The following is a 276,330-nucleotide window of genomic DNA, read 5'->3' on the forward strand; positions in this document are numbered from 1 at the left end:
AGAGAGACTAATTTACCCAAGATCCTACAATCAGAGGCAGGACAGAGCTTGGGACCTGGGTTTTCGAACCACTGCTCCGGGATTTCTTCTCCTCTCCTGGGTGGTCTCTAACTGCAGTTTAATGTAACCAACTTGCTCAGGGCTGTCAGGATTTTCTGTGCATACTTGGAATTCTCAGGAAATTCAGCGAATCAAGAAAACACGTGGGCTTTTCTTACGGATTGTTTTAACTGACTGTGGTTTTAACATATAACACGTGTAGAATATGGAACCCCCACGACAAAACACTGCAGGCAAGCACACTGTTTGTCACGGAGCCCCAGGGTTGCACCCAAGAAAATAGCTAACGACATTCTTCTATTTGCCATCTCTGTTTCATTTTTGTTTTCTAACCCTTAATATGGATTGAGGTTTGGGGCAAACGATCTAATATAATTTTATAATAGGATGATGTTCAAATTACCTCTTTTCCTATATACAATCTATATACAATAAGATTGGTGGCTCCCAGATTCTTGAATTTATCAGACCAGTAAAATCAACCCCCTCCAAAACTGGAACAATATTATGCTGTCAACTTTTCATTTTGCCAAATAAAAGTACAAAATATGTGTAACTATTATATATCATAAAAGATATATATCATCATACTGCATAGAAGAGAGGACTTTTAACATCAAATGTAGGAGAAACCATGTAAGCTGCTCTCTGTATCCAGACGGGATGTCTGATTTCAACAACATTCCTGGAGAGTTCGGGAACAGGAAAGTCATACACTGTTCCACCATCTCTTACAGTCCTACAAAAAGTAACAAGATTGGCTCCTCATTTGTTACAGTTTTAAGACATGCCATGTGAAAATACTTTCAAAAGAAACAAAGGAAGCAGGTGGTGGTACAAGAGGAGAGTTGATAATCCTGAGTTGATCATCAGTGAAGTGGGCGATGGGTACGTGGCTTCATTATGTTACTCTCTTTTGTGTCTGTGTTTGAAATTTTTTCTAATAAAAAGTTTTAAAACTTCTTTAGGAAATATGGCATAATGTTAAGATTTGCGACAGCTGGGTAATGAGTCTGCAAGTGTTTTTTCTGTATCCTTTGAACAAACTTTCCTGTAATTTTTGTATGTACAATCACTGCTTTGAAGTTTTCGTGGGCGAAATCCAACATTTAGGCCACAGTGACTGCTTTTTTCCTGAGTATGGGTCACCCTTTCTTCCTTGCATTACTCACAATTTTGGGTTGAAATCTGGACAATTTAGATTATATTGCAGCAGCTATTGATTCTGATGTATTTTTCTGTTTTTTTAAAAAACTTGATTAGATTTAAACTGAGGAATCTGTCTCCCCCCTGGGAGACTCTGCTGTTTTCCTATTCTCATTTTTCTCTCTCACTCTGGCTTCCCAGAGGCTGCTCCCGCACAGCTCAAGGGGCAGCAGAGGCTGTGCTCGGTGAACACCTCCGGCCCACGTGGCTTCCATCCATCGCCCATGGATGTGTGTGTGGACTGAGAAATGCTCAAAGGCCAGTCTCACGTCAGCTGGGGTATTTCTTCCCACAGGCTCCCTCGGGTCTTCTCTGCATGTGAGTCAGGTCTGTGCATCAGCTGGGGCCCTTCCACGGCTTTCTCAGTTCTAGGGTCTCTCCACTAAATTTCCACTGGTCGGTCCCTTGCCCTAACTGGACTCAGGCTAGCAGAGCTGAGTTTTCTCCACAGTTGCTTCTAAGCGCACCACTTTCTTTTTCTTTTTTTGGTGAGGAAGATTGACCCTGAGCTAACATCTGTGCCATTCTTCCTCTAGTTTGTATGGGGGATGCCACCACAGCATGGGCTGATGAGGTGTGTAGGTCTGTGCCTAGGATCTGAACCCACAAACCCTGGGCTGCCAAAGTGGAGCATGCGAACCTAACCTCTATGCCTCCAGGCCGGCCTCCCCAAGTTCACCACTTTCAACTGACAAAATCATGGTTTTTGCACAGCCTCCACCTCCCCACCATTGGGTCCACCCCCAGAAGGCAACAAAGCTGCTGGTTTTCCTGATGGGCTCGGTGCTAGAAAAACTGGGAGGGTTGGTGGGGGTTGGGGGAAGCCCCAGGCAAGAAGGCTACAGACTCCAGCGGTTCTTACTTGAAGCTCAAGAAATTTTTCAAAAATCAACAATTTTCAATTTCTAGTCCGCCTTTGGTCAATTACCAGAGCCCCCAAAATAATGTGTGACCATGTTTTTGGTTTTCTATTTGTTTTTTGCAGGTTGGGTTGGCCGGCCTCTTCACACTGCCATAGCCAGATGTCCCTGCTAGTGTATTTATCGTCTAGTCTTAAATGTTTGAAATATTTGACACACACAAATATTAAAGGATGAAAGCAGGAGTAAAACTACTTTTCACCAAGTAAAACTAATGTCCAAAGGGAAAAAAATAAAAGTGAAGAGACTTAAAAAAAAAAAAAAAAGTGAAGAGACTTATAAAAATGGAAGTCTTAATGTCTCGAAGAGCAATTCTGTGGAGAATGGATTTTCACGGTGATCAGTATTTTCCTGCCCAGGCACTGCAGCGGGCAGTGCGGTCCTGAAGAGAACCGCAGGGGTGGAAGGCACGGATCTAGACCACACGAGTCCTAAATGTGCAAGCCATGTGGCAAAAGCATTAGGGAGATGACTTTGCAATGATTCCAAACACTTTCAAAAACTACACATTCCATGTAAGTTTTCAAAAATAAAAAGAAATCACCTCATTAAGTGTAGAAGTTGTAACTTTATCATCACCACCCCCTTTTTATTCGGAGAGAGAGCTTGAAAATCCCTTATTTATAAAGGGATTAATGTGTTCACTCACAGATGATACCGCGGTGTTTTAAATACACCTAGGTGGAAGGAGCCGCATAGGAAACCTGAAGCAAATTCATGTTACTTTGTTTCCAAGTCTTTTCTTTAAAAGGAAGCCTATTTCCCTTCACCACCTGGGATGGGCCCCGCCCTTTAGGAAATGTACGCATTTGAGAATGGACGCCCATTGACTGGCAGGTCAAGAAGGGCCTGAGATTGACTTGCCATCATTTGAAGGAAACTTCTCACAATGTCCTCCAACATTGAAATGCCTTATATTTTACAAAAAATAATGTATCTTACATTTTTAACAATCCAAGGATATCCAGAAACAACTTTACAAACTCTTACTTACATTAAGTTCACAAATATTTTCAATCACTGAGATTTAATTTTTGAGGGTCAGAAATAGTTTACTGAAGTCAAAAAATGTTAGAGCTGAAAAGGAGAGTACTCTTGCAAAAACAGCCACAGCTGAAGATTGTCACAGCTAAAATATCATTATAGTGCAAATTATTAATTTCTTAACCCCAGGAGGGCTAAAAGACGGATGCACAGAAATAGCCGAGGCAGAAAACCAACTAAAGGTTCAAATATTTGCCTTAAATGATCCATTTATTAACATTCTTGAATTTTTCTTTATCTCCAAAACAAATATTGTGGTAATTATAATGGATTATTAATTTACTGGATGCATTAAATTGTGAGAATAACAGGCTGTAAAACCCTCAGATAGATCTTATATTCACATGACCTAAATCGAAAGAACAGGAAAACAAGGTTCAGATTAAATAACATCTTGTATTCCAGTAGAATTGGTTAAGGCAAGAACTGTTTGACTTCTTGCTGACATTTTGTTTGCTGGCTTGCTTCCTTCTAGGGTGCTCAAATTTTGCTTCAAGACGTGCTTAACAACCACTCTCCCTCCCATTGGTCTGCCAGGCCCAACTCAGAGCCTCCAAGCACTTGGCACGTGTGCCACGAGCACTTCTCCCACTTCTCTAGTAATCTGCACGCGTCTGTCTCTCCCACTTGACTGTGAGTTTCTCAAACCTCAGACACCACCCCACCCCCGCTCACTTTTAGCAGATAAAGCTCCCTGCCAACCCCACACAAGAAAATCCCCACAACTTCCCTCCACCCAAATGCACCTGCTATCAGCATCTCCCTGCCCCACTAAAGGAGTCCTTCCTATCTAAGGCCAATCCCTCCATGTGTTCAGACTCCATCAGTTCCCCGTCTCAGGAGCTCTTCTCTTCCACTCTCTTCAGCCTCTCCATCTAAACTGCGTCCTTCCTGTAAGCATTAACACCTGCTCCAGTCTCCCAGTCCACTCGTCTCGTGCTTACGTCCTCTTTCCCCTTGAAAATCTCGTTTCTCAGAAGAGGTACCTGCAACACTATCTCCACTTGCTCATCACCTACTCAACCCACTTAACAATATGGCTTTTGCTCCCACTTTCCACCAGCACTGCTCTAAGTCAAAGCCGACGACTTCATGGTCCCTAAATCCAGTGGACTCTTCTTAAAGCTTCTCTCACCAGAGCAGCAAGACCTTCACCCTTTCCACCTCTCCTTACCTTCTTGAAACAACCCTTGGCCTCAGTAACGCCCCACTCTGGCATGCTTATCCACTGTTTGGCAGTAACAATCACAACTTCTAACGTCTGTGTAGAACTGTAGACTTTATTAAGCATTCCCACAGGTGGCGCATTTACTCTTTTACTAACTGTTACGAATGAGCGTGTCCATTGATCCTTGCAGCCCTGTGCGTTTACTATGTGAGTCTTATTTCAGAGATGAGAAAAATCAGCCCCATAATCAAACTAATTTTGTTAGAGGTCAGACAGAAAGGGTCAAAATTAGTACTCCAATCCATCTCTCAACTTTAAAACCCACGTTCCTTCCAATCCCACCATCATATGAACAGTTAAAAATATTCAACTTCCAGAGATCGGTGGTCACAGAGGGGAAGGGGGTTGGGGATTGCGAATAGGGGTGAAGGGGCACATGTGAATGATGACTGACAAATAATAACATACAATTGAAATTTCGAAACGTTATAAACTATTATGACCTCAATTAAAGAAAATATTCAAGTTCCACATCTAAGAAAAAATGAAGACGTAATTGATTATCTTGCAGAAAGACCAAAAGCCCAATGACACATAGTACCACCTCCGAAGGGAAAAAAAAGGCTAGCTGAAACCTCTGAGATCCTCTTTTCATACATAATTTTGAGCATCTATAAATCGTTCTTTCTTAACATTTCCAAGACTCCAGTGGCGCCCCAGCAGCAGACATCCGGTGAGCACTTGAAGACACTCGCCTCAGTAGTTCATCAACTCAGCTATAAACATGTGTGAGTCATTTCTCCCCCTTCTAAAGAAAAAGTCAGCAGCTGTTTGCTAAAAAATTTTTTTTATTGTGGATGAAGACATTGCCAACTTACATATATCATTTTTATTTGGAGTATTTTTTTTGCCTTGCAGTGCTCCTGAGAAATTCAGAAATGCATTGACGTTAGCTCTATAAAACATAACTCAATATTAAGGTTGGGTTGTAAATTTCCCACATTTAGATATGCCTCTAAAAATCAAAAGACAACTTATCCATTTTAAGTAGAGAAACCTTAATAAGTTAAAAAGTAAAGAGTGGCAAATAATCACAAATGTCAGAACAGTAAAAGTATCATTGCTTTTTCCATAGGAATATATAAAATAAATATCAGTTATACTTGATATTTACAAAATTAAAGATAAACTTTTTTGATGGAAGACACTTCAAATACGTTGATATATGAAAAAATTCATTAGCTTTAAATCAAATTCAAATGCTAAATTTGTTTGACACACAATTGCACTTTCTCAATAATTCCCATCAATCCCATCCCCTAAGATATAGTCTGTTTTTTTCCCACTTACTGATTAAGTATTTTGAGAATCTTTTTCCCTCTTTCAATTAACCTGGAGGCTTTATTTGGGGGGATATTCATATAATTGGCTGCTTTTAAGGAAGTCATTCCTTTTTCCCTATGTTTTCGCTGTTTAGTTTTGGTTTTGTTTCTTCTTTTCTTTTAAATCAATAATAGCAGGAACTAAAACTCAGACAACCCTATGATGCAGGATTATAATGAAGTCAAATCCCATGGCTGGATGGATTTTCTACTATAGTAGAGCAGTTGAAAACCATTAGGAATGTTGTCAAAACCTGTGGCCGTGAAGGCAAAATTCAACCACAAATTCTAGTGAGTTTATAGAGAAGTAAACAGTAAAACTACTGTAGTTACAATATTGCAGTAAAATTCCTGTTAGCAATGTCCTATTGCTAACATGAGAATTACATGCTTCATCACCATAGGGTTACTGAGATTCCTTGAGCAGATGGTTCATCTCCGACACAACTTAGTTTCAGAAAAGTAGATGAGTTCTGTCTGGTGTAGATCCACACACACTTAGCTTGCAGACCAGTGCGCTATAGTCTCAGTGCTGATACAGCTGAAACATGAGGTGCTGCAGCTTTAGGACGAGGCCACATACTCAGTTCCACAGCAGCCATGTAAGCTCATGCTGTGATGTCTGGATACGCAATCCACCCACAGGAGCTCCGAGACTTAGGTTCAACGACAGGGTGAGGGGGACAGGCTGTTTCGAGCAGGGAAGGAAATACTCACAACGTCATAAGAGGCATCTAAAATATGATGACATGCTACTTAAATACCCATCATACATCTCCTTTTCAAATTAAAACAGAAAGTTTTTCTGCTTGTTCTATTTCTTCAAAATGAAGGATCATGTCTTTTTTTAACTCAGAAACTTTTATTTCAGATGCTCCACACTGAAATGAAACTTCCATGGCAAGCAGCAAATAATTTAGGAAGGTCAAAGTATCTTCGAAAGGATCATATAAAACCTAAGAGTAATAATTTCATAGAGAAATACTGGGCAAAACGGACAGGAGGCAGTTCGACAGTTCTAATATAGAACTTGTATGACAACTTCCTCTAAAGTGTAGGAAATAACAATGGCAATATAAATAAATTAGCTAAGGAGACAGTGGATGTTCTGAAGCAGCAATGTCTCAGTTACTAAATTTTTCAGAAAAATTTTACCCATCAACACATAAAGACTTCCGGTCTTCTAAATACAGCAGAAAGCGCACAGTTAACCACGGCAAAGTTTACAAACACCCAGATTCAGCCCCGGCCGGAGGAGGCCTGTTGACATACTTGATCAGTATTATCACCACCTTCCCTTGTTTACACAGATGCTTCTATTTGAAAGGCATATTGAAATTTACAAAATTTGCAAGAAATGTCTTTAAATGTACAACTTCAACAATTAATACAAACATGAACATCCTGATATAATTAAGTTCCAAGTCAAGATTTTTATGACGTTTATAAAAAATTAAAGAAATACTCCCTTACTTTTAAGTTCCAAACACCTGGTGTTGGTGACGCTGAAGTGACTTCATCCCTCATGACCACGAAGACGAGAACGGATGACTTCTGGCTTGACAACCTCTCCTATCAACACCTCAGAGAGGCAGGAGGCGTCGTGTACTGATATTGCTAATTATAGTCACATAAACGCAGCTGTACGATTTAACACTTACATGAGAGTTGTGTGCATGTGGGTGAGCAAACAGTTTTAAAATGGAACCTTTAGAAAGATACCTTAGCTCTTCAAACTAAATCACATATCTACAATATGTACTCAACAGTAAAAAAGAACAAACTACCGATGCACGCAACCATGTGGATGGATCTCAAGGGAATTAAGCTCAGTGAAAAAAGCCAATCTCAAAAGGTCACAGACTGTATGATTCCATTTATACAGCACTCTTGAAATGAGCAAGTTATAGCGCCGGAGAGCAGCGAGTGGTTGCCAGAGGCTGAGGAGGAGGGTAGGGAAGGAGGTGGCTATGATTATAAAAGGGGAGCACGAGGGGTCCTTGATGAAACTGTTCTGCAGCTGTGCTGCAGTGGTGGTCACATGGAGCTGCACATGTGACAAGACTGCATAGAAAGGAATACACACACATCCCACTTCAGGACACTACGACCTCCCAGGGACAACCTTGTTCTTGGCTTGTCCACACAAAATTCTCTGAAGATTACTATATGTTTCCGATCAATTTTCTGCACTATGCAGATAGGCCAGTACTATTTTCTTCCTCTTTTTGTTTTGTAAATCTCTTGATTATCTTTAAAAGATAAGCCACGTCTCTAGCTTAAAAGAGCTTGAAAATGAGAAAGAGCTGATATAGAGCTACTGGTACTTTTGTCTGTCTTTTTATTTTTCTTATTCTTGTAAATTAAGAGAAAAGATCAAATGTTTCTAACTTAAATTAGGTCTAATCAGAGAAGGAAAAAAGCAAACAGAGCAAACACCTCCTCCTGGGACACCTGCAATTTCTAAGAGTATTCAGAGTATTTTTTAAAAATTAAGATAAGAATATTTTTATTAAATTTAGAGAAAGTACAACTGAAAACAAACACATGACTGTTCCCAAAAGGCCACTTGTGATCAAGTACATCCACGTAGTGTTCACGTTTTCTTTAAAGTGCTCTGTGTGTCGTCTCTGCCTTGAGAAGCAGCTACTGCTGCTTGAGAAGCTCTTTCAGCACAACTCCAGCGCTGTTGTCCGGCAACACCGGCAAAGGAGTGAAGGTGGGCAGCACGTCTGAGATGGGTTTCAGAAGAAGATGCCCAGGCCCGCCAGGTCCAAGTCCAGCTGGGTTGATGAGAGGCACGGCCGCAGAGCGGGGCGCCAGGAACGGACTCACATCTGCCCTTCTACCTGACCTGGATGCGGCTGTATCTAAAGGATAAAATAGCAATTGTTTAGTCTCCTACATTTTTTTTAGTCAACGCTGTACATGCGTTTCAGGTTCCCAGATTTTGCCCCTAAATAAATTTAATTCAGATGCTGCTGGATTCTGGATCCGACAAGCAGGGTCTATGAACATAAAAGGGTGCGGGAGGATGAGACAGTAAGAGAGGAATGGGAGGAGGCAGGGAGAGATGATTATGTGTGTGTAGCTTATACCTTACCAAACACACTAATGTTGTTGTTCTGTATTTAAATACCAGTTACATAACTGATAAACCGCATTTACTACAGTAACAGCTTTTTAAAAGGCGCTTCCCATGTTACAAGGCAAACTCTCTACTCATCTGAAAGATGGACTTGAGAACTCGTTTCCCCCAAATAATTATGATGCTCATGAAAAGAACTGGCACCCATATGACATTGATAACAATCAGATTTCATATTAACTTACCCAAAGAAAAACCAATATATGGATTATATTACCAGATCATCTTTTAGACATTGAAAGGTTTGAAAACAATTCTTGATCAAATCATGTCTCCATAAAGTTAGCGGAACAATTGGTTTTTATCGGAACAGGTATTTGGTTTATGTCCTAATGCTGAGTGGATAAAATTCTGCTTTACTACCCAAGACCACCAACAACCTTACTGTTAAGAGTCAAGCAACCCCTTGAAGGTGCCCACTTTCTCAACGGGAAATTCAAATAAAAGAAGACTCTAAAACAAAGAGAGCAATGAGACAAATTCATCAAATTTACTCATCATCGATCTCGCCTAGGTCCCCAAGCTGCGCTTTCCTGTGAATGACAACTTCCCAAACTCTGGAAAAGCTTCTGGTGCTACTTAGCAGCACCCTCACCACACACTTCCAAATCCAGGGTTAAAGACTAAGTTGCTTTTTTTCATGCAAACCCTATACCAACTCAGAACATCGCTGGCTTTTGTCTCTGATCAACACAAGTCAAGCTGCGCACAGGACTTGATAACTGAAGCTGGGGAGAGCAGGACAGAGGGCGGAGAGGGAAGAAGGGAAGGGTGGAGGGGCAGACCGTGTCGTAATGAATTCTGGAAGCCGCTTCAAGATGCCACAATCTAGTCTAACAAGAAAAGTTTTGTATAGTCTACGCCTGTTAGATAAAGTTAAGACTTTTCACTAAATTTAGCAGCCAAACCTTTTACCTAAACAACAAATTTTACCATTTTCTCCATCTATAAAAGTTCAGGAAAATAGAAATAATTTGTCTAAATGACTAAGGAAGTTCTTAAAATTTCAGAATATAAATTTTGTAACATTTTATCCAAATTTAAGTATCTGATATGTGATATAAACTTGAGTGTATAATAACAATACCTTTACAATCCAACTAGCAAACATGTTAATCCATATTAAAATATGAAGATTTCAGATAAAATAAAGAATCTATGGTCTAATGGATTATACTTCAATTTCAACTCAAGAAATTTTACTTAATACCAATATAGGGGATATGAGTATAAATAAGACCCTTACAACCCAGTGGGATAGAAAACTATGTACACATATTGCAGAACCACCAAACCATCTGCTTCCAGGCAGACCCTCACCACCTTCTTGGATGTCTAAGCCAGTTTACTGAACTGCTCTTATAAAGGTTATTAACATACCAAGGTTTGGTAACTGAGTGTAACACTTAGATATTCACAGTGAAAAAAATCTTTCTCTAACTATAAACTACACTTCTAACTCTGATTAGCAATAAGCACCACTAGTGAGAAAGGAAAACAGGTGACCAAGCAAAGGTTTACCAGTTCACCACTACTTCCAAGAATAATTCAAAGTGGCTTATGCAGAGAGAATAATTATTCTGAAACACAAAGGGAAAATATTTCATGTTGTTTAAATTAATCTAAGCCAATTAAATATCAGATTTCTATCGCTAAGAATATATGAAGTCAAAACCTAATGCCTTACTGGAATTTGGGAAGAAGTCACTGCACATTTTCAAAAACACTAAGAATTTCGTTAATATCACTGTAAAACATAATTATAAATTAAGCATTTGATTTTTTTAAATTATAGAAAAAATAAATATCTGGTTTTACCTTTAAAACTTTCTGGTACATTTGTATCTAGTTTTCTCCTTCCTGGTGAATCCAGAGGTTTCATATCATGAACAGAAAGCTTTGGTGGTGGAACAGATGGATGAGATTCCGTTTCCAGAAATTTTACAAAAAGTTCTGAAAAAGACTAAGAAGAAAATATTTGGGTTATATACGTCAGATTTTAAAATTATATTCAATACAACTAAAAAAATGTGCCAGCTGTTCTAATTAAATATTAAAAACTAATCATGCCATCTGAATCATTTCTTTATAAATAAGCTTTATGAACAATTTAAAACTGCTAGCACTTCAGTTACGTAGGTATCAATTAAAAACTTTAACAATTTAATCAATAATCTTTGATGACAACACTCATTACAAACCTTATGGTCAGAATTAGCCATCTGATAACAGATTTCTTGCCATCAATGGCACTTAAGATATCAAGTCTTAAATCATTTTAATAAGTGTTTACATAGACATAAAAAATTATATTGACAGAATACTAGTAGTAAACAGTCATATCTTTCTAAAGTAACAATCAATGAATATAGCATTTGCTACCAACAGTAGTATCAGATTAAAATAACATAATGTAGACCTTTCCTTTAAATTAAATTTCATGCCATCCAATTTAAAACAAGGTTTTATCTTTAATGAGCTCTGGGTAAGGCATCTATCCTCAGTTTCTTCTTTATTAAAATAAATAAAGAAAGAAATAAATGTCACGTTCTAACTTACTACTCAATTCAATTAACATTCATCTCAAGCTACTACACACCAGGCACTATGTTTTCGTGTTTATTAGAGGCCTCTTCCTACCAGAATGTAAGCTGGTTGACGGCAGGCACTTGTCTGTCTGCTTTGCTGCTGCATCCCCAGTGCCTGGGACAGTCTGGTACACAGCAAGTGCTCACTAAGTATTCATTAGCTCAATGACTAGGGAGATACACACACGGAGAAAACAGAGCCTGTCTTCAGGAATCTGATAATTTAGTCATAAGACAAACAAATGATCGTGTGCCTAGAGCAGCATGACCAAATACAAAGAAAGGAAGAGTTAATACCTTGAAAAATAAAAGTACCAGATAAATAAAATATATGAAATTAAATTATTAAAATTGGCTTATTATCTTTAAGCTAATCCCCTCTCAGGATCTCAGTTTCCACAACTCTAAAATGAAAGGGCTGTATAAAATAACCTAAAAAGGAAATCTGATTCTTTGCAAATGAATGCGATATACAATCACTTCACCATTCATACTCAGCAAGAAAAACCAGCTCTTACACTATTATATTGAGTCTGCTGATTTGGTCTCAGAGGTGTGTTGGGGACACTTTTTGATCCTCCGCCAAGCCAGCCAGTCATCCACCTGGTGACACCGCCCTGATCTTCATTCAACAACTGAAAGATTATTTTAAAACAGAAAAATATTATCAATACTAGAAAAGAAAAAATAAGAACAATTTTTATATGATTTCAGATGTAGTAAACCACACTTTTCAAGTGCAATTCCTAGTAAACGTTTCCTACTGACACAGGCTACAAATATGATGAAATGTATGTTTCCTACTGATAAAGGGTACAAACACAATGACAGGTCATCCCAAGCACTACTTTGAATAAAAGATGAGGACTGTCCTGTCTTAAAATTTCAGCATTCTGATATGAGAGGGGGCTTATAAGTTACAAAATATTTAAATTAATATACAAATTGGACAAATCCACTTCTTCATTATAGTATGAAATGACTCCATTTCCACATTATTGAGAAAACTGTATTCAGGAAAAGTTATATAATATAAAGTAAAAGAAAACAATTTTATATGATGGCACTATTTTAGTTATAAACGTATTCAGAATGTCTTTCACTGTTCAGTTACCTGATCCATTTCTTCCCTTTTGATATCCAAGATGCTTCCCATTAATCGTAATACTTCGTGACGCTTATTTTTTGGTGTGTGAAAATGTCCAATGAACAGGTTTCTCATTAGCACTCTAAGAAAATGAAGACAGAAGCAGCTCAAGCTAACTCAACAGTCATCCAAATATTCAGTATACCCAAACAATAAACACTAATCATATAAATATTTATACTTAAATGATAATTATAAAAAACACCAAACAATAAAATATTTTAAAGTAACTTTTAAAAAAATCTTGACAAGTCTAATTAAGAACATTTCAACAATGGATGCCACAGAAATACAAAAGAATATCTCAAACAACCCAAAATGTCTACCTTCTAAAACATCACTTAATAGCCACCCACTTTCTTCAAGTAAATACTCAACTGAGATGGTGCCTCGTTAGTATTCTCAGTGCCTGTCTGGGTTGACGTCTATCTTAAGGAGACACTTCAGATTTTTCCCTCCTTACTTAAAATGGTGATGATAGTTCTTGTGCTTAATAGTTATGCTTTTACTTCCCCATTCACATTTATCAATAATTTGCTAATAATATCTAAATCTTTAAAATATTAATGATATATTAGATATATACCTAGGCTTCAGACCTAATACATTTGAGCAAGATATGTTCATTTAAGGACAGTAAAGACAGCAAAAACGAACGCTAAGAATAAAGTGTTTATTTTCTAAGTACATCATATTGTGGTGATGTTTCAACTCTTCCACATGGTTTTGAGAAGAAGAATTTGAGTTGAGAAAGACCTATTAAAACCCAGACAAGAGAAGTTATTCTGCTGACCCCTCATTAAAACCACCTACACCTCATCACTACCTAAGAAAAAGAAAAGGCTTTTTAAAAACTTCATCACATATAAACATCTACATGTAGATGTTTTTGCCATAAAAGTAATCTCCATAAAACATATAAAAGTTAAAAGGCATAGCATACTTGTCCACTTTTCCTTCTGTGCTGTTTACCAAGTTCATCAGTTTCTTCTGTACCTCATCCAGCATTTCTTGTCGGAGCTGATCTGTTTAGAACATGTGAATAAAGACAGTCATTAACTGATTAAAACAGTCTAGATGAGCACATAATGAGAGTACATCTTTAGTGTGAATTGTGAATATATGCACTTATTCTAATCAGGAATATTCAATTACTTCCATCTCTTCTTTGGTTCAGGGAACTAGGCTCTCTGGTACAGAAATTACCTGGGGGTCAGAGTACACACTAATTCACATGGTTTAACCCCAATAAAGGAATCAACTCTCTAAGAGAAAATTTAAAAACCAAAAAAAGGTTTTCATTCTCTTCAGAAACTTAACAGTAAGGAAGAAATTTTCACCACTGCTTTCTTGCTGAAACATTTCCAGAGCCACTCTTTAATGGGAAGAAGTGGAAAGGACAATTTTAGATTTTCCTTTTTCCTGGCTGGACTCTGTTTCTTGGTGAAATGACTAAGAAGAGTTTCTAACACAACCATGGATGTAATTGTAGCAGCTCTAACACATGGTTCAGGATGTAGCTAAGAGGGCACAGTATTCTGGGGTAATAAATTGCCAAACACAATTCAGATCACTGGTTCTAACATACTAATCAAACTACTATAGGTTATGACTCATTTAGAAGGACGTTTGGACTATTTTATTTTGAAAGTCTATTTATTTAAACAGGAAGCAAAATCTGTAAAAGCTTGGTGGAAGAGTTGGAATTTGAGCAGTATTAAAGGTGAAGTCTAGAATCACAACAGGAGATATCAACCATGCCACACGGCCAGGGATTCCTAGACTAAAGAGCCCTCAGCCAGGCCCACGGGCTTTCCACCTGCCACCCCAGAGACGGACAGTTTTAGCCCAAGGAGATAATGAACTACAGGCTAGATTACGAGTCGGTTCTGAAAGAGATGAAGCAGAGGCTGCGCCAGCAGAGCCCTACTCTTCAAATCGAGACCACGCTCCCCAGACACCGTGGCCTTCCACAAATGTCCTCTGAGTTGTGCTGATTCTCCCAGGAGTAGCCAGATGCAAATTCCCTTATCAGATACGACTTGAAAATATGTTCTCCCATTCTGTGGGTTGTCATTTCACATTCTTGATAGTATCCTTTGAAGTACAAGTTTTTAACTTCGATGAAGTCTAATTCATTTTTTCTTTTGTTGCTTGTGCTTTTAGTGTCATCCAAGAAACGACTGTCCAACTCAACATCACAAAGATTTACTCCTATGTTTTCTTCTAAGAGTCTTATAGTGTTAACTCTAAAATGAAGGTCTATGATCCATTTTGAGTTAATTTTTGTGCATGGTCTGAAATAGAGGTCCAACTTCATTCTTATGCAAGTGGATATCCAGTTGTTCCAGCACCATATGTTGAAAAAACTATTCTTTTGGCACCCTTGTTGAAATTCAATTGACCATAAATGTATGGTTGATTTCTAGACTCTCAATTCCCACTGCAAGACTTCTGCAAATGTTTTTTTCTTCTGCCTGGAAAGCTCTTTTCCAGTGGCACTGCCTATTAACTCCTATTCACTCTTCATGTCTCAGTTCCCAGGTCACTTCCTCAAAGAAGTTTTCTCTGAACCTTACAGATTAGGCCAGGTCCATCTGCTTTATGTTTTCATTCTGTCTGTACAATACCTAAAATTCTGATTTACAGTACTAAATGTATATACAAAATGTCCGGTTTAACTGTGTGCAGTAGCTTGTGGTTTTTCTAAATTGCAAAAATCTAAATTGCAAAATGTAATTCATATAATATGCTAACTTTACCAAAATAGAGATGGTTGCCATAACCATATTATAAAAGCAAGGTTTGTGTTCGGAAAATCTACTACAAACATTTCCTTTCCTGTCTTTCCAGTAAGGAATTTAAACTTGGACATTAAAAAAAGAAAGAAAGGGAGAGAACAAGACTATTATTAAAGTCTAAGTAAGTAGGACATTTTAGATTCTTAATAGGCACATGTATACCGAACGCATGGTGCTCTCTGGGCTTTTTCTAGTACTACATTCTGAATGCAAACAGAACTCTGAACTATTCAGAGGAAGAACAGCAAGTAAGTTAATTTCTTGTCGAGGTTCTGAATTAACCATTCCACTCACGAGCTAAAGTAGGACCCAGAGTAAAGAGGGGGACAGTTTTCTCTTTCATCTTCCCCTACTACCCCCCAAAGCTCTAGAAAGGAAGCAGAGAAACAGAGGTCAAACTTACCCCACCCCTACCTTCTCCTTCTCTGAGATTTCCCTTCTTCTATCTACTTTTTTCTAAAATTAATGATGTTTTATATTGATTACATGTCAAAATGATAATATTCCAGATATACTGGGGTATATAAAATATTATTAAAATTAATTTCACCTGTATCTTTTTACTTTTGTAACGTGGCCACTAACAACATTTAAATGATACACATGGCTTGCATTCTGTTTTCTTCTTTGTTGTTTTTTTTTTTTTTTAAAGATTTTATTTCTCCTTTTTCTCCCAAAGCCCCCCGGTACATATTTGTATATTCTTTGTTGTGGGTCCTTCTAGTTGCGGCACGTGGGACGCCGCCTCAGTGTGGCTTGACGAGTGGTGCCATGTGCACCCAGGATCCGAACCAGCGAAATGCTCAGCTGCTGAAGCCGAGCGCGCAAACTTAACCACTCGGCCACAGGGCCAGCCCCAGCTTGCATTCTGTTTTTATTGGATAGGATGGCTTTGGAGCATCACCAGAATATAACCACACTATATTGCCTCTTACTAAAAAAAGAGACAAAGCCGAATGACAAATAGACATCTTCAGAGTAAAATGTACAAAGCAAAGAGTTGATTCTGATAAAAATTATTTTAATAAAATAAATTGGAAAAACTTAATTTTGCTCTGTGAAAAACTGATCAAGAAATGTCTTAAAGTTCAAGTCAAAAATATTTTCTTGATGAAAACTCATTAATATTGGTATAATTTTGATTAAAATCTGTGTTCTGAAAGTTAGGGTCAAAACATCCTTAAGGCCAAAATAACAGGGTAAAATTTCTTAAACTCACTATCAGAATACAAGTCAGTCCTGAGATAATGTGACAGAGAACTGGTAACTCTGCATATCCTTGCAGGCATGCAGAGAGCAATTCCAAATTCAAACAGTAATTTAAAGGTATTCTGATATTTGAGTCTAGAAAAAAGCCCTCAGAATTTGGGGTAAGGGATTGGAAGGGTGGTATTAACTAGGAAAGGTTTAGAAAAGAAAAGAAAGTCAAATACCAACTTCAAAGGTGCCTCCAGACTCTCTCTTTCCCTGGGCGCCCTTCGTCTCCTCCCATCAGAGATTCTGAACACCTCGCCACAAACCCTGAACGCTAATTCAAACCGCAGTTTGAAATCAGAACTGTATTTATATGGGCAGGCAAAACACATTTATATGGACAATCAATTCAGGTTATTCAGAAATGGGTTTTTAGCCAAATACAATATCCCTGTGAAATAATTTAACATGCCAAAGTAATTCTTTGAAAGTTACACAAAAAAAAAAGGCAGGGGCAGGGGGTTACACTTTTAAAGCTGAACAATAAAGCATCTGAGATTTACTCTCGTTTAGGGGGAGATTTACTCTGAATATACGACATCCCCAAGCCTGCCATATCATAGCCTCTTTGTTGTAATGCCTAGAGGTGGCCCCATGGTCTTTATCACTTGATTTAAAATGAAAACTGAACATAAAACGTAATTGACTACAACAAATCAGCCCACCATCATTTTACATTTTACTTGTGATTAGTAACACTGCACTCTACACTGCCTTCCGAGAACATCATGAAATTAGGTCACACTCCTTACAAAGCCATTTGGCTATTTCATGACTAAGCTCTCTTGGACAAGATTCAGTCAGGTTGAAGAGTCACCTGACTGAGAAAAGGAACGTGGCTGGAACAGCACTGGAGAGTCAGAAGGCCTGCATAGGAATCATGGTCCTGTCACAAGACCTGGACATGAATCACGGTCCTGTTACCAGGCCAGACTTTGTTGTCTATTTTGCAAAAGAAGCATGCTTTTCTTAAAGGATTTTGAGAGAATCTACTGAGTAATTAAATGTGACCTTTCTCAAGAGCAAAGTGCCGTAAAAAGCATTAGTATTCATTCATCTGATTTCTTAAAATAACTAAAGAGTTCATCTTTGAACCTAGCCCTAACCAATATCAATAATATGTATCACTTTGGTTATCATTAACAGTGATCATTTTCCCTCCATTTGTCTGATCTGTCACTTTACAAACCAAGGCAAGTCAACAGAAGGAAGAAAAAAACATTAGAAAGATGATTTCACTTATAGATGTCAGTAAATAAACTGGATCTAGTGTCTTACCTGCACTGGATACCTTAAAAAAATATTTAAATCTGATATATTAAATCTAATACAAGGAAACGTGGACTCTTCATTTAGTTAAACATAATCAAAGCAAAAGCTACAAATTAGATGGTCTTTTTATTACAGAATTTCAACTTACACAAGATCACTTTCATTATAACAACAAATAACATTTTTTTAAAGGCATCTTATATTTATTTACATTTGAAGTTAAGACATATTAGCACCTGCTGTCTTGTAACTCAATTCTGTTCATCCATATCAGACACAGAATTTTAAGGTCTAGAGTACATGGTAAATGCTTTCTTGTTCCACAATTATAATTATTAATTGCTGAAAAGTAATTTTTGAAATTCCACTTCCTAGCAATGAACTCACAGGAAAAGAATTTTATTAATTTGATATAACCTCATTAATTCGAATTTCACTAGATCAGAATCTGTGATTAAACTGAAATAGCAACGCTGAGGTCTACTGGGTTATTTGTATACTTAAATTAGAGTTACTAAGTGCATTTGAAAGAGATGTTATATAAACATTTTTAACGTAATCAGATCAAATTTATTTTCCCCCTCCTCCCTCAATTCTTTAGTATGAATTCAAATCATTTGTACCGCAGTTTTCCATATCAAAACAAAAATTTTTTAAAAGACTAAATCTTGTGAGTCAAGTTACATATTTAACTTTTATAGGTTCACTCAGACCAGCCATATCCCAAAAGAAAACACTGCAATTTTGTCAGTGAAAAGTAAAATCATTATAATAATTTTGCTACTTACTGAACAGCATCATCACTATAGAAAATATACTATACAAAAAGTTTTCTAGGCTGCAGACTGAACCTCAACTCATTTCTGAAAGTTCCCTGTTGCACATCAGCACACACTAAATTTGGCCCAAAGAAATCTTTTGTTCAGCCCACAAAGGGTTTTTAGAAAAATTGTGTCACATTAAAAAATTGGAATATTTCATATAAAAGTCTACATTTCCAGTGTCCCTCGAAAGATCTGAAGAGTTGGCAACACTGGGCTCGCCTTCCTGCTTGGCAAGCGTTGTGTGTGGAGCTGAGAATTTCCTGCCCCGTAAGAAACTCTCCAATTCACCAGAGTGTCAGTCCTATTTGCTCTTTTATATTGTCATTTGGGCCCCAGTTCACAATTTGTGGTTGTGATCCATACCTATAGTTTCATTTCGCCACATAGCAAGCCACTTCCACCTCTGCGTTCCCTTTGGTTATTACTTGTCCCCAGATCTTCACCAGTTTCCACATTATACCACATAGTCATACGAATTGCTCCCTCTGTCTAGAATGCTCTTCCCCAACTCCCTGCCTGCTTAGCTGGACCTATCCACCAGTTGAGTGAGGTCAAGCATACCGTTCACTAGTCTGTTCCACCCTTCCATACCACTGTCACCAATTCATTGCATGGAAGTGATTGCGTGTAGTCCTCCTCTTTGGGCCTGACTGCAGGCCTCCTCAAAGTAGGACCTTGTCCCCTATCTTTGGACCACCACTGTCTATTTCAGTGCTTGGTACACAGCAGAAAGAAATACATTTTTGACAAAGAATGATTGATTTTTCTCTGGGAAGGGAGAATATCTGGGAAGAAGAGAACACAGGACAAAAAGAACAAATGATTTATGTTCTGAATTACTCATCCATACGAGGGAAAATACACAAAAAACATTAACTCAAAACATTCTCATCTCTACATAATTTACTTTTTCCTTTATACTTAGAAGAATTAATAAAACACACATTTAAAATCATAACCATTAAGTTTAAAAGGGCTTAATTATTTACCTAATTGATACAAACGTTTTTGTTAACTGAAATTTTGGCATTGTCTAGTAAACCCAGATGTTTATATCATCACAAATAATTTTTTAACCATTTATGGCAATTCAGAAAACTGCATCTGGTATTTCTTATATGTTTCCTCTAAAATCACCACTTCTGCCAAAAACATCTATAAAGAAATCCCTCAAAAGGTTTGGGTAACAAAGCGTCTGGGAATGTATTTGGCCTATGTTCAACAGGACATTATATGTTTTCTTGTATAAATCATGTCCTGGAAAACAGAATGTCTTTATTAAAATAAAAACTCTACCATCCAGCACCATAAAAGTAGTTCCATGAAAAACATTTTAAACTTCTTTTATATTCATAGTTTTAAAACATGTTTTTATGCTTCATATTACAGTAGGTTTACTGGGGCTCATTTTATATGTTCTTCTAGATTTTCTTTAAAAAAACACTCTACGGAAATTTTCCATTCTCAACTCATAGAAGATTTTTAAAAGAGCACCAAACCTTCTTAAGAAAAAGAAAATAATAGTTATGGGGCCCTTTAAGACACAGCTATAAAATGGCAGACACACCAAAAGATTTTCCCAAAGCTAGAATCTAAACTTGTATTGTTTATGAAAACTTTTTTTTTTTGCATACCATAAAATTCACCACCCTTTTGAATAACAGTTATCAAAACAAGAACTACTTTGTGCTATTTCAATTTTATCCAATCATTTTCATTTAAACAGGAATTTATCTCCAGGATGATGGTAGAGAACAAGCAGTAAAGGAAGGAAAATGTCAAATTTGGCCATAAATATAGCAAGACAACACATCTTTTACGAGTTCAGCTGTAGCTGAGGTTCCCATAGGCGTGTATTTTCCCATGAATGACACTTCCATAGAAATTCTGAACTCTGATCAACTCAGTTAAGGAAAGACACTGTCCTGTCTGCCCCATAGAGGACTGAGTTTGAAAAATCAATGAAATATAGGATGGCACGTGAAACAAGTCTTTGGAACTACGCTGAAAAAGAACACTTCCAGGTAAAACGTTGAGAGAACAACTCTGAAAAGGAAGGGTAGCAGTAACTCTTCCACCCGCCAACATCATCTACTAAAATAGGGGGCCTGTAGGATCTTAGGGTTTCCTTTCATTGTTACTTTCCCATGGGAGGGTAGTGATGAGGAGAAAGGAAAGAAAGAGAGATGGTGTAGGGAGGGTTCTTACATTTTCGGGGTGAAATCCTACTACTGGTTTAGGGCTCCGCTCCATTCCTTTCCTCCATGGAATGCCCTTGACCCTAATGGGCTTGTTGGGGAACTAAATATGCACTGTGTTATGACCACTGTCTTAAACTGTGAACCTATGGTGTATCCATGTGATCTTACGTCCTTAACTAAGCTCCCTGTAAAAAAGGATCCTATCTAGTATCTCACATAGCATCTAACAGGAAGCCAAGTAGCTGGTTCTCCTTAAATACTTAATGCCTGATAAGGTATCTTCATACTTTTCATACAAGGCATGTAAATTTCCTGAACCCATAACCACAGTTGTACATTCAGGACACTAAAAATTATGTACTCTAAGAATGATCGAAATCATCAATAATCTACTGTTTTAAAACTGGTGTTTATACACAACATAGCTCCCTTTTCATATGTTCGACCAGACTGAATCATTTAATCTCTGGTGGCAACGACAGAATCAAGCATTGCAAATAAAATGCCACTTTTTTAAGTGAGTTTCCTAATATTGTTTAACTGTTGAAACTGCGTATCAACTAATCATCAGTCTACAGATGCTCAGAAATAAAACAATACTTTGCTTCTATAATTCAAGTCTCCATGTACTTTCGGGCAACAAAAGCCAATCTGTCTTTTTCAAAATTGTTTCTCCTGGCAAATATTTTCGCTGTCTGGCCAAGTTTTGTGTTAAAAATAAAGTACAGTATTACAACATCAATCAACATTTAAAGTACTTAATGATCTATGAAAGAAAATATACAGTGATTCGCTTGAAGCAACCAAGCCAATCAAAGTTTTATTTATATTACCAAATCAAGAGTGCAACTTTGAGAAAATAAAATCACATTTGTGTTTAGAAATACAAAAGCAATATTAAGCACTTAGCTAAGACGAGAAAACAGCTTGTTAAGAAGAGCCGTAAACGGCAAGAATGACTTAAAGACAGGACAGAGCTAACTGGCTCCTGACTCCCCTTCCTGTCTGTGCAGCACTGGCCTCTCGCCTGCCCTTTCAAAGACCAGTTGTATAAGCATAATTTGAGCCTTTTCTGTAGCTAATATTGACTCCACAAAATGAGTTCCAGGTTGTTATACATTTATAATGAATATTAATTATACTTTATTACATGAATAGAGACCTAGGCCACCTAAGCCTTGTCATTTATAGTCAAAACCTGAAAATATTCTACCTCTGGGCATTTAACTGGGTGGGTGCCTGCACAAAAACTAAGTAGTGCAGGAACTCTGATAATGTCTATCAACTACGATAAGTCACAGAACTTTTTATCTTACCATCATCTACTGGGAATGACTCAGGCAGATGTCTAAAAGGGGATGTGGCCTTAAATATTATAGAAGCTTGACAAACAGCACGGAATTGTCACAGACCAATGAGCTGGTTCAGAATACTGCCTTTTCACCTCCATTAGCCTAGCCCTACCCTAAGATATCAATTCTTTGGCTAATTCCTTGGGTGCATATCTCCTCTGGGTTGCCCATATGTATTCCAGATAATGCAGTAGCTGCATTCGCCTTCAACCTAACTAGACTGTTTTCCCAATAAATATTGCCTCCAGGCAGGGGCAACCATTTCAACATTTGGGGCACAACACAGAGGATACTGCCCTATCTTCTAAGGAGATGGTGACATACAGAACAAAATACAAGTCAGACTATAAATAACCATTTTCCTGACAGGAAGAAACATAGTAACGTGGAATGACTGTGAGCTTTGGCCAAGAGTAAAAAATCAGAGTTCAAAACTCAGTTTCCTTAACTTGTAAAATGGAACTAGTACCACCTACTTTAGAGTTGCTTGTGAAGAGCAAATGAAATAAGAGAAGACTAAATAATACAATATATGTTATATAAAACGATACTCAACAGATAATCATGTCCTTCCTGCCCATTTCCAGCTGCTCTGCTGGATTTAGAGTTCTCAGGCTGACCAAGTCTTACCAATTGAACAGCGGACTTTCAGTTGGGCAGTAATTTGCCTCAGAGTCAAGTCATCGTGAGGACAACCACCTCACATGATCTACCTTACTGTTTCTGTATTCCTAAAACTCTCTTACCTCCTGTCTCCTGCTAGATTTAGGCCAACTTACTTTGGCTTGTCTTTTGGTATCCACGCTTCAGTAGTTCTTGTCCACTTGCGTCCAAGTCACTGTTTCTGGTGTCTGACAGTAACTCTGCTGTGCCATCGCCTTCTACTTTTGCCTGTTTCTTATTTTATGTTGGTGGTACTCCTAATTCCTTAATTACGTACCTTGGTGTTACTGTGCCTAACACAGACACCTAAAGTTGCTATATTTCTAGGTTCCATTATCACCTTTCCGATAACCCCAAATCATTACCTACTAAATGCAGCCCTAGAATAGCTTCAACTTCCTGGGGACCCTTAAATCAGAGATTAAATGAGGACATGCCATCTCTGTCAGCTGCTAGATTCAACACAGCACTAGGAACCACCTGATTGTCTGAGGCCTCACTGAAAATACGAAGCACAGGACTCACCTTAAGGAATTGACAGGGCTTATGAGATACCTTACAAGGATCAAAAACTACACAATGAGTGCCTGTATGTACAGCACTATCTATAATCATAAAGAGCTAGTTACACCCAGATATTCATTCCACAGAAAGTTACTCTTTTACTTGAGAATACTGCCTTCTTTAACACTTCAGATGGCTTTAGGTAGGACAAACACGGATTGATCAGGGAGAAGTCATAACCATAATAAGTCAGGTCAGTCCCCCTTGAAGGTCAACACGGTGACAGCCAACACAACTGGACTGCCTCAATATCCAGGAAAACTAACTGGACAGCCAGGGCCAAATTATGACTCTGGTTTCACTGGGACCATATTCAAATTGAAGCAAACTAGTCATGGGAGATGGAAGTGGGAGTCACATACCAATGCAAGTTGGATCACTCAGCTGAACCAGCACATGAGGGAAACCACGTTTCATTCAACACTAGTGTTGTAGGAAAAAAGAAGGGAAAGAATAAAAACCTACTTTGTTTTTTAAGTTCTTCGATTTGCTCTTCCTTTAAATCTAACTGTTCTGTAAGTCTTGATGCTGAATCCAATGCAGCATTTGCTTCATCCAAACTCTCCTGAGGAAGGAAAGCTCATTAAAAAGTGGCATACAAAAATTATTTCATAAACTCTAGGGCTGGAAGACATCTTAGGGTCAATCAACTCTTTTCTTTTCTGCTGAAGAAGCTGTACTTCTGTGACCTTGGCAAGTTCACAAAACTAACAAGTATCAAAGAGAGAACCCACACTTCACAACAGAAAACTGTCTTTTTTAGAGGAACTACATGAAAAAAACGATGCTACTAAAAGACAGCATGGTGACAAAAGTAAAAAAAGTGAGAATAAAAACTACAAACAGCAGAGATAGAAAGCCAAAATATAGGAACAAATGTTCTTCCTAATTTTTGTAAGTCTGATGGGTATATAAAGTTACGTTTCATTATTAGTTTTTTATTTCCCTAACTACTAGTGAGTTTGAGCATTTGTTCATGTTTACAGGGCAGCTGGATCTTCTCTTCTGTGAAAACCTCTCTTTGCATATCTTGCCCGTTTTCCTATTGAGCTTTCTCTTGTCAGTTTGTAAGAGCACCTTATATAGTAGACATAAACCCTTTGTCAGCTACAAATATTATTTGCCAGATCTGCCATTTGTCTATTGCCTGTAAAATATCTCTTGCCATGTAAAAGTGTTTAAATTGTATATAATCAAACACGTCCTACTTTGCTTTTTATAGCTTCTTGAGTTTTAGACTTAGTTAGGCTCCTCCTTGCCACTAGACTATTCACGTGGTCTTCTACATTTTCTCACAAGATATTTTTTTTTTTAATATTCACATCTTTAAAATACTGTTTCTCCATGGAAGTGCTTCTGGCATTTTGGCCCCTGCCCACTAAATGCCGGAAGACCCATCCAGTCACTGTAACCACCAGAAACAGTCCCAGATTTCCAACACCACCCCCGGTTGAGAATCCTTGCTTCAATACAACTGAAAGTCACTTTTATATATGGTGTAAGATATGGGTCCAGTTTTACTTTTTTCCATACAGAGAGCCAGTGGTGCCAACATAACTTATTAGATAATCTATCGTTGTTCCCATTAAATGAAATTTGTTTAATTTAGGATTTAGTTTTAAATTCTGAAATATATCATGGGCTCTATTTCTGGATTCTCCTTCTGTTCCACTCATCTAGTCAACATGGTGCTGATTTATGGCTCTATTTTGATATTTAGTAGGCAAGTCCCTCCTCACTGTTGTTCTTTCACACAATTTTCTTGGCTGTTCTAGAGTATTCACCCACGGAAATTTTAGGTCAAGTTTTAACATCTTGAATCAGAGTGTGACAGCTTTTCGGATGTACCATCTTAGGCTCTACTTCACAGTTATTCAATCAAACATAATCTAGACGTTGCTGTGAATATTCTGCAAATGTGATCAAAGCCCATGATGAGTTGAATTTAAGGAAGTCACATTATCCTGGATAATCACGGTGGGCCTGACTGAACCAGTTCAAAATCCTGAAAGCAAGGCTGAGGCTGCTCCAAATAGAGAAGAAATTCCTTCTCTGGACAGCAACTTTGGCCCCTGCCCATGAGTTCCAGCCTGCTTGTGATTTTCCTTCCTGACCCCCCGTGGACAACAGCTTTGGCCTACGCCCGTGAATTCCAGTCTGCCTGTGATGTGATCTTCCCATTTTGACGGCCAGCCCTATGAATTTCAGACTTGCTTAGCCAGCCCCCACAATCATGTTGCCAGTCCCTTGTAATGAATCTCATAGGTATCCATATATATCATATCTATCAATGTGGGTGTTGGGGGGTGTGTGTGTGTGTGTGTGTGTGAAGAACCTACTAGTTCAGCTTCTCAAGTTGAACCCTGACTGATACAGAGAAGTAGTGAAACAAAAAATTTTAAATAAAAAATTTAATATTCAAAATCCACAAAACTAAATTTACTGTAAAGGAAATTAAATAAACTTTCAAACGATTTTTTTTTTTTTTGCTGAGGAAAATTTGCCCTGAGCTAACATCTGCTGCCAGTCTTCCTCTTTTTTCGCTTGAGGAAGTTTAGCCCTGAGCTATCACCTGTGCCAGTCTTTCTCTATTTTATAAGTGGGATGCTGCCACAGCATGACTGATGAGTGGTGTAGGTTCGTGCCTGGGATCCAAACCTGTGAACCTGGGCCACCGAAGTGGAGCATGCAGAACTTAACCACTATACCACAGGGATGGCCCCTCAAATGATTTTTTTAACCTCACAGCATTTATATTTAAGAGATCATTAACGCTTAAAACTACACTAAGACTTTTTTGAAAATTAACATTTAGATTTCATTATTCTTTCTACTATTTGTTTTTTATTTTATTAACTTCAGCCTTTATCTTTACTAATTCTCTCAGTTTCTTCTCATTTAGTTTGTTCTTTTTCTAAATATGCTACATTTTTACTAAAAAAAAAAAATAAAGTTACTTTTAAAAGAAGACCTGGACTTTTACCAGTATAAGAGACTAGATACTCTGGTCCCATTGGAAACACTGAAAGTGTTGGATAAAATGTCTTTTGAAATGTTATTAGTGAGCTGACCAGAAAGCAAGCACAAATGGTCAATAAACATACTGCAAGGTGCTTGATCTCATTAGTAGTCAGAGAAATGCAAATTAAAACCATAAGTAGATAGCCCTTCCCACTTACCACATTGACAAAACCTTTAAAAGTTCTGATAATGCCAGTGTTGCCAAGGACGTAGAACAAGAACTCTTAGGCACCACTGGTAAGAGTGAATTAGCACAACTGCTTTAGAAAACAATCTGCCATCATCTAATACAGTTTAAAGTACCCATCTATATCCCATCACTTCGCAATTCTAATTAACACATACCCGAAAGAAACTCTTACACACGTGCACCAGGAGACATAAACAAGGAGGTTCACAACCACATTTTTTGTACAGCAGATAATGGAAACGTCCATTATCAGTAAAATGAGGAAATAAATTATATATTCATGCAATGAATACAGCAGTGAAAATAATGAACTTTCTATACACAGTGACACACAGCAACATGGCTGAAACTCATAAAGATAAGAATATTCAGCAAAAAAAGCAAGTCTCAGAGAATTACTCAATTTACATACAGTTCAAAATTCCATTCATAGAGAGTTTAAAACTATGCGAAACCAAAGAATGTATTGTTGGGAGATGTAAATCTATGTAACAAAACCATACAGGAAAATAAGGGGATGACCAACATAAAATTCTGGAATAGTGGTTATCTGTGAGGTAGTAAGGAGAGCCAGAGGTGCAGAAGGGTGCAGAAGGAACTTCAAAGGACGACATATTATTTCTCATACTGGGTGGGGAATACGTGGGTATTCTTATATTTATATGTATTGTCTAAATATTATTTTGCAGCCACTCAATATTTAATAAAAATTTCAAGCTTTAAAGGAAATATGCCTTCACTTATTTGGAATAGTAACACTCCTGAATAGCATATTCACCACTAATGACAAGTAAATAAATTTTATTATTTTCCACGAGCTATTGCCAGTCTACTTACAACTTAGAAAAGTTTATCCTAAATCTAAAAGCAAGTCACTTTGGTGTCATATCTCTTCACGGGGGTTCGTTTTATTTACATCTTTTACATAATTTTTGTAGGTATGAAATATAGCATAGTAATAAAAAGAAAAATATTTTAAAGGATTACACCACCAAAGAGAAAGACTTAACGGGATAATATACATTGAAATGTGAAATAAAGTGCCCAATACACTTTGTTGAAAAGACAAAATTGTAAAGTTAAAATTGTAGGTTAATTTTTTTTTTCAGCGATCTCTAAAATACCCATCTGTGCTAAAAAATTTACATGTCCCCCATCTCACATGTGCTGTGTCTACTCTCAACTCTACGTCGCTGAGGGAAATCCTGAGCATCTCGTCCTGCCCCAGCAGAGGGTACAGAGCAGCCACTCAAACAATATCTAACAAATTAATTGTTCAGGAGATTATTTCCAAGACAAAGATTCTACAAGTAATTGTTTCATGAATAATAAAATTTATAAGAGAAAATTATTTCGACCAACCTGTAATGAAACTAATTTTCCTTCCAGATTTTCTGCCTTTTTCTTCCATTCAGCTACAAGTTGTTTGTGCTTTTCTAGCTCGGCAGAATACATAGCTTTTTCCTCTAAAGAGGAAAAGAAAGTTACATCAGTATTTTGCAATTGTGTGATAAAATCAGAACTTTAAACCACCTGAAATTTTAATAATTCAACAAAAATAGTTCAAATGTCTCAACAAGAAAATTATATAGGCCGTAGTGATCACGGTAACTGCAGTGAAAGTAATGAGGTCAGCTTCGCCTGCCTAAAGCCTTCTCCATCTCCTCCAGCTTGCAAACTCTGCCCTCCCTTCAGAACTCCACTCGCATATTTCCTCTTTGGCAAAGCTTTCTCTATGGCCTCGCACCATACTACCTTGAGCACATGTCCAGAAAGTATTTCTCTGTCTCCAGAAAAGTATTTCCACCAGGACTAGAAAATGTAGTTACCTCAAAGTAGAGATGAACAATTATGAACAATTAACCAACATTTCAAAGGATAGCAATTACTGATGAGTAACTCTTTCAAGTGGCTTGAACCTCTAACCAATCTCAAAACATGACCACCTTTGCTACGCGTGCGCCCCCTCTCCTTTGCATCCTCTCTTCACCACGTGATCACCCAGCCTACGTCACCCTTAAACTTTCCCAGCTCTCACCTCAACTGGTTATGCTATAACAGGAAAACAAAGTTTTGATGATTACTGTACACAGTTTATGTTCCCTAGTCTTAAGTGTTAAAGGAGTCTAAATTAACTTATTGATGCTGCCTAACCTTTCCCCATACAAGTGAGTAACCTTTCAAAGGTTTCCCCAGGCCTAATCTAAAATAGCACTCAAATAAGCCAAAATTCCCAATAACAAAGCAATTTTTCTCCACTGCGAGACTGCCCACCCCACTTACCTTGTTGGAAATGCTCTAGGACCATCTGCAGGTTGGAGAGTGAGAGCGCATACTGCTTTACCTGTTCCCGGGAGACCGAGAGCTGCCCGGCAGCCTCATCCCTTTGCTTGGAGACTGTATTCAACTGCTCCTGCAATGACTCTACCTGCAAACTGGCCTGATGGCTTCAGACAAAGAGAATACAAGTCAAACCGTTTCTATTTAGAGACTTCAACAAGATGGAATGCTGTCCCTACATTTCATTGCATTAAATGCAAGTGAGGTTTCAAAGTATTTAAGCACTTTAACAAGATGAAACCTCTTCCCTATGTTTTACCATTTTAATCATTGCTAAGTGTTCAGTTCAGTCGCATTAAGTACATTCACACTGTTTACTACCATCGCTGCCATCCCTCTCCAGAACTTTTCTAGTCTTCCCAAGCTGAACCCCACACCCATTAAACACTAACTCCCCCTTCCCCCAGCAACCTCCATTCTACTCTCTGTCTCTAGGAATTTGACCTTCCCCACATCTTAGTGCATTAAATTCAAGTTAGATTTCAAAGAACCTTGAAGAGTTCCTCTGATCTTTGTTCTCCTTGTTTTTTGTAACTCAATCATCCTTCCTGTGAAAGTGACTGAACAAATAGCAGTCACTGCAATGACAAAACTGGGCTAAAAAAGAAACATCAGCATAAGAAAAACTTACAAATAGCCTGGAACTTTCGTGTTTCCAGACTAAACCTCTAAGATGTACTTTATCATAAAATTGCAAGTTGTAAGGGACCTTGGAAGTCATTTTGTCTAGATTCCAACCCAACAAGCAACGGACTCTACGACACCTCCGTGCTTTTGACACTTGAAATCATGGTGAACTCACAACTTCGAAAGGCTATCCCACTGATTAACTGCTCTGATTACTAGTTAATTATCTTTTACTATCATCCTTTTTTCCTGCTTACATTAACTATTATAACCGCTACACCTACTCCAAATAATAAATCAGAGATCCCTCAGGGATTTATATAGCGCCTATGCAGGCTTATGTCACTGATGCACTTCCTTAATGTATACTGATTACACACAAAATACTGCAATAGCCTTTGCTGGGATTTTAATGTCCAGTTAAATTGTTACTCAAAAGCAACCCATTAAAGCCCATTAAGAGCAACTTACTTTGAAGAAACTTTACCCAACAGCACCCTCTTGTGGAAAGAGCAGTAAACTGATAATCAGGAGACAGCTCTGCCCTCAAATGTCCCTGGACTTGATTCAACTTTGCTGGTTAGCAAATCACTCAAAGGGTGATTGTAAGGATGAAATCAGCTGTGACGTCACTCAAAAAGTTAATAAATACCAGGTGTTACTATTGTTAAGCAAGGGCTCAAAACACCATAATCTGGTTTGTAGATTAGAGTTACTAATACAACAAATATTTACTGAACATCTATTAAACTATGTTTAAGAACATATGATGTGGTAAGGGTACAAAATAAATGGCATCATCCCATCCTCAGTAACCTTACACTTCACTAGGCGGGAGGAAGTGTAAGACAGTTCAACAATTATCTGTACCCTAAAGTAAAATATAAGCGCCCTATCAAAGACTAAAATGAAGTACTGTGCAGATTCAAAGGAAAAGTCTCACACCAGGGTTTGGTTTTGGATTTGAGGAATGGAATGCTAAAAAAAGCATTCTTTATGAAGGAAATGCTATTTGAAGGTGAGATTAATAGAAAAACTGTTAGGGATCAGGTCTACTCCTTTTTTTTCCTCCCTGTGGAAGATTTGCCCTGAGCTACTATCTGTTGCCAATCTTCCTCTTTTTGCTGAGGAAGTTTCACCCTAAGCTAACATCTGTGTCAATCTTCCCCTATTTTGTATGAGGACTGATGCCCCAGCATGGCCACCAACAAGTGGTGTAGGTCCACACCTGGGGACCGAACCCTGGCCAACAAAGTGGAGCGTGCCAAACTTAGCCACTATGCCACCATGGCTGGACCCAGGTCTACTCTTCAGGTAGAAGAAAGAATATGAAATGAAGAAGTAGAAGAAAAAGAAATAGGAAAATAGTAGCTCTATCTGAAGAACCGAGTAACACAGTTTGGCTGGATGTAGACGCTAGGGAGAAATAAGATTAAGGTGGTAGATAGCCAGGGACCAAATCACAAGAGTCTACCCTGGTTTTGAAAAAAGAAGTAACCAGATCACAGCTCTACTTAACAATGGTTATTCTGGCAATTATGAAGGGTAAGTGAAAGGGGGCAGAGACTGGAAACAATTTTAATCAAGGAAAATAAAGACCTGAAAATTGAAAGGAAAGATTATCAATTTTATAGGCTGAGGATGTTTTGGCATTTCTGCCAGTGTGAAACACATACACAAATGCTCACTCACTGCTTTAATTCTCATTTTAAACAAGTTTCCTTCTGCGTCTGAAGGCACAATAATACACCCTACAAAAGGAGAGGAGGAGCTACCCTCAGAAGTGTTGTCTCGGGGCTGGCCCCATGGCCAAGTGGTTAAGTTCACGCACTCTGCTTCAGTGGCCCAGGGTTTCACCGGTTCAAATCCTGGGTGCAGACATGGCACTGCTCATCAGGCCATGCTGAGGCGGCATCCCACATGCCACAACTAGAAGGACCCACAACTAAAAATATACAACTATGTACTGGGGGGATTTGGGGAGAAAAAGGAAAAATAAAATCTTAAAAAAAAAAAAGTGTTGTCTCCACTGGCCTATAACTTCTTTGCAAACAGAAATAATATCTTCTTTTATCTCTCTCAGCATCATACATTATAAAAAGATAAAAAGATAAACATATCACTAATGGAAATATAAATGGATATGATTTCTTTGGAAGATTATTTGGCAGTACATTTAAAAAGTTTTAGAAATGGCCTTTGAATTAGAACTTCCATTTCTCAAACTTTAAGCTAAGGAAATAATCAGTCATCAACACAAAAAATACCTATCTTGGGATATCATGACAGCACTCTTAGTATTTTGAAAAGCTGAACTACTCTAAATGTCCAATAATAAATGACTGAATTAAAGAAATTATGGCAAATCCAAATAATGGATACTATGTAGGCATAAAATGATACTGCAGAAACACATGGCTTAATGTGTTCTGGAAACCCCCCCCCCCTTTTATTTTTGGTGAGGAAGATTGGCCCTAAGTTAACATCTGTTGCCAATCTTCCTCTTTTTGCTTGAGGAAGATTGTTTCTGAGCTAACATCTGTGCCAATCTTCCTGTATTTTGTATGTGGGATGCCACCACAGCATGGCTTGATGAGCAGTGTGCAGATCTGCACCCGGGATCTGAACCTGCGAACCCCAGGGCTGCTGAAGTGAGCCCACGAACTTAACTACTATGCCACTGGGCCAGCCCCAAGAAAACTCATATTATTAAGTGATAGAAGCAGGTTACAAAATAGTATGAATAGTATGATCTCAATTGTGCTTTAAAAAATATATATAATATATACACAGGTGTGTACAAGCATACAAGGTACAACAAAAGACTATCTCTGCGTGGGTAAGACTGTGGCTTTATGTTCTTTTTGGTTTATGTGATTTTCGTGAAATGGAAAATGTTTTTGTAAAAAGAACAAAAACCCATTTTATTGAGAGAAATAAAATGTAAAGATACATAAGAAGGGACCTGGTCACTTCAAAGTTCAAATAAACCAAGAGTGAACTCACACTGACCTAGGTCTCCACCGTGCCGCCTCCTTTACTCTCTCCCTTTTACTATCCAGACCTTGTTCAGCCTTAGCGCATTTGATTCAAAATAAAATCATGCAAATTAAATTAGTTCTTTGGGAGCCTGACGAAGCTAAGTAAACCAGTGAGAATTTAAGTCTAAACTCCTAAAATGATGAGAAGCAATTATCTAGGGTAATGGTTAAGATGCAGAAGAACCTCGGTTTGCATACCAGATCTGGTTAAGAGTGGCAGACCCGACTGTGAAACACACACACACACACACACACACACACACACACTGTGTGCCTAGCTCATGAAGGTTACTAAACCTCTTTACGCTCAGCTTCTTAGTGTGTAAAATGGAGACAACGAATTCTGTGTGAATAAAACGAGGGAACATGAAAAATGCTTGAGTCTGCCACTTAAGAAGCGTTCAGTTAATGTTAATGCTAAAAAAATGAAAGAGTTACCTTGCACTTTCCATTGCATTAGAGGATGAAACTAGCTTTTCCTCCAACTGTGTGACTCTCTTTCTTAGTTTGGCCTCTCTATCTTCTGCAGCCAAAGCTTCACGGGTATAAGAATCTTCTGACTCTAAGAGATGGTTACGCAATCTTTCCAGCTCCTGGTTTAACCGTAGTTCTTTCTCCCGTAAATGCTGAACCTAGGCAGAGGATACTTCTTTATTTTTCTTTTGTAAAATGCTCCCTTCTCCCTGCCTACAAGCCACTTTGTTATCAAATCTCTTTCCCGTTACTGAATTGTATTAATTGTGTACTAATTCCTCACACTGCAAGATCTATTTATTCTAGGAAAAAAGTCTCCTGAAACCTTGACTGCTCATTTGCAAGGTTTACTTTGTAAGATCTCATTCCTTGTGGCTATAACGGAAAAAGGAATTATACAAAGTACTAGGCTTTTTGTGACATCAAATGAGTAAATCTCATTTTTTTTCATAATTCATGGGTGGGAAATTTTTCCTATATTCAAGACATGCCATGGTTTTCACTTTTCTCTTTCTTTTCTTAAAAAATTGAGGTATAATTTAGTTTCAGGTATCCAACATAATGATTAGATCAAGGTTTTCACTTTTGAAAACAAAATGCACTCTGGGAGATCAAAATTCTATGACAGCACATCAGAGGAAGATGAAGGAAAAAACCACCTAAGAGAGAAATTCATTCTAACTGATAATCTTTACAGTTTTCTTAGTTAACGGTTATTGAACCTAGCGTGTGAGTCACTGTTTCCTCAGCGGGAAAGCGTACCTCCTTCTGCACAGCGGTGTTCTCCATCTGCTTCTGCTTCAGGGCCAAGAGGACTTGGTCTCTCTCCTGCTGGAACATAACTGTCTTCTCCTGCATTGACTTAACTGCATTTAAAAGTTGATTTAACTCACCAGTCTTGCCCTTTTGGAAAGAAATAACTTTAGCTTTAAAGAAAAATATACTTAAAAAAAGACATTTCTTCATTTCATTTCTTCATATTAAATATAATATATACTATATATATATATTTTAAAGAAATTCAAATAGAGTGTGAACTTTAGTTAATAATAACGTATCAACATTAGTTTATCAGTTGTTACAAATGTACCACGGTAAAGTAAGATTTAAAAATAAAGGAAACTGGGTGTGAGGTATATGGGAACTCTCTGCTATCTTTATAACTTTTCTAATAATCTAAAACTATTCCTAAAGAAAAAGTTTATTAGAAATGTTTTTAAAAGAACTCAAAAGACACAATCTCTTCAGATTTACCCTACACAACAAACACTCCCAAATCACCGAGAAAATTTTGAGTGTGTACATGTGTGCGTGTGCGTGTGCGTGTCCATTCATCAGCATATGGAATAGTTGTCAGATCAAATTGCTGGCAGAGGAAAGAAAGGGAAGTCAATTCATATGCACAGCCCATTTTAAAAGGACATTTTGGCAACAATTTAACGAAAGCAACTCTGGAATGATATCTTGCTAGACAGCTGTGAAAACTGATTCCTGAATGCATTCCATATAATATATTAACGACAACAGAACAAAGATAACTCTTCATCGCAAAAGTAGGGCCATAAATGTAAGACAATAGCTGGAATTCTAAAAAGCACAAAAAAGCGTCAGGCTGTCTACAGCCAATTCTTTTCTCTGTTTAAATATGTATATCATATGAAGCTACAGTTTGGTATTATTTTAAATTTTCATGTAAATGTTCCATTTCTTTAAGAATATATACTGTGTCCCCCCAGGACAAATCATCAAAACCAAAACATGAAACCACTTGTTCCTTTTATCTCAATACCCCCTCCTGAATAGCGAGGGCATTATTTGCCAAACAGGTTTTTCAGTTAAAAAATTTTTCATATTACAGAGAAAGAACCCTTGAAAATTAAAGCTCTCCTCTTGAGAACATCCCTTTCTTCCTAAAAAAAGATGCTATTTATTACATTCAAAATATAATAAAGGTACCCTTCAACTATAGAGTGTACTGGAAGAAATTAATTCGTTTATGCTAATTACCCTCAAATACAATACTTCAGTATGACTTAACTTACAGAAGCTTCCTGAAAGACAGACGAGCCTTCAGTAAGCCTGCACACTCTACACCCAGAAATGTCGATGAGACAGAACTACACTGCGTAAGACGCTAAAACTACAAAAGGAAAGACTATATGAAAAGGAATACTTCATTGTTCTACGTTCCTCTATTACACTCTTTCAGCCCAAAGACGCTGCAGCCAATTTTGGTCAGCATGCAACAGAAAGCTCCTGCCCTCCAAGAGTCCTTGGCACACTCACTGCAGACTGGTCAAACACGAGGCTCAGAAGCCACACCTGAAAGGAGGCGGACACCTCAACACCATCAGCGGACCTACTTCATCAGATGGAAAGAAGGTGAAAATGAGGCATGACTTTTCCTATCAAGTGAAAACTATATCAACCATTCCCAAACTTTAATCTAAGACTCTCAGAAAACATAATTAGCAAAAGAAGTTATATCATCTTGTATGAGGTGCCTGGCAGCATGTAAATGCTCAAGAAGCACTTACTGAATATTCCACTGTTCTGCCTTATTCCTTTTCTAAATTTCTACCACGAAAAGTACAGAAATAGAGTAAAAAGGTGCTACCAAAAAAGCGCTACACAGCAACTATCATCATATGATGTACTAGGAGGTCTTCAGTACATTCTCACTAAAATCTACAATCAACTGCACGCAAAAATTTCAATATCTCAAAGAAAACAGTTTAGTGGTTACCAGGGGAAGCAGGGTGGAGGGTGGGCACAGGTGGTGAAGGGGAGCACTTATGTGGTGACAGACAAGAAATAACGTACAACTGAAATTTCGCAATGATGTAAATTATTATGAATCTCAATTAAAAAATAAATAATAGCCACAAAAAAAAAAAAATTTCAATATCTCAAGAACGACAGGCCAGCCCATGGCCTAGTGGTTAAGTTTGGTGTGCTCTGCTTTGGCAGCCTGGGTTCAGCTCCCAGGCAGGACCTACGCCACTCATCGGTGGCCATGCTATGGTGGCATCCCACATACAAAAACAGGAAGATTGGCAACAGATGTTAGTCCAGGGGGACTCTTCCTCAGCAAAAAACAAAACAAAACTACTGACACTTTAAATATAACTGCTATAACCCTCCATTTTATGGCTGAATAAACAAACCAGTAAGATCAAAACACACTGAAAGTTCACACCAGTGACAGAAGTGGGGTTAGAATATTTACTGAGCCTACCCTGTGAAAAGCACTACTCAAGGCTAACACTTTTCAAATACTGGGCTGTGACTGACTGATTCCTAAAAATCACTTTAATGGGTCCTCCAGCACTCTGTTTAATGGAGGATCACATGTAGTAAGAGAATTTTTGCTTCCTGAAACTTCTGTTTCAGTTTTACACACACACACGCGCGCACACAAGTGCTTACTGTGTCACAATGTGAAATGTATTTCTTCCTGCAGATCGTCAAAGACGCTAACATACATTTCACACAGCTTCCCTTCACATATAAGGATCTCTAAAACACTAATCACTACCACCAGCTACTGAACTAGGCCTAAAATGTGGTTAAACTGGAATAACTTCAGAACTCCCTCTGTACACATATTTTCTAAAGAAAAATACTGCTACTAAACTCTTTTTTCTACTTAATCTAGTAATAATCTAGTAATTAATTAACCTAATAATAAATTAATCTAGTAATCTAGTAATAAAATTAATCTAGTAATAAAATTAATCTAGTAATAAAAATATTTGGAAATATCAGTAATTTGGAAAATTTATTTAGAACGAATCACAGTATCTTGAAATAAATATTTCTACACAAATTCATATTCCTCTTCAAAGATAACATCAATAAACACACACACTAAAAAAGCTCCTCCACCCCAACTTCCCTCTAGAAAACTCCATGCAGAACATACCTGCTCTTTTTCTTTTAGCAGTTGCTCAAAAGCAAGCGCTTTCTCCTTCATTGAATGGCACTCAAACTCTTTTTCTCGCAGCATCATAGAAAACTTCATATTAGTCTCCTGTAGTGCCTGATACTCTGTTTCCTTTCCCCTGGATGTTTCTACTATTTTTTCGTTTTCCCCTTTTAGTTTGCAAATGTCCATTTCTAAAATTAATGTTCTCTCTTTCAGGTTTGTGACGGCCTGCCTCAACAGTTCATTTTCATTCACCTTATTAGTGAAATTTTCATTTAAAGAAAGTAACTGATCACTTTTGGCTTTGATCAAGAGGTCTTTTTCCTTAAGTGACTTTTGTAAAATATCCTGTTTCTCCTTTAGCTGCTTTATCTCTGAATCGGTTTGTTCATGTTCTTTTCTTCCTAGTTCTGATGTGGCGGCAATGGAATCAGACAATCTGTGATTATTTTCCTGAAGAGTTCTTATGGTTTCATCTTTCTCCCGGAGTGACTTTCTTAGCTCTTCTATCTCTTGTTTAGAAGACTCACTCAATGCGTCAGACTTACTTGTTCTAAGAGACTCTGCTGACTGGGAAGTAAGCAATGGTCCAGAATAGAGCTGAGGTGAAATAATATCAAGTTTTCCTAAGAGAAGATCTTTAGTATTGCAAAGCTGCCCTATGCTGTGCTGGACTTGTGCTAATTCCTGCCCAAAATTCTTGAGTTTGGTTTCATTCTGCTCATAACTCTGGATGAGGCCAGTATAGTCCACTTGTAACTTAGAGCTATTGTCGCTGTCAAGCACCACCTGTGCCTGCAGCTGGTGCAGCTCCTCCTGAAGCTGGGCTGACTCACGCTGCATGTTCTGTACCGTGGTCATCACCTGCTGTTTCCACTCTTCCATTTTCTTCACTTGTTGTTTTAATTTATCACGTTCCTGTAGGAGCTCCTCAAACTGATTGCTATTAACACCTCCAACCTCACTACCAGTGGTGGATGTTTGTAAAACTGTCAATAAGGTCTGACATTTCTGACTTAACGCATCTATTTCAATGTCTTTTTCTCGAATGATACGTGATAAATTCTGAATGGTTTCTCTAAACATATCTTGGCCACTACTCTCAAATCTAGTGGACAATTTTTTATTTTCATCCTGCAGCTTAATGAGGGCTGCTTCTTTGGCAGCAACTATGTCTATCATTTTGTGATATTCTGTTTTTAGATGGCTATTTTCCCTAGTCTTCTCACTCAAAACAGCCAGCACTTGTTCTCGTTCCATAGCATAGGCCTGCAGCTGCTGCTGAAGGTAAACTACATCCTGGGTGTAGGCAGCTGAAGACATTCTAGCGTGCAGAGCCTGTATCTCCAAATCTTTCTGCTGGATAATCTGAGTCAGTTTACCAACTTCATCTTTGGAGAGCTGATCAATCTGTTTAGTTAAAGATATATTCTTTTCATTTAGAAGTTTAATCTCCAATTCTCGTTCTTTTATTCCTTTTACTAATTTTTCAGTTTCAGCTTTTGATAAATCATGTTTTTCACTTCCGTTTTCTATATTAAGGCTCTGAACTTTTGTTTCTTGGAAAATATCAGAATTCTCTGTTTGAACGTCCTGTCTTTCTTCATGTAACTGGGTTTTGATTTGTTCAATTGTCTTGTGTAAGTTTTTAATTTCTTCATCTTTCTCTAACAAGAGCTGGGCGTGTGTGACATTCATTTGCTCATGTTGGTATTTAAACTCATCCATTTCCTCCTTCTGCTCCCGTAATGACTGAAGTAGTTGCACCTTGCTCTGGTTCTGATCTTCAATGATCTTTCGATGATGTTTGATTTCCTCTTCCAGACTGTCCTTTATTGTATTCAGCTGCGATACCTCCGACTCTAGCTCTGTGATACTGTCAAGGGTTTTAGGCTCAGCCGTAGGCGCAGCTCGACTCTGCTGTTCTCGGAGTCGTTCCAGTTCTTCCTTGAGATGATTGTTTTCTTCTTTCATGGATCCAAGATTTCTGTCTTTTTCTTCTATGGTTTGTCTTAAAATTTCATTTTTTCTTAAGGCCTGAGTATATTCATCTAATTCTTCCTGAAGCTCTGAATTTCTTTCTTGAAGTTTTTCAATAAAAATTTCCTTCTCATTTATAAGTTGTGTCAATTGCTTCTGCTCTTCTAAACTAGATGACCACATTTTCTTAGTTTCTTTATGATCAGTATCCATGTGCTCAATCTTCTCTTTGAGTTCTGCTATTTCAAAGTCTTTCTCTTGGTTAAGTTTAACTAAACGCTCCTGTTCCAGCTGTAAAGCAGAGGCGCTCAAATTCCGCGCAGCAGACAGTTCTTTGATGGTTTGCTCATACTTGTTTGCATCTTCCAACAGCCTCTTTTCAGCCCGACACAATTCGGCCTCTAACTGTCCTTTTTCCATTTTTAGAGCCTCCACAATAGTGTTTTTTTCCAGAGAAATCTGATTGTTACCAGCAATAGATTCTTCCAACTGATGTCTTACATCTTCACAAGCTAAAACCAGCTTTTCATTTTCCATTTTGAGATCAAAAGCAACTTTTTTAAAATTTTCATTGAGCTGTTCTATTTCTGAGAGATTTTGCTTTAAGCTTCTCACTTCAGCTTCCCTTTCTTGAAGTAAGTCATCCTTACAATTACTGTGAGAGTCCTGATTGTGAGACGGAGTTAACTCATCCCTGACTCTAGAAAGCTCCTCCTCCTTTTGTTTAATATGTTCCTTAAGTTCAAAGTTCTCTTTCTGGATGTTTAAATTATTTTTTTGTGATTTATTTAACTGATCTACTAAATCTTCTACTTTATCCTCAAGTTTCTGGTTGGTTAAATGCAAATCACTTAGGACCAGTTCATTTTGAATTAACTTTTCTTTCTGCACATTGAACTCTTTAGTAATGTTCATTTTATCATCTTCAAGTTGATGAACTCTCTTTATTTCATCATTTAGATCTTTTTTCAGTTTACTGATGATGCTATCTCCCTCAGTTTGTTGTTTTGATAGCTGATCTTTTATCAAAATCATGTGCTGAAAGAAAAATTAATTTGCATGGTAACTTCAGAACGTTCTCTCATTTTTAGTACCTAAAGAAAATTTTATAGAATGTCATACAGAACAGGAGAATAATCTTAGATATTTCTAATCATTCTTAAAACAAAATTTTAATCCCAACAACATTATTTACTAACATCTTACAGCAAATTTATTTAGCATTTTAGAGACTACAATCTTAAACCAAAGAAGGTAATTGATACCTGTTGTTTATTTTCAACTTTTAAACACCGGAGCAGAAGTCAACAAACTACAGCAGACGGGCTAAATCAGGCCTGCCACCCGTTTTTGTAAATAAAGTTTTATTGGAACAGAGCCATGCTTACTTGTTTATGTATCAAAACCGCAGAGTTGAATAGTTGCAACTGAGACTACAGGGCCTGCAAAGCTAAAAATATTTACTATCTAACACTTTACAGAAAAAGTTTGTCAATTTCCATGACTATGGAGCACACTGAACTAAAATATTAATTAAATCACACCAATCACTTTGCCTTGTTAATCCAGTGTTCAGTCTGCCGAGTAGAATGCATTGCCAAGCTGTCTTTATATGGTGTTACCTTTGTAGCTTCTTGGTTCTGTTTGTCCAATTCTTCTAACTCAGCGACCAGTATTTCCTTTTCAGTAATACTCTGATTGAGTTCTTGTTCTTTTGCCTCTAAATTAAGTCTTAAATCACGTAATTCTGAATCCAAATCCATATTTCTTGTAGTTGTACTTTTAATTACTTCATATTCATTGTTCAATTTAGAAAGTGATATTTGAAGTTCTTCCTTAAAAGATAAAAGGGAAAAAAACAACACATATTGTCAACTGGAAGAAGAGACACCAAAAGATGAAAAACATATATATAAACAAAACTTGGGAATCTATTTTTAGATTCTCTGCGTTGGAAATATTATTGAATAATACCCCAGCAATGATACACAAAATTCAACAAACCACAGCCTTCATTCATGTGCAATTTTATTTGCAGCTTCAAGAAAAACATTTCTATAACCCTAGTCAAGATGGAACGATGGTAAATTCATCTTCTGGCTCCAACTTCTTTATACAAAAGCTTTCCCATTTGAGAGCCTTCCCCATCCCACTCCCACTGCTGCTTCCATTCGGTCTCCCCCTTCCCTCCCACTACACTCGTACTATTCAAAATGTCCCAAGTCTTCCGGCTCTCTTCACTTCCATTCCCTAACATCTAGTCACCAGGAGTCACAGACAAAAAGGTAAAGAATTAACACTCATTCACTCTAAAGTTTGTCCTCTCTAATTAGAAAATAAAAGGCTTCTTGTCCCTCATTAAGGAATTACTCTTATTATTGGCTTCCATCAGAACACGAAAGCTTTTCTTGACCCAAAAAAGTACTCTCCTTCTGGGGCCAGCCCGATGGCACAACGGTTAAGTGCACACATTCTGCTTCAGCGGCCCTGGGTTCACCAGTTCGGATCCCGGGTGCGGACATGGCACCGCTTGGCAAGCCATGCTGTGGTAGGTGTCCCACATATAAAGTAGAGGAAGATGAGCACGGATGTTAGCTCAGGGCCAGTCTTCCTCAGCAAAAAGAGGAGGATTGGTGGCAGATATTAGCTCAGACCTAATCTTCCTCAAAAAAAAAAAAAAGCACCCTCCTTCCATCCTTTACCTTCTAACCTGAGCCTAGACTAGGTTCACCTCTCTCAAAACTAACGTTCCTAAAGATCTATCTAAAATATGATTTTTAAAATATATTTTATGTTCTGGTCTATTGGTACTTAATGCTTTTCCTCCAAAACCCCAGAAGTAGGGCAGTTCTCTATGCTTCAACATTATTTCAAATTCTGATTATGTTTGTGATAAACTCCCAACCGCTGTAAAGCCTTCTTTCATTGACAGAGATTTTTAAAAATCAAACTTCTATGGAATCTACTTTATTAAAGTAAATAAGAATATAAAATTTCTACAAATAGTCTAATATATACTGTACAAAAGAGACCAATGAACACTATATTGGAACATCTGCCTCAGATTCGCATTCTTCTTCCAACTCAAGATTACTCTGAACTACAATTACAAGATGGAAATAGCATTCTCTTCTGGGTTTCTCAAGTTATCTGTTGAATTAGGAGAACCACGAGCATTTTTATCAGGATCTTAAGAACACACACAACCTTCCAGATCCTTTTGGCATTCTTAAGCAACACGCAGATCCACAGCAGACACAACTCAAGGAAGAGTTACGATGGATTACTTTAACACCAAAAGAAAAGAGAAACAGCTATGGGGAAGAGCTACAGAACCCACAATATCATGAGAAGGTACAGATCCTATCAGATATGTGCAGAGATCTACAAACTACAAAGTATACCTAGGCCAGTTAGAGAGGAACAAGCAAAGGAGAAGAACACACTGGGAGCAGAGAAGAACAGAGAAAAATATATAATATAGTGATACAAAAATGACTGAGAGACACGATTGGCTTTCAGTGGGTAGAAAGAGTGAGGGCAAGGATCCTACAATGCACAGGACAGTGTACACAACTAAGAATTTTCCCACCTAAATGCCAATCGCAACCCTTTAAGAAACATTGCTTATAAACTAATGTGGAAGGACGCTGAAAATATAACACGCAGGTATGTATACTACGCTAACATTTGTACTTTTTAAGAAGCTACTTACATAATAATCATACATGGATAAATATAGTCTGGAAGGATATATAAGAAACTGGTAAGAAAGACTGCCTCTGGGAAAGAGGCCAATCAACAGAGGTGTGAAGGACACTCCACTTGTACTGTCTGAAATTTTTCAGCATGTATTACTGGATGTACACACCAGTATATGTTACTTTTAAAAACTGAAGATTTTAAAGTAAGTTGAGATACTGGCCTGTAACTTCATAATACCAGCTTACAACTATCCTATATTTAAGCACCTGCCTCAGCCAATGAATTACTCCCAAGTGGTACAAACATAAAAATACCTCTCCCCATATTCAACACTGCATTACAGAATCTTACTCCATCCTTGCTATCAAGATACACAAAACAGACCCTACTTCTACCGCTAAGAATGTCCCTATTTTACCTCTCACCACTAAGAAATTCCTATCCACCACATTAGACACATTCTGGAGCATATAACAGTACGTACAATTACTATAGTTTGCCACTCCAAACTTGTGAGCCACCTGTGTATGTTGCTACTGTCAGGACTTCATCTGAAACCATAACAGCCTTTACCATCTTTTCTGCTCGTATCTGTGGGCCTACCGGCTTATCTCTGAATATAAGCTCTGGTCAGCCTCTCACACTATGAACCTTGCCCAAGTACTCCAACCTGGCCTAACAAGCATCAATGAGATCACCTTTATCTTCAGGACTCTCAAGAACTAAACACTCCATTTTGATATAAACTGGCCCTTAGCCGTGATCTACAACATATACACCATTTTAATTCTTCCCCCATTTTTATTGCACCCACCTTTTCTTGACTCAATAATGAATTCTCTTTTTCTAAAACTTGGACATGCATTTTAAGTTTCTGATTGTCTTCAGTGAGACTGTTATCCTATAAAAATGTTAAAACAGTGTTTTCAGATAATAAGAAATTTCAAGTTTACAAAAAAGCAAGCAAGCTACACAACTGTGCATTTTCTTTAGTGATACATAAAATTTATAAGCATGCAACACTGACCCATCTAAAGGCAGTCACTCATTTTATAGACATTCTTATAGAGGATTTATTACATTTGAAAAAATATGTAAATACACTTATAAAATATCCTGTAGTCATCAGAAATAGAAACTACTCTCTGAATTCCTTAAGGGCAATCAAAATGCATCCCTCACTTCGGTAGCAGATCTGCTTCCACTGTCTCTGCATACATTTGTCAAATTAATTTTCAAAGAATTATACCTGCATTTTTCAATTATCCAACTTTTCAAATTATGTCATTTTATGATGCAAAAAGTTTCTATTATTAATCAGCAAACACACAATTACTAAGATGAAAGTTCCTAGGATAAGTTCAAATGAATTTGTAAAAAACATAAAATAAGCAACTATAATAATCAAAATACTTTTTCTTGGTAAACCAATGCCAAAAGCTTTCTCTCTTAAAATGAGTTTACCTGGTTTAAATTACTTAGTCTCATTATTTCATTTTCAGCATCTGTAAAAACAACAATAAATGTGACATTAAAATTCTTTAAAGTAACTTAATAATTACCTTCTATATTAAACTCAGAAATGAAACCCAATTAAAATAAAGTGTATTCATAAGCACAAGTGGCAAGTCCTAACAGTTTTCAGTGAAATGTATTTTTGTTATTTTATATTTCTATTTTGAGTATACCAAAGAAATCAAAATATAAATGCCAGTTGGAAACTATGTTAAAATCCAATTCTATGGCATAGCATAAGAAAGAATTATAATTGCATTCTAGATGAGTCGTAAGTTATTGCCTTAATAAAAACATTAACAACATGTTTCAAAATGAGTTGTTTAGTTCATGAAGCAGGAAACAGTCAAAGGACTGAGATTGGGGGAAAAAACTTAAAAACAAGAATGTACATTTACACCACAACACTACAATAACCTCTCAATTATCTAAAGTGAGTTAAACACGACTACTGGTAAAAAGGCAGTTAAATCTGGTATTATGGATAGACTCAGAAATACAAGTGGTTCTAGAAGAACACAAAGACAGAATACCATGAATTCAGCTGAAGGAAGTAATTCACTGTTCATTCAGGTAATATTAAGCATTTACTATGAGGTCAGTTGCTAGACAATAAGATGGAAAAACTTAGTCCTTGCTTGCTCTCAAGGAGCTCACAATTCAGAGAAGACAAACTAGTAAACACAGGACTACAGTCCAGTGCAATACAGGGAGCACAAGGTGCTGCTAAAGCAAAAAGGGCCAACACCTAATGCAGACTGGGTGGGGGGCAATGGGGCGAGGGAAGCCGCAGCACTGGGTACCGCCCAGTGGATACAACACCTGCACTGAATCTTAATACATTAAGTTAGCAGAAAGAAACACAGAGACACTCCACACAGAGAAAGCAGCCAGTACTAAGGCGACAGAGCTGAGACAACACTGATGACCTAAGGAGCTACAGAGAAAGTTCAATATGGCTAAAGCTTAGGTTAGGAGAAAGGGAAGAGCTGAAACTAAAGAAGTAGGCAGGGACCAGATCATGAAAGACAGTGTATGTCCAACTAGGAGGTGCAGACTTTATGCTGAAGCTCACAGGGAGCTGCTACAAAGTATTAAAAACAGGGGAGTAACCTGCTTTGCATTTCTGAAAAGTCATTCTGGCTGCAGAAAGAAAAAAAAATTGATTGAAGGAGGAATCATGGACACCAGGGGTAACAACAGCTAATGCTTTTATAATGCTCACAATGGGCTAGACATTGCTCTAAAGAGAACTTTGCGGCTAGTAACTCATAAAATCCTCATTACTACTACTACAACTCTGAAGAAGATGGCATTATTATCCCAACCATATAGATGAAAAGACCAAAGCACAGAGATGTTCACTAACTTGCCCAAGGTCAGCTGGTTAGCCATGAAGCTAGATTCTAACCCAGTCATGGTCTTAACCACCATGCTATTCTGCTCCATTAGGACACTGCTATAGTTAACAGGCAAAAGGAAACTCTGATTGGCTGAAGTTACTCAGCGGCAGTGGAGATGGAAGAAAGGGAAGGACGAGAGCAGGAGGTTTGCTTTCAAAGCAAAGAAACTCGTACAGATCACCCAATACGTTAAATAAAGAAATTTATTTGGAAAAGAGCAGAACTACTTTGATTGAAGTCCAATGAGAAAGAAGTCCAGAAGCCCACTGCACAGCATTCCCTTTGCCTTCATAGCAGCTTCCAGGACTGATGCACCTGCGAGAAACACCTAGAGCTCCTCTGGGGTACAATCCTGAAATATCACCAAATCAGAGAGAAGCTAAGGACATGGAATCTACAGGGATTCAAATTTCCTGTTTTGGGAGACTGGGAAACGCCACCAATCACCAAGGTAGGGAAAAGAGGAGGGGGAGGCGGCCACAGTGACATGACTTTGACCCTAACTTTAATTTGAATTTATAGAGTTAACCATTCAGGTCAGGAGCTCATGATAAACAACTAGGTGAGGAATACAGATGTGGGGGAGTCACCAGTACACAAGGACTAGAAACTTTCAAAGCAGGAATGAACAAGTTCATAAAGTCAGAGTTTATATAATGAGAATAGAACAAAGTACAAAATAAAATGCATCTTGAAAAGTTTCCATTATGTTTTTCTGGCATGAATGAATAGTGGTGTTTGGCCTATTTCACTTAATACTTATTTTTTATAACACACAACATTGGTATGGTAAGTAAATACCATCTTGAGAATGGAAAATGGTGGAAGACCTATGGCTCTTACCATTGTCAGGTCTGCTTACACACAAAACCTCATTTCGAAAGGTAATACAGAATTTCAAAGACAGTAGGCTGCAGGGTCTGGGCCCTCAGGAGTGACAGGAAGTATCTGGTCTGTATAGATTAACAGAAACAGACTCATACCTCCTCTCCCAACAAACGTCTACACAATCATTTCTCAGAAGTCTACATGGCCCCCTAAATCAATGAGTTTCATGTAAATACTTAAAGGATGAGGAAGGGAGGTTGAGAGACACCTAGCCAATAGTTACACCCTTTTTAGCAGAAAATTCTTATTTGTGATCTATTAATTATAGGACTGAATCCAAAACAAACAGTTCTACTCAAATCCACAGGGTGATTTCCATAATACTCCATTTCCATGAAGTACTCAGTTATTCAAGTGTTTGTCTCTAAAAACAACTAGTATGCAATGAAACACCAATTAGAAGTTCCAAACATCATATACCAGACAGTGCTTGTTGCAGTCTGAACACTTGTTCTTCCACTGATGTACTCTGTGGAAGAATTGTTTTCTCCTCTGTCACAGTATCACCATGCTTCATAGCATAAGGCTGCAATTTACTACATTCCAGTTTCAAGCTTTCACATTCTTCCATCATTTGTCTGTTTTCCACACTTAGTCGTTCTTTTTCCTTCCTCAAAACATCTCTGTCATTTTCTGCAGAAGACAATTTTTTACTTATGTCTTCTATTTTATCCTCAAGTTCTTCAATTTTTTTTGTAGACTCTACTTTTTCAGTTTGTAGAACTTGAATAATTTTTTGCATCTCATGGATTTTAGAGTGATCAGTTACTGCAACTCCTGAGCCACCTGGAACATAAACATAAAATCAAGGACCTCAAATGTCAAGTACCAAGAGATAAATAGCTTGCTATACACAACTAAGAGATTAGAACTTGAAAGGCTTGAAAAGGAAAGTACAAACAATGAGGTAACACTATGGTCCTATTAGAATGGCCAAAATCTGGAACACTAACACCACCAAATGCTGGTGAGGATCTGGAGCAACAGGAATGCTCATTCACTGCTGGAGGAAACGCAAAATGGTACAGCCACTTTGGAAGACAGTTTAGTGATTTCTCACAAAACTAAATATACTCTTATATGATCCAGCAATCGTACTTCTTGGTATTTACCCAAAGGAGCTGAAAACTTACAGCTACACAGAAACCCGAACAAGGAAGTTTACAGCAGCTTTATTCATAATTGCCAAAACTTGGAAGCAACCAAGATGTCCTTCAACAGGTAAGTGAATAAACTGTGGTACATCCAGACAATGGAATATTATTCAGTGATAAAAAGAAATGAGCTATCAAGCCATGAAAAGCATGGAGGAAACTTAAACGCATTTTGCTAAGTGAAAGAAGCCAATCTGAAAAGGCTACATACTCCATGATTCCAACTGTATGACAATTCTGGAAAAGGCAAAACTACGCAGACAATAAAAAGATCAGTGGTTGTGGGGATGGTAGATGGAGGACAGAGGATTTTTAGGGCAGTGAAAATACTCTGTATGATATGATGATGATGGATACGTGTCAGTATATGTTTGTCCAAATCCATAGAATGTACCACACCAAGAGTGAACCCTAGTAACCTATGGACTTTGGGTGATAATGATGTATCAATGTAAGCTCATCCTTGGTAAAAAATGTACCATTCTGATGAGTGATATTGATATGGGGGGAGGCCACGCATGAGGGGGATTAGGGGGTATAAAGGAAATCTCTGTATCTCCTTCTCAATTTTGTTGCAAATAAAGTTTAAAAATTGTTTTTAAAAAGCTTAATTATTACAATAAAGCATTTTAAAATAAATAGTTAAGGAAAGCTATTATTTGAATAGAATATGTTTTAGTATTTAGCCTATGTATCTGAGTTTGAAACAAAGTGAAAATACACCAAACAATGCAAAGAAATCTCTGTATTATAACTATTTACCACAAAGGCAAAAAGACCTTTCCATCTTTGCAGAATATTGACAATAGCGATGCCATTGCAAATTTCTGGCAGATGAGCAGAACTAATCATTTATTCTTTAGAAGTCAGTCCAAGTTTATATCAGTGTTCTAGTCTTATAGTGCGAGGTTTGCCATTTAATTATGTCATCTAATATGCTAAATTAATGAAATTAATAACCTTGTTCTAACAGATTTTCCAGTTCCTCAATTCGTTCTTCATAGTCAGTTAATTCTTCTCGATGCCGACGAGTTATTTCTGTCAATTTCTGTTGATGTGCATTCTGCAATACTGACATTTCATGTTGATGGTCATCAATTTCCTGACTTCGGTTCTGCTTAAGTTCCTTAAAAAAAAGAACAAAGTTAACCACATGTATAATCAATGAATTTACCTAAGCTATTTCACTGTTGTCCAAAAGTCCGTTATTATTAAAATAATTCTCTGAACATGCTAAGGCTGAAAAGAACTTAAACACAGGCCCCAAATGTGGACAATTGTGAAAGACTCCACCTTTTCCTTTCTTGGGCTTTCAAAACAGTTTTTCTACTTTTAATGATGGAACACCAAGAAGAAAAAACTGAAACAAAAAGCAAGCAAAAATATCTTTTTCCTTAGTATGTGTGACCATGAACTCCTGCTAACAAAATATTCCAACAACATCAGTGTCAGCCTCGGGCCCATCTGGACCTGTTGTTCTATTACCCCTACCCTCCCGCTCAGCCTTTCCTTCGACCAGTCTCGATGGGACCTCAGACTGTCAACCAAGCTGCCTTGTACCCAAGTTGAGACCACTACTCTCTCTCCTAGGAACCTGGATCTTGAGCTGAGTCTCTCAAAGAGGGAACCTGGATGGACCAGGAGCATTTGATAGCTGCACCCTGAAGAGTCTGTCCACTGTGCCCCACTGCCCAGATCCGTGACGCTGTTCCCTTTCCTGTCGTTCCCAAGGTCAAAATGCTCAACTCTCCCTTCAATTCTGGAAAGACTACCCTGGGTCCTTCCAGTAAGATGCTTTTTGTCGCTTGTAACCAAGAATCCTAACCTACAATTAGCTTCTATTTCCTGAGATGACAAGTGAAGTTACTCTTTCATCCGATGCACTTACTTTTTTGTCAGCACTTGACAAGGAGCTTTATATTTAAATCTCTACAACAATCCTATGGGAGGTATCATGATGATACCTACTTTTCTGATGACAAAATGGAAGCTTGTAAAGGTTAAGTAACCTTCCCAAAGTAGAACAGCTGGTAAACAGCAGAGCCAGGATTCAGACACAAGACTGACTTGGGAACCCACCCACCCTAGTACTACAATAATAATAAAATCCAAAACTAGACATTCGGTACCTGACAATAATTTACACACCAAACTAGCGAAATTCCACCAGCAAGGGAAAATAACAATTTACAAAGAATAATATTAGCATTTTATTTTGTTAACCTTTAACCCTAAACCTTGAAACTTCAGCAACCTTGGAATTTTGTTTTAATAAAGTTCGTTTTTAGGCAGGCCCAGTGGCATAACGGTTAAGTTTGCATGCTCTGCTTTGGCAGACTGGGGTTTGCCAGTTCAGATCCCAGGCAAGGACCTACACGCTGCTCATCAAGCCATGCTGTGGAGGCATCCCACATACAAAAATGGAGGAGGACTAGCACAGCTGTTAGCTCAGGGTGAATCTTCCTCAAGCAATAAGAGGAAGATTGGCAACAGATATTACCTCAGGGCCAATCTTCCTCAACAAAAATAAATAAAGACTGTTTTACAAGATACAATAGAAAATGGAGACTAATGAAATATAAACTACCTAATAAATAAAAATTCAAAACCAAATGATTTTGGAAAGACATTTCTATGTACTTTACTTGGCATAAAGAACAAAGATACAAAATGATAAAAAGAAACAAACATCATAATCTATATAATGACTTTTATAACAGAGCCTCTTGCTAATTTAGGCTTATACTTTCAATAAGCAAATTTTAGATGTCTAACAGCCACTGTTCCAACAATCTGCCTTACCTTAATGATATTCTGCAGTTTGCAGATTTCATCTTGATCAGAGCTATTTGATCCTTGTGCTTTAGAAGTCTAGACCAGAAAAAGAGAATGAGAAAACATTTTGATTTTCTCATAAAACAGAAAGTCAAAAACTAACTTTATTAAAAGATACTTTTCAAAAAAGGGGCATTTCCCAGACAAATTCTGCTTAAAGAATGCCAAGTACCTTTTAAAGAACCTCGTCTAATAGTGAGTAACACATAATAACTAAGAGATACCATTCAAGAGTTTGTTAACTGATTGGGGAGACAACACTTTCATAAGGTAAGAAGGAAAATATCATTGAATATTTTACTTAGCTTAACAAAATGTAAATTTGATGATAATCAAGCGGCTTCCTAAAAGATAATTTCTAAAATGGAATGTTACCCAATATTAACGCTAATAATAACCCAGTAAAAATCTTTTTTAAATGATTTTACCCAGAAGATCTCTATCCCAATATAGAATAACCTTTGGTTTGACAAGTAAATAAAAGAACTTCTGGATTCTTCTCCTCTCATTCAAAGCTGTATATTGCTCATTCATCTTTATTAACATTTACTATACAGTGTGTTTTGCTGTTAGTGTCACCGAGTAGATTCCAACTCCTAGCCACTCTGTGGACAGCAGAGTGGAATCCTGCCCGGTCTTTTTGCACCATCCTCCCACCTTCCAGCCCATCTCAGACAATGCTCTGCTGCCATGCATAGGGTTTTCATGGCCAATTTTTTCAGAAGTGGGCGGCCAGGTCCTTTTTCCTAATCTATCTTAGTGTGGAAGCTTCACTGAAACTTGTCCACCCCAGGTGACCCTGCTGGTATTTGAAATACCAGTAGCATAGTTTTCAGCATCACAGCAACACAAAGCCGCCACAGTGTGACAACTGACAGACAGGTGGTGTGCTTCCCTGAGTGGGAAAGGAACCCGGGCCGTGGCTGTGAGAACAGTGAATCTTAACCACTAGACCACCAGGGCTGGCCATACAACGCGTTAAGGAACCAAAAGCTGCTCTCTGGATGAAAGAAGGAACACAGTATAATGGAGAGAACACAGGATTTGGAGCTGAAAGACATGTGTTTCAATCACAACTTAATCACTGGGACAATGAGTACATTACCTAAATTTTTATTTCACTTACCTGCAAAATAGAGGTAACAAATACCACACATAGTCATTAAGGATCATATAATATATAGTATGATAGTATATATGGAAACATCAAGTATAGTACAAATATTAATTTTCATTATGCCTTGCTAGAAAATTAAGTCCCCTGAAAGGTCCTAATCATGTCTTTTTCATCTTTATATGCCAGTACAGGTCTGTCATATAGTGGGCATTCAAGACACGCTGAAGTAAAACCAACCAAAAGTCCATCTCTTCTCTATGAACTCTTACCCTAAGTAATGTTTCTTGAAATGAGTTCCTCAGGTTATCACAAGCACCTGGGGTATTTACCTGTTTGAATGCAGTTTCCAACACCCTGAAATAGGCTACACAATCCTAACCCCTGCAGGGAGGACAGGGAATTCAGTTACCAAGTACCCAAAGTCATTCTCACACATACAGAGCTTAGGAACTACTACTTTTTAGAGAGAAGATGAACACACACAGCATCCTCTCCAAGGTTTACACAGGGTATTGGGAATGTCTAGCAACTTGAGAAGCAAGGAAGTCATTTTAATTGGGAGCATTTCTCCCTCACCTTAGACTACAGTGACAAAAACAGAAAATAATCCCCTCACTTATATATTTTATTTTTCTCTACACTGATGAAATTAAATCCAAATGAACAATGTTCCGGTTTATTCTGGGTCTCATGTCTATTGACAACCTCAATAGTATAGAAAATCTCATCTGTATGACAAAAAAGTGCTCCCTGGAGGAAAGTTTACAGCCCAAGATAGCAAGGGTTTAATTTCTAATGCACGAGAAACAACACAAAATACTTTAACATATTTTACAACACTATCAGATTTTCATTTTGCACATAACTAATGCAAACAGGAACCTCAAACATCATCTACGCACACAGTGTCCAATCTGGTTCCTTGGAGCCCCAGCTTCCAACCAAGCAGCCTCAAGGACTCCAGGGGGAAAGGCACCGGTTAAACCACAGCAACTCCAGTTCCACTTTCTTTAAGCCCTGGCCTTATAACTTTTTATTTTAAACACGGTTCTGCTGAAACGTGGTTCTGCTGCTTTAAATTTTTTTGAAAATTTCTTCCAAATATTATACAGAAGGGGAAACTGAGGCTGACAGAAAGATAACCTGACTAAAATCACTGAGAAAGTCACTGGCAGCAGAATTTGAATGCAGGTTTTCCATTTCCCAGTCCAGGGTTCTTTGCAATACCAAAGCTCCACACGGACCAGTATTCTTACTCACTCATAGTTTTCAAAGTCGGGAAAATTTTACCTACCTGAGCAATATGCCTCCAATGGCCAACTTCAGACTCAAGTCTTGAAACTTCATTTGATAATCTGTTTATTTCTTGTTGCGATGAAATTATGTCACCAAAGTCCATGTCATCGTCGTGGAAAGCTGAAGCATGGTGGCTGACACCATAGCCAAATGAAGACGACGCAGTGGTTGCTGGTACGCTGCCAGCTCCCGAACTCACTGACTGCGCGGCTGACTGCAGCTTCAGCAGCTGGTCCTGTAGCGCAATCTGTCTGGCTTTAAGATGGCTGATTTCCACCTATATATTTACAACCCTCATTTTAGAGAAGGTATTTTAAAATCATCACATTGATCTTTTTATAGATTCATAACGTTAAACGTTCTAATAATTTGTTTAAGATTATCCAATGATGGTACTCTATCAACTGAATCCAAGCCTTCTATGACATCTCGACCATAACATTTTTATTTAAAAAACAAACAAGGTTAATGTTTCTAATAGTATGAAGATCAGAATTTCACTTATGTGTTAACTAAAGCAACGAATTTCTCAAACATAGGTTTACTATCTTCTACATCTCAGGTAGTACAGGCAATTTCTTAGGGTTCTGTTTGTGATTATCCAAGCTCAAATGATGAGAAAATGAAAGCTGCGTCAGTCTATGCATCGGAAAGTTTCCTTAAAATATCTGTTGGAAGAGTCTTACCTAACCAATTATTGCTAAATTTAGCCTTAAAATGCACCATGAATCAGGAGTAACTTTGTACTGGTCTGCACAACACAGCTGGAAGGACACTTTGATTTATTAATCCAATCTTCTCAGATAAGATAACACAGTGAGCCCATGTTTATTAGCCCATGAGTCTTGAAAGGAAATCACAACACACTTAAAGAGGCTTTGGCATTAGCCTTGGCAGAGCGGCCAGTGAAAATCGGCTCTGCTCAGGGACAGAACAGTATAAAAATTCAGAAACCCTGAGCAAAGTTTTAACTGAAGGCTGACAATACCAAGTCATTGTCCAAAAGAGGTTATGAACACAGGACTTAACATAATGCCACATCCATTCTGAGTGAGAGATTACTCAAAACATAAAAGTGAGTAAGCTAGAGAGCTGAAAAAAGCTTTCTGTAAAACACTCAAACTAGTCCAGAAGACATGCTGCCACAACTGAGGAAAACCTGATACTGAGGAGATAGCCAACAAGTAAGTATATCTACATGTGTGACATCAAGCAATTAGACAAACAAAAACCAAACGCAACTATGTCAAATGTCATAACAAACAGGTTTTTCGTATCAGAGGCCCTTCTCTAACGGAGATTTCTGGTAGTGTACAAGTTTCATTCATTTCCCATAAATGACATGAGGCAGACTGCATCTTTGGGGAATATGAACGTCACAATGAGGGCAGCAAACAGGTTCAGAAAATAGCAGATCTAAAGAATATTCATGTGCGCCGGCCCAGTGGTACAGTGGTTAAGTTCGCGTGCTCTGCTCTGGCAGCCCAGGGTTTGTGGGTTCGGATCCCAGGTGCAGACCTACACACCACTCGTCAAGCTGTGCTGTGGCGGCATCCCACATACAAAACAGAGGAAGACTGCCACAGATGTTAGCTCAGGGACAATCTTCCTCAAGCAAAAAGAGGAGGACTGGCAACAGATGTTAGCTCAGGGCCAACCTTCCTCACAAAAAAAAAAGAAAGAAGAAAAGAATATTCATATATTACCTTTCATTCTACTAAAAAGTACTGAAATGTACAATTTTTTCAAATAGTTATAATACAAAGAAAGTTCTCATTATACAACATACATATTAAGTTGTAGAGTTAAAAAGTGCAAGCTCTAATAACACAGAGGCATTTCTAAACTTGAATGCTTAATTTGCCCTCTAATATCAATAGTTAAGTAGAAAATAAAATGCCGAGACTTTCCAGAGCAGTGTTTTCAGCTGGGATGTAAGCACCAGAATCACCTAGTGAGTTTTTGGGAAATACCAATAGAAGGACCCCTTCCCAATACATTAAATCAGAATCTTCTGGAGGACATGAGCATGCATATTTTTTTAAGGTGTCACTTATGATTCAGCTGTAAACCCTGGGTGGGAACTACCACTCTACTCTAACACCTGTAAGTCAGTGCTGCTCAAAGCGTAGTCATGGACTGACACCAGGAATTTCCACTAGCAGTCCATGACAAGATAAGGACAGAAGTTGAAGGAGTCAGGCTTGAAGAGTTTTAAAGCAATCTGGCAGAGTAATCTTATACCTGCTGAAACTTTAAAAAAAAAAAAAAAAAAGTGGGCTTTTGAGTTTAATTTGAACTTGTAACTTTGCTTTTTTATATTCATCTTATTTTTGTAGTAACCCATTTTTATCGTATTTTATGAAATCAATTTCCAAAAGATTGGAAATTTAAGTTCTTTTTTAAATGTCTGTATTTATCTTTAATGTGGTTTATTTGTATTTTTCATCTTAGTATGTCACTAAAGGAACTAGAAATCAATCTACCTAAATTTTAAAAACCCAAATATGAAGTTATGGTAGATATGAACATTTAATTAAGAAGCTGAAGAACACCCAAATGGATAATAAAACAAGCAATGGTTCAATTAAATAGACGTATCTACTGAATTCCACTTATGTACTAAATAAAAGAGAATTCAACAGAACGAAACATGGGGATACAGTCTATATTTTAAGGATTCACAATAACATTGGTTAAATTATATAATCCCTATATGAGGACAGCTCAGCAAAGATAAGCCATTTCCAAAATAACCATTTCCAGCAAACTAATCCATTTATAGAACAGTATAAGTCTACTATAAAATACTTAATATTCTGTTTTTCCACGGGAGACCAAGTAAATGCCAATACAACATATACTAACACTTGTAGTTAAAATCACTTTTTAAAAAAAGGAATGTCATTAGCAATGATCCACTGATTTAAAACAATTTTGGGTAAACAGATAGGGAATTAGGTTTCATAAAACCAGAAATTATAAGCAACAGATGCCTGACAATATTTTATATAAAGACTTTTCTTCTTTTGGAAAGGAGAAATTAAACTCCACGAAGGTTAGTTTATGTAATACAAACTTCATAGAAAAGCTTACAGAGTTCTTGTTAAATTAGTGACATCAAACTGAGTTGGGAATTATTAACTTCAACACACTTTCAATATTTTTATGGACCTAAATATAGCTCTTAAAAACTTTCATAAACACACTTCCGCAAAATGAACATGAAGGAACTGTAACAACCTTTACCTCTTTCTGTTGGAGTTGACTGCGATAACTTGTAGACTGCTGCTTTATTTGAAGTTCTGATGCTTCATGCTTCTCTTCTAGATCAGTGCAAAGCTTTTTAAGCCTCTCATTCTAGAAGCAAAGAAAAAAGTATTTTCCACAAAAAAAACAAAAGTAAAAATGTTACTAACAGTTATGCACATGGCATTATGAAAAACATACTGCTTCATACGATAAAAGATGTAAAATATAGCCAGTTTCAGACAGAATTCTGGCCTTTAAAATATATTTTCAATTAAAGCTACTAGTACAATAAGCATGTTTACAAAGATTATGCATAATTCTGAACAAAAGTAAAAAAAAAAATGCTCAGTTTGATTTTCTGCTAAGAACAAGCCACTGATGAATGCTTGCCCATCTTTGTATACGCAGTGTCTAGCATATAGTAGGCAAAGTCTGGTAAATTAATGAACTAGATCACATGTGTGAACTTCTGTTTTCTCCTCAATAGGAGAACTTTTTTAAACAAAACTTTTTAAAAAAGAATTCTGGCTGAAGTACAAGCAGGAGGCCAAGACCTCAGATTACTTGTGTGCCTGAACTCCAGGCTCCTGAGGCACCTATGAAAAATCCAATCTGAAAACCACTACTAAAACTCAGTTTGAAAAACTACAATTAGAAGTACACAAAATAGGGGGCCAGCCCCGTGGCCGAGTGGTTAAGTTTGCGCACTCCACTTTGGCAGCCCAGGGTTTCGCCGGTTCAAATCCTGGGAGCGGACATGGCACCACTCATCAAGCCATGCTGAGGCGGTGTCCCACATGCCACAACTAAAAGGACCCACGCCTAAAAATACACAATTATGTACTGGGGGGCTTTGGGGAGAAAAAGAAAAAATAAAATCTTTAAAAAAAAAAAAGAAGTACACAAAATATTCTAATTCAATGAATCTAGACATCACAGTCTGTTAAGATGTTAGAAAATATGAAAAAAATACTTAAATTTTATGTACCTAAATTATTCACTGTTTATCGTTCTTTGACGTTTGAAACGAATAAGGACATAATGGAGCGAGAGAAATGGACACAAAAACTTTCTAGAAAAAGGAACTTACAAATTATTAGAGATAATTTACAGAGAATTCTACTAATATATCTATAAACACAGTTTAACAATAACTGAGAACAAGGAGACTGATGGTGAAGACTTTTTCTCTTTATGGATGTCATCTGTTTTCTTCTTTTATTGTTAGTACCAACAAGCTGATTCCGCTTCTAGCGATCCTGTGTACAGCAGAGCAGAACCCGCCCCATTGTTCTGCACCATCTTCTTAGCTTTCAGCATCACAGCAACTCGCAGCTGCCACAGTATGACAACCAAGAGACAGGGGGTGTTCTTCTCTGATCGGGAAAGGAACCCAGGCCGATCTCAACCACTAGACCACAAGGGCTGGTTTGTTTTTTCCTTATATTCTAGGAATTTCTTACATCAACAGACGTGAAAATTATGACCCAAGGAGATTATATGAATTTCCAGAGAAAATCAATGGAGTAAATTAAAGGAAAAAATTACAGCATACATAAATCCTAGTTTGGGAGTCTATCTCCCGAAATCAAACACAGACCTTGGTTATCTTGAAGAAATAATAATAAGAAACAGGACCAATGGTTAAACAACTAATACCTTCCATTGTATTGGCTACATTTGCATGATTTTCTGTGAGCTGTTAACATGAAAAACACCATACATAATTGAAGCAACACAATATACTGAAATCAAAACCTAGTCAGAAAAGTCCACTCTAGGTTTTCTTACATAAAAATATCTAAGGCTATTTGTTTAATTCTGATTAATAACTAGAATTCAAAAACTTTGAATTTGGCCAATACCTCATTGGTTGTCTCCTCTCACCTCCCTAGCCATGAGAGTCAGAATGGTTGAAAAGCACGTGAAGGACAGATTCTCTCCATGTGGGTGACCCATAACATACCAGGAGTTATCAGTGGCCACATTTTCTATTATGTGGAATATGGAGCAGAGGGGACTACTTTGAACAAAGAATAAACACACAAAAAAAGAACAGAGAGGAATGAAAATGAGAGAGACCGATTCCCCATGGCTTCCAGTTCTGGTGGCAGCCACTTCCTCAAGGCTACAATTTTGCTCTTGGAATCCATGAGGAATTCATATCCGTAAATTATTCCATCCTACTTAACTCTTGTTCTACCATCAAGGTTTACTGGAACCAATTTTAGCTTGTGAGTTTCTTTTTTGAGCAGTCCTAACTATCTGTAAGGACTGATATTTATGACTTTTATTCTTTCTTAGAGGTTTTCCAATAAACAGAGAAAATCTGCTTATTTTTTCTTAATAGAATAAAACTCATTCTATCTTGCGATTATTGTAAGAGGACATTGGATCCTTTTATAAATCTAAGAATAATCATGGGATCATAATGATCTTGTTTTTCCTGTATCTTGAAACATTTAAAAACAATTAAAATTGAAACATTTTGCTATTTTATCATCTTAAGAATTATTTTATAATTATTCAATTATTCCCAACTACGCTAAAAAAGACTTCAACAATAAGTAAATGGAAGACTGATGAAATCACCCACAAGAATGATGCAATAGTGAAATAACCAGTTTTCTGACTGCATTGCCCAAACTATTGCCAAAGTCTTTTAAAAAGGAAAAGCAATCTGGAGACACCATCTTTGTAGCTTTTTTTTTCTTTCATTGAACACAGCTGAAAATTCAGAATTTTCATTTTTCAACAAAGAGAAGAAAACTGACCAAGGAAAATATTTCACAATTATCAGATGACTAAGAAGATAAATGTAAAGAGGCAGAAAGCAGTACTCTAGAGCCTAACAGTTATGGTGAAACTGAGTGTAGAAGCAAAATCTCACACAAGTCTTCAAAGAACAATATCCTAGATGAATTTTCTCAAACTCAAGAATTGATGAGTGAACAATATATTTCTAAGAACAAAACGGAAATATGGTGTTCTCATAAAGTTAGTCATTCAGTAAGGAAAGATTTTATCCTGCAATATTTTGTGACAAGGACCTGAACCATTCCACTTTGCTAAATGGATATGTGACAGTATTCTTTCATTATATATGATATTCATACACCAACATTTATTTGATATAATTCATTCACAAACAAATGCTGAAAGCAGGTGTGTACACAAAGGTGACTGGGAGGAAACAGATGACAGAAAAATGAAAAAAATTCATGGTATTAATCATTCTAATTGGTATTCATAAATTTAAGAATAAAAATGCTTTATAATTATGGAGCAAAGATGACAGCCATTGTCTCTCCAACTAAATCATGAGCCACCAAAGTTTTCAAAAGTATTGGCTGTCATGACACAAGTCAAGAAAAAGAACCAGAAGTAAGGATAAGCTAAAACCTATCAGGGATAATTGAAATCCTGAATCAGTATTTACAAGATAAGATACAATCCAGTTCATGCGTAAGAGTTAATAAGCAGTTAACTGCACTCAAAGAACATTGCTTATTTTGAGTACATATGTTTTCAAAACCAGAAACATAAGGAACAAAAATCTGGATTTGCTATATATTAGTTCTTATTAAAATTTCTAATAAAGTTTTCCATTATCACTTTAGTCTTACTTCTGCAAATTACTTGTAAAATGATTTAATATAAAAAAATGTAAGAGCTCACTGGATCCAGATAGTAAGTGTGATAACGATTTTTCTTGGCATAGAGAGTTAAATTAGCTTAGGCTGGTTACTGTGACTTGCAACTGAAGAAACCTAACTAATTCAGTCAGCTTCAAATATTAACATCGATAAACAAATCTAATTTCCTCGGAAAACACACTGCCCTCTGCCTATACCAAAGCTTTCTAAATAGAATTTTATGTTGTAAGTTTCCTGACAACTTCAATCACATCTTCACCTTATCCTCGTATTGCACCGCTACACAAGGGTCAGGGTACGAAGTGCTCATGTGCTGACATAAGGCAAGATCACGTATAGTCAAAACCACGAGAGAAAATGAGGCCCTTGGGAAGTCCATCTGTTTCCCTCCAGTATTTGAGCAGCTCACGCTACTTTGAATACCACCAAATGAGGAAGCTGGCTTTCACTTGGGGATGTACTATACGAAAAATAAGTATTTCTACACACTAGAACCATACTTGCCATTGTCCAACGATAACACTATGAGAGAGATCAGAACTGAGATCAACAGAGGGGCAGAAGATTTCTATCTCCCCTCTCAAGCTCAATACAGAGCAGACATTCATTAAGCAGATCAATCCTATTTACTTTTTCCCTCCCAAATGTACACTGGCAAATTTACCTAAATTAATGCCACTACACACAGCTCTGCCATTTAATTTTTCTGGGTGAGCCTGTACTAATGTGCTTTCTCAAGGCTTTCTTTAGGGACTATAGGGACTAAAGAAGCTGTTGAGTTCATCTGTTACTAAAACACCTACCTATTAGATAATTACAGCTAAGGTCTCTTAAGCGCCACCAAACTGCCATCTTCTATTGAGGCGGAATCTACTGTAGTCCCTCTTGAGAGGTCCTTCTACTTTCAAATTCCACAATCTCATCTGGGTAATCCAGACCAGAGATCACTAATGCTTGTTCGCAGTAAATATTTTCTTAGATTTAAATTCAATTTTCTCCTTTTATGGGCTTAGCAGAAAGGAGAACATGCTTACTACAGTCCCCTAAGAAGATGTTCTGCTGAAATACTCTTAACTGTTCCCTCACTATTCTCATGCAAAGGCTAAGGAGTTGAGTGTCTTTAGTACTTCACAATAGATCCCACTTTAAATCCTTTCCTTTTCTTTATGACTTTCCTCTGAACCCTTTCCAAGTTTTCCTCATCCCCATTAAGTACAATGTCCAGAGCCAGTCACCATGAGGCACTGACTAATAACGGAAAAAAGGGTAAAATTAACTTGCTATTCCTATATTCTTAACTTCTTTGCTCACAAATATCACTTTCTTTCATGTTAGGGGATTAAAAACCTCTAGATTAAACAGAACTGCATTCTGCACTTACATGAAAATAAATGTACTACTGCAATTTAGCACACTGTTAGAACAGTAAACCCTTGATAATGAGAAATTGTTGCCACTAGTATTTCTACATTGGCAGCTTTCCCACTTTCAGCATACAGAAGCACAGATGGGAATGTTAAATAGCAAAATGCAGTAACATGTAAACATATTCTCTAAAGGAAAATGATAACGCTTTAAAAGACTGACATAAAGGGGAAAAGAGAAAAAGTGGTAAGCAGTGCATTAAACAGAGAAGACTGAAATAAAGTATGAATAACTTTCATGGCTTCAAAAAGGAAAAATCTAAGTTCAATAGTAGTCTTTAATTTTCCTTACCTCTGATCTTAAGATTGCATGAATGGCTTCAATTTCTTTTCTCCTAGAATTAGGTAATTCTGCTACGAAAGAAACAGCATATACTGAATATATGATCAACATCATGTTAAGTAATTAATAGACATTTTAAGGAAAATATATTTCACTGAGCTTTAAACAGAATGGTATGCTGACCTGAGAACAAATTCAGAAGACAAATATCACTTGATTTTTATCACAACTTTTTATTGCCACAAATGTTCTTTATTGTCACATAAGTCATTCTTTTTGCCTATCTTCTATACCCTAGGATGTCTACCTTTACTCCTTGGAAGTATTCACTGAAATTTTGTTACGGAAAATTAAGTTTTTACAAATTAAATCTCTCTCTGTTGGCTTAGTATAATTTTACATGAAACTATGAAACTGGGGTTTAAGATCTTCTAACTTCTGCACCCAATTTGTCGGAAGTACCATCGAGTCAATTCCAACTTCTAGCGACCCTGAGTAGAGCAGAGCAGAACGCTGCCCAGCCTTTCTGCGCCATCCTCTCACGGGACCCCTTCAGACAGTGCTCTGCTGCTATTCGTAGGTTTTCATGGCTAACTTTTCAGAAGTGGGTGGTCAGGCCCTTCCTCCTAGTCTGTCTTAGTCTGGAAGCTCCGTGGAAACCTATCCACCCTGGTGACCTTGCTAGTATTTGAAATATCAGTGGCGTAGCTTTCAGCATCACAGCAACACGCCACAGTATGACAACCCATAGATCTGCTCCCAATACTATCAAATAATTAATGACCTATAAACAAAGAATGAAAATGCACTAAAAGAACACTTATTTCAAGTAACAAGGACACAATTTATCTAAAATGGGGAATGAGCTCAGTCTGGTTTTGCACATTTTCATTTAAAAGGAGGGTCAGAGGGCCAGTACTGCCAAAATGACACTGTTGATGGTGCCAGAAAATCAACATCCACAGAGTTAGATTTTTTCCTAATTACTAATATTTCTCATTACAGCACTTTAATACTATAAAAATAACTTCTCTGAATTACAGTTTAAATCAAAAGAAAATACAAATGGGAACCAATAATAACAGTGACAAACCCACTCTTCTTCTTTTGAAAATTACCAGGTAGGGTTGCTTCTGTGGTTCTTTATACATCTTGCTTGAAACTCTGACAAGACTGTCTAATTGCCACTCAGAGGAGAACAAATTATAACCTAATCTGTTGAGTAAGGTAATTGTTAGAAGCAGCAATTGTTTCAAAGGGGGATTAAAAAACGTTTATGCAAACTTTCCCCTCTTACCCCGCACCAAAAATCCCTGCCTTTTTAAGAATAAAAGGGAAATATTATGCAAACCAAAAAACTCTTCCTTAATGAGGGAAAACAAAAAATAACAGCTACGGTTTATTAATGCTTCCTATTTGCTAGGTACAGTGCTAGGCATTTTACACTCATGACTTCATACCTCATGATAGGTATGGTTATCTCTATGTAACAGATAAGGAAACTCTGCTTTTTAGAGGATAAGTATTTAATAATTTGCTGAAGATCCCACAATTTGTAATGCATGGAAGTGTAATTTCAATCCACATCTGATTTAAAAGCCCAAGCTTCTGGGGCCGGCCCCGTGGCCGAGTGGTTAAGTTCATGCGCTCGGCTTTGGCAGCCCAGGGTTTCGCCAGTTCAGGTCCTGGGCACGGACATGGCACTGCTTGTCAGGTCAGGCTGAGGCAATATCCCACATGCCACAACTAGAAGGACCCACAACTAAAATATACAACTATGTACTGGGGGGCTTTGGGGAGAAAAAGGAAAAAATAAAATCTTTAAAAGCCCAAGCTCCTAACCTTGAATAAATCAGTACAGTGTTTGCAGAACAGCAACTTTCTGATATTGTAAACACGGATGCTTTTCAAGCTGTACCAACAGTATTATTTTGGAACTGTTATCTTGTTCATTGCTGGCACAGGGCAGACACTCAATAATACTTGTTGAACGAACAAATGAACTGTACTCTGACGCTACTTTTAAACGATTTACAAAATCGATAAATTAGGTGTTAAGCAAGTCCTATGTTAATACAAAGGGAAAACAATAAAAGCATTAAGCAACTTTGCAGATCTTTAATCACTCACTCAGCAAAATTTTTACTGAGCATCTCCTACGCACGAAGGAAGATGCCACATGCTGATAATATAAGGATAAATACAATACAGTCCCTACCCTGGGCATCAAGGAAAGAGAGAAATTACAACTCAACACGGTAAGTGCTGTCAGAGAGAGATCCACAAAGTTCTGTTAGAACACAGATCGTGGCAATCAACTCAATCTGCCAGGGAGTGAGAATGGTTTCACCAAGTACTCGAAATGTAAGCGGGTCGTACAGGGAAAACTATTCTCCAGGCAGAGGAGGGGAAAGGAGGAAGTAGAAAAGGAAGGGCTTCTATGCAGAGGCTTGCAGTTGTGTAGGTACCTCACAAAATTCCCTGTGGCACAAGCTCTGGATGCAAGCCTGCATGTGTATATGAAAGTGCATATTATGGCAATTGGGACAGAAGGGGAGGGAACAAGAGGTAAGACCAGGAAAGACAGGGTGAACCCAGAGAGAACAGGTTTCTGGTCTCCCTAAACTAAGAGGTTTGGATTTTATCCCAGAAGTAAGAGAGTCAAGAGATTTTAAAGCACATTTATTTTGAGAAATGTAACTGGCAACACAACAGAAAACGGAGTGGAGCAGGGAGAAATGGGTGACAGGACATGAAAGAGAACTAGTGCATGGCAGAGAGAATGGAGGTCTGAACTAAAGAAGTAGGAGTAATAAAGGAAAGACAAACATAACAAACAATTCTGGCATAGGATGAACAAGATTTGGTAACCAGCGAAGCAGGAGATGAAAAAGAAAGGCAAAACAAAGATGACAAAGACTTCTAGTTTAGGAGATTGGGTAGATAGTGAAACCATTAAGATTGAGAATACAGGAGCACATTTGGTGAGAACAAAATGAATTCCACCTGAAGTCTGCAGGACATCCAGGTTGGGGGATGCATATTTTCTGGCTAAGGGTCAAAGGAAAAGCCAACTGTTTTCCCCCTACATAGGACACAAGAAAAGACTAGTTGTTTCCTGCGTTATCCAGCCCTTCTTTGCTTCTAGTGCCCTCAAGGTCATGTGACCCTCTCCTGAACACAGGAAGAATTCCTTTTACTCCCAAGCCCAACCTGTCCCATCCGATGTACCTCCCTCCCAAGGGGCACCCCAAGCAGTAAAATGGGTTTCAGCAGCTCCCCAATCTTCTTCCCTTCTAAATAGACCCGGCAGAAATTCTAAATATAAACAGTCTTTTTATCAAACTATCCTTCTCTCCTTCAACCAAATAAATCTGAAAGCTCAGTTAAATAAGGATAAAAAAAATTAAACCAGAACGCTGATTTATTAATTTTTAAGTAATAAAAATAAGGAGTTCCTTCCTGTCAAAGGAACTGCTCTCCTTCAAAAGTCCAGCCCATTATCTCTCTGGAGGCAGACCTAGATTGAAATTAAAGAACTCTTTTGATCTAAATAGTGCTTGCTGGAAGAAATATCAAGAAATCAAAACCGTAATTAACTGAACCATCGATTACCGTGTAACTCTGGGTCACTATTCATCAGTAAAACAAAACGAGGACTTCAAAGATGAGCGAAGGTTGCTAAGGATACCAAAATAGAGTATCTTCCTTGTTCTACTGTCGAAATATGAGAGGAATGGGCAATTAGGCACAAAAACACATTTTCAGCTCGAACGCTGTAATGTGTCACCAGAATAAGCAAAAATATAAAATAATAGGAAAAACATCCATAGCCATGTTTCACTAGCAATAGAGTCAAGCCAGAAACGGTAAGAGCCACACTAAATATTTTAATTACGAGTTACTTCAATTGTTACCAAAAAAACGAGGAAAACAAGAAAAAGTGACCATGTGTCATACAAAACTACTTTTTTGAACTGTGTCAGTATAAAGGAAGAAGATCAAAATCAGTACTGCCCCCAAGTTAAGGGCCAAGTAAGAGGTGGGCGTGGATGAACCAAACAAAAATAAACTCTACTCGACGCGGGAGCCGTCTCGCTCTGCTTTGAGACACCCAGAGCATTCAAAGGGAGGAGACCCAGAACTCTTCCCCTGCCCCCAGGGGTCTCCTATCAGAGGAAATCGGTTAAGAAGAGGCAAAAGGAGGAGTGTGAGAAAAGGGCGGAGTGACAGCCCTCGGCGACCCGTCCGCGTCGCATGACAGATGGAGGTGGGGACCAAACGGACGCTCCCAGGGTCCCAGAAAAGCCCTCCCTCCCATCGCTCCAGCTGTTACCTTCCACTTCCTCCGTGCCCTCCATGAGCATATCCTTCGTAAAGTTTGAAATCTGGCCAGTGAGGGAAGCCAGGCTGCCCCCGACCTGACCCAGAGACTGGCCCAAGCCGGAGCCGAGGCCCCCAAGCCAGGACGACATCGCTGCGGGTTAGAGAACGACCTGTCCGCTCCGAGAAAAGCGTCCAGCGCCGTCGGACGACCCCGCCAAGTGTCCTCGAACCGCTGCCTCCGCGAGACGAATGCGAATCAAAACCCGCAGGATTCGATAGCACAAGGAGGGGTTCCTAAGCAACGCCGGCTCCGAGGGGCGCGCACCAACGGCCGCGCTCTGCCTAGAAACGCAGAGGCCTGGCCGGGGGCTTTACCAGGGGCCCGCCTCCAGGGACACCGTCACCGCTGCGGGGCCTCTGCTCATCCCCGCGACTTCCCACCGTCCGGGTTGGGCCACTTCTTCCTCTGCTTTACTGACTTTCCCCAGTTCCGTGAGCAACTCCTGCCAACTCAACGCCGGCCGCCATGACACCCACTCTGAACGCGGCAGCGGGTCATAGAGAGGCGCCGCGGTGGTGTAGAAGGGCCCTGCGGAGCCGCCGGACGTGTCCTTGGCGCAAGGGAGCGTGGGATCGTGGAGGACCGAGTATGGCCAGCCCGTGCCGGCGCCTGCAGCCCAGGGCAAGGTCAGCGTCCACGTAGCCTACTGGCTCTGGTGGCGGGGGTAGTAGCCTCAAGAACCCGTGGCGAAACGGCGCTCTCGGCCGGCTGCAGTTGGGTTTCAGGCAGAGCAGAGCCTCGGCGGGTGCCCCACGAAGCTGCGTGTCCTGGGAGCCCCTTGGACCCTCAACCGAGTTGGTGAAACCTGATTAACTCTGGCTACACCCGCGAAGGCAGCGTGCGAGGACACTTGGCGGGGTGGCTGCACCGCGCAGGAAGTAGCTTTACATAACTGATCACAAGTTACTGTATCGATTGTTCAGCAACCTCTCAAGAGCTGTTCTGTTCCTGGCGCTACGGTAGCAGCTGAGAATACACAGATGAAAAGGCTGGGTGGCAAACTCAAGGGTCCAGGGAGGATAGACACATATTGATTACCTTGTATAGTACAGATTTCTTCTGGCGGCTCCAGCTCACAGTAGAAACCCTGCCTTCTTTAAAATACGAAGAGCTTTATTCATGAAGCCGACTCAACCCATGAAGAAACAGGCCACCTTTTTTCAAAATAGCTCATTAGAAGACAGCATGGCAACTTATAGAAAAAATGCTGTTCCAATGTAAACCCTCCTGTGGTTTTGGTGGCACTAGCTGTGCAAGTGCCCACCCCTCCCACAGACCTGTCACACAAGGTGGTATGCACACCAGTGTCCTGCCTTGCCCGCTTTCCTCCCTAAAGGAAGAAAGGTCACGTGACTTACAAGCAATTGTTGCAATGACACGTGGACGCACATTACCTGGCGGGAGAGGCTACCACATTTTCGCTTTCAAAAGAATGGAATAGATGTGCAGGTCTTTTAAGCAGAGTAATAAATGCGCTGGCATCTTTCTCTTTGATTTTATTCACAGGAGGGGCCACCACAGATTGCACCATTTGTGAATGGAACACTGGGAATGCCTCCGGTATTTGGAATCAATGGCACGAGGCAATAGTAACTGGCCCTGAAATGTGAATGCTTTTGAAAGAAAATTTCCATCTCGCTTTGGAAGAGTTTATTAAGTGTTTTCCATATATTTGAAAGACGTCATTGTCCATGGGTTAGATGTGCAGACTCCGGGGCCTGACTGCCTGGATCTTTCCCTTATTAGCTATATGACCTTGGGTAGGTTACTAAACCTATCGGTGCATCAGTTTCTCATTTGTCAAATGGGGAATGATAATAACAGTGCCTACTGGATGGGATTGTTAGGAGGACTAAGTAAGCTAATATTTCTAAGTGCTTGGAACAGTGCCTGGTACATGGTGAGTTCTAGTTAAGTGTTTGTAAAGGTTTTAAATAGTGGTATACGGGTGACCTGCAACTTATTAATGTGTCTACCTTTATTCTGGGCAGTGGGAATACAGCAGGAGAAAAAAAACACACACACACACAAAGTCCCTGGTCTCATGGAGCTTGCTTTCTACTGGAAAGGGACAGATGTTAAATAAAATGTAACAGATATAAAACAGATGGTGATGACTGCTATGAGGAAAAAAATAAAAAGACAGGGTAAGGATGATATGGAAAGGCTGTGGGGAGACAGGGCACTTGTAATGTTGTAGAGAGTGGTCAGGGAAGGGCTCACTGATAAGGTGATGTTTGAACCGAGACTTGGAGGAAGGAAAAGAGTGAGATATGTGGGTATCTGGGAAAGAGCAGTCCAGCAGAAAGAAACAACTGATGCCAGGGTCCTTTGGCAGGTTAGAGGATCAGCAAAAAAGGCAAGGATGGTTGGAGCAGAGGGGGCTGGGAAAGGGTAGTAAGCAATGAGGACCAAGAAGCAAGAACAGGAGAGGGCAGACCACACAGAGCCTGGTAGGTGTTGTAAGGACTCCAGCTTTTACACAGAGTGGGATGTGGAACCATTAGTTAGATGGAGAACCGTTAGTGGGATGGGGGACTGCTTTGAGCAGAGTCGTCACATGAACTTAGGACCTCACTGGGTACCTCGGTGACAGTGAAAAGTTTAGGCGCTGTAAGTCAAGCTCATATTTTCTACAGGTGTGAAGTCTCCAGAGTGACATTTCCATAAATCCATGTCATGCCATAAAGATACTGCAAATAATGAAGAAAACAAACACAAAGATATGCCTTTACATCATTTATTAAGTGATTAACATAAAAGCTACATCCTAGAAGTTCCTTATGGGGGATTTTTTCTGTGGGATTGACTATGGCCCAAGAAACTTAAAAGTGTGATTCTGATAAATAACATGATATGATGTTTGGGATGTGCTTCAAAATAATAGGGGCAGGGTAAATGAAACAAGAATTGTCAGCAATTGCTCATTATTGAAGCTGGGTAACGAGTACACAGGGGTTCATTATAGGAGTCTTTTACTTTTGCATATGTTTGAAGTTTTTCATAATAAAAAATTAAAAGACATACAAGTTTGATGACGTCTGGGCTGAAGACCCTCCTCCTTCTCCTGCCAAATACTCCTGTAGTTAATATAGGTGTTCATCGTTCCACGAGTAGCAAAACCAGCCCAGCACAATCAAACATACCACAACAGACAAAGCCCGTGAACCTGAGTGGCTCCAGGCAGTGGCGTCTAGGCTGCCCGGTTGAAATTCTCAACCTAGGACTTTTGAAACCACGTGGATATAAACAGGAAAAAAAAAAGGCAAACAAAAAACTACTATCAGCTGCAAACTGGTTTTCGTTTCTGAAGAGGTGGGATTATCAATACTTCTATAGGAAAAACAGTTCCTTTGAGAAAACCATCCAAATGGGCTTATGTATACAAGTGTAAAGCAAAAAGCCATTTTTAAAGTAGACTTTAAAATATTAGTCTGATCTTTCCCTCTGAATTTCTAAATATGATGCTTAAAATGCCATTTTTCTCATTAATTTTAGACATGGTGTACCAACTTTCTATTATGGAAAACAGAAGATTTAGCACTCTTCTATTACCCTGTGACGCCACTTCCCTTCCTTAGAGTTCCCAATATAGTGCTATCATGAATATTGGTAAAATCACTAATCAACATTCACCTTGTATAACTATATCAGTATTGTCCATTGCTGAGCCAAGAGGTGTGTACAAAGATTACATATCCTTTATTTTTCAACTTTTTTTCTTCCTGAAGTTAACAAATTCCATCTTTTAAATTTGCGCAATTTCCTGTTACTGCAGAATCACTAATCCTTCTAAAACTTACTAACAAATTGTAAAACATGCTAATTCTGTTTTCAACAAAGCATCAATAATTCTATTATTTGTTTACACTCAGTCCTCTCTACCCAAAACCCTATGGTTTTCTGCTCCATTCTCCCTCTGACTATTCTCTGGGCCCTGTTTTTCTTACTGGAAGCTTATAGAATCTTCTCTTTACCTCTGATGCTCTGAAATTATAACAGTGTGCCTCAGGGTGAGTTTGTTTGTTGTTTCATTCATTATGCTGGGCACTCAGCAAACCCTTTCAAAAACCATTATCTTTTACTTCTGCAAATTATTTAAAATATTTTTAAAGTATTTTTTATTGATGGATTCCTTCTAACAAATCCGTTTTTTCGGAAACTTTTAGTCAATTCTCCTGATTTCAGACTACATTTCACCCCCACCTTCCAAGATAGTTGTTGCTTTCATTTTTTGTGTACTGTTGGGCGTACTTTTCTTAATACTTAGTATTCAGCTTCCTCAGTTCTGCTCATTCTGTATCAACTTTCCATCTAACACAAAGATGTTCACATCTCACTTCTGCTGTTGTCTCACCTGGCAGTGACTGCTAATTGCCCCCAAAAGTCTCTTCTCCCCTTCAAGCATAGTCATTGAACGCTCACTTTCTACCTGGGTGCATGCCCAGTGCCTCTCCTGATCCCCTCATCCCTTTACCATTTTCATTCACACCTGTTTTTGGGGTGCTTTCATTCTGAACAGCCATCACCTATTTCTCTCTGGCAAAGGATCGTCTTTGGGCAGCCAATGCCCACATTGTCTGTGTGCCCAGAGAGCTGAAACACAGCCTTGTTCAGCGATATTTTTAAATGATGCAGCTCCCTCGCCTGTGGGGAGGGACAACTCCAAGATATGAATATACAGATACTCAGATATGCATCACTACAGTTGATGATGTGGATTGATGGGCAAAGTACCATCCTACGTGTTCAGAACTGAACTATAGTGATGAAAAAAAGTGCATAAACTTAACAGGAAGAGAAACAAAGTCAACAAGCGGGGACTAGGAGCCTTGCCTAAAATTCTTATCTGAGACAGGTTAAACAGTATCTGTAGTGTTAAAAATTCAGCCAATTTTTTGGGTTGCTTACGGTGGACACTGGCATGGAATGCTCTTTGGTAGAAGGTGTAGTTAATAGGCCTTTTAAGAGATGATTTTTTTAAAAAGGCTTGGGGATATTCTAGAAAGGAGAGAATATTCTAGAAAGTGGAGCCAGATTGGTTGGTGTAGTAAAATGTAAATACAATTAAACATATTTTTATAAAACTTTACATGATAAGATTTTGCCTATAGAGGCTGGCCCGGTGGCGCAGTGGTTAAGTTTGCATGTTCCGCTTTCGTGGCCTGGGGTTCGCTGGTTCGGATCCCCGGTGCGGACATGGCACCGCTTGTCAAGCCGTGCTGTGGTAGGCGTCCCACGTATAAAGTAGAGGAAGATGGGCATGGATGTTAGGTCAGGGCCAGTCTTCCTCAGCAAAAAGAGGAGGATTGGCAGCAGATGTTAGCTCAGGGCTAATCCTCCTCCTCAAAAAAAAAAAAGATTTTGCCTACATTTCAACTCCATCTTTTGTTCATTACCTGCTGGCCTCTTCAGTGTTCTTTCTTCCTCAGACACAAGCAGCCACTCCTCACATCAGAGCCATCAAGCCTGTTGTTCCCTCAGGCATGTATGGTGGCACACCTTTGCATGGCTGCCTCATCATTTTTCAGGTGTCTGTTTGAATGTCACCTCTGCAGAGGCCTTCCTTGAACCCAGTCTGAAGCAACCCACCTCCCAGTCACACTCCATCACATCATCCTGTTTTGTCTTCCTGTCTCACTGGACAAACAGCTCCTAACATGTTATGATGTTATGTTCATTACTTTCAATGTTTCTTCTGCTGGGTGGTCAACTAGCATGCAAGCACCATGAGAGCAGAGTATCTTATTCATGGCTCTGTTTGAAGAACCCAGACTATGCCAGGCACATAGTAAGTGCTGAGATGTTTTGTTGAATGAATGAATGATCTAGGAGTTGCTTCTCTAGCAGCCCCTGAGACGAAGGTTGGCAGGGCTTCCTGACACAGGGAGAACTGGAACAATCTTGGGAAAGAACAGGGCACAGGAAAAGGGTGGTAGTTCAGTTCAAAGAGAAAGAGTCCTCGTAGCAGGGAATGGCCAGTGAACTTTAGAGACAGGGATAGCAAAGGGGCAAAGGACAGGGGGCAAGGAGAGTGTAAGAGTGCCTGGAGGTGGGGGAAGAGCCTGGCTTATTTGAAAACCTGTCAGGAGGCCTCCTAGGACCACAGTGTGTACAGGGAAATGGCAAGAGTACAGGCTGGAGAGGTCAGCTGGACCCAGATTACCTATAAAGTGAACAAGGAGCATTTGGTAATGCAGACACAAAATGATTAAAAGGATCCTAAAATATGCAAATCTTCAGGATAAGGACAACCCCCAAATTCCCTAATTTTTATAAAAGATGAAGTTTCTAGCTAACATATAAAATGGGCCTTCAAATCAATTTGTATTTCATGGGGCCCACAGGTGAGTGTTGGTGAGACCAGAGCCATTTGGTGGCATCCAAAACAATGAATTGGTCCTTCTAAGCTCTAAGCTATGAAGTTATGCTAAAAGATGCATGTAATCAATTTGAAACTTTTATCTTTCAAAATTTGTGCCCAACCCAAATTCAAGCTAATATGGATATACAGCCTCATCATAAAACTTGAGGATTCTACAATCCTCAGTCAGTCCAGGTGGATTCCCATGATTACAGTTAGTGTAGTGTCCAGCGTTGGATAAAGTGAGGGAAAATAGCACTCTTAAAAATTCTTACTCATGTGCTTTGTTTGGCTCTAAGGGTTAAAAACACAATTGAGCCAATATTTAAAAATCAGATTTCAAATAAAAATTTGGAATTTTTAGCTTCTCTTAGAAAAGATCAGAGATCCAGTAATAACAGGTGCTTTGGTAGCAGTTAGCTGGAATGGAGCATCAGTGGGCTCCCACGGCCTCCTTCATTCCTTACCGAGTCTATAACATAATGCTTCTCAAACTGCACTTGGCACATGAATCCCCTGGGCCCCATGTTAAAAATGCAGGCCCTGACTCAGTAGGTCGGAGTGTGCCTTGCAATGGCATTTCTGAAAAGCTCTTAGCTCGTGCAGATGCTGCTGGTCCTCCAACCATACTTTGAAAGCAAGGCTCTGCATTAACAAGAAACACATCAAAACGGAAATAAAAAAGCAAACATTATCTTTATTTAATAATCTTTGATATTTAAAATACAACTCATCAAACATCCACATTAACAATAGAATCCTCAGTGTTCAACAGTGCTTTGGAAGCCCGGCTTTTCTAAGGACCAGACAGGAAGGCCCGTGTGTATAATAACGGCAAAAGAACTCAGAGAGAGAGGAGCACACACAGAAGGGCTGCAGTGTTGGGTCCTGAGCAAATGGCACTGCCACAGTGCACTTGTGTCATGGCCAAAAGACAATGCTTTTTATTTCAGATGTTTTTTGTACTTGAGTTTCAAAGTTTATTTATACAGAACAGTAATTTTTAAAAAGTTATTCCTACTAGTCCAGTGTTGCAGAAATTAGATAATCACATTCAAATAGACGTTTTCCTCTTTAAAAAAAAAAAAACAAACATTAAAAAAAATTCCTGGAAACATTCACCTTTGAACTATGCAAGAGACGACTGAAGTGCTTCCGCAACAGATCAGGAATTTCACATACATTTCACTAATGCTTCCCCCACCTTGTTTACGAAGCCATGGTCTTAAAAATTTATCGATACACTATTATTATTAAACATGCCAATTACTCTCAATTTAGACGTGATGTTACTAGCATTAATTGTTAAAATGCCAGACCATTTTGGAAGATCATGTATACATTTAAACGCTTGTTAGGGCTCAGATACAACAAACGATGTACTTTGATAGTGGCCATGGGCCTTTCCAATTGCAGATAAAGTTTTTAATATGAAGTCGTCAATATTAACTATTGAATCCTCTCAAGGATTGAAAACATCAAGATTTATTTTTTAACTGGAGATATTTCAATTATAATCATTACGTTTTGCTTATGCACTGAATCACTCTTTTTTTAATTTGCACAGGTCAATTGGGCCAATTTTAAAACATTCAGTAAATCTTGGCACTAGTATGATACTATAGAAACAGTGTCAAACCTGCAGACATTAAAAATGTGATTGAGGCTTTGACTGGAATAAAACTCACTTTATTCAACTTAATATTAAATGAAACAATGTGGTCTACTGGTAGTTTTGCATATAATGATCCTCAACTAGTTCTGAGCTTTATTCCTCACTGACTTTGGCATGAATAAAGTCTTAAGAAAAATCAAATTTTAAAGAAGAAAAGCACCTCATTAAACATCCTGTGGATTGTAAGTTATTTGGCCAAGATCTTAGAGCTGAAATATAGTCTACCTGCAGCAACCTCTTCAAACAATATACATTACTGAAATATTTCTATGTTAATTACTGTAAAAAAAAAATGTATGTTGATGCTTTTAGATCAGAGGTTAACTACTCTGACTTTTTAAAATATAAATAACTACTTATTAAATCCACGACATCTCAAAATATGAAAGGAGTATTTCCAAAGCTTGTTTAAACTTTACTTATACCACTAGCATCGCCACTGCATGTATTTATCCTGGTCATACAAATTATACATTAGAAAAATGATACCAATAGTTTAAATATTAAACATTAAGGTGTTCCCAATTGATAAAACAGAATGGAAATCTTTATATAAATAAAGTTCTTAGCAGGACAGTTACTGTGACTTTGTTGGTCCTGACTTTCTTGCAGGTGGTTTATAGTAAACAGCAGTTCCTGATGTGTGAACTATAGCTTTGTATAACTTTTAAATTCTCTGATACTGTGCTTATGATTTATGAGCATTGGCATCTTTTCATACCGGCTAATCAATTAAGAAATGGAATCTAAAGGTTCAAACGAATTTAAGCCGATCCACGGATGATGGCAGTTCACCAGTGACTCTGGCTCTGCCTGCCAAATAGAACGATTTCACAACAAACTAAAGAAACACATTCAGACATATCCAGTGTGTGCTCAGCTCTGCTTTAAAAAAAATCCCTAACAAACGAAGGTCAACACGCCCTATTTCCTTAAGTGCTGTCACAGGGGCGTGCAGTCTAAGAACTCTGTAAACTCGAAGTCTGAAACTTTCAGATGCATATCTGCTTTCTCATTGTTATATCAGGAAGTTTGTCAACTCAAGTGTACAAAAGGCTTAGTGTAATTTTTCAATGGGAAAAGGTATAGGCCAAATATCCACGGGAAACATGAGCAGCAAACTGGGGATAATTACAGAAACGTTCAGTCTTAAAATATTTTGGTTTGTAAATCCTGAGGGGGTAGTACGAAACTCCACCACCCCTTGCAGTTCTAAAGTTTTAAAATTCTTCTGAAACATTTTCAATTGTCAAAAGAAAGCTTTAGATTTTAAAGTAAACCTGTCTAATTTCATGTAAGGGAAACTTCATAAAACTTCATTTGGCACAAAATAATGACTAAAAAATCTGTCTCTATCTAAGAGAAAGCTATTTCATAATCATTAATAAAAGGCATTTTCTCATCTCTTTTCAGTTAGCAATAAATCCTAGGTCAAAAAAATTTCCCTGATAAAATACGTGCAGCCATACACCAACATGGCAACATACTATACTTTTTTAAGTTGTTGGCTGAAATTTCTTCTTAAATTTTAGCCTATGAACAATTCGACATTCAAAAGGGCTTCAAAAGGGGATGGAGAATGAGGCGTGGGGAGTAGACGACAGATCTAAAACACCATTTCAGAGACATGGGTAATTTTCACCAAAATCATACCACTGGATTGACCCAGCAAGAAACTCCATGTGCATCCCAATTAGAGAATGTTTATCAAAACTAAAGATTTTATTTACAGACCATTAAGTACCATGTGACTTCTATCATTCTTAAGCTATCTAAACATGATGCAAGTGTCAAATTACAGTATAAATTTAAATATATTTCATTAGTAAATCATGTTCATGTTCCAGATGATCATCTCTGGCAAGCTATACCTACTAGAAGACGCACAGCGGAAGCCGACCTCTACATTCCACGGCTCAGCTGTCACCAGAACAGAAAGCTGCAGTCACAAGAGAGAGAACAAAAGGAAACTGCTACTATCATTGAAGGCCAAATGTTGTCTAGCACATTCATGATGGGTATTATATGCTAAGTCTTATAGCAGAAGGAAACTTGCTTGCATACTATGCTTCTATTTTTCTCAGCTGGAGAAGAAAGGAAATAATAAGGTGCAGGAAAGAGGGTCACAACAAAGCTGTGAAGTTCGGACAGGATTGAGAAGACATTCGTAAAGCGACTGGGAAAGGACATGCGCACACATTTAAAAAAGGCTCATTTATTCTCAAATACTTGTGCAGAGCTGATTTCAGAGTTTGGGAATGCACCAGAATCATGAAATAATGATCCCATCTTAGAGGGCTGAAAAAACAAAACCTCAAGAAAGGTCCCCATCTTTCAAAAGAGCTGTAGAAAAATAATGAAAACCAAGTCACAGAGGAATTGTGATCAGAGAAAATAACACAAGGAAACACCCAAGCACACGATACATAGTTAGAGGGAGAACAGCTTGTCCTTCTGGAACCGTTACTATTATCAACACAGATGAAACACTGTCCTAAAAGGTCAATTTGGTTAACAAAAAAATAAAAGCAATGATTAGATGATGAAAGTGAGCCAAATTACCTAGACCAAAGGGAGGAAAAGAAAACAAAATGTATCGAAAAAGTTCTGTGGCAAGAGCTAATCAGTTGGTCTGCAAAAAGATCCAAGAAAAATGCCCTAATTTTAGACACGTTAGATATTGCACATTCAAAAAAGAAAAAGGAACATTTAGAAAACTATTTCAAATTTCTTTAATTGCTGAATGCCTCTTTGGCTAGTATTTGGAGGATCATTATTTAGTCCTACAACTAACGCATTTTTCCACTTTCTCATCTTTTTGTTTGCAAACCACCTAAAAGTCTTATTTCCTCTGCTGAACATTGCTCTCTGTGACACATTACCAAAATGGACCCTAACTCACAGGATAATGTTGGAAAGTATGAACATCTAAATGGTTTGTAAAAGGTATTATTGTTTTCCTTCGGTTTTGAGATCACTTCTAACAGTTTCTAAAGACATGGTCACAGCAGCCCGAAGCATGTCTTCTTCACTCATAGCATCACCTGCTGGGAAAGAAAACACATGTATCCTTAGAAGTTTCTGGAAAATTCTCAGTCATCAAAAGGTAAGCTCTTAGAATATGTATTTCTATTTGACTACTATAGTTTCCTTTTTTTAAATTGTTTAAAAATTCATGGAGTAAGATTTACTCTTTAGGGTTCTATAAATTTTGACAAATGCAGCGAGTTGTACAACTACCATCGCCAACCATACAGAACTGTTCCACTGCCTGAGAAAGTCCCCTCACGCTGCCCCTCTGTGGTCAATGCCCAACCCTTAATCCTAGGCAGCCATTGATATGTTCTCTACCCTATAGCTGTGCCTTTTCCTGCATCTCAGCACAAAAGGAATCACAGTGAGTATGTAGCCTTTTGAGTGTAGCTTCCTTCACTTAACATAATGCATTTATTTTGTATTTGAAAACAAATGCGGGGCTGGCCCCGTGGCCAAGTGGTTAAGTTCGCACGCTCCGCTGCAGGTGGCCCAGTGTTTCGTTGGTTCGAATCCTGGGCGCGGACATGGCACTGCTCATTGAACCACGCTCAGGCAGCGTCCTACGTGCCACAATTAGAAAGACCCACAACGAAGAATATACAACTATGTACCGGGGGGCTTTGGGGAGAAAAAGGAAAAAATAAAATCTTTAAAAAAAAAGAGAAAACAAATGCATTATGCTAAGTGAAAGAAAATATAACTTTGTTGTGTATATCGACAATTCATTACTTAAAAAAATTTGCCTTGAAATAATTAGTCACAGAAAGTAGCAAAGAGGGGCTGGCCCCGTGGCTGAGTGGTTAAGTTCGCGTGCTCCGCTGCAGGCGGCCCAGTGTTTCGTTGGTTCGAATCCTGGGCGCGGACATGGCACTGCTCATCAAACCACGCTGAGGCAGCGTCCCACATGCCACAACTAGAAGAACCCACAACGAAGAATATACAACTATGTACCGGGTGGCTTTGGGGAGAAAAAGGAAAAAATAAAAAATTAGGCTCTTGCATTTAAAAAAAAAAGAAAGTAGCAAAGATAGTTCAGAGAGGTCCTGTGTGCACTTTGGCTCAATTTCACACAATAGTTAAATCTCACTGATGACAGCTCCAACCAAAGCCTGGATATTGACACTGTACAATGTTGGGTGTAGTTCTAAGGCATTTTATCCTATGTGCAGATTCGTGTGACCATCACTACCACATTCAAGACAGACAACTGTTATGGTCCCACAAAGATCTCCCGCCTGTTATCCCTTCATATTCACACCCGCTTCTCTTCCCCAACCTTCCCTAACTACAGGCAACCACTCATTTATTCTCTCTCTATATAAATTTGTCATTTTAGAACGTTACACAAATAGCATCATACAGCATGAGATCTTTTGAGATTGCTTTTTTGCCCTCAGCATAACGCCATGGAGACTCATCCAAGTTGTTGCACTATTAACAGCTGGTTTCTTTTGAATCATGAGTAGCACCCCAGGTATGGATCCACTACAGCTTACTATCCGCCTACCATAGGATATTTTGGTTTTGGATTATGACAAATAAAGGTGCCATAACATTTGCACACAGATTTTTGTATGGACAGAAGTTTTCATTTCTCTGAGTTTAAATGCTCAGGAGTGTAACTGCTGGGTTGTACGGTCAGTGTATGTTCCATTTTTATAGAAATTGCCAAATTATTGTCTGGAGTGGCTGTACCAGTTCAAATGAAATGTAGACATTTTACCTCCCTTTATATCCCTTTACTCTCCCATTTATAATGTAACTGCCTTAAAGACTTCCTATATTTACACTAAAAACCAAATCAATGTTATAATTCTTGCTTTAATCATCAAGCATAATTTAGAAAACTCAAAAATAGAGGAAAATCTATTGCGTTTATCCATATTTTTATTCTATTGTTCTTTTTTCATTCCTGATGTTCCAAGTTACTTCTTTTATCATTTCTGCTTAGAGAACTTCCTTTAGCCATTATTTTAGGGTAAGTCTGCTGGTGACAAATTCTCTAATATTCCCTTTTATTCCTGAAGCACGTTTTCACTGGATACAGAACTCTGGGTTGAGAGTTCCTTTCTTTCCACACTAGAAAAATGTTGTGCTGCTTCCTTCTGACCTCCCTGATTTCAGATGAGAAACCTGCTGTCACGCAAATTGCTGCAGATAAGGTGTTTCTGGCTGGTTTCAAGATTTTCTTGTTTTCTCTTCAGTTTTCAGAAGTTAGGCTGCGATGTATCTTCGTGTGGATTTCTCTGGCTTTATCTTGTTTGGGATTCACTCAGCTTCCTGAATCTGTAGGTTTGTATCTTTTGCCAAATTTGGGGAATTTTCAGCCGTCACCTCCACCCTCTTTCTCATGTCCTTCTCGTACTCCCAAGGCACAAATGTTACATTTTTTATTATAGTCCCACAGGTCTCAAAGGCTCCACTAATTATTTCCAGTCTAATTCTCTCTGTTGCTCAGAATGGGTAATTTCTATGGTTCTGTCTTCAAGGTCACTGATTCTTTCCTCTGTCCTTCCATTCACCTGGTGGGTCCACCCACTGAGTTTTAAAATTTCAGCTATTGCCATTTTTCAGTTCTAAAATTTCATTTGGTTCTCCTCTATATCTTCTTTTTCTTTCCTAAGACCTTCTGTTTTTTCATCTCTGTCAAGCATGTTTGTAATTGCTCACTGTTGCATTTTCACAATGACTGCTTTGAAAATCCAAGTCAGATCATTCTAACATCAGTGTCGTCTTGGTGATGGTGTCTTTTGATTGTCTTTTCTTATTCAAGTTGAAGTTTTCCTGGCTTTTGATATGACAAGTGATTTTCGACTGAATCCTGCACCTTTTGGTATTATGCGACAAGACCGTGACTCTTAGTTAGGTCTTCTCTTTCAGCAGGCCTCCTCCAACATAGCACCAGTGGGGGAAAAGGGGTGCTGCCTTGCTGCTGCCAGATATGGCGAGGGGTGTGTGATCATTACTGCTGAACACACGTGGGAGTTCTGCTTCCCACTGTCCTCCACTGATCTCTCTCTGACTGGGAGGGGTAGGAATGCCTCGTTACTGCTTCTTACTGACACTGTGGTAGTGGCCCCATTACTGCCTTGAATCAGTGACAGTCCTGATCTCCACTAGGCATACCACCCAGGCGGGAAGGCATAGGGATGCCTCCTCATCACTGGGTGGAAGTCCAGGCTCCCAATGACCACTGACACCATGGGAAAGGGGGCTTCGATGTCTCCTGGAGGGAATGCAAATCCCAGCTCCCCACTTGGCTTTCTCTGACACCACCTGGCCAGGGGAAGGGGGAGATGTGCCTCGTTACTGCCAGGTGGGGATACAAGTCTAGGCTCGCACTTGGCCTTGGCTGACAGGGTGGGGTGGCGGTAGGGCCAGTTTATTTACTTAGTCTAGTTCGGCTGGACTAGAGTGTTTATTATCGAAAAGTTTTTGTCTTGCAAGGGGGTCCCTTTTGGCTACATCGAGCAGGCTTTTCTTGGGGCTTTCTTCTTGGTCTGCGCCCATGGCTTCTCTAGCACCACATCCAGGACAGATGAGGCAACAAGAAAAGCCAGGCCATTCACTACTATGTTGTTCCTCTGGTCCTGAGCTTCCCAGCCAGTCTGTCTTCTCTACCTTTCAGAGTCTTCTTATGTTTGTTTTACACAAATGCCCAGGGTAGTTAGCTGTACCTAGCAGGAGGAGTAGGGTAAAAAACAGTTCATTCCTTTTTATCGCTAAATAGTAGTCCATGGTTTGAATGTACCATAGTTTGTGCATCCATTCACTAGGTGAAGGACAACATTTAGACAGTTTCCAGGTTTTGGCAATTATGAATAAAGCTGCCATAAGCATTCACATACAAGCTTTCGTGTGAACCTAAGTTTTCCTTTCTTTTGGTTACATATCTAGGAGTGGGACTACTGGATCACATGGTTAACATTTAAGTTTATAAGAAAATACTAAACTGTTTTCCAAAGTTGCTTATCATTTTACATTCTTACCAACAATTTTTGAGAGTCCCACTTGCTCTGACCCTTGCTAGCATTTGGTATTGTCAATTTTATTATTATTATTTTGGTGAGAAAGATTGGCCCTGAGCTAACATCTGTTGCCAATCTTCTTCTTTTTGCTGGAGAGGATTGTCACTGAGCTAACATCTGTGGCAATCTTCCTCTATTTTATATGTGGGACGCTGCCACAGCATGGCTTGATGAGCAGTGCTAGGTCTGCGCCTGGGATCCAAACCTGCGAACCCGGGGCTGCTGAAGTGGAGCGCATGAACTTAACCACTGCACCACCAGGCCAGCCCCTGATTTTACTTTTTTATTAAGCCATTCTTACAGGTGTGTAATGGTATCTCATTGTGGTACTAATTTGCATCTTTTCATGTGCTTATTTGTGATCCATATATTTTATTTGGTAAAGTGTCTGTTCAGATACTTCGCTGATTTTCTTGAGTTGTTTTCTTATTTCCGTTTTCAGAGTTCTTTATATATTCTGCTTACAAGTCCTTTGTCATCTATATTTTCTTTTTCACTCAACTTCTACTAACAATAATTGGCCAAAGTTTAAGACCTATTAAACCAAGGCCTGAGAAGTAATTCTGGACTTCCTGTTGCTATTGAGACTATACTCAGGTGTTTTTAGTTTTCCAGGTCATAAAATGTATTTATTTCCCACCTACTAATATTTACTAGCTTGGAGGAACCTTTGCAGAATGTAGTAATTACTGTGAAGTTGCAAGTAGTGTTTATCATTTTAAAGCAAAACCTTCATTGAGTGCTCTAGTCAGCCTGCTCCTTAATCCAGGAAAATTTAGTAGATTACAAATTCCTTCGAGAGTTTCAATACCATTAAAGAAAGGAGAAAAAAGCCTGTAGAGCCCAAATCACACGGAGCCTACGTGTCCAACAGAGGGTGCAGGTAACAGACGTGATGGGCAGTCAGAGGCGTACCTAGATCACTGCCCGGTGCTCCTGAGCTTGTGGTCGGCCTTTCACACGGATGGGACAACTGGCCTGGTGGAGCTTGCTGCTGCTCTTGCTGCTGCTGCTGCTGCTGCTGCTGCCTGAACATTCAAAAGGGAACGTACGTTAGAAAAACCAACCCTAAGAATAAATACGCCCTGAGAAAAACTATTCATGTAGGAAAAGGTTCCACAAAACAAAAGAGTCACTGGCATGAACACCACAAAAAAACGCAAGAACAATCAGTCTGATATATATATTGCTTCAAAGTATCACAGTGCTGATCCTAGGAAACCTGGATATAAAATTGGAATTTATCAGACAAATTAATAGGTAGGTATTTTTACCACAAAATAACACATTGTACCAAAGGATTCACTGGGGGGCCAGCCCTGTGGCCGAGTGTAGGTTTGCGAGCTCCACTTTGGAGGCCCAGGGTTTCACCAGTTCGGATCCTGGGCGCGGACACGGCACTGCTCATCAGGCCACAGTGAGGTGGCGTCCCACATGCCACAACTAGAAGGACCCACAACTAAAATATACAACTATGTACTGGGGGGATTTGGGGAGAAAAAGCAGAAAAAAAAAAATAAGATTGGCAACAGTTGTTAGCTCAGGTGCCAATCTTAAAAAAAAAAAAAAAGGATTCACTGGTAGCTATTTTTATGCAAATATGTTGGTTTCCAGATCCTTAATTTTGCTGGAAGTCAGTGAACATAAGCACCTTTGAGAAGATAAAGCATCTCAAATTACCATATCCATTAACATGATCTTTCCATGGCTGGCTCCTTCCTGTCATTCACATCTGAGCTTAAATACCTCCTCAGAGATACAGCTCCTGACCACCCCACCTGAGGGAGCCACCTGGCATTCTGGTTCTCTCAGCACTGTGTTTGAATTTGCAGCAGAAACATATCACCCTCTGATATTCTTCTGTTCGTCTGTCTCTGTCTTTAGAGTGTAAGCTAACAAGAGCCCAAACCTTTTCTTGTTTGTTTCCCCAATGCCAAATACTTCATGAATGAAAGAAATGAAAACAACTGTTTAATATGCATTACCAAGTTTCAGTAGTATCTATTGCATTAAAATAAGCTCTCCCTGTATTTTTTTCCCAAAAGGAGAAAATCATAAAAATCCACAATTTAAAACATTTAAACATGACGGTTATGATGTAAATATACACAAGGGTGTCCTTGTACTTAGGAAATATACACTGAAGTACTGAGATGTAATGAAAATCATGCCTGGAAGTTATTCTCAAACGGTTCAGAAATGTCAATAATTAGGGAATCTGGGTGAAGGGTATAAGGAGCTCTGTGAACTATTTATGCTTTTATGTAAATTTAAAATTGTTTCACATATATACACGCATATATGCTGAAAATTAAAGAAACAAATTTATAAACAGCTGACAGTCTGAGTGAGAAGCTTTAGCTGTCAAAAAATGCATACAAGGATTTTTTAATTACCAGCAACACTATTAACAGAACAGCACATTTTTTTCCAGGGTCCCTCTTAACCTTGTGTTTTAAATATGAGGAACAAAGAAAATTCAACCAGTGGGAATTGCAATTCCTCCCTGTTGACCTTTGAGTCAGCATACTGACATCTGGATAGGTTTATGACTCCCTGGGATGCATGGCTAATGATGTACACATGGGCAGTACGTTCCCAGGAGCATAACCCGATTCTGGAACCCAGCCCGAGAAAGACAGGCTGAGTTATGAAGAGTGCCTGGCACATCAGCTCTCTCTCCAAGCCCTCTTCCCCCTCCACTCAAGGAAGTACGTCAGAATGCAAGGGAGGGTAGGTGAGACAGTGACCTCAGAGGGAGGACCTTTATTCTACCTGACGTTTATGAAAGGTGAGAAGTAAATGAATTGCCAAGTCTGAAACAATGTGGACACCTTTCATATGTGATGACACCGTAAGACGGAGCATGTTCAAAGAACACTAGCATCCCTTCCCACGGTGCTTCTAATGTGCCTTCAGTCGTACAGAGGCTGGGAAGCTCAGAACTGCACCTTAGATAGCTTTACAGCAGGATTCTGGAAACCATTAGACACTCACATGAGATTTAAAAGGCAGAGAGGAGGCAGAGCCATACTCCTGCTGCTGAGGATCTTCTCTCGGGCAAGTCAAGTCACGGCAATGCCAGTCCCAGAACCCCGCTTCTCCACAGTTGCGGGGGGCAGACTTCATATTCCCATGTCTGGGCAACTGTGGTGGCAGCGTCCTGATCCTAGGATCACAGCTATAGCAGCGTGTCCTTAAACTCAATATCCTGATTCCCCATCGTCCCAAGGAGGGCAGTGTCCAAAGCTCTTCCAACAAATGGGTCTGGAATTCTGGAGGCCTGGCCCACAGCCTGCACCTCCAGTTCTTCCTAAGATTGTGGAAGCCCTTAATTTCTGTATTAGTTTTCTGCTTAAAACACCTCTGATAGTTTCTGTCTGTTAAACTGAACCCTGATAAACTGTACCACGCCACTGACGTGCTGGCTCAAGTTTCAGGCAATCAGAAAATCAGAGCAATCCAGGACCATGAAAACATGTTCCCCTGCTCGTTGGGAAACAGTTTTTTAGTGACAGAAAGAAAGAATCTTCATCATCTCAGAGCTACATCTAGAGGAGACATTAATGAGGCTAACACACATCTGTGGAATACTTGACAGTTTACGAAACAGTTTCACACACATTGCCCAATTTGATGCTCATAACATGTGAGTTAAGGCAGTGACATAGCTGACACAGTCGAGTTTTGCTCGGAGTTTTATGATAGGTAAAATGCATTTCGAGATTACTACTGGAGAAAATATCATGGCTATGAAAATATTAACAACTCTTACTCATAAAGTATGAATTTGTAACAGGTAGATTTTTAACAGTATTTTTATGCTCGATGAATGAATACTGTGGTTACTATATTAAGTATGAAGCTTCAAATACTCTATGGGAAAAAAACTCGATCAATTTGAATGAATAACAAGTTGGCCTCAGGGACGGTTTGGAGAGGGTCAGAGGGAAGAGTCAGCTTGATAACTTCGGAGCCAAGTTCCCAAAGATGGAAGCTAGAGGGACAAGGACCCATCTAGGCTTAGGAATTGGGAATTCTAGTGAAACGCAAATATTAGTTTCTCAACTCCTTTCCTAATAAGTCCTGTAAGATTCTGAGTGCCAACATTAAAAAGAAACACCAAGGGGCCAGCCGGTGGCGCAGCAGTTAATTGCGCACATTCTCCTTCAGCAGCCTGGGGTTTGCTGGTTCGGATTCCAGGTGCGGACACGGCACCGCTTGGCACACCATGCTGTGGTAGGCGTCCCACGTATAAAGTAGAGGACGATGGGCACGGATGTTAGCTCAGGGCCAGTCCTCCTCAGCAGAAAGGGGAGGATTGGTGGCAGATGTTAGCTCAGGGCTAATCTTCCTCAAAAGAAAAAAATAAAATAAAAACAAAAAAATAAAGCAAAACTATTAAAAAAAAAAAGAAACACCAAGGAGTTAGCTCTCAACTCTTCTCAGCAACACGTCACTCTGTAGAAAGTTCCCACCAGTATTTTCAAGGTCAAACCAGGAGGCAGAGGATGAAAAGCTGAAGCTGGAAACCATCACGTCCTCCACACCTTCCTACACAATCAACTCCCCTCCAATCAGGAAGGAACCATACCAATGCTCAAACATTTTAAAAAGGGCGCCAGGTTGACTAAGACATCTGTATTAGTTATCGATGGCATTGTGCTTATTATAACTTACTTAGTCATTGTGGAATGTTACTGTATTATCCTATCTACTATAAAACGTTTAATTTATTGGAAGTTCCATTTTTTAATATAAAAAATCTAAAAATATTTTTAAGTAAAAGAGTGATGTGTTTTTATACTTTATTTTTTTAAATGTATTTTTTTTTTTTTGCTGAGGAAGATTTGCCCTGAGCTAACATCTGCTGCCAATCTTCCTCTATTTCATTTGTGGGTTGCCACCACAGCATGGCTGACAAGTGGTGTAGGTAGGTGCCAGGGATCCAAACCCACAAACCTGGGCCGACAAAGCAGACCACGCAGAATTTTACCCACTAGGCAATGGGGCCAGCCTGTTTTTATACTTTAAAGATTTTTTTGGGCCAGCCTGGTGGCACAGTAGTTAAGTTTGTATGTTCTGCTTCAGCAGTCCGGGGTTCACCAGTTTGGATCCTGGGTGTGGACCTACACACTGCTTGTCAAGCCATGCTGTGGCAGGCATCCCACATATAAAGTAGAGGAAGATGGGCAAGGATGTTAGCTCAGGGCCAGTTTTCCTCAGCAAGAAGAGGAGGGGATTGGCAGCAGATGTTAGCTCACGGCTAATCTTCCTCAATAAAATAAAATAAAAGAAAGAAAGAAAAAATGAACTTTAAAAACAAAAGACATTTTTCCTTTCTTACATGTATTTGTGAATTTTGTAGTTTCTCTATAAAGCATGTCTATTGGGACCATTTTATTCTGGCAAAAAGCAAAGTCGGAAAGAAGCATGGTCGAAGTGTTGCTTGGGAACTGTTCTGGAGAGCAGTTTAGAAATCTATACCAAGGCCTCAAAAACGCTCATGTCCAGGGGCCAGCCCCGTGGCCAAGTGGTTAAGTTTGCGTGCTGCACTTCAGTGGAGGTTTCACTGGTTCGGATCCTGGGTGTGGACATGGCACCGCTCATCAGGCCATGCTGAGGCGGCGTCCCACACAGCACAACCAGAAGGACCTACAGCTAGAACATACAGCTATGTACTGGGGGGCTTTGGGGAGAAGAAGCAGCAAAGAAAAAAAATAGTAAGATTGGCAACAGATGTTGCTCAGGTGCCGATCTTAAAAAAAAAAAAAAAAAGCTCATGTCCTTTAACCCAATAATCTGACATCCTCAGGACAATCAGAAGAAATGGCAAGAGACTTGAGGCATGGAGTCAGCACACTGTTCACTGCCCTATCAATTATAATAGCAAAAGTCAAAAGGGTTATACACAATTATGTCACATATATTCATTTTATGAAATATTCAGCCTATTAAAAAAATATTTACTATCACGGGAAAATGGGTCTAACTAATATACATTATATGTGTGTCTGTGTGAACAGAAGAGAATGGGCCAAAACACTAACATCAGCTATTAGTGTTATTATGTTTTCTTTCAATTTTGAGATGTCTTAAAATAAACTTTCTGGAATATTACTTTTTATCTAATTAAGTAGTTTTAAGTTATCTTGAACACTAACTAGATATTTGATGGTATTATAGAATTCTCATTAATAATTATCAGGTGATAATTATTAACATTATTGTGTGACAGTAGCCTTTGACTCTGTATAAAAAAAAAACATATATTTTACACACACACTGAAATAAATATGGGTGAAGTGATATGATGATTTAGATTTGTCACAAAATAATTCCAGCTTAGGGGTGGCAGAGCGGAAAGCATGGGAGACGGGCGCATAAAAAACAACATTGACCACATGCTGATATCTGTTAAACCCAAGCAAGGGGTAAGCAGGGCTTCATTATGCGGCTTTCTCTATTTTATATAAACTTGAAGTTATCTTAACTAAAAAATAAAGCTAATTTTAAAATTTAAAAAGAAGTGAAAAGCACTAATAAGCACTATTTTGAAATTTTATATCTAATGCATTAATCTGTCACTGAACAAAGACTAGAAATATCTCACATTAAGAGGATGTCAGTTGATCATAACTTTCCTTCATATACTTCTGAGTTGTGACTTAAAAAAAACAAACAGAAAAGAAGGTAAATATTATCTTCATTACACCATCAAATGAAAAATGCTCCAATATTTTAGATACTGCTAAAATACTGCCAATTATGATGGTAAGACACTGCTTCTTAGTTGCAGAGATGTTGAACTGTGAAAATATGTGCATCTTAGCATTTATGAAATACAATAAATAAAGGCCAGATTTCGCCACTGGCCTTTTGTTTTCTGACCTGGGATCACAGGATCTGAATACCTACTGTAGACTTTGTAATCTCTAAGATGGAGCTTTATCATTAAAGAAGAAAAAAGGAAGAAGGCTTGTCACTGATAGTGACTGAAAGGCTGATATTATTATAGGGTGAAATTTCTGTTTTGAGAGCACCTTACAAAGCCAGGATCAAAGTCAGGTTTTAGAGCTGATGATTCTGATTTATGGTTTGCCCCCACATCCCCGATGCTGACAGGCCTGTGGTACCCCCCTCATAGTGGCAACGAGTACAGCAATTAACCACCACCTCTATTTGGGAGTGTGCTTGCTAACGCAAATGCTGTTTTCCTGTTAATTGACAGAAGAACTCTGCAGGGTTAGGAAACCAAGCAGCACATTCAAAGGATCGTTAGCATTGTTCTTGTTTTGGCCCAATTCCATTTTCTTTTGATGACTGAAATTTTACAGGGTGTCCTTCACCCTATTTCATTAGTATTGGGGTAAAGTTTTTCCCTAAAACTACGTTTCATTTCAGTTTTTATTTGCTGTAAATTTTTTAAAAAATACATTCAAATGTTCACAGGGCTCAGGCAGTAACCAGTTTTGTAAAAGGAGAGAATCCTAAATAAAATAAATAGTTTAAGCCAAAGCTGTACGTTTATAAATAGACAAAATAGCCAAAGTAAATATTAAATATGCAATTTTAATATTGTACCAACTACTTTACTTTTCAAAGTAGGCTTCTCTTCTTTTCCGTAGCTCTTCTGAAGTAAGATGCGTACCTGACGTCTGTGGAATATCTTGAGATGCATTTCTGGAACTACCTGAAAACAAAAGAAATGGAACAAAAAAGTCATTTTATTTACCAATTCAAGAAATGATGTTTCTACTTATTTGAGCAAGTTTTTGTAAAGTTTTCTTCTTAAAAACATTCTGCTACTATTCTGTAAATAGAAGAAAGGCTCTGAAAGGCCCAGGGAAAATCTGAATAAGGTGGTTCAAATTTAACCTGTGTCCACTGCGAGCAAAGCTGTCGCCATCTGTGATGAGGTGGAGGGGAGGAAAGAAGCCCAACGACCAACTCGGTAGGAAGAGCCGTTGACACCAAACTTATGTGCTCTTTTTAACTTATTAGAAATGAACCTACACTTTCAAAGGCAAAGAATTCCTAAAAGCAACTTGTGGATGATCACAAAACAAACCCATTCTCTGTATTCCGCTATCCCCAAACATTTGGGTACTACAACAACTTATGTTTCCATGTTCTCACTTAATAGCCGCACAGACCAGAGATTCTGCACAAATTGTAAAATAAAGTGGGAACAAGAGTGAAATACACAAAAATATCTAAAATGATAAGAGTGGTGTCTGTCCATTATTGGGCTAATCCAGCAGGGCTCTATGAATCAAAAATGGGATTGCACACCACGTGGAGTGCTCAGCGGTGTGCCAGGAGGCATGAGAAATTCAGGGTGAAATACGGCACAAAAAGGATAATCTTTATATTAAAGGAACCTCAATTTTATAGGTATTTAAGGAATTCAATTGCTAGAGTAATTTCATTAGAAAGTACAAATTCATGTTAATTAGAAAAAATAAAACTACCAAAAACACCAAAACCAAAACCAACCCTCACACTTTTAAGTAAGCCACCTCGAGCTACGTCTCAGACACTTCCCGCAGCCTGGTTTCCGAGGGGTTAAATCCTCACACTCTGCTGATGGGTTTCCAGCACTAAAAAAGCGGGCCCACCGCATGGCCTTGAGCTTTAAGTTGCATGGCCACTAAGTGTTAGATTTTTGTAAAATCAGTTTATACTCTCTGTCCAGGCCTTCTTTCATGTCCAATAGCATATTTATAAAACAGCTGGTCTGGGTCAGGGTCAACGGACCTCCACAAACATTAACCTTAGTCTACTGTTGTATTAGTACTGTATTATAACCAAATAGAATAACCAGAAATATAACTAATGCTAATATACCATAGGTTGTAAAAAGTTACTTGGATTAAAAGAAATCTGAAAGAACGGCTGAGTGGACACAGCCCTTGTTTCTGTGGTGACTGTCTCAGAACTTCTGCTAACAGTACGTTAACTTCTCAGGGATCTAAGAATAATCTGAACCAGTTCTTCGACAACAGATAAAGTGCATGTCGGGGCGTCCATACCTTGCATACTGAGCTGAATGGCCCTGCGGAGGTCTGCTTCTTCATCCTCCATGTCGATTTCTTGGCGACTCAGCGCCAGGGCCCTCTGGAGATCCTCCTCATCTTCGTCCACCATTCCTGACCCATCGTTTGCTTCTAAGACTCGTTCCAGATCCGTTTTCTGGACTCTAAAGAACAAAGGCACTGATGATAACTGCGGACCAGTCTTCTATTTCAGATACAACATAAAGACATTTACAAACCAAAAATTCTATGTAAGACAAAACGTATACATTGTCTGGCATATAAGACTGCGTTGCGACGTGAATCTAAGTTAACATATTTAAGTAATTCAGAGTTGATTCAAGTTTGAACCAATAAACTTTACTAAAAAAAAAAAATCACCAATAATAAAAGGACCGCACATTCAATGTAAGCATGAAAATTTAATTCTTGCAATAAAACGCTATCCTATATTCCAGGCTGCAGGTTTGGTTTTACCTCTGTTCCTTTAATTGTGCTAGCTCTTCTCCAATAAGTTTTGGTCGATGCATCTGTTGGACCCTGATCATCTGCAGGAGTTGGTCAGCTTCACAATCTGGCAGATCACCCTTAACAACAAATATAGAATAACCTAAAAAAAAGGCAAAAATAGACTAAAACAGCTAGTAAGGGATTCAAAGTTGATTTAAAATGCTAGCAGATAGAGGCAGCAGAGGACAGTGGAAAGAGTACGATCTACGGAGTCAGAAAGAACTGGGTTCAAACAGTGATTCTTACAAGTACTAGTGGGGTGATTTAGGACAAATTACTTAAAGTCTCTGTGCCTCACTTTCTTCACCTGTAAAACGGGACTAGTCATCTCACAGAGTGACTATGAGACGTAAGTGAAATAATATCTTAAAGGGCCCTACTAAAACAGTGCTTGACCAAGTAACAGAGAGGCAGGTAAAGGAGGGGGAAAGAGCAAGGACTCTGGAATCCCACTGTGTGGGTTTTAACCCTAGCCTGTCCACTTCCCAGCTGCATGGTCTCTGGAAAATCTAGAGACCCATCTACACCCTGATTTCTTCAATCATTAAACAGTGATGCTGAGGGCTGTCGTGAGGACGCAATCGGATAATGTGTGTAATACTGTGCAACACGGGCAAGATGAGCCATCTGTGGAAAAGCTGCCCCCACCCTGACAGACAGACACAGACACACACCTTCCTTTTAAGCGAAAACAGGCTGGGAAGCCAAGACCCCAAATCCAGCCAAGGTGCTGAAGATGTGGCTCGTGTTTTGAAAGCATTACAATGGTCCAGCGTAACTTTTTATAAATATGATTCTAGAAAGCCAGGGTTTTCCCAGCTGGATACTACATACAAAAACTAAATAAGGGTGCTCTATATCTAAGTCATTCCAATCAATTTAAGCTTTTCCATATAAATGTTTCTTAAACTTCGGTGCTTGTTACTGGATAGCCTTTGTGAGCATTACCAGATAATGAAACAAATAAACAAAGATCAAAAGGACTATTAATGGAAAAACTGAAAACAGTAAATCATAATACACAATATTTTTTTTACAAGGACAAGTGTGCTCAGAGTTCAGATGGTTTAACCCGTTTTGTGCCAGTAAAACTGTTTCAGATCTCAGCATAAGCATGTCAGCCCAGCATGGTATTCCATGAAGGGCACCATGAAGAGCAGAAACTGTCTTGTCTGGGTGCACAGTGAATATCTGAGCTTTTATTCAAGACTTTAGATTTCGTTCTAAGTGCGCTGGGAAGCTACTGAAGGGCGAAGCATGAGGGCGTGCCATAATATGCATGACATTTTCTTTAAAAGCTCTGGGCTGCTTTATGAACATAACACACAAGAACCAGAGTTCAAGAAGAGCGATCCTTACTGAAAGGGAAAACCTGAGGGATGGGATGCATGATGAAAAAAAAATCAGTCTTGGACCAGCCCCAGTAGCCTAGTGGTTAAGTTCGGCACACTCTGCTTCAGCAGCCCGGGTGCAGTTCCTGGGCATGAACCTACACCACTCGTCTGTCAGCGGCTGTGCTGTGGTGGCAGCTTACATACAAAATAGAGGAAGATTGGCAACAGATGTTAGCCCAGGGCAAGTCTTCCTCAGAAAAAAAAATAATCAGTCTTTTGTAGACATGTTCAGTGTGAAATGCTTTCTGGACTTCCAAGTTAGGAGTTTGGTGTTCAGGGTAGATGTCTAAGCAGAAGATAAAAGTTTGGGAATTATTGGGATATAGATCTTAGAGATAATATTTAATATAATGGGACAGCACATAATCAAGACGTTGTCTGAGGACTCAACTCTGGTCACTCCAATCGTTAGAGATTGGAAAAGGAATCTGAACGAAGCAGCCAATGAGATACAAGGAAAACCAGAGCATAGTGGCCTGGAAGCCAAGTGTGGAGGGGAGGATATGATTAGAAACTAGTGTTTTAAGGCATAAAAGAAAAGAGATACAAGTATATGAAAGCAAAGAAGCAAATATACTATAATCCTACATGTGAATTGGAAAGAACGTTACATGACAACCAACCCAGTAACAATAAGCACACCAGTGCCCGGAGTGGGACCTCTAAACACCATCACTAAAAGGGCAGGACACACATAAGATAAGCCTGAAAAAGCTTGTTACACGAAAATGAAAGCCTTCAAAAGGCTGCAGTGGTCATTTCAGAAACTTAGCAGTCAACTTCAAAGGTTCCTCACTGGTCCAAAATGGAACAATTTGAGTATCAATAGGAATAATAATTACAATGGACTGTTTTAATGGGTTAGTTTACAATGACACTTCAGTAAAAGAAGAAAACAAACCTAATAGGTTATCCTTTGGAGGAAGGACGCTATGACTGATAAAAGGAAAGAAATATTTATCCTGCTTTTCCCATATGAACTATATTTTAGGATAAGCAAATAATTGATGAGGGAAAGTCTATTTGTATAGAAGTATCCCTGCAACTAAATGAAGGAACGATCGGAATCCACTGTCACCATTTTGGAATCCTTAATGAAATAACGAATCTAGAGATTGATCATCAATAGCTACTCAAGTCACAAAGAAGAGACGAGACATCAAGCGCCACACCATCTGTAAAGAGACCTCCACTGTCTCCCCAAAATCAACCTGAATCAGATCCAGCCTCTTGATCTAAGGACTAGCCTATCAGGTAGCCAGGGCTCAGAGGAAAATAGGGATTCAACCAGCAAAATCCAGAATGTGGGAAATGGAACAAATGACCTATTTTCTTCATATAAATTAAGGAAAAAATAAAAAAGAGAGAAAACCTATAGACTTAAAAGACATACCAATCCAGTGTAATCTACGAACCTTATTTCTTCCCTGATTAAACTGTAAAAAACATAACAGAACTAAGGAGACTGGAGATTTGAACACTGACTGGGTATCTGATGTTATTAAAGCACTGTGGTTAAATTTTTTAGATGTGATTATAGTATTGTGGCTACAACAGTCCTTGCTTTTAAAAATTTTAATTAAAAAAACATAGAGAAAATTATAAGATGCCTTGTATTTGCTCAAAATAAACAGTGGAAGGAAGTGGGTAAGGAATAGATAAAAGAAGATTGGCCATGAGATAATTGTTGAAGCTGGGCGAAGGGTACATGAGAGTTCAACACATTATTTTCTCTACTTTTTAAATTTGTTCGAAAATTTTGACAATAAAGTTTTATCTTGTTCTGTTTAAAGTATGGTGTAGTCAATTATATCCACAAATAAGATGAAGGCAAATAAAAGGAAGACTGAGAAACGAATACTGGCAGTGGCAAATGTGGAAGTCATTGGTGACAGTGAGAAGAGGGTGACATCGTTATGACAGTGTGACTAGAGTGAGATCATGAGTACAAGACAACACACGAGAGACGATTCTAAGGAGAAAATGAAAATGGGGAGGCAGCTGGAGTTTCCTGGAGTTAAGAGAGGCTTTTTCTTCTTAATCAATGGAGATAAAGAGCCTATTTCTCTGCCGATAGGCATAAGAGAGCAAAGTGGGGGAAAACTGATGATATAGGAGCAAAGATCTTGAGTAGGTAGAGGAGCTGGGATCCAGCCGCTAAGTGAGAGGCCAGTCTCCGTTAGGAGCAGGGGACAAGTCAGCTATTTCCGTGGGCTCAAAGGACAGGGAGAGATAGAGAGTTGTTGATAGATTTGCTGGCAGAAAGATGAAGAAGTTCTCTTCTAATTGCTTCTGTTTTCTCAGTAGATTATAAAGGCAGGCCATAAGCCAGGAGTGAGGAAGGGAGAAGGAAGTGCTTAGAGGTTTACAGAGACAAGTTATGAAATAATCATGTTGGTGAGCAGCAAGTGAACTCACTAAGAAAACAGTAGGAATGTCGAGCAGCACGACAGGCTCATTTGAAGTTTGTGATCATAAATTTAAAGCAAAATCAATCATTATATTTTATGTCATTCTTTAGCCATGTTCAGCTGCTCTGGGGCAGGAACGGACACTAAGATTTGGTTTCAACCAGGGTTGGGATTTTGTCATGAAAGTATGATGGAGAGAGAGAAGGAGGAAGGAGCTGAGGAATGCTGCGAAGTGATTATAAGGTTGGATTATAGAAAATAAGCAGAGTAAGAAAGAAATTTATAAGGAGAATGTCTGGACCTTGTGGTAAGATTTAAAGAAATGTTGGAATGGAAAAAACAGAAAATATGGTATAAACATAGGAAGCAATGGTCAAAGAGTAGGATGCTTGTAATTGGGATTTGCAGGTGGTACGGTTATTAGTAACGGCAAGGCAAGAGTGAAGAAAATGATCGTTGAAATTAAGAAGTAAAGTATTGGACTGGGTTGATTTTTGATGTAGAAATCACTAAGAATGACGGAAGGAGTTGAAGCAGAGAGAAGACAGTCAGATCCTAAAATCTTCAATGAAAAAGGAGGAGGATCAGAGATGACTGCAACAGAGCCAAGGGTAGCATTTAATCTAGTGGCATGCCTTCCAAAGGAGCTAGAGGTTTTAGGGAAGAACAGTGGCCTAGAATGGGCAAGAAGTATACCTAGCCCCCCAACCCCCACCCTGCCCTGGCACCCTGTGCTGTGTGGGGTATGGAAGGAAAAAGAGCCACTAGTTAGAGTGGCTGTAAAGGAGGCAGCATCTCGGGAGGGGCCAGGTGTCAGCGAGAACTCTCCCCTAACAGGATTGGCCAAATCACGGCCACAAGTTCACCAAGTAAAACAAACATTTCACTGCCTCTGCCACAAAAACAGTACTGTTACATTCACATCTAATGAGCTAGCTTTATTTGGCTACTTTGAAAGATACCATCATAAAATTTTCAGTCTTTGTTTACCTTCCTGTTGTAATTGAGCCAAGAAAAGTGCAAGGTATGTATCTGATATTAATTCTGGACCCGTCAAGAGAGAATTCAAGTTGAACCACTGGAAAAAAAGAAAGTCAATATTTAAGTTAGCGTACATTGTAAGTAACAGAGAAGTTTCACATATTAAGAATAGATATAACCCATTTAAACTTAGTAAGACTGCCTAAACACTGGAAATATGTCAAACCGAGATTTTTAAGAGTAATTAAATAACGTGATTTAAAAAACTGAAATAGAATGTTGCAGATTTATCACTATTAAATGTTTAAAAATAAAAGTTTGTGGGGCTGGCCCGGTGGTGTAGTGGTTAAGTTCATGTGCTCTGCTTCAGTGGCTGGCGGCTCCCAGGTTTGGATCCCAGGCCTTGACCTAGTACCGCTCATCACCATGCTGTGGCGGTGTCCCACACAAACAGAGGAACACTGCTCCAGATGTGAGCTCGGCAACAATCTTCCTCAAGCAAAAAGAGGAAGATTGGCAACAGATGTTAGCTCGGGGCTAATCATCCTCACGAAATATAAAAAAATTAAAAAAATAAAAGTTTGCTTTAAGCCATAAACTTTATATCACCCCCAAAAAGAACAGAAACTGATTGTACTTTAAGTACCTTTATTGATAGCTATAATTAATTGTTTTTCAAATTATCAGTCCCACCTAACTGTAATCTAACCAGACCATATTGCTGTGGAAGAAGAATGACAACTACATAGTTTTCCCATCACTGATAATTTTGGCTAAAAGATTCTAATTGTGAGAAAGTTAGATATTCCAGGAAGAGAATTTGTAATCACCAACTCATTTTAAAAAGATCATTAAGCCACCATCACATTTAGCTAACATCATTTAGTCACTACCTCATAGGAGTCCTAATTTAGACTACAAGATACAAAAAGTTTTAAAAGTTACTGTAGAGCGGCTGGCCCTGTGGCCGAGTGGTTAAGTTCTCGCGCTCTGCTTTGGCGGCCAGGGATTTCAGCAGTTCAGATCCTGGGTGCGGACATGGCACCGCTCATCAAGCCACGCTGAGGTGGCGTCCCACATGCTACAACCAGAAGGACCCACAACTAAAAATATACAACTATGTCCCAAGGGGCTTTGGGCAGAAAAAGGAAAAGTAAAATCTTTAAAAAAAGAAAAAAGTTACTGTAGAGTCATGACCAACTACCTTCCCTGAATTTTGACATAGATGATACTAATTTTTCCAGTCATTGTTTTCATTATAGAGTGATCTCCGACAAAAGAGCCTATAGTGAAAAATATAATTTTAAACAAAAATATAAATTAGAGTCAAAGATAATAAGCTAAAATTTGACATTTCTTGTATTTGTCAAAGAATTTAAAAATGTAAAAACTCAATTTTGAAAAACTAAAACTTTAAGAATCTTTCAAATTAATGATATAAGTTAAGATGTATATCAATACAAAGGAACTTCTGGAATCTAAGTCTTCAAATCTTAAAAAAGTCAGCAATTACTTTAAAAAGTAAAGAACACTTGATCACAATTTTTTTTAATTTTTTTTTAAATTTTATTTTTCCTTTTTCTCCCCAAAGTCCCCTCAGTACATAGTTGTGTATTTTTAGTTGTGGGTCCTTCTAGTTGTGGCATGTGGGACGCTGCCTCAGTGTGGCCTGATGAGCAGTGCCATGTCTGCACCCAGGATCCAAACTGGCAAACTCTGGGTGGCGGAAGCGGAGCCCGCGAGCTTAACCACCCGGCCACAGGGCTGGCCCCTTGATCATAATTTTTTAAAGATATAAATAAAACCCAGAGGTTAAATCATCTAGGCAGTGTCCTGCCAGGGTTTTTCCCTGGAGTTGATTCCCCCTCTGGTCAGTCTCTGCTGCACCACACCTCATTACCTGCTCTTAGCTCCTCTGGAGGGACTTCAAGAAACAACCATGTAAGAGGAAGCTGCTTCTAGGAGGCTGACTTAAAAGATAACAGCAGAGCTTTGGTGTTTCAATTATCTTTTACTAAGATTTAATTCAATGCACTCTTTCTCGATTTCATTTTTTTTTTGCTTTGTACTATTTTATTTTCTTCAACAGCTGTACTGAGGTATAACTGATATGCAATAAACTGCACAGAAAGTGTACAATTTGAAAAGTTCTAACATATGCATACACTCTTGAAACCATGACAACCAAGAGGGTGAACATACTCATCGCTGCCCAGTTTCTGTGCCCTGTAATCCTCCTTTCACTGCTCCTTGCCCTCCTCACCCACAGGCAACCACTGGTCAGTCTGCTTTCAGTGACTCTCGATTAGTTCGCATTTTGTAGACTTTTCCATAAATGGAACCATACACTACATACTATTTTATGTCTAGATTATTTCACTCAGTGTAATTATTCTGTGATCCATCCACGTTGTTGCATGTATCAATAGTTCACTCCTTTTATTGTATTAGCTTATTTTCAATAACTCTTTCAAAGACTCAAAGTCTAATAAAAAGGACTTTAAATAATTGCTTCAACAATGGAATTGTGGGCATAGAGATCATTGGTAATTATTTTTAAAAATAACGTTTTAGGTACATTGCTTGATCTTAAAAAAGGTTTGCTCAAGACACATGCCATGTTCTTTTTCTTTTAAAAAATCAAATGACTTTATGTAGATATATTTATTATGTGGCATTTTGGAATGTGAATAATCTTATTATGCAAACATAGTTGAAAACTTTTATCATGCTGGACACTGTTTCAGGCTTTGTGACACTATTTTGCTAAATACAAGTCTATAAATGTGATAGTTACCTAACAGAACATCTTTATCAGATAAAAACCCACTTACAGTAACCACATTTGCATTGTCTTAAATAGACAATTTTTCTTATGATACAGTTAAACTGTATGTAAGTGTCACAAATCTAAAATGGAAATTGATACTGTCTTTTTAAAATAGCAAATTTATATCTATCAAGATTGAAACCATGTCAAACACACACATTACTGATGAGTTTCTTCATCTTTAAGGCACCAAACCCTTACATTTTAGTTGCAGATGGAGTGCAGAATTAGAACATTACCTGTTTTCCTAATTTTCTAACCGTAAACCAGTGTTCTTTATAATTGCATATAAATGATCTTTCATTTCTAGAAAAAGAAAAGAAAATACACACATAATATTAAGCTAAAATATTAGAGTTCATATTCATTTAGTTTGTTTACTGGCAAGTATTACACAAAACTTATGATAATTTAGGGTTATGTTTATAATTATAGTTAAATGTAATTAACTATAAGATATAGTTAAATACCACTGATTCTTAAGAAATTACAAAACACTATGAATCTGCAGATTAGTGATGCTGTGCACAAATGACAGCATCACACAGCATTCGAGGATCAACTCTGCGCAGCCAGACACTGAGGTGTCAGGAAGGCTCAGCGGGCAGATGTCCATGGACATCCCCCAAAAGGTGAGAGAGGAAAATCTGAGGGAATGAAACAGGGAACATCAAAACAAAAGCATTCAAAATACATTTTTCTTCTAGAAGAAATATGACTCTAAAAATGAAATTTAGGAAAAGGCATGTAAGAAAAGCAAAATAAAATCTTACATGGGATCGATCCTGAGCCTCTGATACTCTGGACTATTGAACAGGATTAGCTCTAAACCCCAAACTTTCAAGGCATTGCTTATAACCTGTTATAAAAAAAAAAAAAAAAAGCAACTTTTCATGAACTAAATCATTCAATTCCAAATTCAAGTAGTATAGCCATGTCAGTTGTGCAAGCAACTTTACTTCATATATAAATTTCCCCAAAAGGCTGTGGTTTTAAAAACGTATGTAAGTCAGGATAGCAGCTGGTGTGGTGAGCTCAGAGCAACGTCAGCATCATGGTGGAGTGAGCTGTTCCCTTAGTCTCTCCCCACTAAAATACAACGAAAAGGACATTTATAAACCAACAGAGGACATTCACACAACACAACAGACGTCTGGGACATCCACACAGCCACATGTCTGAAGGTGCGGGTGCTGGACCCCCCAGGAGGCAGTGGAGGGAGCTTCTAGCGGTTAGGCACAGCTGCCAGGGATCATGGCAGGCTCAGAACACACAGCTCCTGCCCTTAGTGGAGGCAGGTGGAATCTGTGACCAGAAACTACCACTAAGCGACAGTTGAAGTCCACTCCATCGAATAGCATGAAGAGGTATATTAACGCTCCAAACCAGAAGGAAAATGACAAGTACGCAGAAGTCAATCTTGAAGTCACAGAAATTTACAATCTAAATGAGAGAAATTCAAAATAGTTATCATAAAGAAACTCATCAAGTTACAAGAAAACTCAGAAAGACAGTTCAATGAAATTAGGAATAAACTTGAACACAGGGAATTCTTCAGAAAAGAGACTGAAACTATAAAAAAAAACCTATCGGAAATGTTGGAGATGAAAAACACAATGAATGAAATAAAGAAAAATCTGGAATCCGTGAAAAACAGAGGTGATATTACAGAGGACAGAATTAGTACTTTAGAGGACAGAAATAAAGAAATGCTTTGTTGGAGGAGAGGACTAAGACTAAAAAGAAATGAAGAAATTCTCTGAGAAATATCTGACTCAATTAGGAAATGCAACATAAGGATTATAGATATTCCAGAGGGAGAGAAAGGAGCAGGGAGCTTGTTCAAAGATAATAACAGCTGAGAACTTCCCAAACCTGGGGAAGGAGCTAGAATTACATGTAAATGAAGCTATTAGAACTTCTAATTACATCAATGTAAAAAGACCTTCTTCAAGGCATACATTAGTAAAACTGGCAAAAGTCAATGACAAAGAAAAAATATTAAGGGCAGCAAAGCAGAGGAAAATAACCTACAAAGGAACCTCCATCAGGCTTTCAGTGGATTTCTCAGCAGAATCTTTACAGGCTAGGCAAGAGTGGAATGATACATTCAAAATTCTAAAAGACAAAAACTTTCAGCCAAGAATACTCTATCCAGTGAAACTATCCTTCAGACAAGTGGAGAAATAAAAACTTTCCCAGATAAACAAAAGCTGAAGGAGTTCATCACCACAAGACAAGAAATGATCAAGAAGGCCCTCATGCCTGAAAAAAAAAGGGGGTTACACAGCCTTGAGCAAGGAGAAAAATAGACAGACAAAAACAGAAAATTGCAGCTCTCTATGAGAACAGGTTAGCAAACAATTAAAACATAAAGGAAAGAAAAGATCAAAAATAACTTTAATCACTTCCTTTTAATCACAAACTCACAACTCAAAACAGAATACGTTGTGAAAACAATAATTTAGACGGGCAAGAGGAAAGGGATGGAACCTACTGAGACTAAGGAAATAGGAGGCTATCAGAAAATGGACTATCTCATCTATGAGATCTTTTATACAAACCTCATAGTAACCACTAAACAAAAAATCACAACAGAGACACAAATGACAAATAAAGAGAAAAATCATCATAGAGAACCACCAAACTGAATTGGCAGTTGGAAATACATAGGATGAAAAACAAGGGAAATACAGAACTGGAAAACAGAGGCTGGCCCCATGGTCGAGTGGTTAAGTTCACGTGCTCCGCTGCAGGCGGCCCAGTGTTTTGTTGGTTCGGATCCTGGGCGCAGACAGGGCACCGCTCATCAAGCCACGCTGAGGCGGCATCCCACATGCCACAACTAGAAGGACCCACAACTAAAAATACACAACTATGTACTGGGGGGCTTTGGGGAGAAAAAGGAAAAATAAAATCTTAAAAAGAAAAAAAAAAGAAATAGCATATGACCCAGCTATCCCACTACTGGGTATTTACCCAAAGAACTTGAAATCAGCAATTCAAAGAGACTTATGCAACCCTATGTTCACTGCAGCATTACTCACAATAGACAAGACTTCGAAGCAACCCAAGTGCCCACTGACTAATGATTAGATAAAGAAGATGTAGTATATAAATACAGTGGAATACTACTCGTCCATAAAAAAAGACAAAATCATTCCATTTGCAACATCATGGACAGACCTTGAGGATATTATGTTAAGTGAAATAAGCCAGACAGAGAAAGACAACGCCATATGATTTCACTCATACGTGGAAGATAAACAAACACATGGGCAAAGAGAAAAGATTAGTGGTTACCAGACGGGAAGGGGGTTGAGGGGCGGGCGTAAGGGGTGAAGGGGCACATATATATGGGGACCGACAAATAATAACGTACAACTGAAATTTCACAATGTTATAAACTATTATGACCACAATAAAAAAAAGTGTGTAAGAATATAGATCTATCATTAAATCCAGAATTAACATACACACATTAAGCATTAAGAGTGCTTTTCACACTAGGTTCCTCGGACGTTCCAGAGAACCACACAATTCCTAGATAAACCTGCCTTAAAAATCCAGATGTATATTCTATCCAGTAGGTGCTATTCTTAAACTAGTGCAATACATACACGTGATAATTTGGCTGCTACGGGTCCTGCTTTAGGAAAGTTACATTCAACTCACTACCTGATATGTCAGCAATAACGACAATTTTCTGTCTATTAAGATGAGTTCTCCCTGGGGATTTAAATTGAAAGTCTAAGTTGAAGATTGTAAACTTCTATGATCATGGGTTGCAATTTTTAGGGAAAAAACAAAAGATAAACATGATTATTTCAAACTGCTGAGGGAGAAAAGAGAAATTTCTGAAAATTCACTATCTACCCTCCAAAGAAGCCAAGAGAGAAGCAAGCAAACAAGGTACTAGCACAGACAAAACGTGAAAGCAGCGTAGTGGGCAGAGGTGAACTGGCCCCCAACGGCAGCGCTGCCCAACCAGGAAACGGCCAGGGCTGGGCCCGCTCAGGCCTCTGATCCGAGCCCTGCAGTAGCTGTTACCTGTAACAGTCCACAGTGAGGCCCTGGATGGAAATGCTGGTGAACGAGGAGTCCGGGAGGACAGTACAAGGAGACACCTCACAGATATTAGAAACAGAATGAAAGACCCAGAGACAAGATGAAAGAATCTCACAAGTAATACAGCTGCCCTTGAATTCTATGGGTGAATATATAAGTTAAAAAAAAAAAAAGCAAAAGCCACAGACCATAATAAAGGAATCCAATGCGGGTGGGCTGATCTAAATGGAAGGCGGTGAGGTGCTGCATTTTCTCAAATTTATGCAAGAGACAGTAAGTTTAAAACACTGTGACTTATTGGAATTAAGATTATTAGCATCCAGATGCAAATGAAATAATCTCCTTTCAAAGAGCCATACTCCAAAATGACGATTCTACAATTCTAATTTTCATATTTATTTATATAACAATCTAGTACTCTAGAATATAATCTTACACTCTTAGACACAATCTATTGGAGAAAGTGCTGAAGGTCACACGATTATAGTGACTAAAAGGCTGTGAAAAGATACTCATATCAGCCATGCCCTGAGCTTCAACAGTGCCTAGGACATAAACAACACTTAGTACATGCTTGTGACTACTTACCTGAATAGAAAAAAAGCCACTGTCATCCATATTTCCAGAAGGCTGCTGTTTAATTTGGATGCATAGTTGAGGCGAGGGTTGCGGGTGGGGAGAGAAGGATAAAAACTGCCATTAGTCTACATATTTAAAATAACATCGCATGCATTCCCATTTACAAAGTCAGGAGCAGAGCTATAATTAACAAGTCAGATCCCCATAGGAACAATGGTTCATCTTTTTCTAAACAGTACCCATATTTTTTTTAAAATGCTATTTAGTGACTTGAAAATCAGTACCTGCAAAAATGTGCGATAGTCTTCACTAGTCACTCCTCCTTCCGCCATCCTCATCCTCTCTTCTTCATCTAGCTGATGTGCAATTGAAGATAATTCCACAGGGCTAAAATACTCTCCTTGCAACAGGTTATTCAAGCAGTGTTGAGCACAAAGTGAGCCTTCTTGCTAATATTTCCAAAAGAAAAAATTCACGTGTGATTTGTTAAACAGATTTGTACAATGTCTTCCCCTAAAGAAGAATTTAATCCTTAACCTATCACAGTCAAACGAAATCTTTTTAGCTTTAGACAAGCGGGATTAACTAAGTACATGGGTTTTCATTTAACATTTATTTTACAATTTTACCATGAATCAAACTACAATTATTTAGCTATACGATCAAAAACTTAAGAATGATTTATATTGAACAAACATCATCTATCAGAGACATCAAATTTCATATTTTACTACAAACTATTCTATAAAAACATTCAGCCTTCATCATTTTCAATGCCTAAAATAAAGTCATCTTCGGAGATTCCACGTCAAGTCACTAATGATGAAAGGGAATTTTAATGCCCCAGACATGTGTTCTTTTAATAAGATAATCACTACTCGATCTAAATGCTTGTTCATGTAATTTCCAATCTCAACAATTGATACAGGTAAGAAAAATTCTGTTCGATGTTAATGAAAACTTGCAGCTACAGAGTCAAGGTTCTCTTCAGGGAACTCTGCAGATAACATACACACAATGTGATGCAAGGAGCAATACGTCCAAAAACCACCCCTGCAGCTGATTTCTAGACAAGCCACCAAGGGGTGCATCCAAGCTCAGCACCCCATGGGATCACCCACTTCCTGTTATGGCGGTAGGGAGAGTACAACTTCCCATGGGCCCCAGGGTGTTCGGATGCTGGGCAGTTGGCTTCTCATATAACTGGCAACCCAAATCTAAATCCAGACTGCCTGGCAGCGAGCAGCCTGCTTATCACGCCTCTCCCGGCAACACTGCTGCTTTCCCATGCTTGCCCTATAAGAAGTACAGGGCGGGTGAGATCCCTCCCTGGGAACACACACCCCAGGTTGGCCTCTCTGCAGGGTGGTGGTGCACGAGAGAATGCTTTCTGCTCCTGCTAACCCTGGTCTCTAAGTTCTCCGTTTCCCCAGTAAAGTGTATTACTTAACCCAGCTTGTCGGGCAGCCTGCAATTTGTTCTGAGCTGTTACACGATAGATGGTCACCCTAAAGAGTAACACCTTGCAAGACACATATTTGTCCTGATAAATTAATGTTCTATGAACAGTATGCAGCTGCTGAGAAAGGTACAGGGTATATGTATATAATGGAATAGGAAGGCAGCACTGAGACAGTCTGAGTCTGAGACAGGAGGCCAAGATAAGTTTATCTTTCTGTCTTGGGATGGAATAAGTAGCTGGGAAGTAACGAAGATGCTGTCTGTCCCTCAAGCCACAGCCGCAATGGTGACAGAGGACTCGTCTCCATCTCTCTTTCCTTCTACCGTCTTCCTACTGCCGGAGAGCAACTCCCACTAAATACTATAATGTGAACTGAAGGGTTATATAGACGTCCTACCTACAGTCTATTGAAAAATGGACAAGACAAACAAGTACTCACAAGAGGATAGCCAAATGGCTAAAAAACACAAAAAGGTACTCAACTTCATTAGCCATCAGGGAGCATATATTAAAACCACATGCTACCACTACACACTCTCCAGAATGGCTAAAAGGTTGGAGAGGATTAGAGACATCAAAACTATTATTTACTACTGGTGGAAGTATAAATTAGTATAACCGCTTTGGAAAACTATTTGGAGTATCTACTAAAGCTTAACATATATATACCCTATGATCTAGCAATTCCAATACTAGGAACATAATGCAAACAAAAGAAATGCAAACATACGTTCATTAAAAGACATGTATAAGAACTTTCATAGAAGCTCTATTTTTAATGGCCTTCAAACTGGAAACTACCCAAAAGCCCATCCCAGTAGAATGGATAGATTGCATTATATTCACAAAAGAATATTATACAGTCATGCGCTGCATAATGGCATTTCGGTCAACGAGAGACTGCATATATGCTGGAAGTCCCACAAGATTAGTACCATACACGCTAGGTGTGTAGTAGGCTATACCATCTAGGTTTGTGTAAGCGCACTCTATGATGTTCACACAATGACGAACGTATCCCCATCTTTAAGTAAACCGTGACCGTACAATAACGAGAATAAATTAACCACCTGTGACAATTTGGATGAATCTCTCAAACAATGTCAGAAAAGAGCGACTCAAAAGAGCACACACTGTATGATTCCATTTACAAAAGCTCAAAAACAGGAGAACTGATCTATGATGTTAGAATCCAGGATGGCAGTTCCCCTTGCAGGCATGGAGGCATTTTCTGTCCTGCTGTCAGGCTACTTGCCTCAGTTTGGAGCTCTCAAACTATGGTCAACATATGTAATACCATATACAGAAATAACGACATCCAAATACTTGATTAAAAAAATTCTCTCCATAATGGGGCTGGCCCCGTGGCCGAGTGGTTAAGTCTGTGCACTCTGCTGCAGGCGGCCCAGTGTTTCGTTGGTTCGAATCCTGGGCACGGACATGGCACTGCTCATCAAACCACGCTGAGGCAGCGTCCCACATACTACAACTAGAAGGACCCACAACAAAGAATATACAACTATGTATTGGGGGGCTTTGGGGAGAAAAAGGAAAAAATAAAATCTTAAAAAAAAAAAATTCTCTCCATAAAAAAATTAGCTCTAAAACATGAAAAATAAGCACTTGAAATCAAACCTTGTTTAAGTAAAACTGCATTGCTATAGGGAATAATATCAAGTTCTGTACTTCTAATAAAATTTAACGGAAGGAAAGAACAAACTGTTCAATCCAAATTTAAAAGCACTTTTTAAAGTCACAAGATGAATCAAAGTCAACATGGACCAAGAAACCGTAAAATGGCCCTGCCTCAGAATATGCATTTTCCCACCCCACTCCCAAACCATCCCCAGCCACTTCTTTCTCAAGTCTTAACCAAAGCTGAAGAGAAGTTCACTTTGCTATAGTTAAACTTCACGATTCAAATTCAAATTCCATGATTTCAGGCGCAGACTTTATTGTCTTGGGAGCAGAGGATCAACAAACGACATCTCCAGTTTCACCAATATTTTATAAAACCACAAAAGGGACCTGCAACCAAATCATTCCCCCACTGCCCCCACAGTCCTCAGGACCCACCTGAAACTAGTTCACATTCCCAGAGACACTATGACTACAACAGAAACCAGGCAGAAACCTAAGGGTGCACTCAAAAACAGGCTAACCCAGGCCACGCACCCAACCTAAGGGCACTTCTTCATCTCACCTGAGGGATGATACAGTCCCCTCCCCCACTTATTACAAGGTTCAGCAAACACAAGCGTCTGAATAACAATGGCCAGCACTTCTAGAGCACTCTGTGCCAGGTAGCATTCTAAGTACTCATAACTCTGAGACAGACACTTCACTATCCCCAAACCATAGAGGAGGAAACTGGAGCACAGTAACTTGCCCAGGATCATACAGATAGTAAATGGTAGAGCTGGGATCCAAACGCAGGCAGAGGTTTCCAGTGGTTATTAGCACTTTCTCAACCCACTTAGGCGGAATTTGGTTACTCCCAAACCTCAAATATCCTAAAGATGACTAAGATCCTTCAATCACAAAAGGGCATAATGAACGTCATAAAGTCAATGCTCAGCGTCGTTGCAATTTTTTTCCCTAACTTTAAATATAATCCTAACAAGTTTGGTTATCATTCTCAGTTCACATTACAGAAAAGGACCAATTTGGATGGCACGGTGACTGCACCAAGAGCAGTCAGCAATAGAACTGATACCAAAAATGACAGAAAACAGGCACCAGAACTACCCTCCCCCCAAAAACAACCCCAGCAATTGCTGGCCATTTAGCATTAGGATTTAAGTTAGGGGTTGGCAAACTCTAACCTAGGGGCCAAATCCTACCTGACCCAGTGGCTAAGAATAGTTTTTACATTTTTAGATGATTGGAGGTAAAAAACACAAACAAGAATACGTGAGACTGTAGATGACCTGTGCAGCCCAAAATATTTACAGAAAATTGTTAACTTTAGATAAACAGCTCCACATACGTCTCAGATGCTCAAGGAACTCTTGATTCATTCATTCATTCAAATATTTATTGAGCACCTACAATACGCCATGCACTGGGGATGTACCAGTGAACAAGTGTTAGGTTTACATTCCAACTTAATAATGGGCACTCAAAGTGGTAATTCTGAAAAATGGGGACACCAATATTCCAAGAGGAAGTGGTTGCAAGACCCTTTGCAGGCAGCTATCTCTACATACACAGCTTCCTTAGGGCCAAAGTTGGTTCTCTGGCTCTCCAAACCCAGGACCTAGCAAGGGTTAAATGTACGTTGTGGAGGGGAAGGGAATGCACTGGAAAATGGCATATTAAACTCAAGCATTCCCACAATGGACTGTGTAGGAGATTAACAATGGGCCCTATGGCTACAGGTGCTTTCCATACTCCTGCAATATACCTGCAGAACTTTAAGACCCTTCATTTGCTAAATACACGTAAGTTTATAATAAGGATAAATGTATTCCTGAAATATCTTTAAGCCTACACTCATGCTGATAATTGAGAGTGACTTTCAGGTAAGAAGATTTTCATTAGGCTAGCGCTCAGCTTCTTTTGATCCCATGGTTTAGGAGTTACCTTCGCTGAAATCTATCCAAACTAGGTAACAGTAATATTGTTAAAAATACATTGTATCATTTTTCAAGAAGCAGTGTGAATAATGTTTAAAGTCTTCCATATTGAAGCATCTAGTCCTACACCAAAGCTTTTGAGAGTCAGTAATAAAAATATGCACAGGCCAGGTTCTCTTCACCCAATCTCCTTAGCCCTCAGCCAAGCAACTAAATTTCTCTTGTCCAAGATTCATAAATTATGTCAATCAAGTCAAAAGATTAGTGATAACTACACCACTGAGTCCTTCCTCGTCCCTATATTAAAATTGGTTATTAAAATTGGCCCAAACTTTCTGAAATGTTTTCCGTAAAGAAAAGCATTCCATCTAACAATTTGTTTAGATGTCTATGGTGCCTCTTTCATCTCTAATTGTTTTATCTGATTGTCATGGCTGTGAATTTTCAAATGGATCAATGATGATTTCCAAGTAGTTAACAAAACCTCTTTGCTCCTATTAACAGCCTCACCACAACCCTTCCCAAACCTGAAACTATTATGAAATCGATATCATGTGTCAAAGTTGTCCTGAGGACTACACACCCAAGTGGCTTAAGAATTGTATATGAGAAGACGAGTTTCTCCACATGCCACAGAGTATCTTCAAGTGCGTGGTCACTGAAGAGTCAAAGAAAAATCAGACAGGCGGGGCACAAAATCAGGAGGCTAGCTCTCTTATTAAGTAGTGGGGTGTCCACCCCACTACTTAATAAGAGAGCTAGCCTCCTGATCCGGAAAGATGGGACTGCCAAAGAAATAAAACCCAAACATCCCGTAACAAAAACTCTTGTGACGACTTCCCTGTTTAGGCGCGCATGGGGTTGCCTACTTCACTTGCCTAAGTGTCAGGCCCTCCACCGGACGAGCCAAGGTCCCCGCCCTCCAGAGGCTCCCAGACCTAGTGCAGGAGAAGGACATGAATACAACCCCGGAGATCTAAGTGTACGGGAGGTTCCAATCTAGAATTGAGGAGCCCAGAGAAGGGAGCGTTAATTCCGCCAAGGGGTAGGGCTGGCAGACTGGGGTGGAGTTGGGGAGGGTCGAGGGAGGTGTCCGAGAGGTGACTAGCTAGAACCTAGGGAGAGTGGAGGACAAGGGACTGGAGAAGGAATCCCATGGAAAGTGGAGGGGAAGCGCAGAAGCTAGCCCTCTCGGTGCCACCCCCGCGGACGAGCCCCCGGCCCTGGCCTCGCTCCCTCCCCGATCCCCGGACAGCCCGGGCCTGGGCTCCTGGGGCACCTCGGGCACGGGCCGCAGGGGCGGGGGGTGCAGGGGGGGCGTCGGGGAAGCTCGCCCCTCGCTGTAGCTCCTCCCGCCCGGCGAGATAGGGATGGGGGCGTCTCGGGCCCCACCCAGCTCTCCGGGAGGCGGCGATACCGCGCCCCACGCCGCCGCCGCGCCGCACACGGCTCCCCCCCGAACGCGGACACTCACTTTCTCGTGGAAGATGGACTCCATGTTTATTTGTCTGGAGCCAACGGCCCCCGCGCCGGACCACCCCCTCCAGCCCCGCCCCCCGGCCCCACCCCTCCGCCCACCCTGCCCCGCCCCGCCTCCGGCCGCCGCTGCCCACGTGCCTCGCGCAGGCCAATCGGCCCCGAGGATGCGAGTCACGCGGAGCGAAGAGCTAGTGCCGGCCGAGGATGGAAACGCGGGGGCACGTGACCTTTGTAGCGCGTCCTCCCATCTTCTGTGAGCCAGCCGGCTGGGGTATGTTGCAGCGTCGCCTGCCGTCCGGAGGATCTTCTCCGCTTCCCACCCGTTGCTATGGATTTTTAGGCTTCTAGGGGTCTGGATGAGGACCACCCGGGTTTTACGTTCTTTTTGTTTTCCACTTCACACTTTCTATTTATCATACTTGCATATAATTATTTAATATCTTCCTCTTCTTCCCCCACTGAGAGTCTCATTGTATCCCCCAATACCAAGTACTTGTGTAAAAAGGATACTAATATTTATATAGGGCTTCTTGTAGGGGAGGCACTCTTGTAAGTGCTTTGCATACATGAACGAATTTAATACAGCAATCTTTGATGTAGGCATTATTATCCCTATTTTGCACATGAGGAAACTGAGGCACAGAGAAGTTAAGAGCACCACAATGTCCAAGTTCAGCAAGTAAGCCACATACCTTATTACTAGTGTAAGTGTTCTGGCCCTGAAGTGGAAGCATGGGTTGAGGGAGGTGAAGAGTCCAGTAAAGGGGGGCGGGGGGGGGATGGATAAGCTGAAGGAGTAGGCTAGGAGCAGATCTTGCACCTTGAAACCAGGTTAAGGAAGGTGTGCTTAATTTTAAAGGCGCTGGGGAGCTATATAAAGTTTATAAAGGGAAAGAGACATGCTCAGATTTGCATTTTTAAAAGGTCCCTTTGGCCACAGATTAAGGCCATTGCTGTTGAAGGAATTTGGGAGAGATGATAGTGTTTGAGCTAGGGTAGCGGTTTGGAGATGGAGAGAGAAGACCATTTTGAGAGAGAATTAGGAAGTAGGCAGAGACAACAGAACCTGGCGACAGAGTGGGGAGTGAGGGAGACAGAAGTGTTAGGGAACAACTCGTCGGTTTCTGCCCTAGGCAGAATTCACTGAGATAGGGAATACTGGAGGAGGAGCAAGTTTTGGGGAAAAGAAGACAAAGAGTTTACATCTTGGAGATGTTGGACTTATATCTATGAGACATTCCAGTTATGTTGAGTAATGGTTGGAGACCGAGTAAGTTCAGGAGGCTGGTCTGGCTATAGAATGGGGAATTGTTGGCATAAAAAAGGGAAGTGAAACCACAGGAGTGAATAAAATCATCTTGGGGAAAAGGAAGAGATTGAGTAGAGGCTCTAGAGCAGACCCTTGAGGGTAGAGAAGGAAAAGCCAAGGAGAAAGAAGAAAAAGCAGGAGAGTGTAATATGATGGAAGCCCTGGGAAGGGGATGTTTCAAGGAGGCGTCAGTGTCAGTTGCTGCCAAGAGGTCCAGCAACAAAAAGGACTTGCAAGGGTCTATACATTGTGTTGCTGTGGAGACCATTGATGACTTTGGTGTGTGCAGGTTCAGAGCAACAGAAGGAGCAGCAGGAGTAAGGAAAGGGAGACTGCCGGTGAGGACCAGGTGCTCAAGAGGAGGATGTGGTTACTGGGTACCACCTATTGAACGTCTCTGCATGCACAGTCCACAGTCCTGTACTGGGAAAACAGTCTGTGTTCTTAAGCAATTGTGGCCTAACTGGGGAAACAAATCATGGTTCATGAAGTGAAAAAAATATGGAAACAAGTTTTTTTGATTTTTTAAAAAAGAAATTATGTGGCCATGTAGAGAGTCATGTATTTATTTTTGTGCGTATATGTATTACACATCTCTGGAAGAATATACAGGAAACCCGGAGATTACATGTTTGAGGTGAGAACGGAACTAGGCAAATAGGAGACGAGGTGGGAGGGAGCCTTTTCACGGGATACAGTTTTATTCTGGAGTTTTGAACTATACGAATGTATTACTTATTCAGAAAACAATATGTGATTGTATTCATTTCCTACGGCTGCTATAGCAAATTGCCATGAACTTGGTGGCTTAGAACAACAGAAACTTATTTTCTCACCATTCTTGAGGTGAGAAGTCTGAAAGCAAGGCGCCAGCAGGGCCACGCTCCCCTGGAACTTGCTCGGGGAGCATCTTTCCTTGCTTCTTCCAGCTTCTGGTGGCTCCTCGTGTTGGTGGCTTGTGACAGAATACTTCCAATTGCTGCCTCTGTCTTTACATGGCCTTCTTGCTTTTGTGTCTCTCATGTCCTCTGCTTTTGTAAGACACCAGTCGTTAGATTTAGGTCCCACCCCAATCCAGGGTGATTTCATCTAGAGATCCTTAACTAATTACATTGGCAAAGATCGGATTTCCAAGTAAGGTGTTGGGTTCTGGATGGACCTGAAGTTTGGAAGGCCATGATTCAACTTTCTACAGTGAAAGTTAGTTGCTTACTGGGATGTAAATTATGCCGAAGGACCTTATTGTTTTGTTCACTGTTAAATTCTTAATACCCAGAATGGTGCCTGGCAATATTTAGTAATATTGAATTTATACTAATCATTTCAATAGGGCTCCCCAACCTGTTGAGCAGGTGATTAATAAGAGCATCATAAAGTGAAAAGATCAATGCTTGGGAGTCAGAATGCAGGTTCTGGTTTTGGCCTTGCCTCTGAGGCCATGGATGATTTGGGTATTAGATTTGTCGCACTCCCTATTCTGATAACTCCACTTGATATTCAGCACATCTGAAACTTTACCTTTATTTTTGTCCTTCAAAGCTCGATGACCATACGTTCCAGGAAGTGTTCCCTGATCTCCAGCTAATTTAGAAGTCCCTGTCCCTCCTCTGAGCTGCTGTAGCATGTGACTCTATCATACATGGTACCTTCTACGCAGTATCGTAGTAGTTGGTTCAACCATACATCTTCACCAATACCCCATAAATGTCTTGACGGCAGGGCCCATGTCTTATTTGACTTCGTATTTCTAGTAGTTGATTATCTTTCAAATGAACTGATGACGCCAGTGTCTGGGAATCATTCACAATTCTTTCTCCCATTCTTCCACCTCACCCCTTCTTCCAGTCAGCCCTCAAATGCTGTGTATTCACTCCTCTCCCCTCTTTCTTCATTGCTGCTGCTTGGTTCTGGCTCTGTCTCTTGTGTAGTCCAGTCCAAGGGTCTCTGAATTGGTCTTCTGATTCCATCCTCAGTATGTTCGATTCATTTTGCAGTAAGTGATCTTTCAAATGTGCAAATCTCAGCACTTTTTCTTTCATTTAACAAATGGAGTGTTACTATGTATAAGGCACTGAGACTGTAACCATGAAAGAGACACAGTCCCACCTTCCTGGAGCTTATGTTGCAACAGATCTTTAAATTACACAAATCTTACTCTATTTAACATCCTTCGGTGGCTTCCCATTCCTGGCTTAAAAAGCTCTTTGTGATCTGGACCAACAACATGTCTGGCTTTTATCTCCCCAAATTCCCTCTGCTCCAGTCACACCAGACTCTGGTCACCCCAGCTACTTCCTTTCACTTCCAGAAAATCCTCTGAGAAGAAGTCTTTTGTGCCATCACTATACCTTGCACATGCCTATGTTAAAGCACTTATCACACCACACCGGAATTATTACTTTATGTGCTGCTAAACTGTCAGCTTTTGAGGATCTGAGGAGTCTTACTCTTTATATCAAGGGTGTGTACAGAGCAGTGAATAAATGCATGAATTATTCTAGACTGATTGGCACAAAAAAGGATTACATCAATTCAGTAGGAGAGAGATTATTGAGCTAATCAGGAAGGAGTTCTTTGAGACAGAGTAGACCAGATAGATGCACTTTCAGTAGACTTCCTATGTCACCCTAGACAACTCAACTTTTTTCTAATCTCCTTTATTGAAATTTTACGTTAAAAGGGAGACTGCACAAAGATATTTCTATTTTCTTTAACACTGTATCTTTTAAATTTAAACTGGCATTTTGTTACCCAAAACCAAATAGCTAAAAAGAATTTCAGATGTTTCACATTTTAAAACTTATAATGTGCCAGTTTCAGTGTCCCGAGTTCTGACAAGGATCAGTGATAATTAAGGAGTATCATTTTATTGCAATTTTTACTTCTAAATTCAATCTTACCTAAAACAAATGTTTCCCAAGTAGTTTAATATGACAGATGACATACATACACATCCATGAAACCATCACCACAATCAACAAAATGAGCATACTATTGCCAAAAGTTTCTTCGTCACTCTTTATAATTCTTCCCTCCAAATCCTTTCTGGACCCTGCTCCTAAAGGGAACCACTGATCTGCTCTTACTACAGATGAGTTTGCAGCTTCTAACAGTTTATATAAATGGAATCATATAGTGTGTTTTTTATCTGAAATTCACCTATGGTGTTATCAACAGATCATCCCTTTTTATTGTTGATTAGTATTCCATTATATGGATTTAACGCAATTTATCTATTTATTTGTTGATGGCCATTTGGGTTCTAGTTTTTGGCTATTACAAATGGAGCTGCTGTGAGCATCTGTGTGAAAGTCTTTGTATGGATCCATGCTTTCATTTCCCTGAGATAAACACCTCACAGTGGAATGGCTAGGTCATAGGGTAGGTGCGTTCAACTCGAAACTGCTAAACTGATTTACAAAGCGGCACACCTCCTGACAGCTAGTTTCCATTCCTGCCAGCAGTGAGTTCCAGTTGTTCTATGCTCTTGCCAACACTTGGTAAGATCAGTTTTTTAAATTTTAACCTTTCTAATAGGTATGTAGTGGTATCTCATTGTAGTTTTAATTTGCATTTCCCTTGTGATTACTGATATTGAGCATCGTTTCATGTGCTTATTTGCCAGCCTCACATCTTTTTTGGTGAAGTGTCTGTTAAAATCTTTTGCTCATTTTAAAAACTGGATTGTCTTATTAAGTTATAAGAATTCTTTACATACTCTAGATATAAGTTCTTTGTTGTGTATGTTTTACAAATATTTTCTCCCAGTCTGTGGCTGCATTTTCATTTTCTTAATGGTGTTTTGTGGAAGAGCAAAAGTTTTTAATTTCAAGAAAGTACAATTTCTTGATTTTTAAAACTAGTTCAAGCTTTGTATGTTGTATTTAAGAAATCATGCCAGGGGGCCAGCCACATGGCCAAGTGGTTAAGTTTGCGCGCTCCGCTTCAGCGGTCCAGGGTTTTGCTGGTTCGGATCCTGGGCACGGATATGGCACACTGCTTGTCAGGCCACACTGAGGTGGCATCCCACATGCTACAACTAAGAGGACCCACAACTAAAATATACAACTATGTACTGGGGGAATTTGGGGAGAAAAAGCAGGAAAAAAAAAGATTGGCAGCAATTGTTAGCTCAGGTGGCAACCTTAAAAAAAAAAAAAGAAATCATGCCAAACCTAAGATCACTAAAATTTTCAGGTATATGATTTTTACCAAATAAAATCCTAGAATCATCCTTTTAAAGCTCCTTTGAAGCACATGGTTTGAAAAAATTTTCCTGAAAAATACCTGAGGAAAAAATTGGCTATATGGTTTAATAGTACTCTGATCTAAAGTGAGAAACAGAAAATGAAGTGCTAATTGTAAACCTAACATCAGTGTGCACAATCAGGCCCCCGGTCAGCATCCTTAAGCCAAGTGTGCCTGTTACTTGAAAGGTTAAAGATTACTTCAGCATGAAAAGAATCACACTTCAAATTCTTCTAATTAAATAATGAATGGGTTTTTATTTCTCTCGTAATTTTTAAAATGTGAACATTCTGTAATTCAGCCACAGCTTTTATTTCCAGGTCACTTCTTCATTGGGTCTCAATTCCCTGTGTGGACAGAAAAAAGGAAGGAGAGGAAAAAAAGTGTAAATGAAACTTTTATGAGGGGATAAAAGGGAAAGTCCAAATAATATGAATTCAATATTTTCTGTTCTATTAAATTGACCAACTTGAAAAATTTTATATCAGATTCAACATATTCATTCTATTCTCTCATGATTTTAAACTTTTACCATCTAATTACATTTTTCAGATTAAAGAACAGCAATTTCTTAGTCTATCTTTCTATGCAAGCTATTATCCTCTCAATGAGTGCATTTAATGTTTTCTAGACCCTTTCCAGCTCATTTTATCTTTCTTGCAATCCTTTACTGTGGACCTCCTGTACAGACTGTGGCTGCTGCTCAGTTCTCCTGTCCCTTGAGCTTACTCCTACCCAGCTGCACACCCAGTGACAGACACCCTGCCTTCTAACTTTATCACAGAAGCCATCTCAGAGACACAATGGGATCAGGCAGCTACCAATTGCCTTTTGTTTTTTCCTTGAGGAAGACTGGCCCTGAGCTAAACCTGTTGCCAATCTTCCACTTTTTCCTTGAGAAAGATTGTTGCTGAGCTAACATCTGTGCCAATCTTCCTCTACTTTTTGTATGTGGGACTCTGCACAGCTAAGCTTGATGAGCAATGCGTAGGTCTGCACCCAGTATCCAAACCCAGGCCACCAAAGCAAAGTGTGCAAACTTAACCACTATGCCACCAGGCCAGCCCCACTACCAGTTGCCTTTTGATTACTCATCCATCATGTCTAAAACTCTCAAGCACTGTTGCTGAGAACACAGCACTAAGCCACTATTAGTGCCATTTATTTCCGCTACATCATGGCTTAAGTAAGACAATATATGATAACATATGTGAAAGTTCTATATAGAGTAGGCTTTGGTGAGCTGGTTTAAAACACTGTTTCTACATTGAAATGCACCCTGAATTCCAAAAAGAGGGACTTTCAAAGATCTGAAATAGCGTGTTCATAAACTGAAAATGTATTTACATTCCCAAGATAGTCAGACAGTTTTATCCAAGGATTAAACAACAAAGACTACAAAATAATATCACTTAAATCTAAGTCCCCAGGGGGGAAAATTACCCCTTCTGTTTATTTTTGGCCTATGTGATACCGAGAGGACTGCTTCCACCAGCTGGCCAGTCGTTGATTTAAAAAAATGCACAAACTAACCTTTTAAATAACACACTCTTATTCCGGAAGGCAGTCAGCTTTTCATCATTCTTTCTGTCTAGATAACATCCAACGACAAATCCCATAGGGACGAGTATGTGCACCCAGTGGTCCCGCACAAGCTGAATTAAGTTCATCATGGATGCTAAGAGAAGAAGAAATTATCAAAAACATAACTGCCTTTGAAATCTTTTTAAATTGCAATTGAAACAGGAAGATAGCCCTGAACATAAGAGAGAGATGTTAAAAGCACAATAAGCATCTTTACATATGCTTGGCATCAGAATGTAGTTTACTAAGTAAAATCTACTTGATGCAGATACAGGTGAGAATTATTAGTATAAAAATTATACTGCCCTAAAGTCAACTTATTTACTTTTATTTCTGGCTCCACCAATGATTTGATGATACAGCACAGAGAAATGGAGAGAATATAAAAATAATACCTGCAAAAGCTGAGACTTGGCACTCTCCTGTTGATTTAAAACTTTTACATGTGTAAAATGTTTCTAGAACCTCTCTCAAAGCCAAAACAAATAATACTATTTTGCCAGAGGCAGAATTCTTTAGATACAGCTATAATTATTGAAAACTAATTTTTGAAAGGAAATGAAAAGATAACAAGAAATTTTAAAAAAACACACCCATCATCAATAATGTCACAATAGAACTGAATATCAATTAAATGACTCTATAAAAGATATGGAAAGAAAGGAACTTACTTTTATAGAATGACTACTAGGTGCCAGAGCCATCATATACTTGTATATATAACGTGAAATAATTATTATTATTCTAATTTTACAAATAAGCAAACAGCTTAACCCAAATAGGTAGTCATGGGCAGCTTAATGATGGGGATATGTCCTGAGAAATGTGTCATTAGGCGATTTCGTCATTGTACGAACATCATAGAGTGCATTTACACAGACCTGGATGGTACAGCCTACTACACACCTAGGCTATATGACAGAGCCTATTGCTCCTGGGCTACAAACCTGCACAGCATGCTACTGTACTGAATACCATAGACAATTGTAACACAATGCTAAGTATTGTGTATCTAAATATATCTAAACATAGAAAAGGTACACTAAAAATATGGTATTAAAGATAAAAAATGCAGCCAGCCCTGTGGCCTAGTGGTGAAGTTTGGCATCCTCTGCTTTGGCAGCCCAGGTTCAGTTCCCGGGCATGGACCTACACCACGAGTTGGCAGCCATGCTCAGGCAGCAACCCACATACAAAACAGAGGAAGACTGGCACAGATGTTAGCTCAGGGCAAATCTTCCTCAGCAAAAAAGGGAAGATTGGCAATGGATGTTAGTTCAGAGAAAATCTTCCTCAGGGGGAAAAAAATCATTAAAAAAGATAAAAAATGGTACACCTGTATAGGGCACTTAGCATGAAGGGGGTTTGCAGGACTGGAAGTTGTTCTAGGCGAGTGAGGGGTAAGTGAGTGGAAGACCTAGGACGTCACTGCACACGACTGTAGACTTTATAAACACTGTACACTTAGGCTACACAAAATTTAGAAAAAATTACTTTTCTTTCTTCAGAAAGAAGTTAACCTTATCTTACCATAACTTTTTTACTTTATAAACTTTTAATTTTTAAAACTTTGACTCTTTTGTAGTAACACTTAAAACACACATTGTACAGCTGTACAAAAATATTTTTTCTTTATATGCTTATTCTATAAGCTTTTTTCCATTTTTAAAGTTTTTGGGTTTTTTTTTTCACTTTTTAAACTTTTTTGTTAAAAACTGAGACACAAACACACACGTGAGCCTAGGCCTACCCAGAGTCAGGATCATCATTATCACCGTCTTCCACCTCCACATCTCGTCCCACTGGAAGGTCTTCAGGGGCAATAACATGCACGGAGCTGTCATCTCCTATGATAACAATGCCTCTTCTGGAATACCTCCTGAAGGACCTGCCTGAGCCTCTTCTTGAGGAAGTGTGACTCTTTCCAGAAATATGTCCATGGTAGTTTGCTTGGGCTTTTTTTTTCCGTTACAGATTTGCTAGTAAGCAGATAATGCACCATGAACATTCCTCCCTATTAATGAAAACCTTTTGGTGTTGGGGTCCATGTTTTCAAACTTTTTAAGGAGCTTGTTGAGGTGTGCAAAGGCTGCTGCTAAACCCTTCACTGTGAATTTTCTTGGGGGTTCTTCTTCATTTTCTTCTCCTGATTTCTCCTTTTCTCTCGCCTCTTCTTCGGCTATGCATTCCTGTTCCAGTTCCGACAGCCCCTCATTAGCCAGTTCCTCAGGAACCACCTCTAGGAGCTGCTCGGTGGCATCCTCATCCGCACCCAGGCTAAAGTCATCCACCATCTCAGCCACAGCCTGGTTGACTTTGCCAACCTCCTCATCCTTGGCAAATCCTTTGAAGTCACGGACGCACCTCTTGAGTGTCTTCTTCCAGATGCAGTAGGCAACAGGAATCTTTCAGCTCCAATATAATCTTACGGCACCACCACTGAATATGCTGTCTGTTGTTGACCAAAATGTCCTTAGGAGGATATGACTGTATTAAGTGCAGAGCTGGAACTCAAACTCAGGTTTGCTCCAAAGCTCTGGATCCTTCATATTATACCTATCACAATGCCTCCCTAAGAGACCCCTCCCTCAATTGATACTTATGGTACTTAACAGCTTTTAATTTCTAAGAGTTTCCACAAGGCAGAGAAGGAGGACGAGAAGGACTGGAAGTCAGCACAGAGAAAATAAATTTGTACTCATTCAATAAAAACATAGTGATTGTCAATTTTCTGTAAAAATTTGTACCTAAAGATGAAATCAAAATATATCCATGTGCATACGAATCTAAAATGAATCACATACAAAGGCTGAGAAGACATATGACAATACTCTAGAAAGAGAATATATTACTGCCAACAAAACGCTTAGCACTGAACTATGCTAGGATTATGTATACTGGATTCCTGCCTCTTCTTCTAAGATGTCGATTCTCACACTTACACATTCTAATTCTTTATTTCTCAGACTTTAATCACTCACTGTCTAAAGGCATTGGGTTAGGAAACAGCCATGAAGTTAAAAGTGGCACCATTACTATATACTGTATTTCATAAGTTCCAGTCAGATTATTACTGATCTAGAAAATTACAGTGTAAGATGTTTAAAATAGATAATTTATAATTTAGTCATCAGGAAGTTTTAAGTTTTAGTCTATCATCTACAGCTGAAATTCTCAAACTTGACTGCACATTAAAATCACCTGGGGAGCCTTTTTGAAAATACGGACTCCTTGGGCTTCCCTGTGGGGTGGGGCTGGAAACATCTGTAGTGGCAGAACTCCCCAGCTGATTTGATGCAAGTCATTCTAGGACATATAAATGTAAACGTAACCAAGCTTACCTTCTTTGCTAGGAGGTGGTTCTCTTCGCACTGTGCTTTCCTTAAGTAACATTTGCATGTAGATCCTTAAATACTTTTTTATACACTTAAGTACTTTTTGTGATTCTGACCAAGTGCCCACCAAGTTTGCCACTTATTTTATAAACTTGAGCCAGTCAAGTATGGGAATAACAATGCCTTAATCAAGTAAGATAACGGTGATAGCACTAAACTGCAAAATACTAGACAATATAGGTCTCTGTAGAAATCCAGCGGTCATCTATTCTGCCACCTGTCCTTATTAGGCTCCTCAAATTTCTTAAGAGGTGACAGGTCTAACCCTCAGCACAGCTGTTAGATATTGTTTGTATTTAACAACAAAAAAGTACTTGCTGACTCTCAGCCCACGACTATTTTAAATAAGACCATGGCCACCTGTGGACTATAAGCCATTACTGTTGGCATTCTTCCAACAGGACCAGAAGCTCATTTCACCTGGCTCTACTCAGGGTGGTAGAAGAGATGAGACAAGCCTCTGAGGCTCTTGCTGCAAACAGGCTCTTAAAGAGACTCCAGGGTAAAGACAGCGGGACTGATAGATAAAAGGGTTTTGTACATTCAGAATCCAGAGTTGGATTCAACCTCCGTGATGAAAGCCTGATTCCATCTCTAAGAGGAAAATGACTTATCTTAGTCCCAGAGGCAGTTCACATAACCACGGTACAATCTACTACTTAGTAGACTCTAGGAGCAGCGGCACTGAACATAATTTGTCCTGTGTGTTTTACTGCGAGTGGGTGACCAGGGAGGATAAAGATTTGTAGACATAAGAACTGAGCAAGAAGGAATCTCTGGAGAATGGATAAGAAGGGGAGTGTAGACAGGCCCTCAGGTTTGTGGGCCCAAGACTATAGGGAGCTTTATATGATGGGCAAAGGGCAGCAAGGACCTGGGACAGGCTCCAATGAGACAAGCCTAGGTTTGCCCGAAGAGTGATAGCCACACGGGTGCCCATGAGGGCACTGTGCATATAATTAGTGTCTTCTTTTCATGAAGACTCTCAAGAAAAATTTTGCTTTCACTTAAGAACTGGGAGTAGCTATGGTATTCCTGGGGGGGGGGAAAAAACTAATTGTTTTTTATCCTATGGACTCAAGGAATAATGTACTGGATCACGTATCCTTTGACACCAAAATGACCCCAATTTTTTCCCACCTCTAGAAAGAGCTCTTACAGCACTCTCTGTCAGGCATGCTTGTTACTGCTTTTCATAATCACCAAATAAGAAATCCTCACGTTACTATACACGTATTAACTAACACAACGTCCTCAATGCAGTAGGTGTCTTTTTTTCAGATGAGAAAATCCAGGGACAATCAACTTGCCTTAGGTCACAGATGCAGGAAGTGGCAGCGCTAGGATTAAGACAGGCAGTCTGGCACCTTGGTCCAAGCTCTTTATTTCTGCTTGACTGTCTCTTACAGCAAGTATAGACGTAAATATTTATATTAACCTCATTCGTGGCTTTACCTTATTTTTTCCTAACATTATCTTTTCTTCAACTCATTTTTTTCCGCTTAACTTCTAAAAAGAAAACCGCATCTGCTGTGTATTTTTGTAAGTCCTTCTTAATAAACGTTGGAAAAATATAGATGACAGGACATTAAAAAAATAAATTCTACTCTCTAATTGGTCCCCACAGCACTTTATATGTATTAATCAAAAAGCGTCGATTTAATCTATAAAAAAAAACAGTGCTGGATGCATGGAGAAACTGAACCCGAGGTCTGGAACCCTGTCTTAATGACATAACACTCTAGAAACCACGCACAAATTAATACTATTTTTTTCCTTTAATTATGTTCTTAAAAAGTGCATATTTTGTGGAATGGTCGGCTCAAGATGGTTTGAGATGTAGCAGAGAGGGAAGCTAGCTTCCAATCTGACACTTGCACGAATCAGAGATGCTCGTGGAGAAGCCGCCCCTTCCCCGCTTCAGCCTGGGAGGGTGAGCACGGCCGGTCCCCTCTTCGGTCCGGCCAGGGGGCAGTCACCGGGTGATCTCCGGTTATGACAGCTTTTCCAAAAGCCGCCAGGCGCGAAACGTGAGCCCAGCCGTCCATCCGAAAGAAGCCCCTATTTTTCTTTCCCTTCCCCGTCTCCTTGGCTCGGAAGCCCTGGGCCGCTGTGCCGCTCCGGCCCCGCGGAGGCCCGGACCCCGTCCCATGCACACCCCACCGCCGGGGGCTGGCCTAGAGGGGCGCCCGCCCCGCCTGCACAACCCAGGACCCCGGACCCACCTGCGGCCTCAGCGGCAGCAACGACCCCACGACCTCGAGCAGCGGCGAGCCCAGCCAGCGGCGCCGGCGGAAGCGGCGGCCTCGGCACCTACCACTCGCCGCGCCCGGTGGCAGAGACGGGTGGCCCGGGAAATCCTCCCTCTTCTTCCTTGTGATGTTTGACTCTTCTCTTCCTATTTTAGCTTTCACGCATTATAAATTATTTTAAAATAAAGGTTCAGTCCCAGATGACGAGACTGGTCGCTGTAAGCGCCATCTCCTTCCTACAGTTTTGTCTCCCCCCCCGAAGATGGTATCACCCTGGGTCTTCCCCGCCTCCGCAGTTCGCCTCCAATTTCAAAATGGCGGCCGCCATGGAGGGGTCTCTGCTGGCGGATCGTCACGGATGCTGCTGAGCGAACGTCAGCTTTTCTCGCTCTTGAACCTGAATTCGACTAGGGGTTGGGCAGGGCAGTGGACGGCGTTGGGGGAGGCCTGACGAGGCAAGTGGGGCGGGAGAAAGGAGTGCGCCTTTGGATGGGGGAGGGAGCGTCCTCGGCCCTCGGGGAGCCTGGCTCCGACTCCCACTCGCTCTCCGCTGGGGACGTGCTCCCGGGGTGTCGGGTGCCACTGGCCTGGTCCTTCCTGGCGGAAGTGCCCGGCGTTGGAAAGAAGCGGCTTCTCCATGGGTCTCAGGCTGCCGGTGTTTGGGGGCAGTCGGGACGGTTCACTCCCGTGCTCTCCTTCCTTCCTGGCTGCCGTTTCCCTCCGCCCTTTCGGCCTCGGAGCTGGAGGAGGCAATCCGACGCCAGCTTTGCTCCGTAGCCTCCTCGCTCGGGGTCTTCCCATCGTCTCGGGTTGAGAGCTCACGAGGCTGCTAACCAGTGGGCACAGAGTAGGCGTCCTTTTTAGTTAATCGACTCCAGAGACCTTTAAGATGTTCCTCTGCTTTATCATGATCGTCTCGGCCCTCCAGCCCCCTCCGCCATCACTTCCACCATCGCTCCGTTGCACACGCTCTTCCGTAAACAGGAGGTCAGACTAGCCATCACCCGGGCAAGTCTGGCCGCCTGTGCTCAGGCGAAGCTGAGTTATCCCTCGCTCATCCCTTTTTAAAAATTTTACAGCCCCTTTCATCCTCTTAGGAAGCTGCTGCTCTCCCCAAACTGACCAGGAAGACACTTTTCGCACTTAGTGAGCTCGAGGGCCAGCCCAGATTCCTTGGTTCTCCTTTGGATTTTGCATAGTTCCCCTTAGTTGTCGTCAACGTGCCAGGTCGTTATTGATAGAGCAAGTAACTGTGATAGATCATACAGATGAAGCAGTGTTTCTCAGAATCCTTGCCCTGAAGGAATTTGGATGGTTAGGGTTCATTCCTTCTTTCCCTAGACATTTCTGTTGCTTTGAGTGCTATGCTTGGTATTGGCCGTACAAAGATGATCACTCTTCCTCTTTGCCAATACATTTAACATCCATTGGACAAATGTTCTTTGTGCCCACTTTGTGCTAGGTGAATGAATAACTGCCTGAGGATACCAAAAAAGCTTTATAAAGGAGTAAATATTTGAGCTGGGTCATGAAGGGTGAAAAGGAGTTTACTAGGCTCAGGAAAAGGTCATTCCTGGATGCAGTACAGGGATGCAGAGATGTGAGAAGTTTTGGCATACTTAGGGAGAGTGGGAAAATATATGTGCTTGGGCCTGCAGTGCAAGGGTGGTTGGTGAACCAAGAGGGAGGTTGAGATCAACTTATGAAGGACTGATTTCCAACTAGGGAGTTAACATTTTATTCATGTTAGCAGAAAGCCAGTGAGTACTTTGCTCAAGGAAGGGGCATGAGTGTATTTGTTTTTTAGGAAGGTCTCTCTGACAGCTGTATGGAAGGTCAACTTGCAGCAGGAAAACTAGATGAAAGCAAATTGCAATCATTCAGGTAAGGTCATGAGTGCCTCAACTGAGGTAGGATAGTAAAGGGTGTCAGAGAGACATTTCTGAAATGTTAAATAGGATTCAACTGGTGGCAGCCAAGTTGGTGGTAAGAAGGTGACTCCAGAGTTTTTAGTTTGGGAGACTGAATGGTTGGTGATTCCATTAAAATCAAGTTGAAGACATGTATGTAAAAATAGAATGGTGCCAACCTGCTCTTGAGAAGGGAAAGAGCTTAATGCTCTCTAGTCCGAAGCATTGATTTCAGAGTCTAGACCAGTGCTGTTACAGCAGCCACAGGCTACATGGAGCCATTGAGCACTTGAAATTGTGGTTAGATCAAATTGAGATGTGCTGTAAATATAAAATACACACTGGAGTTTGAAGACTTAGTATGAAAAACAGAATGTAAAATATGTCATTAATAATTTTTTAATAATGATTACATGTTGAAATGATAATATTTTGGGCATATTGATTTGAATAAAATATATTAAAATTAATTCCACTTTTAAAGCTTTTCCATTTGGCTCTGAGGAAATTTTAAATTACATTTGTGGCCTGCATCCTGCTTTTGTTGGACAGAGCTGTTGTAGTCTAGACTAAAGATAGAGGAATTAGGAAGGAGGTGGAGTTTGAGCTGGGCCTTGAGATGATGGTGAGCAGCAATGTGGGGGCAGCTTGCTAGCTCCCTTCAGTGTCAGTTAAGGCATTCAGGGTTTTGTTTTTTTCAAGCAGTAAGAAGCCTTTTACAGGTTTCTGAGCAAGGGATGATATGTGTAGGGGCGTTTCTGAAGATTAATCTAGCGGGAATGTTTAGGTTGAGATGAAGGGAGGAAAGACTGGCGACAGAGAAACAGACCTCAAATGTAAGGTGATGAGGCCCTGCATTAAGAAACTGGCAGCAGGAATGGAAGGTGGGTGATCCGTGTGCAGGGCATTCTGGGGGGAAAATGATCAGGAGTTGGTAATAGAGTGTTCAAGAAGAAGTAAAAGAAGGAATGAAACGTGTAGACTTCCAAACTTTGGTGACTTAGACAACAACTAAAGAATTCATGTCGTGGAGTCATAAAGCACATTTGAGGCTAAGGAAATTTAGTCTCAAAATAGAACCAGCCAAGTTCAAAGGAGGAAGTGGTCTGCCAAATACTCTCCTTTTCATCTCCCTGCTTTCTGCATCTTCTTATCTCATCAGTCGTACACACCAGCTAATTTTCCTAAAATACAGAATTACCTATATCATGTCCTCTTCTTACTGATAGTGGATCTTAAAATGTTTCTGTGTTGTCTGTAGAACTAGGTCCAAAGTTTCCAAGGCCTTTCATTGTCTGGCCCTTTTCTATGCTTTAGGCCTTTTTTTTCATTTTTTCCTTATGTGAAAGTGTGCCAGGCTAATTTTTTTATTGGTACTCTGTAAATTTTTATATTGTGCCTTTGATCATGTTATTCCTCTGTTTTGAATGCCTTTTCTCTTTGTCTCTTTCTACCCAGGTCCTACCAATCCTTAATGAATAATTTAAGATCCCACCTCTTTTATGATTCTCAATAGCATAAACTAATGTCAGTTTTAAAAATCTTATTCCCTAAACTGCATATTTCAGCCTCTGATAATAACTAATTTAGTTCATTATTATTATTGTCTCTTTTTAGCATATGTTTTATTATCTTATCCCTATTTGTTTTATGTAAGCTTAAGGTTCCTAAAATTACAAGTCTCTTTGTTAAAAAAGGACCGTATATTAGACTCCTTGCTGCTGCTCAGTGTTCATCTTAGGACAAGACGTAGAAGTTAAACTCCATAATTAAAAACAGAAGTAAATCATTATACCACGTTCATGAGACTCTTATTTATTTTTTAGATTTATAAAGAACTCTTCCTTTGAATTCATGGTGTTTCATCCTATATACGACTGAGATATCAGTAAGTAATGAATGTCTAATAAAGATATAGCTTTATTATATTATGAGCAGTTGCAATAAAAATATGTTTTCATCTGTTGAAATCTGTGGGTCTGCCTGCAAAAAAGGTTTAAAATAAACTCATTCAGTTCTATCTGCAAGATACTTTGTATTATCACTTCATAGTCTAAATAAAGACAGTAGGAGTTAAGGCAGATTTGGTTAGAAAAAGAGCTTCTCCTCAGCCAGTAATATAATGGTGATACAAGAAGCTTTTTGGCAGACAGAATTTCTTAGGTCCTTTCCAAAATTGCATTTATAAACATTTTTCATCAAGTAGAGAATCAGTATCTCAGTCCTTGTTATCCCTTACAAATAGGAACACGTTAAGTCCATGTATTTTTAATTTTAACTTATTTGCTTCAACAACTGTTTATTGACCCACCACTATGCATAAGACATGTGCTAATACAGTAAGGATACAAAAATAGATCAAGCCTAGTCCTGCACTCAGAGAGCTGTCCAAGCCAGAGGAAATGCATGCAAATGGGGAAGTGTTAATAGTGTGGTAAGGGCACTGAACCCATTGAACACTAGCCGTGCTTCACTCACTCAAGAGGCATTTATAGATCACCACTCTGTGTTAGGCACTGTGGAGGCGTTGGAATAGAACTGTGATCAAAATAGACAAGGTCTGTACTTCTGTGGAGTCCATATTCCACTGTGGGGCTTAGGAAGAGAGAAGACGATGGACAAGGCGAGTAGAGAAATAAGCTGCGAGTACGGAGAGCACGAGGTATTTTGAGGGCAATAGAATGACGTCATAGGGTGTGACTGGGGTGGGGAAGGAGTTTGGGTGGTCAGGAAACTGTCTGAGAGAATAGGTTTGAGGCCGGGAAAATATACAAAGTAGTTAGAGATCTTGGTGACAGTGGAGATAGAAGGGAATTTGAGAAGTACTGATGGATTGGATGTGGGAAACAAAAGTAAAGGAAGGACTCAAGGATGATGCCATCAGAGATCAGACGATATTTAAAGCTATGGAACTGGGTAAGATTACCTAGAAAGACAGAAGAAAAGAGGTCCTGCTGAAAAGCACTGCCGCATTTAGAGGTTAAAGAGAGAGAGAGAGGAATTAACAAAGGAGCTTGAGGAGTGGCCAGTTAGGTAGAAGGAAAACCAGACAAGGGCTGACACAGGAACAGCGAGAGGAAGGCATTTCAAGGAGGATGGAGCAGTTAATTTGACTGAATGCTGCTAGGATTTCCAGAAAATTGAGGCCAAAGAAATGTCCCTTGGCTTAAGTTGTGTAGAGGTTTGTCAGTGACCTTGATGAAAGCACTTCTAGTGATAATGGTGGAGAAAGATGCCAGATTTGGTAGTGTGCATGGGAGGTGAGAAAGTGGAGACATGTTTGTGGACAAATATTCTGAGAAATTTTGCTGTGAAAGGAGCAGAAATGATGAAGTGACTGCAGGGATTGTAGGATTAAGAGAGGGTTATTTTAAGTTGGGAAATTCTCGAGTATCTTTGTGTTCTAATAGGAATGGTACATCCATCATGCAGAGGAAAGGGGGAATGGCTGAAGAAGTTAAGCCCTCGAGGATGAGAACAGGATCCAGAGCACATATAGGAGACTGGCCTTGGATCAGAACAGGGCTATTTTTCCGTATAGTAGGAGATACAACAGTGTATATGCAAATAGGTTAATAGATATGGTATTGGAAGGTGAGAAGTTACTGTCTGATTGGTTTTATTTTCTAAATGAAGTGAGATTATCAGCTGAGAGTAGGGAGGAGAGAGGGGTGCATGATGCTTGAGCAGAGGAGAGATGTGAAATAATAGCCTCAGAGATGGAAAGTCCTAAGAAAAATCAGATTCACAGGTAGTTCTTAGTGCCTGTTTGAGATCTTTGGCCATGAATTTAAAGAGCAAACAGCATAGTTGTGTTATTGGGTTTTTCTCTTCTGGCAGCATTCAGCTGCTGGAATCGACAGAGTGAATGACTGGAGTCAGTCAGGGTTGGGATTTTGCCAGGCTAATACAAAGAAGGACTAGAGCAGCAAAAAGCTTGAGAGTGTCTGCAGAATAATCCTGATGGATCGTACATCAACGATAAGACGTGCTTGGAAACGGGAGGATCAGGAATCGTGCAAAAGTGGTCAGTGGATTAGAGATACCAGTGAGGCCAAAGGATCTTTGCATTGGGAGTACTAGAGTAAGTAAGGTGGTAGTGAGAGAGTAAGGTGCTTGAAAGTGGCACAGCTTACTGGCACTGATAAGGTCTAGGGTGTAACCATGGTGGTGGGTGGCTGAGGTGAAGATTGTTGGAGTTGAGAAAGTCAAGGAACTAAGGTCCATATCGAAGCTACTGAGAAGACGACTGAGTCAGGAACTAAAGTCCTCAATGAATGAGGTCAGATCAATGCACACCAGCAACGAGGAGGCAGCAGAGAAGACTCCTAGTGAACTAGCTGGGTGGCATGAGCCTTAGCGGGCCTAGAGTATGGAAGGGGGAAGGAGAAGATGTGATTCGGAAGCTGCAGCGAGGAGCAAGGAACACACCCCTCCTGCTTTTGAGGTACAGTAGTCCCCTCTTCTCCAGGGGGATACATTCCAAGACCGCCAGTGGATGCCTGAAACCACGGACGGTACTGAACCTTATATATACTGTGATTTTTCCTATCCGTACATATTTGAGGTGCAACCACAGATCTAGCGCAAATTCTTTTTTCCTTCACAATTTCCCGGATGGAAGATGTGTTCTTACTGTAGGTCTTGGCAACCTCAGCATATGATTTTTTTTCTTTCCTTATTAAGTCAAGAACTTTTACCTTTCACTTAAAGGAAGCACTTTATGGCTTCTCTTTGGCATATCCAAATTGCCAGTATCAGTACTCTTGCACTTTATGGCCATTATTAAGTAAAATATGGGTTATTTGAACACAAGCACTGTGATACTGTGACAGTTGATTTGATAACCGAGTTGGCTACTAAGTGACTGCTGGGTGGGGAGCACATGCAGCGTATACAGTGTGGATACACTGGACAAAGGGATGATTCACGTCTTGGGTGGGACAGCGGTGGACAGCATGAGATTTCATTGCACTGCTCAGAAGTGGCGCACAATTTAAAACTCATGAATTGTTTATTTCTGGGACTCTGCACATAATATTTTCAGACTGTGGCTGACTGTGGGTAACTGAAACCGTGGAAAGTGAAACCTTGCATAAGGGGGGACTACTGTACGGAGAGTAGAAGAGGAAAAAAAAGCTTTCAGAAGGCTGCAGGAGAAACAGTGTCATTTGAGAACAGCCAGGTTTCTGTGAAGATAAGCAGGTGAAGAACACCTTCAGAGCAGAGGTTGAAGTTGCAGGTGAGTATGATCATAGTTCCAGAGGGCAGACGAAGGATTTGGGAGGGAAAAGAGGTAGGGGATTGGGTCCAACTAGGAGATGTGCACATCAGTGACAGTGGATAACCTAGGAGTCGTGGGTTTTTTTTGGCATGACTGAGGAGAACAAGGATGGGAGATGGGGTAGGATTAGCCTCCAACAGCCTGTTATGGGAGGTGGGCAGTCAGTTTACCTTAGTTTGTTGATAGGACCTTGGGCAGATGAAGCTAGATCATCAGGTATGCAGTGACCTCACCTACGTGTGTGGTTAGCCAGGAAAGGCTATTTTATTTTAAGTCCCTAAGATCTGAAATGTTACTGTGGAGCTGTGCTTTTTTAATGAGTATTTTTATAACATCTATTTAATAGCACCTAATTCTAGATCCTAAATCCCAATAGATGTGTTCATGTTGTCTCTTCTTGAAATGTATGTAGTAGGCATCCCAACATACATTCCATCAAGTATATGTTGAGCACCTACTATGTGTCAGGTTCTCTTTTAGGAATTGCAAACATGGGATACTGTCTCTGTTTTTCAGTTGCTCACACTCTAGTGCAAGGGTTCTTAATATTATTAACTTCCTGACAAGTATGTGAATTTCTATGTGTATATTTGCTGTTTTCTGTTTTTGTTTTTGATGACTTGGGGGAGAAGGAGGAGTCCATAGCTTTTTGTCAGATTCTCGAGGGGGTCTATTTATATGAGGACCACTGGTCTAATGGGAGAGAAAGACTTGTAAACTAATAATTGTGATGCAGTGTAATCACTGCCATCATGGAGCAAATAAGGGTGGAACAAATTCACCTTGAAAGATGAGTTTGTTAATTCAGTATTCATTTATTTATTGAGGAACTTGGTCTCTATTCTAGGTAATTTGCCCGTTATTTGAAATCTGCCAACATACTTTTTAGGTATATGTTAATACGTTTTATAGACTGGGACACATGAGTGAGGAAAGGTTCATTAACTTGCCCAGAACCACACAGGAGTAGATTCACATGTGGGTCTGTCTGATCCCAAAGTCCGCTACTTTTTATTAAACCACACTGGGGAGCCACTGAAAGACTCATTGTAACCAAGAGTGTAAGATCATGTTTGCACTTTGAAACTCAGCAATGATGCAGATGGGTCTTTTTTTCTCAAAGATTGGCCCTGAGCTAACATCTGTTGCTAATTTTTTTTCCTCCTTCTCCCCGAAGCCCCCCAGTACATAGCTGTATATTCTAGCTGTAGGTCCTTCTAGTTCTGCTACGCTGCCTCAGCATGGCTTGATGAGCAGTGCTAGGTTCGCACCCAAGATCCAAACTGGGGAAACCCTGGGCTGCCGAACCGGAATGCATGAACTTAACCACTCGGCCACAGGGCCGGCCCTGGAAATGGTTCTTAATGTTTGCTTTCCATGTTTATGGAAATTCTGTACACTTAGAAATTTGATATAATTTTAGTTAATTTGTCTATTGTGTATGTTAGGTAGCGGTTTTATATTTAATTATGTTTTATTTCTTTTGAAAGAACCTTTTGGATTGTTATTGGACCAAAAAAATGACATCTATTATCAAATTAACTACCCTCTCTGGGGTCCAAGAAGAGTCTGCTCTTTGTTATCTTCTCCAAGTGGATGAGTTTAGATTTTTATTGGACTGTGGCTGGGATGAGCACTTTTCTATGGATATTATAGATTCCCTGAGAAAGTAAGTTACTTTTCATATTTCTAGACTTTTGTTAAATCAACTTCTCTTTTCTATCCCCAATACCATGTTGATGTTACACAGTGTTTGCTTTTCTGCTCTAATTTAGTGTATAGCAAAGACTTAGTTTTATTATGCCAAAGAGCCAAATAGTGACCATCTTCACTTGTAAAGTTTTGATTGACTTAGAAGTTTATTGAAATCGGCAAAATCTTGTTACTTGGCTTATGGATCTCAGTAGCAACTTTTGCACCCTAATTTTAGGAAAGAGCAAGCTTAAGTTTATAAGAATTTGAAGAGAGGAAGAACCTTCCACGTGAAAGTTCTGCGGTCAGATCACGTTAGCTCCTTTCTTTAGTTTTTTGATGCTAGACTTCGAGAATTGGTTCTCAGAATAATGACTGTAAGATACAAAAGGATCCTAATCCATCAAAGAAAAATTGTTATGTTTGCAGTATTGTGCTAATTATGAAGGGAAAGAGGACTTCGACGTTTAAAAAACTTAGAACTTGTAGCATAAAAAATTTTTTTCTACTTATTTTGTCAATGAGAGCATATGCTCCATTGATTGAAGTTCTGCTATAATAAATATGCTATCAGTCACCATGCTAAAAAGCTGAGGCAAAAATTCACAATAGATACGTGGCCATTTAAATATCCTCCACTTAACGATTTCTGAAATTCCAAGCTGAGTTCTTGAACTTAATAGTATACGAGATAGCCATTTAAAATTGGGCTATGTGTGTTGTCTACTGTTTCTCTGTCTTTTATTTTCAGTGTGTCTGGACACCATATATTTGTGTGCAACTTATAATTTTAATATTTATGCAGGACAGGGTAGTAATAATTGAAATTCATAGGTATAATTTGAGCTCTTAGTTTTGCTCTGTTACCCCAGCATAGTCCTCAATCCAGGATACTAAGAGGAATCAGAATTGGTGAATTAATTTTGAATATCCTGCCTTTACCCTTGAAAACAAGCTTTGAGAAATAGTCATTCTGATTGTGTTCTCCTAGGCACGTTCACCAGATCGATGCAGTGCTGTTGTCTCACCCTGACCCTCTCCATCTGGGCGCCCTCCCGTACGCTGTTGGGAAGTTGGGTCTGAACTGTGCTATCTATGCAACCATTCCTGTTTATAAAATGGGACAGATGTTCATGTATGATCTCTATCAGGTAACTTAAAGCAATTAAAAAAAATTTTACACTCCTGCAGTGATCATTTTTAACCTTTTATTTGTGTTATTCTTTTAGTCTCGACACAATACAGAAGATTTTACACTCTTTACATTAGATGATGTGGATGCAGCCTTTGATAAAATACAACAGTTAAAATTCTCTCAGATTGTGAATTTGAAAGGTAAAAAATGTTTCCAGTAGTAAATAATTGGACCAATGGGGCTTAACTTACTGAAAAGTACAAGGGGCGTTTGTAGTAAAAATTATAGACTCTATGGTCTGAAGAATAAATAATTAGCATTTTCTGATATGGAGCTCTGAGCTTCTCCCAAGTCATTTGGATTTTAAAATATTCCAGACTAAATACTAACAAAATGTTAACAGCTCAGGCCTTTTCACATGTAACTTGAGAGAGACTTACGTAGTGTTTACTGTGTATAATGCACAAAAGTGATGCGGCCAGACCGTCCTCCTAGGAGCTCACAGTTGGGTTGAGGCGATGAGGTAGCTCAGATGACGAAACGCGGTGGTTGAAGGAAATGAGGTGCTGTGGCAGCACAGCGTAGAAAATGACTGGGTTCTAGAATCAGACATTACGTTTATTATTTAATCAGTCTGGGAAGTCGTATGTTAAGTATATCGTTATCATCTACAGAGAGAATTTTATATTAAAGATTTTCATAAATGTGAACCCTGGCATTGAAAAACTGATACAACAATGGACTCTGAAGCTGTAGCCGGGAAGTAACAATGGTCTCAACTGGTTCGTTTGTACTTAATTTTTCTATAGGATAAATAATTCTTTACCATGAGATTTGAATTGTTGTTCTGTCAGTTTAGAGATTAGCAAAAATGGAACCACTTGACAACTGTATGTACAATATAAATATTAAAATGTGTTAGTTCATCCTAAGTAATTTAATAGTGTACTAGCTTTTAGGTCCAATCACCAGCCTTCTCAAGAATACGTAATAAAGTGACGAGAGCGTTTGCCTCCGGTGAGGGAATGGAGTAGCTAGGAGGCAGGAGAGTGAGACTTGCATTTCACTGAATGCTTTGTTACTTTTGAATTTTGTGTCATCGCATGTATTACCTGTTAAAAAATAGCTTACAAATAAATAACCCTTCTTTAGGTTGTAGAAGAAATCTGAGTATTGTCATTTCTTGTTGACATAGGTAAAGGACATGGCTTGTCTATTACGCCTCTGCCAGCTGGTCATATGATAGGTGGAACAATATGGAAAATAGTCAAAGATGGAGAAGAAGAAATTGTTTACGCAGTTGACTTCAACCACAAGAGGGAGATGTAGGTATATCGAGACGAAAGCTAAGGGAGGCGCGCTTGGTATGCTTTCATTCTTTGGAGGGAAAGTTAGAAACAAAGCAATTTATCAACCAGAAATCTTGGGCAATTTAAAAGCATCAGATAGTGAGTATTTTCAAAATTACTTAATTATTTGCATTACAAGGGGGAAGTTTGATATAAGAAATAAAAGATATTAAAATTTACATCCACTCTATAAAACAGATATCCCTCTGGAGATGTTGCAAAGGAGATTGCTTTTTGTACGTCAAATTATATTTTTATATGCTCTTGAGCTGCTATTTAAAGGAACTTTGTGGGTGGTTTTTTTTTTTTTTGTAAAGTCAGCACTTACCATCTAATGTAACTATTTTTAAAGCCAGACTCCCTTTAAAAGGGGACACAGTAGTATAATTTTAAGTACTTCATTTTATACTCACAGGATTACTGTAAAACTGTTTTGGTGTTTAGTCTCATACAGGCTTCTTTTGTTGTTTCTGTAGATTAAGTTCACAGCTGTTTTGTGTTAGATTACAGTAGCCTCAAGATCTTTTGTGTCTTATATTAAGAAATATTTAAGACTAATAAATTGAACTTTGGGCTCTTGTAATCATAGATTAATGAGGAAAGGATGGATGTTGGAGTGAATGGTAATCAATCGTTTTGGGAAAAAAGTCAGTTTGTGTCTTTTTTAAGCATATAACAAAATAAGTTTGAAGTGGATTAGAATTAAATAGAAAGTGAAACTATTGGTGAGTCTGATCTCTGAGTTGGAAAAGACTTTGTAAGCGTGAAAGCAGTGGGCCATGTTATAAAGGGAAACTTTGATAGATTTCATTATATACAGGTTCAAAATATCTGAGACAATAAACTAAATTAAAAGACCAGTAAACTAAGGAAAATATTTGCAGCAAGTTGGCTAAAGACTTACATATCTAACACCAGGTATTAATCAATCAGAAAGATACCAGTTGCAAAATGAACAAAAGTTATAAAGTCAAAAAAGAAAATTTAAGTGATAATGATCTTTTAAAATTAAATACCATTAAAAGTATTATTATTTTTTGTGAGGAAGACTGGCCCTGAGCTAACGTTGTTGGCATCTTCCTTTTTTTGGTTGAGGAAGATTGTCGCTGAGCTAACATCCATGCCAGTCTTCCTCTATTTTTTTTATGTGGGTTGCCATCACAGCATAGTTTGACAAGCAGTACTAGTCTGCGCCTGGGATCTGAACCTGCAAACCCTGGGCTGCCAAAGCAGAGCCCGTGAACTTAACCACTATGCCACGGAGCTAGCCCCCTAAAATTATTTTTAAATGGTAGCATTCTTCTGGGAAATAGTGAGTTTGTCAGTCTTTCTTGTTGAACCTTTCTGGAAAAGGGAGAGCGTCCTGGAAAAGGTTAAACCTTTTGGGAAAGCCGTTTAGTAATATAGTATATTCCAATAAATACATTTCTAGGAATGTGTCCTAAAGAAACAATCAGAAATGCAATTGAAGCTCTTTGCAAAAATATTCTTTGAGAGATTATTTATAATGGCAAAAGGGTAACCTAAATATCCATAAAGGGAAATGATCAAATAAATACAGTACAGACGCAATAGGAAGTTTCTACAATTGTTAAAAATAAGATTTAGAAAAAAGTTTTCCTGTCATGGGAGAAAAACCAGGATGTAGAACTGAGTATGTAGGAGAATACCTGGGATATCGCCTTTGTCAAATACGTGCATCTATGTATCAGAGAAATTTATTTATGTCCTTAGAAGGATGTACACTAAAATATATTGATTATTTCTGAGTGATGATACTCTGGAAGATTTTAATTTTCCTCTTTATACATTTTCTTATTAATGAGCATGTATACTTTTATAGATTGAGGAGGAAAAAACCTTATAAAAGAAGTTGCTTAATGTTTAGGTAAGCTATTGTTTATTTGAAGTGATATAAAATATTCCTCTTCGTCAACTTTGTTACAGCCACTTAAATGGATGCTCCCTGGAAATGCTAAGCAGACCCTCCCTGCTTATCACAGATTCATTTAATGCTACGTATGTGCAGCCTAGGAGGAAGCAGAGAGATGAGCAACTGCTGAGTATGTATTACAGAATGTCCTTTTTAAAGAGCTGTGAAAGTGCACGGTAGTAGGAATTACTGTTTGTTCTGTGTAACACTGGGGCAGAAGAGACTTGCTAACTCTAGTATTTTTTGAAAAGATCTTATGTCATCCTGTCGATATTTTGTACAAAAAGATGCTTTAGTTGGTTTGAATTTAACTTTTGGGGGATAGGTATAAAGATTGGCTTCTCTGCCATTCATCACATAGCTAGCCCTCCCTGGCACTCAATGGTGTGTGTCTAGGGAATGCCAAAATATGTAAAGATCTTACGTAAATCAATTAGAAAAACATATAAATTCTAGAAGAAAAATGAGCAAAGGAGATAGCTGAGGGTGCGAATGGTTCTTTGATTTTGGTGTTGGCGGTTTTACACTCTAATCTAGCAGTCTTAGTTCTAAAGAGGTGCCTCGGGGCCATCCCTGGTTTCTTCTGCTTTGACTTGAGTGGCTTTATCTTATATTCTTTTTTTAAAAGCTACATGGGATTTCACTTTTAAACATGTTTGAAACCACTGTCTTTGTCTATGCACTTAAAAAGTATAACTTGTATAGTGTGTTATGCTAACTTTAAGATGGTCTTTAATTCTTGGGGTTTTTTGTTTGTTTTTGCTAGAGTTTGGTTTCACCAAGCATTTCTAAGCAGACTTTCATCTAGAGCAAGGAAATCTATTTATAAAGATATTTTTGTTGGAAGAGGGAATGTGATCCATATTTTGTTCCATGGATGTACATACATTCAAAATATGTCTTATAAAGTGTGTGTGTGTGTGTAAATTTTGGAATTATTTATAACAAAGTTCATTGAGGTGGACAGGTGAGACCAGGCTGATCTGGAACCCCAGGCTGGTTGCATTTGGCCTTGTCACCCAGTTTTCCCAGTTTACTATACAAATCGCATTTTCTCTGTGTGTTATGATGTGAAAAGGCTTGGGAACCACTGATTTATAATTTTTCAATGAAAATAGTTGAGAGTTAATGGCATTGTTTTTCACTCTTAGGAAGATATAGTGACAGAATGAAAAGTAGTTGTAATAACCTGAATGAAATTCTTTTATTTTGTACCTGACATAGTGATTGCTTATTTATAAATTATGGTCTTTATAGTAAAAACAGGGAGATACAGTTATCTTTAATTTTGTGGCAAAGTATTATGCTGTTCTATAGGGGTTTTACATTCTTGTTTTCTAGCAAATGTCCTGGAAACACTTCGAGGTGATGGAAATGTGTTAATAGCAGTGGACACTGCAGGCAGAGTTTTGGAACTTGCTCAACTTCTTGATCAAATTTGGAGAACTAAAGATGCGGGATTGGGTGTTTACTCATTGGCCCTCCTAAATAACGTCAGTTATAATGTGGTAGAGTTTTCTAAGTCCCAGGTTTGTCTTCATGTTAATCATTTGTAATAAGGAAGTTTGCCACAGTGATTGGGCGTATGGAAAAGAGTGTCTTAATTGCCGTTTGGATTTTATTATTCTGTTGAAGAGGTTGATGATGATGATAATAATAATAATAGCTAAAAATTAACCACTTACTATTGTGTGCTTTACCTATACTATTTCATTTAGTCCGTGTGTATGCTGTGAAGTAGTTTCTGTTTTTGTCTTCATTTGACAGATTGGGCGAGTTGCTTCACCTCTAGCTCTGAGTATCCCAGGCTGTAAAATGGGGACAAAAAATATAACCTACCTCATAGGATATACATGTTAGAATTCATTTTTCTCTGCCTTTTGAATAAACTCTTTCCCTTGAAATAGCAATCTCTGGCATAATTGCATTTAGAAACTTAGACTCTGCCTTCCCAATAAGATTTAAGGTGACTTATGACTGAAACGTAATGCAGAATTGGATTTTTAGGGGTGAACGTTGGGGTGGGACGATCTAACGGAGAACAGCAACAGAAAATAGTCCGCTTGTCAAAGTGGTACAAATTTAAGCAACCAATGGGCAGAAAAGACTTACAGTAGAACTTGAACTTGACTGTTGTAGAATACACTGAAGTGATACCATAGTATTTTCTAATTACTGTCGTCTTTTCCCCCTATATTAGGTAGAATGGATGAGTGATAAATTGATGAGATGTTTTGAAGACAAAAGAAATAATCCATTCCAGTTTCGCCATCTCTCTTTATGTCATGGTCTTTCTGATTTGGCTCGAGTTCCTAGTCCAAAAGTGGTACTTGCCAGCCAACCTGACCTGGAATGTGGATTTTCAAGGGATCTCTTTATTCAGTGGTGTCAGGACCCTAAAAACTCAATCATTCTAACTTACAGAACTACTCCTGGGACTTTAGCACGTTTCCTAATTGATAATCCTTCTGAAAAAATTACAGAAATAGAGGTAAGTACTTGTATGTAAAATATCTTAAAACTGCCTAGGGGATACATTATACCTTATGTTTATAAAAATCAGTGACAAGAAATAAAACTTGAAATTGTCTCAGGATTTGTTTTTTTTGTAGGGAAGATTGGTCCTGAGCTAATATCTGAGCTGACATCTGTTGCCAGTCTTCCCCTTTTTCCTTGAGGAAGATTGTCACTGAGCTAACATTTGTGCCAGTCTTCCTCCATCTTATGTGGGATGCTGCCACAGCATGGCTTGACGAGCAGTGCTAGGTCCACGCCCGGGATCTGAAGCTGCGAACCCTGGGCTGCTGAAGTGGAGCATGTGAACTTAACCACTACCACTATGCCACCGGGCCAGCCCTGTTTCAGGGTTTTTATTAGAGCAACAGCAGAGAGCCTTTAATAGCACACATTTCAGAGTTCCTTAATTGGAAATTCCTATTCTTGAACGCTTCCATGGTATCCTCCGGAACCACACCCAGAGGGTATCCATAGACACTGTATTCTCAATCTCTCTGAAAAATTCCTCTCACATCCTTTCCTTAATTGAAATTTGGCTCTTTCCTAATGATACTCTTTTTCCAGTAGCCCTCTCAAGTTGAAGCTCTTTTTCTCTCTTTCACATTTCATATGCTTTGTGTCGGGTAGGTGTCCTTGTTCCATATTGCAGCTTTCAAGCCATTTCTCTTTCTTTTGCAGTTCATGGCATCAGACTTGACAACACACTGACCTCTCCTTGTTTCTGACACTGATCTCTTAGTCATTCTCTGTCATTCATTGGTGACTTTAGACCCTGATTTACAATTGTTCTGTCCACTTGTACTTAAGACTCCATTCTTTTTTTTTTTCTGCTTTTTTCTCCCCAAATCCCCCCAGTACATCATTGTATATTTTAGCTGTGGGTCCTTCTAGTTGTGGCATGTGAGACACCGCCTCAGCATGGCCATGTTCACACCCAAGATCCAAACCAGCGAAACTCTGGGCTACTGAAGCAGAGTGCTTGAACTTAACCACTTGGCCACGGGGCGGCCCCTCACATATTCTTTTTTTTTTTTTTTTTTTTGAGGAAGATTAGCCCTGAGCTAACATCTGCTGCCAATCCTCTTTTTGCTGAGGAAGACTGGCCCTGAGCTAACATCCATGACCATCTTCCTCTACTTTCTCTGTGGGATGCCTACCACAGCATGGCTTGACAAGCAGTGCCATGTCCGCACCCGGGATCCAAACTGGCGAACCCCAGGCTGCCGAGAAGCGCAACGTGCGCACTTAACCGCTGCGCCACTGGGCCAGCCCCTTCCCCACATATTCTTTTTTTTTTTTTTTTTATTGAGGTAATGATAGGTTACAATCTTGTGAAATTTCAGTTGTACATTAATGTTTGTCATTCGTGTTGTAGGTGCACCACTTCACCCTTTGTGCCCACCCCCCACCCCACCTTTCCCCTGGTATCCACTAAACTGTTCTTAGTCCATAATTTTAAATTCCTCATATGAGTGGAGTCATACACAGATTATCCTTCTCTTGCTGGCTTATTTCACTTAACATAATTCCCTCAAGGTCCATCCATGTTATTGCAAATGGAATGATTTTGTTCTGTTTTGCAGCTGAGTAGTATTCCATTGTATATATGTACCACATCTTCTTTATCCATTCGTCTGTTACTGGGCACTTAGGTTGCTTCCATGTCTTGGCTCTTGTAAATAATGCTGCCATAAACATTGGGGTGCACAGGACTTTTGGGATTGCTGACTTCAAGCTCTTTGGATAAATACCCAGTAGTGGGCTGGCTGGATCGTATGGTAGCTCTATTTTTAATTTTTTGAGGAATCTCCATACTGTTTTCCATAGTGGCTGCACCAGTTTGCATTCCCACCAGCAGTGTATGAGGGTTCCTTTTTCTCCGCAACCTCTCCAACATTTGTTGCTATTAGTTTTAGATATTTTTGTCATTCTAATGGGTGTAAGGTGATATCTTAGTGTAGTTTTGATTTGCATTTCCCTGATGATCAGCGATGATGAGCATCTTTTCATGTGCCTATTGGCCATCAGTATATCTTCTTTGGAGAAATGTCTGTTCATGTCTCCAGCCCATTTTTTGATTGGGTTGTTTGATGTTTTGTGGTTGAGTTGTGAGAGTTCTTTATATATTATGGATATTAAGCCTTTGTCAGATATATGACTTGCAAATATTTTTTCCCAGTTAGTGGGTTGTTTTTTTGTTTCAATCCTGTTTTCATTTGCCTTGAAGAAGCTCTTTAGTCTGATGAATTCCCATTTGTTTATTCTTTCTATTGTTTCCCTTCTCTGAGAAGGCATGGTGTCCGAAAAGCTCCTTTTAATACTGATGTCAAAGAGTGTACTGCCTACACTTTCTTCCAGAAGCCTTATGGTTTCAGGTCTCACCTTTAGGTCTTTGATCCATTTTGAGTTTATTTTGGTGAATGGTGAAAAAGAATGGTCAATTTTCATTCTTTTGCATGTGGCTTTCCAGTTTTCCCAGCACCATTTGTTGAAAAGACTTTCTTTTCTCCATTGTATGCCCTCAGCTCCTTTGTCAAAGATAAGCTGTCCATAGATGTGTGGTTTTATTTCTGGGCTTTCAATTCTGTTCCCTTGATCTGTGCACCTGTTTTTGTACCAGTACCATGCTGTTTTGATTACTGTAGCTTTGTAGTATGTTTTGAAGTCAGGGATTGTGATGCCTCCCGTTTTGTTCTTTTTTTTCAGGATTGCTTTAGAAATTCGGGGTCTTTTGTTGCCCCATATGAATTTTAGGATTCTTTGTTCTAATTCTGTAAAGAATGTCATTGGGATTCTGATTGGGATGGTGTTGAATCTGTAGATTGCTTTAGGTAGAACGGACATTTTAACTATGTTTATTCTTCCAATCCATGTACATGGGATGTCTTTCCATCTCCTTATATCGTCATCCAATTCTCTCAGAAAGGCCTTGTAATTTTCATTATATAGGTCCTTCACTTCCTTAGTTAAATTTACCCCAAGGTATTTTATTCTTTTTGTTGCGATTGTGAATGGTATTGTGTTCTTGAGTTCTTTTTCTGTTGGTTCATTACTGGAGCATAGAAATGCTACTGATTTATGCAAATTGATTTTATACCCTGCAACTTTGCTGTAGTTGTTGATTACTTCTAACAGTTTTCCAGTGGATTCTTTGGGGTTTTCTATATATAAGATCATGTCGTCTGCAAACAGCGAGAGTTTCACTTCTTCCCTCCCCATTTGGATTCCTTTTATTCCTTTTTCTTGCCTGATTGCTCTGGCCAGGACCTCCAGTACTATGTTAAATAAGAGTGGTGATAGAAGGGATTCTTGTCTCGTTCCTGTTTTCAGGGGGATGGCGTTCAGTTTTTGCCCATTGAGTATGATGTTGGCTATGGGTTTGTCGTATATGGCCTTTATTATGTTGAGGTAGTTTCCTTCTATGCCCATTTTGTTCAGAGTTTTTATCATAAATGGCTGTTGGATCTTGTCAAATGCCTTCTCTGCATCTATTGAGATGATCATGTGGTTTTTATTCCTCAGTTTGTTGATGTGGTGTATCACGTTGATTGATTTGCGGATGTTGAACCATCCCTGTGTCCCTGGTATGAATCCCACCTGATCCTGATGTATGATTCTTTTGATGAAGTGCTGAATTCTGGTTGCCAAAATTTTGTTTAGAATTTTTGCATCTATGTTCATCAGTGATATTGGCCTGTAGTTCTCTTTTTTCGTGGTGTCCTTGTCAGGTTTTGGTATCAGCGTGATGTTGGCCTCATAGAATGTGTTAGGAAGTGTTCCATCTTCCCTAATTTTTTGGAATAGCTTGAAAAGGATAGGTATTAAATCCTCTCTGAAAGTTTGGTAGAATTCCCCAGGAAAGCCATCTGGTCCTGGGGTTTTATTCTTTGGGATGTTTTTGATTGCTGTTTCAATCTCTTTCCTTGTGATTGGTCTGTTCAAATTGTCTGCTTCTTCTTGAGTGAGCTTTGGGAGATTGTAGGAGTCCAAGAATTTATCCATTTCCTTTAGGTTATCCATTCTGTTGGCATATAGTTTTTTGTAGTATTCTCTTATAATCTGTTGTATTTCTGCAGAGTCTGTTGTTATTTCTCCTCGCTCATTTCTGATTTTGTTTATTTGAGCTTTCTCCCTTTTTTTCTTTGTAAGTCTGGCTAGTGGTTTGTCAATTTTATTTATCTTCTCAAAAAACCAGCTCTTTGTTTCATTGATCCTTTCTGCTGCCTTTTTCATTTCAATAGTATTTATTTCTGCTCTGATTTTTATTATTTCTCTCCTTCTGCTGACTTTGGGCTTCATTTGTTCTTTTTTCTCTAGTTCAGTTAGGTGTGCTTTAAGGTTGCTTATTTGGGATTTTTCTTGTTTGTTAAGATGTGCCTGTATTGCGACGAACTTTCCTCTTAATACAGCTTTTGCTGCATCCCATATGAGTTGGTATGGCATGCTATCATTTTCATTTGTTTCCAGGTATTTTTTTATTTCTTCTTTAATTTCTTCAATGATGCATTGCTTGTTCAGTAGTGTGTTGTTTAGTCTCCACATCCTTGTGCCTTTCTCAGCTTTTTTCTTGTAATTAATTTCTAGCCTTATAGCACTATGATCGGAGAAGATGCTTGTTATTATTTCATTTTTTTTAAATGTGTAGAGGCTTGCCTTGTTTCCCAACATATGGTCTATCCTTGAGAATGTTCCATGTGCACTTGAGAAGAATGTGTATTCAGCTCTTTCAGGGTGAAGTGATCTATATATGTCTATTAAGTCCAATTGTTTTAGTTTTTCATTTAGCTCCACTATTTCCTTGTTGATTTTCTGTCTGGATGATCTGTCCATTGATGTGAGTGGGATGTTGAGGTCCCTACTATTATTGTGTTGTTTTTAACATCTTCCTTTAGGTCTGTTAATAGTCGCTTTATGAATCTTGTTGCTCCTGTGTTGGGTACATAGATATTTATAAGCGTTATTTCTTCTTGATGAAGTGTCCCTTTGATCATTATATATTGTCCCTCTGTGTCTCTCTTTACCTGTCTTATTTTGAAATCCACTTGGTCTGATATAAGAATTGCAACACCTGCCTTTTTTTCCTTGCTATTTGCTTGAAGTATTGTCCTCGACCCCTTCACCCTGAGTCTGTGTTTGTCCTTGGGGCTGAGGTGTGTTTCCTGGAGGCAACAAATTGTTGGATCGTGTTCTTTAATCCATTTTGCCAGTCTGTGTCTTTTTATTGGAGAGTTCAATCCGTTCACATTGAGAGTGATTATTGATGCATGTGGACTTAATGCTGTCAGTCTGTCACTCATTATCTTGTTTTCCTGTGTTTCTTTTCCTGTGTGCTTTAGACTACCCATTTAATACTGGAATTTCTTATGCTGGGTTTCTTAGATTTTTCCTTATTTATGATTTGTGACTCTGTCTGTACTTTATTTTAGTGTCTACCTTGAAGTTTGTATTTAGAATCTCGTGTATAATATAGTCTGTTCTCTGGTGGTCTCTTACTTACTTGACCAATACTGATTTAGACCCTTGCTCTTCCCCTCCTAAATAATTATTTTCATTTTTTATTCCAACTCGTGTTATGAATTTGTAGTTAGAGTGATAAGATCGTCCTTGCTTTGGTAGTTTCCTTACCTTTACCCTAATGCTATAGTTGAATATTTGCTATCCTGTTCTGGTTCTATCCATTGGTCTCCCTAGTCTGTGGTTTGTGTCCCCTTTCTCCCTCTTTTCTTTTTTCAGGTATGAGAGCCTTCTTGAGGATTTCTTGTAATGGAGGGCTTTTAGTTACAAATTCCCTTAACTTTTGTTTGTCTGGAAAAGGTTTAATTTGTCCCTCATATCTGAAGGAAATTCTTGCTGGATAGAGTATTCTTGGCTGAAGATTTTTATCTTTTAAAGCTTTGAATATGTCACTCCATTCTCTCCTAGCTTGTAAGGTTTCTGTAGAGAAATCCGCTGACAGTCTGATAGGGGCTCCTTTATAGATTATTCTCTTCTTTTTTTCTTTCTTCCCTGAATATTCTTTCCTTATCTTTCCTTTTTGCCAATTTTACTACTATGTGCCTTGCAGTAGCTCTTTTTACATTGACAAATCTAGGAGATCTAAAACCCTCCTCTACACACATTTCTCCATCGATCCCTAGATTTGGGAAGTTCTCTTCAATAATTTCGTTAAGCACACTTTCTGCTCCATTTTCCTTTTCCACATTCTCGGGAATTCCTATGATCCTTATGTTCTTACTCCTCATTGAATCCATTATCTCTCGGAGATTTTCCTCATTTTTTTAATTCTTAGTTCTCTTTCTTCCTCTGTCTGGTGCCATTCAGCCTGTCTGTCCTCGATTATGCTGATTTGCTCCTCTAGGTTGTCTACACGGGCATTCAGGGAATCCGTATTCTGTTTATCTGGTCCATTGTGTTTTTCATCTCAAGTAATTCTGTTTGATTCTTCTTTATGATTTCAATCTCTTTTGTGAAGTAACTCCAGAGCTCGGCTTGTTTCTCTATCTTTCTCTCTACCTCATTGAGTTTTTTGATTATAGCTGCTCTGAATTCATTATCACTTAGTTTACCTAATTCCAAGTCCTCAGGACTTAATTCTGTGTTTTTATTGTTTTCCTTCTGGTCTGGGGCTTTTATAAATTGCTGGATGGTAGAGGAGCGGTTTTTTGTCGAGGTGGTAGAATTCAGTTGCAGTTACAGCCTGTCGCCACTAGATGGGGGTCGAGAGCGGCGTGTTAGCTCTCAGCCTTGGGGCAAGATGGCTGCGCCCACTGGCTTTGTTGGGGGGGAGGGGCTGTTACTCACAGGCCCCGGTCTGGGTTCAGATCAGTTCTGTTCTCTGGTCTCCCAAGGCCCTTGGTTTATGGGGTCCCCGCAGACGGAAGCTTTCCCCCCATCAGCGGGTCTCCACTGAATCAGCGGCAGGAGTCCAGGATGATCCCCCGGTCGCACGGCCCCTCCCCCGCTCCTTCCCGACCCGCGCCACAGCGATCGCAGACTCTAGGGGAGGGAGCGATGTTCTCTCTACCGTTCCAGCGCCTCCGAAGGTGTAAGCAAAGTTATGATCTCCGCCTTCTTGGTATTCTAGGTCTCTAACGAGCTGGCATTATGTTTATTCTCTGAAATTCAGTTCTTCCAATCTTTTGTTGTATTTTGGAGGGGAGAGAATCCTGGGTCATCGCACCCCGCCATTTTGCTCCGCCCTCCCCTTCCCCACATATTCTTGAACAGTGCAAGCAGATACAGATTGACCTTACATAGTACTTGGTCTGTTAAAAACATTCAAATGTTTTTGAATAAATGTACGCTTTTTTAGTAACTTTATAGTAATACATTGTGTACATGTAGTGTGCTTATTGAATCCAGTGGTTCTCAAAAGGATGATGTGAGGACCCCTGGAGGGGCCCTGGAGATTCTGTCAGGGAGTCCACAAGGTCAAAGCTATTTTTCCTAATAGTACTAAAATGTCACGGCCTTTTTACCATGCCTGCATTTATACTGAGGAATGAAAGCAACGGTGGGTAAAGTGCTGGTGCCTTAGCATGAATCAAGGCAGTGGCGCCAAACTACACGTAGTCACTGCAGTTTTCATCACCACACGCTTGTGGGTCCAAAAAGGTCAGTTTTACCTGAGAATGTCCTTGATGAAGCAGTAAAAGTTATTTTATTAAATCCTTCTAGTAAGAAGTTTTTTTTTACTAATGTGGGTGACAAGATGGGAAGTATGTGTAAAACACTGTGTTGCATCCGAAAGCATGATGTTTACCTTGAAGAAAGCTACTTGCATAATTGTTTGAGTTGTGAGCTAAACAAGCCATTTTTTTCTTGAAACACTATTTTTACTTGATATAATGACGTGGTTATTCAGATTTGGCGATTTGACAGGTATTTTCTCAAAAATGAATAAATTGAGCTTGTCACTCTATGGAAAACAATTGACAGTATTTGTTGCTTAAATCTGATAAAATTCAAACTTTCAAGTGAAAGTTAGAAATTTGGAAAACTTACACCATCCCTGTGAGATTGACAACTTAAAAGACCTTGCTGATGAGGTTGGTGGTGATATTTGCAAATGTGATTTTTAAAATATGGTCATGGGGGCTGGCCTGGTGGCACAGTGGTTAAGTTCGCACGTTCCGCTTCGGCAGCCCGGGGTTCGCTGGTTCAGATCACGGGTGCGGACATGGCACCTCTTGGCAAGCCATGCTGTGGTAGGCGTACCACATATAAAGTAGAGGAAGATGGGCACCGATGTTAGCTCAGGGCCAGTCTTCCTCAGCAAAAAGAGGAGGATTGCTGGTAGATGTTAGCTCAGGGCTAATCTTCCTGAAAAAGAAAAAAAAAAAAAAAATATATATATATATATATATATATATATATAGTCAACATTTGAAAGATCTGTGTAACTTGGTGAATGAGTATTTTCCAAATAACCAGTGCATGTTGTTAGAAAATAATGCACAAATAAAAGATGCATTCAAAGTGCAAGATAAGTCAATAAAGTTTAATATAACAGGGTACAAAAAGTTATTGGTATGGTTTCAGATTCCACGTTACAACTAACCTTTAAGAAACTGCCACTTTTTGAGTTTTGATGTAATATCAAAGGAGACTATTCATGAAAGGCTATTTAAATCTTTTCTCCTTTTCTAACTATATGTCTGTATGAGGCTGGATTTTCTTCATACACTTTAAGCAAAACAACATGTTGCAAGAGATTGAATGCAGAAGCAGGTGTCAGAGTGCAGCTGTCCTCTACTGAGCTAAACGTTAAAGAGACTGGCCGAAAATGTAAAATAATACCATACTGTCCACAAATTTTTTTTTTTTGCTTTTGGAATATATCATTTTCTTTTGTAGAAATATGTTAATATTAACATGTAATGCTTTTATTAATTTTAATGAACAGATAAATATATTTTAAATTTCTCAGTTTTAAGTTCTGGTATGGTAAATGTTAACGTAACCTACAGAAAACGAAAGCTCTTTGGAGTTCTCAGTAATTCTTCAGCACCTCAGGCAATCCTGAGATCAAAAAGTTTAAAACCTACTGATTTAATTATTCCATGTTGATGGATTTTAAAGTTGTGTCCACTTTTTGACTATTATAAACATTGCTGCAATGTACTTTTTCCCCTCACATTTGTGTGATTGTTTCAGTGGGATAAATTCCTAGAAGTAGAAATGCTGTGTCCAATGACAAGCACATTTTTATATTTACATGTTGGCAAATTGCCTTCTAACACAGTTGCTCAATTTTCCCATAGATAGTGGATGAAGGTACGTACCCTTTCTCCGTACAATAATTAGCATTGCCAATCTCATAAATTAAAAGATAGTATTAAATTTTTTATTACATTTTAAAAATGCTGCATTTTTCAAAAATCGTTAGTGCAATTAAACATCTTTTCATAGCTATTATTTATTTTTCTTAATTGTGAATTGCTTATGTGTATATTTGGTCCTTTTTGATGTGTCGGTCATCTTTTCCTTAGCTGATTTGGAAGAGCTCTTAGGAAGAGCAGCTTCTGATAGTCGTATAGTGCTGCAAGTCATTTTCTCAATTTCTTTTAATTTTATGAGACTTAAAATGTCAAAGAGATTTTTTTTCATATTGCCATATTTATTCATCTTTTTCTTTATGGCTTTTGTGTCATGTGTAGGCCTCGACTACTCCAAATTATAAAAATACTTATCTGTATTTTCTTTTCCTGATTGGTGCTTTTAAAACAGTTTGAGTTTAAATTAAACGCATCCTGAAAATGTGACAGCTAAATTTTAGTACTGATCTGTATAGGATCTGTAATTGCATGTAATGGAAACTTGAATAATTTCAGAGGAAAATTTAGTTAAAGATGATGAATCGGTTTAGAGATATAATACATCTCACCCCCCGACTGCCTTAACCCCCTAATGATGTTTCCTTTCCTCTGCTGTTTTTCTTTAGTTGAGGAAACGTGTGAAGCTTGAAGGGAAAGAACTTGAAGAGTACTTGGAAAAAGAGAAACTGAAGAAAGAAGCTGCTAAAAAACTTGAGCAGTCAAAAGAGTGAGTTATTTTCAGACAGATTAAAAGTTCATATATGTAATATGAGAACTTATTTCTGACAAAAACGTTTAATTGAAAATGTTTAAATTGTCTTTTGACTCCATTACTTTGGTTACGTCTTTCAAATGGTGCTAGAATGCCAATTTTTTCAGTGCTAAAATTAATGTGTGTTTATTTAACTGGCAGTTAATGCTATGTTTTATAAAATATCAATCCAACAATATTGGTTATTATTACATTATCACTGAATTAATTCAATAATAATTTTATAGATAGTAATTCAGAAATTTGGGGGGACTTTCTAACTTTTCTCTCTTCCACAATCTTCTCAGGGCAGATATAGATTCCAGCGACGAGAGTGATGTTGAGGAAGACATTGACCAGCCGTCGGCTCATAAGACTAAGCATGACCTCATGATGAAAGGGGAAGGCAGTCGGAAGGGAAGTTTCTTCAAACAGGCCAAGAAGTCTTATCCTATGTTTCCTGCCCCAGAGGAAAGAATTAAATGGGATGAATATGGAGAAATTATCAAGTATGTGAGCAAAACAAGCTTTTCTTTTCTTACAGATGAGAGGTACCACCTGTGTTATCCTTTGAGCTCAATGCGTTTGTTCTGTGGTCATCATGTACTTGTTTCTGTGTACCTCAGCTCGAAAGACACAGAAGACTTGCAGTTTGAAATGCAAAAATAGAAAGGTTGAGGAACATCTAGAGAATTAATATTGAAGGACAACTGGTAGTTCTGTTACTTACATGTGTGAGAGGTTTAAATAGGTGATCAAGACTTTTTTTCCCACTTCAGAAGAGAGCTAAGGAACACGCACTGGAGCCGTAGGAAGGATTTTTGATGGACGGTGACTGTGTGAAGTTTTGGAAATGGGTTATGTCCAGTAGTCTTGCACACGTGTTTTAGTTATAAGAGGAATGTGAGATAGCATGAGTGGAACTATAGAAAATTTATACCCACCATCGGAAAAACAACTGAAATCACCTGTCCTAATCATAGAGTTGAAATGCTGCTGTCCTGTGTAAAGATCCTTCAGGGTTCCTGTTGCTTTCGAATGCCTTAGCACAATGCACAATGTCTTTCACGCTCTGCTTCCTCCCCACTTTCTGCTATGTTTCTGTATATTTCTGTTATGTCAGTGTGCGTTCTCTGCTCTGTTGGTACCAGCCTTCTTCCTGGTACTTTCCCTCTGCTCGTCATATTCATGTCATGCCCTTGCCCCTGTTCTTCCTTCAGCCTTTTTCCACCATCCCATCCCAAGCTTCTAGGCTGCTGAGTCTGGCCTCACAAATTACTGGAAACCTTTCCTGTTTCTTCATTGTCACCCCAACACAGTTAGGGCCATCTCTTGATCTTTGTTTGTACTTCTGTAATGCTATCTTGAGCATATAGTGGTTTTAGGTCATCCCTGGATTTAATTTGGAAAATTCCACTGTCTACTTGGCCCTCTAAAATAGTAGAGAGAAAAAATAATCTAAACAGTATTGGTGAGTTTGTTTACCATTCCGCTTAATTAGTGGCCAGTCTGTTTAGCATATGGACAGTATTCTTTAGCTTCACTTTCCTTATCTAAAAAATGGAATAAGAATTAAATGAGGTGGTGTTTTTAAGGCCTTAAAATAGAACCTGACTCACAGTAAATGTGCTTTACGTGGTTGCCACTGCTGTCGTTATTATGTGGGTTACAGCTGGAGTTATTGGACTCCAGGGGCTGAGAAGCTGCCCCAGCAATCTAGGTGTTGGGTAACAGAGGCCTGGGTTCCCAGAGAGGAGTCTCAGTGGATTTGAGGACAGGGCGTAGACAATTATAGGAGGTTAGAGAGAATGTTTTTAAAACTTTGTTAGTTTTGACATACAACTCCCTCTGATACTGGAAGTAAAAATGGGAAGATAGATGTGTTAATTTTTTTTTTTTAAAGATTTTATTTTTTCCTTTTTCTCCCCAAAGCCCCCCAGTACATAGTTGTATATTCTTCGTTGTGGGTCCTTCTAGTTGTGGCATGTGGGACGCTGCCTGAGCGTGGTTCAATGAGCAGTGCCATGTCCGCGCCCTGGATTCGAACCAACGAAACACTGGGCCACCTGCAGCGGAGCGTGGGAACTTAACCACTCGGACACGGGGCCAGCCCCAAATGTGTTAATTTTTTGATGAAATAAAGTTGAAGGCTTTTGAGGGAGCTAATGATTTTGTAACTCATCTTCTTGGTAATGTGCAAATGGCGAGTCATCTTCTTTCTCTGGGCAGAGATGGAATAGCTGGGAGTCCTAAGGAAATCAGAGGACGTCTGTGATTTATAAGAATTAGGAGCTGGCAAGAGAAACCTCAGAAATTGAGAAAAAGAATTATTGAAACAAATACAGGGCCAGGTTGTAATAGTACTTAAGATAGCTACTAAGATCTAGTGATCCGTCCTGGGCCCTTTGAGTAGCCCACATGATGTTTTAAAGAGCACTCCTTAATGGTCATGAAGAGTATAATATATGCAGTCATCTGATAATTGATATGAAGTTGCATTGGCTTTGGATCAAATATATATTTAAATCTTGAGATATGTGAGGAGTCTAAAAATTATGCTATCTATTAGTTATATATATTATATAATATTAGCTTGCTTGTTACTATTTCTAATTAGAAACATTTTATTTAGACCAGAGGATTTCTTAGTGCCAGAACTTCAAGCTACTGAAGAAGAAAAAAGCAAATTAGAATCTGGCTTGACAAATGGCGATGAACCCATGGATCAGGATTTATCTGATGTTCCTACTAAGTGTATTTCCACGACAGAGTCCATTGAAATAAAGTAAGTGCTTTCATGGCATTCTGAATAGACTACAGGATAAAATTTGAAGCACTTGAATTATGTAATTTACATTGTTCCAAAAGTGAAATTTCTGAATATTTTCTAGTAAGTTTGCGCTTTTAAAATTTAATGTCCTTTTTCATGCTAAGGCTTGTGAAGTATGGTGGTGTTTACTCTTCATTAATGATAGTTGAACGCCAGAGTAATTGAATTGGTGGTGCGGAAGGGGTCAAACATTAAATTACACGTTTCTGTGAAGAAGCATTCTTTCTGGCCTTTTCAGTAAGTCTAGTAAGAGGGGAACCTGTGCAGTTCACAGGTTTAACGTTTCTAAGTGCTTGTTTCATAAAATATACTCCTTGACTTCAACATCTCCAGTGCCCTAAAATCTTAAACAATACTATCGTGACCCGAAGTAGTTAAGAAACCTTTCTTTCACTTTTCTACTTGATACAGTTAATAACACCAGTACATCATCTTTTTGGAATTGTTTTTAAGTCATTAGAGAGCAAAGTGGCTTATTTGTCTAGTGGTATCATTTACTATATATTCTTGGGGATAGCTAATATCTAAATAATGTGTATTAACAGCATCACGACATGCTTTCCAGAAGGGCTGCACCGGTTTATCTTCTCACCAGCAGAGCAGGAGGCTTCCTGCATCCCTGTTTCCTCACCAGCATCTGGTGTTACCTAACTCTTTAGTGTTTTCCAGTCTAATAGGTGTAAAGTAGCGTATCAGTACTGTTTCAATTTGTTTTACTCTGACGATTATTGAGTCTGATTATCTCTTCAGGTGCTTGTTCCTTTTTCTGTTGTGTCTTCTGTAAAGTCTGTGTTTATGTCTTTCGTGCATTTTTCTCTAGGAGCTGCTGCCTTTTTGTTACTGATTTGCAGGAGTTCATTGTATATTCTGGATATTATCCCTGGTTGGTTTTAGACAATGCAAATATCCTCTCCCATCCTTTTATTTGTTTATAAGAGTTGTCCAGGGTCTACTTTGTTTAAAAAAAAAAATCTTCAATTTTGATATAATGAAATAATAAAATATTTTCCTTTATGGTTTTTGGGGTTTCTTATATAAAGAAGTCCTTCTCTGTCTCTGGTCACAAAGGTAATTCTTCCGTTTTATTCTATTAAGTTTAAAGCTTCACATTTCTCTTTTATGGCTTCAACTCACCTGCTGTTATATATGGCATTAGGTCAGGATCCAGTTTTACTTATGTATAGTGAGGAATTTTTTCTAATAACACCTATTAAATAATGCATAATCCCCCTCAAGTCATATTAAAAATATAACACATGTATATTCCTTAAATCCTTATTTTATATATATGTATATATACACACACATACACACATTTCTTTCCTGATGATAAAAGCCATTAAAAACCCAGTTTTAGAATTATGAGAAAAGTAAGCTTGAATAATTATTTGTGATTACAGAGCCAGGGTTACTTACATAGACTATGAAGGACGCTCTGATGGAGATTCCATTAAAAAGATCATTAATCAGATGAAACCACGACAGTTGATCATTGTCCATGGACCACCAGAGGCCAGTCAGGATCTTGCAGAGTGCTGCCGTGCATTTGGTGGGAAAGATATTAAAGTGTACATGCCAAAGCTACATGAAACAGTTGATGCCACGAGTGAAACCCACATCTACCAGGTAAATCTGCTGGCATTTGAGCCACATAGAAGTAAGTGCTTTTTGCTGCAGATTAGGGACAGATACATTAGGAATACGGTGGTGAGTGAGACAGACATGGTCCCCTGCCGTAGCAGATTGTATAGTCTGTGGGGCTTATAAGAAGGGAATACCATTTATCACACTGTTATACCTCTGATAGAAAAAGTACAGGATGTTATGAGAGTATATATAAAGAGGGAGACCCCAACCCAAATTTGGAGGTTTAGAAAAGATTTCCCAGAGGAAGTGATAACTAAGCTGGACCCTAACGGATATTTAGATGGGTTGTCAGGGTGGTGTATAGAGTGGGAAAGAGAGGGAGAAAGAGTGTTCCAGGCAGAGGTGAGGGGAATGGTGAATGTTTAAGAATTCAAGAGTTTTCAGAAGTTCACAGATGTCAAGATTCTATTCCTAATCGAAAAAAAATGGAGACAGGTGCAGAAAACAGGAACAGCACAGGGAAGAGGTTGATTAACTCTTATGTGGTTATGGGAGATGGTGTCAGTTAAGGCAGGAGTGATATCCATATTTGTTTGAAAAATGGATCGGAATTCAACAGGCAGAAACATCATTCTGGGCAGAACATGAGGAAGCAGCATTCCAAGAATATGGAGGTGTGAAACCACGTGGTATAGTGAGGAAACCATAAGCAGTTCAGTATTCCTGAAGGAGCATCAAGTGCTGGAGGATGAGGCTTTTCAGTGGTTCTCAACCTTGGCTGCACGTGAGAATCATGTAGAGAGCTTTAGGAGAATCAGGCGGACTCAGTGTTCTGGTCTTGGTCTCAGCAATTGTATTAGAATCACTGGAGGTGGAACACTGGCTTTTTTTTTCTGGAAAGCTTCACCCTGAGCTAACATCTGTTGCCAATCTTCCTCTCTTTTTTTTTATTTTTATTTTTTCTCCCCAAAGCCTCAGTATATAGTTGTATATTCTAGTTGTAGGCCCTTCTAGTTATCTACGTGAGGCACCACCACAGCATGGCTACTGAGAGACAAGTGGTGTAGGTTCTGTGTCTGGGAACCAAACCCAGCCTGGTGAAGTGGAGCGCGCCAAACTTGAACCACTAGGCCATCAGGGCGGGCTCTTTTTTTTTTTTTTTGATCCCAATGTGCAGTCAAAGTTAAGAGCCTTTGCTTTGGAAAGTAGACAGGGGTCCTAATACTCTTACTGGTTGTTAGGTCATTACGGGTCATGGTGAATAACAGCTGAGTGAAAGATTTTCAAATTTTAATATACACTACCAGAATTAGAAAATGGTAATAATAGGTTATATTTCATTGTTATTATACTCTTTGGGTTTTACTTCTCTCCCTCTCCTTTGCCTCATATCTAGGTGAGATTGAAAGACTCTCTTGTCAGCTCCCTGCAGTTTTGTAAGGCAAAAGATGCTGAATTAGCTTGGATAGATGGTGTCTTAGACATGAGAGTTTCCAAAGTGGACACAGGAGTTATTTTGGAAGAAGGAGAGCTAAAGGATGATGGCGAAGACTCAGAAATGCAAGTGGATGCTCCCTCCGACTCCAGCGTCCTCGCACAGCAGAAGGCCATGAAGAGTCTGTTTGGAGATGACGAGAAAGACACAGGGGAAGAAAGTGAGATCATCCCGACGTTGGAGCCCCTGCCGCCCCACGAGGTGAAAAGCACTGACGCTTCTAGCTCTTCCTTGTCCTTTGAACTTTCCTTTTATGTTTTTACCCATTGAAAATATGTGTCACATGTAGGCTGATTTTGGCATTTTTAAAAAGTCTACTTAAAATATGTTTATGTGTGTGCATGTATGAGCGTGTGTGTGTATGTATCCAATGCGGCCAGGGAATGATAAGAATTTAAAGGAAATCTTTAGAAAATCTAATAAAAGGCAAAATTGTTTCATGATTTGTTTTTTCAATATGGATTTTTAAATATCAAGTCCAGTGATTGTGAGAATCACCTACCTGCTTCCGATCAGGAGATTGATAATTTTCTACAAACGTCATACTCCGGCGCTCCATTTTTTATGTTGCCAATTCAGTTTAAATCACTTTTGGTTTTGATATAGTTAGAAATCTTTTAAGTGTAGGTATAATTCTAGTTTAGTATTTACATGCTCTCCAGAGCTGTCCAGTTAATTGGCATGGATTTCAGGTAGTTGCCTTACAGCGATATTAGAGCTGTGTTCTAAGAGTCCTACATGCATGTCTGGTGATGTCCTTAGCCTTTCTGTGCAGTAAAGAATAGAAACAGCCCCTGTCTCTGGATTCTCCAGCACCGCTCTTGAAACTGAGAGGAGGAATTAGACCTATTCTGTCTGTGTTAAAGCTGGCACTCTTCAAACCAATTTCAAAGTAGCAGCATTAGGTTGAACCTCTTGCCTTTCTGATTCCAAAACCCATGGCCTCCACTGCATTTGCTCTGAGGGAGGAGGGAACGTGACGGTGGAATCAGGAGGGAGTTATCCTCTGAACTAAGCAAAGCACTACGACCTGGAAGATGAATTTTGGGTTCCGTTCTGCCTATTGGCACTCTCGTTGACCCCCTTAGGCAAGTGGGTGAGTGAAGCGCATAACGTTACGAAACGGGTCTCTGTTATAAGGCATGACTAATAAAATCGATTGTGAAACATTCAGAAAATGTGAAGGGCTTTGTACTGTTAAATCACGAGGTAGATTCAGAATAACAACTCGGAGTGTGATTTACAGTCTTGAAATGATCTGCCAAAGGACTTCAGGGAGTAATAGAAAGTATGTGTTATTTCACTTTATTCAGTACAACTGTGTCTGGTGTTTTATTTGAAGTTCTTCTTTCCCCTTTAACCTTGTCTAAGGTTCCTGGACATCAGTCAGTTTTTATGAACGAACCCAGACTGTCAGACTTCAAACAGGTCCTGTTACGGGAGGGGATTCAAGCTGAATTTGTAGGAGGCGTACTGGTTTGCAACAATCAAGTGGCGGTCCGTAGAGTAAGTGTGTCTTCTAATAAGGGGTGAATTGAACAAATGCGTCTGATGCTTTGTCATTTTGAATTCTGTAATGCTTGATTGGTAATTTCACTAACTGGAGATCAATAATTTATATTCATCATGATGACCTTGAAGACTTATAAAAGTGACTCAGAGAGATGATATAAAATTTTGCTGTAAATTTGTATTATTTGAATCCTCTGACATTTATATGTGTATGTAAAATTCATGACATGAATATTTTATCCATATTCTGTGAGTCAGAGCAATCCGTTTCTGCACCAATCATAAAGGAATCTAGTCAATCTATTTTGGTTATTATGTCTGCGTGTCAATGGATAGAAAATGTACTAAAGCACTTGCTTTTTTCTTTCTTGGTTTCTAGACGGAAACTGGACGCATTGGATTAGAAGGCTGCCTCTGTCAAGATTTTTACAGGATAAGAGACCTTTTATATGAACAGTATGCCATTGTGTAAAGGACATGATGTCAAGAAGTATCTGTTTGACCTTTCTAAGAAAAAAGGCTTCTTATTCTAAGCTTTTGCTTTTTTGTTTCGTAACACACAAAGCAAATTGCCAGAAAAACTTAACATGCATTAGATTTTTTAAAGATGTAAATAGAGACCATTTTGCTAATGCTCAAATGAGCATTCTGTCTTTTGGCTTTCAGAGTGATACAAGTGTGCAGGCCCGAGTGTTGAAGGTGATGGTTTCCTTTGCAGACCCCTTATTCTAGAAGGGCTTTTTACTTGAAACAAACAATGCAACTTAGCAAACCAGTACATGGCCTTAGAGAAACGTGTTTGCATGAGGTCTTGCAAACTGTTTCTTACATTTTCTGAATGAAAAGTGAGATTTAGAAAAGTTGTGCTATTAAAAAATAACTGATAAAACAGTTTTTTGAGGCCTATTTAAAAAACAAAAAGCAAAGAGTATATGCTATAACTCTTCCTTTGAATTCTAATATGCAGTTGTCTCCACGTGGAGCATATCTATTCCATGCCTGTATTTCCCAGTGACTCAGTCTAGTGTGAGGTGGTACGCATTTGGTTCAGAAGCCGATTTTCATTTCTCCCATTTCTTGTTTTATTAAGATCGTGTTGTTCAATTTGAATTATAACATCATCGTTTGGATAGACATAATTCAGAAGAACTTGATGTGTTACAGTCTTAAGGGTTCTGCATACGTTTTAGACACATCTTAACCATCAGCTAGCTTACTGTATTGGGAAGTGTTTAGTGCTCTGTTTTTAAGGAAACAAATGTTGAACCTCACATTTTTTTTTATAAGGTAACAGTATAATTTAATTAAAAGGTGTAAATGTTTTCATCTCTTAGGCTTGCTCATCTCCTAACGCTGCCAAAGCACTGGTTGGATTTTATACACATTACTACAAAAATAACGCTCAAGTGTGATAAGGTCGTCCTTTCCATGATCACGTCTCTCTTGGGGCTAGCAGCCCTGATACAATGTAAACCATTTGTGTTTAAGAGTAAAAACTGAATATATGCAATTTTCATTGAACTTAAAAATGAAAAGTCTCGTCGTCCTGTTGTAATCTGTTGCTGGAATTTATGGCAGACCTAGACGTTTATTTCTCAAGTGTTTAAGCCCTCCTCTCTACACTTAGAATTCTTAGAAATCTCAGTCTTCTTTTTTAACTTATGGAACTATGTATAGTACAAGTCAGTGACGTGAGAGTAGAATTATTACTTCATTCTATTTCAAATGCTTACAAAGCTTTTATTGTGGATTATGGCGCTAATGCAAAGTTTACAGCCTCCCGACTCTGGAAACCAGATGGACAAAACAATGTTACAAAAGGTAAAGATAACTAGTATGTTTTCTTTGTAGGGCTTTGAAAAAATTTCACTTAAACTCTTATTACTGAATAGCATAAGCCTAGAATCGTATTTATGTTCCACGAGAGAGAAAGTGTGGATTTGTTTCATGGCTTAAAGCATCTGGTCATACATATTATAGTGCAATATCAATATTGAAAAACCGTTTCCTCCCTAGCCTTGGGAATTAGACTTTAAAACACTGCTTGAAGATGCCGTGCTAACTCATCTGCAGGAGCAATACTCTCACCTGTTTCTAGATGACAATGTTACTAAAATTTCTAAAACGGAGACGTTTGTTCAGCCTCACTTAAGAAAAATAGAAACTTACAAAAGGACTGAGAGGTAATCATGAGCTGAAACGCACTTCCAGATCTTTATTGTTTAAAAGCAAAATAAATAAAGGTGGGCCGTCAGTTGATATCTGTAAATAATTTGGCTAAGAAGCAATTTCTTTGTAGTAGTTGTTGCAGTGGGATTAGAAATGTCAAATATCATTGCAAACTTTTCTATACTTTCATAAACCAGTAGGCGGTTTGAAACAGAAGTGAGGAAATGAATTTTCTAAGGAGAGGCATTTACCTTGCTTTAAAAAATTAAGATATCATTCACGTACCATAAAATTCACTCCTTTATAGTGTACACTTCTTTGGTTTTTAGTATATTTACAGAGTTGCGCAACCATTACCACTATCTGATTCCAGAACATTTTCATCACCCCAAAAAGAGACTATACCCGTTTGCAGTCATTTCTCAGTCTCCCTTCTCCCCAGCCCCAGGCAACCATTAATCTATTTTCTGTCTCCATGAATTTGCCTATTCTGGATGTTTCATAAAAGTGGAATGATACAATATATGGCCTTTTATGTCTGACTTCTTTCACTTAGCATTATATTTTCAAGGTTCATTGATGTTGTAGCATTTATCAGTATCCTTTCTCTCTCCCTCTTTTTTTTTTTTTTTTTTTGCTGAGGAAGATTGGCCCTGAGCTAACATCTGTTGCCAATCTTCCTCTTTTGTTGCTTGAGGAAGATTCACCCTGAGCTAACATCTGTGCCAGTCTTCTTCCACTTTGTATGTGGGTCACTGCCACAGGATGGCTGCTGGTGAGTGGTGTAGGTCTGCCCCTGGGATCCAAACCCATGAACCCGGGCTGCCAGATTGGAGCATGCATGGAACTTTAACCACTCGGCTACGGGGCTGGCTCCTCAGTATCCTTTTAATGTCTGAATGGTATTCCATTCTGTGGATATACCACATTTTGTTTATCCATTCATCAGTTGATGGACATTTGGGTTGTTTCCACTTTTTGGCCATTGTGAATAATGCTGCTATCAATATGCCTGTACAAGTTTTTTGTATAGACATGTGTTTTCAGTTTTCTTGGGTATGTACCTAAGAGTAGAATTGCTGTATCATGTGATAACTCTGTAACCTTTTGAGACACTACCAGACTGTTTTCCAGAGTGACTGCACCATTTTACATTCCCGCTGGCAGTGTGTGAGGATTCCACTTTCTCCATGTCCTTGACAACACTTGTTACTCACTATCTTTCCTTTTTTAGCCACCTAGTGTGTGTGAAGAGTATCTCACTGTAGTTTTGATTTGCGTTTCCCTAATGACTAATGATGTTGAGCATCCTTTCTGTACTTATTGGCCATTTGTACATCTTCTTTGGAGAAATGTCTGTAGAGATCCTTTCCCTATTTTTTATTTGGTTTATTTATCTTTTTATTGTTGAATTATAAGAGTTTTTCATATAGTCTGGAGACTAAACCCTTATCAGATACATGATGTGCAAATATTTTCTCCCATTCTGTGTTTTTTTTTGTTTTTTTCATTTTCTTGATAGTGTCCTTTGAAGCACGAAAGTTTTTAGTTTCGATCAAGTCTATCTGTTTTTTCCTTTGGTTCCATGCAATATTGGTGTCATATCTTAGAAACCATTGCTTTATCCAAGGTCACAAAGATTTATACCTATATTTTCCTTAAGAGTTTTATAGTATTAGCTCTTATACTTTTCTTTGATCTATTTTGAGTTAATTTTTGTATGTGGTGTGAAGTAGGGGTCCAATTTCATTCTTTTGCATATGGAAGTCTAGTTGTCCCAGCTCATTTGATGAAAAGACTATTTCCTCATCAAATTTTCTTGCCACCTGTGTTGAAAATCAGTTGTCCCTAAATGTATGCGTTTGTTCTTGGACTCTTAATTCTATTTCATTGATCTATATATCTGTCCTTATGCCAGTACCACATTGTCTTGATTACTGTAGCTTTGTATTAAGTTTTGAAACCAGCAAATGTGAGTCCTTCAACTTTGTTCTCTTGCAAGATTGTTTTGGCTGTTCTGGTTCCCTTGCATTTGCATGTGAATTTTAGAATCAGCTCATCCATTTCTGCAAGAAAAAAGCCATAGGAATAAGAAAAGTAGTTGAAATTTGTAGCTTAAAATCTTAGGATGTTATGACTGAGAGAGACTGTAGAATTCATCCAGTTCAACCCACTTCTTTTAGTATTGAGTGAATGGGCCTATGGGAGGGAAGGGATCTGCTTGAGGACCACTCACAGAGGTGGAATTGGCACCAGCCTTACAGAGTCCACTCATTCAGTTCTAGAGTAAGTGTGTTGAACAAGATGAATTCTCCAGTCCCTCTCAGCCAGAACAGTCTGAGATTTGGAGTTGTAAATTTCAATTCCTTTTTTTCCTGCTCTGCTGCGCTGTGTCAGTTCCTTAGTTTGCATTCAGTTTGCTTAGGAATGAAACGCTCAGTTTATCTGCTCTGAGAACAGCACTTGGCAATTGGTCGTTGCTTAGGACAATAGCATGCTGAGAGATTGATGTCCGTTCTGTGTGACGACCAGCAAAGGTAGGGGAGAAAGGGTCAATGTCCCCTTCTGCACTTTTCTTTGGTTTTAAGTTCTAGAGTTTTATCACAAAGTCCTTTAAATATGAATGAACTGATTACCGCTTAAGTGAAAGGACGTAAATAGTAGTTCGTAATTCAGTGATTGACTGTTTGTTTTAGTGGTGGTTGTTCCCTGCCACCCCCAACCCCCTTTTTAATTCACCATTCGATAGCTGTAGAATGACGGTGTAGGTAAAGATGCCACGGGAGCTAGAGGAGGAGCATTCAGATCTGCCTGCCTGGGCGTGGATCAAGGAAGGGGTATTTTTCTTCTTTTGCCTTTCTCTCACTTTAACCGCCTCAAGTGTGTTTATGAGAAAAGACCAAAAATTGCCAAAATAATTGAAAACCCAGGGCTTTGCTGGAATTGAGGTATCTCTGCTTCTCTCTCCTTTTCCTCTCCCCCCGCCACCACACACACTTGGACACGTTCCATTTTTTGTTGCTTTTCATTCGTTACTCAGGGCCATTTCATTTTAGTTCTTAAAGGTAAAATGTGATTTCAAGGAGCCAAATAGGAGTTTGGAGAGTTTTAACCCTCTCTTCACCGTGGCTGAAGAGGACGAAAGGTGTGTTTGCTTCTCGTCAGACTTGATGGGTTCCACGGAGCCGGCTCAGATTCTTGACCTTGAAGGGTAATCTCAGCTGGAGAGTACACAGTGGAGTCGTAGGACTTCCACATCATTTTCTGAGGTTTTGTTGATTTTAATATTCAATATCCAATTTATTGGATGTATTTCCTTTTTTCCCCCTTGACACAATTGTTATTTTTTTTAAAAAGACGCTACTAATTGTACATTCAAAACTATGAAGTCCTTCAAGCAGAACTCTGCAGGAAGCTGTTTTTATTCCGAGGGTGCTGCCGCTGTCCTTGTTTTAAGTATTTTTGGAGCTGTCATTTCTCTTCAGATTCACTTACCAAGCTTATGAGAAATGTAAATTATTTTAGAAAGACGTTGTGGTCTTGGCCAAGCTAACGTTACCACCTGACTCTAAATGACAAAGAAGATTAAAAAAATCCTCTTCTACGGACAGACATTTGCTACCGTAGGAGATTTTTTTATATTAAGAAATTATCTATTTATTACCAAACTATAATTAAAATAAAAATAGTAGTATATAGCAGAAATCATAAAGATGCTCTAATTTTCAACATCACCCATAGCTCATAGTTCAGGTTAAATTTCATATTTAAATATCAAAGGACATAAGTCTCTAATGAGATTAGGTAAATCCTTTATCAGCTACGAGAAAAAAAATTTACCCTAAATGCGTACAGGATTCAAATTCTCAAGATTTTCAATATTTCATATATGTGATTTTTTCAAGGAGACAGACTACTGCAGAAAGAAAGAAGTATATTTAGTGAGGACAATTTAGAACATTGTGCATTTTTAACTATTAAGCAGAATTTTATATCTATGTTATTGCCCATTAAAAGCTTCTTTTGAGGCTAGCCTGGTGACACAGCGGGTTAAGTTCACCCTCTTTGCTACGGTGGCCTGGGGTTTGCCAGTTCAGATCCCAGGCGTGGACCTATGCAGTCCACACACCACTTGTCAAGCCATGCTGTGGCAGGCATCCCACATATAAAACAGAAGAAGATGGGCACAGATGTTGGCTCAGGGCCAATCTTCCTCAGCCAAAAAAAAAAAAACCCACTGCTTTCACATTTATTTCAGCTATTCTTTTGAATAGTTATACCTGAGATAAGGAAACCATTAAGCAGAGATTTTTATAGTAGTATAAAAACCAGTGTAATAAATTCCTAATAGCTGAAAGACCACTTGTATGTATCTTATTTTTTTAACTTATTTTGAAATTTTTTTGTTTTTTGAGGAAGGTTAGCCCTGAGCTAACATCTGCTGCCAAGCCTCCTCTTTTTGCTGAGGAAGACTGGCCCCGAGCCAACATCCATGCCCATCTTCCTCTACTTTGTATGTGGGACGCCTACCACAGCATGGCTTGATAATCGGTGCCATGTCTGCACCTGGGATCTGAACCGGGGAACCCCGGCTCAGGCCACCGAAGCGGAATGTGCGAACTTAACCACTGCACCCCCAGGCCAACCCCTGAAATAATTTTAAACTGACAGAAAAGTTACAAGAATAGTTTAAAAGATCCTGTATCTTTCCCCTAGATTCCCGTTGTTCACATTTTACCGTATTTACCTTATCACTCTATATATACACGAATTACTTTTTAAACTATTTGATGCTAAGTTGCACTTCTGAGTCCCATTAGCCCTAAATGCTTTTGTGTGTAATTTTTAAAAACAAGGGCTCTCCTGCATAACTACAGTACTTCCATCAAAATCAGGAAAGTAACATTGAAAAAATTCTACCATTTAATCCACAAACCCCATTCAAATGTTACCAATTACTCCACAAATGTCCTTATAGTAATGCTTTCCTTTTGGGTCCAGGATCCAGTCCAGGATGATGCGTACATTTATTTATGTTTTTTCTTCAGTCTTCCTCAATCTGGAGCACTTACTCACTTTTTCCTCGTTTTCTTATGACCTTGCCATTTTTGAAGAGTGCCAGCCAGTTCCTTTGTAGAAAGACCTTTACTTTGGGTTTGTCTGGTGTTTCCTCCTGATTAGGTTGAGGTTATGGATTTTTGACAGGAATATCAGAGAAGTGATGCTGTGTTCTCTGCCTTGTATCTGGAGGCACATAGTATCAATTTTTCCCATTACTGGTGATGTTAATTTTTTTTTTTTTTTTTTTTCAAAGATTTTATTTTTTCCTTTTTCTCCCCAAAGCCCCCCGGTACATAGTTGTATATTCTTCGTTGTGGGTCCTTTTAGTTGTGGCATGTGGGACGCCGCCTCAGCGTGGTTTGACGAGCAGTGCCATGTCCGCGCCCAGGACTCGAACCAACGAAACACTGGGCCGCCTGCAGCGGAGCGCGCGAACTTAACCACTCGGCCACGGGGCCAGCCCCCAAATGGTGATGTTAATTTTTAACAGTTGGTTATATCTACAAGTTTTCTCCATGGTGAAGTTAATATAAGTATTTTGTACTTACTAATTAATGAGGAATAAATATTATGTGGGGAGCTACTTAGAGACTATATCAATATCCTGTTGTTTATAAATTTTTATCCTCTAGTTTTAGCGTCCTTTGATGATTCGTATCTGAATCAGTTATTGCCAAATGGTGATTTTTCTAATTATACTTTTGCATCTACATTTAGTTGGCATCTAGGGTGAGCACTTTCTCTTCTCCCCCATTTATTTATTTATTCATTATTTCTGTCAGTCTGAAACACGGATTCTGTTTTGTAATCTGCAAACTGTCATGATTGATTTTGTTGCTCCAGTTGTCCCAGATTTGAGTAGTGGGAGCTCTTGCAGGCTGGCTTCTGTGTTATTTTCACATGTCCTCAAGTTCTTTTCTTTTTTTTTTTAAATTGTAAAAAAACACATAACATTAAATTTACCGTCTGAACCATTTTTAAGTGTGTATTCAGTAGTGTTAAGTATATTCACGTTGTTGTGCAACAGATCTCTAGGACTTTTTCATCTCATAATACTGAAACTCTATACCCACTAAACACTGATCCCCCCCCTTCCGCCCAGCCATCAGTAACCACCTTTCTGCTTTCTGTTTCTGTGATTTTCACTGCTTTAGATCATGAGTGGAATCATCCAGTATTTGTCCTTTTGTGACTGGCTTATTTCACTTAGCATAATGTCCTCGAGTTTCATCCATGTAGCACGTGACAGGATTTTCTTCCTTTCTAAGGCTGCATAATATTTCGTTGTGTGGCTGTACACATGTTCTTTATCCATTCACCTGGCGATGGACATTTGGGTTGCTCCCACCACTTTGGTATTGTGAGTCAGTCTGCAATGGAACACGGGCGTGCAAATCTCTCTTTGAGATCCTGATTTCAATTCTTTTGGATATATATCCAGTGGGATTGCTGGGTCATATGGTAATTCCTTTTTAAATTTTTCAAGGAACTTCCAACTGTTTTCCACAATGGCTGCACATCCGCATGGTTCTTTGAGCACTTCCTTACTTCCAGGCACCACATGGTGTTCCAGGTTCCATCTTGTATTTTCCCTACCCCAGTCCTGGGATCAGCCATTGCTCCAAAGAGTCCTGTTTCCTGGGTGGAGAACGGCATGTAGAACCAAGATCTGGGTGCCAGGTTGTGCTCATCGCCACTGTACTGTCACTGCTACTAGGTCCTCTCAGCGGACAATTAGGAAATACATACATCTATGCTTGTTTCCTCATCCATCCATCTATATATATATTAAAAACCACAAGTCCACATCAATCTCCAATTTCACTTCTGTTCCACAAGGTTTATTCTAGTCTTCCCACTTTCTATATTTGTACCTCCTTTACTCTATAGTAAAAAACGGGGCTCCCATAATCCTTGATACATTCACTTATTTGTTCATTTCCCCTGTAATTAACCAGTCTCCTGACCCTGGGGCTGGCTGCTTTGCTCCAAGCCCCTGCACATGGCTGCTGCATGGACTGAATTTCCCCCCATTCCCCAATCCATGGCCGCACCTGCCAGTGGAACCCCATGGTAGGTATTTTAAAGAAAGCACCTTTGGCTCAGGTGGCAGTGCCACAACAGACATTCCATTCCGATTTACATGGTTGGTCTAGCCATGGTGAAAAGCCCAGATGCCCCAAGTTTCTGTTTTAAAGGGGACTGTGTAGTCTTGGTTATTTTGTTACAATGTTTTCCTGTTACTTTCTGCTGTGTAGTTAAGCCAGACAAAGTAATGTTGGCTGTGGAGTGGGGTCAGTGGAGGAGGGCATGAAAAGGAAGGAGGTGGAAACACAGTCTCGGGGGGAGTAGCAGGTCTGGCAGAGCAGCGACCGCAGTCCAAATGCTTCTAAGCTAAAATACATCAGCAGTTAAAGATCTTAAGTTCTGCGTTAATGTTAGTTTATAACTGTCCTTGCGAAAACCCTTACCTGTCAGTTCATCATTTGGGTCATCCACCCCCTTAACTCTTAAGTTTAGGAATGTCAGGACCAAGTTCACTGCCTTGAGTGCTGAGGCGCTCTTTTATTAAACAGTCAGTTATTCTTCAATCTTAACAAGTTGGAGTGGGAGGAATAATATGCCCCTGGACAAATGATTCTTTTGTAGGCTCGGGATGGAGTCCAGTTACGTAACAAATGTGGGAACCTGTCATTATTAGAACTTACTCCTACCTGTGGGAAACTGGAGGCTATGACCATAATTATTTCCTTTTTAGAGAGTTGGTTCCCCTAATGGGAATAATTGCTGAAGTCCCTTTTTACTAAAAAATAACTGAGCCCCTCACACTAGTAGCTGACCGTGAGTGTTTTCTGTGTAGCAGATACCGTGCCAAGGACTTTACATGCATTGTCTCGTTTAATTGTAATGATCGTGGGCAGGAAAAGCCCTGTTAGTACCCCATTTTACTGATGAGGAAACTGAAGCTTATGGTGTGTCATTAGTCCTCCCGTTCTCATTTATAATAGACATTGCAGCGTATACTTACGTTGGTTTTGATATATTATCAGTTAGAGTTCTTTAGTTTTGAGCAAAAGAAACTGTGTCTGGCTAACTTAGGAGAAAAGGGAATTTATTGGGACCATAACCCCAGGTAGCTCTGGGGATCCAGGCAGCAGGCTCAACGGTCTTTCAAGACCACTAAGGGAATGAATCAGCTACAATTTGGGTCCCTCAACACACAGAGTCATGAGGGAAACCCCTCATTGGCCTGGCTTTTGTTATATGCTGACTCTGTGGCTCGAGAGATGGGCTCCTTGATTGTCAGTCTTACCAAGATTAGACACAGATGGGGGCCTTCACCACAAGAATTTGGGGGGCTTTTACCACAAAGTAGAAGAGTGGATACCAGGGGTGAAAACAACAACAACAAATATCCACTGTGTAGAAGATGTGCGAAGAGCACAGGCTCTGGAGTCGCGGGCTTCAGATGCCGAGGCCAGTTACTTTCTATCTTAGCACTTCAAATATCTGGGGATGGTACCACTTCTGAGGGTCGCACAAGGATTCAGTGACAGGAACCATGCAAAGCACTTGGAATGTCTGGACACAGGAAGCACTCAATGCATATTAACAATTATTTAGTGCTGCTTTCACATATGTCACCTTATTTACTCTTTATTACAACCCTAAAGGCTAGGTATCACCTCCATTTTTCACATATAGAAACTGGCACTGTGGGTCTGAGTGACTTACTCAAAGTCACACAGCTTATCAATAGTGAAGCAGGTTCTTTTACCACTTGACCTACAAAAAGGTGCTCTAATATTTATCCTTTTAGCTTCCAGACAATCCTTTAAAGTAACTTCTAATGTATTACTCAGTTTCCTCTAATAACAGTAGAATTTAGACCATATGCCCTAATGTAGATCTAAGACGTTTTTATCTTTAGACCCTTTCTAAGACATTTAAGTGCGGTAAACTTTCTGGTTTGGTCAAAGTGACAACGCATTAATCGAGAGACACTGAATCTTTTCCCATCATTAGTGCTGATTTTAGTCTCCATAGAATTACAGAAAACAGGCATCCCTTGGTCAAAAATGGGGAAATCCACAGGCTGCACGAGAATCTTGGAACATGTTTATCCAGGGATGCTTATATATGGATTCCCAAAAGCCATCTAACACCTTCCCATAAAATCTTCATGGGTAAGAGGGACAGATGGGGATTGGGTTAGGATTTAGTCAAGCGGGTTTCCAACCCTTCCAAAGCTATTCCCAAAAGCTCCTTGATGGCTATGTGTGAGTCTGAATTAGCAGGCTCTGTCCTCATCTTACCTTATTTGACAGTTTTATAAATTTCCTGGTTGAGGATATTGGTGACAAGTTAAGAAAATTTGCAAATGACCTTCCACTGGAAGAAGTAGCTCTTGTATGAGAAGACGGAATTGGTACCTACAGAGATCTGACAGTTTGCTCAATGGTTTGGACAATGGGTGAAATCTAAGAAAGTGAAATTTCACCTGTCTTTTTAAACCAATGGCATAAACATAATGGAGGAAAAAAGCATAGAATTCTAAGTTTAAGAAAAAGCATTTTATTGGACTATAAACTGAGTGTACAGATGGCTACCAAAAAAGGTAATGACTTAGGGCCATATTACTAATAGACTGATGGACTCTCTAATTACTAATGGATTGGTTAAAATAAAGATGGTGATGGTCCTCCTTCATTCTACTGGTTAGTTCTTGCTTAAAGCCCTTCATTCAGTAAACATGTTTCTCCCTCTTCCTCCCTCCCTTTTTTACTTTCTCCTCTAATGAGTAATAAATATATATTTTAGAAAATTTAGAGGGTATAGAAAAAAAGAAACAGGAAAAAGTGCTATACAAAGGTAGTACTTTTATCATTTTGTTCTATTTCCATCTTTTTTCAATGAAATGTTTATGTAATTGATATGTGTACAATTTTTCACTGTGCCTTTAGAGAAAATTTTCCCATGTTTATAAACATCTTTTAGTGGCTACAAATAATCCATCACATGGCTGTATCATTATTTATTTAGCACTTCCCAATTGTTGGATAGTTTCCAATTTTTCTCTGTAATCTGGAATGCAGACAGATTTATTCATAAAGTCATGCATCCTAATGATATAATACGAGCACATAATTGCAAATTGCCTAAATACCGCTTTTTAAGGACATTAACATCTGAGTTAAGTCCAAAAGAGAGTAACCAGCTTGTTGAATGACCTGGAAACCACAGCAAACAGGAACTAAAGATATAGGTTGGAGTATTCAGTAGGTCTCATTTTTGGAAAAGAGGGTACCTTACAAGGAAATGAGCTAAGGATCACTAAAAGCATCCAAGGAGCTGACTGTCAGGTACGTGGCAGTGTTCTTCAGGCTCCCATCAGGGACCTGGCTCTGTGTACTCAAGGTGCAGTAATCTTCTTTCTTTGGAGAAGAGGCGTTAATTCTTCAACATTCAACAACTGAATGAAAGCATCAGTGATCTACTGTTCCAAGAATTTGCTTCCAATGCCAGCATCTTAGATGTGAATTATCTGTTTATTTTTCCTTCTGTTGCTGCCGTTGTTGTTTGTGTGTGTGTGTGTGAGGAAGAGTGTCTCTGAGCTAACATCTGTGCCAATCTTCCTCTATTTCGTATGTGGCATGCTGCCCCAGCATGGCTTGATAAGCGGTGTGTAGGTCCACACCCAGGATCCAAACCCGCAAACCCTGGGCTGCCAAAGCAGAGTGCACGAACTTAACCGCTACAACACCAGGCTGGCCCCGTGTTTTTGTTTGTTTGTTTTTTAAAGAAGGTTTCTCTCTCAAAACTTGTCAGACCACATATGATCCTGACCATCTCGGGAGAGCCAGAACAAATTTTTTAAAAGATTTGTTAGAATTATCACTCTTCTCATTGCCTTATTGATAGTAATAATTAAAAATATGTTTCACAGTGGGAAGAAAGCAGAGCTACTGTGGCAACTGCACGAAACTCGCCCACAGACCTCAGCCTCCAGCAGCCGCCCCGGAGGCACCAGTGCTTAAGTCTCGGATGAGTTCTTCATTCCATGACTCTGGTTTCCTGAAAAGTGAGGCCAATATTAGTATATTTAGCTCTCAAACGCTCAGAAAGGATTAACTTCTATTGGCAATCCTATGGAAATCGATGAAGGACAACAGAAATGGATTGTTAATGACAGAGATTACACTCTTTAACATCCTAGGGCGGGAAAGGATCAGTGTTTCGCCTTAGTTGCTGACCCGGAATGAAGAGGACCGTTGCTGAACACATAGCACATGTCACACAGAGCTCTGCATTGCTTTTGTCTAACCCTCGTGGCAGCCTGTGCCAGACCTAACAGCTACCCTCCCTGTACAGATGAGGCAGTGAAAACTCAGGCTAAGGATTTCTCCAGGTGTCAATCACTAGTGAATAGGAGCTGTAGCCAGGATGCAAATCCAGATTTCTGAGTGTTCCAAAGTCCACGCTCTTGGACCAGGGTAGATCAAAGACTTCAAAAGAGTGACTACGACTGTAGACCTCTCCCAGTGTGGCAACAAATAGGCGTTCAGGGAAGAGAAGGGAATCCGTTGAAAGGATGGAAAGGATATGAAGACATTCATAGAAAAGGAAGACGAGTATTTCCTGTCTTTCAGAGAAGGAAACCCCTATGTGTCTCTATCCATTGGGTTGAAACTCCAGGATCTGTTTATTCCCAGGACTTCAACTTGCTTTCCTTGCCACGATTTCAAAATAGAAACAATGGTCGTTTTAGTTAAAGCTGGTGTTTAATCTGGAATCACGTGATGTTTCCCCTGTTCCAAATGTTCCTGCAGCCTGATGCTGCTTCACCTCTCCCACTTTGGCAGCATCTTTCTGCTGCTGATAGAGCTTCTCCAGACAGATTTAGCATTCTGAGACCTCCACCTTTGAAATAAAGTAGAGAAAGGACTGGTGTCAAGTGCAAGTTCAGAAACTAAGGAAAACCTGTGAACTCAGGAAGCAGAGATGTACAAAATTGTTAGTGGGTCTTCAGAGTTGCTGACCTCAACTTCTGTTCTATTTCCCTTTCTGACTGGGAAGGCACCAATAGCTAAGGAAGGTAGGGAGCTTGACATTTGGTTTTTCTGTCCTACAGGCGCTGGGCTGGGCTCTTTATTACTACATTCTTCGCAGTAGCAAACCTGATAACACAGAACATCCACGTACAGGGAGTAGTTGAGTCGATTATGATATATCCACACTGTGGAATATTTAGCACCTATTTTAAAAAATAATTTTGATTGATAGATTGATACTACATACTGACCTGGGAAGATGTTTGTTACATTAACATGCCAAAAAATAAGTTGCAGAGTAATATATAAGATATGATTACATTTTTGTGAAACCATGTATGCAAAAGACTGGGGGAAGATTTTAACCCTGAGGGAAGTTCTGCATTAAAGATGAAACTTTTCCCAGTTTTCAGTTCATGAATTTTACTAATTCTTTTCTGTTGCCTTAATGAGTACTTAGTCTGAAAGGACACTGTTGTGGATGTCACAGGAAAGTTCCCATCTCCGCTTTCCTCAGCAACCCTTAGTGCCAGTGTACAATGGAATTGCAGAAAGGGGAGGTGGTGGGGAGAGAGAGGAGGAGAGAGAAAGCAGGGAGGTAGCGAAGCTGCATGGAAGCGCTTCCCCCAGAGCATCACTGCCCCGGCTTTGCCTGCTCTCATTGCCTACCCTCGCAACCAATGGACCCTTGTCTTTGAAGACATCACGACACAGTCCAGTCTGTGCTCATCTCATTTCCAATGTGTGATTCCTTTCCCTTTTCAAATCCTAAGTCTGGATAAATTCTGATATTTAACACGGCTTCAGGTGAGATGTTGAAGAACAGGTACTCTTGGCTTGGCACTAGTATTTCGAATCTGGCCTCCAGCTTGGCCACCCAAAGTGGATGAAAAACACGATGAGTGAGAACAAATAAGCATCTCCATACAGAAAGAACACTGACTGGAGATCCGGAAGGCTTGATACTGCCACTTTCTATGGGACCTTGGCCAACTCTCTGGTCCTCTCGGACCCTCAGTTTATTCATCTGTAAAATGGAGCTGGGGTGGGGTTAGTCTGGATAATTTTTGAGATCCTTTTCTGCATTACGATTCTATCATCCAAGTCAAATAGATTATGCTGCTTGGGGCATGGCATTCTATATTTTAGATCCAAGACACTGGGGAGTAGGTAATAGAAACAAGAACAGGCAAACGAACGCCTTTCTGGGTCCCCACAGCTCTCATCCTCCACATGGCCCTCCCCTTCCTCATTACCATTATAACCCAGTGCATAGAAAACAAGTGTTACCTTAATCCAGTCCACTGCTCTCTGCCAAGGGAAAAACCGCTCGCATAATTTTAGCACTCGCAACCAAGATTCCTTTGTTGGATGGATTTACTATAGATCTCCTCAAACCTGAACTGGGGAAAATCTTTCTTGGACAAATGGCTGTCCCCTGGAGGTATCTTCATATTGAAGCCACATTTTGTTCCTAGTGGATTGATTTTATTAGTTGTTTTCAATGGTGGTAAACCTAAAGCCTTCGACCTAACATCTAACTTGAAAACGGTAATTAGTTGGAGTTATTAAAAACTTACCATCCTACAAGTTTTTGAAAACTCACTCAGGGCTTCAGAAAACATTAATTCCCCATTAAACTCTTTTTTTTCTGCAAAATAACCTAAGCAACTGAGATATTCCTTAGAAATAAGAGGTTTTATAAAGAGCGATGGAGGTGATAAATCTTTAATGCTCTGAATAATCTAACTCCCTATTGTCAGCCTGAAGCAGGTGACAGCATCTAAAGATGACACATCAAAATTTGAGGGAAATGAAATATATTAATTCATCTATATCTATAGATCTCCTAAGGAGATCTCTTCTCTATATAGAAAGAATGAGTATTCCAAAGAATGGAAAGAAAAATGTAAAAGAGAGGCTTTTTTATTGCGAGGAACTAGGCTAAGAAAGAGCCCCATTTGGAGAAATTATTTTCTAAAAAGTACACCGTAAAGCAACTGAAAGATGCTTTGATTAGAAAGATAACCCGAAGACCAATTCTTACCCTATGTAGTGCTTATGGAATTGCTCCCATCCACTCTGGAACAATCTGTGGCTTCTAGAATAATCTGTGATCAGAAAATTCAGAAATAGAAATGAGTAATGCCTGTCACTGTGCCTTCTCACTATCTATTGAATGTTAAACTTCAAGTCACCCCTCACGTGGGGCCAGTGCATGTCAGAACCGTTTATTGAAGGCTGACTCTATGCAGGGTCCTGGATTTCACTGGGGGAGAAAGGAAATACAGGACAGTCCCTGGCCTTGAATCGTTATGTTTCAGAACAAGGCACAGCAGCTCTTAAATGGATCAGAACTGTGTTGATTAGATAGTTGCCCAAAAGCAGGGTGATGGAGAGAAAGAGGGAAGGGGGCAGCATATTGAGCACCTCTACTGGCCGGGTAGCCAGGGTAGATAGGGGTCAAGCTCAGAAAGGAATGGAGGCTGGAGCCTGGAAGGCGTTCCCTTTGCCTCCCAGCAAGTCTAAAAGAAGAACAGGAGGAGGCTTGATCGTTGATTTACTGTGTCCTTGAGAATATATTCTTTCTAAATGAAAGGCGTGGTTTACAGGGGCGGTGGTGAGAGATTAGCTACCAATGGGAAGCACGGTAGGGTGGGGACAAGCTGGGATTTCTGACAAGTGTGAATTCAAAGCTCAAGAGCAGATGGGCTGAGTTCTGGTCAGTCCAACCATTTTAAGGCATGTCCGTGGATTCCTCTCCAACATGTGCAAACAGGCCTCGGGATTCTGGAGTCTGAGATCTGGCTATGGGACCCAGGCAATGCCTCTGTACTTCAGTTCTCTCAACTGAATTGTGAGAACGGTGAATGTAATAGACGCATAGAGTTTTTGCCTACCCAGTGACCATTCCCCCTTCTACTGGGAACAGCACTTGGTTTGCCTTCGAGAGCCTCCTCCCTTCCGGGCTCTCCCGTCATTAACTGGACGGGGAATGACTATACCGCAGCCACCGTGACGGGATCAGGTTTGGGACTGTGACCCAGGCCAGGCCAGAGAGACCCAGCCCCAAACTCTCATCGAAACACTGGTGGGAAAGGGCCTTGCTTTCCACTGGGCTGCTCGACTGGTAGCATCTAACCCAAGGCGTGGTGGTCATCTCTGCCTCCTTGCCACTTCCTGGGGGATGGGCTGCCTGAGAAAGAAGCCAACACACAAGACAGCAAAAGATGGAGACGGAGTGGGGGCAGAGAAAGCGAGCTGATGATGCTGTCTGAGGTCCTGTGGATTCACCCGTTGAACTTCTTATACGAATCAATGTATTCCGTTTTTTGGGTTGCTCATTTGTTTAAGCTAGTTTGAGCTGGTTTTTCTGAAACTTGAAATAGAAGAGTTCTGACTAGAGAGAGCCAACCCCATCGGACCGAACAGTTGTGAGAGCCACACAAATGTGTTAGTTTTTCATTTTTCCCTAAACCTAAGCTGCTCTGATCAGCAAGCTGGAGATAATACCCGCCCTGCTTGCCTCGCAGGGCCATCCTAGGGGGTCAGATAGGATGGACAGATGAGCCCTTTGAAGATCAAAGCACACACAGCTGTACCGCGCAATAATTTTTAGTCAACTGTTCTCTCAAATCAAGATTCTTTTGGGAGTTCTAAGCAGAGTGGAAATGTTGCAACATCAGAGATTTTGCTTAGTTTTGTTTTTTCTAGTTTCTCAAAATATTCAAATTTCTTTTCAAATTTTTTTCTTTTTCTTTTCTTGCAAGAGAAGCACTAACCAGGCATTAACCAGGCACTGTGGAGAGGAGAGCAAGCTGAGTCTAGATTTCTAAAGGTTTCCTAATGACAGGACATGGGGAGCTCCGTGAGGCCTCCGCTGGGCCCTCCTTGGCTGCTGCTCTCTCTCCTCTCCCTCCCTCCCTCCCTGCTCTTCCCACTCTGCTCTCCTGCCTCCATCTCTGTGAAGCTCGGACCTTCTCCTGCCGTGCTCAGCGGGGAGGACTCTCACGTTCAAAGGGGCGATGGAGGCAGACATCAGCTCAACAGTACCCACCTCAGTGACGTTGTGGCCAAGGCTTGCTCTGGCCTAAAAGCCATTCTGGCTTCTCCCAGGCAGAACTGGAGGATGTTAGCCTGTGGGCTCTGAAGCAAGACTCCAAGGTTAGCCTTGGACATTTCTGTGCCTCTTGCATAAATTCTCCATCTGTAAATTGGGAGTTGTAATATTATCTCCTGTATATTACTGTGAGAATTGAATGGGGTTGTAACTAGTAAACCACAAAGGACAATGTCTGGTGAATAAGTCCTCAATGAATGCTGACTATTCGTGTTATTTAAAATATCTGAATAATTCTGATTTTATCTATTTTGTGTGGATTATATAATTTACCGTTAGAGGTCAATTTAGTTATATCATTTCCACATCTTTGGGAAGGAACTCTGTTGCCCTTTAACAGTCCTATATATCATCCACGTCTACTGTTTCATTCATTCATTCATTCAACATTGAATTCTAACGGTCTCCTTGTAGGTGACAATTTGATTTCTTTCTCTGCTGTTGTTCCCTTTAAACCCAGTGGGAATCCAAAATCGACCTTTTCTCCTCAACTCCCTCCCTTCCCATGTGAATCATGGTATGTCAAGAATATTAGAGGTAGGGGCCGGCCCAGTGGCTCAGTGGTTGAGTGTGCACATTCCGCTTCGGCAGCCCGGGGTTCGCCGGCTCAGATCCTGGGCGCCGACACTGTTTGGCAGGTCGTGCTGTAGTAGGCGTCCCACATGTGAAGTGGAGGAGGATGGGCACGGATGTTAGCTCAGGGCTAATCTTCCTCAAAAAAAAAAAAAGAATATTAGAGGTAGGTAGGTCTGACGGGTCATTTGGCCCAGCGCTCTCATCTCACAGGTGAGGAAAAGGAGGCCCAGAAAGGGAAGGTGGCTCGCCCAGGTCTCACAGTGAGTGACAGAGCAAGGACCCACTCAGATGTCTTCATTCCCACCCACCACCTGCCCATCCTCTGCAGAACTGGTGCAGCTGCTCAGAGGTCCTGGGAAGGGAAGGCGGGGAGCAGGGCGACACCCTCCCTAAGGCTGCGAGGGTGCCTTCTCAAGTGGCCTCTCTAGCTCGTAACTGAGTCTCCTCCTGTGGGTGCTCACTCTCAGCTAAAGGTGGCACCAGGCCTTTGCAGATGGCAGCTACAGATGAGCCACTGGTTGGAAGGCTGCCCTAATCCTGCTCTCTGCTGCTCTAATTCCCTGCAAATAATCTCCCCAGGCTGGCCTTAGCCTACTTACTCGGGGCTGGAAGGCACATGAGGTAAGCCACTTGCCTTAATAACAGAGTGGCCAGGCTCTGATCCCACAGCATGTCACTACCACAAACAACCCAGAAGGGTGAGTGCTAGGGCTCAAGTCCCAGGCCACACAGCTATGGGGTTTGAATTCTGACACCGCACGGCGCGCGGCGAAGCTCCGAAGCTCCGGCTGCTGCAGCTGCGGCTGCAGGAAGATTAGGCCCATGCTGTGAGGTGTTAATTATTTACGAGGCCTGCTCCTGCGCTCCTGGAGCCTGTCCGCCTTCCTGGGGCTGTGCTAATGAGTGAGCAGGCATTGCTGCAGCCCCTGAGGGGAATGTCTGTTTAGTTTCCCTGAAATGACAGGTGGAGCGGGCTTGCTCATCACCACCACTAAAGGCTTATTTGCAAACAAGCACTGCACAACCCGCCCCAGCTTGGCTCCCGCACACACTCACACGGGCCAGCTTGTGGGTAGGTGGGCCGTTGCTCCAGGTCTCCACATGGCACCTGGACACCCGCCGCAGAAGAGCTGACTCAATTTGTCAGAGGCTTGAGAGATCCATTCATTCAAGAAACACCAATAAAGCACCTACTATGTGCCAGGTCCTGTTGCAAGAGAGTCACAGAGGTTAGTTCTCACAGCAACCCTAGGAAGTACGTCCTATTACTGGCCCTATTTCCTCAGTTTATAGATGGGGAAACTGAGGCACAGAGAAATTAAGTTACTTGCCAAGTCACACAGTGAGCAGGTTGGCAGAGCGGGCATTTGAACCCACACCATCTGGCTCCAAAGCCCTCATGTTCTTAATGACTGTACATACAGTCACTCTTGAATGTTGCTCCCTGGGCAGCCCTGAGAGATGGCTCAGATGGAAATGCCTGTGCCCCGAAAGACACCAAGTGGAATATCAGCACCTGTAGTGCAAGGACAGAGGCGACACTGCCAAAGGAGAGTACAGATACAGCCCCCAGGACTTCAGAGAGAGAGGGAGATCATTTAATTTACTGATTCAGTTAATTTATTTTGCTTAGCTAAATTTGCACACTTGTCTGTTGCTTGTGTCCCCACACTAGAAAGTATGTTTCGTAAGAGCAGGAACTTTGTCTTGTCACCTGTTCTCCAGCACCTATAAAAGCACCTGGCAGGCAGTAGGTGCTGGATGCATATTTATTGTTTAATAAATGTGGTAAATGAAAGATGGCCATAAATTCTTCGTGAATTTTCCCCTTGAAAGGTGGTCTAATTCTCCTCACTTTGAATCCAGGCTTGCCTTAATGACTTGCTTGACCAATAGAATACAGCAGAGTGACGTTCTGGGACTTCTGAAGCTAAGTCATGAGAAGCATTACAGGTTCCACTGGGGTGTTTTGGGACTCCTACTCCTGGAACGCTCCTTCGCAGAACCTGGTTTTCTTGCTTTGAGCAGTCCCAGGCAGTTAGCTCCCAGCTGGCAGGCAGCATCCACTGCTGGCTACAAGAGTGAGGCAGATTTGGACATCCGGCCCAGATGAGCATTCAGATGACCACAGCGCCAGCCAACATGTGACCGCCGCCACACAGGAGACCCTACGTGAGAACCACCCCGCTGAGCTCAGTCAATCCTGAGAATCACGAGAGATGTGTGGGGGTGGTTGTGATGGAGAAGGGAGTGGAGGTGGCAGCATGCCCACCATAAAACAGCACGCACGTATGTTCTGGTCTCATTTGCGCAAAGTCGGGTATGTATGCGTGAGCCTGCATGAAAAGGGGCTTGAAAGATGGTTACCAAATTGCTAATGGTGGTTTTCTCAGGATGGTGACATCCAGGTGACCTTTGCTCTCTTCTTTATATTTAATGAATTGCTCAGGTTCTTTATAATGAGTATATATTATTTATATCATTACATATAATAAGCAAGGTTATTGAGGGTGGAGTGGGAGAAAAATAATAAACTCAGGTTTTACTACAACATAGTAGATGGCTTTGAAGGCTGTGACAGCTATTTTCCGAAGGTGGTAGAATTAAAAGGACTTAAATATTCGTCACTAGCCTTCTATTCAGATCCTGGCTCAGGTGAAGTTAAGGAATTTGCCCAACTTTGCAAGGCTGGTCTATCAGTTAGGGCTCCAATTGCAACAGAAACTAACTCTGGCTGATTTAAGCAGAAAAGAAACTTGTTAAAAGGTCATTGGGCATCTATTCATGATAAAAACTCTCAGCGAACTAAGAATAAATGGGAACTTCTTCACTCTAACAAAGAGCATCTGTGAAAACCCATAGCTAACATCATATTTAATGGTGAGAGACTGGACATTTTCCCCCAAAGACTGGGGAAAAGGTAAAGATGTCTGCTCTCATCACTCCTAGTCAACATCCTCGTCAGCACATGAGGCCAGAAAAAGAAAAAAGGCATAAGGATAGGGAAGAAATAAAACTGTAGGCAGTATGATTTTCTACAAAGGAAAAATCCCAAAGAATTTACAAAGATGCTGTCAGGTCTAGCAAGCAAGCTTACCAAAAGTGCAGGATATGAGATCAATATATTAAAATTTATTTATTTAATTATATCTTTATATACTAGCAATGCACAAATGGAAATGGAATTTTTTTTAAAGGGTACCATTTACAGTAGCACCAAAAACATGAAATCCTTTGGGACAAATAATATGCAAGATTTGTAAGCTGAAAACTATGAAATATTAATGAGAGACATCAAAGAAGACTTGAATAAAGGAGATACACTGTGCTCATGGATCAAAAGACTCAGCGTTGTCGAGATGCCAGCTCCCTAAATTCATCTCCAGATTCAACGCATTCTCAATCAAAATCACCGCAGGCTTCTTTGCAGAAATTGACAGGCTGCTTCTAATAGTTATATGGAAAAGCAAAGGACCTAGATTGGCCAAAACAACTTTGATAAAGAACAATATTGTGGGACTCATACTACCTGATTTTGAGACCTACCGTATAGCTATATGAATCAGTACCATGTGATATTAGGGAAAGAATAGATGCATAGATCAAAAAACAAAGACAACACCCAGATATAGACCTACGCATAAAATTGATTTTCGACATAAGTGCCACAGCAATTCAATGGAGAGAGGATAATCTTTTCAACAAATGGTGCTGTTGGACACCTATATGCAAAAACAAAACAAAACAAAACCCCTCAATCCATACCATATACAAAAATTAATTGGAAATGGGCTATAGATCTAAATGTAAAAGCTAAAATTATAAAACTTCTAAAGAAAACAGAAGCAAGTCTTTGATATTTTGGGTTAGGCAAATATTTCTTAGGACACAAAAAACATGAATCATAAAAGAAAAAATGACAAAATGAACTTTATCCAAATTAATAACTTCTGCTCTTTGAAAGACACATATGAAAATAAAAGACAAGCCACAGACTGGGAGAAAATATTTGCAAAACACAAATCTGATAAAGGACTAGTAACCAGAATATATAAAGAACTCTCAAAACTCAATAGCAAGAAAATAAACAACCCAATAAAAATTAGCAAAAGATTTGAACAGACATTTCACCAAAGAAGATATATGAATGGTAATAATCACATGAAAAGATGCTCAGCAGCATTTATAATTAGGCAAATGGAAATTAAAACCATAATGAGATACCACCATACACCTATTAAAATGGCTCAAATTTTAAAAACCTGACAATATCGAATGCTGATGAGGAGGCAGAGCAACTGGAACTCTCATACACCACTGGTGGAAATGCCAATTTCGAAAACAATTTAGCACTTTCATTCAAAGTTATACATATGTTTACCACATGACTCAGCAATTCAACTCCTTCATATTTACCCAAAGGTAAACATGTCCACAGCAAAAACCTCTCTGTGAAAGTTTGTAGCAGCTTTATTCTTAATCACTCCAAACAGGAAGCAACCTAATGTCCATCAACTGGTGAATCAATTAACAAATTCTGGTGCATTCGTAAAATAGAATATGACTCAGCAGCAAAAAGGAACAAACTGCTTAGACATGGAACAACATGGGTGATTCTCAGAAGCGTTACGCTAAGTAAAAGAAACCAGACTCAAAAGGCAGCATACTGTCTGATTCTATCTATAGGACATTCTGGAAAAGGCCGGACTACAGGGAGGGAAATCAGGCCAGTCATTGCCAGGGTCTGGAGGTGGTGAGGGGATTGATCACAAAGGGACACAAGGAAACTTTTTGGTGTGAAGGAAATATTGTGTATCTTGATTGTGGGAGTGGTTATGCAACTGTATGATTTTGCCAAAATTCATAGAATTGTATAGTTTAAAAAAGGTGAATATCACTGCGTGTAAAATATATCACAGTACGAATGGCCCACAAGCATGTGGAAAGGTGCTCAACATCACTGATCATCAGGGAATCAAAACTACGATGAGACATCACCTCACACCTGTTAGAACGGCTATGCTCAAAAAGACAAGAGACGGCAGGTGCTGGTAAGGATGTGGAGGAAAGGGAACCCTTCTATAGAGTTGGAGGGAGAGTAAATTGGTGCGGCCACTATGGAAAACAGTATGGAGGTTCCTAAAAAATTAAAAATAGAACTACCATATGACCTAGTAATCCCACTTCTGGGTGTATATCCAAAGGAAATGAAATCAGTATCTGGAAAAGATATCTGCACTCCTGCGTTCATTGCAACATTATTCACAATAGCCAAGACACGGAAACAAGCTAAGTGTCCGTCAATGGAAGAATGGATAATGAAAACGTGATATATATATATATATATAACATATATATATATACACATATATACACACATATGTATATAATTCAGTCGTAAAAAGGAAATCCTGCCATTTGTGACAACATAGATGGACCTTGAAGGCATTGTGCTAAGTGAAATAAATCGGACAGAGAAAGACAATTACTGTATGATTTCACTTATATGTGGAATCTAAAAACATCAAACTCATAGGAACAGAGAGTAGGATGGTGGTTGCCAGGGCCTGGGGGTGGGGGAAATGGGTGTTGGTCAAAGGGTGCAAACTTCCAGGTGGAAGATGAATAATCCTGGGGATCTGACGTACAGCATGGTGACTATAATTAACAACACTGTATTGTGTACTTGAAAGTTGCTACAAGAGTAAAGCTTTAGTGTTCTCACCATAACAACAACAACAACAACAACAAAATGGTAACGATGTGAGGCGAGGGATGTAACTAACCTCACTGTGCTAAACATATTGCGATAGGACGTGTATCAAATCGTCACATTGTATACCGGAAACAATGATATATAATTGTATCTCAATTATACAATGATACATAATTATATCTCAAATCTGGAAAAAAATAGACCCCAATAAATCCGGAAAAAAAACAAAGTGGAGGGTCATTGGAAGGACCAGAGAACTTAGTTCTGAGACTACAGGGCCGTGAGAGATTCCCAGAGTCATACTGGACGTCGGGCTTAGCCAGCATCAGTGAGTGTCCAGTCAGGAAAACAGAAAGCGCCCCAGGTTTTCAAGGAGAGAGGGACTGAATCCATTGACTGAATTCATGGAAAACACGGGACCTGGGTCATGTGTCTGTGCCTTAGCAGCAAGGGGCGTGGGAACGGGGAGCATCTGCCGTTTTCAACTCGTATAGTGGGAGGCAGGCTCCACTTTTTCAGGTGGAAGATTCACCACAAAATAAAGGGCTTCAGATGCAAGAGGCCAAAAGGAATGACGAATGTCCACTATGGTTAGTAAATACGAAAGACGGGTTTCCAACCCTTATCAATGAGGGCCAAGCTCTTAATCACTACGTGGCAGGTCCTGAGTGGTGCCTAGCACTGCTCCCGGGATCCAGAATCACTCCATCTGGAATAGCTTAAGACCTGTGGACCCACAACCACATACCATACACGTGCATTCTCTCCACCATGAGAATGGAGAGCTCTGGGCTTCCCCACAGCACGGCTGTTCCCCTCAGCCCTGCCCGCACTGGGACCCCCTCTGAGCGCTTCGGCACCTTTTGTGTCTTTAGTTGGGAATGTCCTTTTTTTGCTTAGGAGCAGCCAGGTCCCCAGAGAACAGGAGGAGGAGCAGGAGGAGTGCCCCCTCTCTGGGCCCATGGATAGGGAGGCTGCAGCTTTGGAACAGGAAGGAGGAGAGGGAGGGCAGGGCAGGCTGACCAGGAAGAGTAGAGGTGGAGGTGAGGTTTGAAAAAACTCCTCTCCTCTCCTCTGTGCGCTTCCCGGGTTCCCAGGGCTCTGGCTGAGGCTGCCCATGTTCTCACCCGCCTCCCCCACCCCCGGCTGCTCAGCACCGTCTTCTTCCTGCCTCCAGCGATGTCCGGATCTCTTTCTACCTCCTTCTTACTAACTCTCAGTACATCCTCAGCCTTGAAACACCCACGCTCCTACAAACACCTCCTGCATGCCTTTCCTTTACAAACGGAATAACACAGTTGAGAGAAAGCTACGTACGGACTTCCTAACTCAAAACCAGCAAAGCCTGGGAGGGCACCTTGGAAAAAGAAAACACAGCAGAGGAGAGAGGAGAGAGAAGAAAGATGCAGGAACCTCTTGGATGCACACCCACCAACCATTCTCCACCCCTGCTTCCTGTCCTCCCAGAGAGGCCAAAATGACCAGACATGCACCTCCCCATCCTCCTTTGCAACAAAAGTAGGGGCATATGCTCCAATTCTGACCAACGGGACCAATGAGAGGAGGAGTTTGTTGGTGTCTCCTTTCCTAAGAAAAGGAGATGCATAGGTGGAAATGCTCCTCATCTCCAGCCAGATGTTGTCATGTCTACAGGTGATGTTGGAACTGTGGCAGCCTTCTTGTGACCATAGGGACAAGTCTAGAACCAAGCATTTATGCTGAGGAAGGCTAAGCAGAAAGATGAAACAGAGCCTGGGTCCCTGATGACATCAGTGAGAGCCAGCCCTGGGCCTTCCCTGAGGGAGGTGAATTATGTGAGACAATGAAACCCTACTACTCAGTCCTCCTGTAGTTGGGTGTTTTGCTCTGCACAGCTGAAAGTCTTCTCATGGACACGGAAATAAACCAGCATTTGCCAAATTCCCCAGCAGGTAAGACTGTTAGGAGCTTTATATATTCTACATTTGAGGAAACCGAGGCTTAGGGAGATGAGGTAACCTGGACAAGGTCACATAGTGAGTGCCAAAGGCTGGACTCTAAGCTATTGTGACTTAAAGACACTTACTGAGTGCTTACTTTGTGTTCCTTACTCTCCAGGGGCGGGGACGCAGTGCCAAGGAGACAGAGAAATCCGGACTTCCATGGAGCTTCCGTCAGTAGAGGAGGCTGGTAATAAACAAGTAAACAATAAGCAAGGTAACTGTAGATTAGTGATAACTGCTAAAAAGGTAATAAATAAGGCAATATGGTGGAAAGTCATTGGAGTTTCTGGTGTGTGTTGGGAGGAAGGAGACCTTTTGGATAGGCTGAGTCGGGGAGGCAGTTTGTTGAGGAGCCACATCTGAACTAAGCCTTGACAGACGTGAAGGAGCTGCCACCCCCCTGTGAAGACCCGGGGAAGGGCCTTCCAGGCAGAAGGAGCAACAAGTATAAAGTCCCCGGGGCAGCAAAGAGCTGGGGACGTCTGAGGAGGTGAAAGGCGGCCATTGCACCTGGAGCTCAGTAAGCGACGCGGAGAGCAGAGATGGCTAAGGCTGGAGGAACGCAGGAGCCAGATCCTCTGGGCATTGCAGGCCACGGTAAACGGTCTGGATATTACGCGGATCGACATGAAGTGTCACGGAAAGGTTTTAAGCAAGGGATGACATAATGTGATTTACATTTTTGATAGGTCTCTCTGGATGCTGCGTGGAAATTGGATTGTAAGGAGTAAGAGTGGAGGCAGCAAGACCATTTGGGAGGCTGTTTTTGTGGCCCTAGAGAGAGCTGATGGTGACATGGAATTGGGGGGTGGCCTGGAGAGGGGTGAACAGAAACCAACCAGGCTCCCAAGGCACAAGCAATAGGACTTACCAATGGGTTGGATGTGCAGGGTATGAAATAGGGAGGCCTCAACGTTGACTTCTAGGGTTGGGGCCTGGACAACTGGGTGGATGGTGATGCCTCATGGCATTTGGGGTAAAATCAAGAGTTTTGTTCTAGAGTCCAGAGCTGATGTTCTCTTTCCACTCTTCTCCATTGCCTCCCTGAAGTTGTTAAACTATGAACCACACGCTTGGAGTTATTTCTGCCCTGTGGGCAAATCTACGTGGTGAGTGATGCGAGGTAGTAATGGACTGAAAAGTTTAGCTGAAAGGACTTCCAGGTTTAGCAAAAGCTCTAAGAGAGCATTTTCTTACTACCTCCTACGTGCCTATAAAGCACAGGTTCCATGATTTGATCACTGGGATCATTAAATTAGCACAGTGTCTTAGACAGAGCCCCCCGGAAGCAGATCCTGACCGGGAGGTGATCTCAGGAAGCACTGGTAGGAGAGTAGGGATGTGAGAGAAGAAAGGGAAGGAGCCAAGACAGGGTTTGCTAACGGGCAGGTGACCACTGGGGGCAACCGAGGTATAGTCCCGCTGGGGACCTCTGAGAGAGAGTACAGAACGTGCATCAGAATCGTCTCACCCGAGGGGCAAAAGCTCGGCTGTTTATCCCCCAAATCCTGTTCTTTGACCGAGCGGCGCTCCCAGGGGCATCAGCTCTCAGCGCTTCTGTCCTCCCCTCCCGCTGGCCTCAGAGAAAGCCCAGGGTGGAGCATCGCAGGTGCTGCAGGAGGAAACTGTCAGCGTGCACTGGAGTGGTGAGTGCCAAGGGGTACGGCGATGGGGCAGCACCGCCTTTGCTGTTGCCCTACAAGCAAAATGTTTTTACTTCTACCAACCCTTGAGACTAAGTCTCAAAACTACCAGACAATACTATTCAAAGTGTAGTCAATAGATCAGTGTCACGAACTGTTACCGTTCACTACAAAGAATTTATAATCAACCCACAGCTCCCTCCATTGAGAGAGTCTAGCTATTAAAAAAAAGTGTCGCCCGATCTAGATGACGTGCCTAGTGATGAAAATTGATTTACATCCTGGTGCAAGCTCCTCATCTTATGGCAGACCAGCGACAACCAATTCACAGAGTGGCACTGTCTAAACTGTGGCTCCTTGGGGAGGGATGCTGTGACATAGTCATCGCTGTCTCTCCAGGACCCAACACAACGTCTAGTACAGAGGAGGCACTTGGTGGCTCTGTTTTGTACCATTTTACAGATGAGGAAACAGGGCACAGTGAGGTGGCCTCTCAGGTCTGCTGCTTGATCCCTCTAAACCAGTGCTGCCGCCTGCCCTGACATACCCACCTGGGAGGAGCGCCCTCCTAGGAGAGTGACACCAATTGGAATCAAGGCCAGTGTCATTACCCCTTTAAAAATTGTGTATTGGGCTGTGTCTGTCACGGGGACGAGGCATGCAGCCAAAGCTCTTTCCCATCCTGCATCTGCCTGGACCAGGCTGATTTCTGTTCCCAGGGCCACGAGTAACTGGGTGGCCTCCATTGAATGTTCCCTTGATGTGACTGATGATGAGTGCACTATTCCTCGATGAAATGGGCAAACTCAGGCATGGAGGAGTTGCCTTTTGGTGATATTCTTTTTAACCACATAAGGCTGGCAAAGGGCTCAGAAACCCTGAGGGTTCCTGATGAGGGGAAACTCTTTGATCCCTGTCACAGCGACTCGTGGACAGAGTGAGAGGGTCCAATGGCTGGGCTAGGTTAGGTTATGCTGCAGTGACAACCCCCAAATCTTAGCGGTTTAACACAACCAGAGTTTACTTTTTATCTGTGCTACATGTCCAAGGACGTGTTCTGCTCATGTGTCCACTCAGGGACTCAGGCTGGTGGGGGCCCATTGTGACATGTGCTTGCATGACCATGGCAGCAGTGAAGGGAGGGGAGCGGAGTGAAGAGCTCACTGTTCTTCAGGCTTCCCCCGGAAGGACACGGGTCCCTTCTGCCCAGGTTTCGTTGCCAGAGCCATTCACATGACTCTCCTAACTTCAGGAGAGATGGGGACGTGAAATCCTAGCAAGTGCCCGGAAAGCAGAGTCGGCACTAACGGGGAACAGTGCTAATGACAACCACAGGTACGCCCTCTGCAGCTGCATAAGCCCCACCCCTCTCTCGTCTCTTACATTTATGTCAGCTGCCTTTTCTGAAAGGCATTTCAGTTTGCTGACCCTTGAGCAGGAAAGCTTGAAGCATTGGTTGCCTGACTCTATGAAACTCACCATTTCCTAACTCAGTCTCAGTCCTTAGGTAGAATCATGAGACTTGTTCCTTGCAACTTGCCCGCTATGTCCACCCACTGGGCTGTTAGCTTTTCCCTGCACCTGGATTCCCCAGGAACATCACGTTGACCCCCTCTGCCCTCTCTACCTGAACTACTTCTACCTGAACTACGCTACCTTCAGGTACCACAGTCTCCGATGAGTATAGGAGGGCTTTCTTCTGGCACCCACTATCGATTCCTTCCCCTGGCTTACCCCTAGCCTCTGCTCCTCACTACCCTACCGTGGGCAGGTCTGGAATCAGCCCCTCTCCCCTCCCAGTTCACTCATCCAGTTAAACAGACTGTGGACGTCCCTCCTGAGATATTGGCATTCTAGAGTAAATTAAAGCTCACCCAGATAAGTCACGCATCCACCCATTTTTTCCCCATGCCTTTCAGCCCCGGGAGGTGTAACTAAGATTTACATAACACTTGCCTCAGTTCTTCCCCTTCTGCCAGAGCCCGGTTGCTAACTTTAGGAACGCTTTCTGTTCCTACTTGTGGTGCCTAGACTGAGCACCACCCACAGGTGCAGGGTGCACGGCGGAGGTGAGGGACATTTCCAGAATAAGAGGGTGTCAGGACCAGGTTGTGCTGGGAGGAGCATCTGCTAAAGACGGCATATGCAGCATGTGTTGGGTGTCAGCCAGAAAATTGTCAAGGGGAAGCCAAGGTCGAGGCCAGAAAGGCAGTGCCGAGTACAAGAGGCAAAAAGGATGGGAACACAGGGCACAAGCCATAGGGCCTTAGCCAGGAGGGCCAAGAGCAGGACACAGTGCGGGTGTGGGTGGACAGGGCGCAGACCCGGGCTGTAAACCAACCGAGGGCTCTGGGCCACCTCACTGGCCTCCCTGATCCCCACACCTTGCAAACACTTCGAATCCAGTGTCAGAAAGGTTGGCTTAAGAAACCAAGAGATACACAGAAGATGAAAATCTGTGTGCCTGTGCTTGTGGCAAAGCTGCCTGTCAGCAACTGCAGGGAACCAATGGGCGGAACCAAGAATGACTAATAGGAGGCTTCGGGGCTGGAGGAGTTTTGCTCCGGGAACGAAAAGGACACGGGGTCGGAGTCTCTCTCAGGTGCCTCTCGGCCTGGCCCCACATGGCCGAGAACTGTGGAAGAGGCAGAAAGGGCAGAATGGCATCAGTGGAGCTATTTGATGGCTGATGTGGGCCGGGGTGGGGGGCAGCACCCTGCCTCCTGCTGGTGGATCCCAGAGGCACTTTGCTCAGCGAGGTCACCCCGGAGGGCAGCATGCCCACTGTCAGTTGGGGAGCACAGTGGGGTGACACCCTGGCACACCTGTCCACACCCTCCCCAAGCATGCCAGCAAGAATGGCTTCACAGGCAGTGGGCCCCAGAGGGATCCGGAGAGGAAGAACCCAAGAGGACCACTCATGACCATGCGGGAGCCAACTCTGGGGCTCCCTGAGCTGCTGGTGGAGGGGGAGGTTGTTCTGGGTAAAGGTATAATATGGGGGTTTAGGGGAAGTCCCCTCACTTGGGGCCGTGTTCAGACCGGCTGAGGAAATCTCAGGTGCCTTTGGTGTCAGACCTGGGATCTGCGACATCCCTAAGAAAATGAGGACCCCTAACAGCAAACCTCAGCCTCTCAAGGGTCCTTCTGCCTCACTTGTGGTCTTTGGGGTTGGGGGGCGTTGGGGCAGATTTCCGGCTAAAGGGTGCATCCAACACTGGGGGCCACATCCCCGATCTCCAGCATCCAGGAGTCCCCCAGGGCTCTGCTCTGAGCTCTCCCAGGTCCTGGGGCATGTCATCAGCAACAGGCACCTCATGCTCTCTGCACCCTGAGGGCAGCGGGCAGCACACCCCTGATGTAGAGAAGGGATGCATGAGGGCTCTTCAGGTCCCCCACCGTGGGTGGTCACTTTTCCTTCTCTCAGTGCCCTCCAGCCACATCTTTCCCTTCCTTTCCTCTTCTTAATCACAACCGAAGAGAACGCAACAACACCGTGTGCTCTTTGGAGCAATGTCTTTGGCGGTAGACCCAGAGAAACCCCCCAGAATACTCTGTGCCATCCTTCTTTCCCTCTGTCTCCTGGAACCAGGGAAGAGTGAAGGAGTCATATCTTGCATGTCCCATCCCAGCCATGGAATACACTGGAAACACCCACCACCCGCCATATTTGACACCTTGCGCTGTACGGACCCAGCCGGTTTCCAATGCACTTCCACGAGCTTGAGACAAGCCAAGCCCAGAACCCGTCACCTCAGTCCTCTTTGGGAGCCTTCGCTGCCTTCAGGGCTGCAGCACGTGGATCCCCCATCTCCATCGGCAGTCCCTTGCTTTGTCAAAATGGCAGATGCAACGTGCCTGCTACAGCAAGGTTATTTTGCATGCACGGATTTTTTTTGCTTTGGGGCTTATTTCTAACTACGTTCCCAGAACCCTGAGGGAAAGATGCAAGAGAGTCTCTGGTCAACCCCATAAGCATTCTGCCTGAGAGAGAATGCAGAGAAACTCTCGCGGCCCTGCAGACATGGTCTCGCCACGTTCCGATGAAGTGAGTTTCGAAGGTGAGAGTCTGTTAAGCTCGTACTCAGCCGAAAGGAGTTGCCTCAGAAGCTGATTTATCAGAGAGCTGGAAGGAAGCCGGCTGGAGCGGTTGCCAAGCGCCCCGTGCAGAAGTGCTGAATGTGTAAACCGTGTCATTGTTTAAAAATGAGCCAACCCAGATACCCTGGCTTCAAAGAGCTCAGCCTCCAACAGCAGCGGGAAGCAGTCAGGAGAGGCTCCCTGTGATCATGCGACGCAGAAGGAGTTCGCTCGTGCTGTCATTCCAGCCATGGGAGCCAGCAGAGCACAGGCTCTGCTCTTGCTGGGGTCTGGATGGCTGGCACTCTGGGATGGCCACACAGAGCACGGCATGCAGAGGCCGGAGGGCCAGGTAAGGGAGAGAAAACAGGGGAGCAAGGAATGAGGATGAAGACTGTGCCTGACACAATGTAGACACGTAGTAAATATTTGTAGAATGAATGAATGCCTGGTGCATGTCAGGTGCTGTTCCAGGTACTGGGGATACATCCATGCACAAACACAACCATCAGATATTCTGAGCCCTGAGGAAACTCCATTCTTTTTTTTTTTTTGAGGAAGATTAGCCCTGAGCTAACATCCACTGCCAATCCTCCTCTTGTTGCTGAGGAAGACTGGCCCTGAGCTAACATCCGTGCCCATCTTCCTCCACTTTCTATGTGGGATGCCTGCCACAGCATGGCTTGGAAGTGGTGCCATGTCTGCACCCGGGATCTGAACCAGCGAACCCTGGGCCGCCGAAGCGAAATGTGCAAACTTAACTGCTGAGCCACCGGGCCGACGCAGGAACTTCCATTCTGGAAGCAGGGGAAACAGACAGTAAACATACCAAATACAGACGTTGTCGAGTATTCTGGAAGGAGTGACGTGCCCTGAAGAAAATAGAGAAGGCCAAGGGGTCTGGATGTGCTGGGGGCGAGTGAAGTAGGATGACAGGACAGGCTTCCCTTACCCTGTTGGAGCTGAGCAAAGACTTGAAAAGGGCTGAGCGCCGTCCTGTGGGTATCTGGGAGACAGCGTCAGTAGAGGAGAAAGCCTGTGAAAATGTATGTCCACACAAAACTCTGCACGTGATGTTTATGTGGCTTTATTCATAATTGCCAGAACTTAGAAGCCCCCAAGATGTCCTTCAGTAGGTGATGGATAAATAAACTGCAGTCCACCCAGACAATGGAATGTTATTCAGTGCTGAAAAGAAATGAGCTATCAAGCTGTGAAAAGACATGGAGGAAACTTAAATGCACATTACTAAGTGAAAGAAGCCAATCAGAAAAGGTTGCATACTGCATGATTCCACCTATGTGATGTTCTGGAAAAGGCAAAACTCTGGAAACAGTCATGAGATTAGTGGCTGCCAGGGGTTGGAGGTCAGGGGAAGGATGAACGGGTGGAGCACAGAGGATTTTTAGGGCAGTGAAATGACTCTGTGTGATACCATACGTGTCATTATATGTTTGTCCAAACCCAGAGAATGTACGAATGAACCCAATGTAAACTCTGGACTTTGGGTGATAATGACGTGTCAGTGTAGGCTCCTCGATGGTAACTCATGGTTCACGCCGGGGGTCGAGGGGGGCAGGGAGATGTTAACAATGGGGGAGGCTGTGCCCCGGGTGGGGGATGGGAAGGGAACTCTCTGTACCTTCCACTCAACCTTGCTGTGAACCTAAAACTGCTCGAAAAAAGAATTGTATTAATTTTAAAAATGCGAAGTGAAGAAAAGGCCTGTGCAAAGGTGAGTGTGCATCTGCAGAGTCCAGGGCACAGTGAGGGGGCTGACATGGAGAGAGCGAGGGGAGGCTGACAGAAGACGACCTGGCGCTTCCGGGGCACCGAGAGGTGGCTGACATGAGAGAGTCAGGGGAGGACGACAGAAGGCGGGGTCAGAGAATGAGAAGGGAATGTCAGTCGTGATCCGGCAAGAAGCAACGGCCTGGAGGCCCGTCCGGGGGCACAGTGGTTAAGTTTGCACGTTCTGCTTTGGCGGCCTGGGGTTCGCCAGTTCGGATCCACTTGGCACGCCATGCTGTGGCAGGCGTCCCACATATAAAGTAGAGGAAGATGGGCACGGACGTTAACTCAGGGCCAGTCTTCCTCAGCAAAAGGAGAAGGATTGGCGGCAGATGTTAGCTCAGGGCTAATCTTCCTCAAAAAAAAAAAGAAGCAATGGCCTGCTCACAGTGGAGGATTGGAGGAGAGTTTAGCTAAAAGACAATTTTCAAAGAGTGGACAGGGTGTGAGGACAGCCCCAGGGATAGTTCAGTACCTCCAGATGCCATCACCCACCCTAGAACTGAAGGGGCAAGAAAAGAGACGCTATTGGAAGCTGGGGGAGAGGCGATGGCTGCTTGCTGGTTGAGTGACACAGTCAGCCCCTGGGGGTTCCTGCAGGGAGGATGCCGGGGGAACAAGCACCCCGACTTCACTCTCCTCTCTCCCTCCAGTGTCCTGCCCAGCTTCCTCTGTTGTTCAAACCCAACTGGAAGCCAGAGAACTCAATGCAGGTCGGGCTCCTGGGGCGAGAGCAGGGCGGAGAGTGGAAACGGAGGGATAAACCAGTGATGCCCAGGACAGGGCAGACTACGGGACCCTGGGGCACCTGAGGACTTTGGCTTTTGCTCTGAGAAAGAGAGAGGAGCCTTTGGGGCTGCTGGACAAGGAGCGACGTGATCTGACTTCCGTCACGAAGGAATGGATGAACATTGTAAGTGAACACCAGGTGCTAACCTCAAAGCCGATATTAGCACCCAGGAGCTGAAGGACGAGCATGACCCCTAAGGGTCAGCAGGAAGGGAGATGCGGGAATCGGTGGCGATGGTTTGTCCGTTCTGAGAGGAAACAGGCCAGGCGGGGACAGAGGGCACAGCACCCAGCACCTCCAGACCAGGGTGGCTGGGGTCTGCCAGGGCAGCCTTTATCCTCCTGCCCCTGAGAGAAGTTTCCAGATCAGTGGTTCCCTCTAAGATTCCACCCTCGCCTGGTGAGGTGGGCCTGGACCCCTAAGGGACTGCCGTGGAGACACTTGTGGATGTGGTCCCAAGCCATCCTGTGGGGCCCTCCTCGAGCGCCTGGCGCCACGCTGCACTTGACTGTGTCTGCCCTTCGCTTCCTGTTAATGGGCTGAACTGAGTCTCCCTCGAATGTGTGCCGAAGTCCTGACCCCAGTACATCGGAAAGTGACCTTACTTAGAAATAGGATTGTTGCAAGTGTAATTAAGTTACTATGAGGTGGAGTAGGGTGGGTCCTTAATACGGTGTGTCTGGTGTCCTTATAAGAAAAGGGAAGACGACGTGAAGACAGACAGATACACAGGGAGAAGTGGCAGAGGTGCTGCCAGGTGACAACAGAGGCCGAGACTGGAGTGATGCTGCCGTGAGCCAAGGAGCCCCAAGCATCAACAGCCGCCCAAAACACCAGGAAGAGGCAAGGAAGGAGTCCACCCGAGTTTCAGAGAGAGCGCGGCCCTGCTGACGCCCTCTTTTCAAACTTCCGGCTCCAGAACTGTGAGGGCACAAATGTCTGTTGTTCTCAGTTGCCCTGCTGGTGATCCTTTATCAGGGCAGCCCCAGCAAACAAGGGGCCGTCCCCTCCCAGTTCAAAGGCCTGAGGAGGTGTTTTCAGGCTGCCGTGCTGCGCAGGCCCCAGTGTGCTGGCTTCCTGATTGGGGTGCTTTTCCTCGGTGCCCATGATAATTTCACAGCCAGACTGACCGGGAAAAAGTGACCCCTCGCTTGCTTAGTCCTGGCTCTCCCTGATTGCTGGGGACAACAACTGTTAAGAGCTGGCTGGCCGGGCGCTGACTGAGATGGAGGTGGAGTAATTCCCCCAAAGGCTGCTAGGCCTTGGGTAGGGGGGATTGCACAGCAGACCGGCCCAGCGTGAGCCTCGCATAGAGTTGGCATTCAATAAATACTTCACGAGTGAACTTTTCAACTAGTTGGTACAGCGGGTTGAACAGTGGCCTCTAAAAATATACGTCCACGCACAAATCCAGGGAGCCTGTGAATGTGACCTTTATTCGGGAAAAGGGCCTTTGTAGACGTAATTATGTTGAGGATCTTGACATGATGTCATCCTGGATTAACCAGGTGGACTCGAAATTCAGTGACACGTGTCCTTACAAGAGACAGGCGAGAAGACACAGACACACAGATGAGGGGGTGATGGGAAGGTGGAGGCAGAGACCGGAAGAGGTGGCCACGAGCCAGCGAAGCCGAGGAATGCCGACAGACACCGGAAGCTGGAAGCGCAAGGAACGGACGCTCCCCTAGAGCCGTTGGAGGGAATGGCCCTGCCGACACCTTGATTTTGGACTTCTGGCCTCCAGAACTGTGAAGGGATAAATTCCTGTTGTGTTAAGCCACTGGCTTGGGGTCGTTTGTTAGGGCAGTCTCAGGAACCTAATAGAGTCGGTAACCTTAACGAAAGGAAAAGCCAACTCTGATGGTGACGGAAGCCACTGACAACTAAAGAAAGCCTCTGGGTGGCATTGAGTCATTGGCTGAACTCAGGAGGGTTCAGTTCTAAGAAGGTTCAGGATGAGTTCGATCTACTGAGCCCAGAGCTAGAACGCAGACAGAGAAAGTCATTGGCCGAGGCTGGCTGTTGGTGTTCCTTTCGATCTGGCTCTCGTTCGCTTATCCTGTTTTGTTGTTTACCCTTTACTCTTTAGTGTTCCTGATGAAAACTTTCTCTCCGTAAGGACTTCTCCCTGTCGAAAGAAATGGCCTACTTATGGGCACGTCTCTGGGGGACCTTCTCTTTACAGACAGTTCCTTTGCCTTCCTGGGATCCCGTCGGCGGTGGCGCAGTCCCTCAGCCACCAGGAGGATAGTTTACTCAGAGTTTCCTGGACAGCTGGCTTGGCGTGGGTGGCCCAGAGCAGGCTCCTCACCTCTCTGCCGAGCGGCCCCTCCTGCAGACGGCACGGCGCCACACCATCTGGCTTCTGAGACATTTGGAAAGAGATGGTTCGGACCAAGGCCAGGCCTTCTGCCCCATGGTCCCCTTCCAGCTGGCCTTGCCAGCCATCCCGCATACCCTCAGCCCAAGTCAGAACATGAGGCTCCAGCTTCTTGCCTCTGCCTTCTGCACTCCTATCTGCTTGTTTGGACCGAGGGTTCTTCTGACCAAATGAAAATACAAGCATGCCACGAAGAAGAGAAGAAGAAACTGAGGATGTTGATTTAGCCTAGAAAGGAGAAGACAGGAGGGCCCATGAATGCAGACTTAGATGTGGGAAAGGAGCTCCACGGAAGAGGGACTGGACTTGGTCTGGAAAGTTCCTGACCTGGATGGGGCAGACTCAAGAGATGGGTTTTAGCTGCATATGTAAACATAAGCAGGATTAATTATCAGAATGTGGTGGTTGTACACGGGGTGCTGTCCCCACCCTCTGCCCATTCTGTGATAACGGCTCAGCCCCGTGCCTCTGCAGCAGGAGCAGGTCATGACTTTCCCAGATTCTGGCCACCCAGCCCTGGTCGACTGGAGTCAGGGTCAGCAGCTGACCCAAGGCCAACCAGCCCACTGGCTGGACAGCGACCAGTCAGGTGCTCTGCCTGACGGTGCTCAAAGTAACTGGCTCAGTAATGCCCCCTTAATTGACTTCCTGCTTGTCTGTCTCCTTCCCCACTCCGCACAGTGCTGTGGGATATGGGACACCTCCCAAATAAACTAGCTCCCCAGAATCCTTTTGTCAGGGTCTGCTCCCAGATCAACTAGAACTAAGACAGGACTGGATGTATTAGGTCCTGCAGACTTGAGGCTGGAGGCTGTGTCGGGTCAGACGTTAGCAATGAAAAATCTAGGCTGTCCCGTTAAATTGGGAACATACTTTTATGAAAAAGTTATTTGTTATCTGAAATTCAAATTGAACTGTGTCCTGCATTTTATCTGGCAATCTGATTTAATATGAGGCATGTGCTCAGTATCACTTTACACATGAGGAACCAGAGCAGTTAAGTCACTTCTCCAGGTTCACGCTGCTGCTAAGTGGTAGGGCTGGGCTGTGCACCCAGCAGTCTAACTCCAGAGCTCGCCCCCTCAGCTGCTAGGTGGAGCCTTGACTGTTTCATATCACTCAACAGTGAGGAGCACTGTATCTCAAAGGCGTGAACCCCCTGTCACTTATTTTTTGTGGTCAAGCAGGTGGAGAACATAGTGGATTGGTGTTTGACTCCTGCCTGGGAAAGCTTAAGGTAAGGGAGATGGGCTTGTGAACCAGCTTGGTGGAGAGGCAAAGGAAGATCGCTACTGCGTGGGGACCAGGGCTTGTCTGTGTAAAGGATGTGTGGGTTTTCCCATGGACCCACTGGGGGTCATTGGTAAGCGGCCAGCTGCCCTAGTGTGCTGGGGACAGTTCCAAACTTGTTTTGGCGTTTCACCTGTTCAGTACGTCATTTCTAAACAAAGTATGTTATAGTCATAGTTCCATTCAAACAGACTGATGGGTTTGGTAGGCCTCCACTTGGTACTTCTAGCTTCTACCGTGGACTCATCTAGTAGCGTGTGGCACATGTGAACACTTTGACGTGGTTAAATCCAGAAGTTTCCTAGCAACATCTCTCTTTCCTTGTTGCACAACTTAACCTACACCTTTCTTTCAAGGGTAGCATTCAGGGTGCTGGCAAAAAATAAAATGTGCTATGACATGAATGGCAAGGGAAAGCTACCTGCTGTCAGTCTTGTCTGGTGGGAGGAGAAGGTATTTAATGCTGCTGTTCCAGTGGCCATTTGGTATGGCAGCCATTTGTGCCAATGACGTATACCAATAGCCTGTGCTGTAGCCTGCAAAATGCTCAAAGCCACCAGGCTGCCGGTTGATGGCGTCAGCGGGAAATATGGGATTAGAGTAGGTATATGGAAAATACATGTGGGAAATACAAGCTGAGAAGTCCTATCCTGGAGCAGACAGGGAAAAGTCTGTGTGCTCTTGCTACAGTGGTGTTGTCACTTATCATATGGTGTGACTCTACGTCTTGACGGTATTGTTTGGTAATGCTTGTTACATTTTTCAGTAAACCCTTCCAGCCATAATGAGCTCAAAAACATTTGCCTGCATATTTAATGAAAACAAAAGGACCACATTTCTGTTTCTCAAGAAAGTGATGATGAGCAGGTACCTAGCACAGGATGTTGACGTTTTCTGAGACACCACGGGAGCTGCATCACCGACCACACAGAAACCAGAAGATACAAACCTGCTGAAGAGGCGTCAACAGTCATGGCGTAAGGTAGTAATTACTTTCAGGAGACAGTGCCCAAAGAGGATGACTTAGCATGCACTGCTACGGAAAAGTACATTTACGCACCACTCTGTGAACCATGATTTTTTGTTTATATCAAAGGATTGTTGTTTAAAATTAATCTTGCTCATTTTTTGGGCAAAGGACTTGAATAGACATTTATTCAAAGAAGATATAGAAATGGCCAAAAAGCACATGAAAAGATGCTCAGCGTCACTATGATGCAAATCAGAACCACAAGGAGATCCCCCTCATACCCATTAGGATGGCTGTGGTCAAAAACACATAAGGGTTGATGAGGATGTGGAGAAACTGGAACCCTTGTGCATTGCTGATGGGAGTGTAAAATGGTGTGGCCTCTATGGAAAATAGCGTGCCAGTTCCTCAAAAAAATAAACATAGAATTACTCTACGATCTGGCAATTCCACTTCTAGGTATAAAGCCAAAAGCGTTGAAGTCAGGGACTTGAACAGACATTTGGAGAGCCGTGTTCACAGTGGTGTTACTCACAATAGCTAAAACTCGGAAACAACCCAAACGTCCATCAGCAGATAAATGGAGAAAGAAAATGCGGCTTATATATAGAATGGAATATTATTCAGCTTAAAAACGAATGAAATTCTGATACATGGTATAATATGGATGAATCTTGAGGACATTATGCTAAGTGAAATTAGCCAGACACAAAAAGACAAAGATTGTATGATTTGACTTGCATGAGAGACCCAGAATGGTCAAGTTCATAGAGAGAGTGGACTAATGGTTACCAGAAGCTGGAGGGGAGAGAAACGAGGAGTTATTGTTTAATGGGTGCAGAGTTTCAGTTTGGAATGATAAAAAAGTTCTGGAGATGGATGGTGGTGATGGTTGCACAGCAACGTGAGTATACTTAATGCCACTGAACTTTTCCCTTAAAAATGGCTAAGATGGGGCTGGCTGGTTAAGTTTGCATGTTCCGCTTCGGTGGCCCGGGGTTCGCCAGTTTGGATCCCGGGTAAGGACATGGCACCGCTTGGCAAGCCATGCTGTGACAGGTGCCCCACATATAAAGCAGAGGAAGATGGGCACGGATGTTAGCTCAGGGCCAGTCTTCTTCAGCAAAAAGAGGAGGATTGGAGGCAGATGTTAGCTTAGGGTTAATCTTCCTCAAAAAAAAAAAAAATGGCTAAGATGGTAAATTTTATGTTATGCATATTTTGCCACAATAAACAATTAATCTTGCTCCTTATTGATTCCAAGTATTCTGGTACAGATACAAAGAGAAGTGATAACTGGCAATGTGTGGGCTCCATCAACAGAATGACCCTGCAAACAGTTAAATGATGCCAACTTGATGTCAATGTCATTGGCTATTTTAAGCAGATCAGTTAACTCCAATGAGGATTTGATTTTTCTTTTAACCAACTCATGGAATAGAAATAAAGCTTTAGGAAGTCTATTCTGCCAAAGGTAAAACATCCAAAATTAATGTAAACGCTAGTGTAAATTTAAATATCCAGCACGGAAGATAAAATTGTTCTTGTGGTCTCAAAACAAATCCAGATTTTGGTGAAACACAGCTTTATGATAAAAATGATGTTTTTACTAAATTAAACTATCAAGTAGCAATGACCTTGGAACCCGTTGTGATGCACATGTAATTTCTAATTCATTCAAACTGGCTGTGATGTTCCACCAACTGAAATAGAAGCTGCTGTTATTAAGCAATACAAATATTTTTATACAGGCTCAGAAAACTGTGATAAAGCTGAAACAGCATTAAAAAAACCCTTCAGCATAGTAATACCCCTTCTCTTTCTTTGCTGTAGGTCATTAATCAGTTGCTAGAAATGCTGGAGCTTTTGAAGAATAGTTTTGTAAATCAGCTGAAGAGTCTTACAATGGTACCAAGCTTTTTTTTTTTTTTAGGGGAGTCCTATACATTTTTGTCAACAATATTTAATCAAAGTGCTCAATGAATGGAGGCTAAAATAAAACTTCAGCTTTGGAAACATTGTAGCAAATTGCAATGCTTGAAAACAAAGCTTGCAAACAGGAAGGCATGGAAACGGAGCCCTGGAAAAGCAAGAAAGGAACTGCAAAGATTGACGAGGTGAGCGCGCACAGCACAGCACTGTGCTTTAGGAAATCTTAACCTGAGGGGAGACGGTTTTGATGCAGCTTCTCTTTTAAATTGTATAAATTTATATTCCATGCTAGAATGGAATAAAATTGAGAAAGACCTACAATCTAAGTTTGGCAAAATGTTCAAAAGAGTCATAAACAGGATCTCTTATTGGATACCTTTTTATCTTGTAACAATACTTACCAAAGAAAAGTACTCTGAAAGAAGGCCTGTGAAAATGTTTGAGCTGAAATATTATACATTTCAATAGGAAATAAATTAGAAATGAGAAGCTCCTTCATTTAGCAGAATTTCCTTTGAGCTCACCAGGCACTTCTGAACCTTTAAAGAATAGTTTCTCAATTAAAAATATCACGATCTGTAGAGGAGTCCTTTGAAGGTGTTAACACTTTCAAACTTATTAACAATTAAATGCAACTTTGAAGACAATTTCAGGCTGTGTTACAAAAATCTAAAAATAATGAGCCCAAGTCGAAAAAACAAAACAAAACATATTCTTCCAAAGAATATTTGTGATACACTATTAGAATCAGATTTAGCTATCAAATGCATTAAGTACTTGATTGTGTACCCAAAATAATAATTCTTCTAACGTTTTTAAAATGTTCACATAATTGGTATAAATACTTTAAAAATTTTGCTCAAGCATATATAGAAACAGACATACATTATTTTATTTTGAGAAGGAATTTTATTTTTAAGTATAGTTTTTGAATAGAGCTATTTTAGAGGCCCACTAATGTAATAAAACCAATTTGTTGATCAATGTATAAATATTTTTATGTAATTTTGAATATTTTTAATATCCCCTAACCTCATGGGAGAGAGACCAGTCTGAGTTCTAAACCCTGCTCCAAAGACTGTTTGGGAAGGCCTTGGGGCTCCATAGTGACTGTGTGGAGTGAGTGGGCCGAGGGAGAAGAAGAGAATGCATTGTCCCCATCAAGGTGTTTGCAACTGCAGTGCTCCAGCAGGAGCCACTGAAGGACCCAAAGAAATGCCCACGGAGAAAGGCGTGCAGTACAATCAGACAGAGAGCTTGAAGCCGTCTTATTGTAGGACCAGTCAAGCCGAAAATCCTCTGCCCTCCTTTCTCTGCTTTCCCTCCCTACACTCCGTCTCAGTGGGGCCAGAAACCAGAAACTGGAATTAGCAACTTAGGGAGGAGATGAGAGGGAGAGCAGGCCCACAGCCTGCCTTCCCCAGGGAGGTGGTGGTGCTGAGCGGGGGGCACCGTGGCAAGAGGTTGGGGCAGAAGTCATACCTCTGACTTAAGACTTAGGTGTTGATGGGATTGGAGAGTTGAATTTATGAACTGAGTCAATAACTGTAAAGAATATTAGCATAGGACTTTTTAAAACCAAAGAGTAAGCAAAACTCCGGCTGATTAGAAGGAAGGAAGCACTGGTGTCTGCTACGGCGTGGACGAACCTCAAGAACGTTATCCTAAGTGAAAGACGCCAGACACGAAGGTCATGTATTGTAGGACTCCACTTATATGAAACACCCGGAACAGGTAAACCCATCGAGACAGGAAGTGACCTGGTGTTTGTCAGGGGCTAGGAGAGGGGCGAGTAGGGAGTGACGGGTGACGGAAATGTCTGGTAGAGGTGGTGGTTGGTTGCACAACGCTGTGAATGTACTAAATGCCACTGAACTGTACCCTTGAACTGGTTAATGATAAATTTTACTTTATGTGAATTTTATCTAAATAAAAAAAAAATCAAGGGGCTGCGCCAAATGTTCACCCGAGGACAGGAGAAGGACGCCCCCTCCTGGGCAGGTTTATAAAGTTTTTCTAAGGATTGTACCCCATGCATTCTGCACGTGACACCTGTTACTAACTAGGGCGGTATGCATCACACCGCATCAACTGTGCTCTCTGGGGCATTGAAAGAATTGTCCAAGCGCAGCTTTCACTCTACTGGAATGTCACCTAACGTGCCGACTTCAGAACATTAGCTCCACGGCGTCTGAGCAGCAGCAGAGCGTTAGGCAGCTGAAGGCAAGACAGAAGGAAACACCCCGATTGTCTCCCTGAGAGCTGACTCCTTCATAGGAGAGTTCCAGGCTGGGGCGAAGTTGTGCTATTGTCTGCTGCTGCACAGCCTGGGCCACTCTGGACCCAGAACCAGCCATCACTGCCTGTTATTCCTGAGGTCCAGCTCTTTGGTGTGTCCTGAGTTCCTTTTCCTGTGAATTCTGACCATAAATCACCCAGTTCCTGAGATGGGTTCTGTGCTGTGCAACCGAAGAGCTGGACAGCGTGGAGTCTGCGAAGCCCCCTAACTCAGAAAAAGACTCTTGTTCCAGAAGAGAAATGACCAGCAGCGGGCAGCCACCCTGGGTGTCTGCACTGGCTGTTGTGTACCCAAGGGAAGGTGGGCAGACTATTTAAAAAACTGGCAAGGCACTGCTAAGTTTTAAACTTATAAATGTGCATTAAGATCAGAAATAATTCAACAGGAGAAGTAAGGAAGTAATTGGGATCCAGCCTCCACTGTGAACCGAAGTGAACATATTACTTGACTTCTCCATGCCTCGGTCTTCTCTGCAAAACGGGAGCCTTTTGATTGAAGCAGGGGGTTGTGAGAATAAGACGGCATAGATACAGATCAAAACGCCTTGAAAAGTATAAAGTGCACTATAAAGATACCAGAGTTTTACCCAAGTTGATTTGCTTAGGAGCTTACTCAGAAACACACAGCGGCAATACTGAGGGCTTTCAATACTTAGGGGTAAGGCGGCCAGTGGATGGATCAACAGCCAGGCCTGACTGTCTCACGCAGGGTCGACAGATCTGTTTGGGCCTCATACAGACCTCCTGTTCCGAATTTTTCATTTATTAGAAAGAGAAAAATATTGGGGCTGGCCCGATGGTGCAGTGGTTAAGTTTGCACATTCCACTTCGGCAGCCTGGGGTTTGCTGGTTCAGATCCCCAGAGCACCACTTGGCAAGCCATGCTGTGGCAGGCATCCCACATATAAAGTGGAGGAAGATGGGCATGGATGTTAACTCAGGGCCAGCCTTCCTCAGCAAAAAGAGGAGGATTGGCAGCAGATGTTAGCTCAGGGCTAATCTTCCTCAAAAAAGAAAAGAAAGAGAAAAATAGCTGAAAAGGGAGAAACCCGAACGAGAAAAATTAATCACAGATGTCTCATTATAATTGCTTTTGTTTTTCAGGATTAATAAACCCTAGGTCATAAAAATAATACAATGATTTCAGAGTTTTAAAATTGGGTATTGATTAGGGCACAGAACAAATTACAAGTGTTTCATCTTTGTTTACCTAGCTGGGAAGATGCAGGATTTATATTTCAGTTGGCTTACTTAGAATTGCGAGAGTTTGACCTGTACGCCCCGTTTGCTACCACCTAAGATGACGTTCAGTTCAACTCAGTAGACACTGACTGAGTCTCTATTTCACTCCCAAGCTGGGTTACAGAAGTGAACGAGGCAGCCTTCCTCACCCTCAGGGGGCACGTGGGCTCTTGGAGATCAGCCCAGCCTCAGCCCTGGAGTTTGAAGGAGATGGGTGGCCCAAACTGCAGACATACGCACCCAATGTGCATCCAAACGTATTCTGGCCAGAGATTCCCACGGAATTAGCACCAGCAGAGGGGAGCACCCGAGTCTGAAACGACTCCTTTGAATAGCCATAAAACTCTCTGCTCCTTTAAGGGGATTGTGAAGCGAGAGTCTGGCATTTAAGCTGACAGCCACCCATCATGTTTGAAGGGCAGCCATCTGAAATAGAATGTCCAGAGATCAGGGACGAAGAAGATGCTGTTTGGTATGTTTCACGAGGCGGCGTGTTTTAAGACACTGCACTCATCTGCATGCTGGTCGAAGGATTTATTTCTTAAACCACCACCAGAACCCCAAACCAATTTTCAGCCTGAGTACTCTCTGATTTTGCTCCAACTACTGAACAGATGGACTCTGAGCTGAGTTTCCCTGAATCCAAGCACCAGCAGCCTCGCCCAGCCGAGAAAGACAGTAAGCAGGACTCACCCCAAAGCACAGGAACACTGATTTTTAAAGAATTTTATCCCCCCAAGCATCACAAGATACTTGCCCAGGGCTGCCTGCAAATTCAAGTTTCTTCAGAGACGTCCAGTCTCCCCTCGGCTAGAAGACCAGCCACACCCACAGGTTCTCATCAGGTGTTTGCTCTCTGAACAGATCTGGGATGCGCAGGCTGGAAAGAGGCCGAGGATTTGATTTTTACCATTTGGTGAAGGAAATGAAGGAATGTCCTTTTATGCTCTGTTCGCACCAAGAGGCAAAGAATTTTAGGGCAGAACACCTTAGACTTGGTCCAATGACCCCTCTTTATTTTATTTTTTTATCATGGTAAACTATACATAACATAGAATTTACCATTTTCATCACTTTTAAGTGTACATTAAGTACGTCCACGTTCTTGTGCAACCGTCACCACCATCCATCTTCAGAACTTTTTCATCTTCCCCAACTGAAATTCTCTTCCCAGGAAACACTAACACCCCACTTCTCTTTACCCCCAGGCCCAGGCAACCCCCATTCTACTGTCTGTCTCTATGAATTTCACAACTTTCGGTACCTCATGTAAGTGGAATCTTACACTATTTGTTTTTTTGTGACTGGCTTATTTCACTTAGCACAATATCCTCAAAGTTCATCCAAGTTGTAGCACATGGCAGGATTTCCCTCCTTTTCAAGGCTGTATAATATTCGTTGTGTGTATAGACCACATTTTACCTATCGATCCATCCATCAATGAACATTTGGTCATAATTGACTTTTGGCAAATGCTGCTATGAACATTAGTGTACAAATATCTGTTTGAGTGCCTGCTTTCAGTTCTTTTGGGTATATACCTAGAAGTGGAATTACTGGGTCATATGGTAATTCTATGTTTAATTTTTTGAGGAACTCCCATAACGTTTTCCACACCAGGTGCACCATTTTACATTCCCACCAGCAGTGCACAGGGTTCCAGTTTTTCCATATCCTCCCCAACACTTGTTATTTCCTGTTTCTTTTTTATAGTAGCCATCCTAACGGATATGAAGTAATATCTCGTTGTGGTTTTGATTTGCACTTCCCTAATGATTAGTGATATTGAGCATCTTTTCACGTGCTTATTGGCCATTCATATATCTTCTTTGGAGAAATGTCTATGCAAGTCCTTTGACCATTTTTAAATGGGGCTGTTTGTCTTGTTTGTTGTTGAGTTGACACCTCTTTTTATATATGACTAAAATGGGTCACAGGAAGGCTACACGTGTCCAAAGATACTCAGCTGGATGACGGCAGAGCCAGAATCAGAGTCTAGGGGTCCCAGAACCACAACAGGGCTTTGTCCCACTTCATTCCTCATGGAGCAGGAGACCAGGGTGCTGAGGTGAGGAGACACCGCTACTACTCAGGGCTGTCCCCTTAGGGCCCAGGCCACCGACAGCAACTCTGCTCCACTTGCTGCGTCTTGCTGGGTGATTAGGGTGTCTCAACCCTGGTGTTGTGCACCGAGCTGTGTCCCCCATCCCGAAATCCACATGCTGAAGCCCTGACTGCCCAAGTGACTGTATTTGGAGACAGAGCCTTTAAAGAGATAATTAAGGGAAAATAAGGTCATATGGGTGGGCCCTGACCCAGCAGGACTGGTGTCCTTGTAAGAGGAAGAGACACCGAAGTTCTCTCTTCCTCTCGGTGCACGCACAGAGGAAAGACTGCATGCAGACACAGCGAGAAGGTGAGGCTCTGCAAGCCAGGCAGCGAGGCCTCACCGGACACCTACCCTGCCAGTACCTTGATTTTGGACTTCCGCACTCCAGACTGTGAGAAAATGAATTTTTGTTGTTTAAGCCACCTGGTCTGTGGTATCCTGTTAAGGCAGCGTGAGCTGACTAAGACACCTGGATTCAGAAAGTTACCAAACGGAGAGGAACCCAGAGACAGGTGCTGGGGTGGGTGGGTGGTCAAGTTGGTGAGCCGGGTGCCTCAGTGGGTTGGGCCATGTTAAAATTTTCTCAAATCTTACAGAGTTCAATCTGGTGGCCAAGTAATCTCCTCCTGGCAGAACACAATTTCCCGATGTTGAAACTGAAGAGCTTAACAAAGCCTACTAAAATAATTCCTGGATATCAAATGCCTTTCACCAAAAAGTATTCTGATGATTTAAAAGTCCCAGACACGTGCATATTAGATTTCCCCCAAAGTGCATATGGTTTTCCCACCAGTAGTGAACTTCTCGCTTTCGGTTCTCTTCGCTGTGATCCCTGGTTTGGGTGGTTTTTCTCTGCTCCTTCTGACGGCCGTCAGCCTTTCCCTCCCTCTCCACCGGATTAACTGCTTCCCCTCTTAGATCCCTTTCAAGGCCCCTTATTTCTGTAAGATCTAGTCCTACTTCAGATGGCTGTCGCTGTAAGGCAAACAGGATCTCGTAAACAAGGGCCGATGGGAAGAGAAGGAAGCTAAGAGCTGCTTTGGATGGGGCACTGGTGGGGTGGGGGACCATGCTGGTTATCGAGCAGGCTGTTAAAGATGGGCCTAGGGTAAGGGGGCTGGAATGCCAAGTGAGAAACTGAGGCAGAACCCTAACCAAGTAACAGAAACGCGTTCAACTCCATTGGAGTTGTCCAGCAGGGGGCACTAGCCTGATGCCGCAGACTTAATCTTCCAAGCGGCTGACCACCTCCTTTCTGCCCCTCACCCTTGGCTGCACATTCTCAGGCTCTAGCCCATCCTTCGGTTCCTCACCCTGCCTCACCCATCCAGTCTCTGTGTCATGCCAGGTGATCCTTCATCGCTCTTTCTTGGCTTCGTCTGCTCGCTGGAGACTCTCAAGGTAATCTTGCAGTCCTGGGATTTCTCTCAGGGTCAAGAGCAGGATCTCAGCAGGAGTTAGAGGCTGGCTGAGACTCACCTGTCTCTGCTTCCCAGAGTGAACTCTGGCACACGCCCCAGAGCCTCTGAAGGTTTTACCTGTTGAGTCAGGAACTGGCTGGGGGGCAGTTCTAGATGGAAGGCCTAAGAAAGTGGTGAAGTTGGAGTTCACACTCAGAAATAAGTTTCCAGGTGATTCCGATGCTGCAGGTTGGGGGACCAGACTTTGAAAGCACTGTTGCAGAGTGACTGACACCAGGTACCACGGGGGCCCTGCAATAGAGGGTCAGACAGCCTTGGGTTTGAACTTGATTCTGCCCCTTACATGCAGTGTGACATCGGGAAGTCACTCCTGTTCTCTGAGATCCAGTTTTCCCATCTACAAATTGGTGATAACGCACCTCGCCGTGCAGGGTTGCCGAGCAGATGAGAGAGAACGTTTGCAAGCGCTTCACGTCCTCTTGTCCTCGAGAAGGAGTTCCCAGTCTGCGTCCGAGAGTCTGTCTGCTGCTGTCACATCAATCAAAAAGTTGTTTTCAGTCACTGGGTCAGCTGTTTTAGTTGCTTGACTTACCCTTTTCATGGAATTGAGTAAATTAGCCAAATGGATTAGTGCATTTTTTTCCCTAGGACACTGTTTGGGATGCTGGGGTCAAGGAGACCTGCATCCAAAACGTCCAGGGCAGAGCTTTGCGTGGATCAGGGCAGGCTGCCCCGAAATATGTCACTTTGGCTTATTGATCATTTGAACTAAAGTTACTTAAGAAACAGCCAGTGCAAAAAGGACACTCTGACCATTCTTTGTCTCCCTGAAAGCAGGAAATAAATCTTCCATGTGGAAGGTGCCCTCCCTGTCCCAGGAGGTAGAGAGACACCCTTGTCACCAGAGACAGGGGATTCAGGGCAGAGAAGGCTGTGTAAACCACTCAGCTTGGTTTCTTCGCTAATTAAGTACCCGAGCATGGGGGCTTTGTGTCTTGTCAATTCCTCACGAGTTTATTATTTCTTTGTCTAAAAGGCATAAAATCTGCCCACTTTGGTCACTCCTTTGACCCTCTCATCTTTATGTGAGACTCCCATACATACAAAATTAAACTTGATTTTCTCCTGTTACTCTGTCTCACGTCAATTTAATTCTGAGACCAGCCGGAAGAGCCTGGAAGTGAAGATGGGGAATTTTTTCCTCCCCAACAGCTTCTTGAACTTTAATGTGCATACAAATCGCTTGGGGAGCTTGTTCAAATGCAGATTTCTATACCGTAGGTCTTGGATGTGGCTTGAGAATTTGCATTTCTAACAAGCTCCCAGGGTCCTGCTGACATTGCTGGGTCCAGGACCGCACTTGGAGTAGCAAGAATTCTAGGACAATACGAACACGCAAATTCCTTGACCCTGCCCAGACCTACCTTATAATTTCCTCAGGTGATTCTTTGGCAAACTAAAGTTTGAAAGCTACTGTCTTAGTGATCACCTTAATCTTTTGTCTTTTCAACTTCAGGTACACCCCAGACAAGCAATGGGAGCCGTCACCATCGCACAGCCAACCCCACAGCTTTCCATGGGGATGCAGAGGGAAGCAGGGGCACCTTCCAGTCCTGCCTCCAGCACTTACTAACTGGACGACGCCGGGCCACTCATTTCACTTTCAGTTAATTCTTTTAAAATAATCTGCTCATCTGTAAAGTGGGAATAATGACATCTGTTCTTAGAATGGGTCACTGTGAGTCTGGATGACCCACTGGGTCCAAAGCACTTTGGAAATTGTAAATTTACAACTGCAAAGGATTGTTTTAAAAAACAGAAAAGGTTGGGGCAAAAATTTCTGTGTCGATTTATGGAAAAATAGCTTTATATGGGCCTTGGTCATAGGCGGTGTGGGATGAATACAGAGAACAGTGAAGATGGTAAGATGTTTTGGTGTTGGCCCTAAATTAATCTAACCAGAAATTTACCAAACCTTTGAATTTTGACCGCCCCCAAAGGGAGACAGCTGGGTATCAACATCACACCCTTAAAAATTGTTCACATTGTTAAATGTACATTAGCACATGCAACAGTTGGAGGGTAGCACCCAACAACATGGGATTTCCCCCTCAGAGTCAGCAGGGTTTCAAAAGCAAGTGAGTCGTTCAGAACTCAAGAGCTCATTTCACAACACAGCCAATGTTGTGAATATTGTTTGAGTTCCTGAGCTAGCCCACAAACCCATTTACCTCTCAATGTAGCTAAAACCCAATAATAAAGATGAGTAATAGCGATGATGTGTAAAGAGCAAAGTGGTTTACAAAGCATTTCTATATTCACTAACTTTTACTTTCTATCCATTTTAGAGATCAGGAACCTGAGGCTGAGAGCAGTTAATGGAGTAAAGATTATAGAATCAGTGAGGAAAAGGCTGAGAGCTTGAATCTGCTCTGCTGATTTCAAAAGTGGTGCATAGTTATGGAATAGAACCGGTCCCAGTGAGCAGAGTTCTAAAGACTCCATCTTGCATCGCCACATAGACACCTGCCCCTGCCCCTGCAAGATCTGGGGACCCTTCTTCAACTACCTAGTCTCCTACCTGCCAGTGGGGGATTCAGCAGGACAAGGACAAGGGCAGAAGTAAGCCTGGGGAGAGAAACTACCTTAGTAGTTTTGGGGGACACTTCTTGCCCATTAGGCTCCTCGTTACGCTTTCTTTAATTCCAAGGGATCTGTCTCATCTCTAGTTGGAAACGAAGTTACTGTCTCTAATTTTTTTTTTTAAAGATTTTTTTTTTATTTTTTCCTTTTTCTCCCCAAAGCCCCCCGGTACATAGTTGTGTATTCTTCGTTGTGGGTTCCTCTAGTTGTGGCATGTGGGACGCTGCCTCAGCGTGGTCTGACGAGCAGTGCCATGTCCGCGCCCAGGATTCGAACCGACGAAACACTGGGCCGCCTGCAGCGGAGCGCGCGAACTTAACCACTCGGCCACGGGGCCAGCCCCTACTGTCTCTAATTTTAAGCAAGAAAATGAGTGTATTGCTTAGGATTCATTCTGGCTGCCAGTGACAGAGACTTGAAATAATATTGGCCTATACAAGATGGAGGATTGTTTTCTTTTCTCTCACCTGAAGTCTGGTAGGTAATACAGGGCTGGCATAGTAATTTTACAAACTCTTCAGGCACCCAGGCTCCTTCTGCCTTTCTCTCCACCATCCTTAGGGCTGGTTTCCATTCTCAAGTTCACTTTATGGCTGCAATATGGTCGCTGTAGCTCCAGCCATCATGTCAGCATTCAAGGTAGAAAAAAGGAGAAAGAAGGAACCAAAAAGCGCATCTCCCGACAAGTTAGTGCCTTTAAAGCTGGGTACGTTTACACATCCAATAAACTCCGTGTTTTGTTTCTAAGGAGAAAGGGAGAATAGGTACCAGCATTGTGGCCTTGTAGGGATTCTGGGAAGCTCAAGGAACTGAAGGACAAGGACCAGGGCTAATCTGGACATCTCAGGACCCACAGAAAGTCTCTTTAGGGAGGTGTTGACAGAAAATGCCACTCTGCTGCCTTCAATCACTGTGAACGTCCACTCAAGATTCAAATTCCGGGAGAAAGACAGCCTGGACTGAAGTTTGCCTTAGCTGCCAACTGGGTGACAAGGGCAGTGGCCAGCTACCGTGACTGTCATCCTCACTGAGCCCGGGAGTCCTTTGTCCAAGCTGAGCTCTGGTCCGGGGAATCTGTAGGGAAAAGCTCTCTTCCCCCTTTGCTGTTGCGCCCAGTGGGAGGGATGCCGCCTTAGCGCTCCTGAGGCCCCCAGCTCTCAGAGTTTTCTAGCAGCCTCCTCCAGTAGTCTTCCTTTATCTATGGTTTCAGCTACCCGCAGTCAACTGCAGTCCGAAAATATTACATGGAAAATTCCAGAAATAAACAATTCATAAGTTTTCAACTGCGCGCATGTCTGAGTAGCGTGATGAAATCTCGCACCATCCCGCTGTGTCCTGCAAATCATGCCTTTGTCTGGTGGACGAGGCAGCCTTTGAGATGGCCTCCAATGATCACTGCCTCCTGGCCTTCACATCCTTGTTTCCTCCCCTGCCTTTGAGTGTGCGCTGGATCTACTGACTTGCCTCCAACAAATAGAATGTGGCAGAACTAGTGGAACACCACTTTCAAGATTAGGTTATAAAAAAACTGTGGTTTCTGTCTTGGGCCTGAGTCTCTCTTGGATTACTTACTCTGGGAGAAGCCAAATATTATGCCATGATGCAGCCCTGTGGAGAAGCGAGGGACCAAGGACTGCCGAAAGCTGTGAGCTTGGGAGCAGATCCCCCGCCTCTGGCGGCCTTCAGATGAAACTGCAGCCCCGGCTGACAGCTTGACTGCAACGTCAAGAGACCTTGAGCAAGAAGCCCTGAGCTAAGCCACTCCTGATTTCTGACCTGCAGAAACGATGAGATAATAGATGTTGTTCGAAGCTGCTACATTTGGGGATAATGATAACTAAGCCACAAATTAAATGGACTATTACATAAATGAACTATTACACAAATAAATGATATACAAATAAATGATAACTAATATACAGGTTAAATAGACTGTGAGAGTTTACTCATTATATTGGTAATAAAAAATACCTTACCCTTATATTCCATTTACCATCCCTTACGTATTAAAACTTGCAAGATCCTCTCACCATTATTTCAAAGAGATATTGTCATCTGTAACTGGATTTGCACTGAACATTTGAATGGCAAGCTGGGTGCGGGAAAAAGAAATCTTGCCTGATGAGGACTGACATGCAGGTGAATTCTCACCTGTCTCAGAGGTGTGTTTTGGGCTCTGGTAACCCTTGAACAAATGGCCCGGAAACTAACATATTTCGAACGCAAATGTTTGCTTTTCATCGTTTTCTGCCTTCTCGTTCACTGCCAGCTGCTGCTGCTGGCTGCTATTGCCAGCGCTGGCTCCAGCGGCTCCCTTCCCTCTTCTAATTTCTTGCTTCCATGGGCTGGGAAACCCAAGAGCAAAGTTATTAGAATTTCCTTTGCCATGAGCAAAGCCTCGAGCTGATTTAGGCTGTGATCTGGGGTAGAGACAGCGGTGGGTAAGGAGTTGAACTGGTCTCAAATCACCAATATTTTTTTTTTGTTTTATTAAAAAAATAATCATACAGTAAAATTTGGCTCTTTTTCCTTCTCAGGTACAGTTGTCTAGATTTTAACATGCGTATAAATTTGGGTAACCACCACCACAATCGGGATACAGAACAGTTCCATTATCCCAAAAGAGTCCCTTTATAGCCATGATCTCCCCAACCCAGACGCGCTGGCAACCACTGATGTGTTCCCCATCACTACAGTTTCGTCTTTTCGAGAACATCATGTAGATGAAATTATACAGTATGCAGTCTTTGAGACTGGCTTCCCTCATTCAACGTAACGTTTTTGAGATTCATCCAAGTTATGTCTGTCAATAGTTCATTCCATTGTACTGCTGAGTGGAATTCCATCGCATTGTTTAGCTATTCACTGGTGAGGAACATCTGGGTTTTTCCAGCTTTGGGCTGTCACAAATAAAGCTGCTATTGACATCTGTGTACAGATTTTTGTGTGAACCTCAGTTTTCATTTCTCTAAGGTAAATATCCAGGAGGGAGATTGCTGGGTTGTGTGGAAAGTATACATTTAACTCCAGAAGAAACTGCTAAACCGTTTTCCAGAGTGGCTGTGCCATTTTGCCTTCCCACCAGACATGTTTCAGTTGCCCCACATCATGTCAGCACTTGGTGTTGTCTCTTTTTATTATAGTCTTCCTAGTCAGTATGAACTGGCATTTCACTGAGGTTTTAATTTACGTTTTCCTAATGGCTAGTGAGGTTGAACATTTTTCATGTGCTTATTTGCCATTCTTACATCCTCTTTGGTGACATGTCTATTCAAGCCCTTTGTCATTTTTTAAAGTGGGTTGTTGGTTTTCTTATTGTTGAGTTTTAAGAGTTCTTTATATAATTTTGGATGAAAGTTTTTGTCGATATGAGATCCACCAATGTTTAAGCAATCACTTAAGCATCTGAGGCTCCTGCCTTGTTAAATGGGGATAATGCACTTTCCTCTACCTACTTCCCAACATTGCTCTGAAGATCAATGATAAAGGCAGGCGGAACACCGGAAATTGCTGAGGGACCACCGCTGCTGCTTGGTTTACCTAGGTTCCTGTGTGAATGGTCTGTGGCAGAACGGGTGTTTCTTTGTGAAAATGGGAGTTTCACAATGGAAGGGAATTGTGTGGAGAAATGGCCTTTGCTGACAGCAACGGCCCTTTTGTCTCAGCCACAACCTGGAGCACAATTTCTTCTCCCACAGCCCTTGAAGACTTGGAAAGGAAGGTGCTAGAGGCCGGCTGGTTGTTGAGCAGCCAGCGTTAGGAGCGCCTCTGTACACCATCTGCCCAGGCTTTAGAAAGCAGCTCCTGCTGGCCGTGGGCAGAGCCCAGAGCTGCCGTTGAGAGAGGGTCACACGTCACATGCGAGGATTAAAGAGAGACGTCCTAGAGATGATGTGCCTCTTCGCCACGTGACAGGAGAATTGCTGGACTCCATCCTCCAGTTCCCATTGTGTTATGGGGTCCCCTGTGAGCAAGCTCGAGCTTGAGGGTGGCTAAGACGTGGCAGCACTGGCAGAAGATACAGTATCCATATTATAGGAGTACTTACCCATATGACAATAGTGGGCACAGTGGTGGCCTCCCACCGTCCCTCACGTCCCTCCCACAGAGCAGAGCAGAACTTCAGTTTGAAGAATTAACTTCAGCTCATGGGGTGATCCTGAGGTGTTTGAGAATAATCCCATTTACCCTGCTACCGACTGGCTGGAACAGGCATGACCTGATTCTGCCCGTGAGACACAAGCAATGATTTGAGAAGGTCTCCAGGAAAATGTCCTACCTCTTGTGGAGGGATGAGAAGCCAGATCCATTCTCTCTGTTTCCCTGTCTCTCCCTGTCTCTTTCCCCTCCTTTGCTGGGATGCTAGTAGCTAAGACCACAGGGGTCCAGACTTAGAAGGAGTTTAGTGCTGGAGATGGATGAGTGGAGACCTGGGAAGAACATGAGTCCTTGAGCCACAAAATCCACCTGCCCTGACGCCCGCCCTGTCTGGGTGTCTTCACATGCAGTTGACGACCTTCTCTCCAGTTTAATTCAGTTTGGGTTGGATCCCCTATTTTCGCAGCTCCAAACAGTAACTGTGATAAGCTACCCCCTCACCGAGCTCAGGAGCCCTCCTTAGTTAACTCATTGGACTTCAGGGGGGCAGAGAGTTCCTGGGGGTAGAGGACAAAGGAAGAAGATGGAAAAGACAGCGATCTCTTTTCAATGCCGTGGCATCAAGCGAGTTTTATGGACCAAGGCTCAGTTTTTTCTATTTAACATGGCAGCATTAAAAATCACCTAAACCTTATTAACTTGGGTTAAATGGTGGGGAAATTCTGAAATATGGCCTCTATTCCAAGGCATGCAGTTTTATTCCATTTTGAAGCGCACGGTAACTGGACCAACCCTGGGTAGAGGTCCTGCTGGTCTGCTTTAGGGAGGGTGAAATTAACATATTGTTGCCATGCCAACACTAATAACTTCTTGGGGGATTTTTTCTTCACATATGTAGGCATTGTGTCTGAGTCAATAGTGTAACAGAGGAGGGGGAGGGGGTTACCCTATTTCAGGGAACAGACTGTTTTTGAGGACTTAGCAGCGGCCACTGGCAGAACACCCCGGGGCTGGGTAGGCATTCACTGAAGCAGGCACGGCCACGCCAGCCCTGGCAGTGCCCAAGCGTTCACAGATTTCAGATCGGAGGAATCCTGAAGAATGAGGCTTCACGGCGCATGCACTGGAGGGCCGTGCGGGTGCCTGGACTCGCATATTCACGGGCGGTTCCAAAGCAGCGCCCAGAGACGCTTCACGAGAAACTTGCTTCTGTTCCTGTGTGTTGTCAGAGGGTGTCTCCGTGTAGGCAAGGTGGCTGCATTGGGGCTTTTTTAGTAACCGCTGGTTACCAAGGCAGTCTGTGTGTGCTAGAGAGAGCGAGAGAGACGGAGCGAGACGGAGAGGATGGGGGAGGAGGAGAGAGAGACAGAGAGAAAGAGAGACAGAGGGAGAGATGGAGCGCCAGCTGGCAAGAGCACCCTTGATCTGTGGCGATTTCTCTCAACCTCTGGCCCTGAAAGGAGACTGTGAGTCCTTAGTCCGGACCCCACTCCAGTTTTCCTCTGTGATCTCTCACATTGTTACCTGAAACCCGGAAGACAGAAGCAAGTCAGGCTATTATTTTCCGTAGCAAATAAAGACCCAATCATTTTAAGAAAAGATGCCATCTAATATTGGTGCCTATTTAAGACGCATGTGGGGCCGGGGCAGGCCCCTGTTAATACGTAGAAATGATTGAGGAGGAGGGGGTCCCTCAGCACGTGCCAGGTGGTGAGCTACCTGCGGGCCAGGTCTCCCTTTGTCTTCCTTCATGAAGTGTGGTGTGAGCACCTGCCACATGTCAGGGACTGTGCAACGTGGATACAAGGATGGACGAGCCGCAGAACGCCCCCTTGAGGGAGACGCACACACAGTTCGAACGTGGGCTGAGATGCACAAGGAGTGGGGAGCAGGAGGAGCAGCGCGGGAGCTGGAGTTTGCAGGTGGAGCCAGCATCCCAAGCACAGGAGGGAGCGCAGACAGCATGCGCAGGGACACGGCAGCCGGAGTGGAGGCAGTTTGTTTAGATGACCCCAGCCTGGCCATAGGGTGCAGTGATGAAGTGCAGAGGCTCTGTGGGTTGCGTCCTGCAGGACCCTGGGCCCTCTGTCGACCCTCTCTAAGTCTGCTGTCCTCTCTGTAAAGGGGAGAGGGCTGTGATGGTTACGTGACGTCGAGCAGGTGAAGTGCTTGGAACAGTGCCCGCATGGTAAGCATGTCGCTCATTCGTGCTGTTTCATAGGCATCCCTGTAGGAGGACAGTGTGATTCAGACCTTTCTGAAGCCATCATTCTCTGATTCCTCCTCAAGGCCCAAGGTTCTACCGGGCAAGTGAAAGTCATGGTCACTGAAATTATACATCATTTTCAAAAAGTGAGGTTCTGCAAGACATCGTGTTGAACTGGAACTGTCAATATAAATTCATCATCTGGAAAAGAACAGTTTCCACCTTTGTCAATGCCCGGGATAAACTCCTCGCAGCCAGCTTTTTATCTTTAACGCTTGTTCTCCGCTATCGGAATCAGGACTCCTTGGAAGGGAGCTGAGTCCATGTCTTGGGAAAGGAGAAAATCAGGATGGAAAGTTCTGGATCATCTTATCGTGGCCAGAAAGGAAGAACGCTTTCAAGGATGCCAAGGGCATTCTACAGGTGCTCAGATGGACAAGTTTGACAATTGGACCGTCTAATAACGTGGTGAATTGGAGCAAACTCGCCAAAGGCTGTGAGTTAATAATGATATGCAAATGAGAAAAATCGGTCTAACGTTGTACAAAAGAGTAGTTGAATGATTTGAGGTGGATGACTAGGAGGGTATATTTACTTTTATTCTAATAAGTAGGGGAGTGTTAATATACTTGAGTACTTTGTTTCTTCTATAAGGCTTGTGACTGGCCGTGATGATTGTGGACATGTGCGAGCCTCAGCTTCTCTCTTGGCCCTTCTCCTCCTCCGTTCTGCATCCCGCAGGAGCCTGCTCCCGCAGGCTGCATCTCCCAGGCTTCTGGCTGGTGTGGCCAGTTGAGTGGGAGGCTGACGCGGAGGAAAGGAGAAGTCAGGCTATTTCTCCCCACTCTTCTCTATCCCTGCTAGTCTCCGGCACCAGCTGCCTCTTCTCCCTGCATCGCCTCCATAGCTCTAGCTGCTGTCCTGTTGGAGCCACCATGGTGCCAGCTTCTTCTGGGGGTCCCCAGCCCGGCTCCAGTAGCACCTTCTCCTTCTTTGTCCCACCAGCCCAAAGGTGCTGGCAGTTTCCTCTCGTTGTGAATCTCGGGGTTACCTCCCCAGCTTCTGTTGGGCTTCTCAGCTATGGAACCCATTCCCTTTAATAAATTCCCTCCCTGTAAATTATTGAAATGACCTCTGCTGTCCTGGTTAGTATCTGATAGACCGTGTCATTGTTTCTATCTGCATCAGCGGGAAAGAATAAACACCAGGAACTGCAAGTAAACCAAATAATCCCAGGATAAACAGACACTGGAGCAAGGGCAGGAATAGTCGATGAGCGCTGTGGTCACAGAAAATCCAGGCAGAAGGGACCCGAAGCTGACTGGCATGGATGGGGACACACAAGAAGCAAGGAGAAAGAGGGTTTGACAGGATGTTCCCTGGTGACAAATTCAACCGTCCTGAGGAGAGGAGCTCACTTTGCACATTTGATCCCAAATCAAGGAGGAGATGAGATTTTTAGATGGTCTTATATTTATGACGATACGTTTCAGATAATATCACTGGGCCAGGTCAGTGCGTTCTAACAGGACCGTGGGTTAGATGCTGTCAGCCAAGAGACATTTAGAGGTAGAATCAGTCTGGGAAAGACTCTGAGAGTGGTGGGCGCCGCCAGTGTCCTGTCCACCTCCCCTTGGCACGCGTCAGCCCCTCACCCATCGCTGGACAGCTTCTGACTGCGAGCCTTGCACTCTTTGCCCAAGGGCTGTCTCTGGCTACTGGAACCTGCTTGGTCCACGTCGGGGTAGGCTGGAAGGGTCCACATCCCGGGCAGCCCTCAACCAATACCTGATGGGAATGGTGGATAAATATTCAGCTCTCCTGCCTCCCACTTGGGGTAACTCGCAGGGGTGAGCTGCACTGTCTCCCACAGTTCCGGGCAGGACTGTGCCCACGGACGCAGGTCATCCACAGTGGTAACCTACTTGCCAACACAGCCCCTCTGGATTCCCCTTTCCAGCCTCACATCCCCAAACTCTGCCAGATGATTCCTAGAACCACCTCCCAAAGAAACCACTTCCACTCATACCCTTGTTTCCGTGTCTTCTTCTAGGGGAGCACCATTTAAAAAAATTAACTCGTTTGGAATAATTTTAGATTTAGAGAAAATTTGCAAAGGTAATACAGAGACTTCTCATATACCCCCCACAAGGCTTCTTGTAATGATGACTTCTTTTTTAAAAAACAGGTTTATTGAGGTATAATTGATATACAAAGAACTGCACATATTTAATGTGTACAATTTGATGAGTTTGGAAATAGGCAAACACCTGTGAAACCATCGCCACCATCAAGGTAATGGACATATCCAACGCCTCCCCAAGTGTCTTTGCATGCTGCCCCCAGCCTTTTTTGTTATTTGTTTTCTTGGTAAGAACACCTAACACGAGATCGACCCTCTTAACAAGTTTTGAAGTGCACGCTACGTATTGTTAATTACAGACACTATCTTATACAGCAGATCTCCAGAACTTATTCATCTTGTGTAACTGAAACTTTATACCTGTACATTACCTGGTCATTTACCAAAACCAAGAGATTGACATTGGTATGTTACTATTAACGAAACTGCAGAGCGTATTCCGATTTCATCAGTTTTTCTACTAATGTCCTCTTCCCGTTCCAGGATCCCACGTCGCATTTAATCAACACATCTCCTTAATCTTCTCTGGTCTGTGACAGTTTCTCTGTCTTTCCTTATTTTGCGTGACCTTGACAGTTTTGAGGAGTTCTGGTCAGACATTTTGTAGAATATCCCTCAGTTTGGGCTTGTCTGATGTTTTTCTCACGGTTAGATGACAGTGACGGATTTGGGGAAAGAATACCTCACAGATGAAGTGCCCTTCTCGTTACATCATGTCAGGGAAGACGCCAAATTAAAAAACTGAAAAGAAAATCCATACAAATGACAGATGCTTAAAATTCCCAAGTCATCACAAGTAAAAGTTTTTTATAAAAAGGAACCCAGCCTGGAGATCCGGGACGTATGTTTGAGTCACCTTACGTTGGACATCCTGGTCCCTTGTCCCAGCCAAGAATCCATTACCCAGTAGCCCAATTCCACGTCCTCAGCTTGTCTGAGAAAGTGTCCTCTGTCTTTTGCCTCTGGTAAGACTGATGACTCCTCAAGAAGGAGCAAAATATTACTGAAACCCTAGGATGATACCCCAAAAATGCAATAAAGAATAAATAAATGCAGCAATAATCCTGGCGACGTAATATATCAAGGGCAGAAGAATGAATTCAGGCCATGGTGGGTCTGTTTTAGAGTGGGCTTAAGCAACCGTCGGAATAAGCTGTATATCCTTTGTGTTTCTGCATCTTTTTTCTGCTGTTTGAGGTATTTGAAGAATTCGAAAGGATCAAAGACATTGTTTGCAATTGTATTTCAAATTGTTTAAGAATGTTTAATTCATCGTATTTATAATTGAGAAAAATTAGCTTTCTGAGTTCTGTTAATTGGATGGAAGTGTAACAAAGTAAGCATTCAGGAAGGTCCATACGGTTGTAGGAGTTTCTCTCCGCCATGGAAAAGGCCCTTGAGCATTAAGTTGTCTAACAGCGGATTACACTGGGTCTGACAGCCCCCACACCCCCATCTTTAAAATGTTAGCTTTCAGACCACTGAAATGCTAAGGCACCTCGTCCATGCTTTAGGCTTTTCTCATCTTCCATCTCGTTTTTCTCTCACAAGAACCTGGTGGAATTATCTTCATTTGACAAACGAGGAAACTAAGCGTGTAATTTAGAATGCATTTGATTGCAAGAAGAGAATACTGGACCAAAAATGACTTGAACAGTCACAGGTTTATTATCTCCTTGAGGAGGAGTCTTGCTAGCTGCAGGGCTGGTTAATTCAGGGGCTCCATGACACCAGGTCCAGCTTCTCTGTGATTCTTTCGACTACTCCTCATGGTCACAAGGTGGCTGCAGTGGTTCCGGGCATCCATAGTGTCCTCAGGAAGGCAGGCTCTCCCATGAGGCTTGTGGTATTAGGGAGGAAATCCTCTCTCAGCAGCGCCTTGGTGACTTCTCATTGGCCAGGCTTGAGCCCTGTGTTCAGGTCCAAGCCAATAGCCAACAGAGTGGCAGAGATGCATGATGGACTTGGACCAGCCAACCTTCAACCCCTGGGGCTGGGAGGCAGAACCCCCAGCCAAACCAGCAGGGAAGAGGGGCACAGGCAGCTGTGGCTTTGAGCAGGCACAGGGGGCACCCTTGACTCAGCTCACCCTGCCGAGCCAGGACTGGAATCAGGTTCTGCCTTATACTCTTGGCATTTCCCACTCGACCCCTCTGAGTCCTTGGAAGGAGGTCACATCTTTAAATGGTCTTCCACTGAAAGGAGGCTCCAGGGACGTCTGGGCCTGTCTCCCTCTGACCAGCAGGCGAAGGTGGGTTTAAACGACTCAGGACAGAGTCGTTTTGTTTATTGCCGAAGACTGGCATGGCTCCTCAGGCTGCGTGGTCCAACTGGTCCACATCTTTTGTTGCACAGATGGGAGCACTAAGGTGGGCCAAGAGAAAGGTCACAGGCATCGTGAGGTGACAGGAATCAGGGGCTTCCATTCCTGATCCTGACACGTTGCCCTTCCTACACCACACCTGGCTGTTTTGCAGCTGGATACTAACAAAAGCGAGAGTGGATGGGAGGGTCTTTAGAGTAGCATTTGAGAGTGTGGACTGTGGGGCTAGACTGCTCGATTCACATCCCGGCTCAGCTGCCCGCCAGGTTGGTGACCTCAGGCAAGTTACATAATCTTTCTGTTCCTCAGTTTCCTCATCTGAAAAATAGGTGTAATAACAGCCCTGCTTCCTTGGGTTGTGCAGATCAAATGAGTGAGTACACGTAAAGGCTTCAGAGCACTTAGTAAGCTTTTTAATTGCTGCTGTACTCCTACTGCGCGCCCAGCACCCTGCTCTATGTTTTGCATCCCTCTAGTCTTTATGACAGCTCTCGCATTAGCAGACCTATTTTACAGATGAGGAAATTAAAGCACAGAAATGTTAAGCAACTTACCCAGGGTCCTGTAGCTGAGGCCACGCTGAGCGTCTGGCTGCCTCCAGAAGCCTGAGCTCTTAATCACGTAGCTGTTCTGTCCCCCTCCCCTCGGGGTTGTGCCTCTTGGGTCCTCTATTGTGGATAAAGGAACCAAGGCCAGCGGGATCAGCCCCTGGTTCATGGCCACTTAGCTAGTGGATGAAACAGGAGCTGGGAAGCAGGGACCTGCCATAGCCCCACACTTTCCCTGCAGGGGCAGAGGCGTCTCAGTTTCCGACAGCACGGTTTGTCTCAGGCACCCCGACTGTCAAGCATCTCCTCCTTGTGTCGGACCAAAGTCTGTCCTGCTTTACTTTATGCCTGTCTTCTTTTGCTGAATTCTCCAAAGAGGCCTTTTTCTGGTCTCTTTGAATCATTAGCTTATGAGTTAATGAGCCCTCCAGCCGGCCACTCAGCACTGCCCTGTTTGTCCCCACATGTCCACTTCAGCACCTCTCCTTGAGGATGAGGCCAAGGCCTTCCTGTGCCGCCTTCAGGGGCAAGCAGACCAGGGGTCTCTAGGGAGGGTCGGCTTCTGCCACAGTCTCAGCTGAGCTTCACGGACCTGGTTTCTCGCTGGCCTGGCAAAGAAGCATGTCCTGCCCGAGGTCTTCCGTACCCAGACTTCCCCAGACTCCTCGCTTTCCACCTGGCTGAGGGTCCCTGTGACTGTTTCTAATACGCGAACTGAGGGTGGGAGAGACTGTTCTTTAGATCTGCGCTCTCCAGTAGGACAGCCAATGGTCACGTGAGACTATTTAAATTGATTAAAAATAAATAAAATTAAAAATCCAGTTTCTCAGCCTTACTGGCCTTGTGTCAAGTGCTCGAAAGCTGCATATGGCTAGTGGTTTCTATACTGGACAGTGTGCGTATGGAATATTTCCACTGTTGCAGAAAGTTGATCAGCAGACTTCTGATCTTATCCAAAACATCCATCACACATTTGGTCCATACCAAGAGGTCCTTGATATCTGGTCATATGGGGTTCTGTCCAAAACATCCATGGAGACATTGGGTCCACACCAAAAGGTCCTTGATATTTGCAGGACCATTTGGTTCTGTCCAAAATGTCCATCAGACATTTGGTCCATATCAGAAAGTCCTTGATATCTGGTCATATTTGGTCCTGTCCAAAACATCCTTGATGACATTTGGTTCACACTAAAAGATCCTTGATATTTGGTCCTGTCCAAAATCATTTGGCATGGACTAAATATGCTCAGGGATGTCAAGGACCTCTTGGCATGGACCAAATGTCTGACGGGCCAAATATCTTATGGACCAAATGCCTCATGAACGTTTTGGACGGGACCAAATGTCCTGCAAGGCAGAAGGTCCTCTAGTTTGGTGCTACCTGTGAATGTCAAACTCAGAATCACCTGGAGGATTTGTTAAAACACCTAATGCTGGGCTTCACCCCAGAGGTTCTGCCTCCATAGGTCTGGGGCCGGTTGGAGCATTTTCACGGCTAACTGTTTCCTAAGTGATGCTGCACAGCTGGTCCAGGGCTCACAGCTTAGGAGCTGCTGCTTTCCATCCACCGCCGGGCAAGGCTGCTTCAAAGACTCCATGCCCTCTCCCGAGCCGACGGCGGGAAGAGCGTCTGGGGGACACAGCTCCCTCGGCTGAGCTTCCAGAGGGAGCCTGAGACCGGCTGTCTAAAAGCAAACTTTGGCAGGCCAGTGGCGTTTGGATTTGCCAAAAAAAAAAAAAAAAGAACCCAACCCAACAGAATACCCTGCACCCCCGTGGATGGCCTGGTCTTCATTTCCACTTGTCTGTAACTTCTGAGAAAGAGCGAATTCAGTTCCAACTCTGATCACTGTCCTCCGACGATGGGCACACAGTGAGGAGCCTCTCCAACGTCAGATCAGGCATCGGTCCTGGGTTGCAGCCCTCCTTCCACCTTGACCTTTCGGAGACCTGCTGGCACCTGGTACCTTCTCTTTCAGAGAGGCCACAAGGGGCACAGGAAAGCACTGGATTTGAAGTTAAAATATTTGGATTCCAGTTTCTTTGTGGCCTTGGGCATCACCCCTCTGAGTTCAATTATGGGGTCATATTACATCCTTTATAAAGCTGCTCTCTGCTCAAGTCACACCATATGTGAGTTTTGTTTGTAAATCATAGATTATTGCGCAAAACTCAGGTCCCCTTAGCTGGTGTGTGACTATTAGGGCACAGGCTACATTCGATCGGAGTCATTTTTTTATATGCACATCTCTCAACAGCCTAAGGGCTGAAGGCTCTGTCGTATTAATCTACTAAGCTGTGGGCCCCCTAGTGCTTGATTTGAGGTCCAGCAAACAGTTATACTACTAATGATTATTATACTAAAACAGAGAGCATTTATTATGTGTTGGGCACTGGCCTAATGTGTTAATTCACGTCGTTCTTGCCATGTTCCCACAAGGTACGTATTGCTGTTATGAAATCCCCGTTGAAGTGTCTAGGGCAGCACTTCCCCTACTCTAACACGCACAGGAATCATCGGGGATCTCAATCTTGGGAAAATACACATCCTGATCCGGCAGGACTGGATGGAGCCTGGGACTCTGCATTTCCAACAGGCTCCTCAGTGATGCTGCCTGTCAGCAGATTGCATTATGGGCTCAAAGATCCAGAACGTTTAACGTATCATCAAATAGGAAACATCCAGGCCCTGGTGGGTGGAGGCAGGAGCGGGAGACGCTCTGGAAGAAAACAAGTCATGTCTCGCTGTGGCAGCGAGATTACAGATCCGCAGGACAGACATTCTTTGAAGGGATGGTTCTGTGATTCAACCAAGGCAGCCTGTAAAGTTTCATTGAGGCTGTCTGTTCTCACGGTTTCCAGGAAAGGAGCCGGGCGAACACTCCAGCATTAGGAACGGAGCGTCAGGGGCTGGGGCCGCACGTCGGACGGAGCCCAGCAACACCTGCCTCCTGTGGGTGGATGTTCAAGGACGGTGGGAGGAAGCGTGTGGACGAAACACGACCTCAGAGTCAGACGGAGCTGGGTTCACACTCAGCGCCCCACTTATTAGCTGTTCACCGACGGCAAGTTCCTTATCCCCGCCGCTCTGTTTTCTCACTGCAGCACAGGAATGGTGCTGGGTTTGCTGGGGACACTGAAGCTCCTGGAGGATTTAAAACACAGAGACTTTAATGCAAGGAATCGCTTGCACAGGAGATGGCAGAGCTGCGCAGCCATATGGGGGGAGGTGAGGAAATCCAGAGATTAGCAGGAAGACAGCTGCGGCCTGGAGGGTCCCAGGGAGGAGGTGGTGGGACCGCAGCCCAGGGGTCGGGTCACCAGGTTGGGGCTGGAACGACAGGGGACACAGGACGCTACCTGAAGCAGGGAGGGAGGAGGAGAAACGCCTCTGCTTCTTCCTTCCCCCACCCTCCATGTCCGCCATTGCCTCCCTTGGCAGAACCTAGATGGAAGTTGGGACACACGGCCTGCTGCACTCCACAGCAGAGCAGGAAAGGGGAGGAATGGATCTGAGGCCGTAGGTTCGGGGACTTGCTGGGAAAGCGTGTGTAGATGCCCAGAGCTGGATGCAGGGACGCTGGCAAGCGGCGAGGGCCTGGACAGGCCTGTCTCTATGTGGTTCATTCATTCATTCATTCATTCATCCCTTAACAAGCAGTTATTGACCAGAAGCACACTACGGGCTAGAAATGACACAGATAGCGTCCCAGTCGGGTGGGTGAAACAGGTCCGTAAATTAACGTTTCAGCCAGGGCTCTCTTGGTTGTAAAAAACAGAAACCCATTCAAAAAACCCAAGTGAAGAGGGTTTCTAGCGAAAAGGGTAACAGAATCTGCAGGAATTCTGCAGCCAGCCAGCCCGCCCAGGAGCTGTCCTCGACTTTTTCTCTGCCGCTCCCCTCTGTCCTCTCTGAGCACCTGCAAACCAGCTGGCGCATTGTTCCTGCTCCCCCGTAACTTCTGGCCTCCCTGAGAATCAGCTGACTCAGGCCTTGATTCCTCGAGACTGTACAAGTCCAGCGCATTCTCACTGGTGGACTAACATCACTGGTCTCTTCAGTTATGTTTTTGAGGGGCCCTGACTGACTGCTCTCCTGGATTACACAGATGGGTCCTAATTCCCATATTATTAACGTCTTATATTAGTAGGGTACATTGGTCACAATTAAAGAATCAATACTGATACATTATTAACTAAAATCCACATTTTATTCAGATGTCCTGTTTTTTACCTAAAGTCCTTTCTCTGTTCCAGGATCCCATCCAGGACCCCATGCTACATTTCGTCAATGTGTCTCCTTCAGCTCCTCTTGGCTGTGACAGTTTCTCAGACTTACATGGTTTGTGACATGATCTTGACAATTTTGAGGAGTCCTGGTCAGGTATTTGCAGAATGTGCCTCAGCTGGGGTTTGTCGATCCTCTTCTCATGATTAGATTGGGGTTTGGGGGTGTCGAGAGGAAGCCCACAGAAGTAAAGTGCCATTTTCATTATGTCCCATCAAATGCCGTTGGCCCATGGCTGCGTCACTGCAGTCTCTGCCTCAGTGGCACGTGGCCTCCTCCTCTCCTGTCTGTCAGGTCTCCCCTGTGTCTCTCGTCGTCAGATTTAGGACCCATCTGTGTAATCCAGGATGATGTCATCCCAGGAGCCTTAACATTATACAGAGTTCCCTTTCCCAAGTAAGTTAACTTTCCCAGGTTCCTGGGGTTCAGACGTGGACGTGTCTTTTTGGGTTCATCATTCCACCCACTACATCAACTTAATGAAATTTCATGAATTTTGCTTTCAGTGTGTCTAAAAACTTGTCACCAAACCTACGTTCATGTAGATTTTCTCTTATGTTTTCTTCTGTAACATCGACTCTCTCTTCATTTGTTTGCATCTTTGGTTTCTTTCATCAGTGTTTTGTAATTTTTCACATACAGGTTCTGCATACATTTTGTTTGATTTATCCTAAATATTTCATATTTTGGGTGCTATTGTACATAGGATTTTTTTTTTCCAAATTCTGATTGTTCATTTTGGTACATAGGAAAGCAATTGATGCTTAGCTATTGATCTTACATCCTGCGACATGGCAATATTCACTTATTAGTTCCAGGAATATTTTTGCGTAGTTTCTTTGGGATTTCCTGTGTGGATAATCGTGTCATCTGTGAACAAAGGCAGTGTAATTTAATTCCTTTTCAGTTGCTATAGCTTTTATTTATTCTTCTTGTTATTTACTAGCTGAGATTTCCAGTAGGATGTGGAATACGAGTGGAGAGAGAGACTGTCCATGCCTTGCTCCTGGTGTTAGGGGAAAGCATTGTCTCTCACTATTAATTCTGATGTTAGATGGAGGCTTTTGAAGATATTCTTTATCAAATTGGGATGTTTCCTCTCTATTCCTAGAGTTATAATCACGAAAAGGTGTTGGATTTTGTCAAATGCTTTTTTTGTGTCAATTGATACAATCATTCATGTGATTTTTTTCTTTAGCTTGTTGGCATGGTGGCACATTTAAATGTTTATTGATACGGTTGGATCAATATCTACCAAGCTTTGAACTGTTTTCTATTTATTGTATCTGTTCTTTGTTGGGTTTTTTTTTTATTTGCATCTTTTTCTGCCTTCTCTACTTTAAAAAAAAATTGTAGTAAACATACATAACATAAAATTTACCATTTTAATCATTTTTAAGTGCAGTTCGGTAGCATTAAGTACACTCACCTTGTGCAACCGTCACCACCATCCATCTCCAGAACTTTTTAATCTTCCCAAATAGAAATTCTGTACCCATTAAACAATTGCCTTCTCTGTTTTGTTTTTTTTTTTTTTTTAAATAGGCTTTGTCTTTTTAGGTTGCAGCAAAATTGAGCAGAAGGTAGAGAGACTTCCCATGTATCCCCGGCCCCCACACATGCATAGTCTCCCCCCTTGTCAACATGCCCCACCAGAGTGATGCATTTGTTACAGTTAAAAAATGGACCAAAGACCTTAACAGATACTTCACCAAGGAAGATACACAGATGGCAAATAAGCATGTGAAAAGATGCTCCACGTTATATGTCATCAGGGAAACGCAAATTAAAACAACAATGAGGTCAAAATCTGGAGCATGTGGAGCCACAGGAACTCTCATTTATTGCTGGTGGAAATGCAAAATGGTCCAGCCACTTTGGAAGACAGTTTGGCAGTTTCTTACAAAACTAAGCATATTCGTACCATACAATCCGGCAATTGCTCTCCTTGGCATTTACCCCAAAGGAGTTGGAAAAATTGTATCTACACAAAAACCTGTGCACGGATGTTTATAGCAGCTTTATTCACAACTGCCAAAACTTGGAAGCAACCAAGATGTTCTTCTGTAGGTGACGGATAAACAAACTGTGGCACATCCAGACAACGGAATATTGTTCAGGGCTAAAAAGAGCTGGCAAACCATGAAAAGACATGGGGGAACCTTAAATGCATCTTACTAAGTGAAAGAAGCCAGTCTAAAGAGGCTACATCGTACAACACTCTGGTCAAGGAAAACTATGGAGACAGTCAACAGATCAGTGGTTGCCAGGGGTTAAGAGGGAGGAAGAGAAGGCTGAATAGTGAGGTGCAGAGGATTTCTAGGGCAGTGAAACTACTCTGTATGATATGATAATGTGGCTTCATCTATGTTCATGAAAGAGATTGGTCTGTAGTTTTCTTTTATTGTAATGTCATTGTCTGATTTCGGTATCAGGGTAATGCTGGCTTCATAGAATGAGTTAAGAAGTATTCCCTCTGCCTCTATTTTTGGAAGAGATTGCAGAGAATTGCTATAATTACTTCCTTGAATATTTGGTAGCATTCTCCAGTGAACCCATCTGGGCCTGGTTCTTTCTGTTTTGGAAGGTTATTAATTATTGATTAATTAATGGATATAGACCTATTCAGATTGTCTATTTCTTCTTGTGTGAGTTTTGGCAGATTGTGTCTTTCAAGGAATTGGTCCATTTCATCTGGGTTATTAACTGGTGGCATAGAGTTGCCCACAGTATTCCTTTACTATCTTTTTATGTCATTGGATCTGTAGTTATGTTCTCGCTTTCATTTCTGATATTAGTAATTTGTGTCCTCTCTTTTTCTTAGTTAGCCTGGCTAGAGGCTTATCAATTTTATTGATCTGTGCAAAGAGCCAGCTTTTGGGTTCACTGATTTTCTCGATTGATTTCATGTTTTCAATTTCACTGATTTCTGCTCTAATGTTTATTATTTATTTTCTTCTGCTTACTTTGGATTTAATTTGCTCTTTTTTTCTAGTTTTCTAACGTGGAAGCTTAGCTAATTGATTTTAGATCTTTCTTCTCTTCTAACATACGCATTTGATGCTGTAAATTTCCCTCTAAGCCTTGCTTTATGCTGCATCCCACACATTTGATAAGTTCTGTTTCATTTTCATTTAAAATATTTTAAAATTTCTTTCGAGATTTCTTCTTTGACCCGTGTGTTATTTAGAAGTGTGTGGTTTAATCTCCAAGCACTTGGGGAATTTTTCCAGCTATTTTTCTGTTGTCGATTTCTACTTTAATTCCACTGTGGTCTGAGAGCAGACATGGTACGATTTCTATTCTTTTAAGCTTGTTAACTTGTGTTTTATGACCCAGAATGTGGTCTATCTTGGTGAATGTTCCATGTGAGCTTGAGAAGAATGTGTAATCTGCTGTTGTTGGATGAAGTAGTCCATAGATGTCCGTTATATCCAGTTGATTGATGGTGTTGTTGAGTTCAACTATGTCCTTACTGGTTTTCTGCCTGCTGGATCCGTCCGTTTCTGGTAGAGTGGTACTGAAGTCTCCAACTGTGATAGTGGATTCATCTATTTCTCCTTGCAGGTCTACCAATTTTTGTCCTATGTATTTTGACGCTCTGTTGTTAGGCGCATATACATTAAGGATCATTACGTCTCCTTGGAAACGGACCCCTTTATCATTATGTAATGCCCCTCTTTATCCCTGATAGCTTTCCTTGCTGTGAAGTCTGCTCCGTCTAAAATTAACGCAGCTACTCCTGCTTTCTTTCTTTCTTTCTTTCTTTTCTGAGGAAGATTAACTTTGAGCTAACATCTGCCGCCAATCCTCCTCTTTTTGCTGAGGAAGACTGGCCCTGAGCTAACATGGGTGCCCATCTTCCTCTATTTTGTATGTGGGACGCCTACCACAGCATGGCTTGCCAAGCAGTGCCATGTCTGCACCTGGGATCTGAACCGGCGAAACCCGGGCCACCGAAGCAGAATGTGTGAACTTAACTGCTGAGCCACCGGGCCAGCCCCTCCTACTTTCTTTTGATTAGTGTTAGCAATGCATATTTTTCTTCATGCATTTACTTTTAATCTATATGTGTCTTTATATTTAAAGTGAGTTCCTTGTAGACAACATATAGTTGGGTTTTGTTTTTTGATCCACTCTGACAATCGCTGTCTTTTAATTGGAGTATTTAGACCACTGGCATTCAAAGTGATTACTGATATGATTTGATTAATAGCTACCATATTTGTTACTGTTTTCTATTTGTTGTCCTTGTTCTGTGTTCATATTTTTGTCTTCCACTCTTTTTTCCGCTTTTTGTGGTTTTAATTGAACATTTTATATGATTCTATTTTCTCTTCTTTCTTAGCATATCATTTTTACTTTTTTTTTTACTTTTGCTAGGGGGTTGCCCTAGAGTTTGCAATATACATTTATAACTAATCCAAGTCCACTTTCAAATAACACTGTCCTGCTTCTTGGGTGGTGTGAGTACGTTATAATAACAAAACAATCCTAATTCCACCCCCTTGCATCATTGCTGTTATTTATTTCACTTAAACATAAGTATACATACGTACATATATACATAAATATATATACCCTCACACACACATATAATTGAATACACTATTACTATTATTATTTTGAACAAACCATCATCTGTTAGAGCAATAACAATAAGAAAAATAAAAGTTCTTATTTTACCTTCGATTGCTCCTTCTCTGATGCTCTTCGTTTCTATATGCAGATTCGAGTTTCTGAACTGTATCATTTTCCTTCTCTCTAAAGAACTTCTTTTAACATTTCTTGTAAAGCAAGTCTACTGGCAACAAAGTCCCTCAATTTTTGTTTGTCTGAGAAAGTCTTTATTTCTCCTTCCTGTCTGAAGGATAATTTCAGAGGGTAAAGAATTCTGGCTTGTTGGCTTTTTTCTCTCAATACTTTAAATATTTCACTCCATTCTCTTCTTGCTTGCGTGGTTTCTGAGAAGTTGGATATAATTCTTACCTTTGTTCCTTTGCAGGTAAAATGTTTTTCCCTCTGGATTTTTTCTTTATCTTAGATTTTCTGTTGTTTGACAGTGGTATGCCTAGGTGTAGTTTTCTGGGGCATTTATCCTTCTGAGTGTTCTCTGAGTTTCCTGGACCTGTGGTTTGGTGTCTAACATTAATTTGGGGAAATTGTCAGTCATTATTGTTTCAAATATTTCTTCTGTCCTTTCCTTAACCTTCTCCTTCTGGTATTTCCATTATGTGTAAGTTACCCCTTTTGCAGTTGTCTCACGGTTCTTGAATATTCTGTTCTGGGTTTTTTTCCAGTCTGTGTTCTCCTTGCTTTTCAGTTTCAGACCTCCTATTGCTATGGCCTCACGCTCCGAGATTCTTTCCTCAGCCGTGTCCAGTCTACTAATAAGCCGATCAAAGGCATTCTTCATTTCTGTTACAGTGTTTTTTATTTCTGGCATTTCAGTTGAGTTCTTTCTTAGGATTTCTGTCTCTCTGCTTATATCGCCCATCTATTCTTGAATGCTGTCTGTTCTATCAGTTAGAGCCCTTAGCATATTAATGATAGCAGTTTTAAACTCCCCATCTGATAATTCCAACATCCTTGCCATATCTGAACCTGCTTTTAATACTTGCTCTGTCTCTTCAAACTGTGTTTTTTGCCTTTTCGCATATCACATAATTTTTTCTTGATAGCTGGACGTGATGTGCTGGCTAACAGAATCTATTGTAAATAGGTCTTCAGTAATGCAGCGGTAAGATGTGTGTGGGGTGGGGAAGCGTTCTAAAGTCCTATGATTAGGTCCCAGTCTTTTAGTGAGCCTGTACTGCTGGATTGTGAACTTCACACATGATTCTCAAGGGTTTTTTCTCCTTAGATGGGGCAGGATGGCTAGAGGGACTGAAGTTGGGTATTTCCCTTCTCCCACATGGAAGGTTAGGACTATGCAAAAAGATAGGGCCTCCATATGACTCGTTGCCCTGAAGTTTTGAACTCTCAGACTTGTCCACGCTGAGTCTCCAGCCGTGGTTAATTACCCTTCAGGTTTTCCGACCTCAGCACTGGTTCCCTCTGAGGTTGCTGCTTGTGGGTTTCGGCTCTGATAAGTTGTGATTCTCTGTATTTATCTGTTGGTCTCTCCAATTTGGAGGCAGTTGTTTGTCCTGTGACCTCACTTCTCTTATGGATCTAAGGAGAGTTGTTGATTTTCAGTTTGTTCAGCTTTTTATTTGCCGTTAGGATAGAGCAGTGATTTCCAAGTTTCTTACAAGCCACACCAGAAACTGGAAGTTTCTCTCCTCTAGTTTTAATTGAACATTTTTTATTATTCCATTTTATCTCTCCTCTTAGCATATCAATTATAACTCTTAATTAGTGTTAGTGGTTGCCCTAGAGTTTAAAAAATACTTTTTTTTTTGGTGAGGAAGATTGGCCCTGAGTTAACATCTGTTGCCAATCCTCCTCTTTTTGCTGGAGGAAAATTGTCCCTGAGCTAACATCCATGCCAGTCTTCCTCTATTTTGTGTGTAGGACGCTGCCACAGCATGGCTTGATGAACGGTGTGTAGGTCTGCACTGGAGATCTGAACCTGTGAACTCCAGGCCACCAAAGCGGAGTGCACTAATTTAACCACTATGTCACTGGGCTGGCCCCTCAATAATACATTTTTAATTAATGTAAGTCTGCTTTTTAAATAATATTATACCACTTCACACATAGTGCAAAGACCTTTTCTCAACTCCCGATTTCTCCCTTCCATCCCTGGTGACATTGCTGTCATTCATTTCACGTATCCATATGCTGTAATCATACAATACATTGTTACTATTGTTGCTTTAAACAAGGTGATCCTTTAGCTCAATTAAGAATAAGGAAAATAAAAGATTTTGTCTCACCTTCACTTATTGCTTCTCTGGCGCTCTTCCATTCTTTATGTAAACTAAGTTTCTGACCTATACGGTTTTCTTTTTGACTGGAGAACTTCTTTAGTCATTTGTTTGCAGGGCAGGTCTGCCGGTGACAAGTTCCCTTAGTTTTCGTTTGTTTGAGAAAGTCTTTATATCTCTCTCACTTTTGAAGAATAATTTCACTGGATACAGAATTCTAGGTTCGTGGGTTTTTTCTTTCAACATTTTAAGTATTGTGCTCCATTCTCTTCTTGCTTACGTTTTTTACATTGAGAAATCTGCTGTAACTGTTATCTTTGCTCTTCCATAGGTAAAGTATGTTCCCCCCTTTGGCTTCTTTCAAGATTCTCCCTTTGACTTGGGTTTTCTCTAGTTTGAATGTGATGTGCGCAGGTGTGGAGTTTTGTGTCTGTTTGTCTGTTTTGGTATTTATTCTGCACGGCGTTCTCTGAGCTTCTTAGATCTGTGCTTTGGAAGGTTTTGGCCATTAATTCTTCAAATGCTTCTTCTGCTCCATTTTCTCTCTCTTGTCCTTCTAATATTCCAATTAAGCATATGCTACACCTTGTGATGTTGTCCCACAGTTTTTGGACATTCTGTGCTGTTTTTGTTGTACTTTTTTTTCTTTTTGCATTTCAGTTTGGGAAATTGCTATTGACCTATCTCCCAGCTCACCGATTCTCTCCTTGACCGTGTCTAGTCTCCTGATAAGCTCATCTAAGCTTTCTTCATTCTGGCATAGTGTTTTTGATTTCTAGCATGGCCTTTTGATTCTTTCTTAGAGTTTCCATCTCTCTGCTCACATTATCCACCTTTTTTTTTTTTTTTTTTTTTTGAGGAAGACTAGCCCTGAGCTAACATCTGCCACTAATCCTCCTCTTTTTGCTGAGGAAGACTGGCCCTGAGCTAACATCCATGCTCATCTTCCTCTACTTTATATGTGGGACACCTACCACAGCATGGCTTGCCAAGTGGTGCCATGTCCACATGCAGGATCCGAACTGGCGAACCCTGGGCCACCAAGAAGCGGAACGTGCAAACTTAACCACTGCGCCACTGGGCCAGCCCTCCGTATGTTATTGCATGTTGTCTACTCTTTCTGTTAGAGCCCTCAACATATTAATCACATTTATTTTAATTCTCTGTCTGACATCCAACCTGGGTATCATATCTGAGTCTGGTTCTGAGGATGACTTTGTCCCTTCACACTGTTTTCTCTTGCCTTTTGTCCTGCTTTGTAATTTCTTATTGAAAGTTGGACAAGTATTGGGTCAGAGGAACTGAGGTAAGTAGGCCTTTAGTGTGAGAATTTGCTAATCTGTCAAGGATTTGGGCTGTGTTTAATATTCGCTGCAGCTCTGTGTTCTGGAGGCTTCAAATTCCTCCACTTCCCTGTTTTTTCTTCTCTTGGCTTTGGGCTTCCCTAAGCTCTCCTCCTTAGAAGGAGTCTGTGTCTCACAGCTCTTTCACCGTAATGCACTGTTATTACATTGGAGCCCTCTGGGTGTGTGGCTTTGCCATTCATTAGCTTCGTGACTCTGGGCATGTGTCTTCACTGAACCCAGTTCCTAATCTATAAAATAAGAATAATAATAGCCCCTTCTAGGGCTGTGCTAAGAATTAAATGAAATCCTAAATGAACACACTGAGCACTATGCCCAGTATTGACTAGATTCCTGGTTGAATCAACAGACCTGTTTGGCTCGAAATCGTTAATTGCCACTGGTTCAGTTGGATGCTGACCCAGAGTGTGGCTTTGCATCCCTCGACCACATAGTTAGTGTCAGAATTCATCTGTCTTCATCCCAGTGACTCAGCTGTGTGAAGGTCGCAATGGGCAAGTTTCTTAAAAATAAATGAAGGGCGCCTTCCAGGTACCCCAGACGTTTTAAGCAGCGCCTAATGACACGTTTAAGTCTAGGACCTGCCGGAACCACCTCCCTCTCTTGAGAAAATAATAACTTCCCTAATTGCACACTGACCCAAGATACATGCTCCCAAGTAAATGATACACCATTCAGAAGGCTCCTAATTAGGTATTTACCTTGGAGATTGCAATGGCTTCACCCTGCTCCCCAGGGAAGTATTAAGCATCCTATCGGAGCCCACAGGACTGAAAAACAAACCGGCATCAAGAAAATAAACCCTGTCCATGATTTTCCGTGAGAAGGTGGAGGGCTGGGGCTTTAGAGAAGAGGAGTCATTGGCCGACAGAGAGGTCAGGCAGCCTCCCTGCGTGAATGTAGGCAGCCCCCTCAAGACAGCTACAGTTCAGGCTGAGAGGCAGCCCCTCCGTGTCCCATCTCCCCAGAACTAGGCGTTGGGGCTATGCAGGGGAATGCCTTTGTCCAGTCACAATGGCTGAAACCACAGCTGACCCAGGAGCTGGGGCTCCGATCTTTGGGAGGCACGTGCTTGGTGGAAAGTGGAGGCATCCTCTCTGTGTCCTTCTCCCGCTTCTTGTTGCCCTGGGTCACTGGCAGCCCCTGGAGAGGCCAGGGAGCCTCGGACAGCCTGGCCTGGAGATGGAGAGCCGCCTATCCCGCCCACCCTTCTTTTCTCCCTTCTCTCCCTTCCTCCATCTCTTCCCTCCGCCTTCCACTTCTCACTCCCTCCTTCTCCGTTCTTCCCCCCTCTTCTTTCTTTTACCTTCTTCCTTTCCGCCCTCAACCACTTCCTTCTCCTCTCTCTTCCCTCTGCCATTCTTTCTCCTCCACTGTCTTCCACTTCTCTGCTCCTTCTCCAGAACTCCAGGAAGTCCCGACCCGTCCCCACCCTCTACATGGCAAATGTCCCCTGGCTGGTGTGGCACCCCTGAGGCAGGCCCTCTGTGCTGGGAAAGCTGTGAGTTTGGGATGTTTACCCTCAGCCTCTCACCAGGAACTGACAGGAGATGCTTCTCAAACCCCATTGTTCTGCTTGCAGGCACGTCCACCGTGCCTCAGGATTAAAGTCATAAAGGCCCCTGGGCCGAAGATTTCTGTGGATACACTGAGGCACACAGGGGCTGCCCTTGAGAGCTCGTGGATTGTCCACTCAGAGGCGGAGGGTGGGGAGACTTCTCAGCTCACTGGGGCCAACCAGTGGTCACGGTCAATGAAGGGGCCTGGAGCACTTGGGTCTCCTCATCTCGGCTTGTTCTGCAGTGACCCAAAGAATGTGCCCGCTTGTCTTCATTCTCAGAGCCCTAGTTTTCCAGCACAGAGGGCTTTGTCGGCATGGACAGAGTCAAAGGAACCTTAGAGGTGGTCCTGCTCTGGAATTCTTCACCTGGGGTCTGTGCCCTGGAGGCTTGTACTTGCCTGCTTGGGCTGCCATAACAGGGTGCCACAGACAAGGCAGATCAAACAACAGACGTGTATTTTCTCACAGTTCGGGAAGCTGGAAGTCCAAGATCCAGACGTCGACAGGGTTGGTTTCTTCTGAGGCCTCCCTCCTTGGCTTATAGATGGCCACCTTCTCGCTGTGTCCTCATGTGGTCTTCCCTCTGAGCATGGGGGAGGGGGTCCTCATCTCCTCTTCTTTCAAAGACACCAATCAAATTGAACCCCCACCCCCGGGACCTCATTTTAACTTAAGGATGTTTTTTAAAGACTCTGTCTCCAAATACAGTCACATTCCGAGGTACTGGGAGTTAAGACTCCAATATGTGAGTTTTGGGAAGACACAGTTCAGCCAATAATAAGGTTTGTGGACAAAATTGGGGGGAAATGAAAGAGAAAAATTCTATTTTTATTTTCAGTAACCTCTAACAGAAATGCAGCATTTCCTTTCTACGTTACAAATGTGGGCAATAAACCATAGTTGCCGTAGCAGCCCCTGTGACATTGGCGCCAATAAAAATCACAAATACTTTCGCATCAAATTATGGTTGTCACAGACATCCTGAAATATCGTTTACACTCATAACTACTTTGCAATTACAGTAGTTATACCTATTGTTGGCTCTTATTCTTTATTTATTAAGAAGTATATATAGTACTATATAACAAACTTATTTTTTAAATATGTTGATAGTTTTATGACAATATAATTGGTTTTCCTCGTAAATTTGATTTCATTTTATGCACTTCAAAACGGTATTCTGAGAAGGGATCCATAAGCCTCACCAAACTGTCAAAGGGATGCATAGTACATAAAAGAACACTGAACCTAGTTCAACCCTCATTTTTACATGGAGGGGAAATGGGGCCCAGAGAGGGTAATTCACTTGTCCATGGTCACACAGCTGGTTAGTGGAGGGGCTGGGGCTGGAGCTCAGGTCTTACAATTCCCAGCTCACTGCTTGGTCCACTTTGTCACATTTTCTAGTTCTTCTTCCCGGATGAATACTGGTGTAAAATCATTAGCCATGATATGAATTTTGGAAATACCTTCAGATTACTAGTGTACCCCACAGGTCCCCCAAATATGCAGGGTCACCCTTCCCTTTAACAACCAACTAGCCTAGTCCCCCTTCTGAGAGATGGAATGAAGGCCAGCTTTTAACTGCTTCCCCTCCCACCATCTTAGGGAGAGCTCAGAGGAACGCACAGATTCCACAAATGGGTGCTGGTTTTCTCTGATCGCGCCATCTAGCAGGGAACCAACTTGTCCTGGTTTGTCTGGAACTTTCCATGTGCCAACATGGAAAGTAACCTCCCAGTCAGCCTCTGGCCTGGACAGCTGTCCCACCCCGTGGGTCATCTCTCTCCCTCTCATTATTGGCCTGTCCAGGCGGCTCCTCTTTGCTACCCTGCGTGATCCTCCCAAGCCCAGCCAAAACTGGGCTGTCTTTTGCTTCACAATTTCTCTGAAGACTTGGGAATCATATCACAGGAAAGAGAACAACCTAGTGTCTGAGAGTGGATCTCCAGGCTCCTGGCTGCCTGGGACCCTAGCCCACGGGCTGGTTCTGTCTCCTTGGTGACCGGCCTCCTGCTGCTTGCAGTGGGTCAATGTGTGCCCTGTGCTGAGGGTGCTCACCACCCTCTTTCCCCACCAGTGGACCTGACCACTGCCCTCTGCCCTCTGCCCTCTGAACTCTTGGGGTCCAGATCACTAACATCCTTCCTCTTCCCAGTCAATATCCTGATCTTTCTCTGAGATGCTCCTCTGCAGTGAAGACCAGCTCTAACATTACTACACACTCCCCAATTTTGTGTTCCCCTCTGCACAGTAAGAAGATCCGTTGACATGGTTTTCTCAAAACAATCAGAGCTTCCTTCCCTCCACCGGTGGCTTCGGCAGCCATTCCTGGAACAAGGCAGCATTAAGATAGCAGTTTATCTTGCTTCTCACCCCTGGGACAGTAGAAAATATATTTGCATCGTTGTTGCAGGCATCCATTTATTCATCCAAGATACATTTACTAGGACCTACCACATACCAGGCACTGAGCTGTGATGTGTAGACACAAAGATGAGCAAGATCAACACTGGCTCTCTGATAGTTCTCTGCAGGTAAGAGAGATCGACCATTAATAGCAAACATGACATGGCCAGGGTTATATGGCACAACCCACTTGGTGTTGGGTGAACCCACTGAGGATGTGGGCGTTTCTGCCCCAGTGACGAGGTGGAGGGCAGGAAAGAGGTGTAGTGCCATGACTCTCAAAGGGTGCTGTCTGGACCATCACCGTCAGCATCACGCAGAACTTGTCAGAGCTGGAAATTGTCAGCTCAGCCTCGACCTCCTGAATCAGAATCTCTGGGGCTGAGGCCCAGCAGTCTGCATGCCAGGAAGTGCTGCAGAGAGTTCTAGAACCATTCAAGGTTGAGAGCCATTGGCGCAGTGGATGCTGTTGGCGCCCTCCCCAGTGCCCTTTACAGGTTAGTGCGAGCACCCCCAGTTGCTGCAAGTGTTTGCTGCTAACCCCTCGCAGCAGCCTCCTTCTCTGGGAAATTGCCTTCTGCAGGAAACTGCCTCGCCTGGGTGCTTGCCTCCATCCCCATCCGCACAGATCACAGCCAATGAGCTGCTGTCTTTGCTTCAACTCAGGGTGTGTGGCCAGCTCTGGGTTGCAGTGCATGATCCCTTTATGTTCCCTGTGTGCTCAGACTGAAGCTCGTCCCCAGGTGAGTCCGCATGCTTGCTCGGCTTGTGCTCTCCCCTAGCCTGCTTCCCTCATACCCTTCTCCTGAGACCACCCAGTAAACCACAAACACTGCCTCAGGCTCTGCTTCTAGGGGCTCAAGCCAGAGGTTTCACTGAGGAAAGAAAGCTGGAACAGGGCTGGAAGGAGAAATAAAAACCTGTCAATCAGGAAAGCGAAGAAAAACATCCAGGTAGAGGGAAGCGAATGTGCAAAGGCATGGAGGTGTGAGCCAGCCCGGTGGGGCTGTCTGCTCACCAGCTGGTTTGTCCGGCTGGAAGGCAGGTTGCCCCGAGGGGCAGAATCTGAGAACTTTCTAAATCCTACAAAGGAGTATCGATTTGTATCTCATGAGCAGTGGGATGCCCCTGAGACATAAGCTAGGATGGAGCGTGGTTCGATCTGCATTTTGGACAAATTACTCTGGCAGTGGTGGAGAGAGAGATCAGAGAGCGGAGAGAACAATCAGGAAGAAATTTCAGTCGTCCCATCATGTGATGAGAGCCAGACCCAAGGTATTGATGGAGGAGGATGGAGAGGAGAGATCTATTAATGAGAGATGCAGAAGACTTAGCGTGTATGGGTTCACCTCTGCCTAGGTAAGGGTGGTTGACAGAGGTGGGGGCACTGAGATGACTCCCAGACACCTCCAGTGGACACTGAGACCGTTGTGGTGCTATTCCTGAGACAGGGAGTGTGGGAGAAGCCCAGGCTCTGTGAGGAGGCGAGTTATGCATTGGACACGTTGAGTGGTGGTGTCTGTGGGATGCACAGGAGGCTGAAGGTGTCTGCTCAGCATAGATGCTTGAGTTTCTGGGGGTTGGGGAGGCACGCCGGAACCCTAGGAGCACCAAGATTCAGCAGCAAGCGGAGGACAAGGAGATGGAAAAACAGAGGAGAGCATGCTGTTGTGGGAGTGGAGATGCAGAGTAGAAAGCAGAGGAAGAGTGGTCATTTGAGTCACGTGCCCTGAGATGTGCGCTCTGTCCACTGGATGTGGCCAACAGCCATTTTAGTAATTTTTCAGTGCATGGGGAGTGAGGCGTGGGGGACACCAAGGGGCTGGGGAGTGAATGAGGTCCAGGAAGGGTAGAAGGGAGTACAGAAGCAATTCCATGAAGCTTGGCTGTGATGGGAAGGCCACAGCCAGGCACCTCTCTGATCCCCTGCACCACCTCCCAAGGTCCTCCCCAGGACCAGTAGCACGTCATGGTCATGCAAGACTCCACCACGGCTGGCTTCAGGCTGTGAATGCAACTGAAGCTGAACTACCTGGACAAAGGACGTTCCAACGGTGACCTCAATCTCATGCATCCCAGCTTTAACCAGATGAGCTGCTCACCAGCACAGAGGGTAGTGACATAGAGAAGCTTGTACACAGACACACATATATAACACATTCCAAAATTCTTAACGTCGCACCTCGGCTGGGTACCAGTAAAGCGATTTGTACATACCCGGACAGAAGGGTGATAATTTAATACTGCTGACATTATTTGAACATGCATTTTTCAGTGGTGGAGATGCAAGTATGCTCTCCAAGGCAGTTTGGGGCGATGGTTTAAGGAGATGGCCTGATCAATCACTTCTGATTCCCTGGCTGCTTATTGGAGCCATCAATCACAATGAACTCTCTCAGCGCTAATGGGAATGTCATCAGTGCTTCTATGGGATTCTCTCGGAGCCTGAGCTTTAAATAACAGGATGGTTATTTTTGACATGTTATTCAAGCTGGGATTCCTCCCCTCTATTGCATCACGTCTGGGAGCCCCTGACCTTGAAAGCACCTCTCCTTCTGGTCCACCCAAGGAAAGTCAATTTGCCTCAGATCTGGGGAATGAAACTAAGCCAAGAAGCCTTTACACAGACTAATTAGAGGTTGGGCTTAATTACAGGTGCTTTAAAAATTTTGCAAAGGTTGCAACACGTCTCTCCTGATGTTGGAGATTTCTCTTCCCGAGGTCAGGAGCGGCCGTGTGCTGGGCTCCACCGGGGATCTCACAGGTTTCTGGGCCTCCTGATGAACTTGATGTGGCCGTACGGGGGTCCCCTTGGTGACTGTGAAGTGGTCCTTGTTAAATCATAAAGACGATATAAAAATAGCGCCCAGCTATTACCTGCCGGTGATTATTCCCTCTGATCAAGAAAATCTGTGAATCAGAGGAGTAAATGCATGTGTCCCAAACTGATCCCCTAGACTGAGCATTCCCTGAGAGCTAGAGAGATTCAAGGGCTTGAGAGAGAGGCGAGGAATGAATGAGTGAAGGAATGAGTGAATGAATGAGTGGAGGGGGCTTTAGGAGTGGACTGGGGCGGGGGAGGAGAGAGCAGGGGAGCATGTGGGGCCCTGGGTTGGGGTGCGGAGCAGAGACCCTCAGCCTGGTAGAATCTAGTTTCGGTCTCCAGTGCCAGAGTTTCTCTAGTCAGGCTTGACTTTGACCTTGGGTCAAAAACTCCTCCCCAACAACTCTCCCTGTCAGCCCTCCTGTATTGCCAGCCTGTCTGACCAGTTCAGGGATTGCTGGGTCCCTGTTACGTTTCTACTTTGGCTCATTCCCCCCAGGAGTAACCGGGTGAAGCAGGTCTGTGCAGGGAGCAGGGAAAATGGGGCCCAGGGCTCAAACAGACCCCGCACGCAGTGCTGCCTATCAGATCAGGAGAAGGCAGAAGCCGTAATGTGACAACAGGGTTTCAGATGATAGTATTCGTTGGGTTTTCCTCATTTGTGCCATCTCCCATCCTTACCGCTACTTCCAAGGGAAGGGAGCGTGGAGTGAGTGCGTGAATGAATGAAGGAATATAGTTTAAATGCACCTTGCTTCTCTTCCCCATCAGACTATCCTCCTCCTCCCTGGCTTGGAATGCTCTCCACATACCCTGTTCTCCAGCCCCTCCCTCACCATCTTTGAGACTCAGCTCGTGTCACTTGCACAAGTTTCTTTTTGATCTTTTGTCTGAAAGACACATATGATCCTGTCACCTCTGCATTTGGAGCCTTTAAATGCCATCTCATTGTTATGAATCCATTCAACAAATTCCTAATGAACTCTTCATGCCAACGTTGCAATGTGTCCCCCAGTGCCTGGGACTGATTCTGGTACCCGGCGAGACTGTGGATAAAGTCCCTTTCCTCGTGGAACTTTCATCCTAGTAGAGGAGAGAACCACTGAGCAATTAAAAATAAACCAGAACGTTCCAGACGGCAGCCCTCGGAGCACAGAGTCTAGGACTGGCAGATGGAAGGCCCACATGAGTGCTGCTGGAGACCACACTCCCGTCCCCGTCACCTCTGCTGCCTCTGTTTCTTTTTCTGAATCGCTTTCTCTCTCTTTGACATATGCAGCTCCAGTTTTTTAGATGGTCACGGGGAGCCAGAAGAAGCATCTGGGTCAGTGGTTTACACCAGCACGAAACGAAGCACCGAGGAGCATACCGGAGGTGCTGGTTTAGGGGTGAGTAGGGGTCTTGATCAAATGACCTCAGGAAGGGGACATTTGTCCAGGGTCTGCTGAAGAAAGGCAGCCAGGCCTAGGGGCCCCCTCTCAGGGGCCGCCTCCCCTACCCTCCAGCCTCTGTCTTCCCCCTCACTCCTTTCAGATCAGACTCTGTGCACAGATGGCAGTTGGTGAGCCATGGGGGAAAACTTTTTTTTCAGTCCTAGGAGACAGGCGAGCTGGATTCTTGTCCTACCCCTGCCTGGGTGACCACGGGACAAACTCCCTGTGGGCCCCCAATCCTCACCCCTGAGATGACAGGGTTATGGTAGATGACCTCCATGGCCCCGTCCAGCTCTGAGTGTGACCGGGCGTCTTTCCTTTCCTGAAGCTTGGCGAGTCACTGTCCCTCGGCAGCTCCCTCAGGGGCGGGGCTGTGCTGTTTGTGATTTGGAAAAGTTTTGGGGGGGGGTACTTGTTCAATTCAGACTTTCCTATGATCTCTTGCATCTTGTAACATGTGCACTCTCAATCCACTTTCTGCTACTAGTATCAAGAGGAGGGTGGATCCTAAAACAGGAAAATCATAGGCAGGAGAGACCTGCAGGCCCCTAGTGAGGGGGTCGTTAGAGCTAATGCCGGGTTACCCCAGCTCTCTGCCTCCTGGGTAAGTGGTAGGATTGTACTTCCCGGCCCCTGTGTGCTCAGATGGGGCCAGGTGATCAGTCATGGCCCATAAGTTGTGAGCGGAAGTGAGGAACATCACTTCCAGGCTGGAGCACTTCGGTGACTGAAACCCTTCGAGGCTCTGACAATGTTTGAGAAGGAATCTGCTCGGTCCATCTGGGTCTCTGAAGGACCGTGTTAAGCAGAGCTCCAGCTGACCCTAAATAGATAGGTAACATGAGAGAGAAACAGCCTTTGTTATCTTAGGTCACTGAAATTTGGGGGTTGTTTGTTACTGCAGCATAACCCCATATGTCCTGACTATTACACAAACCTGGATTCTGTCAAGAGTAGTGAACACAGTTACTTTCCCCTAAGTGACTATCATTAATCCCTCATGGGTGAGAACAATAAACACAAGATGCCCACTTGGAAGCCTGACTGGGTCTTTCCTTCCCATTTCCCAGTGTGCAATGCCCCAGGATAAAGAGACTTTGGAGACATGTTATGAAAGTGAAGATCTGTATAGATTCCTGCTGCGCCAGTTCAGACTCCTTAGGATGGAGGCCCGTCTGTGCTCGGCCCCAGCCCCAAGCCTGACCCTGTGCCCCAGCACAAAGACTTTCCCTTCCCTGGTAAGCCCTTTCGGAGCCAGATGGATGAGAAAACAGTCAAAGAAGGGAAAACAAGACAACTTGATCTTTCAGGCATGAGTTTGAAGGCTTTTCCCAACTTATTATTTTATCTGCCAGGAGAAAAAGAAAATACTCATTAGGAAATTATCTTTAAGAGCCCATGTGAGGGATGAGAAGAACTTCCCTCAGTCTTTGCTGTCATGTTGGTCGGTGACGTGATTTACTATGAAAAAGATCAAGAGGGATTATAATTGCAATCCAACCCACGGTTTGCCTCAGACGTTTACTACCAGGGAAAGCTGATCACATGCAGAAGGATGCTAAAGCCTAATAGAGACCCCACAGTGGATGATTTCAGAAAAACAATCGTATGGACTTTGGAAGAAATTTTAGCAGAAAATTTCCTGTTGAGAAGACTCCACAAATCAATCTTTCGGGTACCATCGCATTGGCTCATTATCCTTCAAGTAGAATTTGAGGCATGTCTAGTATACGACCACCTGGTCCTTCCCTTGGTGAGAGTTGTCTGTGCAGTCATAATGGTCACTGATAGAATTTATATAAATCCCCTGGACGTGCCCCATTGGTTCCAATGTCTCTGGCTCGTTCCCAATGTCTTGGTGTTACGTGGCTTAGATTCAAGCCCCACCTCAGCTACTTATTGGCTCTGAAACCTTAAACAAGCCAGTTTATTTCTCTCAGACTTGATTTCCTCATCAACAAAAGGGAGCTAAATTTGCCTACTTCTGGGGCCAGCCCGGTGGCGCAGCGGTTAAGTGCACACGTTCTGCTTCTTGGCGGCCCGGGCTTCGCTGGTTTGGATCCCGGGTGCAGACACAGCCCCGATTGGCAACCCATGCTGTGGTAGGCGTCCCATATAGAGGAAGATGGGCATGGATGTTAGCTCAGGGCCAGGCTCCCTCAGCAAAAAAGAGGAGGACCGGCAGTAGTTAGCTCAAGGCTAATCTTCCTCAAAAAAAAAAAAAAATTTCCCTACTTCTTAAGATAGTTATGAAGCCCACTGCTTGTAAGGCACAGTTCTGGTCATGGTTTCCCACTTAAACATTTCCATCGGCTTCTCAGCTCCTGGCTGTGTTGTCCAATATGGTAGCCACTAGCCACATGTGGCTATTTCCATTTCAATTTATATTAATTAAGATGAAATAGAATTAAAAATTCTGTTTCTTAGTTGCTCTAGCCACATTTCAAATGCTCAACAGCCACCTGTGGCTAGTGGCCACTGTACTGCACGGCACAGAGATAGATTTCCCTGATGGCGGAAAGTTCTCCTGGACAGCACTAGTTTTCAAATTCTGCACTAAAATCAAACCTTGTGGGAAGGTCCTATATGGAAAACAGACGAAATGAGATGTGCTGACTGAAAGCAGGTGCAGAAGTCAGGGTCCCACGTGTCCCCACCCCTCCCAGTGGTCTCTCAGGAAGCTTTAAGGAACCCCACAGGGGCCCCAAGAGCAAAGTTTGAAAACCACTGGTTCATAGGCTAAAGCTCAGGCTGCTCTGTGTGTGGCCCTTTATGACCCAGCCTCAGTCTACCCGCTCTCCTCCCCCACCCTCGATTGCCACCCTTCCCCCGACCTGCCTGTGAATCACGTTAATCAGCTTCCAGGCCCCAGTTCGAATGCCATGAGGCAGATCCCAGGCATCAAGTGGACTAGTCACTCTCTGCTTCTTTCGTGGCACGTTAACTGCTGGATGGGGCCTGTCTCCCCAACTGGACGGTGAGCCCCCGGAGGGCAGGCCTCCGGCCTGTTATCTTTGCATGCACAGTGCACGTTCCTACTGAGGACAGGGCCCTGGCCAAGCAACACCATCCCTTGCCCTTACGAAGTTCAAATTCTCAGTAAAATGAACAATAAATAAATAGATAAAACATATATTTTGTCAGGAGGTGCAATGGAGAAAGCTAAGCCTGGAGGGGGGAGGGGGAGAGTGGGGATGAGGCAGGGGAGCAGAGCGGAGGGGGTCCGTGGGAGGTCACAGGAGAGGGTGGGCCTCACAGGACAGCGAGTGACTTGACGGCGGTGAGGGGGGATCCACGTGGATGTCGGGGTGAAGGGCGGTCTGGGCAGAGGGATGGCAGGGACAAAGTCCTTGAGATGGGAGGGTGCTGGGTGTGGTTGGGGCCAGAATGGGCAGAGCCTCGTAGGTCTCTTGCTGTGGACCGAATTGTGTCCCTTTCAAATTCCTGTGTTGAAGCTGTAACTCTCAGTGTGACTACATTTGGAGGTGGAGCTTTTAGGCAGTAATCAAGGTTAAATAATGTCATAAGGATGGGGCCCTAATCTAAGAAGATTGGTGGCCTTATAAGGAGAGGAAGAGAAAGAGATGGTGCAGAGGAAAGGCCGTGTGAGCACACAGCGAAGGCAGCCTCTACAAGCCAAGAGGGCCCCGGCCAGAACCCGACCGCGCTTGCACCCTGATCTGAAACTTGCAGCCTCCAGGACGGCGGGAAATCAGTGGCTGCCGTCGAAGCCCCCGTCCATGGAATTTGTTATGGCAGCCCCAGCAGACTGAGCTCCTCTGTACAGATGGAGACCTCTACTCTGAGTCTGAGCCGTGGAGGGTTCATGAGGAACGGCACGCACCGAACTATTTTAAAAGAATTCATTTGGCTTCCGTGCTCAGAATAGAGGGAATAAGCCAACAGGTGGAGACAGGGAGACCCGAGAGGAGGCCGTGGCAGAGAGGTGACTGTGGCAGAGAGGCGGCCGCGGCAAGCACCAGCAAAGCCCACACAGTGGAACACTATCCCAAAATACAGAGCAACAAGCTGGCGTCTGCTACGACACACACTGTCTGATTCCATTTATGTTAGATGCCCAGAAAGATGAGATGGAAATGTTCTAAAGCCAGATTGTGGTGATGGTTGCATAACTCTATTAATTTACCAAAAATCATTGGTTTGGACCAGAGCGGTAACAGAGGAAGTAGTGAGAAGCAGTCAGATGCTCTTCAGCGGGTGCAGCAAATAGGATGAGACACGAGATGTGAGGGAGAAGAGTCAGGGACTGACCTACGTGCTGACACTTATAACACTATTTCCAAGACCCTGGTCTGAGCCCGTTATAAACATTAATTCACTTAATCCTCATAATAACTCCACGAGATAAAAACTATTATTTCTGTTTTACAAATGGGAAAACCGAGACACAGAAAGGTTAAGCAACTTGCCCAGGGTCACATATTTAGGCTGACTCTAAGGAAATGCATGAGTGGAGCTGACATCTTTCAAGACGGGGCAAGGCTGTGAAAGAGGCTGGTTTGTAGGGATGGGTGGTCAGAAGTGCAGTGTGGACGCATCGGCGTTGAGAGGGCAACCAGACGTGTTGAATAAGCCACAGGATAATCAAGTCCAGAGTTGAGAGGGGCAGTCAGGGTGGAGAGATAAATTCAGCGACATGGTGCGTCAGTGACATTTAAAGCCTGGAGTCTCACCTGAGGACTGAGTGTAGATGAAGAGGAGAGGGGGTCCCAGAGCTGACCCCCGGGGCTCTGCAACATTTAGAGGTCGTTGAGATGAGGAACACACAAAAGATTGGGAGAGGGAGTAGCTGGCGAGGTGGGAGGAAAGCCGGGAGAGACTGGTGGCCTGGCAGCCATGTGGACTAGTATTTCAGAGGAGGAGGAGATCAACTGTGACAGATGCTGCTGAGAGGTCAGATAGGGTGACGCTCCATCATCAGCCGTGGGATGGAGCACTGTGGTGGCTGTGGGGCGCGGCCGTTGTTGGGGACAGCCTCACAGTGCTCTTGTACCTGTGTGTTGTTCATTGCGTGAGTTTACATGGGGAGTCTAGGAGGCCTCCAGACAAAAGGATGTGAGGTTTCTGAATCCCACTGAGGTTTAGGCACAAGCAAACCAGAGTCGCACTGAGGTGGCCCCCTTCTGAGGCCAGATTTAGGAAAAACCACCTTTCTTAGTAGCACTTCTCCCCATCTCCAACCCAGTAGGAACCAACACAGGGGAACAAGGACTCTAAACTTGCCAGTGGCCTCAGCACCACGGAGACAGGAGTGGAGGGGAGCGTCAGCCAAGTGGCTGGTCAAGGAGCGTATCTGGAGGCCAGCTCGTGAACTGCTGTGTACTCGGTGGAGGAAGCGTCTGGGGGGTGAGTGGGGGTGAAAGGAGCTGGAAAATCCGGGGGCTCAGGTCGTTTTGCCGTGGGACCCCCTCACCCAAGCATAAAACAGAAGGCATTTTACTCAGGAAGACACCTTGGAACTGTCCCCACACGGCAGGTTTGAGGTGGTGGGCCCAGAGCCCTGCACAGCTGCGAATGTGATGCCCTCGGTGGCAGCCGATTGCCTGTGGGGACTCTGGCCATCACAGGGCACCTGGCTTTCTGCCCCACCCTGAGGACTAGCAAGACGTGAGGACCAAAATTCTCGTTTCCAGACATGAGTCAGCATACCCGGTGATTCTAAGAACCCCAGGCCGTGACGAAGTTTCCTTTCAGCAAGCAGACGGAGCCTCAGCACAGAGATTTGGGTAATTAACGTAATTTGGGTAATTGATTGGCCTGAGTTGGTCTCCTCTGGACTATCCACGTCTCGATAACGTTTGTGGTACAATTAGAGGTTGCTGCGTGTGTCCCTCCTGACCCGCTTGCAGGAGACCCTTTCTGAGTGTACCTGGCGGGGGTGTGAATGACCTCACCAGCTTACCGTGTGAAATGCAGTGTCTTGCTTTCAGCCCTGTGGTGTGCGGCGACACTAGACGGGAGGCGATGAGACTGACTTTGGTAATCCTAAGGCAGTTTGTACAGGGGGCAGCAGCCAGGCCAGATGATCTTCAAACCCCATCTGTATCAGTCTGCTCAGGCTGCCGTAACAAAGAACCACAGACGCGGCGGCTTACACAACAGGAATGTATGGTCTCACTGTCCTGGAGGCTGGAAGTCCGGGAGAAAGGCGTCGGCTGGTTTCTTCTGAGGGCTCTCCCCTTGGCTTGCAGATGGTGCCTTCCCCTCTGTCCTCACAGGGTCCTCCCTCTGTGCCTGCGTCCTCATCTCCATCAGCCATATTGGGTTAGGGCCCACCCTCATGACCACATTTTAAGTTAATTACTCCTCCAAAGATCTCCAGATAAGCCACATTGTGAGGTACTGGGTGTTAGAATTTCAAAATACGAATTTGTGGGGACACAATTCAGCTCATAACCCCATCCCATCCCAAGGTTCAGAGATTCTAGGTCCCCTCGCTGTTGCTAACTTCCCATGAACCTAGGCATGGCATTCTCTCTCTGGGCCTCAATTTCCCCATCTGCTCTGCCTCCCTCAATTGGGAGGCACAAATCGCTCAATGCACAAGAAAGTGCTTTGTCCGCCCCACGCCTGTGGTCCTCGGAGGGACAGCACCACCTCTAGGGGGCATCTAGTTTGGAAATGTGTGGGTGCATGCTTGCGTTGTCACCATAGCTGGGGGACCTCACGACAGTGAGTGTGCAGGGGCCTGGGAGAAGTCCCGCTTCCTGAGGGATGCTCCCGCTTCATGAAGTCTGTCCTCTGTCACTCACGACTGTCTGAGATCCTCTGTGCATTCAGGTGGGCGAAAAAAACAACCCACAATCCTCCAAAGCTCGCGCCTGTTGCTATTTTACACATAAACACAGAGTATTTCTTTTTGCAAAATTTAAATGTATGCTTTTTACGGGAATGCACTGCCAGGCAAACCGAGGGAAGGTTGTACCTTATTTTGTTTGGAAGTTTATCAGAAATTATTCACTTAAGCAAACTCTCATTTTCTACAACGGGCCTCTCATGTGACTCTGTTCATGGCGGAGTCATGGATACAACAGACCTAGGCCAGTTTGCACGTGCAGCTGTCTCATGTGGTCTAGCTGGACGTGCAGGTGTCTACCACGTTATGTCTCCTAGGATGGCTGTGAAATACACCATCCTATTCATTTTCCCTACATCCCTTCTATCACAGCCAGGGCATTACAGATTTTCCTGAAATCGTGAGTTGACTCGTTATATTACCTATAAACTGCATTTAAAGACTGTAAAGGGAGTGCTAAATATTTTTAAATGGGGGCTATAAGATAGAAGATGAGAAATTCTGCTCTAAGGCATCCGGCAGCTGCCAAATTTTGCCAGGCTGGTCACCGTGGCTCTCCGAGGATTTGCATTTCTTCATCCTCCTGCCTCAGCGGCACCTGACACAGCCCAGAGGGACCTGATTGCCTATGTGCTCTCAGAAGGAAGGGGACTTCTTTGCTCTCGTCGTTTCTCCTGCCTATAACACCAGCTAGGCGCTGGCATCAGCCTTGGCCGCTACTCGCTACTCGTTACTTTAAACAGCAGAGTTGGTCCCCCTGAGGCCCCTGCACTGCTGTCACCTGCTGCCTGGCACAGGGAGCCTTTGGGGAGGGGGCGTGGCTGCAAGAACAACTCCCCTGAGCCCGGCTACCTGTGCCAAGCAGCCGGGTCACCTGGAGGCCCGGGGTGGGGCAGAACCGTCGGGACGGGGTCGTCACCGGTGACGTCACCGCGCGGGCGTGGCATCGCCACAGTCTGCACCCTGGGGCAGGCCAACTTGCCGCCCTCGCCACTTGTTTGTGTTCCAGCTTCGCTCCAAGGCTGGGTGCCGGCCCCTCCCCGGCCTTGGGGCCTCGGGCTTAATTACTGGCACAACACGTAAGCGAGATCCGGCTCCCCTGGGACGGCCGCACTCCCCGGGCACTGCCGCTGAGCAGGCGGATCCTGCCCCAACCTCCCTCCCTGGCCCAGGTTACTCTTCCTGGCCTTGTTGCTCCGAGTGACTGGAAAGTCCACCAGAGAGGGGGTCCTGGGCCTCCTGGCTGAGCCGTCCTGCAGTATTCTTCTGGGCTCCCGCTCTGGGGTTTCGGTACCTCTGTGATGATCCAGTCCCCACTCTCTCCTCTCTCCGGGCAATTTCTGCAGGCCTCCAGCTGAGAATCCCCAAATGCAAAGCCGTGCCCCTTCCTGGGCACCCACCCCACCCCCGCGGCCCTTCCTCACCTCTTACGGAGAGATGCCTCCACACACATGCCGGACCACAGGCATCAGCGCTTGTCAAAACGCAGGTTTCCAGGTCCCACCTCAGACCCCCCTGGGAATCACAGTTTCTGAGGATGTGGCCCTGGAATAGGAGCTCCCTAGCTCATCCTGTGTCTTTGAAATTTGAAGAACCCCGACCTACAGAATAAAGTCCAGATGTCTTCATGGCACTGGCAGCTTTCACAGCTGGGCTCTGGTCCATGCCTCGGGCCTCATTTTTCCCAACCAGACTCACGTTGAACTTGTCATTGTCACATAGTTCCTCTACACATGCCTTCTGCTTGGGAGAACACTCCTTCCTTCTCCCCCTTGCAAATTCCTCCACATCTTTTAAGACAAGGTCCAGCAGCCCCTTTTCCAGAAGCCTCTCCTGACTCCCCCTTGATAAGTATTGTTTCCGCAGAACAACATCATACCCTGATTATAGCTCTTCTCACCCTGTTCTGCCCTCTTCTCTTTAACCCCAACTGCCAAACCACCTCCCCCCCAGCCCCCCAAACACACACAGTGTCAGCCCCTGGGGGCAGGGGGAGTGTCTTATTTATCTTTAAAACCACAGCACCTAACACAGTTGGTGGTACCTAGTGGGTGCTCGGGAAATATTTGCGTAACTGTAAGTGGTCTCTTGGATGCTAATTTCCCATCTGCTCTTAACTGGGATGCTGCCTCAGGCTGCTAGCCTTCATTTAAAGCTTGGACATTAAAAAGCAGTTCCTTTGTTTCCTCTGCGTGGTTCATATTTAGCCAAAGAGATTTGTTTCTCCAATAAACCCCTGCTCTCCAGACGGCCACGTTCATCCCCTTCTCCTCCCGAGAAGTGAAAGGAAGTCACAGGATGCCCCTAGCACTCCTGTGCTGGCGAATGCAGAAAAAGGGACCAGGGAAACTTGTTAAAATCTATTGCTAGCTGTCAATCAAGGTCCTTCCCTGGCCTTTGTTTCCTGTGTTTGCAGGGTGAAATGAGATTCCTCAGGGGGGAAAATACTCAGAACTCTTTGCTTTGTTCTATTGACTGCTTTGATTTTTAATATGAAAAAAGGCAATTTCAGGTTTGCGTTCTAAGAGGGTGGCTAACCCATCAGAGAATGTAGAGATGACAGGTGTGGTTGTAAGCAAGCCTAGCAGGCTCCAAGCTCCCAGCTCCCAAATTCCAGGCTGGGGATATTTCCCAGTTCCTGATGACTCGAGACTATTGGAGAATTTCCGCCTGACGTTGTGACTTCAGGTACGAATTCCGTCCTAAGAGGTGGGGTGGAAACCTTTCTGATTTCTTCAGCGTAGTTTGCTTCCTGTCTGTTTTCTCTAGTCGAGAATTTTATAGCTCGAAGAATTCCTGCTGCTGAACTATTTTCATAGATGCAAACCAACTGATGTGGTGGGGAGGCTGTTGCACTCTGTGCCAACTCGTCTCAAGTGGAATTAACGGGGTAGGGAGAGAGGGGGATGACAAACAGTAAACGAACTGGCTTGTGCTGAGTTGGACACAAATAAGATGATCTTGCTCCTAGAATTCTGAAACTTCAGGGCGAGAAGGAACTTGGAAGATCACCTCGTCCACCTCCTCTTTTCCGTGCTTGAATTCCCAGCAAATGATGATGGTCTGCCCTTGTGCAATTGCTGCCAGTGCCAGAGGACTCATTACCTTCTCGGGCAGTCTGTTCCATTTTCTGATTGCTCTGCTAGCCAGCGTTTTCATATGTTAAGCTGACATCCGTCTCTTTAACTTCCAGGGGACGGCCTTGCGTGTGCCTGCTTGTGTCACATAGAGAGAGTCTTCAAAGATTTGAGGTTTTCCCTTGTTTAGGCTCACCGTCCCTGGTCCCCGTAACAACCTCTGTGGGCGATGGAAACCCACGTTAATTTTACTCTTTTTCCACATGATGGACGTGATCTGACAATGAGCCATTTGGAGAGAGCTCGCCAGTGGTATAGTCCACTTATTTCTCCTTAGGATGGGCATGCGACTGCCATCCACAGCCATCCACATCAAAGTGGTGGCCCTCGCTACCTCAGTACTTGGCATAATGCTGGGCACATAGGAGTAACCGATAAATATTTAGTGAATGGACACAAGGATAGATGGATGAATGGTTGGATGAATGGGTGGATGGTTGAATAATAAGTAGATAAGTGGATGAATGAATGAAATTATGACTCAGAAAGTGGAAGAAGCCAACTTGGAACTATTTAGACCAGTCAATCAATATCTATGGAAACTCTTCTATGCTAATATTGTGCTGAGTAGAGGAAAGGAGTGCTGGGGGAAAAGAGGCCCTGGAGATGAAGTGACTTACCCAAAGTCACACAGGGAGTTAGTGCCAGCGCCAATTCTGGACTCCCTGCCTTTTTACCCCCCATCTAGCACCTATTTGCAATATGCTTTCTTTGCTCAGAAATTTGTTTTAATCCACATTTCTTGTGTATTTGCTCCAAAATGTCTGCTTTTCATTGATTTTGAAGACCTGGCTGGCTGTGGATTCTGTAGACATCATTCATTCATTCACTCACTCACTCTTCATCCAGCTGCAATTGGGGAATATTTATTAGGCATCAAGCCTTGTGGGTAGATGAATGAGACACAGCCCCTACCATGTAAGAATCTAGCAGGGGATAAAGACCCATAAACAAACAAAAGACACTGTATGCAAGCTATCTCTGCCAGGGGATACAGAGGGGGCCTCCCAGGCTTAATAACAACTAAATGGATCTTGAAGGATCAGCAGGAGTTTGCTGATGGATAAGTAGGGGGAGGCATTTGAAGCAGAGAAAAGCCATTTGCTAAGGCAAGAAGTTTGAAGAGACCCAGCATCAGCTATAGCCCAGGTAGGAGAAGCAATGTGGACTACAGCTACACTTGTACATGAGGAACATGACTGGAATGAGTCCTGCAAGGCCCAGGGAGCCGCCTAGGATGGCTTCAGCAATTCCGTGATTATTTGTTCTTGAGTCCTCACGAAATGCTGTCAGTGAGAACCTGAACTATGAGCCCATTTGAGGGAGAATTCTTTTGAAAACCTCATTGTAACTCAGTAGTCAAGGAGTGAACTCCATCTCTTCTAACTAGTTGCGGGAAGGGCAGTGATTTTCAGAGATTATTTAGATTTTTTTGGTTTTCAGTTTGACCATTAGTATTAAGGATAAACAATGCTCCGTGTGTCTATTATGAATAACTCTGAAGTCAGACTCCTTGGTTTCTGTGTAAAGCTCACAACATTCCTTTGGAAGCCTGTACAGAGTTTAAGAAGAATACATGTGATTTAAATTTAAAGATGGGCCAGAAATGACGTGTGATCAATTTTCGGTGGCTGTTGTGTACTTGGGTTGCAGTGACATTAAGGAAAGCTTGTAAATTACCTAATGGAGCACTTAAAAATCTAATAAATAAGAAATACAATGCCAGTGTCAGAAGCCTTGATGGAGGTCGGAGCAAGCCAGGGAAGTAATTTGTGCAATAAATCCTGTGAATTCCCATTACCTTTTTTTTTTAGACAGGCTAAAAATAGAAGCCCCAAATAAATATACATCAGAGGTAGAAAAGAGAAAACAGTGATTTGGAATGAATTGCTTGATGGCCTAAACTGACAATATAGAAATTAGAAGTAGAGATGACAAGCTTGGCACATACCGCCATGTTTTCAAGGGAGCCATGTTTGATTGGACAAAACTTCCAAAGGGGTCATTGGGGAAATAATGTGGCCCTAGAAACAAATCAGAGTGAGCAAGGTCAAGACCCAGGGAAGTATGAATTTAGTTTCTACATGGCTGACATCTCCTGGACATTCCATGGTCTGACTTCTTTATAATCATTAATGACCATGACTGAATGTCTCAATTCTGATGTCTCAGACCATCAGGCTTCCCCTCCCATCATGCAACTACTCTTCTGATGACCACCAGTGACCTCCTTGTTGGTGAGGCCAATGGACACTTGTCTTATTTGATCCCCTGCTGCATGTGGTACTGTTATTGACCCCTCCTTCCTTGATATGTGCCTCTCTTAGCTTTCTTTCTTTTTTTTGTTTTTTCCCCAAAGATTGGCACCTGAGCTAACAACTGTTGCCAATCTTTTTTTTTTTCTTCTCCCCAAAGCCCCCCATACATAGTTGTATATTCTAGCTGCAGGTCCTCCTGGTTGTGCCGTGTGGGACACGGCCTCAGCTTGGCCTTCGGAGCAGTGCCCTGTCTGCTCCTGGGATCCAAACGGGAGAAACCCCGGGCCGCCAAAGTGGAGCATGTGAACTTAACCACTCAACCAAGGGGCCCACTCCCCTCTTAGCTTTCAAGATACCTGCATCTTATGCTTTTTTTCCTGCTTCTCATCCCCACGTTCTCAGCATCCTTTGCTGGCTTCTTTTCTCTACTTGTACTTGAATGTTGATATCCCCCAAGAGCTGTCCTTCAGTCTGTTCTCTTCTCACTCCACACACTGAACAACTCTGAGACTTCCAAATATCCATCTTCGCTCAATATATGTCTTGGTTTCATGTTTTCAAATTCCTTCTATATCCGTGATGTTCAATATAGTCACTGCTAGCACACATGACTATTTAATTAAAAATCTTAAAATAAAATCTAACATTCGGTTCTTCAGTCACATAAGCCACATTTGAAGGGGTCGATAGCTGCACGTGGCAACTTGTGGGCCAGTGCAGCTATGGAACGTTACTATCATTGCAGAAAGCTCTATTGGACAGTGCTTTTCTAGTTACTGCCAGCTGCATATTCCACAAGCACCTCAAACTCGTCGTGCCCCAAACACATTATCAGAAGAATGTTGGTGTGCATGGAAAAGGGTAACAAAGAGAATTAAGGGAGAGAACAAAAAAGAACTTTTCACTTGTAAGTAATACAAAACACATCTCAACAGGCTTAAATAATAAAGGGAGTTTGTTGAGTCATGCAACTAAATGGTCCAAGAGGAGGGTGAGTTTTGCATGAGGCTTGATCCAGCAACTCGGAAAGGTTATTAAGGACCGTCTGTCCACTCTGCCATCCATAGCGCTGACATCACCCAATGGCTAGCACCACTTGTGGACACAAAGCGGCTGCCAGCAGCTCCCAAAGCAGCACTCTTCCTCGCTCCTGTCCAAAGATGGATAAAGGATCTTTGTCTTAGCATTTTCAATGAAAGTCTTGAGATCCATTCTGGTTAGACCTCCTGGGCCACATGCCTGTGCCTGAACTAATCGTGGTGGCCAGGGGCACGGAAAGCACTGAGTGGTTTAGTCCCATGCTTCATCCCTGGAGCCAGAATCACTTGGAAGGAGATTTTCCTGACTCACAAAGGTCCTCAGACAAAAATTAGGAGATGCGGGGGAGAGAGAAAGGGGACATGGATGCTGAGGAGACACTCACAGATATCTGGTAGAGAGGAGAAGGCGTGGTTTTAAAAGGAGATGAAAAGTGGAATTCACATTGAATTTCCTTTCTTTTCCAGTTTTAGAGTCAGTAGTTAGGTACTTTAGGTTGACTGGAAGAAATCAGCAGGACCCCGCTCCTTCCATGTTAACTACTATGGACCCGGCGCAGGACATGGCTCTTTCCATCCCGTGTGCTTCCTAAGGAAAGCTTTTGCTTCTTAGCTGCAGAAATGATGGAGTTTTCGGGGGGGAGTGGGCAGCCAGAGGACTAGAAAATGGGGTTGTTCTTTCAAAGCCCATAATGGAGTGGGGAACTGTATTGTCCATTCACTGTGATATGTTTTTTCTCAAAATGGAGAAAGACACACAAAGAATCAAGGGAGGGGGTGAAAGCAGAAAGAGATAAGTGGATATAGTACCACGTGTCTCCAGTTTAGACTGGCAAAAAGGAAAACTTCTACAATGGGACAAGAAATCATGATATGTGCCCAAACTAGAATAGCCAGCTTTTCTATAATTTTTATACTGCTTTATTTATTTGTTTTCCAGTAATCCATATCGTCTGTAAGGAAAGCACTATCTTCTTGAAAGTTCTGGCAAAAATGCACTTCATTTCATGTGACAGAAGTTAGTAAAGCCATGTCTTTTCAGCAAATATGAATTAAGTGTTCAGATGGATAAGACCAAAACTGCTTTCTTTCTGCATTTATTGAACACCTTCAGTGTGGAGTGAGAGCAGCCCTACGAGCTCCATTAAGAAATAGTTATTTTATTCAGAGAGGCTTATAAATCCCATTTAGCTTTAAGTATTTCTCATACCTGGAGGGTCTCCAAAGAAGGGGCCCCAATTTTCTTTAAGCAACTTGGTGCTGGGAAAAATTGGCTAGAGCATGTTGAAATTCCCTTCTTGCACAAACGTGGAAAAATATTTTTCTCTGAAGTTGCTTAAGATTATTTTTTTTCAAAGCCAAAGCATTTGAAATGTGTCCATTTTGGGAAGCCCTCCTGATAATTACTTGTGAAATTCTGAGAAGTGGTGGAATAGTGGAACAGCCACTGTTACTGGTTAAATCGCATTCGCCAAAGAGATTTGTTGAAGTCCAAACCCCCAGTATCTGTAAATGAGACCTTATTTGGAAATAAGGTCTTTGCAGATGTAATCAAGTTAAGACGAGGTCATCACAGGTTGGAGTGGGCCCTAATCCAGTGACTGATGTCTTCATAAGAAGGGGTCATTTGAACGCAGAGACAGAGACACAGAGAGGGGGACTACATGAGATGACAGAGGCAGAGTCGGAGGGTGCTGTTGGAAGCCAAGGATTGCCCACAACCGCCTAGAAGCTAAGAAGAGGCAAGACAGAATTCTTCCCTAGACCCTTCACATGGTACATGGCCCAGCCAACACATTGATCTCAGACTTCTGGCCTCCAAAACTATGAAAGAATAAATCTGTGTTGTTTTAAGACACCTAGTTTGTGGCACTTTGTTATAGCAGCCTGAAGAAACTCATTCGGCCACCATAGGCTCTGAGGTCTTTTCTCAGACAGAGCAAGACCTGGGCCCCTTCCCTCCCTGGCTCTTCAGAGGAACACAGGTCCTAAATTTAGTTAAAAACTTGGAGATCTGGATAGAGAAACAAGACAGGATCTGGTTTTGGGGGCATGAATTAACTGCTGAGCCCAAGAAATTCAGCGTGTTCTGGTCGAAGGGCACTGACCAAATGACCTGCTGCTGAACTTTCATGCCTGGGGCCTTGGAGAAGATCTTTGACCTCTGTGAACCTCAGGCTGCTCATCTGTCAAATGGGTCTGTAATTCCTGCCCTGCCAATTTCTTGGGGTTGTTTGGGGATCAAATCAGAGAGAATGTGAGGGAACCAGTTTGAAATGGAAATTATATACAAATCTAAGATGTTGATTTTACCAAAGTGGCCACAAAACCCAGGGTTTTAGTGAGGGAGGGAGGAAGTATGAAAGAGAGACTGGTGAGAGTGAATACCAGTGTTTCTAAAGCAGAGCTTGAAATGAAGGATCTGCTCAAGGCCAACCGGCAAAACCAGAGAGCCACGACTAGAATTTGGCTCTCTAAAATGGAACGCTCTGCCCCCTTCCTGTCTTCTCACTGAAACACCTCCCCTGACTCCAACCCATCCAACACATTTTCTTCTCTAAATTATTTGTTTAATTTAGGAAATTTCTGCCTCTACTTCTCCCCGTCTCCATTCCAGTCCCTCTCTCTGTCCCCTTTTCCTCGTCCTCTTTCTCTCCCTCTCAAACCCCATCTTGCCTTTGAAAAGTCTCCAGTAGAATGAATCCAGTCTTCTCAGGCAAAGTCTCTGCGTAAAGAGCTCACTACGCGCTTCAACAGAAATGATCTCCTTTGAAGAATTCCTACTTTAATCTCCTCTAAGGCAGGTTTTTGTGGTGTTCAAACAAAATGACACAATACTCTTCCAACTGAAAGTCTTATTAAGTAGCATTCAGAAAATCTTGCAACTTCCTCTTTTAGCTTCCTCGTAATTAGAGGCTTAATTAATTGGATGAGTTTAAATGATTTTTAATAGCATTTGGTTATTAGGACTAATCAAATATTCCAGAATAATGGTCTCAACATTTTGTGGGGGGAGGGGGTGGAGAATTATCATGTCTACCATTGTTGTGATGAAAAAAAAATCATCTTGGCTGAGTTAAAGTATTTTTCTAGATAACGCATGTCTCAGTGGAGTGGGAACGAACATACAGCTGAGCCAATAGCCTTTCGTGGCAGATGTGGTTGCAGCAGGTGACCCCAACCCAGGAGAGCATCCCTTTCATCTGAGAGCTCCTGTGATGCAATGAAAAGCTTGATTGTTTCTCGGGGACCTGTTTCAAGACCTGATGAGAGGTATGGGGGAGAGAAAATTGGATTGGGTCATGGCGTATCATCTCCCCATGAAGATAATAACCACCATCCTAGGCTGGAAACCCCTTCATCCCATCTCACTGGGGGACTTCAGAACAGGGTGGGGGTCTCTGGGTTCTCAGCAGGGGAAGGGAACATGACAATTACTACCCTTCCCTGCATCGTCCACATGAGAACATGAACATGAACAGCCTTGAAATCAAATCGCAAAACTCTCTACAAGTGGGAAGTGCTATTCTCAGGGGAGTAAATGATCTTGGAGAAACCCAGTGGTTGGGGGACGACCCCTGGACTATTGCGTTCTTTGACTTAAACTTTAAATGAGCCCCCAGCCCAGCCCCTTCTCAGAAGCTGGCCTTGACATTCTGACCCCAAGGGGGCGTTTCCGTTCTCCTGACATGCTCTTCCCCATTGATTTGGCACCACCCCCAAAGAAAGCATTGGCCCCAAGACTCTCTCTCAGCAAACCTAGTCCTTCCACCCCCAAGTGGTTCTGCTGCTCCTGTGGCTGCTCTGGTCTTGCTTGCTGAAGACAAAGCCTTAGAGGACCAGGTGACAGGGTGGCTGCCCTCACCTCTGGTGCCTCTGGCCCTCTGCTGCCACTCCAGCCATGAATGGAAACTCACCTGAGGTCCAAGCCACTGCCGCCTACTGCACTGTGGTTTTTCGGGGATGGTAGACACCACACTTCTCCATTTCTGCCTTCGACCAGAAAGCTCAGAAGAAAACAAGCCTGGCCTCAGGACACAAACCTTACTCCTGTCAAATCGCTCCTGCTCCCTAACGGCTAAGGAAAAAATGGTGGCCGTGCCTATCTATGGGAGGGAGAGTGCTCTGGGAGGTCCCGGAGCATTTGTGCCCTGCAACCTTGAGGTCTCCTCTCTGGGCTTTGACACAACCCCTGCAGGGGCGGCAGGAACATTCCCCCAACATGCTCTGCCCCCTGTGGAGCCCTCACTCTTCTTCACTGGCACCTTGATCTGTGGAGCTGGTGGGGGGAGGAGCCGTGGGGACACAGGGGCCCTAGGAAGATTTGGGGTGACTATTCTGCAGTCAGTCCTTCAGAAGGAAAAGGGGGCATCTTCACTCTTGCCAGCTCCTGCCTCCACCTGTACCCCTTAGTGCAACCTTCCAGCGAGGAGAACCCCTGCCCCTCTATGAGCAGCTCTGTCCGGCCTCCCAGGGCACCTGAAGATTATCTGCGGTCATCTCCTTCCCCCACGCAGCTCTAGACTGTCCCATTACTAAATTCATAAAGTCAAGACGAGGCATATTGGTCACACTGGAAGCTGCTCCAGGGGGCAAGAGTTGAATCTGGGCTTAAGGATCCAGGAGATGGAAGGTTTCGTGTGAGCTCTTCAGTCAGGGCACATATTTGATCTTCCAGATTCCCAAGACAGAAGCCTTGGAGTCATCCCGCCCCTCCCTCTTCTCCCACTGCCCTCGGCGTTTTCAATGAATCAGCAACTCCCATCAATTCATCTCAATTTGTTCTGAGTCTTTGCCCTGGTGTCTGGCCCCACGGTCAGGCCTTAGGCCACACCTGGCTTCCTTCGCCTGGTCTTCCGTCCCTGAATCTGCCCTCTGCAACCCGTGTCTCCATACAGCTGCACAGCGGTCTCTTTAAAGGCCGAATCTGACCATGTCACTCACCTCCTCCTGCCGAATCCCTGAGGAGCCTCTTATTGTCTCCAGGAAAATAGCCAAACTCTGGTGACTGACACCCAAGGCCCTTGAGGACCTGGCTGCATCCGGCTTCTCCAGGAGCACCTTGGCCATCACCCCTCCTGTTCTCTTCTGCCCTCTTACTGCCCTTCCTCCATTCGGGGTGCGCCTTACTTTTTCGATATGTAATGTTTCTGAAGTGCAGACACATCTGAAATTGACATATACATTTACTATTTCAATTCCCCCATCCTGGAGAAAGCGTGAATAACTCAATGGAGCATCACATACTCACTAGTGTACTGGATCAGAGCAGCCAGAGCGGCAAGTGTCAGAAGTGACAATCAGTTTGGTGAGTGAGGCAGGAAATGGAGAGGGAAGTTGTACCATGGAATTTGGACTTCGTCTAGTGGAGCCTGAAGGGGATTGGGACTCAAACTGAGGTTTTCGCAAGATCTGTCTAGAAGTCCTGTGAAGAATGGATTGGAAAACAATGAGAATGGAAGGAGGACAGGAGAGAGAACCAGACCTCAGAAGCAGAAATCTCTAGAAGACACTTTGCAGATGGACGTTGAAGTAATGGCCTATTAACGTACAGTTCGTGTGGAACAAGGTTTAGGCTTTGCAGCCCATTCTGTCTCTGTCACAACTACACAATTCTGTTGGCACAGTGGTGTGAAAGCAGGCCTACACAATCTATAAATGAATGGGTGTGGCTGTGTGCCAATGAAACTTTGTTTATAAAAACAGATGGCACTCCAACACATGATAAAGTGTTCCAATAAAACTTTAATTATAAAAGATATGGCCTGTGGGTCATAGTTTTCCAGGCCCTGGATATGGCAGAGAGATCCCCCAGAATTTTCTTAACCAGAATTCTGTAGTAGCTAGAATCTAAGAGTCGTACTGTGGGTATCAGTCAGGGTCCTCAACTGAAATTGTGAAGGTAAAGGGCCCATTAATAAAGGTGCGAGTGGGATAAGGGAACTAACAAGGGGTGCTGAAGGCCCCAGGGACCCACGACAGCAGGCAGCCATCACCACCCCGGGGCGAGAAGGGACAAAGGAGGGAGTGGTGAGCCTAGAGCCCAGGTAAGGGCTGCGGCTTGGGACAGGAGTCCTCTGGCAGAAGCTGTGGCAGGAGTGGGATACAGCCACCATGGGGACTGCACCCGAGTCAGGAAGAGAGGCAGGAAGGGCCAAATACTCTGACCTCTCTCTCTGTGGTTAGATATTGCCCCATTACCCGTCCTCACCTCCCATTTTGCTTTTGGTTCCTCCTTCTGCCTCCAAGCGCTTTTGTGTCTCAAACTAGTGAACGTCTATAAGATGCTCCGGAAAGGCCATTTCATAATCCTGCTTTAGTCGTCGAGTGCAACATCTAGTCCTTTCTATCCAACAAGCATTTCCCCCAACTGAATCCTTACATTTGATTGATATTATATCCTCTTGCTGTAACATTCATGGAAGCCAGGCACAGTGTTAGATCCCGTGGATAATTCAAAGGTAATTAACACTTAAGAAACTCAAAATATAGAAGAGATAGACCTGCTAACTAACCAGAACAGGGATTCAAACACGCTATACGATAGCCATGAACCAAGGGCCGTGAGAATACAGAGGAACGAGGCCTTCATTCTGACTTGTCCAAAGGAAGGCTTTGCAGAGGGACTGACGTTTGACTTGGACCTTGAAGGATGGAATAGAGTTTTCCCAGGAAGAGGAAACAGCTTGAGCAGAGGCACACAGGTGAAAGTGCTGTGTTCCGGCAGAGCAAGGGGCTCGGGGAGAGAGAGCTGAAGCAGACTGAGTGTCTGAGGTGCCTGGTGGAGAGTAGCTGAGATGAGATTAGAAAGGTAGGTGGGGGCTAGCCCGTGAAAGGCTTTGCATACCCTGCCAAGACAACCAAATCTGACTCTGAAGGCCCAGCAGACTGACAGGGACAGATAACTATTGATCCCCAGACACTGAGCACTAAATTTTCGCATTAAAATTTTTTCTGCTTCTCCCCAAAGTCCCCCAGCACACAGTTGTATATTCTTGTTGTGAGTGCCTCTGGTTGTGCTATGTGGGACGCCGCCTCAGCATGGCCTGATGAGTGGCACCGTGTCCGCGTCCAGGATCTGAACCGGTGAAACCCTGGGCTGCCGAAGTGGAGCATGCGAACTTAACCACTCAGACACAGGGCTGGCCCCCACATAAAAATTTTTAAAAATTCTCTCTAAAATTTGGTCCTCTTGACTTCTCTGCTCTGACTGACATTTACCTTGGCTTCAGCTCTAGCTACGTCTCAGAAACATCCCTACACTCACCAGCCCCTCGTTCTGTTCAGCCACTTTTTCAACTAACACTGTTCTTCCAAACAGTTAAATGTGAATTTGGGATCTCATTTATCTATTTCCACTTATTACCAACTGTAGTTGGAAGATTTGCATGATTCAAAGTGAGAAGATGAAATTGTCTTCTCCTTGGAGAAATAATTTGTCACCTGCTTTTTAGAAATTATTCCAAGTTCATGCTTTGTGAGAAAAGTTACAAATTACTCCCTGGAACGGAGCTAATGTACCCATCCATGGGCGACCTTGCTTACGTCTGGGTATGTTATTAGCTGGCACATCCCCTCGGTATGGCCTTGAGGAAGCGAATGAAGAGCCATGGATCAAGGTCACTGTTAGGGCATTTGATCATTCACTTGTTGAATATCCATCAACAACTGATGAGGTGCCTAAAACCATGCAAGAGGTACTGGGAGATATACTCACATGTATTGAAAAACACAAGTCTCCCCGCACTGGGATGTAAGCCCCTTGGAACAGGCACTTTGCTTGCCCCCATTGCCAGTCCCTTTAACGGCATCCGTCACATAGTGGGAGTCAATCAATATTTACTGAATGAATGAATAAAAGAATGAAACCATTTTTGTTATAATGGAAGAATACTGGAAATCTGGCTTTGAATCCTAGAATCTGATTACGAGCAAGCCACATTCCTTATCTATAAGACTGACTTGCTTAACCTGTTACAAGTTAAAGGTTTGATCCTAACAATACTGAATACGTGGAGGTCCCTATCATGTGCCCACATACCTTTATCTTTCTGAGTGGGAGGAACCAGTCTAACCAATATGGAGAAAACATAAACTATCATAAACATCGTGGTTTCCAAAATGTCACCATCTACTCTATGGGTCCCAGATAATACTAACTGATATTGTAAACAGGGCAAACTGAGAACCCAACAGAATAGAGAGAGTAAAATACAGAATGAATAACTGCTTTCTTTTTTCCTTGTTGGCGTGGTTTTCAAGAGCCAGGGGTCAAACAGAACCCCTGCCGGTTTTCGCTCTGCCGCAGCCGCACGGCTCCAGTTGATGGAACTTTCTCTAGCCCCCTGGTCACACAATCAGCAAAGTGAAGTGATCAGCAGAGAGCTCGGCTCGCCACCCCCACTCCCCTTTGCTTTTTGGTCAAGTGAGTCCTGACAATGGTCAGCAAGCCCGCTCTTCCTGGGTCGTTAGAACAGTGCAGATAATAGGCCCACAGACGTCAGCCCTGCATTTATCTGCTGACAATGGCCCAGTTCTGCACCGCGGCATTATTCGAAGCCCACTTTGAAACAAACGCGCCTTGAAACACATACAAATGTCTCCCCTCCACTGCCACCCCCGCGGGAAACTTCAAAAGTCACCTCCGTGAAACCAAGCTGGGCTGTAATGAGAAGGGGGTTTTCCTGAGCACGAGCCAGAGGCCGGCAGAATCTCAATCAACACACTCAAATGCCAGGTGAGTTTTCCATTCAAGGGCAGAGCAGGAATGCCACAGGCCGCCCGGCTTGCAGAGTCCCAGCTGACATGGCTTCTCTCAGACTTGGTCACAAATGTAGGCAGGGGAGGTGGTGCGACCTGAGATGTTTCATAATGTCCTGTTTAGGTGAAATCGTCACCTTCCTCTTCACTGACAACCTTTCATGCCTCAAGTGTCCAACCTCAGGCTGCTCTTTCAGATTACGGGAGGCACTGGGTTCCTAAAACTTCTCTGTAAATAATAGAAGTAGCAGATGTGCTTGTCATCGTCATCATTATCGTCATCATCATCAGCTGTGCCTTTGACTAGTATTTACAATGACAGGGGCTTTCGCTATTTTGTCATTTGACCCTTGCAATACTGGTATGGAGGTCCATAAGGCAGAGACTCCCACATTTCTAGATAAGGAAGCTGAGACTAGACAGGTTAAATGACTTGCTCAGGGTCACCAGCAAATACGCTTTAGAACCAAAGACTCTTATGGTTGGGGTCGACCCAAAGTTCCTCTGGTCCCAGGCATCTGTTTTACAACATCCAGGACAGGCAGTCGCCTAATTCTGCTTGGAAGCTCCTAGCAACGAGTTTACGTCCTCACAAAACCACCGCCCCCCATCCTGCTGTTGGTTGACCCTCATGGTCAGCCAGGCCTCCTTTCTATTCCGGAACCCACGTCTGCCTCCCTATGTTTTGTATCCAATGCCCCAATCCTCCTTGGCTATGTAAATTCTTTTATTTCACTTTCACCCAGAACAATGGGATTCAGGGAAGGTAAGATTTGAGGAAAGGATCATAGAATAAGCAGACACAGGAAAGGGGAGACTTGCCAAGAAGATTCTGGAATTATGAGACACAGCAGAGGGGAGATTGGATAGGAGGAAATCAAGAAAGCACGGCACGCTGCAGTGGAGAGGTTGCCCTGGGGACAGTCCGTGGGGTCCTTGGAGTGCTGAGCTGTTGAGAAGGGCGATCAGAGAGACTAAGAAAGGAGGGCCTTGGATCAGCCGGACGCCCACTTCCTCTGCCCTCCCCTGCAAGGCGCCACGTTCGGGAACCGCACTTACTGACTCAGCGGCTTCAACACCCCATCTTGTGATGGTCATATGGCCCAGGACATGCACAGCAGAAATTGCTCGTGATCCACCAAAATCTGTTCCCTCCTGCTGTTAGTTATGGAGTTATAGCTGGACAGGGGCCACCTAACTGGAGATGACATTTCCCAGCCCTCCCTGCAAGTGGGTGTGGCCATGTGATGTTCCACCAGTGGATTGTGAGCCACTTGCAGGTTTAGACCTCAGAGAACTGGGCAGGACTCCTCCTTGTTCTTCTCTCTCTCCCCCTCCCCCACCAGTTGAGATACAGCACGTGGTAGAGACACGACTGCAATTACATCAAAGAGGATGGAATCCAGGGCTGTGGCTCTCAAACTTGAGTGCGTCAGAATGACCCAGGGGGCTTGCTGAAACAGGTTGCTGGGTCTGACGGCTCTGAGGGATCCCTGAACCTAGCAGGGCGAAAGCCGGGGCACCTTGTCAAATGCGCAGGGAGCAGTGTGACCTGAACCATGGCCCCTGCCGCGGAGTGAAACGGTTTGCATCCCTGAGCCCATGAAGCAGGACATGTCAATGACTCGAGACTTTGTTCCTTTCAATTCTTGGAAGCTGGGTTCTGCTCGTCCAAGGGGACCTTGGGGAATCCCACCTTGGTCTTGCGATGCGGGCCACCCCTGACCTGGGAGGGGGAGCTGCCAGTCCTCTGTCCACCCAGCAGAGCCTCAGCTGTCAGCCCCTTTCCTGTCCAGCTGGGGTGTCTACAGCTCGTCTGGCGGCAAGTCCGCCATGCTGGCCTGCTCGGGGGGCACCTGTCAGGACCAGCCAGGAACAGGGGCCCACTCACTGCCTCGTCTGCCCCCAGGCACTGTGCCAACTGTTCGCGCACACTGTCTCCCATTTTGACCCAGACATTTGCTTTATTCATATAGTTATACCTGGATTCGTCTCCAAAGGATCTTAAGGTAAATTTGTTTTTCAACCCTCACAAAAACCCTGTGAGCTAAGGATGATGATTTCCATTTTAAAGACTCTGAACTGCTGCTTAGAGAGGGGACATGGCACAGCTAGTGGGCAGAGCTAAGAGCAGAGCTGGGACTGGAACATGGGTCCTTTCGACTCCAAAGAGAATTCTCTTTTTTCCCCCGAATGGACTTAAAAAAAAAAACTATGCCGCATTTGACACATATAAAAGAACACATATGATGTACATGTAGGTTACAACACATAATGATAAAACACCCCACCCCATGAAGCCGCCCCCTCGGGCTCTCCTTCCAAATGAGCATCGCCAGAGACCTGCCAGCATCCAAGCCGAGCCGAGAGCTTTATGGTTTTTTGTCCTGTGACTCTCACATCCCCTGGGGAGCAAGCATTTCAGCCTCAGCATCCACAGGGGGAAACTGAGGTGCTGGAGCTGTCCCAACCCAGCCAAGGTCCCAGGCAGGAGGATGTGGTGAACTGAAGTTCACAGAGCCCAGAGCTCCCACATCTGGCTACTCGTCACACTCCCTGGGGACATTTGTGAAAATGTAGATCTTTGAGCTCCATCCCTGACCCTGTTGCTCAGAATTTCCAGAGCTGTGCCCAGGAAGGTTTTTTTCCCCAAACTCCGCAGGCAACTCTGATGCAGCTGGCCTATGGACCAGGCTGAGGACTAAAGTTCTCCAGCCCCGTGCTACCCTGAGCATCCGGGGGAGGTGGGGATGGGGCTGCAGGCAAACCTACCTACTGCTCCTGACTCCCAGTGACCTGCAGCCCATGGGGCAGCCTCAGGGACGCTCATGACACAAACACGCAACCCTCCCACCTGGCAAAGAGCGCTCCACCTCAAAGGCTGCCATCGTTACATACAACCAAGGTTACTTAATAAGTTAATATTGAGAATTTGTAATATTTGGTGTTGATAAGGTAAAACGAGCCTATTGTTAGAGTTTACTGAGGACTCTAATTCAGCATCCTGCTAAGAAGTCTGGCTGTCACCCAGCTCTTGGCAACAGAGATGGCTAGGAATCCTGCAACTTTGGGAAAAGATACGCACTGCCAGCGTCCTGTTGGTGCTGCCTTCTGTTGGCTGCTTTTCAGCTTCTCCAGTCTCCATGGAGTTGCTGGCGGGCTGTTCGGTTAACCCCGCGGTGTGTAGTAATGCCTCTTTGCATTGACCATTTGGGGAGTCTATAATTTTCCAGTAACTAGACACTCATGTTATCGATACTATGACTCACATGCCAACCGTCGACATCTCTGTTGCAAAGGCAGATGGGTACATGCCTCACATTTGCTTGGACGGTGGCATTGCCTGTTATCACACAGTTCCTTCTCCATTGGAAATTGGGACAGGTTGGGGTAGGTGGACCATGGCATCTTTTATCCAAGTGGGTCACTGGTCAACAGTCTGAGAGCCGTCAGCCTAGAGGCATCCGCCCTTAGAGCTGGGAGGGGCCTTGGCCGCAAAGTCAGCGCGCCTCAGAATTTCCTATGGTTCCTTTAACAAACGAGAACCAAGAGCTAGTTTCTTTCATTTCTAAGACTAAAGCTAGGCACACAGGCAGTGGCTGCCTGCCCAGTATCGTGATATTTCATTTACAGCCACCCAAGAGCGTAGCTTGTGCGTGTTAATATTGGATTATTTCTCTTCATAGTTAGCTGCCTCCTCACTTCACTGTTTCCATGGCAACGCTTCTCAAACACCACTTCGTACTCTGAATACACAATGTAAACAATCTGCAGTTGAACATTTCCCAATTTAGGGGTTTGGAGCCAGAGCCAGCAGGCCCTGCCGTAGGGACAAAGGCGAGACTCCAATCCCGGGAAGCCGCCGAGAAGCAGGATGCTGGGCGCACTCACCATGAGGGGTGCCCGAGCCAGGTCTTCGGGAGGCTGGGGGCCAAAGGTCACTTGCTAAGTACCCTGCTCTTTCTTTAGCGGACATTTAGTACATGAGGGGCTCAGGGTAACTTACAGAACTGGCAGGGATGCCTCCATCACTTAGAGATGAGGAAGCTAAGGCTCCAGGAAGTGAGGTGACTTTCCTATTGTCACACAGTTTGTGGCAGAGCCAAGACCAGAACTAGGGTTTGTCCAGGAACTGCAAATGTTCACCCGGCGTGCGGTCAGCACACCCATGCCCATGGCAGACATTGTTGGTTCATCCTGGTATTCTTTCCCATTGGGCCCACACTCATATGTCTCAATTTCAGCACAATGTTCTGGAGGTCACTGCCAGTTGATCAGAGATGGCATGTGAGATGACATTCAGTTGCCATTCCAGCATAACCAGTACTAGATCCAGTACTGCACACTGAATGACACTAGTATGGGTCACTCAAGGTCAGCTTCCAGAAGCCTGGAGATCCAAGAAATAGGAAGATAAAGCAGGAGGAAAGTAACTCAGTTCAGCATCCTCTGTGTGTGAGACAGCGACCAAGGTTGGCGCTTCCATATGCATGACCTGGTCTCACCTTTGAAACCCACCAGATCCCCATTGCAGGGGAGTCAAGGGTGGGCTCCATCAGGACAACGATCAAACAGAGGGGCAGAGCCAGGTGGAGGATGTTAGAGAGAAACTAAGTGTGGACAGAGCCAGAGGCATCAGATACAGCTAGTTCATGAAGGGCTCCAAGGGACCGATGGGGGAAGCCAAGATCAAAGGACAAACTCAAAGGACAACAGTGGGGCCAAAAATGGGAGACCAGCCCGGTGCTGGGAGCTGAGTGGGATGAACAGGGGAAACCAAGGTTAGGAGCACAGCAGGTGGAGTTAGAGTGTTGGCAGCTCACCCTCATGGGCTTTGGGGCACATGACGTGTGAGAGAGACTCTTGTAGGTTCAGGGCTCGGTGGGCAGTGACAAACTGACTAACTTTTAAGAAAAGATCGTCCCCGTGTTCACAGCCATGAAACTGAAGCACAAAGAGATTAAGTGATGTGCTCAGAGCCACCCAACCTGTGAGGCCATGTGAGACTGGGGCTCAGATCTGCAGACTCCAAACCCAGAGCTCATCACTGCATCTCATGGAAGGTTTTCCTCTTCTGGTTCAGAGTTATGGAAAAATAGGTGGGAGGGGACAGCATGGACAATGCCTGGAGGTGTGGGGCCAGAGGAGAGGTACAGCTGAGGGGCAGAAGTGGGGAGGGGTGGGGCAGAGTGGAGGGACCCTAGGAGGCAGGCGCTTTTCTCCAGGGTTCTTGTGCCAGGGCAATGCTGATGGCCCAGGGCTGCCTGACTTGGGGCGTCCTCAGCAGCTGCTGGCAGCACTGTCTTTGAGCCTCTTCCTTCAGAGTTGCCTTCTCTTGGCTTGCTGGCTGCAGGAATGTTCCCCGAGGAAGCCCAAACTGGTACCCGCCTCTACCTCAGGGAAAGGCACTGATCCATCCAGGCAGGAGCAGGGGCAGCCTTGGTGGTGCCCAGAGGAAAGGGGCACATCCTTTTCCCCTAGTGCATCCTGTCAGCCCAGAGGGACATGAGGTGGCTCCACTGGAGTACTTTCCTTTACTAAAGAAACAGGGGCTCAGCCTGCTGTCCAGGGAAACGCTCAGGACCCCCACTAAAGATATCATGATTTTCTTTCTATCAAAGGAGCTATTTCTATTTTCAGCCTCTACCAACACAAGGTAATACACACATTTTCCACATAGTTATAAGCGTGACAAGGAGAACTGTGTTTTTTTAAAACAGAAAAATCTCAGACCTTTTCCTTTCAACTTCTTAGCAACCTCAGCATCCTTTGATCTCTGAGCGAATGATCACATGATTGCTGAGTCTTTAGCAACGAGCCAAAGGACGCTCCCAGCCTTGGGAAGTTGAAGAGAGGCTCAGATAGTGTGTTTGGGAAAATGCCAAAATGCCAGCGGGGACCCTATGGGTCTCTAAGGGTCAAGAATTTGCAAAGTGGGGGGAAGTGTCTCCATTTGGAGCAGTGGGAGGATGGAGTCCAACATTTTCAGGTTTTAAGTCAACAGAAAGGAGCCTTGTCTCTAACACAGTGGGTGCTGAGTTTCTGCCTCTCTGCCCCCGTCCCGGGGACCAGAGCTGGCTCCGCTCACCCACCAGAGCCCTGCTGCTCCTTTGAATTCCGTTTTGCTGGTTACAAAGGTGTGCACTGGGCAGGGGGGTTGCCAGCTGTCTGTCCTCCAAGGCATGGCCCATCAGGTTTCCCCGGTTGTGCCAGGTGGGGTCCCCAGATCTGTAAGTGTCTCTGAGAGCCAGGCCTGGGCTCCAAGTCCCCATTCAGTAACCGGGGCTGGGCTGGTCCTGCCTCAGAATAATACCATGGAACAAAATCCACACGCAAGTCAGGGCTCTGGGCCGTGACGACCTGAGGAATGTGTTGAGTATTAAGCCTGTGGCAGTGACAATGCCCTGGGCCTTCAGTGACCGGGACCCAGTCGTTTCTGCTCTCTCTTCTCAGTCTCCTTTTGTAGGAAAGAGGGGGCTGAGGACAGCGCCACCCCTCCCGTCCTCAAGAAGACCTCTTCACTATGGCCGTTCGCCGGATGGGAAGAGCTACGAGCTGGGAGACTGAGGCCTGGCTCCATCTCTGCTCACTGTGATCTGGGACAGTCGTGTCCCTTTTCTGGGCCTCAGTTTCCCCGTCTGTAAAAGGCAGGGCTTAGGCTCTATCAGTATCCCTCAAAACACCAGTCCTATGGCGGATAGTCACTGGAGATGGGAGCAAAAGGGACTGCAGGGCCAGACAAGTCTGGGAAATGCTGAATTTGGCAAAATAAAAGATGCTCCATTGCTGCAGGTCTTCTCAGAGCCATTAACATGCCTTGAAGATCTCCAAAAGGGGATTATAGCATGAAGTATTTCCAAAATTGATTTAAACATAGAACCTCTAAACTCTTCCAGTGTCAGCATTAGAATTCTCTTACTCTCCTTGGAGAGGCAAGAAGATATTGATCTTCACTTCTTCTTCTTTTTTTTTTTCCTCAGGAAGATTTGCCCTGACCTGATATCCACTGCCAATATTCCTCTATTTTGTATGTGAGCCACCGTTGGAGCATGACCACTGATAGACGAGTGGTGTAGGTCTGTGCCCAGGAACTGAACCTGGGCCACCGAAACGGAGTGTGCCGAACTTAACCACTAGGCCGCTGGGGCTGGCCCTGATCTTCACTTCTTTAGCGTCTAAGGCTGTTTGGTGTTTTAGTTTACTTCTAAAATATAAATCATCCTTGGAGAGGTCTTAGGGGTGGAGCAAGGATCCACCAGAAGTTCTTGAAAGTCCTGAGAAGATGGGTTTGGGCGAAAGGGTTCCACGCCCCTAGAATTTGTATTCAAAATCCAATGTGTATCGTTCGTACACATTCCCGGGGGAGGGGTGGGGTCTAGAGCATTCATCGAATTTTCAAGGCATCTGTACCCCAAAGATAGCGAACCACTGCGTTGACACTCTTACCTTAGTAGAAGTTAAGTCTGATTTTGTAGAAATTTGGATGTGAAAACAAACTAGGTGAGACTTTGTTATCTTAATGGGCGTCAGGGCTGCGGAACAGGGATCAGAAATGACAGGCATGTGGACGGAAGATGGGAAATGAGAGAGAGCAGCAACTCCATCCTGGGCAGGCCATGCATCCCCAATTTTTTCCCTGGTTCCCCTGTGAATGCTTCTAAAAATCATCGTATGGTTCTCAGTTCTAGAATCTGGCTACTGAATATTAATGCTTTGTGGCAGGGAGAAAATGATTGTTGTCCCAGAACGGCTCCATCTCTTACAGGTCACTGGGGCTCCATTGATTAAATTGTTGCTCAAGGGCACAGATGTCCTGAAAATATTTGTCTCCTCAAGGCCAGACACTTTCTCTTTCTTCCTCAAAGACACCAGGGCCTCCACCCTGGACTCCTTCCGTGCAGATTGGGCAGCGAGGTTGCAAAGCTGAGAAATGGTTGCAGGACACCCCCCGGCTACCCCGAGAGACTGTGAAGTGTTAATTCAAAAGCCGAGTTGTCGAGCTCACCATTCTGGCCGTCTGCTACCTGTCTTTTGATCACTGGCCTTTGAAACAGAATACTAATTATAAGTTTATACATTATTATTTACCAGTAGCCTGAGGCATTAGAATTCTCTGGGCTTGAACGGATGCATGGGTGCTCGCAGGCATGACCCAGTGGTGGGGGTGGTTAGCAGGCGTTGGAGGGGGGCGCAGAACTGTGTGTGTGGATCACAAATGCTCTTTTCTTTCTCTCCTTGGATATCTTCTGAAGTATCTGCATTTCCCTACCCAAAATATCTTCACCCTGAAGGTAAGAATTTGCTAGAGGGTTTGCTTTCAGAACCTGGTTCAAAAGGGGGCGAGAGAAAAGAGAAGCCCCAAAGCGAACAACAACATTCATCAGAAACCCTTTAAATTAATTTAAAACGCTGAGTCACACAGACCCATCCATATTGCATAACAGCCATTAAAGTATTAGTCTTACTTTGGGGGGCATTTTATTATGCAACCCAGTGGTAAATCTCCTCTGGGGCTTTTTTTTTTTTAATTCCCAAAAAGAGTTGCAGTTTGCTAATTTATTTTCAAATGGGCTGAGTCTGTGTTGATCCCAGCCTCCTATTCAGCTTCACGCCACAGTGCAAGGATGGCGGACTGTGGGAAAGTTGGTATTTAGCTTTAGACCGTGCTTGATATTTTAAAAACACTTTCAATGGTATACAGAGGCAGAACTGTCAGTCCATTCATTTAGCAAGAGTTCACTGACGGCTTATATGCGCAGGAGAGTGCGCTCTGCATCTGGGACAGGAGCTCCCGGCTTTGGTCTCGCTTTGTCTTTTCTGGATCTCAGGGTCCCCATCTAGAAAAGGAAGGCTTGGACAGGAAAATGCATTCTGGAGGCAGGATGGTTAAAAGCAGGGATCCCGGACCCAGCCCCCTGGCTTTGAATCCCAGCTTTGTCACTTACTAGCTGTGTGACTTTAGCCAAGTTATTTAACCACTCGGAGACTTGGACATCTCCATCTGTAAAATGGTGTACTACCATACTTATCTCACAGAGCTGTTGGAAGGACTAAGTGGGTGGATAGATAGCAAGTGCTTTGAACACCACCTGGCCCAGACCAAGGATGGATAAATATACTAGATTGCTATGATTGTGCTTGCTGAGGCCTTGGCGAGATGACTGCTTGCGCATGGCAGAGCCCCCTTGCCAGGCCACTTCCTCTCCTCCCTGGGCACCAGCTGGACCTCTTTTCCAGCCTTCTTTGCAGCCATGGCCACACGGCTGAGTTCTAACTCATAGAATGTGAGTGGAACTGAAGTTGCTGAGTCCACATCTGACCCATAAAAACCTTCCACTTAGGATTCTCCGTGTCTCCCTCCTCTGCTGTTTCAGCACAGACGAGGTTGGCACCCCCGGAAGCCACGTGCTGAAGATGGCACGGCCATGAGATGGAAGGGCCCAGGATCCATGACTAACCACTTGCCAAAGAGCTGCCTCACCCGCCAATACACCCAATTTGGATGTCATTCAAGTGAAAAATAAGCTTCAGAAGTGCTAAGACAGTGAGCTCGGGGGCAGCCAGGGTTTCTGTAGTACGGCGCTGGGCTGGGTACCGAGTTAAATGGCAACTAAGACATCTTTCCCGAAGTGCTGAACCTGGTTGTGGTTGTTCAGTGGCTTGACTCTGAGTTTCTGACGTTGTCTGGGTAACTGAACCAAAGGACACCCAGTTCTCTATTGGGGACAACAGCTTGTATGTCCAGCAAGCACTGGCCTGGTATGTGGCAAGCTCCCAGCAGACAGCTGCCCAAGCTGGCCGCCTGGGCTTGCCACTCCCGCTTTCTGGACAATGCAGCTGCATTTCTGCCCAGATGCCACAGGGAGCTCCTCAGGTTCCCCAGGCAGGAGCCCAGGTGCAGAGTATACCATTTCAGTCCTCAGATCTTTGTCCTCGCTTGTCGTCCCAGCCGTGGCTGTCCCTTGAGTGGGAATTAGCAAGAATGCGTCTACAGGAGCCTTCAAAGCGGCAAAAGGAAACTTTCCTTCATTAACACTCCAAACATAACACACCCCCTGACGAAGCCCAGGGCTAGAAGGATGCTCACCCTGTGGAGCTGGCTCCTGGTGGGGAGGGATTTGCTGCAAGTGCACCGGAGGTAGGGACAGGCCTGTCCCACAGTCCCAGCTGCATTTAGGAACTTCCCTTGTGGCAGATTCCCTCTCTCTTTGATGAAAATCTCCTCCAGCACCCTATCTGTCCCTCTCCCCCAGCACTCATCATTTTACTCCTGGCTCAGTCGTCCCTTCGACCCAGGTTTTCAGGCCCTTCCAGAGTCGCAGAGAGGCCAGGGCTTTGAGGTCCGAGCCATTAGACAGAAATGAAGAAACGTGAAAACAAAATAGAGTACTTTCACCAATAAACAAAAACCCAAGCTGCTCTAGCCTTTGGCTGTGTAGCGCAAAGACTGTAAAGGAAAATCTGGCTTTTGTGCAATGTCACTGCTTATATGGAGCACGGAGAGGCCAGTCCAACAGCAGGAAATTAGCAGGTGCCTAAATTGGAGGCGTCTTTTGAGCCATGCCCCTTGCCAAATAGCCCTTGTGGTCAGCCCTACCTGCCTTACCTCGAATCTCAGACTAACAAGAGCCGAGTGAACAGAGGGGCAGAAAGGAAGGGCACTCGGGGCGGGGGGTGCCTTGGGGAGGAGCTTGGATTTGTGACTTATTCCCCGGGGAATCTTGGACAAGCCACTTGGTCTCCTTGAGTTACAATTCCACGTCTTTGGCGAAGGCTGATTGTTGCCCACCTAGATCCCTCCTCCTCTGCTTCCAGTCAGTTCTCCTGGGCACATGCTGCTCAGCAGCCACTTGCCAGCCTTCCTTGGTTAGGTGTGGGCATGCGACTAAGATTCCACCAGTGCCATGTGAGAAGTGATTTATGACACTGAGTGATCTTCTTCCTTCCTGTTGACTGCACCCCAGGAATGGTGGGGGATCAGCTTCAACTGCGGAGATGATGATAATGCTCTAGGGGATGGCAGAGCCACAACATGGCAGGGGCCTGGGTCCCTGAGTGACAGTAAGGAGCAGAGCTACCTAATAAATCTTGACCACTCCAGGCAGACTCAAGTATAAAATAAACTGCTTGTTTCTTAAGACATTCTAGCGCTGGATTTCTTTGATACTGTAGGTTAGTCTTCACTCTAACCGGTACATTCTTCATAGGCCTATGGTGTGGTCAGATATATAAGTGTAAAGTACTGTACAGTTAGGTACTCAAATGTTTTCTGAATGAATGGTGAGCAAAGGGATTGGTCATTTCCACATTTAAATCCAAGGAATCTGAGGAGCATGTTTACAAAGCATGGTACAGCTATATAATGATTTCAGGGGACCCCAGACTCAGTCTGAAAAGCATCATTCTTCTACTAGTTAGCCTTGGCTGGGAGTTCTGACCACTAGTCAGTAACCAGGAGATGACCCAGGCAGGAACTAGTGCCATCATATATAGCCTTCTGTCTCTACTAGGAACTAACTTAGCCAATGAGCTAGTTAGCACATCTAGCAGGATGAGTAGCTGTGGTATGGTGTAGTGGGCAAAGGGTATGGCTAGTGGGCAGAAGACTGGGTTCAAATCCTGGCTGTACCTCCAACTCCTTGTGCAAACTTGAGCAGGTCACTTAATTGTGAGGGACTTCATAAAATAGGGATGCTAATTCTGGCTCTGCATACTCCTGAAGGCCATCATGGGGATCAAAAGATGCAACGATGGCGAAAACACTGCATACTACAGATGCCAATGGGAGAAATATGGCTGGTCAAGTCACCTTGGCTGAGTGTGGGCCAGGTATCTCGTCCCTTCCTTCTGAGAGTATTTACTGTGCACATACTAAGTCTCAGTAGTGAGCATGGTAGACATCGTTCCTGTCCCTACAGAGCTTAGAGTCTGGTGGAAACCATACACAAACAGAGAGGCTATTACCACAAGGCACAATGAGTTAATCAATAGAAGTACAAGCCATCAGAGAAACACAGAAGAGGGGGCTCTGAAATTCAGTGGTCCTGGAAGGCTGCTCACATGAAATGAGATCTCCTCTGAGTTAGCCAGGTGTCTTAGTCCATTTGGGCTGCTATAACAAAAATACCATAAAGTAGGTTGCTTATAAAAAAGAGATATTACTTTCTCACAGATCTGGAGGCTGGGAAGTCTAAGATCATGGTGCCGGGAGATTCTGTGTCTGGTGGGATCCACCTTCTGGTGCATAGATAGCTGTCTTCTCCCTGTGTCTTCACATGACACAAGGGACGGGGGAGCCCTCTGGGGTCCCTTTTATAAAGGCACTAATTCCATTCATGAGGCTCCACCCTCCTGACCCAATCACTTCCCAGAGGCCCCGCCTCCTAACACCATCACATCGGGCAATAGATTTCAACATACGGATTTTGAGGGGACACAAACATTCAGTCCACACCACCAGGCACAAGGGGCTTTGGAAGTGGGAAGGCAAGTTCCAGGCAAATGAAACAAGGGTCGCCTCTGATGAACAAGAGAGAGCCTGGAAGAAGTTCCGAATGGCTGGCGCCTGGAGTGAAAGGAAGGGAATGCTGAAAGATCAGGCTGGAGGGGCCAGGAGGGTCTGGACAGGGGTCTCCACCCTGGCTGCAGCTTGGAGAAAGTACTGATGCTCAGGCCCCACCCCCAGGTAGTTTAAAAGCTCTGCAGGTGAATCAAGCATGCAGCCAAAGTTGAAAGCTCTGATCAGATCATGCAGGATCTTACAGACTAAGTTAAAGAGTCGAAGTCTATCCTGAGAGCAATGGAGAGTCTCTGCGGGTTTTATGCAAGGAAGGGACATAATCAGATTTTTCTTTTTGCAGAAAGATTACTCTAGCTGCTGGGTGGAGAAAGAAATGTGATGGAAAGACCGGGGTGAGAGACGCTGGTTAAGAAGGCTGCTGCGGGCAACCTGCGGGCATCCAGGTGAGGAATGGAGCCAGTGGTGTCAATGGGGATGGCAGGAAGGGGACCAATCTGAGTCTGAGTGATGATGGACTGGAGGGGGAAGGGGAAGAGGCAGGAAGACAAGGATGAGGCCCAGGTTCCTGACTTGGGCAATTCCTTCAACATGCAGGTCAGAATTCCTGAAAGGGCTCCAGTTCTAGCTCCAGCCCCAGACTTAGGAGTCATCAGCAGAGAGCAAATAATTTCAGCTAGAGGATTGACGGGCTCTCCCAGGAAGAGGGATAAAGCATAAGAAGAAAACCGGGCCTGGGACAGAAGCCCAGATGGCCGAGCGAAGAGCTGGTCAGAGAAGGAAGAGGAAAACTGTAAGCACGCACTGCCAAGACAGTTAAGCATGTGATTATTGTAAGAAGGGTGCGTTTAAGAGTGTCCAGTTCCACTGAGACGTAGCCACAGGTCACTGGTGACCTTGACCATGAGGATGAGTGGAAACTTGGGGTGGTGCTGAAGAGCGAGGGTGAGCACCACCCAACAGGGGTGATGATTCTTTACCTTCTTCACATTGTAGTCAAAAAGTGTTCATCTACTCCTTCCATAAATACTTTATTTATTAAACACCTACCGTGCTAGGTACTGTGTTCAGAGCTGTGGATAAGTCGGCAAGTCCTTCAGGTTCTCAGGCAGCACGAACAGATACAACCTCACTCACATCACAAAACCGTGGGAGGTAAGTGCTACAAGGGGGATGCACGCCAGGGCCTTTGGAACAAGCAGCACCAGCTCTCCTAGGGACGTGCAAGGGCAGGCAGGAAAGATCCACAAAGCAAGGAAGAGGGACCGTGTTTGCCCTGGTGTGATAGTCACTCGGGACATCCACTACAGAGGTCAGATCCCAGGCAGCAGGGGAAGACCAGCACTTCTGAACCTCCTAGTGGTTTTGGGGGGGGGGGGTGGCAATGAATGGTGAGTAGCGGTGAGCATGTCACCTCCAGGCCAGAGTAATCGATTGCCAGTGCAAGACCCTCTGGAGTCTCTCTTCCCTCTGGCATGACAAATAGCAATGTCTGAGACCCTGGCTGCTCCTGGGTGCCTGAGTGACTGGCCTCAGGATACAGTTCTCCTGACGGACAAGAAGTGGAGGGGAGGAGAAACTATTTTCCCTCTACCCACCTGAGGTTCACTGGCAGGGGCCTTGTAAATTAGAGCAACAAAAGACAGATTAACAAGAGAAAAACCAACAGAAGTTTATTAACATGTGCATCACGCATATACATGGGCACACCCAGCAAGGGTAACTCCAAGGGTCGGTTAGAACTTGGGCATGTAGCATCTTAACAAAAGAGCAGTACATTCTTAGAGACGTGGCAAGACAAAGGAAAAAGAGCTTCTAGGGGTGGCAAATTGTGGGAAGGCAAATATACGGGGGAACTAATGGTAGATAACAGCCAGTTTCAGCAAGGTTTGTTAGATAGATTCTTCTGGTGCTGTCTCTGGTTGATGGAGTTGCCAGTAATTAAATTCCATCCTTCCTAGTAGAAAGAGTTGGGGCGGGGGGGGGGGGGGCATATCTCTACAAATTTATGTCCTGCTTTTAGGCAAATAGGAGAAGGGCCGAGAGCTTTTCTCGCATCTGCTTCTTTTCATTTGCCTTCAGCTCAAAATAATCCTTATGCCAAAGTGACATATTTTGAGATAGCATATTCTGTACCCTGAAGCAAACTTTTGTTGTTTTACTGTTGTCTGTCACTGTCACCGTAGCACAACCTACCCCAGTGGTTCTCAAAGTGTGGTCCCCTGACCAGCAGCATCCGCTGCACCCAGGACGTTGTTAGAAATATAAATTCTCAGGCCCCACCCTGGACTCAGTGAAGCTGAAGCTTTGGGGTGCGGCTCAGCAATCTGAGTTTTAACAAGCCCTCCAAGGGATTCTGATGCCTTCGCAAGTTTGCTGACTGATACCGTCGTCTGGAAGGCAGAGAGGGAGGAATCAAAATTCAGAGAGAAGGTCATTCATTCCAGAAAAGCAAACTTGAAAAACCTGAGTAAGAAGATTAATTAAACAGTGAGGCTCTTCATGTCCTAGGAAAGAACTTTTAAGAAAAAAAATATACCCATCCCCACAGACTGAGCCTTCCTATCAAAATGGCCAAAAGTGTTTGGCCATGTCACCAATCTCCTACTATGTCACATCAGAAGAAAACACTGTCACAAAGGGGATCCTCCGAATCCAGTGGCAATGAAGCCAGACGTAGAGCCTGAGATACACCCAGAAATGCATTTTCCATTTGTCCCCATGGCCTTGCTGACTTAGAAAACGCTCCTGAATGCTCTGAAGCTGAAAGGCACATAAAACCGCATTCTCTCTTGTGCGGGGTGAGTCATGAGGGCTGCA

General features: G+C 42.5%; 4 protein-coding genes and 2 long non-coding RNA genes across 17 annotated transcripts; 3 read left to right on the forward strand and 3 right to left on the reverse strand.

The window, feature by feature from the left end:
* Positions 1-5,228: 5,228 nt before the first annotated feature.
* TRIP11 (thyroid hormone receptor interactor 11) lies at positions 5,229-69,582 on the reverse strand. Of its 4 annotated transcripts, none has more exons than XM_008530197.2 (21): positions 66,060-69,582; positions 61,733-61,791; positions 56,358-56,468; positions 53,107-53,385; positions 50,663-50,731; positions 48,821-48,986; positions 47,127-47,492; positions 44,365-44,405; positions 43,715-43,801; positions 40,818-41,030; positions 37,213-40,233; positions 34,050-34,190; positions 33,252-33,445; positions 29,089-29,252; positions 28,168-28,271; positions 24,060-24,159; positions 13,607-13,688; positions 12,631-12,745; positions 12,035-12,151; positions 10,747-10,891; positions 5,229-8,650 (listed from the first exon to the last, which is right to left on the reverse strand). In XM_008530197.2, exons 1-21 carry the CDS (start codon positions 66,196-66,198, stop codon positions 8,427-8,429), a joined length of 5,937 nt encoding a protein of 1,978 aa, XP_008528419.1. In that variant the 5' UTR covers positions 66,199-69,582; the 3' UTR covers positions 5,229-8,426. The 4 variants fall into 4 exon arrangements, 3 of the variants coding, with proteins under 3 accessions (XP_008528419.1, XP_008528418.1, XP_070450576.1); XM_008530196.2 differs by having other exon boundaries at positions 61,733-61,794; XR_011533102.1 differs by lacking the exon at positions 24,060-24,159 and having other exon boundaries at positions 61,733-61,794.
* Positions 69,583-73,151: 3,569 nt separating this feature from the next.
* Positions 73,152-109,638, reverse strand: ATXN3 (ataxin 3). 6 transcript variants are annotated; one of them, XR_011533103.1, is made up of 11 exons: positions 109,539-109,634; positions 103,309-103,473; positions 103,034-103,078; positions 99,151-99,236; positions 98,617-98,683; positions 95,557-95,644; positions 90,729-90,861; positions 90,249-90,415; positions 88,798-88,906; positions 82,129-82,241; positions 73,152-77,193 (listed from the first exon to the last, which is right to left on the reverse strand). XR_011533103.1 is itself a non-coding variant. In XM_008530201.2 (11 exons), the coding sequence occupies exons 1-11, from the start codon at positions 109,560-109,562 to the stop codon at positions 77,099-77,101; spliced, it is 1,080 nt and encodes a 359-aa protein (XP_008528423.1). In that variant the 5' UTR covers positions 109,563-109,638; the 3' UTR covers positions 73,152-77,098. The 6 variants fall into 6 exon arrangements, 4 of the variants coding, with proteins under 4 accessions (XP_008528423.1, XP_008528422.1, XP_070450581.1 ...); XR_011533104.1 differs by having other exon boundaries at positions 73,152-77,196; XM_008530201.2 differs by having other exon boundaries at positions 88,810-88,906; positions 109,539-109,638.
* On the forward strand, positions 108,937-111,398 carry LOC139079435 (uncharacterized). The gene is made up of 2 exons (XR_011533106.1): positions 108,937-109,814; positions 111,142-111,398. It is a non-coding gene; the product is annotated as an uncharacterized lncRNA (long non-coding RNA).
* Positions 111,399-115,337: 3,939 nt separating this feature from the next.
* On the reverse strand, positions 115,338-122,444 carry NDUFB1 (NADH:ubiquinone oxidoreductase subunit B1). The gene is made up of 3 exons (XM_008530204.2): positions 122,305-122,444; positions 116,634-116,778; positions 115,338-115,447 (listed from the first exon to the last, which is right to left on the reverse strand). Exons 2-3 carry the CDS (start codon positions 116,771-116,773, stop codon positions 115,411-115,413), a joined length of 177 nt encoding a protein of 58 aa, XP_008528426.1. The 5' UTR covers positions 116,774-116,778; positions 122,305-122,444; the 3' UTR covers positions 115,338-115,410.
* Positions 122,445-122,483: 39 nt separating this feature from the next.
* Positions 122,484-157,912, forward strand: CPSF2 (cleavage and polyadenylation specific factor 2). Of its 4 annotated transcripts, none has more exons than XM_070594476.1 (17): positions 122,484-122,786; positions 126,068-126,129; positions 129,289-129,483; positions 131,016-131,194; positions 132,209-132,368; positions 132,447-132,552; positions 133,548-133,677; positions 135,649-135,764; positions 136,976-137,163; positions 137,835-138,125; positions 148,095-148,195; positions 148,528-148,728; positions 150,852-151,004; positions 152,450-152,675; positions 154,033-154,332; positions 155,503-155,637; positions 156,023-157,912. In XM_070594476.1, exons 4-17 carry the CDS (start codon positions 131,046-131,048, stop codon positions 156,113-156,115), a joined length of 2,349 nt encoding a protein of 782 aa, XP_070450577.1. In that variant the 5' UTR covers positions 122,484-122,786; positions 126,068-126,129; positions 129,289-129,483; positions 131,016-131,045; the 3' UTR covers positions 156,116-157,912. The 4 variants fall into 4 exon arrangements, with proteins under 4 accessions (XP_070450577.1, XP_070450578.1, XP_070450580.1 ...); XM_070594479.1 differs by having other exon boundaries at positions 122,668-124,215; XM_070594477.1 differs by lacking the exon at positions 129,289-129,483 and having other exon boundaries at positions 122,620-122,786.
* Positions 157,913-158,453: 541 nt separating this feature from the next.
* Positions 158,454-170,337, forward strand: LOC139079434 (uncharacterized). Its single transcript, XR_011533105.1, has 2 exons — positions 158,454-158,587; positions 168,821-170,337. It is a non-coding gene; the product is annotated as an uncharacterized lncRNA (long non-coding RNA).
* Positions 170,338-276,330: the final 105,993 nt, after the last annotated feature.

Source organism: Equus przewalskii, chromosome 25 (genome assembly GCF_037783145.1).
Source record: "Equus przewalskii isolate Varuska chromosome 25, EquPr2, whole genome shotgun sequence".
Taxonomy (NCBI): Eukaryota; Metazoa; Chordata; class Mammalia; order Perissodactyla; family Equidae; genus Equus; species Equus przewalskii.

Coding starts and splice junctions, on each gene's coding strand:
- CPSF2 (XM_070594476.1), top strand. CDS start 131,046: ATGACATCTATTATCAAATTAACTACCCTCTCTGGGGTCCAAGAAGAG. Junction 132,553..133,547: donor TCAGATTGTGAATTTGAAAG/GTAAAAAATGTT, acceptor TTGTTGACATAG/GTAAAGGACATGGCTTGTCT. Junction 148,729..150,851: donor GAATATGGAGAAATTATCAA/GTATGTGAGCAA, acceptor CATTTTATTTAG/ACCAGAGGATTTCTTAGTGC.
- TRIP11 (XM_008530196.2), bottom strand. CDS start 66,198: ATGTCGTCCTGGCTTGGGGGCCTCGGCTCCGGCTTGGGCCAGTCTCTG. Junction 40,234..40,817: donor AGAACCAAGAAGCTACAAAG/GTAACACCATAT, acceptor TTTTTCTTTCAG/CACATGATTTTGATAAAAGA. Junction 12,746..13,606: donor ACAGAAGGAAAAGTGGACAA/GTATGCTATGCC, acceptor TCATTTTCTTAG/AGTGCTAATGAGAAACCTGT.
- ATXN3 (XM_008530200.2), bottom strand. CDS start 109,562: ATGGAGTCCATCTTCCACGAGAAA. Junction 99,237..103,033: donor GTGGCTTTTTTTCTATTCAG/GTAAGTAGTCAC, acceptor TTTTTATAACAG/GTTATAAGCAATGCCTTGAA. Junction 88,907..90,248: donor CATTCAGCTCAGTATGCAAG/GTATGGACGCCC, acceptor TTTTGTTTTCAG/GTAGTTCCAGAAATGCATCT.
- NDUFB1 (XM_008530204.2), bottom strand. CDS start 116,773: ATGATGAACTTAATTCAGCTTGTGCGGGACCACTGGGTGCACATACTC. Junction 115,448..116,633: donor AAGAGTGTGTTATTTAAAAG/GTTAGTTTGTGC, acceptor CTGTCCACACAG/GGAATTGAGACCCAATGAAG.